Source organism: Passer domesticus, chromosome 6, assembly GCF_036417665.1.
Source record: "Passer domesticus isolate bPasDom1 chromosome 6, bPasDom1.hap1, whole genome shotgun sequence".
NCBI classification, from domain to species: domain Eukaryota; kingdom Metazoa; phylum Chordata; class Aves; order Passeriformes; family Passeridae; genus Passer; species Passer domesticus.
The window spans coordinates 58,851,343-59,128,063 of record NC_087479.1 but is presented as its reverse complement, the minus strand read 5'-3'; the positions used below and the strand labels follow the sequence as shown (position 1 = coordinate 59,128,063).

The following is a 276,721-nucleotide window of genomic DNA, read 5'->3' as shown; positions in this document are numbered from 1 at the left end:
GTGGGACTTCTCTATTTCAGTCCCTGCATCTGGATTAGGGTTGGCTAACAAGATTCTTCTTCCTCCCTTGAGACCTCAGATGACTTCCCATTTCTCTGTATCTTTTGTTGTTTTTCTTTTTCTGTGGTTGTTTTTTTTTAGCTCTTGTGTAGCTCATAATATCTTTACTCACAGACATGAGGGGTTGGATTACCTGCTTTCCCCAGGAGTCTGAGCTCTTCAGTCCAGACTCCTTGTTGCCATGAGGCCAGCAGGCTGGTATCAGCCTGCTTGCTGCAGATTGTCTTCACCCAGTGCAGCCAGCTATTTTTCCCTCAAACCATGTGGAAAAGGAGAAATGATCCATAGCCAGCCATGGTCTTTGTTTTTTCCCTGCTGTTCTGTTTCTGTTCATGTGCAGGCTTTTCAATTTCATGAAGTAGCTTTACATGAAAGCTGAAATGTAATTGCATCCTCCTGAGTAAAATGGACAATTTCTGTGCTAACCATGTTTTTAAGGAATAAGATTACAGCATTCACTCTCCTGCATGCTTTCTCTGCGAGCGAATCCCTTTGCTGATATAAAAGGATTAAATATTCTAAGACATCAGCCAGACCAATTCTTTATAATTCCTTAACTGTGAAGAAGATCACCTCCATTATTTTTGTCAGGGGAAGAAAGAAAGCATAACAGGGAGGCCTCTTTCAATACACCTTGCTTTTCCCTAGCAAACACAAGTGAGGATTCATTTCAGCCTACATTGTGCTTGCTGTTCCTCTCAGCTCTCCATGTTAACTTACACTATAATTTCCTTGTGGAATTTTTGGCATTCTGGTATGCCTTGTAGATCTAAGGCAACAAAATAAATATTGTGCAGTTTTCAGTTTTTGCTTCTTTGTTTTAAACTGAAGCCCTGCAGTGTGATAACATTTGTTACCCTGGGAAAAAAAAATAAAAGGGTGCAGCGTTGCAAATGAAACAGTTTCAAATATCTTTTTATGCCCTACTTTTATAGTTTCTAGTACTCTCTGTCTTGCTCATCTTTATATGGCTGTAGGAAAGGGGTGGGTTTTTTTCAGTATTTTGTCTTTCACTGATTGCACTTAGTAAGATTTCCAGGCTCTACTCACTCATGCATTTTATGTTTGACTATGGACAGCAATAAAATAGTTTTCTTATAGTTATGTTGTGAGCATAACAGTGACACTGTACTTCACTTTCCTGGAATAATGTATGGACTTCTCCCTGCCAGATGATGTTGCAGACTTACCAGAAAGTATACTTGGTATCAAGATTATGCAATGTAGTTCTTGTTACCAAAATTGTGCTTCCCCTTCTCAAATCCGCACCATCCTGCCCTAAACATTTAAATTTATTCTCTCAAAGCCATCTCTGATATCTCCCAGAATGGTGCCAACAGCCTAAAGAGGAGAGGTTAGGAAAAATAGCACTCTGGCTGTTTTAGGAGAGGTTGTATTTGCAAAGGTGAGAGAGGTTCCTAAACTCAGAACAAGCTGAACTCAAGAGAGGCTGGGCTGTCTGGGGCAATGCAGTTCTGCTTTGGACACAGCAAAGTTAGTTGGAGGTGTGGTTACATTGTTAAGTCCTGTAGATTCCTTCTGAAGGGCTAATTCCCATTAATGTGCAGTCCAGCACATTCAGCAGATGTTCTGTGTCTTGGGGTGGAGGGGGTGACAAGCTGCTTCTCCTCCGGTCATTGTCATCCCTCCTTGCTGCTGATTGCAGGACAGACCCCGTGGTGCCACATCAGTGACTTTGGGAGCACTGTGTGCTCATCCCAGGCAAACAGCAATAACCAGACAAGCCCTAAGGAGCTATCAGAGCCCATGCCTATAAAATAAGATTATGTTCTGAAAGATGCTGAGCATCAGGTCTGAATAAAACCAGTGAGAACAGAGAGTGTGCAGGGTGACCCAGAGAAATACAGAGGAGGCACTGTGAGTCTAAGAGCATTGGAACTATGAAAGAAACTGTTATGAAATTAAAAACAGTGAGATGTATTTAACTGCTCCACAGCAGACTGGATTATAAACCAATGTGAACACTGATGCTTAGGGGCTTGTGGGGAAAGAAGGTGGGTGGATTATCAGAAGAGCTGAAATTGCCAAGGAAAAGGACTAAAAAATCCTAATACCATAATGTCCTCATGTGATGTCAGATTAATGAGTGAAACTTTAGGACGGGATTGTCATCTGTGTGTCTGCTTCTGTGTGTGGAAATCTAAAGGGTTCTGACAGCCTTCTTTTTAAGGAAATCCTGTCATTCCTTATTTTTCTCCATGAATAATTGTAGAAATTTTCTTTCTGAAATGTAAGGTGCTACAAATGTCATGATTTTTTCTTTTCCTTTGCAAAGCACAAAAGAAAGTCTGCATTTTCAGGGAACAGCTGGTTATTACAGTCTATTTACTTACTGTTAACCTTACTAAATCATGAGAGAGGTAACCATGACTAACCTAATTTTAGCCAAATTGAAGCTAACTTACTCTCCAGTCTCTAGCTGAACAAAAGCATGCATCAATCATCTTCATGAGCTCACAGAATCCTAAGATTACAGGCAACTCTGGTGTTGTGTAACCACCTGCAGATCCTAATGCCAGACATCCTTTTACAGTGGCCCCTGCCTAAAACAACAATGGTTCAAAGCTGTTCTATTTTCTCTTTTCCTTTCCAAGGCAAGCAGTTCCCTTCTCTCTTCTTAGTCCAAGCCTGTAACTACTTCAACCTCACAAGGTCTGCCTTTCAAGAGATGCTTAAAAATTCCAGAGAGGTAGTACTTGAAACCTGAAGCCAATGATTTTCTACCACCTGCACTATTTATGATGTATGAAGACCTCTGTTAGCTGTTAAAAATAAGAGTACTTTATTGGAGACTGCTGGTGATTACTTGCTCTTTTAGGAAGCACTGATTTTGTGTGATATTTGTGTGGAGCATTACTTGAGTCTAAAGTTTAGTCTTTGATGGCAGATATTTCTCTTAGGCCTTTAGACCTTTCCCATTGTACTTGATTTTTGAGAAGGCAGAGCCTATGCTGTTGGACAAATGCAGACTGAATTGGCTGTGCTCAGCACGCAAAGAGCAACAGCAGCCTTCTGGGGGCTCTTATTTCTAAATCCAACCTTTTTTTTTTACTGCCATAAATTGATATCTGTCTTAAACAGAATGATAGATAAATCCTCTCTCCTCCTTCCAGTCTTATTTTTTTCCATGTGAGATTTTAAACAATCACCATCAATTTCAGCTTTCCAGCTCTGCCTTACTAACTTTAAACCAGCCTAAACTGTCCTTTGGATTATTGCCAGAAGCTCTGTACCTGCTGTAGCAGGAGTAGTAATTCCTCCATGATTTCATTCCTGTGTCTTAATTTTCCATCTTTGACAATCCATGGCTGTTTTCACCTCTGGAATTTCTCTGTACCTGACCAGCCACCACCCAAGCTGTACCCACGAGTCTCATAGCAGCTTCAGAAGGAGTGACATGTCATTGCTTCCTGCTTCTTCAAGCTCTTATTTTAGCTGTGTGAGCATGTCAAGCTCTATCACTCAGCTGCATATGCTCTCCTTTTCCAAGCTCTATCCTTAACCTAAATTCCATCTTTCAGCCTGGCAGTGGGACTTGTTTGCTTACACCTCTGTCCACTGTCCCCAGGTCACCTGGAAGGCTCTCAGCCTGCAGCACTCATCTCACTCCTGCTTCTCTGCTCTCCTGAAAGCTGCCTCCCAGTGTAGTTGTAGGGCTGGCTGGTACTTGCCCCAATTGGAGTGACAGCTCATTTAGCCCTGCTTCTTCCAGTCTCATTTCAGGAGCATCTGCCAGGCTGAAAGCAGGGCTGAGTCTTGAAGGCTTTATGGGGATGAAGTGAGTGCTATGGACAGGACAGGGAGGCACATTCCTTTCTGCAGGGGTTGGGAGAGGCTCAAGTGCCTGCTGGATTTTTTTCAGATCCACAGAGCTAAAATGGGGCAGGTACAAGTCATATCTCAGGTATAGCTTCTACCTTACTTATAGATTTTGATGATAGTTTTACCTGTGTTCTTGCTTGTCTTTTATGATTTAATGCCCATTTCAGCTTCATGAGTCCTCCTTTCTTGAGCCATCCCTGACTACAGTCTTGGCTGTCACCATTGGGCTCTTATTTGTCTTCCCATGCTAGAAACTCTTTTAAGATCTAGTTCTGAAGAATTTTTTCCCCCTCATCCCTTAATATATCCCTGGCCATGTGACTCGCACTTCCCTTAATTATAAATCATTAATAAATCATTAACTTGTACTTACACCATAATTATATCAGATGGAAGAAAGATACATCTCTTACTAAGGTTAACACTGAGGAATTTGAGTTACATTTTGGAATACCATCCTCTGTAAAATGTCCAGCTGGAGCAATGAGTCCAGATTCAATTCCTGTATAAAGAGAGCTTTTTTCAGATTTATCATTGCTTTCTGGAGCATCATCTTAGAGCTGCAGCCCCTGCTTTCCTGATCCCTGTTCATAGTCCGAGCCTTATTCCAAGTAATAAACCTAGCCAAGTGATACCAGCCTGATTCTCTAGGCAGCCAGTCAAGTAATTTTGGTCCAAAATAGAGGTCTAATCCAAAAACAATTCTAGGTTTACAGGCCTTCCAGTGTTGATCCTTAGTACTATTTAGTCCACTTTCTCTTCATCCCAACCTTCATGCTGTTGTGTATGGATTGCTGAATTTAGTTCTTTATTCTGTTTCCTGGACTTCAGACTTTCTGCTTGACACCTCTAGCCTAGAATTATATAACTGTGAATTTCTATGCTGTGTTTACTTTGGTAGATAAACTGAGTTTATACCTAAGCAGGAGAAATCATAACTAAAATTTTGATTTGAAAGCCTGTTGAAATAATGCATTTACATGAGCAACTCAATATACATGCACACATTTTCACTTTGAGAGATGGCTATTCTTCTAGAGAAAGCTGTCCTAGTCACTAATAGCACTATCAGTGTTTATGTGTAGCCTTTCCCTGTGCAATTACATTACATTTTCAGGGTGTAAGGAGAAAAGCTCAAGCTCTCCACTCACCCCCACCCTTCCCTTTGGGCTAGATTTTTCCAAGGAGAACCTCTCTTTAGGAGAAGCACAGGGAGTACTTTGTGTGCTGTGCTCTCTTGAAAAATGTGTCAACCTGCTATGATCTCTCCATGGCAGCAGATCTCCTGGAAAGCCTGGCTCCCATCCAAGTGAGCCAGCATGGATGTGTGTGGTGAAGCCTTCTTACCACGAGACTATCAAAAAAGCTGTGCACATGATTCTTCAGATAGATTAAATTCAGTCCAAGCACATTTTCACTGCTGCATTCCAGTGCTTCTCAGGAAGGGAAGTTTCTAGGCAGCTGACAAAGTGTGTTTCTTCAACCATTTGAATGGAAGAATTTTAAAAATATTTATCCCTTTTGATGATGACGGATATTTATAAAATATATTCTCTCTTGAAAACATGAAGTTTATTAATTTTACAAAGGAATCACTGTGAATTTAATGCAATATCCTACCTGTAAATGGCAGAATTAAAGTTGGAAGGTTGGTGTTCTCAGAGTAGATTGGGAGTAGAAAGGCCAGATTAGAATGAATCTATAAACACAGTTTGCTAATACAACGTCAGTAATGGAAGAATCAGTTTTCAGGTCTTGAATTTTCAGAATCAGATTCAAGATCTTGAGTTTTCAGACTGAATGAGATCTTAGCAGAATTGAATCATCTACTGTTAGGGTTTTTTGTTTTATTTAGAGATTTCAGGAAATGCTTTATATCAAGGCTAACTTCATGCATACAGTTATTGTTGGCTTTAAACTCGTTTCCAAAAGGTTTGAGGAGAAGAGTAAAAGAAGGCTGGCAACACCTAAGATTCCTGGAGTGCTCCAGATGTTCTGAGTGCTGAGGCCTTGCCAGCATCCTGCTGCCTTGAAAGATCAGCAGGCTGGTGGTTGAAGACAATGGTGTTCAGTGATGTTAAGCTAAGTGCTTACACCCAGGTGAGTCACTGGAAGACTTTCTGCTGCAAAGACCCTGTGCTCTCCTATGATAAATTACAGGTAAAATAGCCAATTCCATAATAAGTTTACATTATGGCAGGTAAAAGACATCCTTTACTTCCCTCGAATTAAGATTGAGCGACAGCAAATAAAAGTCACCTGTTTATTGATAAATCACAAAGGGCACAGACCTGAAGAGCTTTGATTGTAGTAAAAAAATGAAAGTCATACACTCTGCCAAATTATACTGCAGCTTTTTGATTTCTAGCTCTTTGACACACTTGTGGTTTTGAATCTGTTACTTTGCTTTTAGTTGAAGACTTTTGAACAGTCCGATGCTTTGTTGTTTGCCAGTGGGAGAGAGAAGACCTTTTGTAAAAGCAGCAGTTTCAGTGAGAATTCCAGGGCTAAGGTTCATAATAGTCAGACCTTTCTTTAAATTGTAAGCAGCAGTCTTTTTTTATTATTATTACTTCTGACAAAAAGAGAAGGTTTGATAGCCCTGCTTAGGCTTTCTCCATGCTATGTGATTTACTTTAATAAAATACCACTTTGCCTTGGGCTTTCTGCTGATTGTGCTGTAAGACTTGTACCCCAAAATGTGCTTGTCAATCTCTGTCACATCTTTTCTTATCTACCTTCATCTCTCTATCTATTTATGTAACTTTCTGTATCATCAAATGCTTATCAGCACAGGAATTCTGGAAAATACCCTGCCACAGAGCTCCCAGTGTGAGAGGCCTGTGTTCCTCGTCTTGCTTGTGAAAGGATGCTGCACCCTGTGTCACGTTGTACCACACAGCTGGGAGTGCTGAGGGCCTTGTAATTAGGTGAGGCTGTGCTTCCAGGGAGAAGGAGGAGCAAGCACAGGATTGTGAATGCTCAACACTTGATTTCTGATTCATTTTCTTTTCTATCCCTGTAATGAGAGCTCGCAGCACCGGGGAAATGCTCTATGAATGAGCTACACAAATTTCTCAGAGAAGCTCTGAGACAGGGAAGCACAAAAGTGATAACTTCAGCACTTTTTCTCTAAAAATAAGTTCCTGTGAGTACTGCTTCTATTTGTCCCATACAAAGTGAAGGACCATCCTTTATGAGAGAATAACAAACCAAATGAGTGTAAGACATGCTTGACTGGTCAAGGGGTAGAATATGAGAGAGCAGTGTTGTATGTATATGGCAAGAAAAGGATGTGGAAATGTAGAAATGTGTAGGAGAAAGAAGCCTGGATTACAGCTGGTTGCCTGTAAAACTCGTCACAAATAGCAGTGAGTAAAAAATCTGAGTGACAATTCTGCTGTTGAGTTGGTAGTGGATTGAAGCCCTGCACCTGAGCATTCACCAGACCTTGCCTTGTGGATTTTCTTTTGTTGCTTTCTCTTCTGTGTGTTTTTTCAGCTGCAGGATCAAGGGGAATGGAACAACTAAATCAGTTCTCCAGCAAGATACCCTCATCATTGTCTATGTTGGAATTTTCTGTGGTGTTGGGGTTTTGCTGATTTTAAACTCTTTTCCTTATTTTGTTTTCTCTTATCACTAGCTGAGCTCAATGCCTGGTCTCTTAGTCTTTGAAGATTAAGCAAAGCAGGTATTGAAAGTGTTTGGGGAGTTTTGCATTTGCAATTTGTCTTTTTGGAGAAACTTGGATTTGTATTTGTCTAGGTCTAGTTTTCTATATTTCTTATTGCTATTTATGTCTTTCCACAAATCAATTTCACACTGCAACCCCCAATTCTGGCATTACATGGTGATGTTTTTTCCCCATGTTTTTCAGCACTACACTTCATCTGATGCACCTGTGAGTTTGACCTGGAGCTGTCTTGCTGCTGTTCAGCTTTTCTCAGTTCCTATTTTCTGCAGAATCATTGGCACTGTCTCTCATGATCTCATTCAAACACCTTCACACATTTATATTCCCAAACGCTTCATTAGTCAGGTCTAAAATAACAGTTTCTTACACCTGATTTTTTTTTTTCTGTCTCCTGAATCAAAGCTTTTCCCCATATTTTTCCTGAGTTTTTGGTTAGGCTGTGCCCAGGTAGATGTTTAGGATGTGGGAACTTGCCATCAGCGGTTGTGAATCTCTCAAGGGCACTTTCCCAGCCCTACCCCACAAGTAATACAAGGCTTTAAAGCTGATCTTGGAATTACCACAGGGAACCCATTAATCTGCTGCACAATTACAATGTAGAACTGCTGTCTAGGGTTTTAATATATTTTAATGCCTTTTTTTTTTTTTAACTTCCTTTTATTGCTGTCATCTGAGCTAGATCAGGACAGGCTGAGATTAGTCATAAGGATCCTCAGGCATGCTCTTTGCTCCCAGCAGCACCCCGAGTCCTGCAGCTCACCATGTCCATGTCAGCTCTGCAGCATTCTGCCTGAAGTGAATACATGGAGGAGCAACAGCAGGAAAATGAGGGTGAGCCACACAAGGAAGTCAAAACATGTGCAGGTGCTTGGGGATGGATGGTAAACTTTAACTGGAGAAACTTGAAGCAGTTTCTCCAAGAAAAAGCTGGTTCAGTGTTTCCCTAGTGTGTTGAGAATGTGTGAGTGACAATAGGGATGTGGGGAAAGACAGGGAATCTCTTTAACTGTGCACTTTGCCAAAACAAATCTGCTTTTTGTAGATTAGCAAGGCATTGAAAATGTGATTATACATCCTGTGGGCTCCAGTAGGTTTCCTGAGCTTGGCTGAGGAAGAAAGCAGAATCCTCCAGATATTCTGGAGTACTAAAATAGAGAATTGGTGATACAACATAAATGTTGGCTTCAAGGCATTGCTGATGGGCTGTGAAATGATGAATTTTGGGTCTCAGGAAAGTGTGCCCCATGAGTGCTAAAGTTAGATTATTGCCCCTGCTGTTGGTTGTAATATACTCTCTGTGCTGCCATGTTGGAGCCTTTCCTGCCTGTTATTTTGCCTGGAATTAAAGATTGGTAATATCTGTTACAGAGAGTGCTCTGGAAAAAGGAATCTCGGGAAGTGACACCGATAGCGAAGCTGTGCTGGCAAACTACCCAAGCTGTTAAACTTCAGGTTGGAGCAGCAGATTTTCTCTGCATTGAGCTACTTTCTTATGGCTTTCATGGCTTTACTGCTTTGATATGACTTTGATACACTTGTTAGGAGAAGTCTGTAGAGGTCACTTGTCTCCTTGGAAACCAGAAGATAAAATTACTCTAGTCGTATCTGTATTTTGATATAAATAAGCTTTTTCTTCTCCAAAGGATAGCTACCTAGACAGTGAAGCATTAACGATTTTGTAATGATTTTCTGTCTTTTGTAAGGTTGAGGGGGTCTTACAGTAGAAGAACAATCACAGCACTCTTAATTGACCATCTCAGTTGTACTATTTGCTTCAAGCACCTTGCATTCTAATTAGAAATCAAAGCAGTGCAAGATGTTCCCTTCACCTCTTACTCCTCACAGTTTGTGGAATTTCTCTGTCTTTTCTCCAATCTTCAGTGCAAGGTCATTTCTATGCAAATGCTTTAAATAAAAGCTTTGTTGAATATATTCTTTCTATAAAACTTAGACTTTTGTTGGTAAAGAGATCATTTATAATCCATGTCACTGAAGCAGCTGTTATTATGGAGTTATTAGTGCTACCCTGCAAGGAGGAGGAACATGGGAAGGTGCTAAGAGTCCACTAACTGTAGGTCAGAAACACTTTTAGCAGATAAAACAGAAGAACTATATTTGCTTTAAAAGATAGATATAGTGTGACAAGTGATTTTCTTACCTAATGGAGTTGTGGTAAAAAGCAGCAAGTAGACAGATATGCTCTTAGCACATTGAGTCTCTAAGCATCTTTATTTACTAGACTATTTCTTGTACATTGCAGTGTTTAATGCAGGGAAAAATGACCACCTGCAGGGAGCCTAATTGATCTGTAGCACAACTATTGACCTTATGATTTGGCTTCAGGCATTAGAAAGATGACAGTGTAATAGGAACTTTCTTCACTACAATATGTACTTATACATGCGGTCTATGCATGTACTCTAAGGCATAGAATTGCTCCTGCCATGCCAAAAATTCCCTTTTTGGGCTTGTGATGCATCTCTGATTTGTCTCCACATGACACTCATGGGGTGTCACATAGGTTACAGCAAAAGCCTGAGCTTCTTAACTCCTCATTTCCTCTAAATCCTATTTCCTTATAGGGGGGAAACCACAAGGTTTGCTCTGTACTTGACTATTATGACAGCTAGAACAGACCCATTTTTGGAACTGAGCAGAGCAGTACGTTGGGTATGGATTTTGACTTGAAAAGATTCCAGGTAACCAAAAATCTAGTATGAAATTAATCTGCTCAGAGGAATCACACGCTAAGACAGTCTGAAAATCCTCCTGTTGCACAAACTCACGCAGAACCTGTGAATCTCTGTGGGAAAGGATATATTTTCTTTTTTAATTCAGATGCTTTGCTGAATGTTTTCTCTAGCAACAGCCAGTTTAATTGCCAGGAGTGTGTTGCACCATTCCAGAACAGCAGCTATGTTTTTGCTGTCCCACGTGCCTCTAAAGCTGACTCTTTCACACATTGCACTTTATTGTGGGCTTAGGCTGTCCAACTGGCAGATAATTTCTCCAGTACTAATAACAGTTTTGTAATTAGTGTAACATGCAATCCACATTGTCTTTCTTGGAAAATTCAGTCTCCAAGGCTGCTCTATTCTGTTAAATTTCTGATCTGCTAAAAATTAGGAAGAATTGCCTGCCTAGTACAGTGTGTGTTTCCTTTCTGCTCTTGTTGTATGCCCTTATTTTTACTGGGCTCTTGGTGATGACAGAGTTGGAGACACACTGCTCCCAGCAGTGTTCTAATTCTCTTTTCCTGATTTTTCCTGGTCAGCAGGCTTTCTCCTGTCCCCATGCCCACCAACAGCAGTTCATCATCAAACATCTTGTGACTGTTCATTGAATTTTAGAGATTCTGTTGTGCTCTGCTTGGAGCAGGTTGCTGTAGAGCTAGAAATGGTTTGATGGAAAAGTGGATCTGAAAGTGAATTTGGTATTTGGGTGAGCTGTGTGGCACATGTTAGATGGCAAGTAATGGTTTTGGCATTAGAATAGTGTGCAAATTTGTTCTTTCTCTGACTTTCCAGCTCAGGACCTGATTTTTGGTAGCTTTCATTTGTCCTGTTGAGCAATGGCTGGAGCCCAACTTTCAGTTCTACATTGATTCTCCTGAATGGAAGCTTTTTGTAATCTGAAACAAAAATATGAAATAACTACTTTGTGTCTTTTTTTGTGCCAAGCAAAGCTTGTTAAGGGATTTCTCTGTGTTCAGGTAAATTTACCCATGGAGAAATGGACATGAGTTTCTATTAGCATGTAATGTTACGCAGTATTTTTCTGTGGTTAATCATTAGTGAGTTTCAAATGGGCATGATGATTAAATTATGCACAGGGGTGGTCTTTTATCATTTATATGAAAAAGTTACTACTGCTTCTTCTTCCTGACTTATAAAAAGGGATAACAAATTGAGTACCACTAAATGTAGAAAGATATGCCTCTCTAAAACATTTCCCAATTTTTATTCTTACAGAACATTCTGAGTTGGAAGGGACCTACAAGTATCTCCAAAGAGCAACTCCTGGCCTTGCGCAGGACACCCCAAGAGTCACACCCTGTACCTGAGAGCATTGTCCAGACATTTCTTGAGCACTGTCAGGCTTGGTGCTGTCAGCACTGCCCTGGGGAGCCTGATCCAGTGCCCAGCCACCCTCTAGAAGAACCTTTTCCTGATACCCAACCTAAACCTCCTGTGACACAACTTCAGGCCCTTCCCTTGGGTCCTGTCTCCTGTGACAGAGCAGAGATCAGTGCCTGCCCCTCCTCTTCCCCTCACAGGGAAGTTCTGACTGTGGTGAGCTCTGACCTCATCTCCTCCAGGATGAGCAGAGCCAGTGTCCTCAGCAGCTTCTCACATGGCTTTCCCTCCAAATCCATCTCCATTCTCAAGGCCTCCTCTGCATCCTCTCTAGTACCTTTATATCTTTTTTCTATTCTGGCACCCAAACCTGCCCCCAGCACTCAAGGTGGAGCTGCCCCAGCTCAGAGCAGAGTGGGACAGTCCCCTCCCTTGCCCAGCTGGTGCTGCTGTGCCAGGACAGGGATGTCCCCAGCACAGGGATGTCCCTTCTGGCTCCAGGGCACTGCTGGCTCACATTCAGCTTGCCAAGGACCCCCAGGTCCCTTTCCCTGGCACTGCTTTCCAGCATCCCATTCCCCAGTCTGTCTGTCCATGCAGGGCTGCCCCATCCCAGGTGCAGAATCCAGCACTTGTCCCTGTTAAAATGTATAGAGTTGGTGATTGCCCAGGCCTGTAATTTACCAAGATCTCTCAGCAGGGCCCTTCTGGCTCAAGGGAGGCAACAGCTCCTCCCAATTTTTTATCAGCTCCTAGCTAGTATCTCCTGAAATCCTGTGTCCAGCTCGTTCAGGGTGTTGCAGAGCACAGGGCCAAGGATGGAGCACTGGGGATCCCCATTAGGGGCAGGTAATGTGGTGTTTGTGAATTGTTTGATCATATTTTGGTGCTCAGCTCTGAGGAACTGTTGGGGAGATATTTTCAAGAGGAGCAAGACTGAAAGCAGCCAAGTGCACGGCTGCTGGAAAATGCCATGGAAGCTTACAATGAAAAAGCAATAATGAACAAAAGACTGCATGTAAATTGTACATGGTCCAAATAAAGTTGGAACTGCCACAGATGAAGTCTTACATGCAGAATCTATAAGTCCAAGAGAGAGTCTTAACTTTTTAGGCTACTCTGTAATTGAAGGTCAAAACCCCAATTTTTTTCACTAAATGCTTCCCAAAATAAAAAAGAAAAAAAATCTCTACAAACTACTATCATGACACCTGGATGCCTGTATCAGCTGGATTTTTCTGTATGGAAACTGGAAAAGACTTTTGTAGAAAGTGGAGATTAGGGAACTTTTTTCTTTAAAAAGCACACAGCATTGACTTGTTGTTGCCCTTTTTGAACTAGACATATAACTCCATGTAATTTAATTTAGCTTGCATGGAAATCAATTGTGAATTGTCTCACTCTTTCCCAGTCAGTACTAAAGCATTTTAATGGTTCAGGATTGATCTAATGAGCCCTGGAATAACTTATATCAAAGTGATTTGGTAAAGACTAATTTAATTTTTCTGACTAATACTGTGAGGATTTTAGCCTATTGGGAATAATCCTGAAAGCTGAACGGGTGCACTAAGTGGAGCTGAGATGGGCTAATAAAGCCTTTACTGGCTGTAGGTGGTGTGATATTCCTTCACTTCCAGATAAAACTCTAGCTTTATGCTTCTAAGTTTTTTTAGCAAAATTTCCAGTTTTTGTCCGTGGTTCTCGTGTGAGTATTCAACAGCAGAAAGAAAGCAACATCAATAATAGAATTAAAAAGTGTTTGGTACTAGAAGAGTATTGAAATGATAACTTAAATTTCAACTGAAGATAAAGTTTGTGTGATGCTGCTGTGCTTTGCTTTGTGGAGGATCTCTACAGCTAGATGTATTTTAATGAATCTGTTTTTCTTTGGTGTGCACAGTTATATTAGTAACTAACTGCAGCTTGGCTTGAAATATTTTTATCCCACCCAGAGGGAACTGAGAAAATGAGCTGAAAAATAAAAGCAAACATTTTGTTCTAATACTAATGCACGGTTTTCTTTGGAGTTTATAAAAACCCTGGAACTTTTAAACTATTTCCTGCATAATGCTGTGAATTATTGACATGAGTCAAGTTTACATGAAGCTATTTGTCAGCAAGGTGGAAATTTCAACATGAAACATTTTTGAATAGTTGGGATGCTTCAGGTGTTTTATTGGATTAGCCCAACACTTAGGCTTTGAGAGATTTTGCATATCTCTTAAAAGGTTCTCCAGGAGGCTGAAAGTGAGCTCGCTTTCCAAAATGCTTGAGGTGAATACAGTTGAAATTAATTAGAATGTAAAATGTGATGCAGAACTTCTCCTGTTTCCAATATAATAGATATAATGTGTGGGAAAGGCAGATTGGGAAGCCCTTGTTCTGTGGAAAGGTTTTTACTCTGTAAAAACTTGGTGACTTTGATAAACTGTTCATAGATTAAAAGTCTCTTGAGCATATGTGCATTTTTAATATGACCCTAAGGGATACATGTGAAGTTTTAATATTAAGTCTGAAAGGAATATATTAATGTTATTTCAGTCACCCCCTCTTACTCAATTTCATCACTTGATGCTGTAGAGTCTGTTGAACAAATTCTAAACCGACCAGTTGGTTCCAAAACTTCATTGTTTTTTTTTTAATTTGCCTCTATACAAATAGTATTTTGTTAGATTACTAGGTAAACCAGGATTCTGTTGGGGTAGTTTTGCAAAAAAAATAATTTCATAATTCTTTCAGTTTGTTGCTACTGTAGTACCAGAAGATAATTTACTAACTGTTGCATGTCCTATTGACCTATTGATTCCGTTTTTCTAAGTTTTACAGAAACTTAGAAAATATTCTAGTTCTTAGGAATATTAGATTTATCTTTCTTGTTGGTTTAAAAAGAGAAGTAATAATGTAGGCTATTTGCTAGAATCCATTTTTGGGTAAGAAAAGTGCTAGATTAAGTTGCTATGTACGAGGCAATGGAAGTGCTGATTCTACTTGCATTTTTTTAGGGGAAAGATACAACAGATGTTCAAGAGGATGTTGGGAAACAGCCAGTGCATTAACATAGCATCCAGCTTCTTCTTTTGCCTTGCCATATGAAAATAAATGTGACAACAAGTGCAGTTATTTTTGCTATTTAACACAAATCTCCCAGAGTAAGTTTGTTTGTGACTTTTTATAATTCATCATGACTAGTCAGGAATCATTACATGAGAAATGTTATTTGGGATAATGTTATTTGGGTTTTACTTAGACTAAATCTGAGCAGTGCATTCCTGGAACATGATAGAAGACCTCCAATAGAGCTGTTATATGGACAGAAACCACCATTAGGCAACCATAAATAGGAAAACTAATTAAATATTAAAGCATTTGCTGAAGAGTCTGGAGAAATATCTAAAATACTTGGACAATTTCCTGGTTTTTAATGAATAAAAAAAGACCTTCCTAAGACATGCTGTAATATCAAGATCAAACCTCCCATGCAGACAGTTGGGTGCAGTGTACAGGAAAGAGGTACCAAAAGTTGAAAGTCATCAGAATAAAGTGCTGCCCTCCATTACAATGAAATTAGTTTCTTTTTCCTTTTCTATTTTTTTCCTGTTTCTTTAAGGCAATTTCTAAATCAAACAGAAGTGGCTGCTCCCAGACATTCATAAAGCAGGAATTAAGAAATAGAATATGATAGCTATGTTGACATCAAAGTACACAAAGTCCTTGGAAAAATTTCATCTTGCCCAACTCTCTCTTGAGATGCTGGCACCAGCTGTGTGGGATGCAAGCTGAAAAACTCTTCTGGGAGATAACTACTCAATGCTGACTGATTGTTTTTGGTATTTTATATTTCTCTTAATTCTATCATTTTTAATCTGTACTGCAATATATTGAACCATGACATGAGAAGCATTGCAAGGGTTCTTAAATGTTTTTAAGTGTAAAAGGGTTTGTTTTTTTTAATGCATCAGTGGTCTGTACTGGACACTTATGGTATGTGTTTTAGAAATATGCATAATTTGAGTGCATGTGGGAAAAAATACAATTAAAATTGAAAAAGACCATAACTTTTCAGCTCTAGCTACAAAACTTCTATCTCTGGAATTAATAGCTGGAGATTTTTCTCTTCTGCACAAGGCTATGCTGAAGTAGTTCTGTATAAATGTGCAGTGTAAATGTGGAACATGACCAAGTTTTGCCAGAATTCAGCAAGTGTCTGGAATTCTCTTAGTTGTGTGGTTCACTTTTATGTAGCCCTGAGAGCAGCAGGGACTTGGGATTGATGATCCTTGTAGGACACTTCTAATCTGAGGTGTTCTATGTTAACTTTTTGTTTTTGTTTGGCAATGCTGCTTTTCCTGGGGCTTTGATATGAAATTCCTGGGCAATACTGTTACCACAAAAATTTTGAGCTCTTCAGGATGTTTTGTTTTGGTTTTCCTCTAATATAGTTAATTAAGCTGTGATATTTACTTTTGCAGGATGCAATAGGGAAAACTAAGAGTTCAGAAAGAAAATTTGATAGAGTTATGGAGAAAAAATCCCCAGGCTGATGTTCAAGAGGCTTCAAAACAGCAGATTGCCAGAAGTAGACAATTAGACCTTAGACAAGAAACCCACCTTGGTTTTTGTAATTTGTTGGTTTTTTTTCTCAAAGATGCTCTAGGTCTCTGTTGGAGAGCATCTGATGAAAATATATAAGTCTGTGCTGAGGGATTTACCTGTCCTTAGCTGGACTGCCTGGCTGGGTCTAAATATCCTTTTTTTTCATACCTTAATATTTTTAACACTTACTGGATTTGGATGAGGAAGGCGTAAAGAGAAAAGGATGGTGGGGGAAGGCAATAGTGGTCACGTGCCACGCCTCCCAAGGCTGTCCTCTCCAGATCAAGCCATGGATCTGGCAGGCTCCAGACATCCTGCATCCTGCCATCTGCCACAACTGGTTGAGTTAGAACAGTTTGTCCATTGCTCTGTCTTATTTTGAAACATACTGACGTGTTTACGGGATAATTTGCATAAAGTGACATCCGTGTGCAAAACCTGGTAACTCTGAGCCAGATGCTTTTCAAAATTATTTACATATCTGCTGAATAGTTTTGGCAAGGGAAATTCTGTGCAACCCACTTGTAAATAACTCGTGACAGAATTTCGCATTGCAAATTTGAACTACCTGGATTAGAAAGAAATAGAATCATGTGCTTCTCCTCCTTGGTAGGATGAGGCATAACTCCTCACAATAGCAAGCGAAAGATGCTGTTGGGCTTTTTTGCCACCATTTAAAGACTGTTCCTTGCAAATGTGTGCAGCATCTCTGTCTTGTCAGTGGCGAATTCATGATTCCACATCCCTGACTTCAAAAATGCAGTGATACTAATGTTAATAATCCATCTTGGGAAAGAACACTGCAATAGCTATGGAAACGCTTTTTTGCAATGTACTGCCTTTGCAATTTTATTATCACTCTAAATACCTACATTTTTTCTGAGTAAATATAATTAGAAGTATGTAATGGAGTCTTGTTAGGAAAAAGAAAACTACTGTTTTTTTTCCCCCCTTCTATTCTACATTGAAAGCTTCTCTCTCGTCTTACCCCTCACTATTTTCTTTTACATATGCAAGAAAGATTTGGCAAATATATGCCTTTGAGGCTGACTTGCACAGGAATCTTCAGTGTCTTTAGAGTCCAATGATGACCTGCTGGACCACCAGAGACCATCAGAACATGCCTGCAGGTGAGCAGTGCTTTATAATGTGGCTAGGAATAATTTAGTAATTAATATTTTCTGTACATTTTTACTTGGCTTGTTAGCAGCCCACTTTTGCTGAGGACACTGGGCCCACTTGTCTCTAAAGTATGAGTTTGTTGTGATGGGACAGAATGTTTTAATGGTCACAAAATACTAAATGTTGTTAAACCATATTCTACATTACATCTGTCTTAAGGCAGTAAAATTTCCTCTGAGGTGTGTGTGATTTCCCATTAGGTTGGATAAGCATTGCAAAAACTACCATTGTGTTTCAAACCTCTTTGATTCAGTGTAAGAACATAAATCTGTTACCTATATTAACACAGGCAGGGATTTCAACAGGGGAGGTGAGAGAATAGTGCAGAGCATCTCGTTCCAGTCCTTGCAGCTCAAGGCTTATAAAGGCATCTGTTAAATGCTGGATGGAGATGTGAATGCTTTGGAAATGCTCTTTTTTTTTTTTCTCGTTTTCCAGACACCATCATCCTAAATTTCCTGGAGACATGTTCTGTTTGTCCTGATAGCAGATTTTGAAAGAATGATTGACTGATTCTCTTTATTGAAGACTATGCCCAAGAGGAAAAAGCTGCTCAGTCTTTTGTCTGTCAGATTTTTTTCATTGCCTTCTATGTGTTTTTGTTAATGTAGCTGCCCATATTAATTAAAACCTGTAGCTTTATTTCAAATAATGGGTTTTTGAAGGTTTAGCAACGATGTGTGTTTGTGATGTAGTACAAATGTAGGATCCTATTGTATGTTCTAGTTTCTTCCTGCAGTTCAGCTGTGACCTGGGCTGTGTTAACCAGAGGGGAGCTGGCACCCTTCCCACCCTTCCCCTCTGCTCAGGGCTTGCAAGATGTGGAGTACAGTATCCAATTTGGGGCTGAGGAGTGGGACTGAGCCAGGGGAGTGTAGAAGTCAGTCCCTGTGCCAAGGCTGAGCCTTAAGCCTAGAGAAGAGCTTGGGGTACCTTATTGTGGCCTTAGGGTACCTAAGGGGCAGCTGAAAGCTGGGCACAGACATTTTAGGTCTGCATGTTGTGCTGGGACAAGGGGTGATGGCTTCAGACTGAAAGAGGCCAATTCAGATCAGATATAAAGAAGGAGTTTTGTGCAATGAGGGTGGTGAAACACAGGAGCAAGGAGCTGGGGCTCTGAGCAACCTGGTCTAGTTGAAGACATCCCTGCTCTTTGGAGGGATGTTGGACTTGCCAACCCAAACCACTCCACAATAAGTGATGGGTTTGGGACTCTGCTATTCTACAAACTGGGGTGAAATATTTTAGCTCTAAAACTTAAATGCGACCCAAAACCATGCTAATAAGGGTAGTTGGGGTTTGTTGCCTTTCTTTCCTGGATGGCATGGAGCAGGGTAGCTGATAGTACTTTCCACCTGAATATTACCCTGAACTTGGGGCAACTTGGAGTGCTTTGGGGCACAGGAAAACTGTCAGAATCATGCTAAGTGTGCACTTTATTCTATTAAACTCAATGCCTTGGGGACTTTAATCAGCTGAGTTGGGTCAGACGAGGCCTCATGGCTGCTCCAAAACATTTGGAAGAAATAACAAACCCATTGCAAACCTTTCTTGTGTTGGTTTTTTGTTTGGGTTTTTTTTACCATTCTCTTCCATTTACCTGATTAATTGGGGCCACTGCTTTGAAAGCAGATTTGTTTTATTAGAATGAATTAATAATGCACTTGCTTGTTGCTATGTTTAAAAGATCTGATTTATAGAAATGGAAGAATCATTTCTAAACTTGGATAGCTTAAAAATAGATGTGGGTGACTGAGTCTCTTGTAGCAATATAATGTCAAAACACGAGTTGAAGAAAGGACAAATAATGTAAAGTGTTGACTGCATCTTGTAAAACTCTTTTGGTGAAACCCTGGTGTCCTTTTCAGTGCAAGCTTAGTTTAGCTTAATGTTCTGTGCTCTGAAAGGCCAAGATGTTCAAGATCACTAACTTACTAAATAGCACATCCTGTTGTGCTGGATCTGCCAGGGAAGAGTCAAACATGGCAAAAACATTCACCAGCAGTCTTGCAAAAGAAGTTTGGAGAATTAGATGTACAGGCAACTTCTGAAATCTCCCAGAAAGAATATCCACAACATAAATAACCTCACAAAATTGCTAACAGCTACTTCTGAAAGATGTAGCTGTTAGCAATTTGGCACTTTGAAGAATCAAAGTTTCATGAAACAAAATAAGTTTATAAATAGGAGTTTTGAAATATTCCAGTTCTTTAAAATCTTTGTTCACGTGTTTGATAGCTGCTTTGAAAATTCTGTGGTTAGTAAAGGAGACATAGCCATTAAACTCCAAACAAAGCTGTGTTATTTCAATTACTGCTTCTATAAATAGCAAACCTAAAGTGCAACTGAAAGAGTTCATACTTAAATGATTAAAAAAATGTTAGTAAATGCACCTTGAGTTGTAGTTTTTCAAGAATGCTTTATATCCTATTAATTATGCAGATGGAGTAGTAATGCTTCATGAGGCAATATACGTCTGCTGATTAGTTACTAAAATAAACCTCAAGTTTTGGGGGAAATACTGTTTAATAGTGACCCAGAACTTTTAGAACAGAAATATTAATTTCTTGCTATTGTGGTTTTGGGTTTTTTTAACTCAAGACTTTGTCTACTACATGCATGATATCTGTAGAGGCTCAAAGAAAATTCAAGAGCCTGTGGAAAATTACTCAGTTGGTGAAAGGTAAATGAAAACAATGTTTTGGAAAACAAGCTATGTTTGGTGGGGAGAGAACTGTCCTGGGAGAGACTGGAAATAAGATTGTTTTAAAATTTTCTGTGCATACCATCTGCTTAAGCACAAAAGAAATATTTCCTTTGCTTAATTTTCAAAAACATTTCTTTAGCTTCCCCAGCTCCTGCTCTTAATAGGCAGCAGTGTACATTATCAGGGATGGGCCTGTCACATTAATATCCTGTGGCAGTGTGTGGATTTAAAAGATGGAGTACATTGTTAACTGCTTAGAAGTTTCTCTCAAAGGACAGATTTTGCTCGAAGTTATTGTACCAGTTGTAAGGAAGTTAGGTGAAAGTGAAGACCTAGTAAGGAGAAGAAATTTTCTACCTTCACTCCAGCAGCTTTCATGGTTTTTTTATTATTTATACCCCATGAATATTCTAATGGAAGTAAAGCCTGCTTATGATCATCTGGGTGGGAAAGGGAGATGTTAGAGAAAACATTATTCTATACTGTCTCACCATTATATCTACTCAAAGAACAATGTTTCCACCTGGAATAAGTTTCAATAAAAATTTAAAACCAAGCCAAATAATAAGTAAAATTAATACAGAGGTGATGATCAGATGCCAAATAAATCCTGACAGCTCCTTTTTTTTTTAAAAAAAAAAAAGAAGAACAAAAACGAGTTTGAAAATGTGATGAGGTTGTCTGGTCTAACATTTTCCAACGGCACTGTTGACACAGTTTCCATCAGGAGTGTTTGTTTACTGCAGAAACCCTGCACAAAAATAAATCCTCGGGAAGAAGAGATATTTTTGCTGGGTATGCTGCGAGTGCAGTGTGGCTGTGTTGAACTCGGGACAGGCACAGTTTATCTCATCAGCCCCTTCTCATCTCTGCCTTTCTGGGTCAGAGCCCGCGGCGTGCGGCGCTCCTCGCCCCGGCAGGATGAGCTGCTGGAAATGTCACCCCCGAGGTGGCCGAGCCAAAGGGAAGCCCAGGGAGAAGCTGAGCCCTGGCTGCTCTCAGGTGCGTTTCAAATCAGGGCACTCGAGACTTTTAGAAGTGCTGGGTGATGCAGGCTGTGTGAGCAAAATGTCAGTTCTGCATATTCTGTTTTTGCAAGGGCCAGAGCTGCTGTGACTAATGTCTCATGAAATGAACCCGGTTTTGGGGTTGAAAATCTTATGCTTTTAAACCCACGTTTGAGACTTGTGCACATCATTGTTTCCAGTCCTGCAAAAGATATGGCTGGACTGAAAATACTGCTCCAGGGTCCTGATTTACAAACTTTTGTTTGCTTGAAAGTAAGGGATTTGATCAGATAAAGCCCAAATGGTCCCTTTCAACCTTAAAATTATTCTCTGATTTTTGCTGTTGGTTGGATATGTTAACTGGAGGAAATGCTGGCTGTAATAATCTGTAGCATTTCAGGGACTTCTTATATGGTTTCTGAGAAGCATTTAACATCTATCAGCAAGCACAAATGACTTACCAGGGCCTTTTATCCACTAAAGCAAAACATTTCTTCAAGAATTTTAATGCAAATTCAAAATAAACTCAAACCAGTTCTGCCATGGATCATCATCTCAGATCATTAGCTTGCTTAATTATGGGCTTCATGCAGCTCTCTCTAATGCTTTTGCACTACCTGTGAGCCTGCAGAAGTTACTCATGAATGATTTTCATCCAGCAGCCAGGCAGATTTGGAAAAGGGCTTTTTCAAAATGATCATGTCCTTTGTTTGGGGATAGAAAGGGGCATATGGCTTTCTGCATGATTCTGCACTGCACAGTTTTAATTTCTGTGTCAGATGAGTCTGGGAGGGCTGTCATGAGCAGCTGTGCTGTGCCAGCCAGTCCCTCATGGAGCTGCTCTGGGGTGCCAGGGCACTGCTTGGGAACGAGCTGTGCCCCTTGCTCCTCTCCGTGCAGGGCAGCAGAGCCTCTGCCTTCACCCAGTGCCCCATCCCGCTGGCTCTGGGAGTGAGGCTGCTGTGCCCAGCCCTGGGGAATCCTCCAGGAGGAATGTCTGCTCATGGTTTCCAGATCTGGGGCTATTCCGTGGTGCTGCAGTGCAGCAAAGTTTTCAATAATGTTTGCACAGTGCTGCAAATAACAGTCCTTGATGTGAGGAGGAGAAATAACCAGCAGAGAGGAGAACAGGTAATCCTCTGCTAAGCTGTCATTTGGCTGTTGCAAAGCATGCTGAAACTTAAATATATTTAAGAGACACTGTGAAAACAGGTAATGCTATAAAATACTTTAGATGAAGTGGAAAAAAATACCCTACATTTGAAATCTCTTGGCACTCCCAAGGGTAGCAAACACTCCTTTTATGTATTTCTGATCTTACAAAGACCATGCTTTTAGGGTGTTGTTAAGTTATGCTTCTCTCTTTGGGAGGTTGATATTCAAAAGTAGGAAAAAATATTCTAAGCTGCACCATGGTTTTATACTGGATAAGTAGTTTAGTGCTGTAGGCAAGAAAGAATACAAGTAAAATAACTTAGGTTTCAGTGGCTAGTTGTTTCATGTCACTTCTGCCAAGGAAAACCGTTCAGGTATAAACTTGGGGAAGCAGCTCCTGTCTTGGAGAAAGAGAGGTCTAATTGTTATCTGACATTGTTCCAAAAAGAAGAAAGAGATTGGCCCTGGTGAAATGCTGATTGCCTAGGTTACCCTGAGTGACATGTGGGGTGTGCAACTTTGTGTAAAGGTTGTTCAGATGCCTGATGAAAATAGAATGTGTGTGCAGCCATTCTAGAAAAAGACAGAAAGAGTTTGTGAATTAAGTTTGTTGTTATATAATGACTTCTCACTGGTTGTGAAATCCCTGTGCGTTACATTATGAACAACAGCTGAAGGTGCCTCTTCCTCGGCAGAGCTGTTGCTTCAGGAGGTGGTTTAGAGGTGAAAAGGACCCTAAGTGTGCTTGCTTCGTGGAGCTGGGTCTGTGGGAGCCCTGTGTTTGTGCCACAGCTCGTGTTTCTCTGTGTTACAACTACTTGCCCTGTTCTCAGTTAAATGGCTCCTCCTCCTCTACCTCAGCCAGATCCTTCCTGGGTGCACTGCTTGCCTGAAATCCCAGATAAAGTGGATTTCTGTATCCCTACCCTTAATTCTTCCAGTTTCATATTTGCTCCAGAAGAGAGATGGTGGCAGATTTTTGATTTTTCTTTTTGTGTGCAATTTTTAAATGCTGCAGCTGAAATGACTTCTGTTATAAGCAAACAATTATGCCCACCACAATGTTATATTTGGAGACATTCCTCCAGGAGGGAGCTCTGCCTTGAGCTGTGCTGCTTGCACAGCTGGGACACCTCCTCTCAGTGCTGGAGTTTGCACTCACCTGGTAGGGAACACCTGGCAGTGGAAAAATTAACACCTTCAGGGATTCATAACCAGAAACTGCTTCTCAAATCATGTGCCTGGACATTAGGTGGTATTTTAGAAGATAATGCAATGATTTAACTTTGAGGTTATATTTTCTCCTTCTCTCTTTCATCTGGTGTGGTTGACCTTGCAGCACCTTGTGTAATTTCTTCCTCTTGTCATTTGGTTGCTGTCTAGAGAAGCTTCAGCCTTTGCAGTAGCCAGAGATCCTGTTCCTACAGCTCACAGGGGATCTTTATTGCATTCTCAGGAGGTGGTGCAGTGATTAGGCAGCTTTACAGGGAGATTTTGCAGCCCTTTCAGCTCTGCTGTATCTGATCACTGGGTCAGGACCGTGCCCTGTGTATTTAAAGGATGCAATAATGCACGCAGTAAACAGAATATTTTGAGAGAATTGAAAAATCCAGTGGGCAGCAGTAACAATGAACCCCAACTGAAGGTTAAAAGCCTCTTCAAAACACGGTACTTTAAGGAGTTTGACTGCAAAGAGAAAATAACGTAATACAATTTTCCTCTTGTTCATCATGAAACTTCAAGGAAGCTTTCTATATAAATAACCATTTTGCTTGGTTTAGCTGCAAAACAGGTGGAAATTCAGAAGTCCACATTAGAAATTATGTTTAGCTGCAAGCGTGCCAAGATTGTTTGCACGGTGGGGAAATTCTGTCAAGATATTACAAGGTAATTTTTCTTAATCCTAATAAACTTATGGATGGAATTTAAAGGTTTGTAATTGCTCACCTGGAAGTAATTGTTGTGGAAAAATAGCTGTAGTATGTAGAATGTTTTTCTCCACATGGTGGGACTTCATTGTCTAACCCAACAATTTGCCAGTCAGTTAATCAACCCAAAAATCAATGTATGCTCTTAGCCATTATTAGTAAACAGATGTCGTTTTTTTGTTTGTATATGAGACTCAACCCCTTGGGAGTACTGTGGGTAATTATCCATGAATCAAAAATTGTCTTCTAACATGAATTGCTTTCATATATTCCAAAGAATATTCAGTAAAAAATTTTCTCTCAATTCACAGAATATTTAAAAACACACTGCAGTCTGAGAGACAAAACCAGAACCATGGTATGGATCCTGGGGACAGAAATTACTACAAAAAAGTCCTGAAATGCTCTTTTTCCAGGTAAATTGTTAATCACATATCCTGAAATACTCCTCATTATGTCAGATTACCATTAGTTGTTTTCCTTTCTGAAACACTCAATACTAAAACATTTATTTAAAGTAAATGTTTACCATATGCTATTAAATCCATGCATTTTTTCATTTAATAATTAATATTTTTATGACCAGCAGTGTAATGTCAGGAGTATTTAACAGTGACAACTTTATTATGCTGATATAATGTGCTGTGCATGATTTCCTCATTCCAAAGTTATTGTGGTATAACCTGAATGGTCTGGGTCAGTCTTTGAAAAATGAAGAAAATAAGGATGATGTTTATAGAATAAAGGAATTACTAGCAACTATTTAATCTTCTAAGTGGATTAGAGAAAGCAGTTTTAATGGGGCTTTTATTGTAAGGCTGTTTAATTTTGTGAAGAAGTAGATGTGTGTGGGAGCATCATTAAAATTCACGCTTCTTCAGTGGCTTTTGGGTTGGCCGAATGATGTTTCAGACTGTGGAGGTCTCAGAGGCACTGAACCTCTCTGAGAAATTATCTTTTTTCTGCCTCCATGGTGTAAAACAAGGCCCAAGATTATATTTGTAAGGCCTTCTCTTTTATTGGTGGGAGGTGAGCGGGATCCTTGGCAAGCTCTGGCTTTGGGGCACACTGGGGCACCCTCCTTCTCCCCAGAGCATTTGGCTGGTAGTGGCAGGATGAACATTTCACTTTGTTTTTGGATTTCCTGGTTTTATAAAACCTAACAGTGGTTCCTAACTTTTTGGCAACAGATTGCAGTGCCCAAGATGGATTTGCTTTGCTCTGTTTGAAGTTGAAAATAGCCAAATGGTATTTTGGGTCCTGTAGCAAGTGGTATCTTGGTACCCCTAGTTTACTATGGGTGGCATTTTAAAAGATTTTACAGTGAACAGCCAGATGAGAAACTGAAAGGATTGGATTCCTAGCCATTATGTGCCATGAAATAAGAGAAAAATCTAACTGACAAGTGCAGTTGTGTTTAGACCTCAAGTGGGGAGTAAATCTCTGCTCAGCTATGCATTTAACTGTGATTTTTATTTTGTTTTCTTTCAACACTTCAGCCTTTCGTATAGAGAGATATATGTCACAACAGAGTGATTAACAGCTGAGTTGTGGAAGTTATGGCAAGGATTAAGAGTGATTTTGTTCCCAGTGCTGAGAAATAACATCTCTTCAGAATGGCAGCACTGCCCTGATTGATGCTGAAGGTATTTTCTGAAAATATTCATTGACATCCAAAAATTTATCATTTAATATGTACCTTAAGTCATCAAAAAAGCTTCTCCTTGTACATTGGTTAAAGCCATAACTCACTGTATTCTCTAATATATGCTCTCTTTAAAGACACTTGTAGAGGCTTGTTATTGAATTTTGGCTCTATTGTAGCTGAAAACACATTTCACATGACGGCACACTGCAATTCCAGTCTCAGGTTATTTACAACATTCTTCATGCCCATTTGACTGGCAGGCTGTCCCACGTCCCTGCAGCTTGGCTTTTGAGCATGGCAGACAAACATTTTCTTTTAGTTCTTCCTTATTCTTCCAGCCTCCTGTGATTCTCCTGTGTCCTGGCAGAAGCTAATGAGTTGCCTCTCAGCATTTAGCTGCTTGGGTTTTCAAGTCACAGGGGAGTTTTTAAGTCCTCACATCCCCCAAAAGAATATCAGGTGCAATGGCAGAGCACTCTCATGGTGCTGTGAAATTTTTGTAATCTCTGTCAGAGGGAAAAGCCTTGAAACAGGGTGTTTTTTGATGTCAAAAACTGTAATCTCTCTTCTCCAGACACTGATGATCTTCAGGGGATCTCTGTTTCAGGTCTGCAGTCTCTCAGGAGTCATTTTAGAGAGAGGAGAATGATAGAAAAGTGATGGAATAGCTGATAAAAGGGTCAGGCTGCATCACAGAAAGCAAAAAGGAATTAGACTAGAGAGAAAATCAGTAGATATAAGGATGAAAAGATAAATTCCATGATAAAAGAGATAATGTAGGCATCTGGGGGAAGAGTAAATACAGAGATGTGTTATTAGTATGAAAATGAAGAGAATATAAAGCAGAAATCAGATTAAATCAAATGGAGGATGTTTAAAGAAATCACCTGAAAACTAGGAAAAGAAAGCTAAAGAGAGGTGGTAATGTTAGGCATCAAAATGAGCTGTAGGGACCAGCTTAAAATAAGGGAATTAATTTTAAAATACCTGTGATGTGTATAAAACTTTGAAAAATGAAACATGGATATCTTGCAGGTCTGTCTGCATGTTCTCTGGAGCTAGTGGTCTTGATGCCTTGAGAGGCTTCCTGGAACAGAGGCTGGACAGAGGTAAAGAATAAAGCAGGGATTTATTAAAAGGATCTCCTCAATGGATTCACCTTGGGCAGTACAAGAGCCCAGCCAGGGCTGCACCCGAGATGGACCCAGGATGGATGACTGGTGATGAGTTTTCACACTTTTTGTAAGTTTTGCTCCATTTCCATATTGGGGTTAATCCTCCAATTACAGCTTCAGGTTATGAAGCCTCATCCTCCCAGTTTCCTCTCCTCAATTCACTGCTCTTTTACAATTTTTCGGCCTGAAGCTGCAAGGTGTCCTTGGGCTAGGAAAGGATTGTTCTGTCTAACTAGACTGTGAAGAGAATTTGCTAACACTTTATATGAAGTTCAGAGTTCTATAACCAAAGCAGTACAAAATCTGGCAAATAGGAAAGTTGAAACTTCAGGCATCAATCTCATTCCTTGTAAGCTCTGCTCCGTGCTCTCCTCTCTGCCACTCACTCCAGCAAGGATGACCTTTGTTGTTCCACACTGCATATGTTCTTCTGAGTTCTGTTGGAGCTGCAGTTTTTGCCCTTGTCAGTTTGTTCCTTTTGGCTTCTAAATATAGCTTTTATTCCTTTGAACATGCATTATTGGCCTCACACACTGCCAATAGCAAGAAATAGATTGGAACATAAAGAAACCATGGAGGATTACAAAACCACTAGTGTTTTCTCAGGTTAATTGTGTGAGAGAGAGTGAGCAAAATGTAGTGTCTAGGCTTAAAGGAATGCTGCTAGGAATACATTTTTTTATTTGTATTCTGAACAACCCTGCAGTGAATGTTCCTGGCTTCAGATATATTGGACTTTTTTTCTGTATTAAGCCATTGACTCCTTCCTGCTGCTGCACAAGTATTTTTTGTTGTTAAAAAAAAGTAAATTTTATTTTTTTTTCAGTTTAATCAATTAATAAGAAACTTTAACCATTTAAATATATTTGCACACTGTCCTTTTTAGTCTTTTTATAGATGACTGCCAAGTTTTGTTTATTAGCTGAATATTGGTTAGCATCTAGAACTGCTGCTGGCATGGGCAAAGTTCTTAAGTGTTTGAAGTTTATGTCTCAGACTTCGTCTATTTCTGTGCTAGGCTACTTAAGAACAAAAACTAATTTTTGTGGGCAGCTTTACTCTGTGGTGAAGTTTGTGGTACAGGAATATTTGCTTAATTTGGGGCTGAATATGCCTTATCCCAAACCTGTGGATGCAGAGCTGCCATCCTGAGTGTTCCTGGGCAATCAGAAGTCAGCAGAAGTTTGTGAACATTATTAATAACTTGAATACTGATACTGATAGCTCTAGGAGTCGGATTTGCATTAAGGTAGAGGTTCCTGGAGCTAAGTGTTCATACACTTAGCTACACATAGAGTTTTAGTCTCTATTATAGTATAACACATTATATGGGAATGTTATAAAAAGTGCCATTCTTACAGGCCCCATTATGCTCACAGCTAGAACTGTTTACTCTGAAATATGCTCCTTACTGGTTGTAACAGAAAAAAAACCACTTTGAAAATCTCAATATGGATGTTAAATTCCTTTTCCAAAGACATTTGGCTTGGGACAGCACTTTCTGGGGGAAAAATGACCCTGCTGGATGTCACTTTGCTGCCTGCTTTGAGTTATGGCTGCAGTGTGCAGCAGAGGAGGTTTGATAGCAGGGGTTACAACCAGCAGCATCATGTTTGGGCTCAGAGATCTGGATCCTGAGAGACCAATGTGAGCTGGACTTCTCCTCTAGTAAGCATCCATGAATTAGCATGTGCTGCAATTAAAACAAATTTAAAGAACTGCTTTATCAGTTCTGGTGGTTTTTGTCTTCATTTTCCTGTTTTATGTTTGTGTTGGCATTGTGTACACATATGAGAGCACATATTTCTTCCTCTGGCTTTTGAGGGCAAACTGGAGGGATTTTTATTTGTACAGTCTGTGACAGAATTTGTTAACCCTACTCAAAGATAAATTTGAAGAAAAATCACTCTTTCAGTGTTGGAACCCTGGTTACTGAGAATTTCAGACCTTCTGTGCTGACAGGCACTGACCCCCAAGAGAACACTGCAGTGACCTGAGGCCGTGGAGAAGGCTTCCAAAATGGAATGACAAAACTGGGATTGTGGATGTGGAGTTGGAATAGAGGTGTGTGATATCACGTGGTTGAAAATGTAGAGTTTAATGTTTTAAAATATAGTAACATGTATGGAGCAAGATGGAGGTTTTAGGGTGGAGGCTGGTCCTTCTTCACTTTCATCTCCATGGGTTTGGGTGGTTTGGTGTAACTGGATAAAAAAGTCTGCATTGGGGGCACAGGTGGTTGGTTATTGGGTTAAAAATAAAAATAATTTAGGTGTCATTTCTTAATTGGACAGCTTATCCTTAAAAGGCCTTGTAGAGAGAGAGATACAGCTCCATTTTTAGTTTTTGGAGTGAAGTGCTGCAGAACTCAGGGTTTATGAGACTGTAACATGGATAAGGACTAATAAACATCTGAGTCTGAACAAGAAATACCATTTCACACATTTAATCCTGACCCTGGCAAAAAGAAGTTAAGACTCCACATTTCAGTTACATTCTTAAAAAAAAAAGTAAAGAAATACTTTGGTGAAGAGTACAACCAGCTGTTTATGAGCTACACTGCCATTTTCATTCCAGTGATGATTTGGACCTGGGTAGGTCCCTGGATACCTGATTCAACTAAACATTTATTTTCTTCCTTGTGATGAAATTACTTCAAATGTCAGTGCTGCTCTCCTGTTCAAGTTTTAGCTTGAGCTATTTGCAAAGGTGCAGGGGTGAACCTTCCTATGAAATAGCACTGAAACACATCCAGTGCTCATGGATTGGGGTGGATGAGGAGCTTGGGAGGCAAAAGCCTTCTGGTTGTCCAGAAAGCACTGGTTGGATGCAGTTCTTGGTGCTCCATATACAGTTTTGATCTGGAGAGCTTAACAAAACAGAGTTTATTTGGGGCACCTTTGCACCCTGCAGCTTTGAAAGGAAATTGTTGACGTTTCCCATTTAATTGAGGACAGAAATCTGCAATCTGAGAGCTGAACTGAAGTCATGAGTGCTGCTCAGGTAGCCAGCCAGAATGCCTTTGGATAGCTGCTTCCAGGAAATACCTGGAATTAATAATGAAGGCTGTATTTCAGTTGCTCTCTGAGTGGCAAAACATGTGATGTTCCCTAAGCCCTCATCTGGTGATGAAAGTTTTTAGGGTCAGAAAGTTTAAAAACACAATTTATTTCTTAATAGGTAGAATTTATGTCTGAAAACTAAACTCATGTTTCTGTTCTTGGAGAGCAAGTTCATTCTGCAGCCTTTCCTGCCATCACTGAGGACTGCAAAGGCCTCTCTCCCTGAACCTATTATGGAGTTTATAAGCACTTCCAATACCTGAGGATTTCTACATCTCCATTGCATTTAAGGAAAAATTGAAGATGAATTTATAAGTCATGCAGTTTCAATGCATAAATCCCATTTCCTTAAAAAATCTGGCTAAGAAAGAAATTTGACTGTGCCTTACGAGCAAAAAGTTAATGGGAAAAACATTTTAGTTTGTAACAGTTTAATAGAATGCACCAGCTGAGCCTGATCCGTTTAAATGGCAACAGCAATTATTGCCACTGCAACAAATCCTGTTGCTCAGGTAAAGCCTCATTTGTTTAAAACTGTCCAAAAGTTGTTGCTTTTATCAGAAATGTAAAAGTATCCACTATGTTAATCAATGTGTTATGAAGGCAGGAACAGGGGAAGGTGCCAAAGAACATTTGGGAAGGACTGTGATGGTCTGTATTGAGGTATTGGGTTTTAATTCAAGTAATATTTGTCCTTTATCTATTTGGTGATAGTGGTCATTGGGGGGATTTCTTTTGGGCAGTTTAGGAATTCTTTTAGGAATATCAACAAAGCTTATTTGGTGAACTTTTATTTTAAATTCATTTAAGAATTGTTCCAAAGACAATTTTACCTTTAATACTGTCATCCAAAATGGAACATTAAAGAAAAATACAGTTATTCCAATTCCTGTATCCGTAGACTATAATTAAATTAGCTTAATTATCTATTTTCTAAAAAAGAATTCCTGGAGATTTCTAATGGAAGTGCTGTATGGCTTTGTGATCCTTGAAATGCTGGGTTTATAGAGGGCTGTTGTGATTCTCCATACATTTTTTTCCTCTAATGGTAACAGGCAGCATAATTCTATTGATGAAAGGCCATTATTACAGAAATATCTCTCATAACAAACTCCCAGCATCTGACATGAGAGACAAAATTGTCTGCGGACAACATTTTTCTGTTGAGACACGTGAAGAAGTTAAGTTAATTTTGACCACTGGAGACGGGGGCCCAGAGCTTTTGGGAAAATCAATTCAGCACCACTGACAGCGCCACTTTTAACTCCACCCTGGGGCTGTGAGAGCCGGGCAGAGCCCTGCTGGGTGGGAAGTGCCTGGGTGGGTTTTTTTTTCCTAGAAGACAAGCATGCTCTGTTATTAGATTGCTGAATCTTTGTTTGCATTGTTTTTTCAAAGCAAAGACCACTCTAAATGTAGAGTATTTGAGTGGTCTCTGAATATGAGAACTGCTGACTGCTTCTCTGTCATAAACAACACTTTTTAATTTGGGCTTCTTAAAAATCCCCCCAGTTTTGCCCATGTGCTCTCAGATTCTCCCTAAAATGTTAAGAACTTTGTGTGCTTGTCTCTTTTCCTTCTGTGGTGACATTTTTGGCCTGAGACTGAGCTTTTAAAGAATACTCTTTTGAAGGACTAAGCCTTGGTGCCTTGCCAAGATTGTTTAATTAAAACTCTCTTCATCAGATATCTGTATTTTCTTTGAAAAAATAATAATCTGCCAGAACGATGATTTCAAAACTATATCGGTGGAGTATGCTTTAAATGTATGATTAGTTTGTAGGCACTTGAAATTTAATTTTACAGTTTTCTCCTACCCCATGAGTTCCCTGCTGTGGCTTAATTGTTACTGGCAGTGAAAATCTGCAATAATCTCAAAGACATCTGGTTCCCTCCGTTTTATTAACTTGAAGCAGACAGAAGCAGATATATTACAGCTTACCTATGCCTCAAATACTTGCAATCTTCAAGAATATCAATTATGTCTCATAAAAATGGCTCAACCTTTTGTTCACAAACTGTTTCTCTTTCTTAGTGTTGGGTAAAAAGCATTTAAACCTTGTTTCTGGTATGAGCTGTGAAAATAACCTGATATTAAGATCACATGGAGTTGGAGGGCTAAAGAGGGAGAAGTTAAAGGTCCAGGAGGAATCTTTATTTTTGATTTCTGTAAGATAGAAAGAAAAGAGGAGCCTCTTTGGTGCCTTCTGGCAGAAGTAGCTGGACTCCAGCAGAGCCACTCTGAATGTGGGGAAAAAAATAAATTGCAAGAATATTTGATTGTTGAGTGCAACATGAACAGGCTTTTCTATTAGAACTGGGCATTCTGTCAGGAATTCAGAGTTCTCTAAAGGACTGGTGTTTTCAGAAGTGTGTCCAGGCTGGGGTTGTTTGACCCCTGTGATTGCTCATCACCTCCTGGAACGAGGCACCACCTCACACAACAGTCCCAAACTTGGGGAGAGCTCAGGTGGCCAAAACCAGTCTGTGTGTAAGGATGAACTGCTGCAATTAAGGAAAAATGTGGCAGCTTCTTTGTTTGCCAGTCCTTGCTAACTTCAGTTGAGGCCTCACAAATGTTTTTTGGGAATTTTTCCCTGCAGACCCATCAATAAATGAAAAACAGATTGTCAAGAAGCCCTGCACTGAACCAGTTGCATTCTCTTAAGTTGTCATAACTCTTCTTGTCTTCATCCTTAGCATGCAAAACCCATCTAATCTCTCCCTCCTGTGCCTGCATTTTGTCTGCAATGCTACTATGTGCTGATATTTCTGTAAATAAATAAAATACTTGCAGACGTGACTGAATATCCAATGGAAACCATTATGGTGAGCAAAACACATAATTTCTTAACCACCTTTTCAGCATAGCATAGGCACATATCATCATATAAAAATGTTTTGGCTTCCTGAGTTGTTGTTGTTATCATCATCATCATTATTATATTATTTCTGAGTAATTATTCTTAATTATATAATCATGGGCTTCTCTTGCTGGAAGTACTGGAATGGTTAAATAGAAATACATACTGAAAGGAGCACCACATTTTATATATATATGTTTTTTAACACTCTGATTTTTTTCCAAAGTGCATTGCAAAGCCCTTTGGAGTAATAAAGCATTTTAAAGCTGTTCCACATTAGGTAAGCTATATTCGTTATTTAAAATTAACAAATAATATTGAATAGCAGCAGAGAGTTGTATTTAGTCTATAAAAGGCTGTGGTAATGGGGACTGTTATTAGCACTCATGATGAAAACAAGCTTGTTTACTTGAGGTGTGAATCAGAAAAATAGGCAAAAAATGTTCTGAAATAAAACAGACTCAAAAGTATTTGATTTACTGGGGTAATAGGACTTTTGTTCAGGAAAAAATTCAAAACAAGAAACTAGGCTCATCAGCTATTAAGCAGGTGGCTTAATGGATCAAAGATTTCTGTTTTGTTCTAACTTAGGGTGAAATACCAGATTCCCTATTTCTGTAGTGCATTTTGCTGTACATTATCAACTCTTCGCTTTTTTTGGTGTTTCAGCTTGTATTTATTGCAGAATCCTAGAAAGCCATACAGCACAAGCTCTGCAGGAGCTGTTTGGCTCTAGCACAACATCTGCTTGTGCTTCCTTTATGTTCTTTTAAGGTTTTTTTGAGAGCTGCCTAAGAAAATTTTAGGAAGTAGAAATTCTTTGAGCACTTGAGAACTCCTTTTTGAGTTTAGAATATTTTAAATTCTTTCTATATTATAAGCATTGTCCCCTGAAACCGAGTCAGAAATAGGACAAATTAATCTGAGTGCAAAGAGGGAGGTTTTGATGACTGCCCAGGAGTCCAGCTCCCACCTTTGCCCTGGGAGGACCCCACAGATTCCCACTCATATCTTCCAGGACACTGAGGCATCTGAAGTGGGAAGAAGGGTGGTTGGTAGCATTTGTGTTTGAAAAATAAGGTAAATCTCTTGGTAGTAAGGAAAATGCACCAGTGTTGTGAAACTCATGGGAAGATGGAGGGAAAGGCACTGCTGTGCACAGATTCAGCATAATTTAATGGTTTGGAAATCTGGAGCACCCACCGTAATAATTTGCTAAAGTTGGATAGGAATAAAACTTAGGCAGGAAATATTACTGGTGTTGCTGCTACTTGTGTCCACTAACTCAGACCTTTAAATCACAGCAAAATAAATAAAATATAAAATACAATAGGATAAGAGCAGCAAAGCACAGTTCTGCCTACTCAGCTACTTGTTGCTGTAATAAAGCAGATGGAGAGGACAATATATTGAATTTCTTTGTGTGCAGAGACCCTGATGTATTTCCCCCCATTTTTTCCTTTCTGTGTGGCTTTTTTCGATAATGCTACCTCACAAATGCCATTTCAGTATCTAATAGATGTTGCATTTGACTGGGAGAATTTACTCCAATTCTAATCCAATCACTGCTCACACATTGGATGCATCATGAATGACTTTCTAGCACATTAAATCAAAATCAATGAGAGCCCAAACTTTTCTTCCATCTTTTTCTTCATTTGAAATGAATGTGAAAATAGCAGGATGTTCAAAGCAGCAGGATGAGTTTGGGATAGGGAAGAGATGAATCAGCACCAAGTGTTGAAAAATATGTCTATTATATATTATATAAGTGTGCTATCATATTATACTATATTAGTAATATATACTCTATTATAATATATACCATATTATGCTATATGCTAATATATACTATGTTACACTATATATTATTGATATAGCATATTAATAATATATAATATAGTATATTATTCTATAGTATAGTACTATATTGTAGTATATTATTATATTATATAAGGATGCACTGTGTATTTTTACAGTTTTAAAGAAGTTCAGAGCAATATTTTTAATAATTATCTGCTTCTGTGAAAGCGATGGTAAAGCCACTGTTTTTGAAAAAAATGGAAGACTGCTTAATATTTATTATATTATATAAGGATGCACTGTGTATTTTTACAGTTTTAAAGAAGTTCAGAGCAATATTTTTAATAATTATCTGCTTCTGTGAAAGCGATGGTAAAGCCACTGTTTTTGAAAAAAATGGAAGACTGCTTAATATTTATTAACATGGGGCTTAATTTTATTATTTATTATTTGTCATTGTGTTCCTTGCTGATTAAACTCTTGCATGAACTGTAGTTCAGAGTGTGATTTGTTTCTAACAGGCATCAAACTGCTCTTTACTCTGTTTTAGCTTCTTTTTTCCCATAAAACTGGTAGATTGAGATGTTGGCAGTGTTTATTAGGTGGACTACAACTCATTAACAGTCATTTGAGATAAATCTTCAGAAGCTGCTGTGGCTTGGTGGTTGGAAAAAAATGGATTAAGATTTGCTTCCAAAGGCAGGCAAAAATTGGCACTAACAGGTCACAATTCTTGGTGTCGTGGCTTGAACAAACTCACCCAAATTATGCTAATTCTGCGCTGGGGGGTTAATCTGGGATTATCCTGTATAATCACAGGCCACTTGAGGGTTGAAATGAGATTTTCATGCTGTACTTGCTTTTTTCTGCAGCGTTCAGCCTGTGGTTCCCTTTGGAGGTGAACACAGGTAAGGAGATGGAGCAGGAAAGATTCCATGTGCAGCTGGGAATGTGGGAGAGAGTCCACAGGGGTGAGGGGCACAATTTCATACAGGTTAAAGAACCCTCTTGAAGGAGTGGAATTCTACACAGGAGGGACAGACTTACCTGAATTCAAAAAAGTGGTTAAAATGAGAACACTTAAAAGGATGTAGAATTGTTTTTAAACCTAAGTAAATATCTTGCAGGCAGAATGGGGCTTATCCAAGAATCCTGAACCAGAAAAACAGAGTTAACCTACTTATCAAAATGTCTTGAAAAGCAAACACCAGAAATAAAGTGTCATTGTTGAAAAGCAGAACAAGGGGGCTGTAAGAAGGAGGAAAATACCCTGCCAGGAAGTGAACCTGTGCTCAAGGGGGATGATACAATGGCTGGTGACTCCAGCAGGTTAAACATAAAAGAAGAGAGGGGAGGGGGGGAAAGGGGTGAATAATAAATCCATATTTTTCAAATACATCAGAATTAAGAAGCTAGAGAGTAAGGCGGATAGATGATAAAGGTGTAGAAGGAACACTCAGAGAAAATAAGCCCACAGCACAAACTTAATCTTCATTTTTACTCTTGTGTTCTTCACCCAATGTAATCAGGCAATGGAAACCTTTCCAATAAGATGACATAAATCTGAAAGCTTACACAGCTTTCAAGAGCAGTTCAAAGAAATGAATGGGCGAGGAATTCTCTTAGGGCTGATAAATACAAAGATGTTCTCTGCCTCGAAATTTTTCCTCGTCTCCACATCACAGGATGCTGGGAGAATGCATCACAGTAATCTTACTTATATTTCCTGAAAATTTCCTTGAGCCCCCTCTTACTGCCTTGTTCTCCTCTCCCTTGCCTGGAAAGCTTTGCTGAGGGATTCAGCTGCATCAGGATCTCAGGACACTGGAGCAGTGGCAGGATCTGAAGTGTCAGAGTGTGGTATTCACATTCTCTGAACAGAGAGAGACATAATTCTCTATCCCAGGATTTTTCCTGGGGATGGCAGTGAGAAGCTCAGAGAGAAGAAGAGAAAACAATTCTCATCTCTATCCACTGCTCCTGTTGGCACATGTGGAATGTGTTATGGAGATTGTTTACCCAAAGTGATTTGTTAATTTGGACACTGGTGATGGTTGCTTTGATTCCTTGGCCAGTTGGGTCAAAGCTGTGTCCTGGCTGTCTGGAGACAGTCACAGGTTTTTCTTTATTATTCTTTAGTATAGTATTTATTTAATATAGTATAGTATCTCTTTAATATAATATAATATTACTGTAATATAATATAGCTTCATAAAGCATTTGTTCAGCATTCCTGAATCATGGAGTCAGAGCACATTATTCTCTGGCTGGAATGTCCTTCTGCTATATCAGAGGTGTTCAGCACCAGGCAGTTTGTTCTCTGCTCTTCTCCCAGATGCATCTTCCAGAGCGGCTGCGATGCTCTGGGGTGCAGAGGGATGGCATGGAAGAGCACCAGCCACACTAGAAAGGAGGTATTTTGGGAAAGGGGGATTGCTTTTGGGCTGCCTTGCAGCCCCTAAAAAAGTAGTCAGTTCTCAGCAAAAAAAAAAACAAACCCTGAAAAATCCCTGGTGTTGGAATTTTGGTTCTTGAGAATTTTAGATTTTTTTGTATTGATGGATATTGATTTTTAAGAAAATATTCTATTTGATTTGAGGTTGTAGAAAAGATTTTTTTAGAATTAAAGGATAGAATTAAGATTATTAGTTTGTAGTTTAAATAAAAAATTGTAATATTATATGATAGAAAATTTAGAGTTTAAAAGTTTTATGATATGATAATATATGTATAATAAGATAAAAATTTTAAAGTAGTAACTAATCCTTCTTCTTCACCTTCTTCTTCATAAATTTAAGTAGTAATATATAATTAAATAAAAAGATCCGCACTACAAACCACAAGTAATTAGTTATTAAGTTAAAAGTAAAAATAATTTATATAGCATTTCTTAATTAAACAATTTATCCTTAAAAAAACATATTAAAGAAATACAAGTCCATTTTTAACTTATTAAAATAAAATATTATAAAACTCACAATTTATATAAAATATAAACAAATAATATATAATAATATACATCAGTATATAATATATAAATTTTATATATTTTATATAATATATACATATATAAAAGTAAAATATTTTACAAATATAATGTAGGTATATAATATTGATTTAAATTAATAAACATCGAAATCCAAACCAAAAAATGCTATCTCACACATTTAATCCCAACCCTAACAAAAAAAAAAACCAAAAAATTTCAACATGAAGTGGTGTTTTGTGTGAGGATGAACTCATGACCCAGGTACAGACTGAGCTGGGCAGATGATTCTGGGCTGTGCTTGTTGCTAGCAGCCTTTACCTGTGCCAGGTACAGCTCCTGCTCATCAGCAGAGGGAGGGAGGAGCTGCTGCCTGCCCAGGGCAGCACTGTCACAGTGACAAATGGAGGAGCTCTGCCACCACCTCTGCTGCAAACTGGGTGGTGGCACTGTGGAGTGTGGCCTGATGGAGCTAGAAAAAGGGACATTAGTTACACTTGCTGATAAATTAGTAGAAAACTCTGAACTCGAGATTCTGCTTTTCTAAGCAGTGTTTTGGTATTTACTCTAACATTGCTTAGTCTATTAGACTGCAGAGAAATTCAAACATTTCACTTATTTCAGGACAGATTACAGATGAGCTATGGGATATCTCCTAAAATTTCCTGTGAGAAATGGATTTGTAGAGAGTCCTCAGGGTCTGACAGAAGGCCCACAAAGTGTGCATCCATATGCAAACTTTGAGACAAGAAATGCTGACTTAGAGATGCCATGGAATAGGACAGACATTGCTGAGAGAGAAATAGAGATAGAAAAATGTTTCAAAGGATGGCCTTTGCACGTAAGACTGGATACTTTGGAGAAATAGAACTATGAAAGATGCATTGTGGTGGGACCCACCAGGGGCAGTTTTAGATAACTGGCTTTAAGGCATTTACAGCATGGTGTGGCTAAAGCTGATAGGCCAAGAAACACTTAGAGTGTATTGTAATTAGGAAATAGCTGGCTTCTGATTGTGATGTTGTGAATTATAACACCTGTATTGTCTCATCCTTCTCATGAGACTGAAAATGGAATTAAAGTTTTCAAAACACCTCTCAGTTGCCCCATCTCTCTGTCAGAAAAGGGGTATTGTCTGACATTTACCTATGTGTTGATCATTTTGGGCTGCTGTGGAAGACATTGCAAAGACTGAGCAAGCAGCTCTTCCTCATGACTGTATTTCCAAACAAACCTTGTACTACTCAGCACTAGGATCATTCTGCTTGGGAATCTTACATGTGGATAATTTCCACTAAAATCTGGTACCTATTCCCTTGATCTTCATTACTCACTACCTTTGCCTATTACATATTTTGTGTTTTAGATGAGTAGATTTGTGGAAGCCAGGGACCAGAGTATGTCTGAGATGGTGGACCCATTTCAGCTCATGACCTGCTGATCAGCAAAATATTTAATTTTCTTATTTATATCCTAGTAATGTAGAGTACAGAAGTGGAAGAGGATGTTGATCTCTTGCTGTCACCTTCTGCTCTCAGTTCTCTGAGAAGTGAGGTACAACATTCAAGCCAGAAGTTCAGATTTGTGATGTTTCACAAAGGGTTGAATAGGAATTAAATGAACATATTCAGACACTTTTTAAAAGACAATGGTTTTTATTTTATGTACTCATTTGGATATTTCAGCCAGATTAGGGTTTATTATAGATGTACTTAAGTTATTTTCTTGATCCAGTATTGATGGAAATATTTTATAGACAAAAAGTCAAAGAAGAAAATTGTTGCCAATGGTGGTTTTCCAATTTCAGCTTGTAGAAAGTGACTCTGAAATCACCAGCAAATCCTTCCACCCCAAACCATTCATTTGATGTGGACATTACAGGAATATTTTTATGACAGTTTAAGTTGGGAGAACACCATTCATTTTCACTGATTGTTAATTTTGAAGAAAGGAGTTCATGAAATTGAACCATTTGGCTTCTTGGGAATGAGGCATTTGTAGCTGATCATTTGCCACACACCATAGAGTGATTTTAAACTTTTGTAAATGAAAATCACCAAGTTTTAAGGTAATGCGTGATATTTGCTGAATGACATGTACCTTCTGCTGACTTTTGGATGTAGATATTGTGATTCTTGTCCAACTTTGTGCCCATCACATTTAATTGATTTCAGTGGCACTGCGTTGGGTTTATGTCAGTGTAACTGCTTACAAGTCCAAAAACATATTTGCAAAGATATTCTCAGTTGCCTTTTATAATTGCCTTACAGTTGGGAGATAGCAGCATTTGAAATGTTAAAACTTAAACAATTTTGTTATTAAGCCGGCTGTTTCTGAGATTTATGTGTCTGTAGTACCAAAGTTTGAAGGCTGGGAATTGTAAATGAAATTTTGCTGCTGGGCTTTTTCCTGGTGTTTTCCTTGACTGTTGTAGGAAAGGGACTAAATGAGGAAAATGTACAATTTTACTCTATTCATTTGACAGTTACCAGACAGTTATCTGGTATTTGAGCTGCAGTTACAAGCAAATGAATGGGAATATTTTTGATTTGTATGCTATATATATATACACACACATATATATGTATATATATATATTTATATATGTATGTATATATATATTTATTTATATACACACACACATATGTATATATACTGAGACTAAAGATGAGATTTTAATACTTTTTTAACATGTTCAGAGTATCTCACCCTAATCAATCACTGGAAATTCTTAATTCACATTGACTTCAGTGCTTAATCCAATATGAATGTTGTGCATCACCTGCTAGTGTAAGAAAATAATATTCTCTGTGTCACCAACAGTGCATAGAAGTGCAGGAGGACCTAAGGCAAGAGCTTTCAGTTATTCAGAGATTTGTGCAGGCCAGGGAATTTTCTGCACTGTTCTGATGCTGCTGACCAGGGAGCTCACAGATCCCTCTTGCTTTGTTCAGGTTAATACTGTGTGTTTACTGATGCACATCTGCAGCTCAATAAGTGCCCTTGCACCAGTCAATTCTTACATATTCACCTGCTGGTAATTCCTTTCTGAAATCCATGTCCCATATTATCTTCTACACCTCAGTAACTGCAAAGTGGGAAGAAATAATTGGCTTGAATAAAACTACTTTTTCAACTCCTTTGTTAGTTACTGTCTGAATGACCATTGTCAGTGCTTTCAAAGCAGCATAAAATAGATTAATGTAAATTATTGCCAGTGGTGGTTCAGCCTGGCCTGGCTCAGCACAGAAATGCACCTGGGGCATTTGTAAAACCAGTTCTGGTTCATGCAGTCATAAAAACTGTTCTTACTGCTCCTCAGCCATGAATTTCTGCAGGGCTTTCCATTGCTCTACTCAGTCTCCAAAGATGAAAATAGGAGAGAGGCTGCTTTCCTACTGCCCTGGACTCTTGGTGGATTCCAGATGAGGTCAGAAGGGCACCTATTGATTGCTAGCAGGAGTGGGTGCTAAATCGATTGGGAAACTTGGGCACAATGAAGAGTTATAAAATTAAACCTTCACCTGACTGAGTGAGTCTGAATAGTGATAAGTGCTCAAGCAGAGGTCATGAGTGACAGAACTATTCACCTATGCCAGCCACTGGGATAAATTATGCATTTTCCAATTAATGTTTAATAAATGTCACTATTAAATATGGAATTCAAAACCACAGCTAAGAAAACAGTGCCATCATCATCTTCGGGCCCATTTGGAAGGAGTACATTATGAATGTTGATTATGGAGTGAAGTTTTTAAAAATAAATTTTTCAGCAACCATACCAAATTTATGTATGTCTAAATACCTCTGGAAGCAGAGCTCTTGTCCAGAGTAACTCATCATTCTGATTGGAAGTGAGGTGATTTATGTTTTAATTCTATACAGATAACAAAATTAAAATAATAGAGGATTATTTAATCTGTTTGAATTTAAAGCTGGCTAGATTTCAGTATCAGTGTTTACCTCTTTTCCTCCAGCTACTCCTTCCACACCCCTGCAGAGCCCTTGCCAAGGCGTGTCCATCTGCCTTCTCCTTGGACCACTCTTTCTTCTCTCCACCTGAAACTCTCCTGCTGTCCTCCCTTCACTCAGCAGCTCATCCCACACAATCTCAGTCCCTGCTCATCTGCCTGCTCTCTGAAATAGTTCCTGGGAAGGTTCTGCACCTGCTGCAGGAATGTCCTGTTTGTGGGGAAAGCAGGGAGAAGGTAGTGCCAACAAGTCCCCTGGAAACTCCATACCCCCCTAGCTGCAGCTTCTTCTCTGAGGGAGCAGATGGAACCTAACGGGGTGAAGGTGTCTTGCTGCACATAACCTGATTGTGATTCAATTTTATGAATAGAAGTGAAAAACTGAGTGTGCAGCTCCAATACATGTAATGGCATCTGATGCTGTGTTTATTTTTGTTTGGGTTTGGCTCTGGGAGGAGAGTGATTTTAAACATTTTGGACTGCCACAGAAATACCATCTGTAGCTCTCTCTAGGTTTTCTAATAGTTTCCAGGTCACTGATCACTTTTGGTGGGGGAGGTCTAAGCTGAAGAAATTGCACAGAATTCATCTCACCCTTACCACAGGATTAATGAAAAAGGGAGGAGCTATACCAGTGACAAATTCCAAATGCTCAATAAAAAGTTTGATTTGACAAAGCTTTTGTCAGGGGCTCACATAAAGTTCAGAAGAAGGTTATTTCATTTTTCAACAGAAAGCAGGAGTAAGTGTAAGGATGTAAATTTGCTTTAATTCCAATTAATCTTTTGCTAAAGTAAATCCTGAAAGAGTGGAGACAAGACATGCAGTTACTACTCTAAAACTGCACTAGTATGTGGCTTCTTAATGAGCAACCTGAGGGAGGTCTTGCTTGTTGATGAATAGTTTATACTTTTAAAGTGTGTTAAGCACTTGACTTCTTGCTCCATAGGGAGTTATACAGATGGCTGAACTTCCATCAGGAGAATACATTGACATTAAATTAGTCTAGAGATGCTGCAATGACTAGGGATTTCTTTAAAGTTCCCTGTATCCCAAATTAAAAAAAAAACCAACCAACAAAAAAAAAAAAAAAAAAAACAAAAAAAAAAAAACAAAAAAAAAAAAAAACCAAAAAAACCACCAAAAAACCACCAAACCAAAACAACCTTCTGTTGAGATGTTTTTTATTTGGGTCACATGATGTTCTCCATAAACTCACAAGTCATTTTCATCACACAAACCAATCTTTAGTCCAGGAGAAGCACTACCAGGTGGGCTCTTATTGCAATTTTACAGGAAGAAGAGAGTCACAAGCAAGAGGAATTTTCTCCTTTACTGTTCAAGAAGCAGCTCCTGAGTGGGATGCTGACCCAGTGGGTACAGTCTCAGCACAGCTTGTGGCACTGCCTTATCACTCATCTGTTTGTGATCTGGGGGCTCTGCCTGAAGAGAACAGGATGGTCATGACCAGAAGGCACCTGCAGCTCCTGCAGGTGTGATAGCAGGGTGCACTCTCAGAGGTCTGAAACCTAGAATCCAGTCCTCAGAGTCCTACAACCACATGTGAGTCAAGCTTGGGAGGTGTCTGCTGTGCATCTGCTACTCAGATTGTTCCTTTGGGCTTTTTAGCAAGGGCTTTACTTCTGGATAACTTTTGAAAGCCTAAATGCAGGGGGAAATGCCCAATTTTACCCCTGGGAAATGTTACATGGATGTGTCTATATAGATTTTTTTTGTTTCACTTTGTGAGGAATGTAGTTTCAGAAGTTGAAGAAACCAATTTTCTCGTGCTGAACTTTGTTATGGAGTTACATAAACCATCCATCACGCAAATTCCAAATACATTAAGCTAAGTGTTTCAGGCTAATTGACAATGTTCCATTAATTTCCACTGCTGAATAGGATCTGGAACATTTCTAATGCAGTTATTTTTCCTTCCAACTCATGCATCACCACAGCCCTCTTAGTGCTGCTTTTGGTCTGTTCTCTTCCAATGTTAAGAAAGATATGTGATACAGCAGTAATTTATCAGGTTTTTAGCTACCTGTCTGTACAGGGGAATTGAGTTTTGTCTGCTCACAACAGGACCTTAAATTATTTCTTTCATTACCCTACATTGGTCTGCTGTCTTGAAATAATTATAGTAACAAAGGATACGTAAGGACAGAGAAAATTGTCTCTAAATCAAACAACTTCTGTTGTCTATAAAGAGGAAAAAAGAGAAAGGGTCCAAACCAGCTGTTGTTAGTTTTGTAGTTTTGAAATTTTGCTTTACCTGAAATTTTGCTTTACTGTCAGAGGAAAAGCTGCAGTGCTGAGAGGAAAATTATGGAGAAATGGCCTTGACATTTAGAAAGTAGGTCCCAAGCCTTTTAAGTGATAAGTGAGGATGTAACTTAAGAATGATGAATAGCCATAAAGGCCATCATTGATTTTTATTCATTTTAGTTTTCTTACTAGCATTTTTATGCTGATTTGTTGAAGACCACAAATTAGAAATATGTGCTGGTTAAATGTATACTTTTCTTCTTTGTGAAAGTCCAAACAGCTGCCACAATACTTGCAAATTTGTACATTGCTGCAATACCAACTCTTTGAATAAGGGTAAGAAAAGTTGATTAAGATCAGATACCATTGAAATCAGTTGGAGAGCCTCCAAAACTATTTAGACACGTGACAGTATTGCTGAGAAAGTTAAAATTAACAGCATTTTGTTAATGGAGGCCATGTTCAAGTAGTTATAGTGCAATGCTCTGGCAGATCCCCATCAAGCTGAAGAAATGGGAAAAAAGAAAACATTCTTTCAAATATTTTATTTTGCTAAAGTTGCTCATTTTGTTTTGCTTCTCTTTGTGATGCTAATGAAGGGCACAAAATAAGTAGCAGATTCTGATTTTCCTTTCCCTAACCGTGTTGAATCGTGCCTTAACATACAATGGCCACATTGAAATGGGCTGAAATCAGTTACAGAATAATATATTACCCTCAGCAAGAATGGGGTTAAGCTGCAGCTTTATTAGCAGCAGTAAGAGCAGTGTGGAGTTTATTTTAGTACTGGATTTCTCTGAAACATCTGCTGTGCTGGACTGGTTGGGCCAAAGTCTGGAGCTGCAATCTCAGTCAACTTTGTCACTCAGTAATAAGAATTCTGTGTTTGAATTGTGTACAAATATCTGAACACACCTACAGTCACCTCTCTACAAGAGAATAAATCCTTTCTGGGCAATGCCCAGCCATGTTTCTCAAGGTTAGAAGGGTTCTCTTAGCTAGTGCTTTATCTTTGCAGCACTGGAAAGGTGAAAAACCAAAGACAAAGCTGTCAAGACAAAATTTTTTAATGTATTTGTCATGCTAATATTACTTGGTAAAGGAAGGTACTTCCAGGCCACTGTGAAAGTTTATTTGCATTCTTTAGCAATGTTTTACAAATAAATTCTCCTTAAATGCTTTTAGGCTTTCAAAATGGTATGGATTTTGCAAAACTTCAAGTAAACAAGCTGAAAAGAGTATTTTGCAGCTTGTCTTCTATGAAGGAGGGTATGGGATAAGAGAAAGCAAACATGATTGACAGAGCTTTTGTACTCTTTCTCTTCAAAAACCTTTAAAAAAGAAAATAAAAAAAAAAAAAGGAAGCTGAGTGACTGAGTCACATTCAGTAGACCAGAAAGAAAATTTAATCTCCTTTGTACTCAGGTGCATGGATCAGTTACAATGGGCACTTCAGTAGGGCTGGGGCAGAGCCAGACCTGCCCGTCACTGGCAGCAGGAGAATATCCTCATTCCCAGAGTTCTTCTGCAGCCCTTGGGAGTTCAGCTATCCCTCTCTGCTGCAAGGGAATTTTCCCCCAGAAAACCAGGGTGAAACTTGTAACTTTCTGTTCAGATATTCAGATAGTGCTTCCAGAAATGCTGAGTTCCAGGTTCAAATGACCAGGAGTTGCAATTAAGGTCAGTAAATACCACTGGCTTAATCTCCTCATGTAAACACAGGTGAACTCTAATGACCCCTTCATAAATAGCAATTTTGTGTACAAAAGTAATATAGCATTGGGGGGAGGGAAGATTAATCCTTGTGTAGCATAATAATCACAAATATAGGCATATTAGTGTGTGTGTAACATAATACAGATGTAATAGAAACAAAAGGGAAACTTGTGTTCCGCAGCTAGGCTGCCAAGAGCCCCCACCTGAGGATGTGAACATCAAATTGTGATTTCTCTAGGCCCATCAGCACTGCGCAAAGTTCTAAATAATTATTTTTGTGCTTCTAAAGACATGTGTTTTCACGCAGGCATGTACATATAAAAGTATTTCAAGCAGGTGTAATGGGCTGAAGGCATGTGACAAGCCCTCCAATTTATGGAAGAGTAATCTCCTTTCTGGAAAATAGTTCAAAAGCTTCTCAACATGTTTGGGATCTGGCATGTTGGCCTATTTCTCTGCTAGACACTTCAGTTACCAAAACCCTTTGACAAAGTGGGAATATGCTCTGTGTTATTATATGAAGGTGTAACATAATTCACTTTCCATTTCATTCCAGGTATAGAAGAAAGAGCTTTCTTAAAAATTCCCCTCTGATCTTTAGCCTAATTCATTCTCCTAAATGTGTTTCAGGACATTCATGTGTAAATTATTCAGGAGGCTATATTCTCTGGCCTCGGATTTTGAATATAAACCCTTAAATTTCAGATAATGCTTCCTCCTTCCCTCACTGGAGCCTGGCGTGTCTGCAAACCAACTCAGATCCACTGTGCTTGCTGGTAAGAGGCTCTGTCCTCTGCACTACTGGGGACTGACTGTCTTATGGCCTTCAGCAACGAGGAAACCCGTAGGGAAACAGCTACACGGAATCCCAAACCAGCTGGCTGCTCCAAGGGACAGGAGGTTAAGCTCTGTTGGAGCCTTTCCTAATCACACAAACCAGGATGGAACAGAGAAAACTGGCTGCTACCTAAACAGACTCCTAAGCTCAGCATAAAGCCTCCAGGAGCAGGGTACAAACTGTGCCTTGTGCAGAGGGGACAGAAAGGGCTGGGTGATGGAACCAGGGCTGCAGGACCCAATGTCTTTCCCTGCAAGCATCAGATGAGGCCATTATTGGTGCAGGCACCCCCAGCATAGGGAACAATGTGCTCTGACTCCATGATTCAGAAGGCTGAACAATTGTTTTATTAAAACTATACTACATTACACTAATGCTATATTAAATTACATACTAAAGAGATGCTATACTATAGAGATACTAAAGAATATTAAAGAATGATGTAGCCACGTCACTCAAAACAACTTTCACTGGTGTCTAATTAACCAAATCACTTTGGGTAAACGATCTCCATAACACATTCCACATGTGCAACAACAGGAGCAGTGAATAGAGATAAGAATTGTTTTCTCTTCTTCTCCGAGGTTCTCACTGCCTTCCCCAGGAAAAATCCTGTGAGAGAGAATTATGCCTGTCTCTGTTCAGAGAATGTGCATACCACTCTGACACTTCAGATCCTGCCACTGCTCCAGTGTCCTGAGATCCTGATGCAGCTGAATCCCTCAGGAGGCAAGGGAGAGGAGAAAAGGCAGTAAGAAAGGGTAAAGTGACATCATTCACGGCTGTGAAAGCACAGTGTTAAAAACTGGAACTGAATATTCATGCTGGGAATGTTACTATCATCCAGGCTTTTAGGGGACTGCCTGAATGGGTGAAATGAATTCTTTTTCCATTTAACTCCGTGGCCAAATTTACTTGCTTTAGTAGGAATAGGATTAAAGTCTCTGATAACAGAATTTCCTGAGGAAGGAAAGCATAGCGTGGCCATGGACAAATCTAATAATTTTTCTGCTCTAATCATCTTATGCCTCAAAGAGGAACTTATACCCCAGGGGAGCTGGTATTTACATAATTGTAATTTATTGGGTAAAGATTTTCCTAACACAAAGAAACATCAAAGTGTTTGTCTTTGTCAAGTTCCAGAACAATTTTGAAGTTCACATGGAAACCAAAGGTAAAGGAAAATATTCCTTTTAGACCAATTAGACAGAAATGGCATGCAATATTTGAAATCGTATAGGCTGTTTGAGTATTTTTAATGGAATGCAATTAGCATTTTGTGATGAGCACTTATCAGTGCTGTCTCTGAGTATAATGTACATGGCTGAGGGGGTGGATTGCTGGAGAATCTGATTAAAATAATTGGTGATGTATTTGAGCAGGGTGTTTGTGCTAACTTTATAGACAAGGCAGTGCTTGTGTAAAAATGAGCTTTTCCTAGCATTAAAGTTCTCTCCAAAGAACAGCACTGGGTATTGTAATTTCAGTAATTCTACTAGAGTATATCTGTTTAGGTGAAATACTGATTATCTGTTACCTCAGGCTGCAATAACTCTAGCTGGGCTGCTTTTTATTATGAAATTGTGGTGTTGTTTATTTAATACTTTCACGCATCTCTTAAAATATAATCCAAGTAACTTAACCTAGCAATACAGCTCCATTTGTTGTACAATAATCTCGAGATGTTTTACAGCCATGAATTACTCAAGCTTAATTGATTTAGCTTCCTAGAGATTTGGGAACTATTTTGCTGTTTCTGCAAGCAGGAAAAAGCAGCACTGGAAGCCCAGGCTTAGGAAATGGTGTGAGATAGATTCCCAAATTCAGCCACAGCCTCTGGCATTCAGGTTTTGTCACAGCCACAGCTCGTGGGTTTTCAGTGTGGAGAACATCAGAAGGACCTGGTGTTTTGCTGTAAGGAGAGGAAGGAGGGCTGTTGGGAGATGTATTTTACTTTTAGGAGGAAGGGTGGCAGAGAGCTCACGCAGCAGATGCAGGTGGCACGGAGGAGCAGCTGCCCAAAGGCTCTCAGCCTGAAGTGGTTTCCCTTCTGTGAACCCTTAGGGGTGATCTCAGCTGTCCTCCAGCTTCAAGGGGAAGGCTAGAAGGTTTGAAATGTAAGGCTTGGACTTTTACCATTTTTTTCCATTTGAATGAGAGAGTTGAGTGTAAGCCCCATTTTTCTGTGGGTTTAATACACAACATAACAATTGTATTGTATTTAATACATAACATAACAGTAGCCTAGGAGGCTTGAACTTGTTGTGCCACAAAAGCAAGTAGGAAAAACCCACATAAGGTGCAGTGTTTTGTTCAGCTAGTTGAATTGGAAATTAGTTTGTTTCAACATATTCTTACGTGTTGGCACTTATTGAACATTTCAGTGTCAGAAAAGCTCATAGAAAAGTCACTTTTTGGCTTGTACATTCAGCCCTGATGGAGGTGGCTTTTAAATTTGCTTTATACTGGTATTTGCCCTAGGGACTTCACTGTGGAATTTCTTCTTTTCTAGCTAAGGTGCAGAAACATTGCTATTGATTGGTTTATAGTCCAACCAGGCCAAAGCCCTACCCATTCAAATATTGAAGGGAGAGCTTTAAATGAAAGAGATGCTATACAATCTCAGAATCTGAAATAACAGGGGGAAAAAGAAAATCTATTTTCTCTTATTTTGAGGGCAGAAAATGCTAGCCTTAGTTTAATAGATTATAAATTGCAAACCCAAACTTTCAGTGGTAAAGTACCATTCCCAAAAGGTTTTTCCCATGTTTAACCACCCATGCCATTTAAGATCATAAAAAAGTTCTGGTTTTAATGGATAATTAATGGCTAATCATCTATTGTTCTGTTGTACCAAACAGAAGTAAAAAATTCTACATTTTCCTCTCAGGCAAGGGTTTTGTAATTTATTTTGGGGTTTGTTTTATTTGTTTGCTTGAGCTGTAGATTTTTTTGTTTGTTTTCTGCAACTCAAGTTTTTGGTGTTTTGGTTTTGTTTTTTTTTAATCTCACTGCTTTAATCATGGGCAATTCCAAACACATAAAAATAAAATAGGAGAAAGGGGAATGCAAAAAATTAGTAGTAAAGCTGTTGGAAGCAGCAAAGTAATGGTCCTCCTTTTACTTTGCTGCCTCCCCATAAAAAGGATTAGCATTTTCTAATGAGCACCTTGGAAGGAAGATCACGACTCAAGGACTCCTGGACCTTGGGACTGCACCAGATCCTATCCCTGGGTAGATGTGGGGGTTTCCAGAAGAAGAATTTAATAGGGCTTACAGTCTGCCTCAGCCAAAGGTTCAAGCTGCTCTTGGATCCAGTAGATCTATTGAGATTTGCTACAGAAAATTAATTAGCATTCGTGAGAAGTACTGCAGGGGTATTTTTTTCAGAGTTTAAAAGTAGCTGGAATGACTGGGATATTTTCTCAAACAGTGTATTTTCTCTAGTCTTGTTTATTAACAGAAATAATACAGTGGAGAGAAATTCACTCCCTCAAACATTTTGATAACATGTTTGCTTTGTTGTGTTATTAATCCTCTCCATGAAATTCCTGCTTTACATCTCAGTAGTGGCACCAGTAATTGCTGTAGCCAGTTTTATTTTCTCAAAAGTTCACAGTTAGTGACAAGTTTTTAGTGTTTTTCAAGGATTTTGTTGATTGGAACTCCTCAATCACCTCATATATGAAATACAGAACTTGAATTTTCCTGTTGCAGTTTAATCTAGTGGAAGATTTAAAAAGAAATGTCTAGCAGAAATAACCCTACAAAGGCTTTGGTCTAGGCCTTGATCAATCACAAACTCTAATCAATAGGTCTCTTTCTCTGAATGAGGCAGGGTTTTAAATGATCTTTTTAAAATGGCTGTTTTGCCAAATATTTATTTCCACATCTTCCACCTGATTTTACTGCAAGAAGAGGTCCAGGAAGATAGTATTGGGGTTTCATGACACATTTTAGGGGAAAGATTTTTATCCCTGAACATAAATAGCACAGGTGTTCAGGTGGTGCAGGACTGAGGAATGCCTTGCTTTGATTTGTACTAGAAATGTCTCTGGGAGGTTTACATGCTATTGGTAAATGTTTTGCTTGGATATAGTAGCATTTTGCTAGCCTTGACAAATCCTCAAATATGTGATGCTTAAAGTCTGGCTTTGCCCCTGTGCTCCCAGCCAGCCCTGACCCTTGTGCTACTTCAGTCCTGCTACATGAGATATTGACTTATTGTCTTCACTGGCAGAATCTTGATATGACATTTCTGCAAAATTTAGTATTTCCTCTATATGACTGAAGTATGTTCAGCTGGTAATGGCTAGAATAAAGGAAAGACTCCCTGGAAAAAACACCCAGGATTTTCTTGCTTCTCCACAACTTTCTGGGTACCAGTGGCAACACATCCTTTAGACTGGCTCTTCATGATGTGATCCCTCAGGTTTGGCTTTTCTATTTTTCACATTCTGTGCTGCTTTAGTGTGTGGGTCTCAGCTTCACATCAGGGGATGGTGAGCTCTGTGCACAGAGCAGGGAGACAAAACAATTCCTGCTCCAGCTGGGCACCAAGGACAAATGATCCCAATCTCAGCCCAAGAGCACAAACCCCGTGGGCTGCAGAGAGAAAAACAAGCAGGATGGGACTGCAGGGGCTGCAGCTGGAACTGGACACTGAACTGCAATGTGCACATGGAGCAGAGCTGATCCCAGGGAGAGACCCCGGCAGCGCTCGTGCATTTTGGGACCATTTGGGTTCATCTTGGGTGCAGCCCTGGCTGGGCTCTGGTGCTGCCCAAGGTGCATCCATGGAGGAGATCCTTGGAATGAATCCCTGCTTTATTCTGTAGCTCTGCCCAGCCTCTGCTGCTCTAGGGCAGCCTTCACAAGGCATCAGATGCAATTGCCTGTATGGAAGGAGAATGCAGGGAAAAGTGCATAAAAAGCATGCAGGATTCACTATTTATTCATTATTGACAGAATTATTGTTTGGGGGTTGCTTCAGTTTTGTCTTGTAGCATTTATTTTAATGATACATTAATTATCACTTATGTTTATGTATTCTGACCTATTTCACTTTTGGAAATTTCTAATTAACATGCTCCTTTTTTTTATTTTTATTAAATATCAATAATAAAGTGCAGCCCTTTTGTCTTCCAAACCCTGTGTTATTTTCTTTCCTCTGCCCTCTGTCTGTACTTTGTGTGTCCCTTCTGGGAGGGTGTTTTCAGCAGGCCCCCGGTGGGATGCCCAGCTGCCATGGATACCAGCAGCACAAGCTAAGGAGGAAATTATCAGATACTGGAAGCAACAGCAATAATGGGTGAATGTCCAATCTTGTACAAGTGTAAATTGTCATCCTGCAGCTTAGGTAAACTGTGAGTGTATAAGAAATTAATTTTCTGCCTCCTCCAGGAGCAAGTTTGTATTATGTACTTCTAAATAACCTTGGGTTTTATTTGTAGGAAGAGCAGTTCTTTTCATGTAATGACTCCCTTTGATATTAGATTTCTTCAGAAATTGCAAACCCAGTGGTAGTTGCTGAGGTTTAAGCCTGCAAATCAGCAGGAGGAGCTAGTCAGTGAATTGGAGACTTAGGTGATGATCCAGAAGAACTGTGATGTGTTTGCCTACTCAGATGCTGAGAAGTGAATGAGTGGGGAGTTGGAGACACAGCCGAAGTGGGATATAAAAGCACAGTAAATATTCAGTTTGAGATGGCAGCACTGACATGCACACAGAGCACACAATGTGAGCAGCGTGCTCAGTGGTGGGGAAAGCAGAAACTCCTCAAAGCTTGAATCAAGGATGATGATACTGCTGCAGATTTGTGTCATTTTTTAACCACAGTAACATGCCTAATTTCACTTGCAAACATGTGAAACTAGTGGGAGAGCAGCTCTGGTACTCTGGTGAAGGTAGTAGACAAAAGCAAGACACTTCTGAAGGGACTGTTGGGATGGGTCACTTCAGCTCGGAATGAGATAAAACTGTCTTATTTATCTCAGCCCACTTTGTAAAGAGAGAAAACAACTATTTTCTTGGTAGGTTTCATCATATTTATTTGTGTGGTAGCCTCTTGCACAGTAGGCCTCTAAATAGGCTGTAATTCAGCAGGCCTTTACATTTTTTTGTTATTTCTTTCTCAGAAGTTATGGGGTTTATGCAGCAATGAAGCAGATTTAATGCTTGGTTGTTGTGAGACTCAGCTTTGTCTGATAATATATAGGCAATTTGCATTGCATTTGTTTCAGTCAGCCTCTGTGTCAGTGGGATGAAAAGGATGGGTGAACTCATTCATTTTTCGCATTGTGGGATTTTGCTGCCCTTAAAAACAGAAATATGGATGAAATATCCCACAATACAACTGAGTGAATAGTTTTAACCCAGTGGAAGTGGTTTAACTTCCTCAGGTCCTGAGGAATGAAAAAAGAAAATAAGCATGGAGCTTCAGTTTCCCCAACTTTCCACTTTGGGTCTGAAACAAGTGGAAGCTTGATGCCTTGTGAAGGCTGTCCTAGAGCAGAGGCTGGACAGAGCTACAGAATAAAGTTTATTAATTTATTCAAAGGATCTGCTCCATGGATGCACCTTGGGCAGCACCAGAGCCCAGCCAGGGCTGCACCCAGGATGAACCCAAATGGTCCCAAAATGCACGAGCGCTGCCGGGGTCTCTCCCTGGGATCAGCTCTGCTCCATGTGCACATTGCAGTTCAGTGTCCAGTTCCAGCTGCAGCCCCTGCAGTCCCATCCTGCTTGTTTTTCTCTCTGCAGCCCACGGGGTTTGTGCTCTTGGGCTGAGATTTGGATCATTTGTCCTTGGTGCCCAGCTTGAGCAGGAATTGTTTTGTCTCCCTGCTCTGTGCACAGAGCTCACCATCCCCCTGATGTGAAGCTCAGAACTACACACTAAAGCAGCACAGAATGTGAAAAATATAAAAGCTAAAACCTGAGGCATCAAGCAGGGAGGATTTGGCAGGCTCCATACTGGTGCTCACAGAGGCACTCTGAGATGAGTTGCACCTTAGTTTTTTCCCACTTGCAGAACCTGTCACTAGTGAGAGTTAAAAGTGGTGGATGCAGCACCAAGACAATGGTTCTGAGGGCCCTCAAGCACTGGAGAAATCTTTGAGATGTGATTTAAAGCAGCTTTATGCTATGTCTCATTGCCCAGGGCACATGCAGGCTGAAGAACCAGATTTGGTAAAAGGTACTGGCTCATGAGTCAAAAGATGTTGTCTTGAGCAAGACTTTGGAACTTCATTTTTTTCCTCTTCTGTTTCTTCCTCTTACTCCATTAGTGTGGTGTGCTCTGAGGCCAGGCAGGAGTGTCCAGCTCAGCCTGGCAGGGCCCCTGGGTACAGCTGTGATGTGAAGAATGTCCCCATCAGCACAGCCACATTTCTTTAGCTACATTTAACATTGCTCAAGCCAGGCCAAAGTACCCGTGAGAGATTCCAAGAGCAGCTAATGTGCAGTGAGTATTGAGTCACTGGGAGGCTGTAAAGTCTCATGGAATGGCTGCAAGGGTGCTTTCAGAAGCAATAAAGCTCAGCATATGTCAGCATGCTTGATAAAAACAATCCAAGCATCATCTCATACTTTTTGAATCTACAGAAACTCAATCCAGTCTGCACGCAAGTGATGCCCTTTGTTATCCCTTCTCATCCTGTCACACCTTCCATACAGAGGGTCATACGAGGGAGCAAGGGAGTTTCTTTCACTTTATTTTCTTTACTGTGGCAACAGTTTAGTCTAAAATGTGCAGCATAGGAAGCATGTTTTCATAAGTCTACATGAAGTAATTCCAGCTTGTAGACGACCAAAATGATTTGGTGCCATTCACAGTAAATATGTGTAAAATTTCAAGGTATTGAAATTTGTCCCCCTAGCATGTGCAAGCTGACTTTTAGCAGCATGATCACCTGAAAAGGTGGTGTATACAGGCAGCTAATTAGGAGATTAGAATATTGAACATGTGACTTAAAAAGGGTGACATTGGTCTCAAAGATGGAAGTCAATCCTTTCAGTTTATTACCTTACAGCTGTCCTCTGCCTTGTAGTTTCTCCAGTCAACCTGGAGAGAAAAACACAAAGGCATAGGTTCGTTGTGTGTGGTAAATGAGGTGTGCAGTAATTTTTTGGCTAGCACACTGAAGCCTGATAGCCACATGAGAGAGATGAGAGGCTGTCATTTGCTGTTCAGAGCATTTTCATTGAGAACACAACCTCATTATATGGAAGCATGAACTGGTAGACACAGGAAGGTAAAGGGGCTGGAAGTGGAGTCTAAGAATTTTGAAAAAGTATTGCTTACTAAATATGATAAACCCTGAAATGGTTTAGAAGAGGGAGAATGGTTATTTAAAGCAAATGTGTCAGATCCTCAGTGAATGACTGGTATAGCTCTAAATAACTTCTGTTTTAGAACTGTTTCATTTTACAAGAAGGACTGTCTAATGTGACAGTCACTGGAATAAGGCTGAAATTGAGGATGTCAGGGAGGAGGCTGTGTGTATGTTGAAGAGTGTTGCTGATGATGCAGTGAATAGACAACTGAAATAACACAGAAAAATGTTCACAGGGTGGGTCAGGCTGGAAGGGCTCGCAGTGGAGACCAGGTCCAGCCTCTGTGCCCAAGCAGGGCCATCCCAGAGCACATGGCACAGGATTGTGGCCAGATGGGTCTGGAATATCTCAGTGAGGGAGACTCCACAGCCTCTGTGGGCAATCTGTTCGGTGTGTGATCACTGCACAGTGAAGAAGCTCTTCCTCAGGTTCAGGTGGAACCTGCTGTGGATCAGCTTCTGCCCATTCTTGTCCCATTGCTGGGCACCACCCAGCACAGCCTGCTCCACCCTCTGACCCCTCCCTGCAGGGATGATGTCCCCTCTCTGTTGTCTCTTTTGCAGGCTGAAGAGGCCCAGCTCCCTCAGCTTTTCCTGATTAAATATTTTCCTGTCCCTTCATCCTCTCTGTTACTGCCTCCTGGACTCCTCCTCATCTCTCTGGTCCTGAGGAGCCCCGAGCTGGGCACAGCACCCCAGATGTGCCTGCCAGGGCTGAGCAGAGGGGCAGGGTCACTCCCTGGCCCGCTGGCAGTGCTCTCCCTGAAGCACCCCAGGAGACCATTGGCCTCCAGCACACAGTTAATAATTTGCAAATAAGTTACTGATGCTACATGACAAGGCTAAACCATGGAACAGATCTTTGCCTGATGTAAATCTGCATAGCTCCAGGAGAGTCAAGAGAGGAATACTAATTTGTGTCACAGCTGGTAGTTTATTTCGTTGAACATGTATTTTACTTCTTTATTTTCCATGCAGGATCAGAGTTACTCATCTGTTCATCTCTGTACTCCAGCCAGGATTCCCTCAGTTTGATAATCCTTCATTTTTGTGTAATATCTTAATCACTTCTGATGCAATTGCTTAGGATATTGTGGCTATGCAGAGGATTGTAATTTGAAGTGAGAAGCAAAGCAGCTGGAACAGAAGAATTCAGAGTGGTGATACTGAATTTTTCTTTGTTTTTCATCTCAGATGGTTCATTATTTTGGTGATAGCAATAGAGAATACAGAGTGTGGAGAGTGAGGATTCTGTCATGGTGAAATGGCAACCTGTGGTAAAGTATCAGCAGAATTACGACAGAAATAATTGGTTTTGGAATATAATGGGGCTATTTCTCCTAAGGCTTTTTTTTTTTTTTTCTTTTTTTTTAAATTTGGTATATTCCAAGCAAATGCCTCCAGACATAGTTACTGTGGGATTAAAATCTCTTTCCATAGTAACTGTTAAATACATAAAACGCTGTTGTTGTCTCTACAGGGAAGCACATTCAAAGCAGGCACTGGACAGGTCACAAAGTGGCTGCTCTCAGACCTTTTAACACAATAGAGTTATTTACAGACATTTGTTCCTCTGAGGAAACATTTCAGACCTCACTCCTCTGATGTCAGACTGGGTTAGTAACATTCGATCTATCACAAATCTCTGAGGTATTTTATGACTGGTGCAATGATAGATGCTTCATGTTATGGCACAGGATGGTTTAAAAAATGGCTAAGTACTGAAATACAGTAGAAAGTCTTGTATTTTTATGATGTGACTTTACTGGGACAGGCAGAAGGTGGTACTTTAGAGCTTTATATAGCACAGAAGTGCCCTGGGACCATGGCTAGATATATATATATATATGTGTGTGTGTAAATTCCCATTTATCTTGGATAAATAGTTAATTAAACAAGGTATGTTTAGGTCATCACCAAAAAGCCATGGTTATTAAACCAAAATTATTTATAAATGGGGATCAAAGATGCAAATTTTTTTCCCCTTTTGAGTTGCGCTTCATTTTCGAACTCTCAAAATTAGGCTTTAAAGGTGAAAAGAGACATTGATTAAACAAAATGAGATTTCCAGAAACAAATTCTGCATTTCAGCTGGAGCAGAGCTTTCTGTTGGTGGCAGACACAGGTGCTGCTGGTGCAGGAGATGGGAGTGGGGAGTGTTTCAAATTACAGTTTGCAGGCGGTTTCCAAAGTGCTTCATCCTCCAGGTGCTTTTAGCTGCTACCGGATGCTCCTGGGGGATTCTGTGACAGGTCAAGGGCTGTGCCTGTCCTCGGGGACAGGAGAGGGACCTGGCAGTGCCTGCTCTGCCCTTTGCCTGCCCGCATTGCTCTGGGGGCAGTGCCCTCTTGGATCTCACACTCAGCCATCCTAAAACAGAATTTCTCTTCAGCCTAATTCCTGCTGCTGCTTTCCATCCCGATAACACGGGTACTGTGAGTTCTGTGTAAACTGATTATCTGCCCCTCGGGCCCCTCTTTTGTTTGTGCTCAGTAAGCCCTTACGAGAAGCTTTTGTTTCCTGCAGATGTTGATTGCATTGTGCTGCATCAAAAGGAAATGATCTCTGCCCCAGCTGGCTTTGAACATGCTTTTACACCGTATCCATACAATGATTGTTCCTGATTCCAGGAGAGGAAAATTAAGATATATAGAGCCAGACACCTTTATGTTCAGCTGTCTGAACATGAGCATGCACTGTAATACTTCTTTGGACTTTCAGTGAAAACAGATTGAATTTCTTTTTCCTTTTGCCAGGAAAAGAAATTGCACGGAATTGTGTCCTGAAGAGCTTTAATTCCTTTGATTGATCTGAAAAGCAGCATAAATTTCTAGCTGATAGATGGCAAAGGGATGCCCAGACAGCACTGGATGGTTCAAACAGCTCTACCTCATGATTCCACCACACCCCCACGTTCCCCCTCAGAAATGGAGCTGGTGACAGTGGTAGATGGCTGGAGAGGCAGAACTGCCAAAATACTGGGTGGCTGAACCCTGGGGGGTTACAAAAACAGAACTGCAGACTGAGCAAAGGAAAGTTTGTAAAGATCTTAGATGCGCTTCATTTTCATCAATAATTCCCATATTTTTTTCCAGCTCCTTGCCTGGCAGCACAGTGCTCTGAAAGCAGCTAAACCTTGGGGCACGTCTCAACCCTCCAGAAGAGCAATGCAGTTTTATTTACTGGTTTGTTTACAGATGAAATCACAACAACTTTCTTGCTGTATTGTGGGAAATGGATTTGTAGGGAATTTTTAGGGTGTGATAGGAGGTTTATATAGTGTGTATTTGTATATAAATTTTGAGAGAGGAAATGTTGGTTTAGAAATATTTTGGAATAGGATAGATATTGTTGAGAGAGAAATAGTTAGAAAAAAGTTTCAAATGATGGTTTTGTAAATAAGACTTGATATTTTGGAGAAATAGAATTATGAAAGATGTATTGTAGTGAGATTTATGGGTAGTTTTAGATTATTCATTTTAAAGTATATATAGTATGGTGTGGTAAAAAGTTGATAGGTTAAGAAATATTTATAGTAAGAAATAGTTTAGTGTGAATTATAATATATGTGGGGGTTTTTTGTAAGATCAAAAAGAGAATAAATTTTTTTAAATGTTTTTAGTTGCTTTAAAATATTATCCAACATTGTATCATTGCTCAAATTATCTAGTTTTTCAATTCTGGATCATTGCTAAGTCCTGCAGGGCTGCCCAGGGCACTGTGAGCCCTGGTACAAACCCCAGCCCTGCCCTCTTTGAGGAGCCAACCTGCCTGTCCCTCTGTAAGGACAAACTTATGCCTCTGTGTTTTTAGCTTTCCTCCTCTCTTGCACTTCATGCTGAAGGAATAATAGAGCTCTGTATTATGAAATCTCCTTCCATTATTTATCAAACCAGCCACATCCTGGCATGACTTTGCTTTTCTCCACAGTAAGTCTTCCAAGACAGAACTTAATAAATAGTCTCTGCACAGATGCTCCTCTATCCTGAGTGTTCTGTAGCACTGGAATACAGCTCTTTAAATATCTTGGTGAATTTGGGATTAGAAATTGAATTGCCAGATTCCTGGATATGTTTAAAAAAATTAATCAACCTTGTTTATTTATTCTTTTCATCAACGTACATTATTTATTATTTATTAATTACTTAATAAGCATAGGTAAACTATTTTCTTTTTAACTGAGATGCTTTTTTTTTTGTACTTTGAATTAAGAATTTTATATTGAAACAAATTATAATAATATATAGATATGGATTTCCATATATATGTGTTTAATTATAATAATAGATGGATAAATATATATATGGATTAATAGCTGACTGCAAAATGAGTAAAATAAAAATCCAGATTATCTTGAATTTAAGTGTTACAACACTTTTTGGCACTGATTGTAGAAGCAGAGAATCGAGAACTCAGATTTTGAGCACAGGCTATAAGATGGTTTCTGCATGAACTGAAATTGTGGTGGAAGAGGTGCTGCAGAATAACGTGAGGCACATCTGAAGAGCATTTCAAGGCAGCAGGAGCGCAGACCAGTCTGTGAGCACCTACTTTGAAAGAGTTGAGAGAGAGAGAGCAGGGATGAAAATGAACTCATTGCCATGGAATCAGAGCCCCAGGAGCCTGGCTCTGTGCACATATTCCTGTGCCATCTGCTGAAGCTTGGTGCCTTTGGTCTGCCTTGGAAAAGTGCACAGAGTGCACTCCTCCTAAATTGACTGGAAGTGAAGGCAGTGGAATGCTCTTTGATGTAGCTGCTCGGTGGTTTGAGCCTCAGTTTAGGCACTGAAACAGCAGCAGGAGCCTCTGGAGAGAATTCACCCTCCCTCCACCACCTGCAGGAGTGTGAGCAGAGAGGGATGAAGGCAAGGCACTTTGTGTTACAGCTCTTGGGGCTCTGTCCTCCTGGCAAGGCAGGATCAGAAGGCCTCAGGTGGGAAAAGGTATCCAATAGAGAGAGAGTTTTGCTCAAGGCACCCTTGGGACCAAGCAACTCCTGTGCCTCAGCAGTCCCCAGCTCCCTGCTTGTGTGCTTCCCAAAAAATAGTCAAGTTGGCTTCCCAAAAAAACAAAAAGCACTGCTGGGGATGTTGGGAGAAGACTGCAACAGATACCTGGAGAATTTGAAATTCAAACTGGGAGTTGATTCTTCCCAGTGTTACTTGAAAGCTGATTGTTTTTTACTGGTTTTCCACTCACCCACCTAAATCCTGCTGCTTCCTGCTTCATGACACTTTAAAAAGCTTTAAGAGCTAGTGCTGGTCTTTGAAGTTGATCTCAAAAATCTCAGAGTCCCAGTAAGCACTTAGAATGAAATGTTAAATACTCCAAGTTTGAGGCTTTATATTAAAAATATTTAAGTGAAATTAGAAATGATTCCTCCTGATGGCTTTTCTTTATGGCAGAGCTCACCCTCAAAAGTGTATTTGCTTTCTGGCAGCTTCTTCAGATTTTCTAGCTGTGAGAAGCAATATGATCAGTACTTAGTTTTCAAATTAGAATATCTTTTAAGTTATTTATTGATATATTTTTAATTAATCACCCCATGATTTTTTTTTCAGTCAGACTACTTCATAAGGGAGAATTTTATCAACAGATATATTTGCCAAACCACAGGAGCATTGCATATTGTTGTGGTATTTACAGCTAAGTTCTGCTAGCTGTTAGCTATTTCTTATTTTCTTTACACTGATTTTGTCACATTTTTTGGTTCAGAGTATAAAAATTGACAATGTGAAATGTTAAACTGAGGATGGTCTTAATTGAAACTTTCCATTCTCAATGCTTTTAATTTTAGTAACGCAGAAAGAATTCCAAATTCAGAGTCTTAGATCTTCTCATCAGAAAGGATATACTTCTCAGTAATAGGCTGTCAGGTTTTGAAATCTTCTGAGTGCTGGGGGAATATGTAGTGAAAATAATCAAGTAAACTGGTTTTGGCCTTGTGAAGCCAGTCTGTCATGGGAGTGCATCTCAAAGTAAGTGGGGATGTTTCACCAAGGTGGCAGACAACGTTGTTGGTGCTGACATGTTCTGCAATCTCTCTGCCAAGTATGAACTCTTATACGCAGATTTCGTGCTCTGGAGTAAGGATACCAATGCTTTGCATGTTCAGAAGAGGGGAGGATTGAAATCGGGGTTAAACTCCACTTTGGCATAATCAGGGAGCTCAGCTGTGTAATAGAATAAGAATTGTGTGTAACATAATAACATGGAGTGATGTAAAGTGTTCCCTTCTCCATTCTCTCACAGATCAGTGCTTCTTCTCTGCTGAGGTGTCATGTCACATCTTTCCTAGGTTTGCTGGAAGTCTCTTTTCCCCGGTTATTTGTTATTGAAGCTGATCTAGCTTTAGCAAAAAGAGTTATTCAGAAGCAAAAAGTTCTCGTTTTGACATGCTTTCTCTTAGCCTCAAAATCTCCATTTTCTGTTGTTCTGGAAATAAAAATACCCTGTCAGCTGCTGAAAGCAACCACCCAGTGCTGCTCTGTGGTGAGTCTGATTTATTGTGCTGCCTTGTGCAGAGCACTCTGGTGCTGGCAGGTTGTGCCAGTCCAGGTTTGGTGCTGGTGGTGTGGTGGAGGTCAAGAGCCATCTGGTCCTGTGATAGTGGCTGAGTGAAGGGGCTGCAAGGATGTCCTGTGGCCACACTAAAATCCATTAAAATCTTCTTGTGGTGTCATGGAGACCCTTGGTAAAGCCAGACCCAAGATTTTGAGAGAAGGCGTTTGTGTGATGTGCGTTATTTACTTTTCAGGGTGCATTAAAGTCTCCTGATCACAGAGACAACTGGTGGCAGGCTCTGGATAAAGGATTTCTGGATTACCCAAGGCATAAAATGAGGAATTGCCTGGTGGTGGAGGAAGGAAATCATATCCCAAAATTCACTGCAGGTGGTGTGGGCTTCTGCCCCATCCAGCACTGCTGCTCCTGCCAGGCAGTGATGACTTCTGCTTAGAGAAGGGACCGCACAGCAGGGAAAACTCCAGCTCCAAGGAACCCAGGGGAAACTCCGGGTCCAAGGTAAGCCAGAACCTACAGAACTGAGTGCCACAAAACACTGAATGATAATTGCAGTCCATCACTTTGTCACTATTGATTGGGGCTGGTTGGGTCGATGCAGGCAGATTAAATGTGAGAATGAACGAGCAGAGCTACAAGGAATGACCTGCAGAATCTTCCAGCAGCTGAACTCACTGTACCAGTGCCAGAATTTGATCAAATCTGTCTTTGTATGATTGGAGTGTAGGGAAGTTTTAAGATGACCTGAACAGAAGTCATCATTATTTTTGTTTGAATGTAAATACGTGGATTATTTCCTTTAAGAAGAAAAGAATGTTGTGTTCATGTTTTTTCCGTCTGTGTGTTGGAAGACAGACTATTACATAAATATTGGTCAAGGCAAGCCATTTCTGATCTCTGTACTCCCATCAAATCCTGGATGTTTGTCATGAAAATAAAAGCAGCTGTAAATCTCTTATATTTACTGCTTTGCATAGTTGCAAAGACAACCTCTACTGAAAACCCCTCCTTGATAAGTAATTAAAAATTGACTCACTTGCTCACCCTCTTTGAAAATATCTTTGTAGCTCATTTCCAAATTTAATGAGCCTGACTTCAAACTAATTCAGGATTTAACAGCTACTTTTACTGCTGAGAATTGTCAGCAGAAGTCCTGGCCAGGCTGTTGATAGAAACCCTTTCAGCCTGTGCAAAACTGCTCTCTCCAAAGCCACGAGTCTGCAGCTGGCTCTTGGTGCTGACAGCTCTGTTCAGAAGATGCTGGTTTACACTAAAAAGACTTCTGATTTCTGAGGTTTCAGACTTTTGCCTGCTGGTGTGTGCCCGTGCCCATGCCTGTAACTTACTGCAGATTTCCATGGGATTAGTTTATTGTATTTGCCAGGATCCCTGATGAAGGGAGGAATGATGAATCTGACTCCATGTTCTCAGAAGGCTAATTTATTATTTTATTATTTATATTATATTAAAGAATACTAAACTATACTATACTAAAGAGTACAGAAAGGATACTTACAGAAGGCTAAAAAGATAATAATGAAACTCATGACTCTCTCCAGAGTCCTGACACAGCTTGGCCCCAGTTGGCCAAAGAGTGAAAACAATTCCCAGCAGAACCCAATGAAAAAATCACCTGTGGGTAAACAATCTCCAAACACATTCCAAAGCAGCAAAACACGGGAGAAGCACATGAAACAATAATTGTTTTCCTTTTTCTTGGAGGCTTCTCAGCTTCCCAGAAGAAAAATCCTGGGCAAAGGGATTTTTCAGAAAATGTGAATGCCACATTAGTGCACAGGAGAAAAAAGATAAAAATTAACCCCTCTACCTGTGTGCATCTAAATAATTGTGCAGCTTTTCAGTGCTTTACAGATGCAGGAGTAAATGCATAAACTTCCTAATGTTCATTCTTCCTCTTAGCTTCCCTGAGATGATGTGACATGATGTATAAACTTCAGTGACAGTGTCTTAAAACTAGAAAGAAAGCAAAGAGAGTCAGGCAAATGGAAAAGAGAGTGTTTTCTGCTGGTTTAGTGAAACTGATGTTGCTTTTTTTGGGCAGGGAGGGATTCCATCTTTACTGTGCTATCACTGGCCCCTGTTGACATACTAAACTTTACACTTAGTAAATTGAAACTTTAAACTTCAGTAAAATTAAAAATTAAATTTAGTAAATGAGACTGAGACTGACACAAGCCTGGCCTGACTTGCTGATCAGCTCTTTGTTTGAAACACCTTTGTATCTCCAGCTGAAACACAACCTGTAAGGAGATATTGACCTTCATCCAAAAATTAGGTCCTGTTTTAACAGCTCACAGCTCACATCTCTTTGGGGTCCTGCTCCCAGTGCATGTGTGGGAAGTTAGGTGTGTGAAATGAAAAAAACAGGGACTCTTAAAGGCTGGGGATAATATTCTGCAGCATTTTAAACAAAAGATGTCACTTGTCAGGGCACAGAAAGCACAGTTATGTCATTATTCTTTTCCTTGTTGCTCAGGCAAGGCTGGCAGGGTGTTCAGGCTGGAGAAAGCAGCACAGCCTGAACATTTTTCCCATTCCTGGGGGCAGGAGACAGGAGGAGATAGGTTTAGGATCTAATGGAATTGAGTTTTCCTGGTGTGCTTGTGCTCACATGGTTGCTAATGTGACAGCAAATTATAATCCCTTTTCCTCTTTGTTTCTGCATAATAAATCAGGTTTATCAATTTTCTTATAGATCTCCACTAAAATTAAATGGAAAAAAATGGAGTATACGATTCAGCACATAGAGAGATGAAAGGTGGTAATATTTACCCTGTCCCTTTAAAAATGTGTTTATTAGTTGGAGAGTCATATGTGAAAATATGAAATGAGATTGAGTGGGGTTTTTTTAGGGTTTGTTGGTGTGTTTTGTGGGGTTTTTGTTGGTTTTTAAAAAAATATATTTTGTTTATTTTCTTCCTAGTCTTACAAGTGCGGCTCAAATGGTCTGAACTCAGAGTGAACTTGATCAAAGCCTAGCTGTGCAAGGTTTTGTGGCTGTGCACACACAATGCCCTGACTGTGCTGTGGTTTTCCTGCTGGGATCTGGAAGCAAATTCACCAGGACATTCTTAATCCTTGCTTTGCTTCCCCTCTGGTGTCTGTGCCTGGCTGATGTGTCTGAAGGCCTTTCCTACAAGCCAGGCTGGCAGAAACAGAATCTTTGTTCTCCTTTTTTGTTCAAAGGAAACTTTGCTGGGAAAAGGATTTTAATTTTGTTTCAGGGACTAAAATGATTTTGGTTCTTTCCTTAATAAAAGAAGGCTTCTTCGATTGTTACAGCGATGTCAAATGTATTACCACAGTTTACCCCAGACACTGAGACTCCATAATTTACATAGCTGTAAAATGAGGGTTCCTTCTGTAAATGTGTGTTTGTTTTCCTTGTTACCAGCTTTTCCTTGCACAGACTCCAGCAGTTCCACAGTCACCTTTGTCAAAAAATCACTTTGTTGTTTCTGCCTGGAAATTAATGTTTGTCTTAAGTAAATTGTAAAGTGGGTAGCTGCAGGATTTCTTCCAGGCAATTTGCTTCCATTATATATAGAAGAATCACATGCTAATTTGTATTTTTTATATAAACACACAGAGCAGGCTTGCAGCAGTCAGATTGTTCCCAGTATGATCCCTGCTTGTATTCCTGCTGCCAAAGAGCCAGCAGAAAGGGAGAGCTCAGGCTCATGGACAGGAGCCTTCAGCCAGCAGAAACAGGCTCTCTTCATTTTGCCAAAAATGCTCTTTGAAGAAAGATGGATTTCTTGTCTGTGTGTCAGACATGCCTCACAAAACACAACGTGCACAGAGCACACAGGATGAATTTCACTCGGAGAAGAAGAGGTTTTGTGATTTACAGCTGAAGATGAATGAACTCAAATGCTCTTTTAGCTGAAGGGAGGGAAGATGGGCACTGCCTGGTCTGGGTTTGGCTGGCAGCCACCCCTGCCCCATGCCTTTGTCATGTCCTTCAGTCCCCTGCAGGGTTTGGGGCTGTGCTGATGAACTTCTTTTGGTGCCCTGAGTTGTTCATAATCAGGGCAATTTAAATATTCAGATCTTTAATCAGAAGGAAAAGAACCCTTCAGAAGAGGCATCTTGAGTGAAAAAGAACTTCTGGGTCGTGATTTATTATCCACTTTGTGCCAAGATAATCTGACAAATTAGAACTGAAAGTGTTGGGGATTACTTCAATTTTTAAATTTTTTTTTATCTGTTCAGAAACAAAAATGCACAATCTCTTCCATGTCCTGAAAATGCACATAAATTTTGAAAGAGAATATCAGATAATATAACCAATGTCAAAAACCATTATATTTTAAATTATCAGTGCATTTTATACAATTTATAACCTTAATCTAGCTAAGATTTGGACAAAACTGATATAAAAAGCAAATATGGTGACGTGGGTGGTACAAAAAGTCTGAAAATTATATATTTACAGATTCCCTGTCTCTTTTGGGCTTTTCCTCCAGCCCAGACTCATATGGGTTCCTTGAAAGGAAGTTTCCTTCTGTGAATCTAACTGAATTTCCTGAGTCCTGTTGATACAGTCTTTATCCAAGGTATTTCTCCTCAAATTAGATGAATTCCAGAAAGACAATTGAGTATTTCTTGTGTTTCTGCTCTTGAAATCCAGTGGGCAGTTTTTAATCGAGTTTCATGTTGAATCTGTTAATTCTACAATTATCTCATCAGTGAAATTTCCAGTATGCTCTGGCAGAAAGAGGGACAATCTACAGGGATCAAAGAAAATCACAAAAAATTCTCTTTTTAAACTATGAGCTGGAAAGGCAATGAACTCTGCATTACTGATATAGCTGATCTCCAAACCTCACAAAATTTGCTGTCATTCTGTATAAGTAATAGGTTTTGGCAGAATTTTGGTTTTGTAGGTTTTTTTTTTGTTGTGGTTGTTTGTTTGTTCTTTTTTAAATAAATGAGTAGAACATTGCCTGGTTTGCCTTAGCATCAAGGGAATTTTAGTTCCACTTTGTTTTCATGTGTTGTGAGCTATTGCCTTTACAAATATTGTAACAGACAAATATATTTTGGGGTTTTGGAGCTCTTCTCCAGGAGTTCTCCTGTATTTGGGTGTCCTACTTAAGACATCCCAAATGAAGGGAATGAGGAATATCTGAACTATACCACAATGGTGACTTCTTCAACCAAAAAAAAAAAAAACAAACCCATAAAAACAACAACAACAACAAAAACCAACCAAACAAAAAAAACCCACCAAAAAACAAACAAAAAAGACAAGCAAAGAATAAAATGCCCAAAAAACCCCAAAAAACAACCAAAAAACAAAAAATCCAGAAACAAACATCCCAAACAAACAAAAAAGAACTAGAAAAAGGATCTCAGCACTGTGTCACTGCTGTGTGCTCTAAGCACTATCTTCTTCTCTTTTCTTTGACAGAGTAGGGAAAAAAATCACCCATCTTCAACAGAAGGCAGAATCACAAATCATCTGTTCTTCCTCTATTTTTTTCCCTTGCAGTTCTTAGCAGAATTTGAATAAATCTTATTTCTGAACGAAAAGCAAATTGACTGACCAAAAATGTCAATTCACCTTCCATCAATGGATTTAAATAGTGAAACTATGCAGAGATTTCCCAGTGTTTACACTCCCAAATTAGTAAATGCTAGAAATGCCAGCAATAATAATGCCAGTTCTTGTCCTGTTTACTCTCTATATTTGAAATCCTGTGTAACCTTTGTTGAAACCTTTCAGAAAATTGAAGTGAACTGAGTTTGGCTTCCTTTGCCTCAGGGATTGTTCAGTTTTCCCTCTGCTATTCCAGCCTTCAGAAACTGGCTCATTTGTCCTTTGGCAAAAGCCTGGATGTACAATCCAAATCGTTTTTGTTCACACAAGATTGTAATTTCTGCTGAGCTGTTCCATTTTTGCTAGATTTATTCACAAAGAGAGGTAACAACCTAAAACAGATTGCTGCTACTTTATAGTAGTGCTGTTATTTTACCAGAGGGACACCCTCTGTTTGCCCTTTTCCCAGTGGGCAAGGGCTGAATTAAGTCAAGAATCCAGGAGATTTACTCTTTGCTATTAAGTAGTTTTCCTGGAAGTTTTTCTTTTCGAAACTGGATGAATATGTCCCTATTCCATTAAAAAAAAAAAAAAAGAAGCAGACAGTAGTGATCGTAAAGGCTCATAAATGTGTTTGTTTTTTATATTAGTTTTGTTAAAATCTTAGCTAGATTAAGGTTATAATATTATAAAACATACAGATAATTTAAAATATAATGGGTTTTGACATTGGTTCTGATATTCTCTTTCAGATTTTCATGGGAAACTCCCCTTTTTATTTTGATTTTTATTAGACTATGTCCTCAGTTGCCTGCCATATGGTAATAGAACAACACAGTGAATTTAAACAATGGTCTGCTGCTAGAAGAATGAATTGTTCTGTCCAGCAGATAACTTCTCAGAGTTCCTGTAACATTTTAAGGAGAGAGCCATGAAAAAATACCTGTATTAAGATCTATCCCTCAAACTTTCACATACAGTTCTTGCCTTTTTCCCAGGGCACTGTTCTTCCAGCTTCTTCATTAGGTTTTTTTTTTTTTTAAATCCCTTGTATATGTGAGGAAAAACAACTGTTTAAGATTTCTTTAATTTTAACCTGGAATTTAAAAGAGTATTTCCTGTTCCTTCACTGTATCAGTAGAGAATAAAACTGTGGGATATCAAAACTTGGGCATATTTCTGTTGCAATGTTGTCAAAGGATCCAGGAGCAGGGAAGGCTGTAGGGATGGGTCAGATTTATGGTTTGACTTGAGGATTTGAGGGTCTTTTCCAACCTAAGTGATTTTGTGACAGGTTCTTTATTTTATTACACCACCTGGCATATTCAGAGAGTGCACTGAAGCTGTGGGGCTTTCTAACTTTTATTTTTTGTCACATCTGAAAGGAAAGAAGAGTCTCCAAAACAGAGAGGCTGAGACAGCACGGCAAGAAAAAATCTCTCATCCATCTAAGTACAGGGACCAAGCCTGCTGAAGTTTTACTGCTCTTTAAATTCAGCATGGTCGCTTTTTGCAAAGTGGGATAATTAAGCAGATATATATGGCTCCTCTGCATATTTTTGTTATTCTAAGGGACTGCAGTGACAGGGCACTGCTAGTATAATGGGAGAGGTTAATTTTAAAGAGGATATGATATTGAAAGCAAAATATATATAATTTGTACTTCATCAAATTTTCCAGCTTTATTTCTCATCTGTCCTTTTTATAATGTAGTTTTAACAGTAACAATAAAAAAGGAAGACAGGCACATGTGATACTGTTATAAAAGAAGAAATTGCTACCAAAATTGAGTCCATGCACTGACTTTAACACAGAAATTTGAGGAAAATATAAACATTATAATTCTGTTTTTCCACTTTAGGGCTGTTTCATTGTCTAACTCCACAAGTGAGAGTATTTGTTTCGTTATAATCACCTGATTATTAATGACGCAGCCCCTGAGCAATTGAATTGCCAAATTAATAACTCCCACTATATAAAATTGATATAATGAGTGCTTATCTTCTTGTACATTCCAAGCAGGCTGGCCTTAATTTTCTATCCCTTTTTTCTCCTTTTTGCTTGTGATTACAGTTTTATTGCAATATAAACCTTTAATTGGAGGAAAAGGATATGATTAATATGATATTACCTTCAGGAATAGCCAATAAATCAGTGTTGTCTCCAAAGAAGCCTGTAAAGACATTAGCACACTTCACCTCTGTACATTTGTGTGAATGAATTGGGTGACACCACTCTTCCCTCCAGTTCTTTCCCAGGTTTCTTGGTTTGGATAATTATACTCCTCTGAAAAGTGTCTTTCCTTCCCGCTCTGTGTTTGTGCACTGCCTAAATTAAAACCCCTCCCATCCTTGCTTGGAGAGAATATTTAATTCTGTAAAAATGCTGTGTTTGAACTGGAGAGAAAGCACAACTTGGTGCCAAGCCCACAGGCTGGTGTGGAGCTCAGGGCAGAGGTTCAGGGGGTGATTCCAGACCTGCTCAGTGCAGTGGGATGCTCCTCTGCTCTCACCTTCATTTCCAAAACACTGATTGGCAAACTGCTGCTCTCTGAAGCAGCTTCCTGCACATAGATGGAGCTGCTGCTATTTACCCAACATATTGTCTTATAAATAATAATAAAATTATGGAGAGCTTATGTGGAGATGAAATGTGTTTCCCCACAATATGAATATTGACTCTGGAAGCAGCAATATGAATATTGACTCTGGAAAGCTCCGCCTGCCAGGGCAGAAACATGCAATTTTGTTACAGCCTCAGAGGTAAATACTGGTATTTGAACAGTGCTCAGAAGGAATAATGAAGTGTTTTAGTGGCTCTGTGCTTCATTTCTGTAGCTTCAACAATTTCTGTGAGTTCTGATCAAGGAGAGGAAAGCTTTCTCCCCTTCAGAAAATATTCTGTGTTTTAAATGTGGGAACCCTATTGCAGTGAAGATTTACATAATAGGTTTCCATTTATATGGGATTCTTTCACACAAGAAAGTTTGAATTCCTGTTAAACTTCTACTGATATAAATTCTGCTATCTTAAGTATCTGTCAAAAACTGACAGAAACATTATGCAGGTGGAACCTGGATTTCTCTAGGAGGAAAAACAATCCCCAAAACTGTTTCCTTCCTCCACCTAGAGGGAACACAGAGTAGGAAGCAAAGCAGCAAAACTGAATGGAAGGGACATTACTAAAGGAGTTTCATTAGTGTATTACACTGGACATGTGTAAAAATTTTTATGTATGAAACTAAATCTGCCACAGGGAAATACACCACACAACTTGGAAGACAGAAGAACAGCTGGTCCTGATTTACAGTGTAAGATCCTGATGCTTTAGGGGTGCTTCCACCCTTCAGCTGCAGGCAGAAACCACGGGGAATGGGGCATGGAATGAAGTAGAAAATGGTCTAAGGCAAGAAGAGGTTAAAAATAAGAAGAGCAGAAATGAGATCCAGTGAGGAGCTGGACACAGGGATGCAGGCACAGAGGCTGCTGCAAAAGGGCATCTCTGGTGGCTCTGTGACCTTTGGCAGAACATTTCTCATTGCAGGGCAGCTTCAGCCACGTCTGGGGGTTTCAGAATGTGAATGAGCTGATTTCCAAATGTGATCTGTTTCATGCCTGGACAGTCCTGTGCTCCCCAGCTGTTCCCACAGCTTGTCTTCCAAGGTAGGTAGCTTGTGGTGCCTGCTGGGGGGAGGATGAATTTGGGTCTGAAATCTTTCAGAAGCAAGGGAGAAAGTGCTGCTGAGTGAAAGAGCTTTGTGTGGATTTTATTCCCTGATGTAGGACCAGGAATGTGTACCTGGGTTCGAGATCCCCTGGTTTTGGGGGCTCATCCTTGTGACAGAGGAGTGTGTTAGCAATGCCAGACCTCAGGTACAGGTTCAGGATATGGGATCTGGATCCCATATGGGATATGGGAAATAGGTGTGCTGTTCAATGTTTGTCATGGTGTCAGCAGCTAAAGAGCACCTGGATAAGAAAAGTTCTTTCATTTTTCTGATCGAAGGGCGTGGATATGAAGGAGCTTGTGCAATGACAGTATGAGCCTCTCTAGTGTCCTCAAACAGCATCTCTGTTCTGTACAGAGTAATAATACACCGATACTGAGAGCAGAATTTGATTCTGAAACTCATTCTGCAAGATGATGTGTATGAGGAAAAAGTGATCCTAGACAGATAATAAATAGAGGAGAACTATGTCAAATGATGTTTCAGAAGTGTTGCAGATAGAAAATTGTATCATAATATATTACACATGTTGCACGAAACCGAAGAAATGGATTCCACTGAGTTGCAGTGGGAATGTCCTCTGGCTGGAGCTCTGGGTGTCACAGTGCCCTGCTTAATGCTGACCTCCAGCCAGCATCTTAAAAATCAGGGCAGGGGAGTGGTGAACACTATTTCTTGAGAATAGTTTTTTCTCCCCAGATTGAGGGTTTCAAAAAAGAAAATGTGTGTGCAAATTCATAGCACCTCTCTTGTTCTTCCCCTTTCCCTGAACTCTGTTATTTTCAGTACTTTCAGAATCTTTTTCAGTTGTTGTGTCTTCAGCTTTTCTAAAGACTTCCTTATTCTGTTATTTCAGGAGTAACCTCCCCTCCCCCAAACCTACTTTTTACCAGCTGTATTCAGCTACTGAGAAACATGCAAAAGCTCCCATTGCTAATCCCTGTTTGGAATTATTTATCTTTAGCCCCTTCAAAAGCTTGCTGGGGTTGTTAAAGTTCAGTGGTGCAGCCACATTGCATTTCAAATCAAAGAGCCCTTTGTCTGTAGGTGGATGAGAGAGGGTTGCTTGGGTCAGGGTGCTGCTGAAGATATGGGTACTCTCCTTGGAGCAGCTCTGACTGATACAGGAGTTGGTTAAATCCTACTGCCAAGGGCACTCATTACAATAAAATTACATTTTGTTCCAGTGTGGCATTTCCATCCTTTATAAAACTTGGCTGAAACTTTGTTTGCTGGGTTCTAAAGGGCTGTGCATCCTCACGAGAACATGATTTGCTGTAATGACTGATGTGGATAGTGCTCCTGTATTTAAATATTCAGTATGGATACGTTTCTGTGGGCATCATGAAAACTTTCTGTGTGCTTCAAACTGGAAGCAAAGATGAAACCATGCATTTGATTTACAGAGAGAAAGGAAAAATAAAAAAAAAATTAAAAAAACCAAACAACAAACCCCAAAACAGGCCCTGCAGCAATGGTATGAGAATATTTGAACAGCCCTAGACCCTGCAGGGGATTATAAGTTGGGAGCAGAGTGCTTTTTTCCCTCCTCTGATCCACAGCTGCTCTGCTGCAGCAGAGGTTTTCCTATCCAGCAGCCTCCTCACGGGGAGCTGATCCCTCTGCTGGGTAAAAGGGCTGGATGAGTGACTGGGTGCTGCAAGGGGAGTGTGAACTGTCTTGGCTCCAAAATGCCTCTGGTTTGTGCAATCCTGCCCTTGGCACCCATAAGCCAACACCTGTGTGTGTTGAACCCACTCTATGCAAGGCAGACAGTTGGGTTTTCAACAAATATTTTTTTTCTAGAACACATTGCTTCCTGCTGACTTATGAGCTGAAGGATGCAGTATCTCCACAGTCAAGTATGACTGAACTTCTGATGTATTCACAGCACACCATGATTTTGGAGGTTACTTCCACTCCTATATCATCTGTGGAAGTCACAATATTTAACACTGTCTTCAAAACCATCAGCAAGTACCTCCTGAACCTTCCTTACACAACATTATAACCTGCTTTTTCAAAGCCAACCAACCTCTGAAAATGTTGGTAATGCCAGAATTCTGGATGCTCGTACCACAGCAGAGAGATTCCCACCTCCGCGTTCTCAGTTTGGCAGGAAAAGTATTCCCTAATTTGCTTGGTGTGATGAAAGCTGCCTCATCTCTTCTCCAGCCTTCTGAAACCAGTGTCTGTAAAAGAGCAAAGCATGTTATGGGGCTTGGGACTCAGTGCTGACATGGACCTCTTGGTTTGAAATGGTTTTTGGTTTATGCAGCTGTAATTATTGTTGACCAGCACTTGTCTGGTACCAGCATTTTGCCAATGTTGTGACAAATGGCAGCGGTGAGAGGACAGCACCTTGTTCTTCACGAGTTCAGCCTCATGAGTCACATCCTGGGAGGTCCTGTAACATACAGATCATCTCACAGATGTTAGACTGAATAAATATGGATTTGCTGCACCCCTGTAGAGATAAGGGCAGCTAAAATCCCTGGCTGCTTTAAATTGCACCTCATTTCTCCCACGGATGGTGAATTTAATGAAATTGTTTAGCAGATGAAGCATTATAGAGATCTCTTTAGACAAAATGAATGGCTTTAGTCAATACTGTTCTTCTGAGATGGAAGCGAGCAAGTGTATCAAAAAGCATCATGTTTAATCTCATAATTTTCCTCTACTAAAGGCTTCCATGAGTTATTAGGTGAAGCTATTTGGATGGAAAACATGTACATACAGATGAGTGTTTCACTCAAGTATGTTATTTAGGTTTTCAGAGGCACCATTACTTATGATCCTGCCCAAAATGATGGATTCACTCAAAGGGGTTAAGCTGAAGCCACTGTTATATGATTCACCCACCAAAATCCAATTGCGTTGGAAATGGGGGAAGCATGTAGAATGTGAGCATTCCCATGTACTTAAAAATATAAAATTAATCATCTGAGCATGTTTTTGTGCAGCACTGCAAGAGACATTTCAGGGTTAGAGAGAAAACACAACTTCCTTGGAACAGCAGCTGGGGAAACACAACAGAGTAGTTGGGTACTTTTCGACAGCTACAGAATCCGCTTTCCTGGATTTGGCAAAGGTGAAATTTCTGCCACTATTACGCCAAAGCTGGCAGCTGAGTGCCTTAGCCTTGCAGCTGTATCTCCTGCTGGTGACAAAGAGGAGTTGGTGGCTCGTGGCAGCAGGGGAAGGATGTGAGCTGCACGTGGGGACAGGGGGACATGGCCCAGCTGAGCTCAGCACGTGTGGCAGGGCTGGTGAGCACCCTGAAGGATGCAGCTGATAAACACGAGCCATTAGGAGCAGTGTTTGATTAATTCAGTAAGAGGCTGAACAAAACATATGGGAGTGTGTGTGTGTGAAGATACAGACGTGGGCAGAGGCTGGATGTAAATACTCTGGCTTTGACAGTCTGAAATCTATTAATGCTTTAATTAAAATGATCTGTGGAGTAGATGAGGAATACATCAGGACCACTTCACAGGAGAAACAACACCACGATGTACATAAAGCAGCTGTGGTTCAGATTCTGTTATTTTCCAGAGCTTGTTTTATGCTCTTATATGGATATGAAAATAAAATCTTTACAACTTTGTATATTCCCTTTAGAATAATCCTTCCCTTCTCTTCCCCTGCTCTCACAGCACCTGAATTCTTTGCAAGAGGAGAAAATTTTGCTGTAAGTGATGGAAACTGAAGTAGATGAACTCACTGCTGCTTGAATATACCAGGAGAAAAATGGATGGAATAAATTTTTATCTAGGACTTAAGACACCAGAAGAATTTTGACTTTTTTGTGTAGAACATACCTTTTTTTGTGGTAGAACTATGAGCTATTCCTTTAGTGCTTCCCCATTACCTTTTCCAGGACTATATTGTCTCCATGCTAATATTGCTTTGTGAAAAGAATTCTCCCTTCTCCCCACTTTTTTCTAGTAAAGTGTAAATTGTGGTTCTGATTTTAAGGCACTCAAGATTTATACTTAAACATGTGTTGCATTTGAAGAGCCCAAAATTTATTCTCTCCCTCTCTGATCACATCACTGGCTGGGTTAAAAGCTCTTGTCTGTATAAAATCTAATTTTGTTTCATTGGTGATGACAAGCACCAAATTTACAGGGGTTTGGCAATTGCATGATATCATTCTAGGACAGCTTAAAAATATATCCTGTCACAGATCTAGGCTGATGTCAGACAGGGGAGGTCAGAGCCAGGGAGTGGGTGGCCTGAAACGTTGACTTTTTGTTAAAGCAGAACGTCTCCTTCTGCAGACTCTCACCTCTCCAGTCCTTCCTTCTTCTTTCCACTTCCCATTTTCCTTGGAATGGCTGATTTTGTAATATTGGACCATTAAATCCTTCATGTTTGCTCACAATTTAACATGTTTACAAAATATACTGGGTCAAAATATAGACTGAGCAGATCTGGCAAAAGACAGAAATAGATGTAACAAATCAATTCTTTAACTCTTAATAGGATCACAGAATGTCTCGGATTAGAAGGGACCTTAAAATTCACCTTGGTTTTTGTGGGATCTAATACCTTGGATTTACAACTCATACAAAAGTTATGTGATATTTTAATTTTTTAAAGAATGCTATAGAACAGATTGATCTTTGCTGGTCTTCCACTGGAGTCAGTGAAGTTATGCCATGAGGCCAAAACTTTCTTTTACCTCATTGTGATGTTAAAGTTAAGGAGCCTTTAAACTGTCAAACAAAAAGAAACAAACAACAAGAAAGTAAAAAGAAACAAAGAAGCAAAAACTAAACCAAAAAACTCCAAGAACAACAAAAAAATGTCCAGCATTGACAATGAAATGTCCTGGGGTGGGAATATAGAAGAGCAATTAGATCTCCTGGCCTACCTTCTCTTGGAAAAATGTTAAAGAAATAACCCTTCTTCCTGCCCCGCAAAATTTAGTGGCTACAAATTAAATTGCAAATTACATACTGATCATGAAAACTCTTTTTGTAGCCACAAAACTGGTCATGGTATAGAAGCAGATCATGGGAAGGCTTTGCACTTCGCTGTGCTTCTGTAAAGGCATCCCTGTATGAAGTATGTGCACAGCATAACAGAAAACCAAAGGATCTCTAGAAAAATAAAATCAAGTGATTTGTGAGTAACATCTCAGTTTTTAAAATTTTTTGAAAAATATCTGAGTCATCCTTCGTTTTGCCTGTCAAATCACTGGTGCACAGAGATATTAAAATGATATTTATTATGCACTTACTCTGTTTCCCCCAGCCACTTAAATTTGTTTTCTCACATCTTTGGCTTTTGCTACACTTTATCCCTTTTTTGCTGTTTGTTTCCAACTTTATGGCCAACTAAAATATTAGATTATTGCTGTGGGGATCCAGCACAGATGGTTCAAATCCTGGGCTCAGCAGAGGGCTGTGGAGAAGGCTGGGAAGAGGGAGTCTTGGTCTTTGCTGAGCCACTCTGTTGTATTTGCAGGGTGCCTTGATGAAGGAAGGAGTGATGAATCTGACTCCATGTTCTCAAGGCTAATTTATTGTTTTATGATACTATATACTGTATTAAAGAATACTAAACTATACTATACTAAAGAATGCAGAAAGGATACTTACAGAAGGCTAAAAAGATAATAATGCAACTCGTGACTCTCTCCAGAGTCTGACACAGCTTGGCCATAATTGGCCATTGAGTCAAAACAACTCACAGCAGAACCCAATGAAACAATCACCTGTGGGTACACAAGCTCCAAACACATTCCAAAGCAGCAAAACACAGGAGAAGCACATGAGACAATAATTGTTTTCCTTTTTCTTGGAGGCTTCTCAGCTTCCCAGGAGAAAAATCCTGGGCGAAGGGATTTTTCCAGAGAATGTGAATGCGACACTACTCCATGGAAGCTTCTCCCTCCTCCATCTGGAATCTGCAATCCCAGCCCTTTTCCCCAGTCATGGGGAAAGCAGCTTGGGAATCTGAGCCTGCTCCATGTGATTCCTCCTTGGATTTCCTGCCTCCTCCCTTCTGCCAGCACAACCTGCAATCCTTCCCCTGCCTCCTTGCAAAGAACTTGCTTGGTACTGGTGGGAGACACCCCCTGATGGCAGGGGAAGGGTGGGGACTGTACCTCTGCATGTTTTTGTTGTAGTTGAGATGACACAATACAAAGCAACTCTCCATTTTTAGAAGGCTTCAAACCCATTTTTATTCTGGCATGCATGCTTTTTATACTTTCTTACAAAACTCCTAAGTTTACACTTTATTCATTGGCCAGGAAAGACAAACAAAATGCTCATTGCAATAAGCAGTTGCAGGTTTCTCTTATTTACCCTTCTTTCTTCCTTGGTTTCTATGTCAATGACCTTGGTAGGAAATTCTTTTGGGGTGAACATGGATCCTCTTATCAGACTTCTCTCTGGCTCACAGAAGTTGCTGTAAAACCTCTTCCACATGTTTTACCACCAAATTCCTGTGAATCAATCCTGCAGGACATGCTGTCTGCATTCAGAACCCCCTTTTCCAAGGCAAAGTCCCTTCAGTATCCCAGGGAGAACTCCTCACGGGGCACTCGTGTTTCATGGAAACCATGGAAGTGGATTTAGATAAGCAAAACAAACCCCTCACATGCCTTAATTTACAAATCATGAGATTCACGCTGTTTTTTTGTACTCGGAAGGTTTGTTTATTTTGTGTAGCAAGCTGCTGAGATAAAGTCCTGTTGAGGAGGGGAAGAAAAATTTTGGGGGATTTTTGTGCTGCAATTTTGCCTGCTGTTCTCAGTTATTATCTGCAAAGTTGTGAAATTTAGCTAAATCATTTTAGTCATCTCTTGGCTGCGGGAAATGTGTAACTTGGAGAGATAAGGAATTATGAAATTGTTGAAAAGTTAAGTATCAGCCATGTGAATGTTATGTTTTTAGACATTTCCTGCTGGCTTGTTTTTTTGCAGCCAGACATACACTCAGTTTTATAGGGCTTCCAGGGAGATTGATTAACATTTCTTTAAATCTTAAAACCAAAAACAATAAGAGAGGACCCTGAAGACTTTCTGAAAGAGCAAAGAAAGCACAAGAAATGGTCTTTATTTCCCCTTAGACAGTGAAATCTTGCTGAAGCCACCTAGCAGTTTGGCTTCCACAGACTTATGGAGAAGAGAATTCACCCAAGTGGGGCCTGACAAAACACCAAAATTACCTTGAAAGCACCCAGCCATTATTTTGCTTGGTAAGATTTTGGAGGAAATATTTTTCCAGTGCTAAAGCATCATGTTCTTTATTCTAAAAGGGCTTTTTGGAGGACAGGGAATGTGTAGGCTCTTGTGCCCTCTGTGTGGCTATAGCTATAAAATGCCAGCATGTGGTACCACCAGCCAGTGAGCTGTTTGGAAAAAAAAACTATCAGGAAATAATCTCTGTCAGGAAAATAAAACAAATTGCAGCTGTACATAACAGCATAATGTCTCAGAATTAAATTATGAGGTAAAATTCCTCCCTGTTCCTGTCCTTGTGTTCTTCATTGCCAAGATTTGGGTTTTTGTTAATATGGAATTTATACTGTATATGGAAGTTTTGTAGATTTTTATCTTTCATATTCCATATGGAAGTTATGTTTTGCATTTTTATGATTCTTCCTCTGCATGATGGGTGCTGTCCACCAGGTGTTGTTGAAGGCACAGCAAGGTATTCTGTGGCAATATCAGCTCAAAACTATTAGTACTGCCCCAGTTTGTCTCTGATCCATGCAGTAACGTGCAGCCCCTAATTTTTGCTTCCTTTTAAGCCAGAGTGGTGCCCAGAACTCATTTTAAACCCCAAAAATGCTGTACCAGTTGGGGTGGGCTGTTAGTCAGTCAAAAACAAGGAGGTGTCAAGGCCATTGAGCCTTTTTATCCACCCAGCATTTCATGATGTGAAACAACAAGCTGAAGGAACTATTTCATAATTATGTTGATAAATAACAAAATTCTCAGCTGCATTTAATCCAAAATGAAGCCACTGTCATGTATAAACCCCACTGAAAGGGCAGACTGGGATGGTGAGCAGCTGAGAACCTGCTGCTGGCCTTCTGTGTCAAGAGGAACTGCAGCACTGGCAGCAGTCAAAAGAGATTGCTCACATATGGCAGTAAATCAACAAGGATTCAGCCAGAAACCTCTCCAGAAAATATTATGGGGCAAAAATCCATGGTTCAAGTAAATAGTATCACACAAATATTCACTGTCCATACATTACACAGATTTACCAGCCACTACTTGGATGACTGCAACCTAACTTAGTCTGATCTTTAGACAATAGATTTTGGTTGTTTTGGCAAATTGGATAATAATATAATAGCAAAAATCACCTTTCATGATGAAGAATAAAATAAATTCAGAGTTTCACATGTAAAAAAGTATTGTGCATATCTGGAAATTGTTACACTGGAAGGATATGAATGTCAGAGAGTGAGTCTGAAATGTGAACTTCCAGCAACTTTTCCTATAAGTACTGAGAACATTTTTCCTTTTCTTTTCTTTTTTTTTTCCCCCTTGGCTTTTAGTTCTTCCACGAATTCCAGATGAAGCCAGCCTAAGTGGTGGACAGGTGTAACTTCTCAGGGCTCAAATGGGGAATAGCAGAACCATTAATCACAGAGCAGGAGCCCTGGGCAGGGAGTCAGAGTGCAGTGCCTGCCAAGCACTTTTCTGCAGATTACTTGATAACCATATTAAGATTGATCACACAGTGCTGATCTTTTAGGTGATGGGAGCTGACCCACTTTTAAAGGGGGTTAATTTGCAATTTCACTGTACCAAACAGAGATAATGTAATGCAATTTACTAACAGGATTCCAAACATGCATAACCTTAACCCTGTTTTGGGAAGAAAGTATAACCAGTTCACTTTGTCAGTCCTCTTTTCTACAGGGAAGGATCCTTTTCTGCAGAGGTTTTCAGATTTTATTAGTATTATTATTACACTGAAGAAATACATAGTGAACAAGAAAGGTGTAAAGACCCATTACATAATCTACGTACCAGAAAACAATGCCTGATCCAACCCACTCCCTGACAGGCAAAAAAAGTGGGAAAAGAAATTGCTGACAATCCTTTACAAATATATTCTCCCTGCTAAATCCTCAGTCCCTGCTACAATGCATGGTGGGGTGTAAAAATTAATTGTGACTAGAGCAATACCTGATGATCTGAGAGGCCTTCTCCAACATAAACAATTCTATGTTTCTATATTCTCTTAAATGAATTATTGAAATGCCTTAACAATCCTACATGTTTTAAATTGGCACCACGACATAAAATTTTAGATTAATGCTCCTATGATCAGAAACTAGATTTTGAAGAAGGGAAAGTGTTAAGGAGAAAGTGTTGATGTTAATTTATAGTAGTCATAGCAACCTAGTTCTTGCTTTTGTAGCATTCTGGTCTTACTGGGTTTGAGGGGAGGGAAGAGGGAACAGCTTTTGCTGTATCACAAGCAAAGTTTGCTCTGCTGACACTGTGCTTTGCTCTGGCTTTTCTGTAGCTCTGTCACCCAGCTCCACCACCATAATCCCTTCATGCCAGCAGGAGTAGCTCAGGGAAGGCAAAAGACCTAAAGGAGCATTTGAAAACTGAGGGCTGAGCAATCAATTTCCTGCTGCTATTTATGGGATCCCTTCCAAGAGGGATCTTCCAAAATACTCAGCAAGAGGTTTCAGATGCCTGAACTGTTGTTGCAGGGATGTTCTGTGGGCCACACACCTACAGCTTAAGCGGGACAATACTGATGGTTTTAACAGTTCGGGTTCTTTATCAGATCTACACCAAAGTGATTTGCTGTAGAGCTCTGCCTTAATTAAAAGAGAAACCTCACTCTCGAGGGATGGTGACACTTTAAAATGTGTAAGGAGTCAGTTCCAGGCCAGAGCTCTGGTCAGCAGCACTCTGAAGGGCCCCATCAGCTTCGGCACCGTCCCATCTGCTCGCTGTGCCTGGTGCCTGGCTCTGCGTGGCTGAGCCCAAAATCACCGATGCTGAAAAGGCTCTGCTGTTCCACGGGGAGCTCTGCCTGCTGCCGTTCATCTCCCAGCACTGCCTGAGCTCTGCTGGAGCGTGGGAGGCTGGGGGAAAGCGGAGCAGCCTGTGCTGGAAAGCTGCTCTGGTGCTGCCACCTGCAGCCGCGCCGCAGCAGCTCAGAGGCTCCAGCCTGGGCTGCACACTCAGGGGATGGGGTTTGTCTGCACATCCCTCCTGGAAACAGCTTCAAGATGGTGCTTGAAGGAATTCCAGGTATTAATTGCAATTATTTTTTTCCTGGAATGAATTAAACACAACAATGGTGCATCTGGGCGGGTATAACTGAGTTGTCCCCACTTAGAGAAGGTGTTCTGGGTTTGGTCACCCCACGCAGAAATGCAAAGCTCTAAAAAATTATTCTGAGAGCAAACTTCTTCAGGAAGGCAGACTATTAATTTTGAATGTATTTAAAATTATAGAAAATATAAATGTCAAGCTCCAGACCGGTTTTGGTTTTTCTGGTGTTTTGTTTTGGTTGTTTTGTTTTGCTGCTTTTTTTTTGTTTGTTTGGTTTTTTTCTTTTCTTTTTTTAATAGTACCTTAGAATAAATGCAGCACTTTGATGCCTAGCAATACAAATGGAAGCAAATTCTGTGATTCAAACCAATTTCCCAGGTATCCTGTTATCCCTACAGCCACAAAAGAATTTATAGAAGTACGGCTCTGCTCATGAATTACTGCTTCAACAACTTTGTCCTTCTTGAAATGTGGTAGGCAGGGTGCTATCTGTAAGCCAGTGCATACCATAAATTTTCAGATAATGGTCTAAATATAACCTGACAAAAAATCTTGGTGAGGAATCTATTATTTTAAAGGAATATTGAGTTGGCCAGAAGTTATATTTTACATTTTAAATTCTAAAATAAGAAAATCAGTTTTTTAAAACTACTTAAAATAAAAATGTTAGGAGTATTCTTTGAGTACTATGTGTTGTAATCACCAGTGAAAATTTGTATCTTAATTAGCAGAGCAGTGTCTCTTACTAATTAGAATTAGTTCATCAACAGGTACTTGGAATAATATGAGTACCTGTTGCTCTTGTTGAAAATTGAAATTATGATTTTTTTTCTTGATTGACAAAAATATAAAAAAAAAATATTTAATAATTGATCTTTTTTAATAAAGAGCTTGAAATGTTCTGCTTTGTTAGGTGACTCATGCTGAAACCTTTTTAAAATTACATCAAAATAGACAAGGCCCTTGTCTTTTTGACTTGTAAGATGTATCTAATTTTAAAATGTACTTTAGAGTGAATAAAGAGAAAAAGCAGTTTTGAAACAGCTCATTTGAAATAAAATCATACATTTAAACTTTTTAATTTCAGCTGCAGCAAGAATGTTTCTAAATTGGTGCTCCCATATGAAGTTTTTCTAAAGTTTTGTTTAACCTCCGAAAAGACGAATTTTTTAAGGTTCACTTTCCCTTCTCTGATTCAGAGCTACAAAACTTTCAGGGAACACTGAACAAGTACTGTCCTGAGCCTGGAATCCCTGCTGGGACAGAGCTCAGCCTTTGGTCCATTCTGGTTTGGTCCCAGCTGGGATGTTTTTGATGGAGTGCATCCTAGCATGTGCTGCAAGTCCTGCTCACAGGAGGGCAGGGAATTGATGCTGCCTGCATCACTTGGGAAATGGCTCTGGACATGAGCTGGATGAAATGAGTATTGCAGTTTTTCTTATTTTTTGCATTATTTATGATAAATGGCAAGCAGTACTTTGCCATTTTTCAGCAGTGTGGGAGTCATTACATGTGACACAGTAATTCTTCTTGGGTGGCTCACTGTCACCATCACATTTTCTGGAAAAATCCCTTGCCCAAGATTCTCTCCTGGGAAACTGAGAAGCCTCAGAGAAAAAGGAAAACAATAATTATCTCATTTGCTTCTCCTGTGTTTTGCTGCTTTGGAATGTGTTTGGAGATTGTTTATCCAACATGTGAATTGTTTTGACTCATTGGCCAGTCAGGGCCAAGCTGTGTTTGACTCTGAAGAAACAGTCATGAGTTTTTCATTATTACCTTTTAGCCTTCTGTAAATATCCTTTCAGTATTCTTTAGTATAGTTTAGTATTCTTTAATATAATATAGCTCATAAAATAATAAATTAGCCTTCTAAGAACATGGAGTCAGATTAGTAATTTCCTTCTTTTGTCTGGGAACCTTGCTAATACAAGAGCTCTCTACAAAGACAGCACTTCCCACAGGCTTTTTATGAAAAAACAAAAACAAAAACAAAACAAAACAAAAACAACAACAACAACAAAAAAAAAAAAACACACCAAAAAACCACAAACAAAACAAACAAACAAAAAAACCCTAAAAAACCCCACCAAACAAACTTTCCAGACCTGTAAGCTCTGCTTTATCTGAGCACAGAAGAGATTTTGTGCAGGTAGGAGAACTGTGAGATGGAGCTGTCCATTGCACTCACATTAAGCAGGAGAAGGCTGGGGCTGCATTTCTGGCACACCCTGTAGCAAGTTGTTCAGCTTTTTTGGCAGTTCTAAATGGTTTCCACATCAGAAATGTTTATCTTTATACAAAAACAGGGAGTAAAATAATTCACAACAACTATTAAAGGTGCTTTACTGTCTCAGTACTGTAAACTTTGCCCAAGAAGAAACCAGGAACCAAAGTGACTTCTGAGCCACAGTGGCCTAAAAATCCCATCTCTAATTCCAACCCTGGGCTCAGCAAAGATTTTCCTCCTTTCCAGCCATTGGGAATCCTGGCTCCAGCCCCCCGCTCCCCTGGGTATTTGTCTTGGTTTGAAAAGCCAGGTGTCTGCTAAGCAACGCAGGAGCCTCTCATGAAAGGGAAAATGTAAACCCCCTCCTTCTGAATTGTTATGATTTTGAAATTAAGGGGCTCTCAGGCAAAGATATGGGAATAGGAATAATAGTTCTTTACTAGGAATATTAAAAATACAAATGCAATAGTGCAATAAAAGAAAACAAACCACTGCCAGAGTGAGAGCAGGAGCTGAGCCCTGTGGGTCAGGGTGGTGGCACAGCCCCATCCCATGGGGGCTCAGCCCTCCTGCAGTGCCAGCTGTGCTTCTGCTGGAGCAGGGATCCTGCACAAGGCTGGAGTTTTCCTCTGCAGCTCCAGGGCTGCTGGAGATGGGCCTGCTCTTCCTCTGGGAATGCAGGGCAGGAGAAAGCTGCTCCTCTGGGAATGCAGGGCAGGAGAAAGCTGCTCCTCTGGGAATGCAGTGGGCAAAGGCTGCTGTGCTGTTCCAGGCTCAGATTGTATCCAGGTAGGAATGCTTGGCTCCTGCCGTGGGCGCAGCATCTCCCCATGGGATGCTGGAATTTGATCAGCCCTGCAGGGACACTCCCTGGCCATGGACAGCAGAGATCTCCTGGAGGGAGGATTGGCTGTGGGAGAGATAAAGAAAAAACTGCCCCATGGACAGAGAGAACTGCCCCAGCTCTGACAGAGGGGACAGAACACACACCCCTACTTCTAACTTAACACAGTCACCAGTGCCTTTGATGTCTTGTGCAGGCTGCCCTGGAAGAGAGGCTGGACAGAGTTACAGAATAAAGTTTATTAATTTATTAAAAGGATCTCCTCCATGGATGCACCTTGGGCAGCACCAGAGCCCAGCCAGGGCTGCACCCAAGATGAACCCAAATGGCCCCAAAATGCACGAGCGCTGCCGGGGTCTCTCCCTGGGATCAGCTCTGCTCCATGTGCACATTGCAGTTCAGTGTCCAGTTCCAGCTGCAGCCCCTGCAGTCCCATCCTGCTTGTTTTTCTCTCTGCAGCCCACGGGGTTTGTGCTCTTGGGGCTGAGATTTGGATCATTTGTCCTTGGTGCCCAGCTGGAGCAGGAATTGTTTTGTCTCCCTGCTCTGTGCACAGAGCTCACCATCCCCTCATGTGGAGCTGAGACCCACACACTAAAGCAGCACAGAATCTGAAAAATAGAAAAGCTGAAACCTGAGGCATCACCTTCACCCTGGCATAAAACTCAGGGGTGCCTGGCTTCAACCCTTGTGTTCCTGACCTCCCTCGCAGGGAAATCCTGGGCCTCTTCTCTCCGTCTGCCTGGGCTGGAGGATTTCTGCTTCTAAAGATCAATAAAATCACTTTTTTTCCTGGGGGGGAAGGTAAGGATGCCTGGCTGGAAGAGCAGTGGACAGGTGTGGCAGAGAATACCAGTGTTACTGTGGCTCCTTTCCCAGCCCCCTGTTATCCCTTCCCAGCTGATTTGCACCCTAAGCATCCCTGAGTGAATTAAGGAAGGCTGGGACAGGATTCCAGCAGCACTGATGTCCTTGGTGATGCAGGAAGTGGGCAGCTACAGAGAGAAAAATGCTGATTTACGGCCTGAGAGTCCCTTCCCACAGTGATACTCTGCTTACCTGGGGTTTTTATTTTGTTAGGTTTTTAGAGTTCTTTTTTGTTGGGTTTTTTTGTTTGTTTGTATGTTTGTTTGTTTTTCTTGGTTTAGTTTGTTGTTTTTGTGGGTTTGTTTTTTTTTTTGGTTTTTTTTTTTTTGTTGTTGTTGTTTTAAACCCACACACAGCTGTGCTGACTTCCAGTGCCACCTAGTGGGATGTAATTTTATTTCTCCGGAAAAGACATTTCAGGCCTTTTTGTGTGTGAATGCATTGATTCCTCTCTGCACACTGTGTCCTCCCAGGAATGAACCATTTACAAAGATTTATCCTCATTTCTGACATTTAAGATGCTGTAAACTGGAAGTTGAAATGTAGCAAAAACCCATATATGTATAGTGTATATATATATAAACATAGCTAAACAGTATAGTATTGTATGTTTGCAAGTAGATTGATTGACAAAAGTTTCTTTTCCTTCAGTGAAGACGTGAGTGCAAATATTTCTATTTTTTAAATAGTACAGCTGCTTGTTTGCTCTGGGAGCACTGTTTCTATACTTGTGCACCTTGTATCTTTTAATGTAAGTACTATAACATTAATTTACCATTCATAACCTTTAATGCACTTTGAAATCATGACGTAGACAATTTTCAAATTTTTTTACTTATAATATAACTCCGTGTTTTCTAGACACTCATTTGGTTCCCTCACTGCCCAAGTGGTCTTAAGGATACTCTTAGTGAAAAAAACCTCTTTTTTTTTCCCTTTTAACTTCTGACTTATATGGATAAAGTAATATGTGATACCATATAAAGTATGGGATCTGTTATTTATGTTTTTATCAGCTGTTAGCCCAGCTCCCTTGGCTCAAGGCTTATGAAGAAGGATAAATACTAACCCCAGCCTCATTAGCTGTATCTGGAAATGTTACTTGAGGAGGCTTTGTTGAAGTGCCACTGGCTACTCCTTTGTATTCTCCTTGTGATGTCACAATATTTTTGGCAGCATCAATGGGAAGGAGAGCATTGCCTGGGGCTCCTGAGGGCTTCAGTGAGGAAGATGAGAATGCAGAGCTCCCAGCATTAACATTTCAGGTGCATTAAGACACCTGGACCACGTGTGAGAACTGTCAGTGCCTGCTGAGCTGTTAATGTGCCCATCAGTTATTGCTGGAACCCTGGATGCTGAGAGTTTTAAACTTTCTGTGCCGAAAGGCACAGATCCACAAGAGAATATTGTATTTGACCTGAGGCTGTGGAGAAGGCTTCCAAAATTGATTGATAGCACTGGAATTATGGGTGTGTAGTTGGTTAGAAGTGTGTAATATCACAGGGTGGAAAACTTAAGAGTTTGGGATTTTAGAATATAGAAATAGATATGAAACAAGGGGTTTTAGGGTGGAGGCAGGTAGTTCTTCACCTTCTTCTTCCTTCTTCTTCACCTTCTTCTTCCTTCTTCTTCATAGGTTTGGTTGATGTTTTGTAATTGGGCAGAAAAGTCCACATTGCGTGTTTCCAGGGATCAGTTACTGGGTTAAAAGGGAAAATAATCTAGGTGTCAGTTCTTAATTGGATAGTTTAGTCTTAAAAGACCTTGTAACAAGAGATAGTTGGCCATTTTGTGCCTTGCTAATGAAAGGCTGCAGAACTCACTGCTGTCAGGCTGTAATATTGATAAGAAACAATAAATACCTGAGTCTGAATATGAACTATCAATTCAAGTGCCTTCAATCCCAGCCCTGAGAGAGGTAGAAAAAGGAAGCAGAGAACCCACAAGTTATGGCACAAATTGTTCTGTCTTGTGGAAAGCAGGGGAGACAGAACCTGGTATCACTCAACAGAATTGCTTTGGTTTTGCACAACACTACATGAAGTGGCTGAGTCCCAGGGTTGAAAATGTTGCAATAAAAATATTAAATGGGTTGGCAAATGGAGCAAAGAACACTGAAGTGCCTTAAACGTAGTAGTGAGGAGTTTAGGGATTTTTAGCATATTTCTGTTACTACCTCCAGCCTCCCTCCAGCCTGGTTACTCTTCAGTTTTGGGCTAGAGGGGTTTTTTTGTGCACACACTGGTTGTTTATAGCTGGCTGCAAGTGCTCCAGACAATTGGATTTCTAGAGCAGCAGCACTGCTGTGTGGCCCCCTCACCTCCATGATTTCTGGGTAATTATCAGTGGCACACTCAGACCCACAGGGTTCCAAAAGAGTTTTCCAGTAGCACAAAATATCTGTCCAAAGTTTCACAAAATCTCAGGATTTTTGAGAGCTTATTTTTAATGATTTTTCCTTTCATGTACCACCAGGCTTTAAAATGTGTTCTTTTAAATAGTTTCTCTTTTATTAAAAACTGACAACAGCAACAAAACCCACATGAGAATAATACACAAATACATTATGCAATGTTCCTAAGTTACCCTGTGATTTCAAAAGAACAACAAACCATTTGACAAAGACCTTGATGCAAACAACTTCCAAGTAGAAAGAACAACCGGTTCTAATAAAATCCACTCACTCCTGATATCCTGGGACCTTAAACAGGAGTATAATGTAAATAAAACCATGACTCATATTAATAAATGGTTTTTTTGGTGTACATAATCATATTAATTGAACAGAATCTCATACAAGTGTAAAATTCATAGTAAAGATGTCTTTATTCCAAAATAATAATAATAATAATAACAATAATAATAATAATAATGTGTTAGGCAGACAGCTACAAAACATCTACACAAGACTTTGGTAAGAAATGTTCATGGTAGCTTTTTCATGATTCCACAGCAAACAAAAACAACAAAGGAAATCTAAAAATGCAATCAAACAAAATTTTGTTTAACTCATATGTCTCACAGAGTCCTACTGTACATTTGTTAAGCCCCTAACTTTTCTTTTTTATTGTGTGTAAAGATTCTATCCTTTGTATATTAGAAAAAAAAGGTACTCACAATGCTAAGATCTGGCAGTTGAGGTCTACAAAACTGGTGTGACATCTGTGCTTTGAGTTCAGCAGGATAATTCAGGACATCAGAACAATAACAGTTCTTATTTTTATTGACTGATAACCAGTGCCTATTACACTACTAGAAAGTTTACAGTAACAATGCAAGATTTCTATATATTGTATATCAGAGCTCTTTCTTTTTTGCTCTGAATAGAAAATCAACCTTTTTTTTCCCCTTAGTTTATTTTTGTTCGTGGTTTTTTGTTTTTTTATACAAAATTTAACAAGCCTAAATGTTTCCCATGTATCAAGTTAGAAGAAAGACAAGAGATCTGTAAAATGTTTCAACAGAAAAACAAGTGTGAGGAGCTGAAGAGAAGCAGGAGTGGTCACACATTCCTGACCCGGTGCAATTACCTTGTCATTTCATCTGTTAACAAGGTGGGGAAAAAAGCTATTTGCAACATTCAGAACTTAAATGAGCCTAAGAGAAATGACTGGAAATCACACTGAACAGCCTTCTAAAAGAGAGAGAGAGAAAAAAAAATCTGGAGAATCAAATTAGTAAGAAGCACAGGGAAAGGAATGCCAGATTGTTTTAATGGACAATTTTGTGGGCATATTCAGAAAGGTGTTGTATGTTTTCTGTAAGTGTATTTGGACTATGTGGCCTTTGGCAAAGGGAGTATTTAGCAGACAAAGCAGCTTGATGAACTGGAACCAATGTGAAAATGAAAATACAACACTGGGTTTCATTGATTATTTGCTGAAACAGGCATGGTTTTGCAAGATAAGCTTGGACAAGTGGTTGATGAGATAAATCTGGTTCCTGAACTCAGCACAATTTTTCCATTCAGGAGAAACTTCTGTTCCCTCTGCCCAGGCTCACAGATCCTTCAAAGCCACATTTTATTGCCAAAGATTACTTTTCTGAGTGAATGGCCTCAGCTGGGACATCCTCTGTCAGCTCAGCCAGAGACATGGCTCTGCCCTGGCTGAGACCCTGGCACTGATCTTTGTGGCTCTTCTCTGCAGTTTCTTCACCCAAAATATACGCAGCTGGTCACTCCTCCAGTACCTAGATCACTCCACTGGGGTTTTTTTATTGGGTTTTCTTAATTTTTGGTCACAAAAGTGAAATGTAAGGTCCTAAATGCACTACTGAGGGACAATCTTGCTGCTTTGCTGTAATTGCAGTGCTGTAGAGACCTAAACTGCACAATTTTTGAACAGGCACAAGGAGGAAAACTATCTGAATTCATATTATTAAGTGAGCCAAGCTGTGCAAAAAGTAAAATGTTTGGTTTTAGCATTAAACCTTGCTGTATTCTTTTTTCTCCTGGTTTGCTTGGCTATGGATGTGCACCCATTTCATTTAGCAGCAGCAGGAGATGGTTGACACTGCCCTTGGTTCCATTTATTCCCTGGCCTTTCCCTCAAAGGGAAATCTGCAGAAAGCAGTAAAATATCTTGAGAGGGGGTGGGATGTGATGGCTGTGGAAGTGCTAAGCAGCCCTTGGAGTGCTCACTGGGGAAATGCTGATGAACATCCCCACAATTAATGCCACCACCCAACGAGCTGTTCAGGTACAGAGGATCCCCAGGGTGGTAGTGGTGGGGAAGATGAACAGCTGAGAGGGCTGTGGTGCACAGCAATATTTAAAACCCAGCTGTCAGGTCCTCAGGGTAGTGACCAAGTGTTAAGGAAGTGAGTAAATTACTTAGGGCTGCCTTAGAGAATATAAAAAAAAAAATATCACCATTCATTTCTCTCAAGCTTAAGCGTCGGCATCAACAATCTTTATTTTTAGTACACTGCTGTTACTTCAGAAGAGACACAGGGGTGTGCTGCCTTGCCTGGACCAAGAGGTAACCCATCACCTTCCCCTCTTAATGTTAGATTGTTACAGGAAAATCAAATTACAGGAAAAGATTGTATTCCGGTAGTGAGTGGGGCCCAAGGGTCTCCCTGGTGACACCTGACTGTGTAGGAATGAGAGCTAAACTCTGCAGGAGATGGGGCAAAGTAGCAAATAGAAGCGTGAGAAGGTATTGTCTAATCTCAGGCAGTTTTTTAATCACTTAAGTAGTCAGGGAGGGCACTTGTCCTGGCTAGGATATCCAAAATAGGTAATTCTCAAAAGTTTAGTAATTTTTAGATTACCCTATGCTCTGAGTAAAAAGAGGCGGAAATGGCACTGCTGTAAATGTATTCTTGTGCCAATCTATAATCAGGTTTTTTTTAGACTGTCATTGTTTCCTTTCAGAGGCTCATTTCAGTTTCAAGGGATGCATGAGAGCTGGCTCACCTTTTCTCTACCATTCTTGTTTTATTATAAACCTGCCTCTCTCTTCTCCTGTGAATAAGATCCTTGTGAAACTGAATCTAATTTTTTTTAGCGTCCCTCACGTGGAAGATATCCTGTGGCACAGCTGTTGCAGCCCTCTGGACCAATTTCTACTAGTTCTGCGTCCATTTTGAAAGGCAATGGACTGTACACATATTATGATATTTGCATGTTTTCTTTATGTGCTGTCCTGACTGCTGTTGTGTGGTGGCCAGACATCACTGTTGAACCACAAAAATTATTTCCTTTTTAAGTTTTGAAGAAAATAAGACTTTCTTGCATGGACCACAGCATCCATGTGAAGAGAAGTGTTTAGGATTATAATAATAATAATAGTAACTATCAGCTTAACCCAATACTGTAAAAAGATAAACATGCACCTTTAATGTTATTGAACCAGCATTACTGACATTACTCCTTGGCATAGTTGTGTAATCACAGAGGCACTGCTTTGGATTTTTAAAATCAAATCTAGAGAGAAATCCTCCCACAGATGAAACTTCCTGTCACTTTAATTTAGATTTGTTAATATGCATGCATCCCATGTCTTTACAAGTGGTATTTCTATATGGCTATTCCATGTTCACAGATGTGTCTGTATTTTAGTTAAATAACTCACCATAACTTCACTATTTTTATGCATTAAGGGCTGGCCGGAGTACCAAAGACTTACTCTCAGCATAAATCCGTGAGGAAATATTTATAAAATATTTTTCTTGCACCAGCAAGACTAAAAAGCAAACCACACTGCAAAAATGAAAACTAATATACACTTTATATTTTGTTGTTGTCCTAAAAAAAAACAAACCAAGGTTGACTTTCCATTTAGCTCAGAGTGCATCACTTGGAACCTTGTGTTTTGTTAACAAGGATGGACATTACATGCTCTTAGCTCCTTTTTGTCTTTGCAGCTGGTAAACTGACTGCTTTTGGACCTCTTCTTTACCATCATGTAGCGCTCCTGAATTCCACCTCCACAGAGAGTAGAACATTCTGTCCAAGCAGTCCATGGTTTCATCCTACAAACTGAAAGGAAAAAAAAAAAAGTGATTTGGTTAAGTTTTTAGTAGTAGAAACCCCCACTAAGTATAACCCAGTTGCATTTGTCAAACACTGGAAAAAAAACAAAAGAAATTTATTATTTACATTACAAAAGACAGAAAAAATGATGAAATGGTTAAATGTCAGACAAGCATGAGCCACAACTTAGCAGTAATTCCTAGCCAGATAATGTTAAATACACCACAAGATATGTTTTGTTGATTTGAAGAATCAGTACTTGGTGATACTTGGTTCCCCCACTGGAAAAGCAGATTGAGCAGATCTCCTGGAGAAGCCTGAGTCTGAATCAGACGGCTGAGGTGGAAATGAGTTCAGTTTTGAAATTTAGCATTGGATCCAGGAACAAATATTTTAAATGTTTGGAGCTAACAGGATGTAAAGATTGCCACCCAGATCTGCAGAAACTGCAGTCAGTCCTTTGCCAGGTGTAAAGTTTAAACTTCTTCATGCTTTTGTGTGGAGCAGCTAAAATATTTTTATTGCTGGGACATGGACAGGTGTGGGCCTTTCTCCATGGTGCCCTGAGCTTAGGCTGGGTGATTTTGGTGATGGGCAAGCACTGCAAGTGGCTGTGTTTTATTGACTGAAGAGCTGAAGATGCTCTCACAGAATGTGGTGGAGCTGTTCACAAACTCCTGTTGATGCCTCAGGTTTTAGCTTTTATATTTTTCATATTCTGTGCTGCTTTAGTGTGTGAGTCTGAGCTTCACATCAGGGCATGGTGAGCTCTGTGCACAGAGCAGGGAGACAAAACAATTCCTGCTCCAGCTGGGCACCAAGGACAAATGATCCAAATCTCAGCCCCAAGAGCACAAACCCCGTGGGCTGGAGAGAGAAAAACAAGCAGGATGGGACTGCAGGGGCTGCAGCTGGAATTGGACAATGAACTGCAATCTGCAAATAGACCAACATTTACAAAAGTGTGATACCCTGTGAGCAGCTGTCCATTTTTGGGGCCATTTTGGTTTGTGCTGCCCAAGGTGGATCCACTGAGGCCTCTTAATAAATCCCTACTTTATTCTTTATCTCTGCCTAGTCTCTGTTCTAGGGCAGCCTTCATGAGGCATCACTGTCACGCAGAAAACCACTAAAAGTGGTTCCACACTCACCTGGATACTGCTCACTATCTAAATTCTTCTTTGCTTGTTCGCTTCTCCTTTTCTCCCGAGCCTCCTTCCAGCGCCTTTTCTCCATCCCGGCTCCCCTCAGGCACTTCCTCACTCTGCACTTGGTGCGCTGGACAGTCTCAGGGCAGGCTGCTCCCCCAAACTGGGGCTCTATTTTAATCATCCTCGTCCTGATCATGTGGCCCTTGCCACAGGAGGTGTTGCACTCGGACCACTGGGACCACTCCGTCAGCTCACAGTGGATGGCTGCAGGGAATAGGAAACACAAAAAAAATGACAGAAAATCCATGAGGTGTAAACATAGAAACACACAGATGTGCCTGATGAATCTTTGCACCCCAACTACAAAGACTCCACTTAAGCCTCCAGTCTTCTCAGCAATTGTTTGGAGGCTGCATGTCAGAATTTTCTGAGTCCATTTCTAGCAGAAGTTTTAATTGACACGCTCTTCGATTTCTTCTTCAAGAGTGGTGCTGGCAGATCACTAAAATTACAAAGAACATATAAATAATTCTCCTGTGCCTTCTTCAATTTTCCCACCCATCTGTCTGTTTCGTAATGAAAAGCTGCTGAAAATTGAGTTATATTTAAAAATAATTTGCTACCTCTGAGATCTGAGCCTTGCTTTGCTGGCAGTGTTATGCAATAAGTCATATTCACTAAACCATTATATTTTAAAAGTCTTCACCTTTCAGCACTGCCTAACACTTATAGCCCCAGTGAATAAAAATCAAAATGATATTTCACATAATTTAAGAAAAGCTGGATGAGCAATTACAGTGTAAAAACCTTTTTAACCAATAATTTCTGTGAAAAATAATGTAACTTGTGATACAACCTCACAAACCAGCTGGCAACAGGATGCTAAAGGCAATCATATCTCATTCATTCAGCAGTGCCTTAGGCTCTCACACTTCACAAAGACTGACAAACAACCAGAAATTTGCTCTACCCAAGAAGTGGGAGATTTTAATGGAGTAAGGTAAAAAACATCTCTGCAGCTGCCTCCACACCATCCAGTAGCAGGCTGCAAAGTGATACCATTCAGAGGTGTATCAAAGGTGGAGAAAGCCCCTTTTGTCCTGTTTCTGAGCTGAAAGAATCACACAGGTGATTTCAACTCTTCTTTCTTTCTTTCCTGGCACACTGTCTGCATTGGAGTGATAAACCAAGTTTTATAATTCTCACTTATTTCCTAGCGGGGAGTTGCCTGGAGCTGCAGTGTGTTAAACATGCAGAGCTGTATTCCCATGGAAATATTGGGAATTAGCATGGGGTGATGTAGGGCAAGCTGAATTTAAGACCCAGTCGTATTTCAGCTCTCAGTTGCTGAAAGTGTATAATAATAATAATAATAATAATAATAATAATAATAATAATAATATTTTTTTTTTAAACAATGCACACTTGATACCCCGCCTGTCTAAGAAGTGGTGATGGAGGTGTGATCCATAGATTTTGACACATAATTAGCCTCTTCTTCCCAGGGAATTTTCCAAACTTACGGCATTCTGGCAGCATGCATTTCTCTGCTTGCTCCAGCTCCTCGTTGCAGTCTCCCAGCTCAGCAGCAGATTTCAGCATCCTCTGCCTGGTTCTCATTCCCTTCCCACAGGTCACACTGCAGTCACTCCACTCAGACCAGGGAGACAGCAGGCAGGGGATGGTATCTGGTAGGAAATAAAAAGGTAATGAATTCTTATTATTAATGATTTCTTCCTATGAATAAAGTATGAAGGTATACATTTTGAAAATAACACAGGTGGAAAATGCGTTTTATCTGTCATCAGCCAATTATACTTTCTTGTCACAAGCTGAATGGTGCTACTGAAGAAGCTCAGAAAACTTTATATTAAATTGAAAGGCTTGCTTGATTTAAATGTCTTTGCTATCTTTTCCTGTATCTAAATCATATCTGCTGGGTCTCAGTGCACCTGGGGAATAAATAGTTTAAGGAGCTATGTTTCAATCATAGCTTCTGTAAAAAAAAAGAAAAAAAGATTGTTGCAGTGAATAGAATTGAAAGTCAACTTAATCTAGTCTAACAAGTGAAACTTCCATATTTAATCTACCAAAAATATTTTAAAAATTATCTCTGATGAAAATGTAGCATTTAATAAGAAATTAATAGTGACAGTAAGGGTGTGGCTGGTTGATTGTACAAAAGAAACACCTCAATTTCTGAAATTTTCAGGGGTTAAAAGGGGAGGGCACTGTTTTATGTGTTTTATTCTAGCCTTATGGTCAAATATACCTTGTATTTTTAACTTAGAGGTATTAGGTTGTTTAGGTATGGCTTGCTGGTACACACACCACTGTGTGGGTCGTATAGCAACAGGACACCACTGAACAATTTTTATTGAAGCTCTCCTCCTGACAGTGAATGTGCTATTAATGCACAATCCTTAAGATTTTTCTCCCAGTTTGAAGGAGGACAAGGAAAAGCAGCATTGCTCCTGGTTTAGCTGTGTTCTTTGTGTGCTGGGGCAACATGTCAGAAATGATGTTTCTTTTCAGAGCAGGGGAGTATGGTTGTGTTTGAGGGTCCCAGGACAAGGGAAGAGATGAGAATCTTGACTCCATGTTTCAGACGGCTGATTTATTATATTATGATATTATATTATATTAAATGCTACACTAAAACTATACTAAAAAGAATAGAGAGAAAGGATCCATCAGAGAGCTGGAAAGGAATGGAATGGTAACAAAATCTTTTGATGCTCAGAGTCCAACACAGCTACATCTTTGATTGGTCATTAATTAGAAACAATTCACATGCACCAGTGAAAGATGCACCTGTTGGTAAACAATGTCCAGACCACATTCCACAGCCATCGGACAGTTATTGTTTGCATTTCTTCTCTGAGGCTTCCCAGCCAGAATAGGAGAAAAACCCTAGCAAAGGATTTTCATAAAATGTCATGGTGACAGGGGAGAGGAACTCCTTTCACTCACGGCATTCGGGCATCATGCATTTCTCGGCCTCGGTGGTTTCTGCCTTGCACATGGATCCATCAGCAGGAGTCATCTTGATCATCCTGTGCCTTCTCTTCATCCCCGTGCCACAGCTGGCACTGCACTCATCCCACTCACCCCACTCCGTGACAAGGCAGCTGCTGGGAGCTGTTCAAAGTGGGCAGAGAAAATTGTTCATCAGTGTCACAGCATCAGCTGAGGTGGAAGGGGTCCCCAAGGACAATGGATTCCAGCTGCTGGCCCTGCACAGGGCCATCCCCCAGAGTCACACCGTGTCCCTGTGAGTGCTGTACAAACCCTTCTCAAGCTCCATGAGGTTGGTGCTGTGACCACTTCCCTGGGGACTCTGTTTCAGTGCCCAGATTTTTCCTGATATCCAAACTAAACCTCCTGTGACACAACTTCAGGACATTCCCTTGGCTTCTGTCACTGCCATACAGAGCAGAGATCAGTGCCTGCCCCTCCCCATCCCTTCATGAGGAATTTGTACCTGCACTGAGGACTCCCCTCAGTCTCCTCTCCTCCAGGCTGAACAGACCCAGTGCCCTCAGCAGCTCCTCACACGGCTTCTCCTCTGGAACCTTTACCATCCTAGTGGCCTCCTTTGGACACTCTCTAATGGCTTCATAACTTTTCTTATATTGTAGCACCCAAACCTGCCCCCAGCACTCAAGGTGGAGCTGCCCCAGCTCAGAGCAGAGTGGGACAGTCCCCTCCCTTGCCCAGCTGGTGCTGCTGTGCCAGGACAGGGATGTCCCCAGCACAGGGATGTCCCTTCTGGCTCCAGGGCACTGCTGGCTCACATTCAGCTTCCAAGGACCCCCAGGTCCCTTTCCCTGGCACTGCTTTCCAGCATCCCATTCCCCAGTCTGTCTGTCCATCCAGGGCTGCCCCATCCCAGGTACAGAATCCAGCACCTTCCCTTGTTGAACTTCATGTTGTTGGTGATTGCACAGTTCTTTAATTTGTTGAGGTCTCTCTGCAGGGTCTTCCTGCTTTTGAGGGAGTCAGCAGCTCCTCCCAGTTTTGGATCATCTGGGAATTTGCTTTGTAACTCTTCCAATCTTGCATCCAAGTCATTTATTAAGGTATTGAAGAGCACAAGGCCTAAGATGCAGCTCTGTGGGACCCCAGTAAGACTCATATAAAAATTTTTTGGGGCAGTCCTCCTGCTATTAGCTGGATTTTATGAAGCTGAATGAAATACTTACAGCATTCCTCATTTACAATGCACTTCTCAGTCTCCTCAGTGGGGACTTTGCACATGGAGCCATCCTCAGGGAACTGCTTTACATATCTCTCCCTGGACCTCGTCCCCATCCCGCAGGAGACGCTGCAGGGGGACCACGTAATCCAGTCAGACATCATGCAGGTGGAGCCATCTGAAAGACAGAGAGTGTTCAGGTGTGGGGACTTATCACTGCAGGGTGCCCCCAGCCAGGCAATAATGTGCTCTGACTCCATAATTCAGGAGGCTGAACAATTGCTTTATTAAGCTATACTGTATTACACTAATACTATGCTAAATTACATACTAAAGAGATACTGAAGAAAAACCCATGACTGTCTGGAGACAGCTTTGACCCAATTGGCCAATCAATCCAAACAACTCTCAGCAGAGTCCAATTAACAAATCACTTTGGGTAAACAATCTCCATAACACCCTCCACACGTGTCAAAAAACCAGGAGCAGTGGATAGATATAAGAATTGTTTTCTTTGAACTTCTCCCTGCCTTTCCCAGGAAAAATCCTGGGAGAGAGTTATGCCTGCTGCTCTCTGTGAAGAGAGCTGCAGCCACAGGGACTGACAGAGCTGCTGCCCAGTTGTGTGCAGCATCCCTTCTGTGCTGCCTTTCCCACTGTCCTCTCTGCTGCATCCTTTTGGAATGCATGAAATAGAAGCCTCTCTCAGAGAGAAAAAGAAATGCAGGGTTTGAATCAGAACCTCTAGAGATGCTGAAACATATTAAGCCACACAGACATGAAACAGAAGTATAAGTTTTAGTTTTAAGTAAGTAGAAATATATCTTAAGTGCCTTAAGAGACTGTGTTAGCTAGTAAAAGGCCCTATAACCTAGTTTAAAGTTCAGTAACTTAGCTTCAGACATAACAAAAACATAGCAGAACATTGCTTGCATTTCTAGATAGAATAGATGCAACTATCCATGTAAATAGATAAAATTATGTATGTAGATTTTGGGTAAGAACTGACGCTACTTTCGCACCTTAGAATTGGTGTTTTAGAATCATGTTTTTAGCTGATTGGATGATTTATTAATAAAACCCCTGTATTGGGGTGCAAAGAGGGAAGATAAAAGGAAGGAAGAAGCAGAAAAAAGGTGGGAGCTGCTGCTGCTTCTGCTCTGGACTTTATGCCAGAAAACTTTTAGCACAGACTTTAATACTCTGAACTCCTCGCCTTCGAGACTGACGTATTCATGCAATAAACAACTTTACTACACCCAAAAACTGCTCCTGTCTCTTTGAAGACCCAAGACCCACGAAACCTCCAGAGCATCCCTCACTCCTCCTTTATACTTCTGTGCTCTTCATGCCCTGACACAGCCGGGGTGCAGAGTTCACCACAGACAGCTGCCATTCGTGTTCTTCGGCAATTTTCTCTTGGCCACAACTTGAGCCACACTACAGCAACTGACACCCTTGAGAACTTTAAAGCAGAAGCAAACTCTGCAAGGCATTCTTCTCCTCCACCTTCCATTCCTGGTTACCTTCATCACTGCAGCCTGGGCCCATGCAGGGCTGGAAGTCTTGGGTGTCTGGGCAGGGCACGCTGAGGTCCAGCTGAGCTTTGAGCATTCTCTGCCTCATCCTCTTGCCCTTCTCACAGGTAGAGGAGCTGCAGGCTGACCATGGGGACCAGTTTGAGTATATGCAAGTCTCAGGGGTGTCATCTGAAAAGTGAGGAAAGGCATTGAATGTTAAAAATGGTCTTCCATTTTCTTCCTTTTTCTTGGCTGATGATTACTTTAGATTCCAATAGAATACATGATTTCCTTCTGCATTCCATCCTCTCCATTTTAGCCCAGAAGAAAAAAAGAAATTGCCAACTTTCTTTAAAAAAAATTATTTGAACCCCAAAAGTCTTCTTTCTTTTACTACCTGTATTGTTATTGTCATCTCCTAGGTATACCTGTAATTTCTTTTCTGTACAAGGGAAAGCTTATTAGCTTTAGGTCTCTATATAGGTCTCTATATAAGAGACCAGAAGCTATTATATATATAGCTATTAGGTCTCTATATAAGAGACCAGAAGACATGAAAACCTGTTTGACACTGAGTGGAATTTTTGCTCCTAAGCTGGTTTTGTCTTAGTCACCTTATCTACAAGTGACAGCAGAGAATGGGACAAAATATAAATTATCATTAGTGCACAAACTAATTTCAAACGTACCTTCTTCTTTTTCCTCTGGTGCTAGATCTGCCACAATATCATCTATGTTATCAGGAACAATATTGCACTGCTCCCCCTGCAAAAAAAAGATGGTGAACACTGAAGAAACTCATCCATGAGGGGTTAAACCAGTGCATTGTGAGACACTGCTGTGTCTGCAGCACCTTTTTCTCTTTGAATTCCCAGATGTACATAAAGAAAATCACTAAATAAGCAGATGCAATAATTGCCAGAATTAGGAGAGCTTATGACAGTTTAAATTTTTTCTGCCATTATCTTTGCTGTGGGTAGGTTAGGGAGTGTAGATTTGGAGGGAACGCGGAGAAAGAACGGATTGTTTTTTTGGTTTACAAAGTGGATTTTTACTTGCTTGAGAATTTGACTTATATGTATTCTACCTTTCGTGCAATTCTCTCAATGACAACTCTGGCCACCAGCTTGATAGATCCTCCTTCTGGATCATAAAATGGGCTTTGAGGATGATCTAAGCTTGTAAGAGGTCTAATCTTCTCCTGAGGCACTGTCGGTTTGTTAGGAGACTGCAATCAAAAAGAAAAAAAAGTGTTATAAAAGAAACTAATAGTTAATCTGCAGAAGTTAAAACTTCTCTGAAATGCTAAACTGCAAAATTCCAGCATGAGGTGAATTCTTTACACTCATACTTACTGGTATGGGGATTTTTTTTGTTTTGTTTTTGTGGGTTTTTTTGTTTGTTTGGGGGGTTTTGTTGGTGGTGGTTTTGCTCTGCTTTGCTGTGAGAAATAGTTGAAGTTTCCTGTGTCAAACAGAAGAGCTGGCATTGAGTTGAAACATCCCCAAATTGGAGTTGGTGTAGCTGCTGATGGCACTGCTTTGGTCTGTACAAAAGGGCACCCAAAGGCTTGGTTGTGACCAAAGCCCTCTGTTTATCCAATAGGTAAATATAACAGGTGAACATAAATTAGAAATTCTTTACTTTGTTGTGACCAAGCCCTGGGAAAGATTGCCCAGAGTGGGTGCAGAGCCTCCCTTACTGGAGGTATTCAAGAGCTGCACAGAATCCTATCACCTCCTCTAGGATGACCCTGCTTAAACGGGAAGATTGGACCAAATGACCCACTGTGGTATTCACATACCCTTTGAACAGAGAGAGATATAATTCTCCCAGGATTCTTTCTGGGGAAGGCAATGAGAAAGCTCAGAGAGAGAAGAGAAAACAAACAATTCTTTATTATCTCTATTTGTTGCACTTGTTGTGTGGCACATGTGGAATGTGTTATGGAGACTGTTTACTGAGGAGTGATTTGTTAATTGGGCAGTGGTGATAGTTGTTTGGACTGATTGGCCAATTGGGTCAAAGCTGTGTCGTGACTATCCAAAAGGGGTAATGGGTTTTCCTTTAGTATGTTAGTAGTATGATATAGTATTAGTATAGAGTTATATAATATAATATAGCTTAATAAAGCATTTATTCAGCCTTCTCAATCATGGAGTCATTGCACATTATTCCCTGGCTGGGGACACCCTGCATGGATAACTTGTGTGCTTCCTTCCAGCTTTACCCGTTCTGTCCTTCTGTGGTGAAAACACCCCAGGTGGATGTCACATCATCCTGTCAGTGCCAATGCTGAGGGAACTCAAGCAAAACCACCAACAGTGAAGTGTAGTTAACATTTCTTTAAATGAATTGCATTTCATTAAAAAAAAAAAAATCCGCAGAGTAAATAGTACAAAGGCATCCCCATGGATCAAACTGCTTTCCTGCTTCACTGCTGTGAGGGGATAATTTGGATAAATTGCAGAGGGTGCCTGTACCTCGTAGGTGACGCCGCTGTCGGTGCCGGCATCCCAGGGGATCAAATCCTGCACGACTTTCTGGACCCAGCCACAGTCCTTGGTGCAGAGATCCTCGGCAGAGAGCCCCACATTCCAGTCGGGGCTGGGGCCCAGCATGGTCAGGAAGGACATCAGGTGCCGGTGGCGATCCACGGAAAACTCAGCAGAGGGAGCAGCTCTCCTGCAAATCCAGAGGAAGAGCGTGAATGCCCGAGCCAGGGGGAAATAAGCCCAGAAACCTGCAGCGTCACCCAAGGAGGTTTTCACTTCAATAGGGAAAAGATACATAATGTAGAGAATTTTGCAGAGAATTTTTAAAGTTTGATAGAAGGTTTACATAATATGTATTTGTATGCAAACCTTGAGGTAAGGAACGTTCATTTAGAAGTGTTATGGAATAGGACAGGCATTGTTGAGAGAGAAATGGAACTAGAAAAAAGTTTTAAAGGATGGTTTTGTAAATAAGATTAGGTACTTTAGAGAAATAGAATTATGAAAGATGTTGTAGGATTTATGAGAGCTAATTTTAGATTATTAGTTTTAAGGTATTTATAGTATGGTGTGGTAAAAATTGATAGGTTAAAAAACATTTATAATGTAATTAGGAAATAGTTCTTGACTGTGATAGTGTGAATTATAATATTTATATTGTCTTACCCTTCCCATAAGACTAAAAATAGAATAAAAGTTTTCAAAACACCTCTCAGTTGCCCCATCTCTGGGTCAGAAAATAAACTTAATCGGACAATATAGAAGTACAGAGCTGCATCAGTGTGCTTATGCATTAGTGGGATAATAATAATAAAAACATCTGTTAAAACACTTGCAAAAAATTAGGGCTAAAACAGCAGAGAAATGCCTTGATTGCTGGGTTACTTTTTACCCCCACCCCCAAAGCCAATGTGAGTTTCAATGCCAAAAGTTCTTGGAAGTGTAACAGTGTGTGCAGAAAAGAACTCATTAATAGAGTTTTAATGCTCCTGTGAATGAGAGATGAGTGGTCACTGCCAGCCCGGGAGGGCTCAGCCAGGATTTGGCAGATCCTGTGGGTGTGAGAACTCCTCTGCTCATCCTGCCTTTGTTGGGCACTCCCTGGGAAGGGAATCTGCTGCATCACCCTGGGCTCTGCCCTGCTGGCAGCAGCTCTCACATTCCAGTGAAAATGGCAAAAAAACCAGCCCTGGCTGGAGGCTTCTGCTCGCAGAAGAGGAGCTGGAACCCTTCATGGTGTTTTTCTTGTAAGCAACAACAAATGCAGAATTATTTAAAATATTATTTTGCTAATTCTGTTCTACGTTCTGGTCTGATGTCAACGCAAATTTTCCCCAGTTACAGGTCTTGGGTTAATAGATTCAAGTTGAGGTTTTGTTGGTTTTTTCTTTTCATTTTTATGCCAAAATAAACTGGTTCAGAGTGTCTAAAGACCACGTTTATTTTAAATGTGAGACGTTTTTACAGTCTTATTTGTCCTTCCTTTTTTAGCTAGGTAACCAATAATAATGCCCATGCATGCTTAACAGTGCACAGACACTGCTCTACTGTAGTCATAAGGAGTTTATTCTTCCTACAAATGCTTATAAAAATGTGGTATTTATTTGTGGGGGTTTTTTTTCTGGCTCAAAGCACTCTCAGTACATTAAGAAAACCAGAACCGCTAAAAGACAATGACTTTTCAGTAGCTATCATGAAGTTTCAAAAATAATATATCTAAAAGTTAGCATGTTTAGTTCCCCTTTAATAGGCAAGTTAAGAAGAATTTGGTAATGTGCAAAATGTTCTGGCCACTTCTCTTCCAGAGTCTTTAGAAGTGGTTTCTTACAGTGTAAATTATCTTACATTGAATTAAAGACTCTGAGCAGAAGAGTTGCTAAGTATTTGATGTCATTAATCCTGCCTTTCCCAGAAAGAAATGCAAATTGCTTCTTTTTTTTTTTTTATTAGAGATAGAAGTCTGATTTTAGTTTGTCTAATGCAAAGTCATAAAATAATGATGACAGTATCAACTTCCCTCAGTGAATGCAGTACCCTGATATATTTGTCAAGCACAGAGCTGTGATTAGTCTTAAAAAGCCTATTAACTGACTTCAAGTAGCTAAAGGATTTACTGCATTATAAGGGTTTCTAAGAATTCCCTACAGGAATTCTATATTTCAAACAGGGTAAGCAATACACTGTAAGCAATACATTGTATATATCAGAGAGATGTGTGTTTGTGTAGCTGATCTTTAGATGGAGAATATGTCTAACATGGACATGGAAGAACAACATATTCATCATGATATTAATTTAAATAAAAATATGTTTGTATTTAAATTATATCTGTATTTAAATTATAACTATATCAGTGTTGAAACCCAGTTAAGGAATGCTTCAGAGTGAGATTCACTCTGCGTTCAGTACTTTGGATGTGTTAAATACCAGTAAACTCGAGCCTGCCGTAATTTTCTAATTCAGAGCACTTTGCCAAAAATCACCTATCTTCTGCTCCTTTATTAGGGCAGATAGATAATGTTATGGTCATTTTACTGTTTTTTTATCCTGTAGCAAGTTAAGAAAGAAAAGTAGAAATCCATAGAGGACGAATGAAGGCTTCTCTTCCCTCTCCTCTCCTCTCCTCTCCTCTCCTCTCCTCTCCTCTCCTCTCCTCTCCTCTCCTCTCCTCTCCTCTCCTCTCCTCTCCTCTCCTCTCCTCTCCTCTCCTCTCCTCTCCTCTCCTCTCCTCTCCTCTCCTCTCCTCTCCTCTCCTCTCCTCTCCTCTCCTCTCCTCTCCTCTCCTCTCCTCTCCTCTCCCCTCCCTCTCCCTCTCCTCATTTTCCAAATGCAAATTTGACAGTTTTTTGTAAGGAGTATGGATACCAACTTGAACAACAGTTGTTTAATGTTGCCCAACATCCAAAATCCAGGGTCCTTCCTGAGCTGCTGTAATTTAGGGAAATGGACTGGTTTAAGGCACCACCCATAACTTCTACCCAGGTGTAGGGATAGGCACAGACTGGGCTCATACAAGAGAAAATTCTGGGGGCTGTTGTTAGCTTTTTAATAATCTGACATATTCAGCTCTTTCCAGTATCCAAATGAATGACAGATTTATGAAGCTGGCAGGAACCTAAATTCTTCCTGCATCCCTCAGCCACACATCTGGCTCAGATGCCCTAAGACTGCACTGTGGATCTCCATGAAGGAAACCAATGCAAAAATTTATTCAGCACACCCCAAACCCAACTTTTTTTCATTTTTGTATCATCAACACCTTGGATAAAATAGGAATTTGGATCATCCTTTTTTTCTTTCAAAATTCTAGAAGGTGTTCTTCTGCAACAAGTTGAGCATGTCTGGTAAAGCCCACAGGAAAGCCTAAAGTGTAAATAACTTGTCAGTTTTCTGCAAGAGACAAATGTGTCCCTTTTCCTTGCCCTGCACAAATAAATGCCTAAAACCAGTAGCAAATGAGAGTTGCAGAGCAAATCCTGACCATTAGGAAAGTGCCAGGTGAGAGCCCTGGGAGCCCCAGGGGGCAGGGGAGCCCTGCTTTCCCTGGCTGAAGCAGACAGTGATTTTCCACTGTGAGCAGCCTGCTGGCAATTCCTGTCACACAGCACAGAGTGAGGCAAGTCCCAGGCAGTATCCTGCATCCTAATGTTTTCCATTCCCTTTATTTCTATCCAATTTTATTTTTGTTAGCAGGATTAGGATCTCCAGCTACAGGGATGCCATATGCTGAGCAGTGTAGGAAAATGGTCTTTTTTTTTCCTCCCCATTTTTGTGTTTGTGTTTTAGACTGTGGGGTTTTGTTTTTGTTTTGTTTTGTTTGTTTTTGTTTTTTTTTTTTTAATATATTTTTTCCTCTTTTAAGGCTGAAAGAGCACAAACATGATTTTGCTTCACAAGTTTTCTCCCTAAGTGACAACCTAGTTGATATCACTGCTGGGGGTGGGGGTTAAGAAAGTCTTTGACAAACCATCAGGAAACTCAGCTTGCTGCAAGACACGTTTTTGAGTGGTGAATCAATATTGTTGTGTTTTACTGAGGTCCATGAGAAAGGGAAGAGAGCATGCAGGAAGCTGGTTGTGTAGAGTTGCTGAATAAAAATAGCAAAAAAAAATATTTGGCAGAATAAAACTTTGTGATTACTTTTGGTTTCATATTTGATTAGCAAAATAAAAGAAGCAAGTAAAAGAAGAAGCAAATGGTAGCCTAAGCATAAACTTTTTTTTTTTTTTTTGAGGTAATAAGACCATTTATAGGGTTGAGATTTTACCCCTTTTGGAATTAAATTCTAATTCAGGCAATATTATAGATTTTATGCAGGGGAAAAAAAAATCTGATATCTACCATGCACTGAATAAGTATATGGAGAGGAAGGTTGTTGGAAATAGCTTGCGCCTCTCCAGATGTTTTCACAGGTGATTATTAAGATATAATCACCCTTAACCCATTCTTAGGGGTTTATAAAACTATTCTTAAATTTATTTGAATGTACCAGGAGTGATTTCATTTGTGCCCAGGATGATGCAGTAGCCTTTTCAAAAGGAAGACAAAAGTGGAAATACAGAAACTGTTCTAAGTCTGATCAGAGGAAGAAGGGTGAAAGCCCTGTGGACCACATTGTCACTGCTTTCATCTCCTGATGATCAGAAAACAGTTTGTTTGGTTTTGTTGTTTGTTGTTTTTTTTAATTAAGAGTTTAGCTGATTACAGGACCATGAAAACAGAATATTTTCAGAAATACTAAATGAGCTTTCCATTCTACCTCCTCTATACCCTTAAAAGTCTGCAACCAACAGAGTAAATTAGATATTTAGAGGTTGTATTACTGAGAGAACCATTTATGAAGTGATGGAAATTACTATCACTGCATGGACACAAAGTTCTACGCACAGATATCAACAACTGAACGTAAACCCAGAGTTTCAGGTTTGTCCTGTCACCCCAGGACAAGGCTGCACAGAAGGAGGAGGAGAATCTTTAGTTCTGAATAAATGCAGGGCAGGTGAGCACTTTAGCTGATGAGTAATTTAAACATGTGTACATTCCAAAAGGGCTGGGGAAAGGAAAGCTACCATAACATGAGCACTGAACCAATGAAATTTGATTGACATCCATATAAAAAGTTGCAAAGCACATTAATGCTGTTGGTTTCTCTGAGCAGAGAAAACAGAGGGGGTGAGAGGAGTTTGGCTATTTTATTTCCTAGGGAAAGAATGAAAAAAGACAGAAAACTTCTTATACATCTAGCATACAAAACCCCCTGCATAACAACCTCTTACCTTGCTGAGTGTCAGCTTTTAAACTGAGAATGTTGCTGTAACCAGTTAAAAGGGGTGGATATGGTATTGCATTTGAACTAGGGGATTATATTATTACCACTGCCATTTAAACCATGCATCAGAGCAAATGCTGCTCTAAAATATCAATTATCTGTTTTTAGGAAGCATTACAAAAGGAAAGGACTTTGTGCACACATTTCAGGCATTTTCATATTGTCCTATAAGCCTGCCTGGATTGCTACTGTAGATAATAATGATATATTTATTCTTTAATACATCAGCTATTTGATTTAATATCTTCATTCATCGATGGGCATACCTTGGTTATGTGATTAACAAATGTGAGCAGGTTTTCTACACTGCAAGAAAACCTCAGGTACCTCAAGTTAGGACTGCAGCTTCTGAAACTGCAGGTTTTTGGTTTATTCTTTGCAGTTTGTCACAAACAAAGTGTGTTATGGTGCTGGCAATATTTACTCCTGCTTAGAAGAGCTTTGTGTCACTTTGATTATTTACCATGCATTTACAATCAAACCATGTTTCAGGAGTCTCTGGATGGATTCAAGAAATTTCTCTTTGTATCCCAGGAGCTTTGGGGCTACAAATTGTCTGCCTGGAGTAATTACAGCTGTGTTTACACAGGAAATCCCAGGGGTGCTGTAAGAGCCCTGTGTATCTGTGTGTCTGTCTCCTTCCTCACCTGGCTGCTCTGCAGATCCTGCTTGGGCTGAGAAGCAGCAGAGGCAGAGCAGCTCTTCAGCCTGGCCTGAAATCATCCCAGCCTGAGATCTGGTCCTCTCCACCCTCCTTAACAGTAGCAGATAAACAGCTCAGACCTGTTTATGATCTGGTTAGCAATGAACTCTGATTTGCTACCAGCTTAACTCATTCTGAGTGTTAGATTACAGCAAATATCTCCTTTTAACAAAAGATACCCTTCCAATCAATAGCATTGATGGTGTCTTTAACAAACGGCACCATCAATGTTATCGACTGGAATACCTAAAAAAATGTGGATACTCCTTCAAAATCCTTTAAAGAATTTTAAAGTAATACTGTTCTACTTCCCAAAATCATTTGATTTGCAAATATCCTAAGATGAGAATTGCATTTTGCACTTCTCCAGTCCCAGTGTAACCCCTGGAGGTGCCCAGCACCTTGATTTATAAATGCACATTCCAGCTCATCCAGCATCCCTCTCCATCCAACATGCACATCCCTTTTGATGTCTGGAGATGGGAACTAGAGAAAATATTTAATTACCATTTCATAAATACCAAAATGCAAAGGGGTAATGATTAGCAGGTTGAAATTTTGCAAACAGAGTTGTGCTCACTAGAAATTGAAGTGGCAAATCATCCCAGTTACTCAGTGAGTATTTACACAGGAATGAGGAGGCAGGATCAGTGAGTACACGAGTAATTGCATGGAAATGATGCTGACGTGATTACTCACCATATTATAAAGGGAAATTATTTGGCTCAAGGAAGACAGCAGATGGTTGGGAAATAATCATAAAACTGTAACTACCAATGGGAGGAACATGTAGAGAAAGAAAAAATGCGAGGGATGTTTGCAGAATGGGATGAGGAAGTTTGATTTAACTGGATGGCTTTTAATTTCCATGAACAATGAGTATAAGGTTCTTGCAGGGATTGTTCTTAGTTAATTCTTTTCTATGTTTTAACACTCAAATTTTTCCTTGCCTAGTGACATTTGAATTTTAAGTAGAAAGCAAATGCTGACAGAAAATGGAGCTGCCATATGTGCTTGCTCTGACAAAAAAAAGATTGATACAATTTTTTTTTTCTTTTCCAACAAACACATATGTTTTTACCTAGAACTCTTTTCCTTGAGATTGGATTATGAATTTCTTAACGTGGGTGTGTCAGACCATCTGTCAGACAACGAAGTTTCCCTAGGTCTCAGTTATACCCTTAAGTAATGACACTTAATGACAATTTTTTTTATACATGTGATGAAGTTTTCGGATTTTTTAGTCAACAAATGTATATACAACAAAGTTGTATAAATGTATAGAAGTTATATAAATGCATATAACTCTAAATGGCACTCAGCTGACATGGATTCAGGTAACAGGGTACTTCACAATAGCATGGGAATGGATGCCAGGAGAGGCAGAAATTTGTTGCCTTCAGCTGCTAAAACACAACTCAGCAGTGTTTTGTCCTGATGTCTGGGAAAAAATAAGAGACTGAGTTATTTTCTCATTTAAATGGAGCTTTGTAGAGAGCATTAAAATAGAGCAGCTAAGTTCCTAAAGTAACAATAAAATGGAAACTCATATGATTAAAGATTTATATTATCCAAACATATACATGCCCTTTGAGCCCAATCTCACCCTGCCTCAATTAAAAATGCCTGTTATTCTAGATGGATTTTTGAAATATGTATTATTGCTGAGATACATCTTCTGAGATTTTTGGGTTTGGTGTGACAAATATATCTACTTTCTAGAAAAAAAAATAGAATTTATATTTAAAGAAACCCTAAATACAATTTAGTTTTTCAAAATGAAAGAAAGAAATTTTCCATTTAGGTCCAATTCTTACATGAAGGCTTCCATTTTGAAGTCAAAGCCTTTTAACAAAAGTGCTTTGATTAGGTTTGCTGATAGATAATCTGTTCATTCAACTAAAACCTCTCCTGCATCTAGTTGTCAGGAGCTCAGGGGAACAACCAAACCTTCCAAAGTCAGACAGGTGGGGATCACCTGAGGGTTTGGTGTTTGTAGGACAGGACACCAACAGTGTGAAGGAATAAGATGCAGCAGGAAGGAAGGATGCAGCACAGGAAATTTTCTGACATAAAATAAATTTTTACCATTAGCCAAATGCAGAGCTGGAGCACTCGAACTATTTCACAGCTCCAGAGAAATTTATTTATTTTTCTTCATGTTATCAAAAGTCACAGCTGACTTTCAGCTGTATTTTGTTTTTTTTTTATATTGGATTTTCTTTTCTGCATTGCTGTTTCTGATTAGATTGGAGGTTAGGATTCTATTTTTGACAATATTAAACTTCACTGGATGAATCCCAGTTATCTATAAAATCATAAAAGGAGAAACTAGCTGAGCCAGACACATCATTGTGTTGCCATAGAAACAAGAGACTCTGTCTGGCCTCCTCATTCGTGTCGTTTTGTACACAAAGCCTCCAAACTTTGAAAATGTTTCCTGGTACCATACTGTCATTTTGGAGAAGGGAACCCTATTTCCAGCAGGATTGGCAGATATTGGCTCTGACCCCATTTTAGGGTAGGCAGCACAATGTGACAGTGGGGGATGACCAGGGAGATAAGGATCCCTGGGGGGAAAAAAGACCCTCCAGAGATTTACAGAAATAAAATGTAAAAACACAGGCTGTAGTGGCACCACTGAAACAAAATGTTGCCTTGCAAGAATAAAAAATAGCTGCTTTGTAGGACAAATATCTGGGGGAAAGCAGCAGAAATCATTGCAGGCCCTCATATTAAAATCATGGGATGCATATCATGAAACAACTAAAGTTAATATGACTTTCAATGCTCCAAATGTACATCCACATTCATTAAAAGTTACTTTAGAAAGATCAGAGCTACCAGAAAATCATATTTTCTTTTTTTTTTTGATATTTCTTTTTGTGGGAGTGGGTACCATAGAATGACTAGAAAGTTCTGGGAGTATTACTTGTTGCTTCCAGAGCTTATGTCTAACTAGATCTATTGAAAATCCAAAGCCAGAAACATTAATTTTTAAAGACTGCACTCCTGTTCCCTTCTGAGGAGTTGACTATGAAACCTGAGTTTTTAAAAGACAAAGCATTTTCAGCACTGCAGAACATTTTTGCTACACAGATATGACAAAAGTTCTCATCCAAAAATTGAGTAGATAAATCTGAACTAGACTTAGCTGAAGTGCTTTCTTTTTCTTTTATACAGAATGCATTTTTCCTCTGATAAACAGCTTCTTTATGCCTTTGTTATATTTTCTGAAAATGTTTTTACTTTAAAGAAGTTAGTTCCTAAGGAAATCAGCTTGAATTTAACAATTTTTTTAGTTTAAGGGCTTCAAGATTTATTTTTTTTTAAACTTGTAATTGATGTAAGGAACACATCATTATTGTGATAAAGAATGATGTTTTCACATCTACATCTGTTTGTGTATTACATAAATTCAGGTCCTGATTATGTCTTGCAAGAGTAATTCTGCCAGCTGTGATAAAGGGTTCAAATGCCAATTCACGTGTGCTGCTTTCCTCCACTTCTTCCTGCAGTTTCACCAAAGTAGCTCACTTTAAACTATTAGAAATTGTTTTTCATTCCTGAAAGCTTCAATCCAAAAATGTCTCCCACACCAGCCTGAGCTCTGCATTCTGATTTAGTTCTCCCTGCAATTCTTTGAATTTCGCTGAATTTGTGTCCATCCATTTATGGCATCTCAGATAAAGTCAGTTTCTGAAGGAATAATGAGCTAGCAGATGTTACTAAGCAATCACAGGAACACTGAGATTTCTGTGCATTCACTAAGCTTGGTCAGATTTGGAGGAGTTTTTCAACTCATTTATTGTCAAGTCATTTTTCCAAAGGATGGCAACGCAAAACCTCAATCAATAAACAGCTATTAGAACATTCTAAACACAAGCAAAACATTCTTTTTCCTCCAGCTTGGCATGAAAATTTCAATCTGCATAGTTAGCATGCAGGGGTTTAAGTTTAGACAAGACATACCTCACACAAAATCTTTTTATAATATTCCCAGGGTGCCCGTTGAAGGGAAAATATGGCCCATACAATACAAAATTACAACTTTTATTCTTATAACAGCGTAGCTGGAGTAGGAGAGAGCCACTTAGGGAATTTCAAAAATACTTTCAAGCATCTCAAAATCTAAATCAACTCATCTGTCAAGAGAAGAGCACATCATAACTCTTCAGGAAAAAGAAAAGGTATTTTCTTTTAGGATAACATAAATCCAATGAGGTGTCAAATATAACCACATTTCACTCATTACAATGGCGAGCCTCTGAGAATGAATTTGCAGCTCAGACAATTCATCAGCCTATTCCTGGTTTCAATTCTTCATGCCTTAGCTGGCAGCAGTTTTATTTCCTTTTATTTTTCGTTGTTCATGATGGCTTGCTATCAACGAGATGGGCTTGTGCAAATGTCATTATTTCTCTGCTGGAAGTTTTGCTTCCCTGGATGCAGCTGCTGTTGATGGGAAAGATGTTATTGTGAATTCAGAGCAGCTCAGGCACACTGATGATTGGCAACGATTGGTCTGGGGTTTTTGGCTGGCTTTCCAGCCACGTGCCAAGTGTGGCCAGAGACCTTTTGTGCTCCAAGCTATTAACTGCAATTAAGAGCATGAGATATTTTTGCCCCCAGGAATGCCTCAAAGTTCATCAAAGTTTGCTTCAGGCAATAGCTGGGTAGTACCTTAGCACTGTACTATATTTTAGTTTTAAATCAGTTATTCTTTTTGAGCTGTTCATGCTGTCCACTTTACTCTAGGGAGTGATGCTGCTTACTTCATAACAAGAGTTAACACTCTTTTTTTAATTAAAAAAACCTTAAAGGTAATTCAACCACAGGCACGAATAAGGCATCCTGTGGCTTAAATGCACCTATGGAAAGATATAAAAACTTGGAAGGGAAGAAAATGCACCAGTTTTATAATTTTAAAAGCACAGAGGAAGTGGAAACCAGATTAGTGCAGTGTTCACTTAGGAGAAAATGTCTAAAAAGTAGCATGAAAAAAGAAAGCATTAAAGGAATATCAGAAGGAGCAATAAATAATAATAATAATAAATAATACTTTTCCTTATTTTTGTATAACCCTCTGTTGAGTCTTAGTCTGACAAGAAAAATTTATCCACGTGTGATTTATTTTTCAACTCATTAGGTGGAACAATGTTTACCATCAATTTGTATAACCAAATATTAATGACATCCAGTGCAGAGATGATTAAAGGACCATGATATGAGCTTTTCTCAACCCTTTGGAGACAACAACAAATATAATTATTTAGACAATTTAGACAATGCCCGCTACAGCTGGTTAATTGCAGTTCATCTGTATTTTGCCTTTCTGAATGCCATTTAAACCCAAACACAAGTGTGTATGCTCAAATGTGGGGTTTTGTTGATTTTTTTAATCTCAGTTGAGTAGTCTGAAGACCTGATTAATTGGGCAACTGAATAATTTACTCATTGCTATTGTACATTTTTATAAATTACATTCTGATACCAATATCAGCTTTATTTATGAGCAGATATTTATTTTTTGCATGGCAAGCCAAGAAGTAATTTCATCACTCCTAATGGGACAGCACAAGGGTTAAATCAACTGAAAACAAGCAACCAACCTCAGAATTTATTCTCCTAATGCAAAACTAAACTTTTGTGACTTCATGTTATTTTAGAGTAAATAAAGGCCCAATTTCAAATATTTTAAGCAGATGGGTGGAACTGGTAGAAATTTTCCAATGAATTTTAGTTTGCAAGCCCTGGGGAATCTGGTGTGGTGCTTGTGAATAGTTCTATCAACCCTCAATAAGATGTTCTAGGAAAACAAATTGCCAGAATTAACTAACAGGCATTGCCAGGTCTCCAGTCTGCAGGGCTCTGGGTATTTCATTATTTTTCATCTAAAACCTCTGTTATCAAAGCTGAAAGATGCATTGATTGGAATCTTCCCCTCTCAATGCTGATTAAAATTTAGTAGAGACCAGCACTGAGCCCTGCCCCTGGGATTCTGAGGCAGGCACAGGAAACATCTGGCTCCAGGGGAAAACAGAGGGAGGATTTTTATTTGATTTTGTGTGTCCACACCGAGGCAGGGAATGGGACAGGAGCATCCCTGGGTGGGTTCAGGTCCTGCTGACACAACCAAATGGAATGTGTGGATCCCCTAAAAACCCAAAAAAACCCACTACTGTGGGATTAAGCCCTTTTCTGACCCAGAGATGGGGCAACTGAGAGGCATTAAAAACCTTTTATTCCATTTTCAGTCTCACGTGAAGGGTGAGACAATACAGATGTTATAATTCACACCATTACAGATGTTATAATTCATCACAATGAGAAGCCAACTGATTTTGGGTTATGGTAGAAGGTGAGGGAGGTTTTGGGGAATTAGTTTGGGAGTTGGGGAGTGGAGTGGATGTAGTTGACAAAGTGGAGGATTTAGTAAAATGTTTGGAGGTATTATTTATTTTGTGATATATTTGGAGTAATTTGGCAGTTGTGTGACCTTTGTTTATAGTAAAAGCTCTGAACTAACACCTTTTGGCCCTACAAAAAGTGCAGCATTCCCTGCAGAGAGTGAAAGCAGCTCAGTGGGAAGGCTATTTAAGGTAATTTTCAGCACTATCTGACATGCCTTAAAAAATGTAACTGGCATAAACTCCTTAATTATTTGAACCTGGGCATTTATAATAAATAACTGCAGTGGACTGTCTCAAAATTAAAACATGATACAAGGGAATAAGCAGCTTGCTTTTACCAAAATCTGAGGCAACAATTAAACAGGGAGATAGAGAAAACTTTCTTTCCTCCAGTAAAATCACTGATCAAGGTCACAAATCGCCTCTGTACATCTGTTTCTTTTCCCTCCAACAGTGTCCAAATTAATCTCTCCAAAACAAATCACTCCCAATGTAGGTAAAGCAACAAGGTACTGATTTTTATTTCAGCTTAGAAATATTTTTTTTTAATATAGGTCTTATTAAAAGAAAAATGCCAGTTTTTGTTGTGATTCATATGCAAGTATTTTATCCACATATGCAGCTTAGAGATAAATAGATAATTCACATGAATGAACTGGAAATTAATTTCTCTAATTCTGCAGACAGACAGATATACAGATCAATTACCTAATCCTGAAAAATAAGACTAATTCTATCAGATTTTCCAAAAAATCTTATAAAGATTCCTCAAATCACATACTTTTTAGGACAGCACAAAAAGAAATGTCTAATTGAAACTTTGATTCAAAGAACTACTCCATTATTTTTAATTTCATGTAAATGCTGTAATTTTCTACTGTTTTCAGTGGAGAAAAATGAAGCAAGTAATAGAAAATCAATTTCAACTAGATGTAAGTAAATTACAATTTACTTTAAAACTGCATCTTTGGTTGAACAGCAACTTTGTGGTTTTTAAGTTGAATTCAGTAAATAACAGTCAAAAGAAGGAGACAAATCTCAGTATTTTCTTTACAAATTTACCTAATTCATGCACTCTGTTTTAAGTACTACAAAGGAGTTTAGAAGAAAAAAGAAGGTGGAAATAGAGCAAGACATTTCTGTTCTCCAGGAACAGAACATGGGGTTTTTGTTTTAATTTTTATGCATATGGTAATGTTACTAATAGCTGTTTTAGTATGCAAACAGCTCATGAATTGAATTAGGAGTTTACAGGAAAATAAATGGAGCTTTTAAATAAAGAAGAATAAGATGAGGAGAAGGAGTTATTTCATTTCATTTCAGAAGACAGTAAGGAATTGCAGCTCTGACCTAGGATATTGTCTATCTAACAACATCTCACAACATCTCATCATTCAGTGATCTCAGTGTGGAGGCTCTTTTAGGGAAAAAAGTTATGGGCACATAACCAGCACAGGACCAGCACCAAATTACAGTGAAGTAATAAAAAAAAATCCAGCAAAAGTTAAAAGTTTCAATGAAAAAATAAAAGTAAAAAATAAAAGTAAAAAATAAAAAATATTTTAAAAGTTTTAAAATAAAAAGGTGAGAATAAATAAGTAAATAATTTTAAAATTATTTATTTAAAAATAAAAGTAAAGAAAAAAGCAAACCAACACAGAAATCCCAAATATACACATCTGTGGCTTGGCTTCCAGTTGCCAAATGCTGTAATGGAAATTTATTGATCAGAGCAAATCCAGCGCAGGATCAAAACCTACGCCAAATATTTTTTTGTCAAATGGTGACAGAAAAATTCTGGAAGATTGAAAGAGCTTTTATTCAAGAATAAAGGAAGGAAAATGCAGCTGAGTATGTCAGCATTTTTCCCTCTACCTCGTATGATCTGTCAACTCAAACTTATTTTTGATCAGAGCAGTTTTTCTTTTTTCCATCAACTTTCTATAGATTACTCTTTGATTTCTGGAACAGTTCAAGTCACATTGCCTATAAAAAGGCCAAGAACCCATAGTTAGGAATATGCTGTTCCATTTCCTGATATCCTCCATGCCAGCCAGGAAAAACAGCCCCTACACAGTCAGAGAAAAGACACCAGAGCTATGCAAAACTTGAAATGGAAAGTGGTGGATGGGATCATTTTAGGAGATGATGAGGTAACCGTACCACCTTATAAATATAGAAATACTTAAATATAAAAATATATAAATATATATTATATATAAATATATAAATACATAAATATATAAATAATATATCAACACTTTCATATTTTTTAATTTTAAAAGACTAGGCCTCCTTTTCTGCTAGGCTCCACAAGTGCTTACTGGAGAGATCTCCGGTAGTTTTGAAATAAATGGAAAAGGAAATTTTCCTCCTTAAATGGGTGAGGAAAAGAGTCAGAAATGGGCACAGCCCTGAGGCTCTGGGAAACCACGGGACCATGACTGCTCACACGAACAGCAGGGAGAGGGGAAATGGAAACAGGAGGGAAAAAAAGGAAGGAGAGTTTTCTAAACTTCAGATGGTTCGGAATGTAAGTAAGGAAAAACGCATTTCACTTCAAGGTCCATTGGTTGTAACTAAGAATGGACTGAGGCAATAAAAAGGTTGGAGAGAAAAAGAGGTTTTGTATCAAAGAAAAAAAATAGAAAATAAAGTGAAAGAAAAGTAAGAAAATTCTTGTGTACACTTCCTAACTGCTAAACTCTTTATATGTCAGGTACTCTCACCATGCTGTTTACCAAGATAAAATACCTTGAATTTTTGCATTGAAATATATTCTCTATAGGTTGACCTACTAAACTTTAAATTTACATACTGGAGAATAATTTCCATCCTGTATGGGATCCATGTTTGTATTTGTCAGTGGTAGGCTGTACATGGAATTTCAGATTCCACAGTGTTGCACAGGGCTACGTGCTCCCCTGGTTTACAGGGAATACAAAAGAGTGATTAGATCCAAGAATTCCAATTCAAATACTTCTCCTTTTGTGACTGAGTGGTGATGTTCGGATTTGAAATTAAAGGAATAAAGGAATAACAAGTACAGCGAAAAAAAAATAACAAAAAAAATTAATAAAAAAAAAAAAAAACAAAAACACACACAAAAAAAAAAAAAAAAAAAAAAAACAAAAAAACAAAAAAAACCCAAACCAACCAAACCATAAAACAAAAAAAAAGAGATGACATATATTTGGGAAAGGGAATTTGAGGCAAAATTAAAAAAGATACTTGCTTCTGGTGAATTTGATGCACATTAACTTTAAAAGTCCTGCCTCCTTTATCCCACATTTTTCTGTCATGGCTTGTTTATTTCACAGGTGCCAGATATGCAGATTTGGATACCAGTGGCACTATCTGGTTTTGATGTATTTTATCCTCCGTACTGCCAAAGGCCAATGATTTGCAGCTGGGTATGAAAATAACATTTTGACTCTGCCTGAAACACGGCCGTGAGGAAGGGGAGCAATGGGCTGTGCACTTGTTTATACAAGAAAGATAAGAAAAATTACTTTGATTTGACAGCGTGCTGGAGACTGATACCAGAGCGCTCAAGGAAGTATTTTAAAGTCAGAATTTCAGACACATGACTTGGTGATTCAGATATAAGCAACAGCAAAAATGTTTTATTACTCGGTCTGGCACTCATCCTTCTCATGCCACCAGTGATGCTCTTTCAGCCAGGTAACCATAAAACCATATTCACAAATATCACCCAAAGCTGTCTCCTATATGGAAAAACCCAGGAGAGTTTTCTGCACGCTGGTGCCCTGAATGAGGAAACTGAAGTGAGGATAATGAAGAGGAGTGATAGGAAGAAAAATAAAAATGGAAAACAGCGACAAAGAGCAGGCACATTGAGGAGAGGATCCACAAAAAACAGACAGTGAAGTTTGGCAGGAAGTTTTTCCCACATTTTATCACACTGGGAGATGACATGGAACCATGAGGTAAACTTTGAAGTGAGCGCAGGCTGAATTTTACAACTTTTGACATTACAGACCTCCATAAAAAATACAATTATGCATTTTATAATTGCTGTGCAGCACATTCAGGAGGGTTTTTACAATGTGCTTACCATGGTACATTATAATGCCACGTTGGCACTACAATCACACCCTGTTGTCCATTACATACATAACCAAGGACTATGCAAAAAATAAAATATTCATGACTTTTAGTCGAGTCTTGATTAGCAAGATGGTTGTACTGCGTATAATAATAGAAAAATGTTTATCCTGAGGAGTCATTATCCAATGCACAGCTCTAATCTAAATTCCAAGAAGGACAAGCCACTGTAGAAAATGTGAAGTTAACCACAGTTAAAGGATATTGCAAATGTTGTCTTCTTGTGAAGCTTAGATCATATTTTTAAGCGGAATCAAAAAGCAGGACACCATGTCAAAACATGGTAAAAAATATTGTTTAAAAAGCCAAAAATCAAACACTACCTGTGAAGTGAAGGGTTAGGGGAACCCCTGCAGAGCATTTGAAAGCAAAAATATCAAGATTTATTCTTTTTGATGTACTGAAAGCTGAGAACTACCATAGAGAAAAGGTAAGAATTGACTGGAAAAAACATGTGGAGGATGTTGCAAAAACACTCGCAGGCATCTCTGAAAGAATGTGCCTTAGAAAGCTCCTTAAGTTGTTCACACTCAGATTTTCATGAAGTTTCTTGGGGCTGTATAAAATTAGGAATAATGATTAGAGCAACACACTTTAAATAGCCTTAATTTTTGTGATGTAATATATTCGAGTTGATGTATTGAGACTTTGGAGCTGGAGATCCCCTCTCCATCTTTCTGTGAACAAAATACAGACCTGGTCTATGCCAAAGCCTGCCAGGCAGCCACAGCAGCCAGTTCCAGGTGGAATTGTTCACTTTGGTAACAGAAACATCAGACAGAGGCGTTGCTTTAGGACCAAAGTTGGAGTGAAAAAATAAATGGCTTTTTTGAGATCGAGAACGCGCCAGAGCAGAACAATAGAAAAGTTTCCATTTTAAAGTTTCCATTTTTAAATTTCAATTTTAAAGTCTTAATTTGGAGGGAATGGAAAGAAGGCAGCAAGGCAAAAAGTGCTATCCAGAGCTGCTCCATGGCAAACACTACCAAATCCACATCCTGGACTTCCAGGATAAGACCATAATTCAGGAATGCCATTGCTGGGACCTCTTGCATTACACAGTCCAAAAAAGCCTAACCTGCAGCTCCTGTGCAGAGCTTCCAGTCCTGTCTCACAAATATATTCCAGTGATGGAAAACCCATCTTATGCTCAGGTAAGCTGCTTTAGTCACAGTGGTCAAGTCTTTTTCCACAGCATTTCCTTGTCAGGAATTTCCTTATCTTCCGTGCTAGGAGGGATTTCATACTTTGATACTTTGGTGTTGGCTTTCTTTCTTTCATTTGTTTGTCGGGTTGTGGTTTTTTTCTAGATTAAAGGGGGATCAGCTATCAGAAATCTTTTCACTATTTAAGCTGAGTTCACCTCCTAACCTGTTTTTCTTTTTTTTGTTTTTTCTTTTTTTTTGCAGAGGGGAAAGGATAAAGTGAATAGCTTAAGTCCTAAGCTGCTTAAGAGTTTCTAAGCCCCTTTAGGGATGTATTCTGAAAACTGAACTCTTTTGCAGGTTTGTTTTTGTTGGGTTTTTTTGTTTGTTTGTTTGTTTTTAACTAACCTTCAAGTTTTCACATACTTTCTGAAATACAGGTGACAAAATCAGACACAGTGCTTCACTAACTGCTCCCAGGAAATACAAAACAGGACTATTTTTGTGTACAGTCTTGCAGTAAACTAATTGCCCTGTTCCTCCAAGTATGTAATTGCCTGTCAGCTCAGATCCCTTTTACTGTGTCCACATCTTCAGTCACTTCTTGTAGGTCTCACTCCTTTGGGCTTGGATAATGAGCATGAACTTTGGGCCAAGTGTAGATAAATTATCCAGGAACCACCAGCACCTGCCCTGAAGGGCCACCAGGAAACTCCAGAGCATCCTGAAAGAGGAATTCTCTCCTCTTTTCTGCTGAGTGCTGGAGAGCCCAGAGCCAGGATCCTGGGAAGGAGATTCCTGCCTCACTTGCCATGGTTCTGTTACAGCACCAGCAGGATCAGGAGGCCATCACAGGGTGTTTCACACAGGCATTTTGAAAAATTAGTCCTTTGGGAGTTTTTTGTTGGTGCTTGGTACAAAGCAAGGACAGAAAAATTGCTCTTAATACATGACAGATCTACAGATAAAAACTGGAGGCTGCTGCTCTGGGCAACCCAGCACACCCTGGGAGCATGTGTGATGTGTTATTTATTATCCTGATGCATGCAAGGATGTATGGAAGGATGGAAAGGCTCTGTGGTGGATGCTCTGCCATCATGGAATGTTTTAGATTGGTAATTTGAATAAGAGTTTTCTGTTGGTGCATCAGGGTTTAATGCTGTAACAGTGCATTGCACACAGTGTGAGACAGGACACCAGAAAATGCTGCTGCTACATGCAGAACAGTTATAAGATATTAGAGAAAACTTTGGATAAACATCACTGTTTATGTGTGGGAGGCACAAACTCCATGGGATTGTCCTGCTGCCACAGCTAGCCAACCAAAGCATGTGAAAAATGGAGAGATGCTAAAGAGGAAAGAAAGAAGCAGCTGTGGGGGAAGAAACCCAACAAAACAAAACAACAAACTAATCAAACACACAACACCACTAAAAAAAAAAAAAAAGGTTAAAAACCTCATCAAACTCATATATCAACAAATTTTAGGTAATTTCTTTACTCAACACAAAGCTCTTGAGACAGACAATTCCCTACTTACTTACACATTCAGAGGTTGCCAGGCTGGCCACTGTGCCTTGGCCTTGATGACTGTTAGAACCTCATCACTCTGTGAAAAGAGACAAAGGATATTTTTACACTGAGAGCAATACGTTTTACAGCAAAAAAAAGTGCAGGGCATGAGATCAAACTGTGACTAAGAGCTTTAAACACCAGCAGCAGTGGTTTGGCATCATCAGCTGAGGGAAAGCTTCCTCCAGGAATTCCCAAGCTTGATACAAAGCAAGGACAGAAAAATTGCTCTCAATACATGACAGATATACAGATAAAAACTGGAGGCTGCAGCTCTGGGCAGCCTCAACACCCTGTGAGCATATGTGGTGAGTTATTTATTATCCTGGTGTGTGGAAGGATGTGTGGAAGGATGGAAAGCTTCCATGGTGGATGCACTACACTTTGGAGAGCTCTTTGCTCTCTGTTCATGCTTGTGAAAATCACAGGGTGAAACACAGCAGCCATCTCTGGAAGCCCACAAAGCACTGCACAAAGATTATTTCCTAATAAGTCTGCTGTAATCCTTGCATCAGCACTTTTAAACTTTATATTGCTACAAAAAACTCCAGACAAAGGCAGGAGAGCATTAACAAGGCTCAGGTGCCCCAAAGACATCTATCACACTTCTTCAGAAGCATTTTCCCCACCTCCCTTAGGAACCCACACCAGCAATTCACCTGGAGGGACACAAAGTTCATAGTTCACTCCCATGATTTCTACTGTCTTTTAAAAATATTTCCTAATTAGACCAAGAAACCCACTTCATATATTCCCAGTAATTGGCACTTCCAGCAGAGCTGACCTTTCAGTTTCGTGATAACAGTGCCATTTCTTGCTTGATAGCAACAGTTCTGACACCACAGACTAGACCTAGTCCATCCACACCCCAGCTCCTTGCTGTCTCTACCATTCTCAATATTTTCTGAGGAAATATCCCTCTTTTCACCAAAGCAAGGGCATTGCAGAGATGATGGGCCTTCCCTGTGACACAGGAGGCTTTCAGCCTCAGGAATATAAATGTGACATGGCCTCTCCCTTAGCCTGAGAGGATGGAAAAGCCACTTTTTGGAAATCACTTTTAGAAATGGAGATGCCTGGAAAAATCCCACATGAAGTGTCCTGAGCTACGACAGCTGAAAATCCAACTCTATAAAGGCAAGTAAGTAGAAAGATATTTTACCAAGCTCCCACACTACTGATACAGGTAGGAACAGAGAATTTTGTGCTGGCAGGGAGCAATCAAACAGCAGGCAGGTCCTCTGGGGCTGGCACACCCAGGGTGAGCAGCACCAGCCCAGCAATCTCAGGAGAGATTCAGCACATCCAGGTTCATCTAGGGCAGCTTTCTTCTCACCTCCGTGCTTTCAGAAGCAGAGAGACAGTTTTGCATGCATTGTTTAAAAAGTAACTGTTGAAATGAATTGAGTTAAAGGTTTGAAGTTAAAAGACATTGTCTGTCTCTGACAACAAAATTTTCCTTATTTTTAATTTTCCTCATTTCAATATCCTAAAACTTTCCAGTAGGCACATCTTCCTTTAGTTGCACTCAAAATTATTAACTCTGCATTTTACATCCCAACAAAAGTCTGCCATGAGCATAGGTGGTTACATTTATTAAAGTCATGCCCTCCTTATCTAATTAGCAGGCAGTAATTATGGCACTGGTATCAAAGTCAGTCTTGTCTGAAAGCATTTCAGCACATGCTGCTTGAATTAAAAATTAACACCAGGAGCAGATGAGCAATGACAACAGCTCAGTACTAAGTGCAGAGGGAAGGAAATAAAAAGCAGTGCATGGTGCATTCAGATGACCCCAAAATTTTAAGGGAGGTGAAAAATTCAGGTGCAAACACTGAGTTCAGGGACTCAAAAATTAAAAAATAATAAAAAAAAAAGTAGAATCTGGTATTCTGTTGATCCTGGAATGAAAATACACATTTTTCAAACCTAGAGCTCCTTGACAATTACATGGAATGAAGATACAACTTGATACAATTGCAGACTGATATTCTGATTATGCAGGTGTCTCTGACATGCACATTCCCAGTGTTTCTGGTGAGGTCTGGCTGCCAGGCTTGGGGATGCCAGCCCCACTTGCCCCACTTGTGGCCACTGTCCTGCATCTCCCCAAACTCCTGCAGGGATCCCCAGGCTGAAGAACTCCTCCAAAAGCAGTGACCTTCCTCTTCCTTTGCTCCAGACCCTCCAGATGACCCCCACATTTTTGAGGACAAACATGACAAATATAAGCAGCCCGGGGAAAATGATGTTATCCAGGAATTCACAGCCTTGTGAACAATCCATGGATGGAGAGCAGTCTATGGAAAAGATGCTGTGCTTGGATTTGCTGGCCAGTCTCTTCAGCTGTAATTATTGGCAGATGGTAGAAGCTGAGAGGATATGAAAAGCCTGAAGAGAAACCCACAAACAAAAACACTGCACAGACTTTACAGTAGAGGCAAAAACCACCACATTTTTAAAATATAATAAAATATAATTTTATTAACATTTTCTTAGTGTACTACATTTGTACCCATTTTACCCTTCATATCCCAAAGTTTTAATTGAAGTAATTTAAGTAAACAAAGTCTCAAATTTCCACCAAAATATGGAAAAGAGAACTGGGATTTTTTCACCATGGTATGTTGCAAGTTGTCATCAATTTTGTATTTATCTTGGAAGAAATGATTCAAAGTAATGAAACTCTTGCATTTTGGCAAAGAAAATGAGATTGTTTGCAAAATGATGGAGTGTCAAAATGTTTCACTGTCAGAAATTAAAGGGTAGGGCACCAACACTCCTGCTTGGAGCTGATTAAAATCCCTCAAGTGTGGTTGGACACAATCACTGACAAAACTTGGTTTTCCTCCCAAAGCTGCTTCTGCAATTCCAGTTATGCTGCAATTATAGGACTCCATTTGAAGTAGAATGGCTCCTTCCCTACAGGCTTCAAGACTGGTCAAGAAGTCCAGTGGAGCCAAAGTGGTTTCCAGATTGACTTCAATTTAATTTGGATTGTGGCCAAAAAATTGCAAACAACTCTCCTTTTCTCCACATCCACTTTCTACACTGGTGTTCAAGCCGGGGCTGAGTGTTTGACTCAATAGCTGTCCCCTATGAAAGCACTGCTCTCCAAAAAGTCCTAATGGCAGGATTTTAAAAAGTTGATAATGTCATTCTGATGCTGTCAGCCTTGCTGTTACTCTGAAGTTTGTAAAAAATTAATCCTTTGCTTTCCATCCATTTGTTCCTGCAATGTATAAATGAATGTTCATGCAGAATAAAGTAATTAAATAGCAACACACAGAAGCCTGTGGTATAAAACCACTGCTAAGTTAAAACCCTTTACTGTACACCTACAAAAGATTAAAAGCATTTCCTCACTTCAAGAACAGAAAGTGGGACATTGCTCAAAAAGGCAGCATTAAAGATAGAAGTTGATTTGAAGTCTTTCCCAACCAAGGGGACTTAAAACAACACTTTTGAAGGGTAAAATCCATTTAAAAAGTAATGAAAGCTTTCAGCAAAAGTTTTAAGTGTGATCTGAATACCTTTGGAGTGAAAGAAGAGATTAGTAGGATTTAGAAAGCCCTGTAAGTTATTCCATGTCCTCCTGCTAATTTTTGATAACCAGCATGGAAGTGCATCTATTCCATACTATTTCCAAGCTATTTTTATGATTTTTATTGCTATTTTTATTTTAGGTCTGCCTAATAATGTTAGAAGCTATCAATGTTGAGACCACTTAGCAGTTTACAATAACAATATGATTTGGTTCAGCTAAACAAATTAATGTTTTATCTGACATCACAATCAGAGTCAGAGCCAATGAACTGTGGGAATGGAAAACACCTGGCCTGGGTCAGAGCTCGATTTCACCCACCTCATACTGCTGCTGCTTGGCATTCATTCCATTGTTTTAGAACAGAGAGCGTTTAATTCCTTCCACAACACTCCTCACACTATCTGAATGCCTTTCTATCCACAGTGAATTAATTTTCACAAGACTCTCAAAAAGTAGAAAAAGCAACATTATCTTCAGTTCCCAGATGATGAATTGAATGTCTTCTGGAAACAAACCTACATATCTGAGTTTTAAGATAGCATCTTCGCCTGCAGGATCATCCTTCCCCTCAAAAACAATTTGTTATTAAAGGAGAAAGAGATAAAGGGAGCATGAAAAAGTGTATTGCACAGTTCTGTGGGGAACCAAATGCTATAAAAATGAGAATGATGTAGTGCTTTGGAGGGATTGTTGGGTGCTCTTAAAATCTGATCAGTCTTCTATGATTGGTATAAATTGTCCTTATTCCACCTCCACTGTGTGCAAATACACAGAAATAACTGAGAAGATGAAAAACCCAATCTTGCCTTTAAAGTATTATCTAATGCAAAATACCTGGTTAATTAATGCCTAACAAATTAAGGACTTCCATGGCATAATACTCAAAGCATGGGATGTTTTCTCCTGTTGATAAAATCACTAGAAAAAATTCCTACCTCGGTTTTGCAGATGTACTTGAATGAAAAGGGGCACTGATGCAGGCTCTTTTCTGAAATTTGTAAAAACTTCCAAAGAAAAAGGAAGTAGGTGTCTTTTGTGCGACAACAAAATATTTCTGTGATAAAAGCAGTGCTGCGATGCAGTTCAACATGCAGAGATGTTCCTAGAAAAGTATGTACAACTAGTAGTTTTTTCCAGTTCTTAAAAAAGAGCATTTTTGAAAAGGTTAAGTTTTTAGTCACAAATTGCTTCACTTGAGAGGGAAAAATACCCATAATTAAAGACAAATACTTATTTTCATCATTTGATGATGACTAAATTCTGTTTAAATCTATGACTGACTTAAATTCAGGCAGATTATACTTAAAGCCAGTAGCACAGGTTTGGAATTATCATAAGCAAGAGCAAAAATGCATTTCAGCCAGTGGAATTATACCAGGATTGTGTTTGCCCATTTTACTTTGAGTTCTCTATGTTTATGACAGCAATTTTGTGGCAGCTGAGAAAACCACACATATTAGAAGATATATAAACATGCCTGAATATAATTAATTTTTGATCACAGTACCTACAAATTCAATGTTTCCCTTTACAAACATCTGTTTCTTTAATTAAAAAGTCTTGTTGATTTTCTTTGAAAAATAGGTAATGCCATTTCAGAGAACACAAAATCTGAGTTTTTCAGTTCACCAATTATTAAAGTCTGGGGGAGTTTCCAGGCTTTTAATAATAACCAGTCAATTACTAAAACCACAATTTTGGGCTTGAGATAGATAAAGAAATTCTGCTGGGGTGAAACTGAATAAAAACAGAAGGAAAGCTGAACACTGAAATCCATTTCTGAACTGTTACTGCCTGAAAACATCCCTGCTTCAGGAGAGCAAATAACCCAGCACCTCAGTCCCAACCTAACTGCTGTGCTGTACAGGAAAGCTTTCCTGAACTGGATACTTGGCAATTTTGTATTCACTTTTACAAAGGAAAACCTCTCTGTCAGCTAATCAGGCTGAGAATTTCCCCCCAAAATGTGGGCATTGTCCATATTTCGCAGAAAATAAGGAAATATGTGTCAAAGCTTCACCATTTCGGGGTGGTGATTGCACAGATGTCAGCTGACATTGTGTGTTTTAAAATAAGCTTTCTGAGGGTGCCACAGGAATTATAAAACTCCTGACTTTTTGAAAAAATGGGATGGAATGCAAAAAGAAGTGTGCTCATTGTTAATCTGGGTTTTTATCCCAAATGCACAGGGTTACTTTGCAACTTCTGCATTACCTGTCCCACAGGGTTTCCTTTCACTGGGGTGGAGGTTTCAGGAGGTGAATGTGGGCTGAAATTGATAACAGAGCTGTTGCTAATGGCAGCATTGAAAATCAGATGTGCTGGTTTATTTCCATGAAAGTGCAGTTACATAATCTGGGGTGCTCCCAATAAAGCAATAATTCATGTTTTGCACAGTATAAAGCTTAGCAGTGTGTGTTAATGAGCCCTAGGTATGCTCTGAGCTCTCATTTTCTCTGCCTGAGCAGATTCCTTAGAAAAGAGTCTCCCTCAGGAATCCAGTTCTTGATTGCATGTTGATTTTCTACTGCACACTTTGCTTTGTTCTACATCGAATGCTTTGCTGTCTCTAGCACCACAGAAACATTCCGGGATGCTAAATTACTTTGCCAAACCCAAGGGAAAATCTTTTTACTACAGTTCACAATGCCTACTTTTCAAAGCAGGGGATCAAACTAGATTTTGGAGCTGACCTTAAGTGGTGCAACTCCCACCCTCTGCTTAATAGGTTTATCCAACACACAACCTTTTGACCTCCTCCTGTCTTAACTTTCCCAATTCCATCGATCCTTTAGGCCAACCTAGCCTTTAAACCTAAGTGCCGTAAAGCTACTGCTATTTTAAACTCTCAAAAGATTGGACACCAAAAGAGAAATGGGGGGGGGGGGGGGAAAGCCCTTGACACCAATCCAACACATTCTGTGTGCAATAAAGCAGCTGTATGCAACTGAGTGGCAAGACAAAACCTGCATCCACTAGAGATAAAAACTGGTTTAAATCACTAGGTTCACTCATCAGATTCATATCCAGGTAACTACAGCATTTTTTTTTTTTGCTCAGGCTCCTTGAAATAGTTTCAAAACAGTCAGGGATGAAAGCATTGAGGCAGGCTCTTGGGCAGGAATAAGTGAAACTCAACTGCTCAAATATCAGCAGGAAACCCCAGGAGAAGGCTGGGTCTGCTCTGAGGAGCAGCCCAGGGAATGGGGGCACAGAACAATTCTGTCATCTGCTGAATGCTGGCAGTGAGACTCCAGGTGTCACAATTATTCTTCCTGATGCTTTGCTCACACATTAGCCAAATGTAGGAGCCTGAGCAGAGGAGAAATAATTATTTGGCTAATAGCAAGGGGGTTTAAATAAGATCAGCAAATTAGCTCAGGAGGTGAGCTTTCCTGACCCTTGATAGCACTTTGACAAATCAATGTAGGGGTTTTATTCCATTCAGGATGTACAATAAAATTTTCTAAATGTGCTTCAGCTGCTGTTCAGAGGCAATCACAACAGCTTAATTTCCCTTCAGTAAAGATAACATGTCTAAGCCACCCTTTACCATTTCTTTAAAAAAAAAGAAGTCCCAAACCAAAACTTACCAAAAAGCCCAGAATAAATATAGCTTTTTATCAAGTTAAGGAATTGAAGATCCATATTTTCTGTAGTCTGGAAATTAATATTCTTTAGGGAAATCACCTTTCCATCCCTTGCCAGCCCCCATCATGTCCAGCAGTGCTGTGACAGGGCACTGCCACGTGAGCCCTTCCTCTGGCACAGCACAGCCTCACGGTTCATGCTTTGGCATTAACCTGCTTCAGGGTTTAATGACCAGAACACCTGGGCCTGGGATTTGGGATAAAGTCATCTACATCTCTGCCAGGACTCAGGAGAGCAGGGTTTTGAGAGGAATGTCAGGGATTTCTCCAAGAAGTGGAGATGTTGCCATTTTTCCCATCAGGGGCTGCCTTTACCACCACCTTCCCTTGCAGCTCCTTTCCCCTTGAAAACAGCTCTGTGTGCCCTGTGTGACTCCAAGGACTGTCTCTGCATTCCTCCACAGAGAGCAGCTCCAGTCTGAGAGCCCTGAGTCTGCTGGTGGACTTTAACTCTGCCTCAGCTTTGCTTCTGTAACCCTGTAAGTGAGGACAGACAGACAGACAGAGGAGACTGCACTGCCCAACCTGCAGGCAGGGCTGGCCTTTAGGGCAGCAGGGATCTTTTTGTTTTGTCTGACAAGGAACTCTCCTGTCCTGTTTTCCAACAAGGGTTTGCAAGGGGTCTGTTCTGGAGCCTGTGGCTCAGTGGGAGCCTGTCCCTGACAGTTCTGCCTGAGCCCGTCCTGCTGCAGTAAATACTCAGGTGGACCTTGTCAAACCACTGGAGCAATTTATCATTGAACCTTGTTAATATTGCTGCTTCTCTCTTGCAAAAAGTGCATCTCCCCATCCACAACAACAGGGGCAAATCCAGAAACTGAGAAACTGGCCCTGAAAATTTCCTTCCTACTTAGAAATTCCAGTGGTCTGAGCGTGGGTAATGTTGTCATCCATCTGTGGGGGTTCACTCTTGCTTTCCAGCAGTTCAACAGCAGGGAAATGGCATTTTGTTGATGATTTGTTTGGATTTTTGGTGTTTGTTTGTTTGTTTGCTTGTTTTTGTGAGCTATTTAGCACTAACCTTTACCCCAGAGCAGTGTAGGAAGTGAGATGAAGGTTATCTCCCTACCTGTTGCTTAAAGAGCTCCAAGTGTCTTTACATCAGTTAATATGACCACACTTTCCACGTGCCACTGAGTAGAATTAATATTAGAGGAGGAATTACATAATTCAGAATTAAATACTGTAGAAGATGCTCCTAGAGTGACATCTGCACTCGATATAATTAACATACTAGGGATGAACTATTAATTCCTCTGTAGAAAGTACTGTTTGGGTTCCTATTTCCTTCTTTAGAAATGCCAAAACAGAAGAGAAAACTGGGAGTCAAACCCTGGAGCCTCAATGCTGCATGTCACCCTGCAGTAACCAGATAAAATTGGATGATGTTGTCTCTGACATAAGCCAGACATGAAGAAAGGTGTGTGTCTTAAGGAACATCTCTAAAGTGCTCTGGAGAAGCCCATGCACATCAAATTGCACTCATGTAGTTATTTTATTATTAGAATAGTTCTAAGTGAAAGACTACGAGCAGGGGCTTGCACTCTAAAAGCAGATATTTGCCATGTTGCACTGTACTCACAAGGTTAACTCTAAGAAATTAGTGAGAAACCATCACTGCAGTGAGGTCAGGATAAACACAAGTATTTCAGTTTTAGCTGTGAGATACCAAAGACTAGTAGGGACACGCCCCAAGGCTGTTACCTCAGCTAAAAATGCTTATTGTGAGGTGCACCCTTTGTTCCTTCACGTAGTTGTTTTGTAATCTTGTATACTGATCTGTTTGTATGCTTATTTCTAAAGCTGATGTTCAGAAATTAGGTTTAAATTTCAGAGCTTAGCTGTTAGCATGTTATCATGAAATGACACAATGCATTCTTATGCCATGAAACAGGCATTTTAAATATTGCATGGCTTATTCAGTCCCAAAAAAGCCACAGTAATTTCATGTTTAATAAACCTTGGTAGTTCTCATTCTCATAGTAAAGTACATAGCTCTGTCATGATCATCTCATTTGTATTCCTTTAGGTCTCTAATACACTCTTTTCTAGTAACTCTGTGACCAGGATTGTTCAGTATTAGAACTGTTCTCAACTCTCTTAAATCAGGGATACCATGTACAGACATTTGTTTTCCTTCATCTTTTACTTTCTTTCCCTCAAATCCTCTCTCATTCCAGGCTCCTGCTGAGGGATTTCCAGAAGAGCACTGAACAACACCATCATTCACCATTTTATTTGTACAAAAAAGCACCAGGCCAGACTGCTCCCCACTGAAGTCCTAGTTCCAGGCGTTAGGCCACTTTATTAAAATCTTTTGCTATCCTTTGCAATAAAATTAGGTTGTTTTCTTTTAATTAATCTCGAGATTAGAACAGCCACCTTATTTAAGGGCAAACTTCCAAAGGGGTTAATAATTGCAGCAGCAAAGCCTGGTAAATGCCACATCTTATTTCCAAGGCAGTGCTTGGACTCTCTCCACTGGAGTGGCTTTAAGAACACGTCACTCTGTGGCTGATCAGAATGAATGTTTTCAGCTTCATGCTTCTCATGCAAAAGCACCCAAAATTCACTGTGTTGTCCCTTCCTGCCTTCTCCTGACACTGCAGTTGCACACTGAACAAACTGATGGAAATGCTCTCTCACAACACAATTGCTGAGTTGTTGCACCACAGTAAATGGTAGGAGTCTATTAAATATCAATTACTGCCTTGTTCTCTCAAGTCTTACCAGCCAATTCATAGCACTTTGTATTTTCATGGCACCTTGCCTCAAAAAATAATAAAAATGCTTTTAAATGACAGAGTTCTGGAGTTCTGTTTGCACCATTGTGAGCGCAAGCTACAGAAAAGTTGGCAGAACAAATACACCAACTACAGTTCAGGAAGAATTTTTCCAAGCACCCTGACAAATGTTTTTCTGTCCGACTGCCAAAGCCACAGCACTGACCTCAGCATCATGATGACACCTCAGGCCTTGCCAGAATAAGCCTGACAATGACACTGTCCCTGTTCTGATGTAAAAAATCTGAAGAAGTGACATCAGGTAACCCAGAGGTAAAGGCAGGGACACCAAACTTTCTCTCCTACACTGAATGACGTGTTGCTCCACTTTCTGAAAGCCAAAGCAGCCACATGCAAACATGGCACCATCCACAATCAATCTGAATTTGTGGTTAAACATTGATTAATCCAGCAAGCACAATCAAGTTGTCTGAGAAACCCATTAACTACATTAATTTTGTGTAAACTAACAAAGAACTAAGGGTAATTTATGGCTCAAACCACACTTTTTCACAAAGCCAAAATCCATGCAAAAGCAAGCTAAAAGGCACACTGTGGACCAGACCCTGAGCAGGCACAACTTTGAAGAGGAAATAGATCTCCTTTGATATGCACCTGGCTAGAACTGGTTTATAAACCAGGACACTTGTCTAAGGAAGGGACACAAAAATTTTAAACAATTCCTTTCCCCCAGTACCACCCAAAAAGTTGGACACGTGCTATCTCATCCTATTCTTGGTTCATTGCATTATAATCTGTGCTCAAAAAAAAAAAATAAATCAGCATTCAAAAACAATTCTTTCCTGCTATTAACTCACCCTAATCCATCTCTACCCCAGTCAGAAAACAAGTGACCTTTTGCCACTCCATTCAGTCTTGACAGTCCTAATGTCAAAACAAAGTTTTCTGCTCACCAGTAGGCTTCCCACAGTGCTGTTTGCTGTTATGAAATCCAAACACAGGACATAACATTTCAAATGAACTCTGCAAATGAAATAAAAGAGAAGATAGAATATGATCTAGAAAGAAATTCTACAGTCGGGGGGAAAAAAATCCAATCTCCAGTAAGATCTACTCTGATGGTCAGGAAAACTACAAAATTTCTTCAAAGTCTGGGACCTTAGATACAGCACTCTCTGCTGATGAACAGTTCCCGCTGTCTCACATGGTCCTTCTCCCTCATCACCCAGCTGATTAATTAATTAAACACAGTCAGTGTTCAAACTTTAGAATTACCTGAAATTTTAAGCATTATCTCTTCCTGTAGACTTTCCTCCTGTCAGACAAACATTTGTGAAAACTCTGGGAACAAAACCCACTTCCACTGAGCCAAGGTTTAATGCTCTGAACCACCCAGCTTCAATTTCTCTAAAATGTTCTGCTCATTTTAGAAATGAAAGCAAATCTCCTTCTCACTCAAAGATCTGAAAAGATACCAATTGCTCCCAGGCTTACACCTTATCAATTATTCATTTTCTGAGTCAGAATTGCTCTGTATAACAGGCAAGAACATTTGAAAAGCCAGATATTGTTCATGAATAATGTTAGTTTCGTTTGGAAATAATTGGATTATACAAAAGTTATGACTCTTTTTGAAGAAGGTATTGCTTGCTATAAGCATGACCAGGTGAATCTGAATTTAACACTTTATAAGATATGATCAGACTTCTGCAGTAATTAGGAGTTTTTACTTTCCACATGTAAAACAGGTTCTTTGTACATTTTCCAGGGGCAGGGATCTCTAAACTGCTCTGAATGACTCCCTCTTCCTGACCAGTTCCAATTGTAACAATCCTCCTCAAAGACTTCTCTTAATCACTGCTTCCTATGGCTTCACAAGAAGTTACAAAAAGCCTTAACATTTACAGTTTCTTTTTCTACTTTCAGGTCCACATTTCTGCTGCTTTGTTCTGCACAAGTCTTCTACAATAAATCACCCAGCATTATTGTTCCCATGTGGGTGCATGCCTTTCATTTTTGGGAACTAAAATCCAACATCTTATTGACTGCAGCTGCTTTTAAATACACTTTGGTGTCAGCAGTGATTTACTTTTTAATTATTTTATTTTAGATGAGTGGTCCTATTGTTTTCCTAATAGCTGTTTTAAAGGCAGTGTTCAAATAAATGAAACTTCAGCATCTGAGCAGGGAAAAGAAGCTAATTCACAATTCCTTAACAAAAGAATCTCCTACAATAACATTCTTGATGAAAATATCAGCACACTTCCCAAATGTTTTACATTTCAGTGTGATGATAAAGGGCATCATTTCCTTGAAGTGGGTCCTGGCTGAGCATTCTTGGGAGATTCTTGCTAAAAAGACCAGCAGGGACTGTACAAAGATAGGATTATTTTTGTCTCTTTTCCAAAAGCCTGAGAGGCTGCTTTATTGGTTTTTCACTTCAGCTGCAAAGACAAGTCCTGAAACAAATGCTCACCTAAATTAAAGACTAGGGATTGGATCTTAGGAGAAGGTCCTTTTTTGGCCTCTGATATATGTATGCAATTTGTCCGCAGCAGCACATTTATGCTGCATCTGGGGAAATATTGAGCATACAGGTAAACTGGTATTTCTCCAGGGAGAGATTATAATCAGTAAAAACAAAAACATCGCAATCCATTGCAAAAATGCACTCTAGGCAATGGAAAGGGGAAGCAAGAATACATTGGTGAATGTGGAAAGTTCAGGTTTATCCACGTTCTGTTGAGATGATTTTAGGAAATACTTCATGAAAAAATATCCTGGGAATGCACCGTATATTTTTTCTTTCACGTGTACATAAAGCATCAGATATTAAAAATACTTATGTAATTCTATTAAACATTTGATGCATTTTCATGACATGGAAACTTTATGACCACAAATGATAAAATTGTCCACCAGTTCCAGATCAGGAAATTGCTTTCAGTTTCTGTGCTACTGGTCACTGTTAACCTGGCTGAACAGAGAACAAGGTATTGTGCATGTTTGTAACTTTTTCTTTTTTAATTGAATATGCAGAATTGAAAAGCAGCCAAATAAAATCTGTGGCCACTGTTTCTTCTGATTCTGTGTGTCTGCCCAAAAAGAAGTGCAGCACAAATGCAACTTCATAATGGGCTGTAATTTTTTTTCGCTATTTTTTTCCAACTACTTTTGTAATTCTGAAAGTCTTTTTCTGCACTCCACAGCATTCATCTTCAAAAGAACGGAGAGGAGGTGACAAAGGGAAGGAGGAGAAGTTTTAGGCTAATGAGAAAACAACAGCAAAATAGCTGCTGTGAGGGTCTTGACATGACTTTCAATCTGAGCCTTGTTGATTCAGCACCAGGAATGTGTTTGGTGGTGGAAAAATGTGTTAGGATCAGTCAAAACCATTTTCCAAGGAGCAATTTTCAACCTTTGTCCTCCTACACTGCTGGACTCTGAAGGAAGGGCCAGGAAGAGCCCAAGGTGGTTGTCTTAGATAGGAAATGGGGGTTTGTGTTCTATTTCCATCTGTCAGAGCTGGGGCAGTTCTCTTTGTCCATGGGGCAGTTTTCTCTTTATCTCTCCCACAGCCAATCCTCCCTCCAGGAGATCTCTGCTGTCCATGGCCAGGGAGTGTCCCTGCAGGGCTGATCAAATTCCAGCATCCCATGGGGAGATGCTCCGCCCAGGGCAGGAGCCAAGCATTCCTACCTGGATACAATCTGAGCCTGGAACAGCACAGCAGCCTTTGCCCACTGCATTCCCAGAGGAGCAGCTTTCTCCTGCCCTGCATTCCCAGAGGAAGAGCAGGCCCATCTCCAGCAGCCCTGGAGCTGCAGAGGAAAACTCCCCCCTTGTGCAGGATCCCTGCTCCAGCAGAAGCACAGCTGGCACTGCAGGAGGGCTGAGCCCCCATGGGATGGGACTGTGCCACCACCCTGACCCACAGGGCTCAGCTCCTGCTCTCACTCTGGCAGTGGTTTACCTCTTTTTGTACTATTGCATTTGTATAGTTTTTTAGTTTTCCTAGTAAAAACTGTTATTCCTATTCCCATATCTTTGCCTGAGAGCCTTTTAATTTCAAAATCATAACGATCCTTCAGGTGGAATTATGAGGGGGAGGGGGTTTACATTTTCTATTTCAGGAAAATGAAACCTTCTCAGAAGACATCTGTCTTTTCAAACCAAGACAGTGGTGACCCCTGAGAGGCCACCTGCAGAAGACATTACCCACCAGGTTCTGCATGTACCCATTAGCCAGCTGTGCCTGCAGCTGGAGCTGAGCTGGGACTTGTGGAGATGCTCCCCCATAGCCACGTTCAGAACAGCAAGGATCTGGCTGTCAGAGTTTCCTGACCACTTCCATTCTCCAGCCATGGAATGGCTAATGAGAAACAAGCCTCAGATAAATGCTAACCAGGTACTCCCCTCTGTTTTGGGTCAAACCCTTCCTTTCGGATTTAAATATTTATCTGTATTTCTGATTACAAAATCTAACTTTTTTTATTAAAGACAAGAAGTCAAGCATTTGTTCTTGCTATGATCCCTTGCTAGTCTTGATCAGGGAGTTCTTAAAGAATTCAATCTTTCAGAATTCCAATTCTTCATGTTTTGGGTTTACATCTGTTTGCTTACCTAGGCAAAAAAGGGGAGAGATATTTAGGGCTTCCATCACTCTGCAACCCACAGAAGACTTCATGAATGCACAGTGCCAGCATTTCAGAATCTCTTCCACCCACTTTCCACTTAATTCCATTATCTTAACAACAACATTACCTCTGATGTGGCACGGGAGCCTCTAGGGCCTAGAAATGACTTATGAATTAATTATCAGAAGCATAATCATTAAAAAAATAAATTTGAACATCATGATTTCTCATTCTAATCCATTTACATGCTGGGGGTGGGAAAGGACATTCAGCAAGTTTTCATGGTCATGTTCACAGATTTTTATGCCAGAACAACACAGTGAAGGTGAAAAAAGAGCTTTGTGTGTATTGCAGTGAATACAGAATTTCAGTCACATGGGTTTATGACGAATACCATACTGAGGCTTTGTATGAAGTGAGACAAACATATCAACAAAATGCCATGGAATTTTTTGTTAGTAATGTCACAAAGTCAAATGCAGGATCCATCTCTGTGCTTGGAAAGTTCCTGGACATTCCGGGCTCTGAGCCTAACAAAATAAAATGGATGTGTTGAGCAGCTCACAAGTGTTTGCAACTTTTGTGCTTTTTAGATGGTCAGGTTCCACATCAAGGTCACCCATGGTATTTCAAGATCAAAGAACCATCTAGGTAGATGTATGAAATGGAAATAGATTTGTAACCAGAAGGTTAATGGAACAGATTCTTAAAGATCACATCCTATTCTCCCTTTTATTAGGCCACATCTGGATGTTCTGAACAGCTGCAAAAATGATTTCATCTCGATTCATTTAGAGAGGAAAAAAAGAAAAAGGAAAAATTCAGAGAATTATTGAGGTTATTCCTGACATCTGTCTCAGAAAATTTTAAACGGGGGAGAAATAGTGGATCCATTTAGTTCGAAGTGATACCTGGGAAATATATTGCTGTGGATTTCTGTGAGTCAAAAAAGGACCATTCAAGAAAGAGATTGGGAAAAAGGCACAATAGTCTTCAGCCTCCCAAATGGAGAGCAGTTGCAGTGGGACATGCTGCCATCTATTAGTCTAACTCCCAGATCTCACAGAAGACAAACAAACTCTCAGAAGACACATCTAACAGGAATCACTTTTAAATTCACTTAGAAATTTCCATTTGCTTGTGTTTTAACACAAGCCCATGTAAGGGCCCAAGCCCATAAGGCCCATGGATGCACCTCTGCTTCTTAAGAAGCAAGAGGCCCATCTTTGTAAAACCTCCAGTATTTATTGTGTTTTTCCAAAAACTTGGGCTTTTATTCCAGGCTGTGAAACTGAAATGCCTTACAAGGAATTTAGCCTTGGAAAACCCAGCTCTTAAAATCACCACAAGCTGTTGCTGCTATTAATAAGGTGAGATTGAAGGAAGTTCAAGATCATTATTAGCTTGCAGTGCTGGAAGGTGGGATTTTCCATTTTAGTGGGAGATAGCTTTTCTTAAAATAACTTCAGTGAAAATAATCAATTGCTTTTTCATCTTTGGAACACAATTTCTTCTGGAATACATTATAACTTCAGGAGTCATTTTGTTAAACAAAACTCCTGAAATAATCCCCTACTGAATTCACCCCACTGATTTCCATCCGGCTCAGCAGGCAGCTGATGGCTGGGGGTCTGCAGGACAATCTCCTCTCAGCAATGGCAGCTAATCAATTAGCATGGAACTGGTCAACACCTTCTGCAGGCTTATCTTCTCATCCACACATTGCTTCTGCAGCCTCTGCCTTGGGGGTGAGCTGGATTTTATCTTGTGGAGGTAAAGGACTTGCTCTAATCAATGTGTGCAGTATTCCAGAGAACTAAAATTCAGTAGGAGCTGATTTATCAAAGTGTTTGACATTTCTTGGCTGTTTTGTGAGGGCCCATGCACAATAAAGAATATAATATTGTTATCTGGTAAGAACTTGTCATTTATTCATTATACTCACATATCTGTGAGGCAAAGTTCTTGTCATAAAGTTCTTATTGTCTAGGGAATGGAGAAGTGACTCTTGAATTACAGCTGCTCTTGTGCAGAATAATGTGCAGTATAGTATTTCTAACACATTGCCTTAAAAAGAAAATAACCATCCTAACAGCTTGAGAGATGATTTTAGAAGAACCAGATCTCTGTTTAATGAAATAACAGAGCACTAGCCATTAATAGTATTTAAAAGTTAGTACTACTGATATAATTTGGCTATTTCATCTATAAAACATAAAATAAACTTTTCAATAACACATTTTAACCTGCAGTTAAAGTGCTGCAATTTCCAACTTGCATTCAGCCAATCTGTTGTGCAGCATAAACACGTAATTTTATCAGGAATTACAGCATATGTGAGTGCTTTTATTGAATTGTTTGTATAAATAGGGCTCTGCTTACACACACATGATGGTATTTCAAAGAATAAGGAATAGAAAATGGCTGGCTTCCTTTCTACTATACTTCACATAAGCACTGCATACATGTCTTCATTCAGGTATTTGCCTTTCTTTATTTATTAAAACAAAGTTTTTTTTGCAAACTGAACATTTATAAGAAATTCCTTCTTTTGCTATGGGAGCATGGAAAACAGCATGCATGAGAACTGGAAGACTATATCAAGTGAGACAGAAGAAGGTGCAGGTATGATTTTTAAAGAAATTAAAAAAATATGTATTCAATGAACATACTGAATGGGTAACATCAAGATTTTCTACTCTAAAATATGAAGATGCAGCTTGTGTATCCATACTTCAGATCTGCAAGTCCTGGCCTAGTTCCTGCATATCCTAAATCCACAGATAATCTGAGCCTGAAATAGAGGTGCAAAGATATACTCACACCAGACTGATAACTGAGCCTTAGAAATGGGCTCTTATCACTCTTGGTAGCATTTTTCTGGGATGGCACTGCAAGGCAGGAGGATGTCACCACTGATCCAACTCTCTGATTGCCTTGACCCCTCTCAGGTTGTGCTGTCATGGAGCTCAGGCTCAGGCACCCCCAGGGCTCCCAAGAGGCTGAGTGGTGACAGGTTGCAGGAAAAAGAAGAAATGTTCATACAAGACAAAGAAGATGAAGAGAAATATTCATCTGCAATTACACTAATTGAATAAAAGAGATCCAAAAATGAAAATCAATATGCCAGTGCTCTAAAGCAGAGTAAGAACAGAGTTTAAAGGGTGCAGACCTCTCTCTGCTGCTGAACAAAGACAACTGCAACAGGGATTTCCAGGAGGAGTGGGTCTGACCTGGGAGGCTTGGATAAACATGCCACATGTAGTGGTTATCAAAACAATATTGTTAGCTGGAATTAACCCTGATAAATTCCACTGCCTTTATCTGTGGAGCCTCATTCCTATTAGCAGGCTTTTCAGTTTTGAGCATGTGCTGCAGTGCAGAATAAAATGTGACTTCCTCCCTTTTGTTGTAGACACTTCCAATAGCATAAAAAATGCTATCCCTGATACCTTGCCTGAGTTAATTAATATCCCAAAACATGATGAAAACACCCCAATGTGGGTACATTAACAAGATGGTATTTGGTCTACAGCAACCTGTTGTATGCCTGATGCAAGAGCAAGCAGGTCTTTTGTTACTGAAATATTCTCATCCTAAGCGCTAAAATCACTGCTTTATCCCATAATACTGTAGTGATTAACATTAATTAATTTTCACACATGGTATGAGAGAAATAGCAGCTTCATCTTCCTGTTTCAGTATTTTTTTTGTCTACTGATTCGTGTGCAGATTTACCTGTTTCATTACTCCCCTTTTCTCCCCATTTATTTTTAACATCCTGTTGCTTTTTCACTTGATAGCTGCCTAGGGCATGGATTATCTCTGTCTTGCATGCCTATAAAACCATAACACATCTATACCTAGAGGCCCTGGTCAGGTCTTTAAGGCACTGCTGCAACTGCAAAAATCAATAATGCTGGGTGTAGCAGGAATGAAAGAAAGTTTTTATACGTGAAACCATTTAGGAATTAATGGCTTTGTAGGTATGGCAACAGAGTTCCTTCCTAATTCCCTTGCTTTGTCCCCGTTGATTGTCCAACAGGATTTAAGCTGAGGGGCAGGTGATGATTTCTTTCTGCAGGATAAATTAGTTTGTGCACATCTCTTTGCTGCCAGAGGCAGCCAAGTTTAAAGCCAGTTTGGGGATTCATGCACGAGGCTGTGGCCACCAAACAGCAGGAGAGACACACACTGTGCGTGTTTCACTGCACAGAACCTGGCTTTGGTCATCCTTAGTCCCTGACTAAGTCCCTGGTTAAACTCCTGTGGGTTTGGAGTCATCTCAGGTCACTGCAGGCAGCCCGGTGCCCAAACCACTGCTCCTGCAGAGGAAGCTTCTCGACGTGCCTTACTCCCCCACCACATTCCTCAGTCACTGGTCAGCAGTTCCCAGTGTGGACAGAGGGATTTTCAGCCAGTCTAGCCCATCAAAGCAGACCTTGTGGTGTCAAACAGCAGAAACTGGGACTGGCAGGAAGGGTGAGTCACTCACACAATGAACACAAGATTCGGCTGTGTCACCTAAGCCACAACCACACGCTGCTGTCAGGAGTGACAAGTTCCTGTCCCAGAACCATGAACACTGAGGGAGACAGGAGCACAAAGAGAGGAGGGGCAAGAGGAGCACATTTTGATGAAGGCAGTACATCAAAGCCACGTTAAGGCAATATGTTATATTATCCCTTCGTAGTGCTGCCTGTTATCCCTTGTTAAGTGGTGTTCACAGCAGAACAAGAAACGTGGAAAAATGTCCAAGACACTGGGTAAATCAAGGGTTACTATCATTACAGCTGGATGACAATTTTCCAGTGAAACAATGCTAACTTGCTGAAATCAAAAGAGATTGTAGAAACACATATTTGTTTTGATGAATTCCTTCCAAACGCAGCTTTCTGCTGGAAATTCACTCTGTTTCCCATCCAGAAAGCTTCTTGGGAGCCTGGGATCTCATTTAATTTCCTCAGAGCTGCTACTTGAAGTCCTGACAAGCCCAGGAGCACACTGCATGTGCTCCTAACTCAGCTCCTCACTCCAGCCATGACTTTTAGGACTGTTTGGCTGCCTGCCATGGAGTTGAAATGAGGTTGATCCTCTGGCTCTCCAAGCTGTGGCAGTGCAGTGGTTTTGGTTTGTCAATTTGAGATTTTTTGGTTAATGTATTAATGAGTGCAGTGGGTTTAGTGGAGGACAATTATTAGTGTATTTATCTGAATGCATTTCTTTTTTTTGTTGTGATAGAGGATTATGAGAAAGGTAAAGTAGGTTTAAAATTTTACAAGAGTATAAAGAAACAATTATTAATAGTAAGAATAATAAGAATTAGAATAAAATTTTTAGATTTAAAAGAATTTTTCAGATTCTTTTAATCTTTTTAACATATGTTTTTCACAAGAACATATAAAACTTTCTAATAATTAAAATCTTTACATTATTTCTATAAATATCTCCCATACAAAACCACCACAGGCAGCTGCCCAGATGAGCATTCTGAGGAATCATGGGCTTCCTCAGGCAACACTGGGAGCCTTGCCTGAATTTGGGGCTCTTCCATTTCCCTGACCAATTTTCCAGGAGTTGAAGACAGCCATTCACTGTCTCACTTTTCTGGGAAACAAACACGCAAACAAAAAAAGCCCCACCACAGAACAGCCCCACAGAAGTGGAATGAATATTTCAGTTCACTGGAAATGCAAATATTGTTGTGCTCCTGAACATTGATGTGTCTGTCTTGGGCTGCCTGTTTATTTTAGGCCACTCTGAGTTCAGTCACTGTTCCAATGGCCCATGGATGTCACAGTGAGTCAGGCTTTTTTGACTGCGTGAGCTAAAATATTGAGATGCTGGAGGAGCATCTTAAAATGCTTCACACATTTTACAAAATTGTGCAGAAAACGTACTTAGGAATGCCCCCTCTTTAAAAACACTACCCTGCCTCTATATATCCATAGCTCATTACTGTTGATGAGGAGATTAAAATGCAAAAAGAGCTCTTATTAAACAGAAAATGTAGTTTGGCTCCATCCTTAAGCAGATTAGCACCCTAAACAGGATTTCTAAGTGCATTTTAAAGAGAAACAGCTGTTATTAAGCCACTAGATATTTTGGCTTAAAATTGACTAAAAAGTAGGCAATAGTCTCATTTAAATAGCATGCAAAAGAGATGTGGGAGGCAGGATGATTATCTATATTATGCATGACTGAAAAGCAAGCTCCATTTCTGTCTCTTTGTGCATTTAAATAGTGTGGAGACACACAATTAGAATGATGCACAAGGAGAAGGTGTGAGAGTGGCCTTGCTGTGGAAGCTCTGTGGGGTTTTTGAGAAGCACGTGGCTCTGCCTTGCATGGAGAGTGTATCCTGCCAGCCAAGCCAAATTTCATCTGTCCCCAGACAAAATTCATATGTCCATATCCAATTGATGCCAAGCACATTTCTGACGGGGGTTTTTTTAATAACCCCTACTTGTAAAAAAAAAAAAAAAAAAAAAAAGATGCTCCTGACTTCTGCTGATGAGAGATAATACTTTCAGTACTTAACCCCACAGGGGCATTTTTCTTGAATTGTTTGCAGTAATGGGGAGTTTATACACATGTAAATAATGTTATTTGTATGGTCAGGTTATATGTAAGCATATGGAAATCTACCTGAAAATCTGTCCCTTAGAGAATGAGCTAGTTAAATAACAAGAAGTGTGAACTCTGCAGTTGGGAGCACAGAATTCCTGTGAGTAAAAATCTTACCAAAAACAGTATTTCACAATTTTCATATTGGAAAATTTTTTACTGCATCCCTCTGCCATGAACGAATAAAACTGTTTTACCCTGTCAGCCCAGACACCAACATTTATCACACTTAAATGCAAAATTGCCTCAAAAGAAAAAAGTCAGCTTGAATGTTGAATAGGAAATGAGCTACATTCATAGATCCTAACAAATGTGTGCATGCTCAATGATGTGTTTTGTTGACAGTTTTTAAATATTCAGTTCCCTCATTTGACTCCAAATCATTCTGCTCTCTGAAGAAAGGTAAAAAGCTTTCAACTCTTTTAGTCTGAGAAAAAAAAATAGCTGAACTCTTCAACTTGACACTTCTTTAAAATCCACTGAAGATTCTTTTTTTCCCCAGCTGGTCATTCCCTGAGTAAGAGAACAAGAGAACAACCTCCTCTTTGTTCTGCTCTGTGACTGATTAGGTTGTACCTGGCTCGTGGAAATGAACATTGATTATTGCTGTGCACTCTGCTTCTGAGCACACTTTCCCTGCTCAGCTCACTGTACCTACCACCTGTGTGTGACCCAAGGTATAAGGATGAAAATGGGTTCAGTGGAGAGTGAGGATAAATGGCAGGGCTGTTCTCACACAGAGATCTCCACAAATGAGATGTGTGTGCTTGGACTGGGCTGTCAATTAAAACATCTTGGATGCTTCCCCCTTGGCAAAGAGCTGTGCTCAGTAACATGCTTATAAACAGATTTACATAGCTTTTCATATTCTATTTTTTCCCAGATGATGCAGCAAAGATTAAAATGCATTAGTGATGAGCCATACATATAAACAAAATAAACTTCCCAATTAAAAAAAAAAGTAGAAAAACAAACATAATAAAAAAACCAAAGGAGCGGAAAAATAAACCATCAGCCATATGCTGAGGTAGAAAATATCTGACATGTTGGCAGCTCCTGTGACTTTGCCTAATTCCTCTGACCATAACACAGCTCAGGGACATTGAGCCCTGGTAGGTCTGAGACCCAAAGACTGCAAACATCTCCCAAAGTCCTTTTTACCACATTTATTCTTCTTTCTGTGTGGAATGTTCTTTCAGTCTAAGACTCAAAACTGTAACCAAACACTGAAAGAGTAGGAAGGTTTTGAGGTTGATTTGAATTGTATTCAACCCAAATTAGGTTTTACAGGGATTTTTTGAGGTTATTTTTAGTCATTGCTTCATTTAAGGGCATTTTTCTTCAGAATTGCCATGACCCTAGATTTCAGTTATTGCTGGGTTTAAGTGCAGCAGTCACTTAACTGTAATGTTGATTTTTATAGTGTTTATTGTGTTACATTCTATTAGACTGCTCTTTTACAATCCCTTATTGTTTGTTACAGCATTCCAGAAACACCCCAATGAACTAAGGCTGCTTTCCAACAATAAAAAAGCTGCAGGAAGATGCTGTGCATCCATATGGACTGAGCCACCACTCACAGAGAGCACTCTGAAAAATATTTATAAACCAAAGTAATGGCAAAAAATTTCCAGCTGTTGCAGAAAGGCTGGCTGGTGTGAGAGGTTTTCCCTTTATTCCATTCTGCAGGTGGAATTATGTTATCTGCTAAAATCTGGGGGTTGCTACACTCTCCTAAGCCCCCACAAGGCTCTTTCCACCCTGAGGATGCCAGAGCTCCTTTAGGAACCTCAAGGAGTGACCAGGTTTGACAGTTTTTGCCTGGAGTTATTGCTGATTTCTCAGCTCTTTGTCGCTAACAGCTTCCATTAGTTCACCTGGAGACACTGGATAGATGGAGTAATTGGGCCTTGGGGATTTTGATGGCCCTCTTTTTTTTTTTTTTTTTTTTTTTTTTTCAATTGTGCTGATCAATTGAGTAAATTCCAGCTCCAGGGAGCAGATGGGTTGAGGATCATTTTTTGCCTCACATAATGACACACTAGGAGAACAAAAAGCTTCACCATGCAGCACAGGTGAAAAACTTTTAAAGGACACGTCCTCAAATCAGCCACTGAATACATCTAAAATGCACATCCAAAACCCCCAAAACTATCTTCTGCACAGCAGTACTTCTGGAACTGCCTGGTTTCTTGTACCAGAGGAGGACACGAGTGTTGTTGAAGTAGTTCTCTCATAAATGTAAACTGTTCTCATGTGTGGACAGCCCCTCTCTTCCTGGGAAATAAAGACGACCTTTATAAACTGCAACCATGATTTCTTTAATTGTCTTTCATTGTGGAATGAGCAATAAAACCAGAATGGCCTTTTTTTGATACTCTGGAGAGTGTGAGGTGAAAGTGGAACAATTAAAAAATGCAATTAAAAAAAAATCTTCAACAAGGAAATCAAAGTCTTTCACCTGATGTGTTTTCAGACTGCTAACTGATTTTCTGTGGAAATAATAATATTTTTAACAGGTTTTGGGTCTTGAGGTACAAACAGCCTAAGACACTATGAAAAGTAAGTCAGTGAAGACCAAAACAATGATGTTTTATTGAAGAAAGATGTAGCTGACAGTCAATTCTGAAACAGCTACAGAGCTGCCATCAGAACATTACCTTGTTCAAACTGCAGACGTATTCATGAAGGCCTTTAGATGCTTTTTTTTCAGTTTCTAAAAGGTAAGAATAATCCTTTTCCATCCTTTAGAAATCTTTTGTAATCTAAGACTATTACATGCTTGGAAAAAGAATATTGGGTGCTTGGAGAATGCAATCCTGAGAGGCACAGGAGAGGCTGGCCCACCCCTGCTCCAGGCAGTGGGAAGGACAGGGAGGGACAGCACGTGGCTGGAAGGACAGGCTGCAGAAATGGGCTTTGTAAAGTTCAAAAGAATGGAAATACAAAGTCCTGTACCCTGGAGAAACAAGCCCATGTGCCAGTTCTTGGCTTCTTTTCTGCATCTGTCAAGGTTGGATTGAAAGCACAGAGATGATATTTCATGTTTGGATTCAGATGTTCATTTTTTCTTACCTATATCACAGATTACAAAGCCTGAGTTTTGCAGCATTTCACTCACAAGCTACAAAATGGCCGCATATCTATCCCTAGAAGGTCTTTTAAGGAAAAACTTTCCAATTTTTGAATTACACCTGAATTATTTTCACTTTTAACCCAGTAACTAATGCCTCATGTCCTGCAACGCAGATTTTTTTTTATCCAATTACACAAAACCACCCAAACCCACGGAGAAGAAGGTGAAGAAGAAAGACCAGCCACTGCCCTAAAACCTCCATCTTGCTTTATATATTACTATATTCTAAAACCTTAAACTAAAACCTTAATTTTGTGACACAGGAAGAAATAATGGAAAGCATTGCTTGGAATTGCAGCAAATCTCATCCAGTTGTATTCAACTGTTGAATATAAACTAGTGCTGCTGAAAAACAAAGGACACTCCACAGCTTTAAATTCACACTTCAGCAACACAATTAATTTTCTTGTCAAGGACAGGAAAAGTGATATCAACCCAGCTGCAAAAAGGTTACAGACATAGCTGTTGTCTTATGCTCATAATTAAATATTTCATTTACAGTTATTATCAAATGTTAACTAGAATATGTTTCTGTCAGCCTCCTCTAGGATTCCATTTAGCATGCAAAACATTTCCATCAAAAAATCTATTTCCATTCTAGTGAACACAACATTTTGCCTTGTATGTGACTGAAAAGAATTTTTCTGGTATTTTTTAAACTCTAGTGGTTCTGAACGCCTTATTCCCACATTACATGGATAGGCAGGATGGATTCAGAGCACAAGTAATTATTATTATTATTAGTTACTGTACAGTTATAACTAGACATCTTTGTTCTTCTCTGCCACTACAAAAAGATCTTCATTTGATCTCAGGAACACTGCATGGAGGAACCTTCAGCAACAATCTGGTTTAATTTGGTGGGCAATTTGAGAATATTTTCAATATGTTGAAGATGTGTGAATGAGCTGTGTTCCTCTGGTCCTCAGACTACCCAAATACAAAAACCAGCTGGAAAAATCAATCAAGTGTAACTCTTTCTTTAATTATCTTTAATCAGAATTAACTGTTGCTCCATACAGGTAGAGGTTTGCACAGAAAAATTTATATTTTTTAACAGCTTCAATACTGCAATGTTTCTTACTGGCATGAGTTCCAGAAGATCCAAGAATGGCCAGCATCAGCTGGCTTTTATCTGAATTTATTTACACTGAAAAAACCCTGAAAGATCAAATATTTCTAGCAAACTAAATTAAATTATATAAAAATTTGTCATTTTGAGAAGAAGACATAAATTGTAGTTGCCCCAGTACAGCTGTTTCTGTATATGTTTCTGTTTCATATAAATTTAACAAGAGATACAGGCTTTGTTTTATAATCAGAGGTTTTGAGCTAACATTTTAGTGCAGTTAATTATGAATTTTTAGTTCAATTTAATGTATGTTTGCTCTTGTATAAAAATTATCAGTAGAAAAGTATTAATCATGCTTAATGACCTACAGCTCCAAAAAATAGGCCAGAAAACTCATTGAAATGAAACTGGCATGGAATTTACCAGAGCTCAGGTCAATAAAATATTTGGAATTCTTCCTTCTACTTCAATACAATTTCTGCTATTACTCCCCATAAAACTCTGGTTGAACTTTAATGTGAACGAGGATCCAATATATATCTCTCAGAAAAGCCTTAGATTTCAAAATCAAAGAGCTGTAAAGCACAATTCTGTACTGATCCAGGGTAACATGAAAAAGTACCTTCCAAACTGGGGCACAGCTGCAACACCAGAGAAAAATGTACAGAAATATGTGAAATTCATGTTCAGTTCTGATGTGTTTGAAGGCCAGACTGTCCTGAAGGTTTAAATTTTTTTTAATAGAGGGGAGATGCTCAAGTCAATATATGACTAAAGGCTGACTTAGACTGCAAATCTCCACGTAATGGAATGTTGTCTGAGTCTCTCTTGTGCCTATCCAAAGAAATTCTCATCCTGCATCCATCCTTTGGAGAATGTCCTGTGGGGATGAAAATCTGCTGCCAGTAGTGAGGGACTGAGCACAGAATTGGTGTAGGTGTTCCTCAGGGATGGGAAATCCTAAAAGAGAATCTAGACAGCTGCTTTGAGTGTGTTGCCCAAATAATCTTGGCACTCCCAGCAGATTTCTTCTGAGGAATTACAAATATTACAAATATTACAAAAATCCTCTTAAAACTCCTATTAGTTTGTTTTCATGTCCTTTTATCACTGCTACTAGAAAGTAGATGATTTTAAAAAAACATAGCAAATGGGAAGCCACATCCAGCCATTTCACCAGAGTGATGCTAACAAATTTCCTCACTATGAACATCTCATTTGTATTCATTATTCTCTGTGCCAGATGGCACTTTGTAGGCTATTGCACAACATAATGATTATGGAGTACCAATAGTTCAGACATTTTTACTCTAAAATTGTTTTTTCCCCAATAAGCAGCCATTCTTTCTATAGGTTCTACAAGGCTCCCTCGGGTATTCCCTGTTCTTTCACTCTTTCATCACAGGAGACCTGAGAAGGTATTTGGTTGTCAAAGGAAAATGAGTTTTAGCAACAGACCCCTCGTGCTGTGATCAGCTGTTGTGGATTCTGCTCTGCCTTCAAAACCTTCCTCTAGAAAATATCCACATTGAGAGCTGTGCCTCTAACACAAGTAAAGGTCATTCTGTTGATTTAGAAGAAACCACGAATGCTCAGAAACTGGTGCAATATGTGGGGAGGGGGAGCTTATGGTGGTGCCTTTGGTATTTTTCCTACTATCCTATCTTAAGTCTTTACCTGCTCCTGAACAATGAAGTACTGATGCATGTGGACAAAAAAAAAAAAAAAACTAAAAAACCAACCAAACAACAAAAAACACCTACACATAAAAAAAAAACCCACCCCACAAAAACCGCCAAAAAAAAAAACAACTCACAAAAAAACCCAAATAACCCTGAGCTATCAATTTACCCGGGGAAGTAACGCATCTATATTTCTCACAAATGTTCTGCCAATGGGTGACTGTAAGACTACAATAAAGAGATAAAAAAGCCATCAACAAGCTGGAGAACATGAAAAGGTGGCATCGTTTCTCTAACACCCAGTCCATCACCAGCCCAGACCTGGCAGCACCATTCAGAGCAAAGAAATAACTCAAGCCCCAGTGCCAGGGGAGCCTTTGTAGTCCCAGAAAGCAGAAAAGCAGAACAGAAGAGATAATGAGATTTGCATTGTGTATACTCGACTATTTAAAAATAAGTTGACATCAGCAACTCCTTTTAGTGCATCTTGTGAAGAGCTACAATTCCTGCTAGCTGCCCATTTGAGCTGGGACCCAGGAGCTCAAGTGCTCTGACCCGTTTCAGAAACCTTATTTCCTCCCAGGACCAATTAGAAATATTTACAGACACTCATGGGCTTAAACTTGAAAAGGAGAGATGATGAATTAGTGAGAAATTCAGCCTTGGTCCTCAACTTGCTCTTTATTTTCTTGATAAAATGTGAATTTCTTCAACAAATAAGTTTAGAGAGTTTTGCCTGTTTTATGCCCACACCATGCCTGGGATCAGTAAAAGGGTAATTCTGGACTGGTCATCTCTGGGAGTTCCTCTGTCATCCAAACAGGCAGAGGGAACACAGAAATACCACATTCATGGCACCAGACAGGGGGACAGGGTCACACTGGAGGCTGTTAATGGATAGGGTAACTTCACTCTTAATATTTAGAAGTACCAAATAATTGCATGTAAGGTTCGAGTCAGACATTTTTATTTAAAAATTACCAAGGCAAAAGATCATTTAAAGTTGTAATTATGTCTCTGTCTCTCTCTCCTGTTTTCTCGGAATATATCTTAACGACTTAACTGCAGAGACAGCACAAGTGGCCACAAGTTATGGGGAAGGGAGGACTGTGGCCACTACCCCAGAGAAATCAGAATTGTGAGAGAAAGGAATGTGTGGTTAGGGGAAAAAAAAAAAAAAAAAAAAAAAAGAAAGAGAGAGAGAGAGAGAGAGAGAGAGAGAGAGAGAGAGAGAGAGAGAGAGAGTAAATCTAGAAAGCCAGTGGGGCAAAAGGGATATAAAGCCTGTTTCCAACTGAATTGGCAGAAAGTCAAGGCCTGTCAAAGCAGTAAGTGCAGCAAAACTGAAATTGTCAGGCACTCTTAGTCACTGTGTTCATGTGCTGGTGCTACTGGAAGCATTTAAAAGAGGTGTCAACCACGGCTGACTGAAACTGCAGCCCCCGCTGCTGCCGTCCCCTGTGGCATTCACATTCTCTGAAAAATCCCTTTGCCCAGGATTTTTCTCCTGGGAAGCTGAGAAGCATCAGAGAAAAAGGAAAACAATTTTATCTCATGTGCTTCTCCTGTGTTTTGCTGCTTTGGAATGTGGTTGGAGATTGTTTACCCACAGGTGATTGTTTCATTGGTTTTGCTGTGGGTTGTTTTGACTCAATGGCCAATTATGGCCGAGCTGTGTCAGACTCTGGAGAGAGTCACAAGTTTTCATTATTATCTTTTTAGCCTTCTGTAAGTATCCTTTCTGCATTCTTTAGTATAGTATAATTTAGTATTCTTTAATATAATATAGTATCATAAAATAACAAATTAGCCTTCTGAGAACATGGAGTCAGATTCATCATTCCTGCCTTTGTCTGGGTCCCTTTGATTACTGCAGCCCCCAGCCCACTGCCAGCACAACAAGAGGCAGAAGAACCCTCAGGATGCTCCACACTGGGGCCTGTGCTCTGCAGCAGCGCTGGGAGGGAGGGACACTGCTCAGCTTCTGGTTTTTGGAACATGCAGAACGATGCTCCCTGGCACAGCCAGATACACATTGGTGATGTGGGCACTGAAGAAAAGCATTTTTTAAGGGCTACAAAGAGGTAGAAGACCTATTTTGTATGTGGACATCTAAAGATTTTTTAGTTATTTATGAATTTTTCATTCAATTTAATATATGTTTGATCTTGTGTAAAAATTATTAGTGGAAGAATATTAATCACACTTAATGAGCTACAGCTCCAGTGGGCCACAAAACTCGTTGAAATAAAACTGGTATTGGATTTACCAGAGCTCAGGTCAATGAAATATTTGGAATTCTTCATTTTACTTCATTACAGTTTCAGTCATTACTCCCCATCATTCTTATTTCTAGCCTTTTTCATGCTGAAGAATTTATTTTTAAAGTTTATTATTCTTCCTAAACAATCAGTGACTTCACTGATGAAGACTTCTGAAATGTGTTCATGGAAAAATTAAAAGGTTTTGAGACTCAACCCATGCCTGGAACTGCTACTTATGAAGTACTCTACAATCTCTAATTCAGTGTCAGTGCAAAACATGCACTACATTACTGAGATATTTATTTAATTTAAAATTTTATTTATTTAATTTAAAATTATATAATAATAATTATATAATTTAATTTATATTATTTGTAATAATTTATATTGGTTTTTTTTGTATTGTTACATAATAAACATATTTTTTATGTTTTTATATGTTTTTTTATATTTTTCACATAATAAAGAAGGGGAAATGGTATTTCCCTAGTAGCAATATTGAATATTGAATATTCAAAATTGAATTGAGAATATGGAAATTTATTAAAAATTGGTACAAGAGACACTTGTATTTTAGAAGATTATACATAATACATGGTGCCTTTGATCATGTTATTATTAAAATTAATGTATAAAAATTTTGTGGTCTCAAACTCAGTACTAGGGAAGATTTTAATTTGCTGACACAGAGAACATGCTCTGATCTGCAGATTCCCTCCTTTCCCAGTTCCCAGCTAAGAATGAGGCCTCAGCACACAGCTGTGTATAACCACAGAGGCAATTTGGCAAAAAAAAAAATGGAAATTTTGATTAAAATTTTTGTATAATGCAAAATTTGGCAGCATGCTGCAGAAAGTCAAGAACAGATCAGCTGTACTGCAAGGATCACTTGTTTAGTTTGATTCATTCATTGCAGACATTTATAAATATCTTTTATATAGATTATATTTTATATATATTTTTTATACATAAATATAATATATATTATATAATCTATATTCTACCTATATATATATCTATATATAATATAGATATATAATATATGTTATATATATTTTGAAATATTATACCTGGATTTTAAGACCAAAGCTTGTAGAATATACAGACCAAAGAACAAGACCCCAGAAAAATAATTCTGGAAATGGCTTAGGAAACTGCAACTTAAATAAGATGACCCATGAAGACTACTAATTCAGACTTTTGTGTATAATATGGTAAATAATAGAGAGGAAAAGGGAAATTACAGTACTTGTCACCTCGTTATGTGGACAAATGCTAGTACTGACACTAAAACAAAACAAAAAAAAAATTTAAAAAGTGAAAAAAAGTGTGAGTGATAATTTTTTTTTTTAATGCAGAAATATCCAGATAAGGTAAAAAAGACCCTCTAAATGAAAGACTTGGGAGACTAGATCTATCAAATGTCTTTGCAGAAATGTTATGGAATTAATTGGTTGCTGTATTTTAACAGTGAAAATACATGAGATGGCAGCTAATTCTCAGATCTGGTATGCAAAAAAAAAAACCCACCCAAACCCCACAAAAACGAACAACATCCCAATGGCTCAAGTAAGAAAAGCCTAATTATTGACCCTGCCATTCTGAAACAACCTCTCCACCTCTAAATAAATTAGACATGTAACTTTCTCACTTGCAGGTCTTTAGATTAGCAGTTGGCTTATGAATCAACCAAGGAGATCCTGGGTGAAGTAATGACAAAAGTAAGAGGGTATTTCAGGGGCTGGCAGCAACACTGATGAATTGAAGTCATCAGTTTTTTAATTAGGCACTGAGACGTGATGGTGCATGAGTTAGTGTGATATATGTATATCATTTGGAGCTGGCTGGCTACAAATAAAAAGGCATGGCAACGTTTTCTGATAATGATAAACTATCAAAGATCAACATTAGCACACAATTTGCTCACAGGATGGTGTTTAAAAAAGCTGCAGAGAGCCAGACTGTCTCTGCTGTGGATCATTCACCAGGGTAAATAAAAATAAAACATCTGTGAGGAAAGGTAAAGAGAGGTTATGTGAGTGATTAAAAGTGTGGAGCTGAGAGCTCCTTTAGGACAACAACTTTCCCAATGTCAGGGCTACCAAAGCTGGCGCTAGAAAAGACAGAAGAAATATTCTTTTAAAGCTTTGTGGAGATCTGTAAGGAGAAGCTTAGGTCTAATTGGGCAGTCTGCAGCTTTCTGGCCTGACCTTTTGGCCTGTAAAGTCAATAAGCGATTTGAGTGGGTATTTCTTCCCTCCCCCAAACTGACCAGATGTCCTTGGGAGCCAGAGATGCCCATATCCTTTTCACAGAACCATTCTCAGAGTTCAGTGACAGCTGCTGATTTAAGTCCTTTAGGCATTTGGGTGTGCTGCTTTTCCCAACCTTTCCTTTTTTTGCATCCCATTTGATGCAAAAATCTCTAACCCACTACTACTACTCGACTAATATTAGTGCACAGAACTCTTAGGAACTGATCTGACATGAATATTCATATTTTTTTAGCAGAGGAAAATAAACTAATACTCTTTAAACAGGAACAAATGACGTGGGAGACCCCCACTCCAAACCATCCTGCAAGGCTTATGACATACTCAGACCTGCCCTTAACTCCAGCCACGGGATGGAAATCACCTTTTCCAAGAATTAAAGGACAAAAAGCTCATGGTGCTCAGGTTCAAAACTGACAGAAAGACCAGCTAGGACACCTGACTGACTTTTAAACTTATGGTTACAGCCACAGGACGCCACAAAAGCATTAAATCATTCAGGGGGAGATAGGCCAAGTCAATAGAAAAGGAATTAATGGGAAAAACCATGCCTCGTTTGGGAAGTCATTGTGTTGAATTTTTTTTTTTTTGTTTTGCTTAAATATCTGCTGAGTGCCCAACATTCTCATCCAATATGTTATTTATTCACTGATGTTGCAATGTTGCAATGAGGGATTTTTTTTTTTAAATGCATTTGGAATTTACTGCAATTGATGCTGATGGATGGAGCACACCTTACCTAACAGCTCCTTAGAAAAGGAAGAGCATCCAAGTCCTCTGTTCTCTCCCTGCATGATTTACACTGGACCTTGTTTTATCATGGGTAAAATGCAAAAATTGCCCACTCCAATAAAACAAATATATTCTCTGAATCCTTCTAAGAAACAATACCTATTTGAAGAAACATTTAACCAAAAAGAATATAGTGAAATTAAAGCATCTCGCTATATTACAACACTATTTTTTTTCTTGGACAGCCATTAACTAAATTAATTACCTCACTGCTGAGTTAATTAGGTAATATTAGTACATAAATACCCCAACTAATTATTCTAAGCTAATAAAAATACAAGTGCTGTCAAACATGTCTGACACAACCGTATACGTTGAATGTAAATTTTCCCATTTGCTTCTCAATCCAAATTTAATTAAAACATTATAAATATCAGTCATTCTCATAAATGAGTTTTATAGCATCACAAGCTAATCATTCCAGAAAAATAAATTAAAATACAATAATCCCTTGCATAATTATACTGCCAGTTAGAAAGAATGAGTTTAATAAATAGCTCATCAAGTTCAGGATTTTAACGTGAAATGTTCACCAGCCAAATAAGTGTATCTGCAGCCTAATGGCCTGAAAATGAGCCCATAAAGATATGAAGGAAACATACTTTCTTATTGGCCTTCTAATTGCTCATTTGGGCTACTTCTTTCCTGTTTTCCAAGGAATGATTTTTATAGCATTAGTTATTAATGCAGACAAATTACATTAATGCAGACAAATCTTGATTGCTGTCAGCTTTTGGGGGCCCTCAATACTGTTAGGGTTTTTTTGTTGTTGTTGTTTTGAGAGTGAAGACACAGTTTTATTAGTTTTTGTTATTTAATGGCAGTGTGATATACAAGAGAAAATTCAAAGGTTTGGGCCACTACCAGTCACAATTAATTCCTAAATGCACCACCTAAAAGCTTACAAAATGGAGAAGAGCTGAAAATAAAAGCTTGATAAAAGCTTTTTAAAGGTGGGGTGGGAGTTATGCTCTGCCTTTTTCCAATGCATTTGAAAGCAAAAAGAGCTTTTCTGACACTTTAAGTTCATAGCCAAGAGCATTAAAAACTCTTCTTTCTTTTAGGAAGATATGTTGAAAGTTTGCAAAGAGAACAAGAGTTTTTTCTTTAATTAAGATCCCATATGGTAGGGTATAGTCATTTTTTTCAGCATCTCTGCACCCACCATCTGAAGAATTACACAAAAAGAAAAAAAAAATGGGAAGAGTTAACAATAAAATACTACATGAACTGGCGAAAATAGACCTATCAAAAAATACATTTAAAGAAACATTTGGAAAATCCTGTCATTTGTGCTAGGAAAATATTAAGTATGTTCAGCAAATACGTTCAAGATTTTCATTAGGAGTTTTAATTTCATTATCTAAATGAACAAAGTGTTGCTTGCATCTTTTTGTAAATTAAAACAATTAAATTACTTCACTTTGAAAGAATAAAGTACAATCCTTCTTGACCTTATCTTCTTTATTTCTGTCCTTGTCTCATCAAATGCTATTTCTGTGATTCAAGAAGCTTAAATCTATTTAAAAGGCCAAACACATTCTCTGGTTGTCACTGACATAAACAAAAATAGGATTTCATTTTTTTGCCAGCACTGCTGAACTTTTCAACTTGTGACCTAGTCCTGAAAGTTTTATTCAGTTTTTCAAGTGTGGCCCTGGGAGCAGGTTGCAATACATCCCTTCTCCTCAGAGCCCAAATTCTTTGTTTGATACCTTATCACAAACCCATCTTTATGAGCATTTTAAGCAACTATTTTGTTTAAGCAAGAATGTTATTGGCTCGTTAAGAATCTGAGGATCGGGGATCGAGCAGAATATGGACGGTGGCAGTATCAGGGCAGAAAGATGGAACTGCAAGGCTTGGTGCTCACATTAGCACACAAAAGCAATAAGCAGGGGAAGTTGTGTGTGTCAAGGTAGTCAGGTTTGAGTCACAACTATTTATGGAGTTAAGGTGGAGTTAAGGAGGTGACCCACTCACTACTGACCAACCAAAGCACGTGTGGGAGTTTTGCACGGGAGGCACTCACAGAAATAATGCAAATCTTCCAACCACTAACAAGCTGCACACACCTCTGTGAAAAACATATTAAAGACAAAAAAACTCCCAAAACCTCCTCTTTCTTTTCCAACCAACAAAAAATAAAAAAGCCCAGCCAGGTGGCCCCTGCCTCAAGCTCAAGCCCTCCTTCCTAAGGAACCTTCAAGGGCACGCCACCCTTGGCTAGTGGGCAAAAAGAGGGGTGGCCATGAAGCCAAAGCAAAACCAGACCAACCCAGCCAAAATTCTACCACCATTAAAACTCACCCACAACCAACAGGCGAGGCGAGGAGAGGAGAGGAGAGGAGAGGAGAGGAGAGGAGAGGAGAGGAGAGGAGAGGAGAGGAGAGGAGAGGAGAGGAGAGGAGAGGAGAGGAGAGGAGAGGAGAGGAGAGGAGAGGAGAGGAGAGGAGAGGAGAGGAGAGGAGAGGAGAGGAGAGGAGAGGAGAGGAGAGGAGAGGAGAGGAGAGGAGAGGAGAGAGGCCACCAACCACCAAAGCCACAGTTTCTGCTGCAAATTATTTAGCCCAGCCAGAACCAAGTAACAATCTGCAGGTCCCTGGCGAGATATTAATTCAAAATATCCTCAATTTCCCCAAATTTTCCCAAACAACCACTATTCATAAAATTTTAAAAACGGCAAAAAATTATTTTCTTATAAAAAAATGCCCGTAACATTAACAAAAAACCTTGTGTACCTAAAGAACCTAAAAAAAACCCTATTTAAAAAATAGTAAATTAACTAAAATTTTAACTTCTATTTCTTTACATTATCAATTCCAAAAAGTTATAAAAAGAAAAAAGTATTCTAAAAATTTTGTCCGAATTCTTATTACTATTTCTTTTAATTACAATTAATAAATTTTTCGTTATAGTCTTTTGTAGTTTTAAACCTACTTTACCATTCTTCTAATCCTACCTCAAAAAAACCAAATAAATACATTCTAATAAGTACACTTGTAATCAGCCAACACTAAACCTACCACACTCATTGATACATTAACCAAAAAATCTCAAAGTAACAAACCAAAACCACTACAGCATGTCAGCTCTTAAGCCAAAAAAAAAAAAAAAAAAAAAAAAAAAAAAAAAAAAAAAAACCCAAATCTTCATTAATTTGCTTTAAGACAACTTCTAAACAAGAATCTTTTTGAAAGCAACTTGGAAGCAAGGAAGAGATGGCAATCAGACAAAACCCACGTGTCCCAGTCTGCAGTGCCCACCTTTCCAGTCCCCAAAGTGCTCTCTACCATGAAGACCTGTGTTAGAGGCTTGGAGAGAGGCCCTGCCAGTGACATGGCAAAACTATGGAACTGGAGTTGTATTGCTTTTTTCTCCTCTTACTCAAGGACTAAGAAAGATTTGCCTGCTTAATTTTTTTTTTTTCTGTTTTATCACCCCAAGTATTTTAAACTCTCCAAAGGGGCTTTTACTTCCCCCATCTTTTCAAAAGAGAGGGAAAAAAAGAAGAGGTGAATGGAAGGAGAGGAAGAATGAAAAGCTGACTTGCAGGAAGAGCATCTCAGAGGCTTTCATGTTTTGTAGGTGTCCAGAAAAGAGGGAAAAAAAATAAGATTAAGACTCAGAGAAGCCTTATTTTTTGCTGGTTTGCCACATTCACTTTTGTATTGCTTTATGCCAACCTTTTTAGACACATAATATATAAAGCTGGGTATGTGAGTGCCCTGAGTCCTGAACCTCATAGCAGGGGTGGGAAAGCAGAGGGAATAAAAAGGATATGTTTATTTATCAGTGCTTAAGCACAAGCAAACAGGCTGTATCACACCATTATTCTGACAACAGCATCTGCCATGGACCACTGCCACATCTCCTTATTGAGCATGAGAGAAATGGGGAAACACAGATTATTTCCAAACTCTTGTAGACAGTGCACTCCTGATTTTATTCTGAGTTTACAGAGTTAAAAAAATGTAGCAAGAGATAAAGATCCCCAGAGTGTGGCAGCACCAGACTTGATGGCATTTCACTACCACTCACTTTTCCTGTGATTATGTCAAACAGGCAGAGGTGGGGAGCCAAACGGGGAATCCATTTCCACTGGGCAGATATCAGTCCGGTGTCTGCCCCACCATGTATTTATAAAAATCTCCCTGCTGTTCCAGGAACCACTGGAGCATGAAATAGCTGAGTTACAATAAGTTAGAATTTCTGAATTCCTGGCATAACTGGCTACAGTAAAACCCTTCTGCAGAAATTTGGTAAATTTGTTCTAGCATGGAGCAAAATTAGTAGCTTTCATTTTGTGCTACTTCTGTCTTAGGTGTGCCCAGCACTGTATCTGAAAATTCTAAAAACCTTTTCTTATATTATTTTCTGTTTTCTAGTTACACATAAGTCCTGTATGTATATATATATATATATATATATATATATATATATATATATATGTTTAGAAGTCGTGCACTTTCACTTAGGTGATTCAAAGTTTAAAACAAGACTGCTGCCCTCCGTAATCACTGGCATGAAAGAAAAGCAGCACCTGAAATATTTTCCTTGCCAGACTGTCTTAAGCTGAGATAAGCTGAGTTTGGAGCTCAGCTCTGACAGGATATATTGCCCTTATTTTCCAGGCAGAAAAAATTCACTGGGTGAATTTTCACCACTTCTTGGTGGTGAAATTTAATTAGTAAGGACTAGAAAGTTTGCTCTTTGTCTTAGTCCTTGGTTTTATACAACTAATACAAACTAAAATGTTAGTCAGATTTGTATACTACATCTGTTCAGTTGCAACAAGGAGAAAACAGTATTTTCCCATTAGTATTGCTGTTTCTAAATGCATCAGGACTACAGGGATTGACATTGACATTTTCCTTTGAGAAAGAGAACTAATTTATTTCTTCAATTGATAATCATCATCTTAAACTGGTAATATTGGATATATTGGTTTGATTGTCCTAATCCTCTAAGAAATTCTGATCAAATACAAGTGTGTTAAATAGCTTTGACCAGAAAATTAAAGGAGGAGGAGGAGAAGGAGCTACTCTGGGCTGTTTCCAGTTGTCAAGCATCCAAAATGACTGTGGCCAGCTGCAGTCCCAGCAACATCCTGGCTCTCTCCTCGACCTTCCTGCAGCATCCCAGGAGTGGCTGAGATCCAGCACAGCACAGACCTGCTTTCCTGTCTGGCAGGGAGTTGTGCCAAGCCCTGAACGAGTCACTGCCCTGCAGGAACAGACTCCTCCACCTGCCTGCTCTGAGCCTGGCCAGCCCTGGCCCCAGACAGACACATTCCCTCTGGGACCAGCAGGATCCTGGAACTGGACCTGAGGAGAAACGGGAAACTGCAGGTCCTTACCACCAGCAGAGACAGGATGGCAGCAGCACCCTCCTTCATACAAGGAGGGTGTTTGGGTACATTTGGGGCTGTGCCAGGACACGACCCCCTGGAAATCTTCCTGGCAGAGCTGTTCTTGTCTCTGGGGAAGCACTGGCATGCCTGTTCCCAGCAGGTGCCCATGGACAAAGCCTCTGGAGGCACCCTCAGGCTCCCACAGGATCCCATGGGAGGAGCAGGAGACTGATGGAAATCTCCCCCAGTGCTTTGTACATCCTGACAAATGGAACACTTTCTTTGGAGCTGGGAGCAGTTGGTTTAACATCTTGGCATGGTGCAGATAGTGGGACATGCAAGAAAGTCCAAAAACATGGATTATCCAATATGGGCAAAAAAAAAAAAGCCCTAAGAATGTCCAGTGTCTGAAAGCTGTTGGGGAGAAATTCAACTCTTAATTAAGGTGCAAATTTCTACCAGGAAGGCTATTAAATATGAGAATATCTCTGACAGGGCAGTTTACTGGGGTTTGAAGTATTTAGGGTATGATTTTCTTGTTCAAAATTGAAGGTTTGGAAGATTCTATGGGCTCTTAAACAGACCTTAAACAGGAAAACAGCTTTGCTACTGTCAGGTCGCAGCCTCTAAGGATATCAAAGGTCAAGTTATTTGTGATGGTAAGAACTGTGCAGTGAAGAGATTCTTCAGGTGAAATAAAAACAACAGATATGGAATTAGGGCCTCCTACTTCACTGTTAGATGACTTCAGCTGTATTTATTCCATGTATTTAAAACTCCCTTGCATCAAACCTTCTGTTGCCATCTCTGTGCCAAAACCCTCTAAGCCTTGTGCTCCACTGAGCCTTGGAAAAACCAGAGACAGAATTCTGACTCCAGAAACTCTTCACTCTAGAGATCCAAGTTACTGACATTTCTAGACCTAAATATAAAATACATTCAGCAGCTATTACATCATACTATATTGTGTTATAACATTATTATGTATTATATCATATTGCATTATTATGAATTATAATTTTTTTGCATGTGAAAGCTGGAGACCTTCCAGTCCTAAAGTTTGAGTCTCACTGTTCCTCTGCCCACTAACACCATTCTCAGAGGATGGCCAGCTGAGATGGGGATTTTATGTTTTCCTTATGCAATTCAATTTTTCCATCTTTCCAGAAGCAGGATGACTTTCACAAGGCAGAGAACAGTGTATCGCCAGAATTTTTAAACATTGGCATCTCCTCTGGAAGGCTGCCCCGAGCATTAGCTGTAAAGCTGTGGAGATGAGTTAGGAATTTGAGGATGCAAAGCTCATTTCTCAAATAGCCATCATCTCCCAGCTGATGATGCACCATTTCCCAGCACTGCTGCCTTGGCTGAATTCCATTTGGATCCAGGCCTATCAGTGGCATTTGCTGGTTTATTTCAGTTTCCTCAGATATCCATCACCCTAATAACAGAGTTGTCATTTAATTACAAATCACATGTAGCATTTTGTATCATCTCTGTCTGCTTCACACACACCATTATAGTTCCTATATGGAAGTAAAATTTTATGGCAAGCCAGATCATTATGAGAATTTAATATAGAAAATTTTTACAATTTTATAGAAAGTGCATCTCCCTTGCAAATATTTGCATTGCCATCTCACCCCATACAGGCAGCAAATATCTGCCTAATTTCCATTTCCATGCCTTATTCTGCAGTGGCAATGGTGTTTCTCTGCCTTGCAAATAAGAACATAAACGTGTGGAACATCTGGATGCTTAATGGGACGAAAGAGACAGTGGTTCCAAATTGTTCACTAAGTGAATGTTATTCCATATGCCAAAAATACTTTGACAGATCCCCTTGAAACATAATTTCAATTATATATGCCTCTGCTCTCAAAAGCTGAGCTGTAAACATCTGACAGCTTCACTCAGTGAGACTGCTTCCCTGGGGAGCCCAGAGTCCAATCTTCTGATTGAAGAATTAAGAATGCATCTTCCTCATAATTCCTCTTCTCTCAGTTAAAGATCTGAGCAAACTTGTGCCTGTCTGCTTCTTATTAACAGAAACATTCACAAATTTATTGTCAGATATCGAGTTAGCCAAACTAACAAGGACTACAGCTCAGTGAAATCAGGGCCATAATCTAGGGAAAAATCAGAGTGCTCAGTGTCAAGGACAGTTTTATTTAGTGCAGGAAAATATAGATATTAAAGATGTGAGACTGCATGCAAATCTACACCATCACAGGCTTTATGTTTCACTTATCATACCTAACTGTAAGTTACAAGTTTAAAGAACAACTTCTGACATCTTTACTTGGTTTTTGAAATGACTCACTCATCCACCAGCTCTTTCAGAAATTTGTTTAATTAGGATAGAATTGGTGAGGGAACAGAGGCAGAAAGAGTCCCAAGTCAATGGCTTCCCCCTAAATAATATGATATGATATGATATGATATGATATGATATGATATGATAATATAATATAATATAATATAATATAATATAATATAATATAATATAAATAATGTAATATAATATTATATTATAATATAGTGTAATATGATGTAATATAATATAATATTATATTATAATATAATATAAATAATGAATATAATATGATGTGATATGATATAGTATAATATAATATATATCCTGTATAATATAATATATATCCCATATAGTATAATATATAGTATATATTATGTATTATATATTATATAACTATACAAATAAAAAGTCCTGGACTCGTAAACCACAAATATGATCATGGAAAATTTTGTCAGTGAAATATTGGCAAACAGTCACTTCTGTGAATTAGTAATGTGACCATAATGCAGCCTTCAGCTCAGGGATACTCTGTGGGTGTGTGCTTTATCTTGTTACCTTTGGGTATTTGACAAGGGGTAAATACAGGAATTTTAGTGTATGTACAAATACTTACACACATATTGCCATTCTGTCATGGCCTTCAGCATCCTTTTGACACCTAGGAATCACTTCTTGGTCCTTTCCATCCCTCCCCTGCACAGGGGTGCTCTACCAGGGTTATTTATTTTCGAGTTTATCTTACCTATGTTTAACATCCTTTTGGACAACTCCTTAGCAAAGGCATCTGTTCTGCTGTTACTAAAAACTTTCATCTACTAAAAAGGCATGTTACTAAAAAGTTTCATCTTTTCGGTACTATTTTTACTTTTTCTCTATGTCAAAACCTGCTGAAGGCTCTGCTCTCTGCCTCTCCTTACCAGCTCCATCACACCCTCCTCTGCCCAAAACCACACCTTATATTTGTTTGTCCTCTATCACACTGCCTTGCAAAGCAGGAGTGGGAAGCACTAAGGCTGTACTTCTTACATCTCGCCCTTTTCTGGAAGTTAATTATCTTTACCCTCCCTCTATCACAGTCTCAAATTTATGTGTTTATGTGTCTCCTGCCTTCCCTCTCCGTGATCAAGGTATTGTTCTTGGAAGGTTTGGCCTCTTACAGGAAATAAAAAACCTAGAAAAACCCCCAAGAACCCAAATCTTTACACTAGGTATTTTTCAGGACTGCCTATAATTACACCCACACATGTTTTTCCATATAAACAACACAACAACAGCTAAAAGTAGCTGTGGAATCATTAATACAGGGAAAATGAGATAAGTAGACAAGTAAAAAGGGGATTCAAAATTCAGGCAGGAGGACAGAGATCAGTTATGAACAGCCTTTTCTGTGATCTACCCCTTCCCTCGAAATGGGGTCCATGTAATGAACAAGACTGCTTATGGATTGGCTGCTAAAGAATTGCCACAGATAAAGAGAAATTAATAAGGAAAACCTTCCCATGTAAAGTGAAGAACATATATCTAGACCAGCAGTTTGGTTGAGATAATTACCAAAGTAATTTTGTTAAATGGGACAAATGTACTGTATTTTTTTTAGAGCGCTGCCATAAAAAACAAAATGTTATTTTTACTTGCGGAGAAACTGCCAAAGGTTCTCTCTGTACCTGATGAAAGACCATACAACCAGCTTATTGAAAATCACTTGAAGGAATTTAAAGTCAGAATAATAACAAAACTGCTAGAGGGAAGAACAGGAGAAAGTCTGCTGTAAACACGAGAATATAATGGAAAGAAAGTATAAAAAATCATGTAAGACTACTGTCACCTGGCTCTTAGAAAATCAAGCATGGCATAAAAATAATAATGATAGTGACAGGAACACGAAAATGAAATTTTTGTTCATTAATGATCATTAAGACAGAGGAAAAGAAAAATTTGCTCTTCCTGCTATTACAGAATATTTATCTGTGCAAAGCTTATGTGCAAAACACCATTTCAAACTGTTCTTCCTCAACAAGCAACCACCACCTATTCCCAAGGTCAGTTTGCTGCCCTCATGTCCCACTGCAGGAATGCTGTTTTAACTGTTAAAAAACAACTGGAGTGAAACAAGAAAATTAGATATTTGGGAACCACAGGGCAGTTTTTGAGGCATTCATTGGAAATGCCAAGATAAATATTGCTTGATAGGGACTGGTTACTGCACAGGAATACTTGGTGAGTTCACTTACTCCACTTGGGAACCCAAAGGGAAATGTCTGGAATTGATCCTCTTCCTGCTACATGTTTTTGTGTTTGTGGGAGGGAAAGGCTAAGGGAGTCTGACAGGGTTGGTTATGGCTCTTTCTTTCTGCTGCTCTTGGAAGGAAACTTCACTTCCATTCCCTGTCCCTTTTCCAGAAACAACTTCCTACTCCCAGAAGTGCCACATGAAAACTCATCCTGCTGGGGGCTCAAATGCAGCTGTGCCTGAGGTCTGGTTCCCCAGACTACATGAAATTATTGGGAACAAACAGCAAAACCAGGGAGATTTCAGAGAATTGTACTAAACCCAGAAGTTATATATTGCCACAGTTTCCACGACTTGTTTGAATTCTCTATCTAAATTTTAGTGGTAATTTGGCTGCTGTCTTTTGTCTAATTAGAACTAAATGTAGGCTGTACTTTAACTCTATTAATTCCCTTAATGTCATTATCTCAAGTTTGCAGAGGTGCTCAGCAGCATCTACACTGGTGCCCCTTGCATAAGGTTCATTGCTTTTCTGAGTAATAATGCAGGTTGAGGATTCAAGGGGTGATTTAGTTAGAGCTAAATAAGAACAACTTCAATTAAAAGAAGAGGCTTCTTAATTTGTGCTGCAATTTTTCCCCTTTGCATTACCACTGCTTTTCCATCTCTCCTTTAATAAGATGTCTCTCCCTCCTGGTAAATATCTGCCTACTTGCAAGGACCTTTGCATCTATCTTTTTCTTGTCCTTCTATTTTTAGTGCACATCTGTTCCTGTTTTGACCTCAATTCTCTTTCATCTGGGGCTTAATTTTTTCCAAGTCTTCCCTACTGCCAGTTCTTCTCACAGCTGTCAGCTCCCCTTTTTTTTCTTGCAGATCCATGATGCTTCTGTTGGTGGCAAGTGCCTGAACTCCTCTTGGGCTGGGAGGGGACGGCAGCTCTGCAGAGAGCCCAGGCTCCCCTCCTGCCCCCAGCTCCCAGCACTGCCAGTGTGGGCAGGTTCCAGAGGTTACAGCTTGCTCTCTGTTTTCTCCCTGCACTTCTTTTGTGCTTTTCTGATACCTCAGTGCGTTACCAACCACTGCCAATTGAGCTTGTTTGCATGCATGACAATAAATACCACTTCTGTTCCTTTCATAGGCTGTATTTCATATTTCTTTGGATCAGTAATGAGGGAATTTGTTTTGTTCTACCTAATTTCTCCTCTTGGCAGCAGAATTGGGAGCATGAGCAGGAAGATGCAGGAAGCTCTTTACTCTCTAGCTTTCATCTCAACCACAGCAGCATTTGCAGAAGGAAAATGTTTCGCTATAACATTTTCGGACCCAGATATGGGGCAACTGAGGGGCATTTTAAAAACTTTTATTCCATTTTCAGTCTCATGACAAGGATGAGACAATACAGATGTTATAATTCACACCATCACAATCAGAAGCCAGCTATTTCCTAATTACAATACACTGTAAGTGTTTCTTGGCCTATCAGCTTTTTGCCATGCCAAGCTGTAGATGCCTTAAAGCCAGTTATCTAAAACTGCCCCTGGTGGGTCCCACCACAATGCATCTTTCATAGTTCTATTTCTCCAAAGTATCCAGTCTTATGTGCAAGGCTATCCTTTGAAACATTTTTCTATTTCCATTACTCCCTCAGCAATGTCTGTCCTATTCCATGGCATTTCTAAGTCAGTATCTCTTGTCTCAAAGTTTGCATATGGATGCACACTTTGTGGGCCTTCTGTCATACCCTGAGAACTCTAGAAATCCATTTCTCACAATTCCTCCTCTGTCTTGGACAGAAAAAAAAACTTGTTTGATGGCTTTGTTAATTTTTTGTTGTGTACACTGAAGTACACAAGGTACTATGACTAACCTTGTTACAATAACAATTAATGTATATAAACCTATTTTGCAAAGTTCTTTTAGCTAAGGTGTAAAACTCTATTTTCTCAAACAAGTCATCGAACTGTGATCTAGGGGTTGCTTTAATTCGATTTGTCAAATTTCTAGAACTGGGAGCATGAGCAGGAAGATGCAGGAAGGTCTTTTCTCTCTGGCTTTTGTCTCAGGCACAGCAATTTTTGCAGAAGGAAGAATTTGTCCTTATCCCCCCAATGCATCTGCTGATGCACCCAGTGCTGCTGCCAATCCCAGGAGCACCAATCCCAGCAGCACCAATCCCAGCAGTTCTAATCCCAGCAGTGCCAATCCCAGCAGTGCCAATCCCAGCAGTTCCAATCCCAACAGAGCCAATCCCAGCAGAGCCAACCCCAGCAGTACCAATCCCAGCAGTGCCAATCCCAGCAGCACCAATCCCAGCAGTGCCAATCCCAGCAGTACCAATCCCAGCAGCACCAATCCTAGCAGAGCCAATCCCAGCAGAGCCAATCCCAGCAGTACCAATCCCAGCAGCACCAATCCCAGCAGTACCAATCCCAGCAGCACCAATCCCAGCAGTTCTAATCCCAGCAGCGCCAATCCCAGCAGCGCCAATCCCAGCAGCACCAATCCCAGCAGTGCCAATCCCAGGAGCACCAATCCCAGCAGCGCCAATCCCAGGAGCACCAATCCCAGCAGCACCAATCCCAGCAGCACCAATCCCAGCAGAGCCAATCCCAGCACTGCCAATCCCAGCAGAGCCAATCCCAGCAGCGCCAATCGCAGCAGTGCCAATCCCAGCACTGCCAATCCCAGGAACACCAATCCCAGCAGTGCCAATCCCAGCAGTGCCAATCCCAGCACTGCCAATCCCAGGAACACCAATCCCAGCAGTGCCAATCCCAGCACTGCCAATCCCAGGAGCACCAATCCCAGCAGCGCCAATCCCAGCACTGCCAATCCCAGCAGTTCCGATCCCAGCAGTGCCAATCCCAGCAGTGCCAATCCCAGCAGTACCAATCCCAGCAGAGCCAATCCCAGCAGCGCCAATCCCAGCAGTTCCAATCCCAGCAGAGCCAATCCCAGCAGCGTCCATCCCAGCAGCACCAGTCCCAGCAGTGCCAGTCCCAGGGCATTTTGGGGATGCCCCCTGGCACTCAGCCCTGCCCTGGCTCCAGTGCCCGTGGGAAAGGCAGACAAAGCCCTCTGCCTCCCCTCCTCATCCCTGCTGATGCTGTTGTTGCCCCGTTTGTATAAACGGATTTGGGAGAAAGCGTCGTGGCTGTGCAAACAAGGATCAGCTAACACCAATATTTTCCCCCTGTTTAGCTGATGTGTTCAGTGCTTTTTGTCTCAGTGAAATTCCTGGGCAGTTTCAGAGGTATAAAACAGTGGTGTAGCACCCAGATATATTAACATTTAAATAGGACATTCAGGGTAATATATTTTTAAAAATTAAATTAAAAAACTACTCTGTACTCAATGCATGTTATCCAAAGGCCACATACACCTTTAGCAAATTCAGACAGCGCAGTGAACATGCCAATTCTAGAAATTTCTACCTCTAGTTCCATGTAATATTGTAGGAAAGAGGAATGTGCACTGCAAACACTGCTCAACTGAAACGTTAAAAATTGTCCCTTCTGCTTTTCCTCCCTCCTAGAGCACAAAGAGAATCTAATTAACATTCTCAGTGTCTCTCCAGAATTCAATTCAAACTCAAAGTATGCTATCAAAGGCTTGAACATCAGACAGAAATTATTTGGGATGACTGAGCTATCTCTAGAAATATATTAATTTAACTCTAGTGGATCCTCATGAAAAATGATACCAAATGCAGTTAAAAGGACTTTATCTGCTTTTAAGAGGGAATAATAAAGTTATTAGGGATTTTCTGTAACCTTAAAGCTGTCTGGCAATTGAGTATGCTCATGTAACTTGGCAAATGCAGCAAATCACAGTAACTCATGAGCAGACTTGTGTGTGACATTTTTCTTTTCAGCTGATCTTTTCTCACTGAGAAAAGTTTCCTCTCCATCTTGTAAGAGACAGAATCTTTCAGGATCTGCAATTTTTTAGGTTCTCTCTAATCCCACCCAATAGTGTCATTGACAGGTTTTGCGTTCTCTTTTCCTTTTTCTGAATAAAGAAATCTCTATGTATTGGATTTCAAGCCACCCTGATAGCATTTCCCAGCCAAGTAATTCCTTTGGTGCAGTATCCTGCATCTCTACCTTGCAAATGATAAACCAAGTTTTAGCACTGTTTATCTCATGCTCAGGGCTGGTGTGCCACTTCAGGAAATGCAGGATGCTAAGCAGCTAAACTATAAAGAAGAAAAGGAACATAAAGTTGTTTCTTTCAAAATCCCCTTCTGGACTGCACTAAAGCAGACCCACCCACATTCAGCACAGTAAAGGAGTAGCACACTATCACCTATCAATTTTCTGGTTTATGCAGGCATCTTATTCTGAGCACATTAAAGCAGTGTTGATAAGAGCAAAATGGTTTATTTTCTTTTTTTTTTTTTTTTTTTTTTTTTTTTTAGTCTAGGTTTCAAAGAAATGTTCTTAAGAAGGAAGGTATGTCTAAGAAGCAGTGCATTACCACAGCACTCTTATTAGCATTTCTTCAAAGATGCCTTCAACTTGGTCCTGGCTACAAAGGCAAAATCTGCATTTGAATAAAGACATTCAAAATGAAGTTGAAAATTGTCAGAGTCTCATGGAGAAGATGGACATAAGCCATAAAGCTGAAATGTAGCAAGAGAAAAAAAGACAGTAAGTGTGCACAGATAAGCAGCTCTTGTGTGTTAGATATGGCTTCAGAAAAGCAGGAGAGACTGCCTATGTTCCAGCAGCTTCCTGCTGATCCCACAAAAGCAGGGAAATTTCAGTCATTTGATTTGTCACCAATTACCACCAGAGCTAATGGCAAGGAGGTCTTGCAGTGTCTCTGAGTAATTACTGCCAAGATCACTGAAATAGACACTCCAATAGATCCAGCCCTGTGTGATGAGAGCCTGGTCCTTCACAAAAACATGTAACAAACCCAGGGAGGATAATTATGAAGCTTCTCTGAGACAATTTTTCTTCATAAACCCAGGCAATTAGGGTTCAAATCTCAGTATGCTTCTTTTTTCTACACTGCTTAGTTGGGCCAAATGGGTATATAAAAATAAACATTCATCGCAGGTTTGGAAATAATTTTTTAGAGCAGTGTCTTAGGTTGGAAATGGGGTTGTGTGTTCTATCACCCTCTGTCAGAGCTGGGCAGCTCTCTCTGTCCATGGGGCAGTTTTCTCTTTATCTCTCCCACAGCCAATCCTCCCTCCAGGAGATCTCTGCTGTCCATGGCCAGGGAGTGTCCCTGCAGGGCTGATCAAATTCCAGCATCCCATGGGGAGATGCTCCGCCCAGGGCAGGAGCCAAGCATTCCTACCTGGATACAATCTGAGCCTGGAACAGCACAGCAGCCTTTGCCCACTGCATTCCCAGAGGAGCAGCTTTCTTCTGCCCTGCATTCCCAGAGGAAGAGCAGGCCCATCTCCAGCAGCCCTGGAGCTCCAGAGGAAAACTCCAGCCTTGTGCAGGATCCCTGCTCCAGCAGAAGCACAGCTGGCACTGCAGGAGGGCTGAGCCACCCTGGGATGGGACTGTGCCACCACCCTGACCCACAGGGCTCAGCTCCTGCTCTGACTCTGCCAGTGTTGTTTTGTATTACTGCATTATTTATTTCACTTTATTTTTTCCGTAGTAAAGAACTCTTATTCCTATTCCCATATATTTGCCTGAGAGTCCCTTAATTTCAAAATTATAATGATTCAGAGGGAGGGGGTTTGCATTTTCCATTTCAAGGAAGGCTTCTGTCTTTTCAAACCAAGATAAATGGGATTTAGGAAGGATCACGACAATGAATTCCACATTTCCAACAGAGGGATGCAGTGTTTGCCAAATCCTGTGACTTATTCCTAACCTTGCTTGTGGGCTTTCTTATATATTATGTATTAACTGATTAATTTCTCAAATTTTTTTTTTTAAAAAAAAGCAAACTAACAAATAAACAAACTCTTACATTATGTATAAATCTGACCCTTTCAGTGTTTTTCATCCAGAAAGACCAGTGACAATGGCACCTCACTCCCATTTTTTTGCATCCTTGTGACTCCATTCATAACCTTTCTCAGTTATAATTCAGGGACAATGACTTATTGTCATTTAGACATCTCAATCAGTCTAATCTCCAGGACATAATACCTACTATGATAAAGTTTCACATAAAATACTTGCCAAGAATACATTGTCTTTATCCTGCCTGCAGTGAAAACCAGTGAAGAAACTTGGATCCATTTCAGCTTAACTGTCTAGTAATATTCAGAGGTGTCTCTTACAGAAACATTTATTTACCTTTTTTTTCCCCGTGCACTTTACTTATTTGTAAAATTCCTAACGACCCCCCTTACTATGCTGTACATTTGATTTACCTCAGTTAATGCTTCCATGGACAGCCATTTCTTTTTTCTTTCATTCAGATTTCATTTGGGTTCACTTTAACTCTCTGAGAACTGCATTTTATTAATTATCCAAATGTGTCATCCTGGCTTTTCACTTCCATTCTGCCAGTGGTTTATTTAGTTCTTGTTGAAACAAAATGTTACAGCTCAGACATGTCTTCTCAAAATGATTTTGTGAGAAAAACCTTTCAGATAGAGCATGAAAAAAATTTAGATGTTGCAACCCATTTTTTTCAAACTAAACCTGTTGAAACATCAGTGGGAATATGTGGTGAATTCTAAACAGCTTTAGATAAAATCTGACACTGTAAATCTGGCTATGACGTTGTCCTTGGTACCAAGCAGCTGCTCCAGAAGACAGAGATTTCCTGAATGTTCCTATAAATGATCAGATCTTTAAATCTTCATATCTCACTTGGCATGAGTCAATGAGGAATAAAGAATACTCCTTTTTTTTGTAATGTACACACTGATTTAACAGGTTCTATTTGCTTATTACATAAATACGTGGTTAGCTTCTAATTACAAAGCTGATGGAAATCTCAATTTAGAATGCAAAATTTTGACTGATGGATTTTAATGTTTTAAATTTTGAAAGGAACAATTAACAGCAAGAACAAATACAAATATCCCCACTGGAACCACAGAGAGCAGGACATTTGAAAAATTTGCACATGGCAGGAATTAAACTTTGTTAAACTTTATTTGGAATCAGGCAGGTAAAGCAAGCATTGTTTATATCCTGATTTCCTAACTGTAAGGTTTATGCCCCATTCACATATCATTACATACCACTCAATGTATATTAAAAAAAAAAAAGTTGATTATAAAAGTCAGTCCAATATCCATAACAAATTCAGGCTTTAGTCTGCACCAGTTAAATATGAATGGGTCAGATTTACTTGGAATAGCACAGAATTACACATCAGGGCAAGAGGAAACCAAAAATAATAACTTTATCTATCTGGAGACCAGAAATTCAATGACTGAGAAATGCTGCACTATGACTCAGGACCACTCATGAAGATATATTGCTGTAACAGACAAGGCAGGAATTATCTTTGTCAAAGACCACCAGCTAACACTTTCTTCTTTTAAGCAGGTTGGGCTTTTTTTTGAGAGATCTTATTTCAAAATATGTAACTCTGAACATGCTCAGGAAGTAACAGACTGCATGGCAAATAAAGGAAACAAAAGCAGAGAGGTTTTATCAAGGGGAAAGGCACACAGGGATTATATTCTTAGTTTGGTGAGGGAATCAGCATTACTGGTAAAAACCTCAGCCTCTGCATAGCCCTACATGGGCTGAACCATAGGTCTGCAAGTCATGAACATCATATTAATGTTTGTATTATTGCTTTTTGTGAGCTGCAGGGACAAATGCTAAAAGCTGCACTAATATAAATATTTGTCACAACATCACTTCATCATCCTCATGCTCTGGGAACAACAAACTCCATCAAACACGTTACAGTGCCTGCTCTACATGGTTACAGAAAAACAAGAATAAAGAACTGAGGGAAAAGCCACCATTTATCTCATGAGTTTTCCTCTTGTGGCTTAATACAATGGTTACCATGCTACCTTGTCAGGCTGGAGATAAATGGAGCAGTTGGAAGCTGAAGCCTAAAACAGTTTCAAGCCTGTTCACACATTAAGAAATGACTAGAAGCAGCCTCAGCTCAAGGAGAACTGAGCACTGTGAGAAAAGACATAATTCTAGAAAAAACAGTATACTCTCCAGCTATTCTTTCTTTTATCGTCTTTTTTTTTCCTCTCCTGCTGTTGTTGAAATGTTAGCATCAGTTGGCAGAATTTCTGCTCCCTGCCTGCCAACATTTCAGTAAAACACTGATCATTCTGATGAGAAAGATGAAAAAAACTATCAGGTTCAAACAGAAAGTTGTATAAAGTTCATGCATGATTCAGTCTCCTGTAGGGCTTTTTAGTCTATAGCATAAATCTCTAGAGCTAAACTGTAATAAAGAGCAAAAATAGTGCAGGAAAATGAGTCCTAAAACTTTAAAGACCACACTTTACCCTTGTTATTCACACAGAACATTACCCAATGCAGTATGGAAAAAAAAACCCCAGCTACTTTCAAAACAAGCAACAGGGAAAACTTGAGTACAGCACGAACACAAGTATTTTTCAAAAGTATGATCCCTGGCAGTGTTGTAGCTTTGGCACCAAAGTTTTTAATTTCCTGTATGTTACAATTCTAAATGTAGGAGGCTTGGATACACTTGGGTCTGTAGAGGAATGGCCCCTCAACATTGCAGGTGTCACCCAGCTCGACTCTCAAACTCACAATTTTGAATTCAGTGCTCCCTCCCAGTCTAGCCCTAGCACCCAGCAGAATAAACCTGGGCAAGTCCTGCAGTGGATCACAGAATCCTCCTCCACAAAGGCCAGGAGAGACCACTTCATCTCAATGCAGAAGCAGCTCCAACCTGCAGCACTTTGTCCCAAATCCAAGATCCTAAGAGCCTCAGTGCCATTCACAAAATCAATTTTGAAATGGGAAAAAACTAAGCTCAAAATAGTTTAGAAACAGGAGGCATCATAATCAGAAATGGGAAAAACTGTCTGATTTTCAATGAAAATATTACTGAAATGCTGTCGTTATTCAGCAAGTACTTTGCAGCTCTCCCACTAGACTTCCTATGTCTACAGTTCAACATATTTACAGGTTGTAACATCTTTTAATGATTTCCAAAAGAATTGGGCTGCAATATTTAAACACTGATCCAGAAGTTTAAATCATAAACAGGGGAAACACTCTGAGGATAGGAATTAAGAGAACTGATTTTCATTTGTGTGGAAATTAGCTGCTGGTAATTGCTTAGAGCTGTCAAGTTTGATGTTTTATTAAAAAGCAAAATGTTTGCACAATAGTAGCAGATTCTAGATTTTTCTCTTATTTTCTGGTGATAAAAACCTTTTCTGTGCCATCTTTGTCTATTGGAAATTGCACAACTTTAACTCAGTAAAGTTGGTGAGCTTTTTTGGCATCTGTCCTGTTAAGTAATAAAATTCATTCAAATTGCAGTGTTCAATGTTTATATAGCTGTCTTTGTGTGCGTTGAGTGGCTATATACCTACATGAAGCAGAAAATTAAAGAAAAGGAAGAAGAGAAGCTCTAAGAACCAAGCTATAATGTTTTTTTTTCCTCTCAGATGACACAAAATCATTTAAAACTTTAAGAGCTTTCCTCACAGAAAAGCTATTCCCCTCAGTTTTCCATGATCTGTCTTGACTTTTTTACAATGAGAGAAAAACATTCTAACTGTATATTTTTCCAATATGTCCTTGCCCCTTTCAAATATGAATGAATCCTCTGAAGGAGCCTGTTATGTGGTAGTACCAAACAGGCATGGGACACATCTTTTCAAAACTAGGAAAAAATTATTTATTTTCTCCAATAATGAAAAAAACCCCCTCATTATCCAGCATTGATTATGTCCTTCAGGTGTCTGAGAGTCTTAAATAAACCTCTCTCACCCTTATCTTTACCTCTCTATGGGTTTGAATAAATACATTAAACAGACACAAAACCACTTTTCTGAGTTGCACTAAGAACATTTAGTTTGTTTTTCAAGTTACATGAAATGTCTTCTGTATCACAGCCTACAATATCTTTTTTTTTTTTAAACCACCATGAATGTCCTTAAAACCAAAGGCTGATGCTGAGCTGCCCTGCAAGACATCCCCCCAAGATTGCTGTCTGCAGCCCCAACCCTGCAGAGAGGCTGCCAATTTGACCAAAAGGCAGATGTTTTAAAACTCCTCCAGGATAAGATCACTCCTGGCTTGACAGAGATCTGGGGCTTGTGGCTTTGGAGTGAAAAGTTCAGTGAAATTCTTCACTGCCCAAAGAGCTCCCGCTCGGAGCTGTTCTCCAGTGCAGAGATTTGCTCTCCAGTTTTGCCTGTGGTAAAGCAAAGCTGATATCTGCAGAGGACCTCAGGCCTCTCTTGATATCCTCAATGCTGCCAACATCAATGGTCACAACACCAGTCAAATAATTAAAATGCTTTTAAAAGAAAGAGAAATAATTTTAAATTCTTACACGTGTAAGACCTGCTGCTTGCCCATGCATATAAAATTTTGGCAAAAGGAAAGCTGCACAACGCTTCTTACAATTATATAAGACAGTTTACAGTTAGATATACAATTATATTTTAAAAAGGGACTGTTTTAAAGGCTCTGTGAATGACTGCCTGCACTGGGTAGGAGCTGGGCTAAGAGGGATTGCTTTAAGATGTTGGTATCTGTTCAATAGCCGATCTCCTTGGGTCAGTGGCACGCATTTTCCAGTGAGCCTCAAGGGCCGGGGTGGCTCTGGGGATGCTCCCTCTGCTTTCAGCTGTGGAGCTGGCTTCCCCTCAGCCACATGGGAAGGGCAGACACAGTGGGTGTGAAGGCAGGTCACAGAGGAAACTCCCATGGACAAGTGATGCCCTAAGTTTTAGCTCTCATGCTTTTCAGATTCCGTGCTGCCTAGGTGTGCAGCTCTGAGCTTCCTGTCAAGTGTCAGCAAGATCTTCTCACAGGGTAGGCAGAAAAAACAATTCTTTTCCAGCTTGAAACCAAGCTTCAGGCCCAACAAGCAACAGGAACTGAAGAGAGAAAACAAGAAGGATGGGATTTCATAACCTGAAGCTGTAATTGGACAATTAACTCCAATACGCAAACGAACCAGAGCTTATGAGTGAGAGACCCCGCGAGCCCTCGTGCATTTTGGGACCATTTTGGTTATCTTGGCTGGGCTCTTGTGCTGCCCAAGGGCTTTTAATAAATCCCTGCTTTCTTCTTAAACTGTGCCTAGTCTGTGCCCTAGGTCAGCCCCACAGGCACCACGAGCTCCTCAGCTCTGCAGAAGAGGGGCTCTGCGGCCCTTGCTGGCTGCCAGTACTCATGCAATCCACGCAGCACTAATTAAAACACTGCTGTCCCTGCTCCAGCACCATCTCCCTCCTGCGCTGCTCAGCACCCCCGTGATTCCTCCGACTAACTTTAGGCACGTGGGCACCTTTTCCTGTAATTAGGCAAGAAACATTTGGCTGTTGGGCTGTGCCTGTCACCGGCTGCTGCACTGGCTGTGAGCAGCCCTCAGCTGAATCCTGCAGGGAGCATTCCCTGCATGTCCTGCACATCCTGCAACCTCAGTGTGTGTCACATCCTGTGACCTGAGAGCCATGCCCTGCTCCATCTGCTGGGAGCCAGCAGGACTTGGGGACACAGCAGCTTGTGCTCACCCAGGCCCAGGCAGCCAGAGCAGGGCTGTTCCTTCTCCAAACCAAGAGCCAAGCTTGAAACTGGCCACCTCCCATTTGCACCAGAACTGATCCCTGTTTCACCCAGTTTCAGAATTGAAAAGTTAAAACTAAATGGATTGGATAGATTGGAAGGTCTAAAATGCCCACCATACTCCCCTTCCCCTTTTTCTTCCAATTCCTTGGTGGCAAGCCAGAGAAGGATTGTGAATTCCAAACAAAATACCCACGTGAGAGAATCTCAGGGATAACATTAGTGTTTCTGAAGATAATCTTAGAAAAATCACAGCCTCTGCCACTTATCTGAGATTGGCTTGATAGATCTAATAGGATGATTTTACTCGTAGTGCATATCTGCTCCTAGACAGGCAATGTGATTACCCAGCTCTGGATTTCCACTGTAAAATTAAACTTTCTTTCCCATATGGCAGAAATTGCAGTGCAGGATCTCAGTAGGCATATAAAACAGAGAGTACAAGAAAGATACCTAGCACAGGCAGGCTCTGCCAGCTCTGGAAACACTTCTATGAAAATTGAAAGCTAAAACCAGAATTTTTAACTAAACAACACAAGTGTGTCCTCAGGTTTGGGAATCAAAATAAATGTTTAGGTCTATCTGTGTATAGAGCAATCATTTCATTGCTTATTTTAACAAAATTATGTGTAATACAGATTCTAAATAATGCAAGATTATGTAAATCTTAATAAATATTAAAGGAAACAACCCTGACTCTGTGAAGATACTGGCTATTCCAACAGTTTTTCTCTTAATTCTGTAGTTTGTCACTAACATTGAATCAATAAGGTAGGGCTCAAGGAATACTGAAAAAAATTAAGAAGAGGAAGAAAAGGAGATTGGTGCAGTTAATTTTTCTATTTTGAAAAGTTTATGTCAAGAAACAAAAGAGCAGTTGAGAGAGCAACTATTGAGTCTAGAGTGACCAGAAAGTTAAGGTTTTACTAGGAAACAGTAAGGGCCATGTGAGCCAATATAAGTTTTTATGTGCAGTTATGATGAGAATTTTTTTTAATATATATAAAAACAAGGTCCATTTTTCATCAGAAGTTCTACTGGGTGTGTTTAGAGTGGCATTTGTGCAATAAATTACTTTTTATTACTTCTCCTTGCTGTTAGCACTGCAGTGCTCCTCCAGAAAATGAGAAATATTTTACTTTATCTCACATAGTAACACAATTCTTAGTAAACTCTACTATTGCTGCCACTTTTGCACATGATGGCATGAAGTGATGACACCAACAGTCTGAATAAGCCTCAAGCAATATTTTGGTCTTGGTACCATTTTTCAAAATTGGAAGTTTAGAACACCATGGGAATGCATCTTTCTAGATAAACCTACATTTATTTGCTAATAAAAGCTATGTGCCTGCTACATGACCTACTCAGCTTTTCATCCAATTTTGTTATGAGGTATTTAATTTTTCACAGGTAAAGCCAAAACTTTAACTCCTATTTCTACACCATTTTTTGTAGTGTCTCATTAGATTGTGTTTCATAAATCCCTGGGGGAAAAAATTTGCCTCTAAAATAATAGTCATAATCATAAACCACTGAGAAAAAAATCCAAACATACATTTTTTCCTTTAAATCTTGTTGTAAAGGATTTAAAGATTTAGTACTCCTTTAACTCAGTCACTTGTATACCACAGGTTCTTTTTTCATTTCAAAATCCTTTCAAAACCTTCCTAAATCACCATTAGATTGCTCATTAGAGATGGATGTTTCTTCCCTTAACTTCAAATGTTAAACTGAAGATGTGAATCAGAAAGTCTGCCAGACACACAAGATCCTAATCCTTACATATTGCTCCACAAGTAGATCTTTTTCAAACCATGAACATAACTTCCTAGGAAATTCTGTATTATTCCCTTTAAGATGGTAGGAACAGAAACTTATCACTGAATAACACTAATTAAGTGTAAAAATTGCTTTGTTTTATAGGATCAAAGTTTATTTTCTCTAATTCTAAAAGTACACAGATGAAGGAAATGCCTGTTACAAAGGAGGATACTTCTGAATTGAAAAGATGTAAAATATTATTACAAATCTTCTCCTGCTTCTTTAAATCTTTCCAATACTGGGAAAAAAAAAAAAAAAATCAGTAAAGCACTATGGCTTTGATTCTTCCCAGCATAGGTTAGTTCAGCTGCTCCACCACAATTTTTGCTGAAAGCTTGGAGCTCACCATCCAAACACTATATAATCACAAGTTAGTGTGCCATGAAGTGAGAAAGCATAAATCACAGTGTCTCCTCAGCTGTAATGAGGAAGCCATAAATTCCAAGCAAAGGAGAGGCTTTTTGCTCCTCTATGTGTGGTGTGTTTGTGTGGACAGAGAAGTTTCTCCCGTGCTGTAAGAAAATCCTGCAGCCACTGCAGCCTGCCTCCGTGGGGGAGCCACGATGCTCTGTCTGCTGGAACACACTTTGCTTGTTCAGAAACCACAGAAATTCATCCCTGGCTCTGAGACTACTGCCTGCTTACAAGCAGCTCATTTTATACTGGCACTGTTGAATTCACTTATTGAGATAGCTCCACAAGCAGAACCTCCCTCCGACCTCCCCTCTGCAAAGTGGAAACAAAGACTGAATAACTGAGAGTGCACAACAAGAATGAGAACTACTTGAAAACAATAGCTGGTTAGGCTAGCAGCTATTTAAAATATTAGTGAATCAGCATGTGGCTCTGCAGAAGACAACATTGAAAGCCTCTCCCATTCTCTTCCTCAGTTCTCATTGTTCTTTCAGAGGCATGGAGCAGTCAAGAACAGCATTTTTTAGCATTAGGAAAGAGCTCAGCTTAACTGGGAGCTCAGGGACTCCTCAAGCTCAGGACAGATCATTTATGAATTTGGTGGGATAAAAGAAAAACCTGTATTTATCAATATGGCAACTTAAGAAAACTTCTCTTTCTTTCTTTTTTTTTGGTGGGTTTTTTTGGGGTTTTTTTTTTTGTTGTTGCTGTGGTTTTTCTTTTTCTTCAATAAAAATGTTGCAAAGTGAATTCTGAGATCTCAAGGAACCCCATTATGTCTTGATATATTCCTATAAAAGATACTCTGCTTCCAACTTCGTAATAGGTTTATGTGGCATACTTTAAGGCAGCACACACACAATGAGCATAAATTGTTTACACTGCTCTGCAAATCACTGAAGGAGTTATATATAGTAAAGGAGTAATATACATCAAATTAGCTTGTAAAAGGCAAGGCAAATATAAGATGAATGGAACAGCAATGCAGAAAAATAAGCCTATTAGTACTGAACTCAGAAGTAATATCTCATTTAAAAGTACTTTAATTAATACCAGTCCTTGAATGCTTGTGGCAACTGGAGCAAACAAACAGATTATGATGAAATGCCAGTGTTTTCCAGCCTAAGTAAATCCTCTCATGATTTTATTTATGATATTTTAATTGTGTGTGAGGAGAAATTGTTACTTTTGATTTTACTACACGCCCTTAATTTGTTCCTGACTTTCCAAATATTATTTCAGCAGCAATGCTGGTAGAGAAAAATATAACTTGAGAAAAACATAATTGCTGAGGGCAGCTTACCAGAACTGGTGCTGTACCCCAGAGTATGTGGTGAACAGCAGTCAGATAAGAAACAGAGCCAGGCTGCACAAAACATCTCCAGGGCAAAAGATCAGACAGAAAAATTCTCCCAGGCTTATTCTTTCAAAAATAATGTTTTTATGCTCTGTGGTGAAGCAATTAACAGACATGTTTTACTAATAGCTTTTTCCATCTATTAGAGATTGATACTCTGCACTCTCCTTATAGCATAATTTTGCTCAACCCACTCATGATCTTATTTCCTAAATATGGCTCTACAACAAACTTAGCAACAAGCACTCTCAGCAATAAGTAGAAAAATCTATTTTGATAAACTGACTCAGTTTAATTTTTACACTGCACGAGGAAATATTGATTTCCAACACACCCTGCACATTACATCATTCTTCCTCCATGACAAAGTTTGCATAGATGCTGCATATTTGCATCTTCCATAAGCCAAGCTCTAGCACTAAGTAGCAATTTAACCAGAGAATGCATCATTCAGCAGCTCCCCAAACCTCCTTGTTCACAGGCACATTACATGTGTTTCTGCTTCGATTCAACACCATGAGGATCTTTGATAGACAGGCATGCTACTCCTGCAAATTTACACACACACACACAGATCTGATACACATTTTCAGCACTCACTTCTCCTAGGATCTTACCACTTGCAGCTCTGAACTCCCAGCTACCCTGACCCTGAATCAAGACTGAAATGATTTTCACACCGAGCTGGTGGTTGCCCAGCAGGAGAAGCTGTGCTCTGTGAGATAAAGATCTGTTTGAACAACTTGGTCCTCCTAAAATCCCACCCCATCTCTTATCCCCAGAGTGCAAGCTCAGGATTCCTTCTGCCATTGCATTCACTGCAGGAAGTGGTAGAGAAGAGGCAGGCAGCAGAGACAGTAAGTTCCTATGAGTCCATGGATGCTGGGATCCATTTTTCCAACTCTTTTCCTTCTCTGAGGGGACTTCTGGGCAGCATTCCAGAAATTCAGTGGGCTGCAGGTATATTACACTCTGTTGTGTCCACTGGAGGTTTGGAGCTGGTGGATGGAGTTAAAGAAGCAGCAAATAATTCACTTCAGTTGAAAAGAGAAAATAGGAAACAAGGGAAGCTCTCCCGAGTCTCAGTGAAAACAAAGGGCAGGTGCCAGCTGAATGGGAATAGAGCTTGTGCCCAGCTTATCAACATGTCAGAGGCAGTGTGGTAATGAAACTCAAATTCCTGAAACAAGATCAGCAACTGGAATGAAATGTGGCTGTAAGAAATGGGACCATTGCTCTAAAGATTTCCTTCATGTTTAACTCAATCTTCACAACTATTCCTCTTCATGGGGCATTTCTGCCTATTAAATACCAAGTGGCACAGTATTCAGTGCACCCAATTCTGCCAAGCCACCCAGACAAAACTCAGACTATTTCTGGGAGATCACAGGTCAAGCCTATAAAATTTTCCTTTTATTCTCTTCAGGAGACAGAGATTATATAAGACCCATCTATTCTGTTGGCACTGTCAGACCTCTGCAATACACAGGTGCTTGATGTATGGTTTTAGCTTTCCAGACGTTTTGATACCCTGTCATTCCAATAAGCTATTGAGATTGAAAAGTGAATTGAGAGGAGAGGAGGAAAATGCCTCCACTCCTCTGACAGCCAAGAAGAATTTCACAAATGCTCTATTCCCACCAAGGTATCAGCAGATAAGCACAAGCTCTATTCCCATTCAGCTGGCACCTGCCCTGTCACAGGAATGAAGATGCATTGTCTTCTTGGGAGCAGCATGAGAAAATGTGACAAAACATGAAGAGTCATCAAGAAAATCTGCATTAACCTCTGTGACTGTAAAACACTCTGCAGCTGGAGCTAAAACCCACACAGCAGTGCAAACAGGATGGATTTGGACAGAACTGCAGCAGCATGCAGCCCTTTTGAAGAGTTTCACATGTGGGTGTTTGTGCTCACTAATTATGTCTAGTGGATTAGATGTCATCAGGAAACTTTTCTCTTTATGAAGATGTGCTGTTTGATTTTAATGTTTTGTATGGTTTGCTCACATAAAGCTGTGCAGAGCTGTGCTCTGTGTAGATTTCCTTGTTTAAAAAGAATGAGAAAGAAGGTATTTTCACAGCTCATTTGAAGGTGAAACACTGTTTGGTTATCCCCAGCTGCAGCTGGGTCTCAGGTGGGCAGATCCACTCACAAAACCACACTCACAGAAAACTCCAGGGGGTCTCTGGGAGAGCTTTGCAGGCTGGCTCAATGATGTGCCATGGAACAGGTTGTAGCCCTGTCTTCTGAAACAAGCAGACCTCAAAGAAGCTGCCACACAGAAACATCAGATTTTCATACTTTATCATGCTGCCTTGTAAAACATCAAGACTTGGGCTTGAGCAGGAATTCGCTGTGATGGAATAAAACTGCAAGATTGCTGCCTCACATGAGGATGAAACAAGATTTTGCTTTATATTTCTATTTAGGGACACAGGCAGCAATAGGCAATGTCCTCTATGGCCACTCTACACAGGATCCTAGGGTGGCACATTTTACTGTATATGGATTTTAACTCCTCTAGGTGCAGATGAAACCCCACCCACTCAATCATCCTCATACCCCTCCATTCCTGATGAGAGCTGCTGCATGCCACATGCAGAGTTCTCCTAAAATATCCTCAAAAAAAATAAAGTCACAAGTAATTTTTTTTTTTAATGTCAGGCTGGAAGAAGGAAATTTGGATAGTCCCTATCAGAACTGGTTTTAGAGACCAACCACCAGGAAAAATTCCTCATTGAGTATAGCTCCTCCAGAACTGTACACTAATATTGACACAAAAAATTTTGTAAGCAAATAAAATCTAATCAAATTTGACCCTTTACCCTCCTGAAACACCCTTGGAAACCCAAGAATCAGACCTCCTGGGTTCTGTGAAATTGGATTTTTGTGTTAATTTGAAATGCATAGGAAGAAATCAGTCTAAAGCTGGGGATGTTTCTCCCTATCACCGCATATATAGGAATCAAACTTTTTGGTACAATTACACTTCTGGCAATCTTTCTAAACCCAGTAATGCCCCTCCCACCCCTGCAGCTGCAATCAGGAATGTTTTTAGTTTGTGAAGATCAAGCCTGAGCTTTAGTTGCTGGAGTTCTTAACTAAAAGATTCTTTTTAAGATGGGTATGTATACAATGATTTTTGGTAATAATTGTATTAATCATGATACCTTGCTTGTTTCAATGTGTGCAGAGATTAATTAGTAAGGCCATTAAAGGAGGGGTTTTGGTTGAAAAGAGAAGGGGGAGATATTGGGCCACAAGACAGATGATGGATTTTGGACCTGCTTAGCATAAGAGATTTGATAACAGGATGCCTTGGCAAGAGCAAACAGAATTTTGAGGATTAAATCAAGATTGCAAGAACATTCAATCAGACTGACTTACCAGAAAAAGAAAATTAAATCAAACTCTGCAAGCAAGAGATGTTGTAAAATGTGTAAGTTTGTTTATGTGATGATTAACCTGATCATTGCAGTAAAACGCTACTAGTCTTCCTAAAATAGTCCATAAGCATAGGTATTCCACAATAAATTTGGATTCTTTTGACCACCTCCCAGTGTCCCTGTCTCCCTTCATTGCTGATAGCTGGGGAAGTGGGGGAGAGGGGCCAGCAGCTGTGGATGAGCCAGCACTCACAGCTCTGCCCAGAGCCCTTGTGAATGAGCCTTCTCTGCAGGAAAATTGACTCTGCTGAGTTCCCCCCACCCTGGGAGGGGCACACTGGGAGCCAGGGGGTTACATGCCCCCAGGCATGCTGTTCTGTGCCATTCTGGTCCCGTTTGCCCTCTTTCCTTCTGTTCCGTGTGCAGTAATCCTCGTTGGGATGATCATGCTGGAGCTGCTCCCCAGAGTGAGGATTAGCACAATATCCGGGCTGAGCTGCTCTAGGAAGAGAGGTGATCTGCTCAGGGGCAGACAGGAGGATTAAATGAATAAGAATTAAAATTAATTGCTAAGATTCTGGCAGGCAGAACGGACTGGGATGAGAACAGGCTAAGGAGGAGGTGTGGGAATCTCCCTGAACGAGGCCCTAGGCTCCCAGATGCCCTCTAGGGCTGCCATATATTCATTAGCACGCAGCATTTAATATTTATTTGTTCTGTCAGCATGACTTAGGCACATTGGAGCTGCTTTATGCCCCTGCTGCCAAATTCACAAAAATTTGGAGAGGCTTCATTGGTGCTCATAGACAACAATGGGATTCAGGAGAAAAACAGCTCAGCTGAGTACCTGTGATGGGATAACGCTCTCCAAATAAGCTTCCTGCACTCAGGCTGAGGAGGAAACTTCTTTACCCCAAGGATTAGTGTTGGAGCCCTGGTTGCTGAGAATTTCAGACTTTCTGTGCTGACAGGCACTGATCCCAAAGAGAACACTGCTTTTGACCTAAAACCATAAAAAAGCCTTCCAAAATTAAATATTAAAACTAAAATTATAAATATATTATTGAAATAAAAAATATAATATCTCATAATAAAAAATTTAAAGTTTAAACTTCTAAAATAGACTAACATATAGTCTATTTTAACATATATATGTTATATATATAGTTATATAACATATATATATTGTTATATAACTATATTGTTATATATAGTTATATAACAATAACTAATATATTTTCACCTTCTTCATAAATTTAAATAATATATAATGAAATAAAAAATCCACATTACAAAAAATAATTAGTTATTAAGTTAAAAATAAAAATAATTTAAATATAATTTCTTAACTAGACAATTTATCTTTAAAAAACCAAATCAAAATACAAAACTATTTTATAATAAACATATATATTTATATTTTATAATAAATATATTGTTACATCATCATTGTATATAATCTATATATTATATTATTATACTATATTGCTTAATATATTACATGTTATTTATATATATTTCTATATTATAATAAATATAATAAATAGTAAAATGGGAAACTATTTTATTAATAAAATACTATAAAACTCACAACTTATAAAATGATAATGAAAATAACAACTAATAAACATCTAAATCCAAACAAAAAATACCATCTCACACATTTAATCCCAACTCTAAAAAAAAAATCAAATAAAAAAAAAATCCACAGATCAGGGCTATCAAAGGAAGCGGTTGGTGGTGTATGACACTCTTCTTGCTGTGATCTGAAAATGGACTTTTCACCGAGTTACCAACAGACCCTTTGGTCACTGGGCTGGTTTTTAATTTTAAAAACAAAAAACTGTAGCTTTATTAAAATTAAAAGACTAGTAAATCTTTGAATAAAACCATAACAATAAAAGTTTTGTTCTTAAGATCGTTGTCCCTGATGCATTATAGTAAAACTGTACATTTGTTTTGATGTGTTTTTGTTAATTTAAATATTGTAATTGCGTGACAAAATTAAATGGTCTAAATTGTCAGATCTACTCCTGCCAGATTTTCCTCTCTTTTATTTTCAACAGATTTTCCTTTTCCCTTTTCCTCATGATAGGTAAAAATACTGCATACAAGTTGGGGAATAATGAGAATGTGTTCCTTTTACTTTTGTTTCAGTGCTAAAATAAAGCAGCACTCGGACTAAAATAATAAAACACCATCTTTACAGCTTATTTAGCCTGCAGAACTAAGCAGCTTTGCTGTGAGAAATTCAGTTTTTCACTAGATTAGATTCAGGGTTTGTCTTAAGCTTGTAAAATTTGATCAGAATTCCCTTCCTTTTATTGCAAAAAGAAAACAAATTCTTGTTTCCCTAGAGCATCCCCTGAAGGATATTGTTAACATTTCATTGATTCCATGTTTATTATTTGGTAGTAAAAGCACAGTTAATTCCCTGCATTGTAAAAATGTAATTAATACTAATTAATCCAATGGGTTTAAGTTCTTATGAATTACCACACCAAATATTTGGCATGCTCAAGTTTTTCCTAATTATATCTTAATATATTAATTATTTTACCAGAAAGCCTCATCTACCAGTAGCATCCAACTTTACTGTTTCCCTAATATTTAATTAAGGATATTTCACACAGTTTTTTTACTGATCAGTGGATTCCTCAGCATGTAAGAAGCATCCCAAACCCAGAATTATTAGCAGCGTTTTTCTTCCAGTTTATTGCAATTAAAATCTTTAAATTTTATTAATTTGTTGATTCCTATGTACTGATACTCTTAGAAATATAATTTAAGCCTTAAAGGAGTTTTTACTACTTTTTTTTTACAATTATTTAATTGACCAGATTGATTAATGACAAATGAAGAAATAAGAGACCACAAGGTTGGACTCAACCTTAAAATTTTTTCCAACCTAAATGATTCTATAATTCTATACAAAGCAAGAAAACAAGATATAAATGACAAAATTTCAGGCTACATTAATAACAAAAAAAAAAATGCTACAAGGATTTCCACTATGCCAAATTTATCACATTGCAAATTTTTATTATTTCTTGCCATGTGTGGCTGCAGTAATATCATTTATGACTGCATTAAGGTCTTCAATTTATTAATCTGCATGATTTCTACAGTCACCACCTTACAGAAGGGAAACAAATCCTCAATTTTTTGGCCACAAGATAAAGCAGAGAAGGCAAACTTGGGTTTCTTAGCCCTGCTGCCCCGTGTTCTCTTTCCCACCTTCAGGGTTCCAGATTATCCTTGCTTATGGTCTTAGATAAAATTAATCATATTATTGTCACATGTATATATACACACATATGTATACACCATGGGATGTAGTCCAAAAGGAGAATTATGAAGATAGCAATAGGACTTTTGTCAATTATTTCATAAAGAAATAAAGTTTCAGTGTGATATAGAAAAAAATGGGGCAATTAATATAAAATACAATGGATTAAACCAGGAACAAGATAGTTACTATTCCTGTGAATACTGGACTAGGTAAAAGAATGAAGGAGAAAATAATATTTATTAAAGGATAGAATGGGAAAATAAATAGGATTGGTAGAGACCTCATGAATATTAAATGCTGCACAGGGAAATCTGGTGTTTGAAAGTGTCAGGGGCTCTCTAGGGCGTAATTAGGTTAGGAAATGACCACTTAAAACCACAATTTTAAAGCTTGTCCAATGTGAAGATGCTAGGAAAATAAAATACTTAATATACATTTTCCAAGAATCTCTGATTGGAATGCTGGAAATAAGGATGGCAGGACAAGATATTTGTTTGTTTATTTAATCATAAGTGAAGAAGAAAAGACTCAACACCAAGAGTGACATAATTTTAAGTATACTCAGCATATAGGATAGAAAACAGTAGCAAATCTGAGGTTCTACATTAATGACCAAAAGAGGAAAATTTTAAAAGCTGAGAAAATGAGATTTTATTAAAGAAATGAACAGGCATATTCTAATGAGCAGCAACATTTTAGACTTAACCACTGAAGCAAATCATGGACTGGTTTAAATCAGTAGCTCGCTACAGTTGTATTTTTGCACTCCCTAAACTCCACCACTTAGAGGACAGCCACAATCCAGTCACTGGGGAGACTTAAATCTTGAGAAATATTACTGGTCTATCTGAGAATTATAAGATGACCCAAACATGCTGACTAAAGAAATTTAAAGTTGTTATCTGACACATAAGAAGCATAATAAAAGCTGAGCTATGACATTAAGATCTGGGGTCCATAATTTTGCCATTCTGCATTTTTGGAAAAAAACAGCAATGTTCCATAATTCTTCAGAATACGCAAGGAAAATGGGAAAACTTTTGTTGGTGATGCATGGAGAATTAATGAAGCCAGAGAGTCACTAATCTGCTTTATTGCTTTTGAGGCAGTTGAGGAATCCACATGTCAAACTAACAGTCTCTCTGACATAAACCTGACAATACCCATCTCATGACATGGTTGAGATCATCTGAACCAGGTCCATCCTTCAGCATAAGGGCAGAAACCAAAAAAAGCATTTTCCCTTTTAAAGATTTGAGTTTTACTACCCGAATAAAAGTCTGAGAGCCCTTTGGTTCGGCTGGAAGATGGGTTTATTTTATCTCAGTCCCTCTTTCCAAACCAATTCCACGATGGGGATTCATCCTGAGCTGGCAGACCTCTGACTGCAAGGGCAGCAGTCTCTCTGACTCTGAGCAGTCTGCTTCTGACTCTCAGCAAAGTTCAAAATGTGATTCTGCCTTTATTTATAAAGAAAATTGAGAGCGGTGGAAGATGTTCTAATGGCTCGAGCTCCACTTAGAAATATGAGGGGGACTAAGCAGGAATCCTTCACTTCAGGAAAGTGTTTTATATTGTTCTGATAAGAAATATTAACATAAGAAGTGGCTGAACGTGACTACAGCAAGAAGGCAAGCTCCAAGTTGGCTTCATGAAGCAGAGAGCCTGAAAGGGAGCACGTCCCTGGTCGTGCCCTTCTCTCAGAGGAAGGTAATTCATCAGCATCTTCCTCCTCTAACCTCCTGACAATCTTCCCTAATTATCTCCATCTAACACAAATTTGTTTTCACTTTCTACCCTTTGTTCAGGTTTGCTCAGTAGTTTTCAGATTTGCAGCTGACAGATGAACAGCACCATCATATAAACTGCAGTTTCTTAGGAAACCAATCTAAAAATGAACATCGAGGCTTTTCAGATATTTTAACCACAGTGTTACAGTTCAAGATCCACGCTGAAGAAGTGTGACAAAGAAAAACAATCATTCAAGTCCTTTGAGAAGCTGAGATCTCATTTATGCTGCCATGGCCTGGCCTCTGTAATTGATAGGTGCAGAACACAGTACATGCTGTGAGGAATTTAAAATTCAACAGCTTAAGGAAGGGGCCACAGTGCACTGAAATATATATATATATGTATATAATATTGGAGCCAGCAGGAGGCAAGCTGCTTCCTAGTCATATTTTACCCTAAAATACCTTGTGAAGAATGTAGGGATTAGTCTTTGGTTTAGAGACTTGTTTAAAGAGTAAAGAAGGGTGTAAAATATGGACAGATGGGAGGTAATACGCAGTTGAAATTCTTGCAGTTGTATGAAAGCTATTGCAGCCTTCAAGGTCTTACTCAAAATCTCAAAGAGTTGGGTGACTTTTAAAATTTTCTTGATCTAAAAGAAAAAAGCCACTTCTTTTATTTGTAGCCCTATAACTGGAAACATGAGTGTATAATCAAAAAATTGAACATTTACAGAAAGAGGAAGTTTCCAGTTCTTCTAAACCTTATTTTCCCCTATTCTTACAAATTGATTTTAAAATTATTTTCATCACATAGAATGATTGATTTCTTCCTTTTCTTTTTTTTTTCTGGTTAAAACTGTGTATTATGTTAGAACTGTATGTTTAAGAACAAGACTAATTTGTTGTGGAATATACAAAGCAATAAATAAGTTTGAAAGATAGTAAAATTATGAAAATCGAGTTAAGGTATTTGATAACCATAAAGAAGATTCTATTTATTCCAAGCAGTTCTATTCCAAACCATTAACAATTTTTCCATTATATATGATCAGATAAAACCAGAAAAACCTACAATGGCTGAAGATAATAAAGGAATAAAGGTGTTGTACCCCTAAATGACATGGCACAATGAAATTCCATGACCAAAGACTTCTCATTGTTTCCCTGTGAATTACTCGGAAGAAATATTTTAAGAATTTGAAAAGTGTAAAGATTTCTGAAGAAAAAGCAACTTCATTATATACTTTTTAAAAATTTATTTTAATGTTTATGTTTTAAAATAAGCCCTCACGTTTCACCTTACAGTCAGTGTTAACAGTTGTGTTGTGATTTGCTGAAATGAAGAATCAGTCATACAAAACCAGACAATTACACTGTAACAGCAGAAAAAACTGATTTTGTAAAGCACCTGAGAACTCTTTTTGAAATAAAAGAAGCAGCTCTTGAGGAAAACAAAAGGCAACAGGCATTTCCCTGAATAACGCTGACTGTAATCTGTACAATCTATAATATATGAATTTCAAGTAGCACACTGTTAGCGCTACTTGTTTTTTTAAAACTCTCTTAGTGGATTTTGTTAAATCAGGAGGAGCTATGTATAACTCAAAGGTTTATTATCCTGTGCTAGTTTTTTCTTGTAATTGAGGCTTTTTCACTTTTGACAAAATTCATAAATATTAAGGTTCACCTTAGACTATTTCTTGCTTCAATTACCATCATCTGTTAATACAGCTTGTGTGATATGACGAGAGTATCACTCCCTGGAAGCTGCTCACTCTCAGTCAATTTTGCAATTCTCTCTGTCAAATTATTGCATTAAGTGCATTTCCCACCATTCCAACATGACACCAGTGCAAAAGTTGATATGCACCCAGAGGTCCCATTTGGAAAACCACTGTGGCCCCTTTGTGCTTTAAACCAGGCTCACGCCTTTCAAATTCATCCACACACAGTCCTGACACACCCAAAGCACTACAGAACCTCCAAATCACATTTATTTAACTATTTTAGGGGTGGAAAAAAAGTTGTGTTGCACATGAATAATTCAAAACACAACATTTCTGCACAAACAATCAGAGCTGCATCAAGGCACACTGATTTGAGATAAAGCCAGAGCTGACTCAGGAGAAATAGGTGATTAAACTTCAGTCTAACTGCTCACTAGTTTTACATTCAAAATGCTAATTGTTTCAAAAAGAAGATGGGTATAGCAAAATCAAAAGAAAAGAGTGAAGGTATAGATGGCATAAATACCATCACAGTGGTGGCACTTTTATGGTTCAGCATTTTTATGGTTCAGACTGTTTCCTGGGAAACATGTTTGAAAAAAATATTCAACAGCAATTAGGTCCACAGATTTATGTATGTTTAGAGATTCCCTGTCAAGGAGGAAGATAAAGTATTTGAAGTACTGACAGGTTCTAACAGCCAGACAGAATGGGGACGGATAAAGGCATGAAAATTTGCTGAAGTCTTTTAAAATAAAGTAATTCCTCACACAGTAGTATTAATGTCCTACTGCTGTTAGTCTGCATTGTCAGCAAACACCTTAATGAGGAGGTCACAGACAAGCTGCTTTATTCTACAGGCACCATTAAACCAATTAAATTTATTTCCACCTTTTTGACACAATTTTGCATTTGAAAGCGGCGACCAGTGGCACGAAGCCACTCAAAAGTTATTAACATTTAAACAAAAGTCTAATTTTACAGGAAGCCAAAGGTTCTGAGGGTCAGAATCAGTGCTAGTAGGGAGGCATATATGCAGTAATAACTTTTCCATGGAAAAGTAAAACCCTTTTTAGCCTGTGATGAGAGAGGATCCAGGTCTAGGAGCAGCTGGTGTGCTGGGCTGGCAGCTCCACACGCTCAGATCCTGCAGTGATCAGAGCTGGGAGCAGCACAAAACCAAGGGGGGATCCACAGAACTGCTCCCCTCATTTTCCTTTCACGCCAAGGAAAATCAGGGCTCAGTGCTGGCCTCACCTATTTGTTTGATCGAGGGTGGCAATAGTGGCACAACTGCAAGGTCAACACAGAAGCTAAAAAAACTTGATGATGAGGAAGAAAACACAGAGAAAACTTTCTTGTGCCACAGTTGCACCTAAGCACAATAAAATTCGACAACCCAAGAAATTTAAAAAAAAAAAATTCTTCCAATATATACAGCTCTTTTAAAATTTTATTGCCTTAGAATTGTCAGGGCTATCAGGTCTGAAATGCTCTCATGGGAGATTCAAACAAAAATCTATTGACATTTGCAGAGATCCTAATCTAAAATTGTGTCTGGCACTGTAGAAGTTGTTTCTTCTCTGAAAAAAAATCAAAAAAACCAAACAAGACAAAACCAAAATTGCTTGACTAACCAAGACTCTTTTCATTCTGTTTTCTCCCAGGCTTCCCACTGTTATTTGGGAATAATTTGTGCATTGGATAAAGAATGGCTTTCAAGTTAAGAGAGAAATGTTGATTTTGGAACATCAGCACTGTAGGCAAGGGCAGATATGTGACTGTGATTCAGGATATTTGTTTGGGGGGATCCTGCCTATCAAGAATACAATTGAGATACCTCTACAAAGTTAGGAAATCTGCCAGTATAATTCTCATTAATGTGACAGAAATCTAGCAGTACTGCTTCAGCAGAACCAGACTTGTCCTTAACTCTCACAGGGACCTCATCTTCCTCAACATAATTTTTGTTCTAGAAGCCAAATTGTTTTGGCTCCTCTTCTACCCCACATAAAATCTTTGGATTCCCAGTGTTGTTTGTATAGGGTGGATGGGACATTTTTCATTTATATCCTTTGTGCTGGTCATTTCAATGCATGAGATAGATTTTCTACTAAAAAACCAGTTTAGCCAAAAAAAAAAAAAAATAGACTTAGGAAGAAAATAGGAACTTGTTTGAAGTGTTAATCTTTAAAATAAAATATGTTCTTAATTTGAAGTGTGTAGGTTTGCTTGACGTCACTAAGTCTGTGATGGCATTAGTGATGGAGATATTCCTTTGAGAGCCATATGTATGAAGTACAACACAGCAGCAAAACTGGGGAAATTAAAAAAAAAATTTAAAATCACAAACAAACAAACCAACACCCCCCCCCCCCAACCAGAAAAGACCAGGTAAAAGCAGTCATTTTACCAGTATGACATCTTGTGAATATCTTAGGATGAATGAGTAAAAGAACCAAAGATTTCACATACACCCTTTCAACAAACCACTTTATCTGTGCCCAGTTTTCATATCTACACTGGGGATACGAGCATGTCCTGGCCCTCAAGATTTACCATAAGACAAAAGACATTTTGAACTGAGACTACAGGAAACAGCAGAAACAGTGGTCAAGAAATAAATCCTGCAGGTAATGTATGGCTATTAAAAGAAACCAAGCAATTAACAAGACAGGTTTGGCTTTTTCAAGAGCAGAACCATATCCAAGAGCTATGGTGTGCTGGGATGCAAATAAAACAATTAGGAACCTAAGAATTAATAAAGCCTTCATTTGTGTCACATCTGAAATATCTAACCAATATAGCTGGCTTTAATTTGACATTTCTTCCGAGGGCATATGACAGGAATTTAATTAAATCAATACGTTTCTCCTCAATGTTAAGTATCCCTTTTTTTTTAAAGTCTATACTTGCATCTTGACCATTATTAAACTCCGTAATTCAAGTCAAGTGAATGTGAAAACTTAAAGGCAAAGCCTATGATAAGTAGACAATTATGTACAAAGTTGGGGGATTTTACAATTTTTAAACAGTATTTTTATTTTGGAGGAGAAAACTTTAACAGCTCAAACTTCTAGAGCTGTTTATTAAGAAGGAAGATATTAGGGAATAAATAATTATGGAAATATTATGATCAATTTACTAAAAGCTTTATGATAAACACTTCATCTTGTTTGCAAAATTTACAGGTGGAATTTTGGGAAATGTGTATAAGAAAACCCAAATTGCCACCAGGTGAATGTTTTGATGGACATCCTGGAAATTTTATCTGAATTTAGACAAGAAATTGTCCTACGTGACTGTGAAATTGTCTTCCTGATGGGACAAATGTCCTTTAAAAAAGTTATTTATTTACAAATATATCTGAAGAGAGAAACTCTTTGATTTAATACTGAGAAGATCCTGGTTTAATTGTGTGGATGAAATTGTGAGTGTGAATCAACACCCAAAGACCAACATTCACAAAACTCACAGCAACACACCACAATTTTCATTTTATGGTCTCACTCTGTATAAGCACAGTTCCAGAAAAAAGGAAAAGAAAGGGAACAACAGCTCTATTCCTCAGCTGGAAAAGAAAGAAACAAGATGGGTTTCCTGCCAGTTCTCTACAAAAAACATCTCATTGGAATGGGAAAAAAAAAAAAGCTAGAGTATTAAACCCTGACAAGTACAAAATGGAAGGTATGGATGCCAAAGCTGGTGGTTCCCTTCTACCAGCAACCAAAATAGCTGCAGAAAAGTTTATAATCAGGGCTCACATCAGACTGGATTAAGTTCTTACACGACCACTATATTCTGGATTTGAGGATAATGTCTTTTTGTAATAATTTTATCTCTAAACTAACTTCATCTACAACCAGCTCCTGATGAAAATCCCCCAGAGGTATGAGTCCTTGCTTTAATGTGAAAAGGTTCAATCTACCTATTCCTTAGCAACCAGTTTACTCTGGGTATAAAGCAGCACTATTTCTAGAATCCAAACTGGCTGCAGTGATCTGTCGTTCCTGAGGAGAATTTAGGATTTTTTTTGTCGTTTGCAAAACAATTTTTCACCAGTTTTGCACCTCCCAAGTGCAGCATAAAGAGGAATGCTTTTCCTGTGTATTTCCACTTGGTCCAATCAAATTTTTACTTCAAAAGATGGGGAGTTGTATGGTCTTGTTGGCTTGTTTTTTGTTTGTTTTTTTAATTTGCTCTTGAATCCTAAATCAAGGTGAAACAAATATAAAAGACATTCTTCAAAAAAATATTCTGCATTCAACACCATTTAAATAGATCAGGTGAAAGAATCCACCTCAGTAAGAACAGGATTAGGAAAATAACCAGGCTGAATTATGCTTTTAACTTTAAAAGTGATCGTTGTGTTTACCTCCAGAGAGCATTCAGAGATAAATGGCTGCTATTAAAGAGATGATCTCATCAACACATGGCAGCCTTTCTCTCCTCACACACTGTGAAGAAAATAGAATTATCCTTCTTCTTGGAACCCACTGTATTTCCTCATGCCTCACAAACTGGGAGAAATGAAGGCATGAGGAAACAAGATGGGTCCAAGAGCTATCAAGTGTGAGCTATCATGGAAAGGACAGGTGAAAATCTTTTCATTCACATTTGCAGATGAGCAAAACTTTTAACAGGATTTTAATTAACTCCTACAGAATCTCCTTCTTCTCGAATGGCAATGGAGTGGTTTTGGTTTTGTCTTAAAAATATTGGAGTGATCCATCTCCCTTCCACTCCTGCATGGGATAATCAAGAGGAGCTGCCCACATTTCCCTTCTTGAAGGTGAAAATCACTTTGCAATGCCCTACAGGGCTTTGCAGGAGCACAGACACCAGTGGCTGTCACAGGAGATCCCTGTCCTGCCTGGCCCCACAGGGAATTCACAGAGGAAAACTGCAGAGCCCAGAGTGGAGGGAAGCAATGGCATGGCCAGAGCCAAGGAATCCCGACTGTTTTCTGCCTCAGACAAAAGTCAGCACAACTTCCTGTGTCCTCAGGCAAAAAAATAAATACAAAAATATTCCACATTACCCATCCCGTTTAACTAGTCTATTCTCACTGACTCCTAAGCAACAACTTCCCATGCACATTAAACTTGCTCTTTCACCTCATAATTGGAGTTTAGTCTCAAGCCACCCTCAAAGTCATGACCAGTCAAAAACTCTATTCAAAGGCAAGGGCAAAGAAGAGACCCTTTGACTTAGTTTTTACTTAAAACTGGCACACAATGCTCCTCTTTCACAATTCAGTCTTAGAGATAACACACAGTGGAGAGACATCAACATGAAAAATACTTATTGATGGAGGTAATGAACTATTTCTGCAGAGCAACCAGGAAAATCTTTACCAATTTATTTGTCCCTAAATTGGCCCAAAATTTAATTTCCACTTTACTCTCTGAATTATAACATATGCAAGGCACTTAACCACTCTGCACCAATAAAAACCAAGTTGCCTGAGTATTAGGAAATTTATTTTCTTTAATGTTTGAACATGCTCGGAAACCGTTAGATGAACCTTGTGTGAATAGAAAATATTACTGGATAGCTCTGTGGGAAAAGAATTCTTGTTTTAAAGATGCCATCCAGGAATTATGTCATCAGTTAAAGAAAATGTATAAAAAATTATAATCCAGCCCTCCCCTTGGTGAAGTTGATATGCTTCACCAACATGCACTAAATTTATATATTTTAATGTATTCTCTCAACATGGTGAGACGAAGGGGATGAAAAATCCCTTTAAAAAATTAAAAAATAATTCAGAGGAGTAAAGACAGACAAAAAACAATGTCTGACAAAAAATGTCAAGCATGGTGGTGACTCAGTAAAGTCTAAGACTATTGCCTAGCTCCACACTGGATATCCCTTTATTTTTCTATATTTTAAGGACTTTCTTCTTAATCCCTTGAAATAACTTGGGTCTATATGAGGTCAAATGGAAAAGCAGTGAGCCAATCTAAGAGGAAAACAACAGGTAGCCATCAGCACTGTGTCCAGCTCAAAATATCCACCAGAATTCAGCTTTTTCCATGCCAGCAGCAGCAGGTTAGAGAAACAAAAAGGTCTTCAGCTGTAGCCATTGAGCTATTGAGAGTTTATTGTTCCTCTCAGTCCCCCACAGACCAGAGATTTTGTTCTCAGGTGGAAGTTTGCCTGCAGGTGCTTCAGGCACAAAGACAGGGCTCTGTTAGGTGGACAAGACCCAGCCTCTTCTGCTACTAAAAATTAAACTTTACAGGATCACAAAAATCTATTGTTTTCCTTAAATGAGAAGATATTTTTGCTGCTTTATCAACCAGACCTGTGGCGCAGAGGTAAGAAAAGCCATTAATTTAACTGTCATTTTTTTGGAGGGGGATGGTGTTTGTGTTGTTTCTGCTTCTTTTTAAAGTCACCTGTACATGGAAAAAAGTTAGAGGTTTTAGTTGCCATCTGGACAGTCAAAACCAGACAGTATATAGGAATTTGTATAATTTACTTGTAAATTTAACAGTATTTTTTTTTCATTATACACTTGCCAAAACAAACTGGAACAGAAGCAAAGCCTGCTGTTTCTGGAACAGATGTTGTAAAGACATAAAGGCAAAAATAAAAACTGATGAGGGACTTGCAAGCCAGTTCATTACACCTTCCACAGAAAAAAACAAGCAAGGTGAAAATTTTTCTCATGTAACATTATGCATCAATGAATGGCTTGAAACTGAATTCTTTCACTTGATTTGAACATCCATTTAAAGAAAAGTATATATACCTTTCAAACTCTGGGAATTTCTACAGTTAAGTACAAAAGGATTGGCCAAATAGTGGGACACACTCTGGGAGAGGTTGAATCGTAGGTGCTCTTTGAGACAACCCTGGAATACAATTTCAGAAGTTCATCTCTGTTTACTAAAATGCTTTTTAGTGCAAATATAGAAAGATTAGAGAGAGAGCAGATGGAAAATAAAGGTGGGACTGAACAGATAAAGAACTAATTTCCTCTAGTTTGCACAACAGAAACATAAGAAATGGCAGTGCCATTGCTGAAAATGGCAATAAGAAGTGTCAAAGGATCAAATTATCTTGATTATTTATTGTGAATATAATTCCAGCCCTTGTCTCCAGTGGAGTTCCACTGAGGTGATCAAGGCACTTACTGCAGTTCTGTCAGAACTTTTGGTAGGAGGGGACTGGGGCACAGAGATGAGCTTAGGTTAGGTGGTGCACTTGTCCCGTGCCATAAAAAGAAGCCATAAAATGCCATAAAAAGTTGTCCAATGCCATAAAAAGACAGTGGGATGCAGCAGAGAGCGAGCAGGGCCTCCAGGATACTGATGGTGACACTGAAGAGCATCTTCAGGGCAAGCTGCCCTCTTCTGAAGATCATTCCACACCACTGACAAGAGTGACACACATCCAATCATACCGCTAAGCGCAGCACAAGTAATCAGCTAATTATCTGTTTTACATAATGAGCCAGGGACGTGCTTTCACCCAAGGAAAACTGCTAAAAGGGAGAAATAACATTTGCCATAAGCATCAGAGGGGCTGTGCTTCCAATGAGTCACAAGGCAGGCCAAACTCCAGAGAGATGCGTCCAACACCGAGTCGGGGAGAGAAGAGCACTGCCACCCCGGGCTGGGAGAGGCAGCAGTGCTGAGATCAGGGCTCAGAACACTGAGCTGCCACTGTGGGTGGCTGGATCTCCAGCCCTGGGGATCTGGGAGCACTCAGGAAGGGTTCTGCAGTGACAAAACTGCAGCATTGCTGGAAGGAAGTGGTTCCTTTGATGGCAAACAATTGTTATCTTAAAGGTTAAGTAGCCCTGCATAACTTCACAGTGTCCTTGTAGTCCTGCCAAACTTCCAAAAGTCTCAAGCTCTCCTCTTTTTCCTGAGTTGCAGCCAAAGTTCTCTGTTCAGCCAGGCTGGTGTTCCCCACCAGCTTATCTTTCCGCACAGGGCCTGGCCTGCTCTTGTGCCTTTTGAGATTTCCTCCTTGGAGGATATCCAGCCTTCCTGGGCTCCTTTGCCCTCCAGGAATTCCTCCAAAAGGGCTCTTTTAAGCAGCCTCCTAAACAGGCCAAGGTCTGTCCTTCACAAGTCCAAGGCAGCCATTCTGACACCCCTCCTTACTTCAAGGATCAAACATCAAATTTCATGATCACCACTCCCAAGACAATCACCAACAAAATAAAATCACAGAATGCCTTTATAGCACACCAGACTTCTGGGGAAAAGGGCTTTTCCCTTGGAAGACCTCAAGTATTACAGACATTAGCACCATCATTTAAAAAAAAAAAAAAAAAAAAACAAAAAAAAACCAGTAAGCATAAGCTAGAATATCCCAAAGCTTTTCATTATAATTCTGAGTGTTATCAAATCGTTAATTACTTCAGTAATCTCAGGGCAGCCAAAAAAATGGCCCAGAACCAGCACTGACTGAGAGATCTCCCACTCAGTAACAATCAAAACTAGTGAATATTGATACTTCTCAGAATGTGTGGGAACACTGTGACTTTGGAGCCACGACAGTATTAATAAAGACATAATCAATAAAATAAATCTGGCTGCAATTTCTCCTGATAATAACTACTCAGTCACTAATACCATACTTCTTTTACAAATACCTATCTTGGTGGGTAGTAAATATGACCCTTACTGACAAGAACAGCTTTGCAGTTATGCTGCTGCCCATATTTTATGTATTTTATACCTGTTAGCATTCAATTACAGAATAGAAGTATCTTACATCTTCCTTGATGCCCTTTGAAAATTGCTTTTACCATTTATAACATTCTCTTTTTCTCCCTTAGAAGAAGAGAGTGTTGGAGAAAAGTAATGAGGACCTACAGTGAGGAAGGGAAACACACACCACTCTGCAAGCCTAAATTTCTAAACATAAAATTTGGGGTTTGTTTCATGATTGAACATCTCTTTTGCAAATGCAATTAATGCTTGCACACTGAAAATTAGGTTATTTCATATTTTTGCATACTCATATTCTCCACTGCTATTTGAATAAGAAATATATATATATATATGATCTTTGACATTTTAATTAAAACCTATTAAGAAGTCTATAGCAAGCAATAAAGACTAAATTGTCTCCCTTATTTTAACCTACATTGCAACTGTGTCATGAATTCATATAACCACAGATAAAAATCTCTCACAGAGAAGAGCATGGGCTGAGCAAAATATTCTGGGCCTGACACCTAATCAAGATAAACATTCCCCTGATGAAGAAAGTTCTTCATCTGTTACTGTGTGTTACAGTGGTTCAGGGCTATATTTAAGGGACCATTAAAAATGTACCTGAAGGCAAAGTCAATCTTTATATTTGACAGCTTTTTTTTGCAGTGAGTAGCAAAGTGAATATTTTATTGCTTTATGATCTAATGACCATTCTGTTTAATCTTAATGGAGTAAAGATGAGCAGGGAAATATGCTTAGGGGATATACTAATACATCAATTATGGAGAGTGGGAAAGTACTTTAAAAAAGTACCAGTAATCTATTGTAAATGAACATCTCAATAAGCACTCCTAGCCACAGGGAGAGCTGAAAGAGATGCATTAAAAATCTACTCAGATTCTGCTCATTACAGATATGTTCTTCTCAGCTCTTAAGCAATGCAGCAATCACATAATTAACTTTTGAAAAGAGAAGCACTTAAAACAACTTGTATCTATGGAACACTGCAGGCTTTCTCCTTATTTTGCTCACTGAAAATGAACTTTTCCATCTACTTTCCTTAGCAGTACTGCAAAAGGGCTGAGACAGACTGGTATTTCTCCTGAAGGTCCTGCAAAAGAATAAATACTACTCCAAAAAACAACCAGGCACTAACTTTTGGTCAAAAGAACAGGTTAAAAAAAAAAAACCCTCTGATCCTGCTTAACTGAAACCACATTATCCCATACAAATGTGGATACTTGTTTCCCCTGGAATTTCACCCTGAAATGATGACCTGAATTTTACATGGGAAGGTTTTAGCTTCTTCAGTAATTTTGGTTTAGACCTCTGTCCTGTCAGGGGACATGAGATGACCCAACCCAAAAGATCTGTACACCCCAAACCCACACACCAGCTCCGAGGAAAAAATTTACAGAACTTTCCAAGTAAAATTGCAAGGCCTGCTGTGAAAATGTGAAGAACTGATTCAAGTGATTACAGTGATGAGGAGCCTCTCAACTGAATCTAGAGAGCACTGATACTGCATAAAGTATTTCAGGGAAAGATGCCTCTCCAGGAGCTCTCAGGACAGAGAACTCTGGATTCTGATCTCCATAGAATAGTGTCACTCAGAAGGAAAAAATCATCTCATTCCCGTGGGCAGGTGTCGAGTTTTATCTTCTTTTTTTCTCCGGGGTCAGGATTAAATGCGTGAGATGGTATTTCTTGTTTGGACTTAGATGTTTATTAGTTCTACAATCTCACAAACTGTGAGTTCTGCAGCACTTCACTCCAACAAACCAAAAATGGAGCCCCATCTCTCTCTCTCTTTACAAGGCCTTTTAAGGATAAACTGTCCAATTAAGACATGACACCTAAAGGATTTTTACTTTTAACTCAATAACCAACCACCCATGCCTGCAATGTGGACTTTTAAATCCAATTACACAAAACCGGAGGAGGAGAAGGAGGAGGAAAAGGAGGATAAGAAGGAGGAGGAAAAGGAGGATGAGAAGGACCAGCCTCCACCCTAAAACCTCCATCTTCCTTTATATATATTACTGTATTCTAAACCCTTAAACTCTGAGTTTCCCACCATGTGATATCACACACTTCTACTCAAACTCCACACCCACAATCCCAGTTCTGTCATTCCATTTTGGAAGCCTTCTCCATGGCCTCAGGTCACTGCAGTGTTCTCTTGGGGGTCAGTGCCTGGCAGCACAGAAAGTCTGAAATCCTCAGCAACCAGGGTTCCAACAGGCAGGGACATCCTCTACTATCCCAGGTTGCTCAGAGCCCCATCCGGCCTGGCCTTGGACACTTCCAGGGATGGAAGGAGCAGCCACAGCTTCTCTGGGCAACCTGTGCCAGGGTCTCACCACCCTCACAATAGAGAATTTTTCCTGATATCAAATCCAAACCTACTCCCTTTCACTTTTCCCCCTTGTCCTGTCAATAAATGTCCTTTTAAAGAGTCTCTCCCCATCTTTCTCCTACCCTGTGAGGCTCCTGACTGAATTAAGAAAGAGGAATATCATCAGCATGGATGTGGTGTGCACTAATTCTGCCCAACATTCATGGAGAGAGAAAAAGAAACAGGAAATATCAAAAGTGGCAGTTGACAGATAATTTACTGACAGTTTTTTTAATCTTATGAATAGTTGTCTACCGTAGGTATAATTCTTTGCATATATAACTCAAATGAATCCTTTTTATTTGACTAATAACATATCACACCTTAATTTTAGGGAGCAATTATTAAAGTGAATTTATATGGGATATAGAAAAATTGCATTTCCATTTGCAAAATGAAAAAGCCTCCCTACTACAGTTCTAAGAAGGTCTGTGTGGGGGATTCACATTCCTATGCATTAAAAAAAAAAAAAAAAATCACTTTTCACTTTTCCATCAACACAAGCTGTTTCCTGAGTATTTCAGCACAAAGTCTTGTCACATAGTTTAAATAACCAAGAGCTTTTATTTCTTTGCAGCATTATGGATTTTTTTAAGCCAAGGAGAAATGGAGATACGGCAATAAACCTCAATGGCAAATAATTTTTTTTTTAATTCCTGGCTGCTGGGGAGGCGTGTGCATCTTGGGTTTGAGAAAGCAAACCCTTAATGGCTGTATATGGATCAATGACAAGTGATTGATAAAAGTGGAAAAGCTAGTGATGCTCAAGCAGATTTTAGATAGTGGATCTGGTCACATTTTTGATGTCTAGCTACAGACTTTTGATGTAGTTTACATGGATAAGAAAATTATTATAAACAGTTTCCTCACGCCTAAACATTAAACAATGTATATTAAATGGCCATGTAGGCCTTTGTAAGTTATAAACATTTGTGTACACACACATTCCACTTTGTGTATATTGCTTTTAGCTGGTGATGACAGAGGTCTATTTCTTCCATTGGTTTTTATTTTAAAAGCAAAAATCACATTGTGAAGTTTTCAGCAGAACACACTGCACACAGCTCTGGAGGAACTAAAGCAAAAAAATACACATGTTCTGAAAAGTGCTGTGAGAAACAAAACCTGTGAGGGTGGAGTAACAGCAATGATACAGCTGAGTGCTTAAAATGAATTAACTGTTTTGGAAGAACACTAAAAGGCTGTGTTTTCATGTCCTGAAGCAGAGATGTAAGGAACAAGAAACAGTGCACTGCAAAGAGTCTGTGGATATGAGTCAAACTGGATCAGAAGTACAAGGGTTTGTCTTCCACCTTCTGCAAACCCATGACTGCCCATTCTCCCTGTTTTCATTCCTCTTACCCTCACAGAAAATTGGCAGTTCTGATTAAGGTATGCTGAAAATTAAATTCCTCAAGAAATCATCCATTCTCTTCCCCTATCCCTCCACTATCAACTAATGTAGGAATATATCTCCAAACAAGAGCACTAAAATCCCATCTTATTCAATTCAAACCATCCTAAGGCACAAATGCACTCACTCTTTCTGAATTCTTGCTTGCTTTACACGTGCATCTGTCAGATATTCAATAAGCAACCCCCAAACCTGCAAATAATATCAATAATTGATCTGGTTTGTGAATTAAAATAACATCATTTAATTGTGAAGCCCAAATGTTCTTCCAGTCTACAATTTAAAAATGCTTAATGAACTCTTTCTTCTTTCTATATTTCAACAGAATTCAAAAGTGGAATTTTAAAAAAATCTGTTCTCTCTGTTGATACTTATTCTTTAAAAAGATATTTTTAAGCATTGAATGCACTAAAAGTATTGAAAGTATTCAAAAATTCAGTTATAAAAGGAGAGAATCATTGCATCCTCAACATCTAAATTACTATTGCCAACTTACAGGGGAATATAGCACAGACAACAATTTTAAGATGCTTTGCATTTCTGTATATAGACTAATTTATTCAGTCTCTTGGCTAAATTTTTTGTTCTTCCTTAAGATTGAGGAGTATTTTATAGAAGAAACCGGATTAAGAGGTATAAACTGATTTGTCTAAGCTTGATGACTTCCTGCATTGGTAAGGTCTAAGGTGTTTAAACACCCCTGAGACAACTCCAGATAAAGTGGTGGCTTCTTGTCACTCAGAAAGAAAATAATCATTTCAGGTGTTTATCCAGGTAGAGAATCAACTTCCTTGTTGTGCTACAGCCTAATATCTCCCTTAAATTTCCACATCTTTATTTGAAAACAAATTTTCCATGAAATATCTCTAGTTATGAGTATACCTACTTTTGAGCCCAAGGTTTGCTAAAATATTGGCATCAATCAGGGATGTGTGCCAGTGCAAGGAGCAGCTTGCACAGGACCCTCTCTGCTCTTGCCTCCTCTCCAGTAACTTCTGCGTGGCCTCTTTTCCACAGAGTGTTCCTGGAATAGCAGGTTACACCCCATGCCCTAAGTGAGGGCATTTATTTGAAGAGATCACTTGAGTTTCAAGGAGAGGGCTGAGGAAGAATCCAGAAACGTCATCTTAAACGGAATCTAGAGAGTTTGTAACCAGCAGTAATTACAAAATGAGACATTTTCATCCCAGCCCTGTGTTAACCCTTGAAGCTGTTCCAGTCCCATAAATTCATGCATATGTTATTTTCCGTCCATATTTGACTGGTGAACTTCAAAAAAACACAAAATCTGCAAGCAGCTCATTCTTTCCTGAACTAAAGACTAGTCAACAACATTAACCTCACAGCCCTACTAAAAATAAGTATTCCTGCTTCTGGCTTTGACTGACAGAAACTACAACACATTAGAGTCCTTTTGGATTCAGGCTAGAAAAGCAATCTAGGAGAACAAAGTTAAAACTGCGCTTAAATACTCATGAATATCCCCCCTATTCTGTGTCTTGAACCAGTTGATCCATTACATGTTAATACAGATGTGACATGATACCTGAACATTTCTGCTCTCTGAGCATTAAATGCAGTAAATAAATTTTAAATCAGACCCTGGGATCTAGACATCTGAGTTGTCTTAGAAAAGGACACAGGAAATGGACACACTAAGAAATGTTCATATGTATGATGTTTGTACATGGTATTTTTCTAAGTGTTCTGCTGAATTTTAGGTGAAAATAAGCATTTGACAAAGAGTGGGAGTTGTGAATTGAGGTTCCTAAGCAAACAACCCCCCCCAGAAAAGTTAATCCCAGAATGCCAGTCTTTGCATTGTGGGTTATTTCCTTAGTTTTTGTTTATGTTGAAAATTTGTCTGAATAATTAAGCATTTGCAAGGCAAATGAGCTGTAGGACTCTTCAGCCTCAGCTGTTATTGCATGCTGTTCCTTTGAACAATATTTACCATGCAACAAGAGAGAAAACAAGGAAGATCCTGTGGTTCCTGACAAATGCTGCTAATGAGGGTTCAGACCCTTGTTTAGCCTTTGCAGCACCTCCTTTAGAGGCAGCTGAATGCCACCAGCTCCTCAGCCACCGCATTTTAATTACAGCTCCAGCCACTGCAGAGGAAAACACTCAGAGAGAAATTGACTTGTCCCTAATTTAATTTTTGGTGCTACTCTGACCCTTTAAAAGCAGCCTTTGCTGAAGTCCACAGGAGCCTGGGCAGTGTCTCCCACAGAAGGAGGAGCCCAACCATCTGCTCTGCTCGCCTGACAAACAACTCAATTTTATTGGTGTTGCCTCTTCTCCAGTTTGTGTTACTTAACATTCTGCTTGTGCTGCTGCAAGACAGCTCCTGTGTGCCTCAGAGTCACCCAAATGTCAGGATTTAGAGCTGCTATTCCAAACCAGAATAGTTGCAGTGAACACAACAAATTTCCCTAAACAAAGTCTGGCTTTGGAGTACTGAACTTCTGCTGCCAGGTGGAGTTTGTCCCTCAGTATCAGCAGCACAGAAAGAATCATCTGAAACTCTCATGTTTTAAAAATAGTGACAGACTGAAGGAAATAATTTGAAAGTCATTTCATCACGTCTTTCCAGTGGATGAATCTGCTACAGGTAATAATTTTGTGGCAGCAGAATAAGATCTAACTACAAGAAATGAAAAGGCAAGATATTTTAAAATACTAAAATTAGCAAATGATGCCCAACAATCCAATCATATTGTCCCAAACAGGTGACATTTCCTTGTGACTTCTGTGTCTGGAGAACTGAAATTATTGCATGCCACTCAAAGGGATGGATCCACCAGGAGCAAGTGTTCCCTCACCTAGCATTGCTTTGCTGCAATCCAGATATCAAAGAGCCAGAGAAAATCTTCACAAGCTTTGGTGGGCCTCAGCTATTACAGAGATTGAAAAAATGGTAGGAATTTTGATAGGCCCCATTTCCACACAATGTAGTATCAGAATTCACTGAGAAGACAGGTCTTTGAGTAAATTCTACTTTTTTATTCTTGAAGGGTCTGCCTTCTGCAAAAAAAAAAAAAAAAGTTTGAAGATCTTTTATTCAAAGAGAACCTGATTAGTGGATTTTACTGAAAAGGTGTGTTTCTCCCTGTTTTATCAGAAATGGAGGGTTTGTGATGATTAGAAGAAAATAAGCAGCAAGGCAAATTGAGGTAAAAAATGAAGGATAAATTAAATGTTGATCTAACTTAACACCATAACTCATTGTTTAGTTATGCAAATCATTCAATATCAATTACTGGGTAATTATTCAGAGGGCAAAACCTCAAAGACTCCCATAAAAGTTAGAGGTGTGAAACCTCTGGAATTCATTAAGCAAGATGAGAGCTCAGAAGGCAGAGTTTTAAAAATCAAGGTGCCTTATTGATTAATAAAATAGCAATGGTTGTTAAAAGCACAGAAAATTAAAGCAAAAAAAAAAGTTTTAGTTACCAATTATTCTCTCTCCCTTTTTATGATCAGAAAGAAAGTCTTCAGCTGAAAGGGATGACGGAAGGCAGGAAGAAATGAAGAAAAAAAGGCATTATTAACTGAGCCACTATTTTGCTAAAGTTTTGACCAAAGGCTAAATAAAAGTTCAAAATAATATTTTGCTGGTGTTCCAAACCATGGAGATGACCACAATAATAGAAAAGACATTTTAAAAGACATTTTTTCCAAAATGTGTTCAACATCTGCCAGCTCTCACAACCCTACAGACAGAAGAACCACACATGGAGCAACTGTGGCACAAGGACTGTGCCCTAATCACCGAGAGTTTATCTGCAGCACAGTGTTATATTCAGAGGACTCAAACACGAATTTTTCTATTCTGTTTTTATTGGCTGAGCTGGTTGAATCTTTCATGTTTTGGCCCAGAAAATAATACACTGCTTAAAAATGGTTGTCAGAACCTAATTTTGTGAGAGAGTCATTATCTTCAATGGTTTTTAGACTAGCAAAAGTTTTGTGGCACAGAATGCAGCATCAGTTCATTTCTTATTAGGGAAGTTCATTTTTATTATCATGGGATACTAAAAAAGAATGGAGCTGGGATGAACATTTTTTTGTTGTTGTTTTGGGTTTTTTTTAAAGAAAACAACACCAACTGAATCATTCTAATTTCAGTTTCCAACAGAAGTTTATTAAAAGATGGAAGCCCCCCTGGAAGAGGTGTTCTGAACCCTGTTGTTTGAGTTATTTATTGGCACATAAAGCTTCTCTTTATGACATAAGTAGACAACTATTTCTTTCTGGCAGAAATACTTTATGAAATTTAACACAGTATACAAGAGTTTCAAAATTTCTAATTACCGAAATGCCAGAGATTTTGAATCATTATATAAGGCACATCTTCCAAAAGGAAAGCATGATAAATCTACCATCTAGCCTTTTCAAAAGGCATTAAGAAGGACCATAATTCACAGCAGAGGTGCATGCACAGAGTGCAGAGGAGTCTGACTGAGCAAACAGAAGCCTAGAAGCCAATTTACAACCGAGCAGCTTGATCTGTCCAGAATTAGAATAAATGCCCCATTAAAACCATGCTGTCAGGCTGTAACTAAAGTGGAAAGCATGCTGGGACAGAGTTCTGCTGCTTCACTGCTACACCCAGTCCAAAAGCACTGACAGTTTCTGTGGGCTTGGCACAGAAACCTGAAGGGCTTCTGGAAGAGCAGCAGCCGTGCTTTTCATGGCAGGATTTATGGCCACGAGAACTTTCCTGGCTTTTCAACAGGGAGGTGCCTCTGAAACCTGGGTGGGAACAAAAATGCTGTCCCTGAGGACTGAGGAGAAAGGGGCTCTGTGGGGATGAAGGCTTGGTCAGGCAAAGGTGAAACATCCCAGGTGGCCAATTCCTTCTGGCTCCCCTGAGTAAAACAGCAGCAGGAATATCAACTTCAGTTCATGGCAGAATAGTCTAAATCCCTTCACTTTTCTCAGTGGCCTCCTCCAAGGAAGGCCAAGCCACCCATGAGGTCACTAATTATTTAGTTCCTTTAAGCGAAACACAGACTGACCTATTTCATCAAAAATCCGTTTTCCCAGTGCAATTCCCAGCCTAATTACCAGGGATTGTCAGGGGTTTCCTGGTCTCAGAGGTGAAGAGTTCAGGGAGAATTTTCAGCTCTTCTATCAAGCACAAATCACCTGAGTTGAACCTCCCAGTCTGGCTGATTTTAACCTCCCTAAGCACACAGTAACGCTGATTCAAAAAGTAAACTTTTGAGCTTGTTTCAGTAAACACAATAATTTGCCCAGTGCTATAATAAAAAAGTGATCAATATCCTGCAGGTTCCTCTTTGTAATTCAGGTGATTTACCATCTTCAGACAGGAAAATCTAATGACCCCATTCTTCTGTGGAAGAATACAGCACTGCCTTACAAACAGGTCATAAAATGATAACTATTCAGCTGAAATACTGAAATTACTTTTTAAAAATCAATCAATCAAGATGAACTCAATGACAAATTTACTTTCATTTTTACTCTTTCTTTTTTAATTAAAAAAATCCAAATCAGGACTATTTTGTAAAGATAAATGTTTGCATGGATTCGTAACAATTGCATTTTTCTTTTCTATAGAAATTTTTTGCTGTTTCCAGTTTCACCTCCAACTCACACACACAATTTAAATTATCCTCTGCCTAAAACTTTGCACTCATCTTCCTGGAAAACAGAACTTGCTGTTCTGAAAGGTATGGAGGCACACTCAGGATTCATCTGGAGATGCAGAAGACAATCTAAAAAGTCATCCCACTGACTGATATTTCAGAGGGCATTAAACCAAACCTGCAAGAATGTCACCTGTGGGTCCACAGGGAGCAGAGAATGCACACTGCCTTTTCTGGAAAAAGATGCAAGCTGCAGAATACTACTTTTCTTGGTTTAATAAAGAATTGGTGGCAAAATGACTGAGTATTTATTCAGAAATAATTAGGCAAAACCAAATTATATCTCTTAAGGTGAGATATTTAAAACAATGTTTCTATTTTAGTCCTTTTTTCATCAGCCTAGGATATGAGATTTAGAATTACACTTACTCCTTCTGATTCATGCTTTAACCATCTTGTTTGTTTGTTCATTTGTTTAAACAGAGCAATCATAATTTGAATGCAGAATTTCTCTTTCAAATTCTGCATTCATTTCCTACGAGCCAGTTTATCAAATAAAGGGCTTGGGAGAAACCAGAATTTCTCAAAACAAAGTGGAAGTGTGAATATATCTCAGAGGGATGTGAGGTCAGTGCACATTCTCCCCCTCACATAATTCCTCTTCCAGCTTTGTTTGTTCATTTATAACCCCTGAAGTCCAACACTTGAATTCTCCCATTGTACACATCAACCACTTGACAGATTGTTTTAGTAAAACTCTGATGTGCCCTGGCTTTCCTTCCAGGCTGCCAGGAACAGTTTACCAAAAGGGCTGATTAGTGCCTTGAAGTTCTCCCAGATAAACAAACTGCAGAGCAAGTTTACAGTGCCCAGGACCATCCATGCAAAACCCCCAGGGGCTCCATTGCATTTGTGGGGTGCCCGATGAAGGGAGGAATGATGAACCTGACTCCATGTTCTCAGAAGGGTAATTTATTATTTTATTATACTATATCATATTAAAGAATACTAAACTATACTATACTAAAGAATGCAGAAAGGATACTTACAGAAGGCTAAAAAGATAATAATGAAACTCGTGACTCTCTCCAGAGTCTGACACAGCTTGGCCCAAACTGGCCATTGAGTCAAAACAACTCACAGCAGAACCCAATGAAACAATCACCTGTGGGTAAACAATCTCCAAACACATTCCAAAGCAGCAAAACACGGGAGAAGCAGATGAGATAAAATTGTTTTCCTTTTTCTCTGAGGCTTCTCAGCTTCCCAGCAGAAAAACCCTGTGTGAAGGGATTTTTTAGAAAATATGAATGTGACAGGGCTTTTTACAAACCAGAGCAGCCCAAGGTGCCAGGCAGGAGGAAAAGCTTCTGGGGATGCAGCATTCTGCATTTGGGATGACTTTTTAGATTGTCTTCAGTGCCCTTAGATAAAAGCTGAGTGTGCCTCCAGACCTTTCAGAACAGCAAGTTCTGTTTTCCAGAAAGATGAGTGCAAAGTTTTAGGCAGAGGATAATTTAAATTGTGTGTGTGAGTTGGAGGTGAAACCTGAAACAGCAAAAAAATTCTATAGAAAAGAAAAATGCAATTGTTACGAGTCCATGCAAACATTTATTTTTAAAAAATAGTCCTGATTTGGATTTTTAAATTAAAAAAAGAAAGAAAAGTAAAAATGAAAGTAAATTCATCATTGGATTCATCTTGATTGATAGATTGTTTTAAAAAGTAGTTTTCAGTATTTCAGCTAAATAGTCATCTTTTTATGACCTCTTTGTAGGGCAGTGTTGTATTCTTCCACAGAAGAATGGGTCATTAGATTTTCCTGTCTGAAGCTGGTAAATACAGAATGCAAAATGTTCATGCTTGAGGATCTTTCATTTAATAACACATAATTATTAAGACCCTCTTTTAAAAGCTTCTTGAAAGAAATACCTTTTTTTTTGTTTGCTTGTTTTACACAATGTAAATTTTTGGTAATAAACCCCAAAACCAATTAGATTTTTTTTCCTTTAATAACACCTTGGGTAATGTCAGTGACAGTTGCCGGTTACATAAATATTATCATTGTTGTTGTTAGAAATGAGGGGATGGGACTATTTTTGGGTTAAGAATTATTACTGTTTAGATAATATTAGTTGTTGTGAGATTTTAAAGGATTAAGCTATTGGTCATAGTTTCTTTGTTACAAGACAATACATAACTTTTTAAACTAATAGACAGTTGTCAGAGGGTCTACTTTGCTTTTCTAACTTATTACCTTTACTTACTTCTGCTGCACTGTGGCTATTTTCATCTAATGGGATTCTGTCTCTCATCTATATATATGCTTTTATTATAATTTCTAAGCTTTTAGCTTATTCTATACAACCACACCCCTACATTATAAACTCTTTATTATCTTACCTAAAACAATTTCTTACTTACTTAAGGCATATTCTTACTTATAACTATAGAAACGTTTGTGATTTTTCTGCTTAATGTCTGTGCATCATGTTTTCATATCAATTTAAGCATCTTCTAAGGCTGCAGATCAAATCTTTTAGTGTTTGTGGAAGTTTCTGTTTTTCTGATCCCCACAAAATGTGTCTGTGTGCTCACCTAAGAAACTGCCTACAAAACTCAGCTGACACACAGCAAATTCCCAAATCCAAGTGTGGTCCTGGAAGAAGTGCATCAACTTCAATGAGTGAGCTCTGTGTCCAGGCACCAGAATTAAATAAAAATTGCCTTTCCTGTGTTTTCAAAAACATCAAAACTGCTTGGAGAGTGATTTTAATGAATCGCATCCTCCCATCAACACAAGGCTGGTAGGACAGCAGAGAGTGGAAAGAAAGGTAAAATAAGAAATGGAAAAGGAGCAAATAGATCCTGAGGTAGATTGCAACATGTGGGGAAGGGAACATTATCAAATTTCAAGGCAGGTAGGGATATTGCAAGGGACAAAATGCAATTTAAAAAAAGAGAAAAATACCTGCCTAACTTAAATGTTAGCAAATTAGCTCCTGGCATTGCTCTGCTCTTTTGGTTGCAGAATTTTACCTCAAAATCTCTCAAAAATTTTAGTGCAGCTAAAAAAAAGTCAAATAAATTCAACAAAAATGTTGTGGCATTTTATGACATACTGCACTGTTCTAGGTAAGATCAAGGTAGAACACCAGCTGATTACTTGGATAAACTGACCCAGGAGAAGCAGGGCTGGCCCAATCAGACATCCCAGTGTTGGAATTAACTGTGATGTTCACTAATTCCATGTTCAATCTCAGCAGCCCCTGAAGTTGTAGCCATTTATCTATTTGCTGTACTCTAAAAGTCACAATCTCCTCTGATTTGAATCCAGTGTATAAACACATCCCCTCTTTGCAAATATATGGCACATAATGACAAAGAAACCAGATTTGGAAAGCAGAGGGCATGATTTTCTTTTTTTTTTTTTTCCATATTCCCTTTTTTTCCATATTCCCTTCAAATTCTCTGCCCTTCTCCCAGTCCTCAGCGTGACCTTTCCCAAGTGCACCTCTGCTTGCTCCTCACCCAACACCCTCCTCTTGCTCCTGCTGCTTCAGGAGAAGACCCAATCTTTGTACAGTCCCAAATCAGATGTGCCAAACCCCTATTTACAAAGAATTCACCAAGACTGCTACAGAAATTATCTTCTTCAATACAGAATTGCTGATTTTCTTCATTCCACGTGGGCCTACTACAAGAAAATATTGATTTCCCAAGTAAGCAGCAAAAATGATAAGTTACATGAGGTATATATAATACTCTGCTGCAATTTTAATCCATCTGGGTTTATATTTTATTGCTGGGATAAAACCCAGCCACTTTTCTGCATAGGATCAAGGCCTACTTTCTATTTCCAGGTATACCAAGGTTTATTATGGTTTAAAGAGGCAATGTATCCATGATCACATTTCATCTCACATTGAGATTGTTTTTTCCCCCTTCATATTCCTTTTCTATCCTTTTTATATATTAAATTATAAGCTGGTGTTCTTTTATTTTTCTTGGCTTTAGGAGTTTCATGTCAAGTACACCAGATGTTCTCGTACCATGATTATATACACTTAAGCATCACAAGAAAGCAAATTAAATTTAGCAAACAAAACCTTTTGCTATATAAGTTTTGCCAAAACACTCTTTGAGGTTGTTTTATGCTGTTTATATAAACATAAGTGAATTTTTTTTCTATCTCTCAGTGTAACCCTGTATACAGCCTACCCTGGAGGTCTCAAAATACTGTGTATTTAACATGCAGCAGTTACCAAAAGAAAGAATTATTAATCCACAATATCATCCTGAGCTCTGCTTTTATTTTTGCTGACTTCTTCTTCAGAAGTGTCAAATACAGGAAAGATCCAAACAAATGTAGAAAAAGTGAAGAAAAGTACAGAGGGTTTCATGCATGTGTTCAACATTAAGGAAGAGATTCTTTTCTTTGTGAAAGGATTATTAAGGAAGAATGCTTGTGCCACATAAATAATGATGAACAGGGAAACACAGCACTTTAGATATTTGTATAACACAAAATGAGGTGGTTCATCAAGAAGCAAAATGTAGCACTCTGCAAAGTGAATCTAAATGATAAATAATAATTCGCTATTGTAAGGCAGGGGTATCACTTGCTGTCTTAAAGGTTTTCTTTTAAAAAAGTTTCTTCACAACTAAGTCTGAAAAGGTGATTTTCACTTTGCCACCTCTGACTTCTGCTTTACATGGCACACAGATTTTCTAAGTCCAGAATGCTCCAACTTACTTGTCCTTTCCTAGACAAAAACCCCTGCCAGGGTAAGAATGAGTCAAGAAGGGCACACAGAACTGCTTCTCCAGTGAACTGAGAATTACTCAGCAAAATCACATTCCCAGGCATTGCCAATGGCAGATTGTTCACAGGCCAAGGGAGGATCCTGTTTTTAAATTATGCACCCAAATGCACCTACCTGCTGTCGAATTTCTTCTTCCATCTTCACTGGGGACCCCAGCTCTGCGACTTGCTTGACCCCTTCGCTGGCATATCCTCCATACTCCCACAGGATGTAGTTCTTGGAGTGGGAGCTACCAATGATGGCAGACCAGTGGTTGGTGCGTCCTTTTCGGGGGGAAAAACAAAACAAAATAAGTCAAACAATGCTCGAGACAGCCTCAAACAATAATTCCTGACTTCTAATAAAGTTTTGAAGTCCCCACTGCTGAGGTTTTTGCATGCTGCCACCTCTCACGACACCAGCACTCATCTTCAGAGCAGCGAGAACAAGCCAGTGACTGACAGGAATCAAGCTTAAGTAGCCCCTCGAAACAAATAGGCCTTGAATAGTTTTTCCTCACCAAAGATCTCACTTCAGAAAGTTTAAGCAACCTTTAATTTTAAGTTTCTGTTTCAAATATTTTTGAGAAGGAAACCTGCAAGGGAAGATTTCAGTGGTCACCCTCAGTTGTAAAAGCAAGTTTTTTCCTTACTGAAGGCAGTGAAGAGGTAAATTTTTCTGTGTTCACTTCTAAGCAAAAGGATTCCCATTCTTGTTTCTTGTCTTGTTGAACAAAAAAAAAAAAAAAAAAAAAAAAAAAAAAAAAAAAAAAAAAAAGTATAAAGAAAAAGACATCAGGGAAGTATGATGGAATTGAAGAGAGAATTGAGTAGAAATAAGGAGTCACAGAAGTCCCACAGTCCTGGAAATAGAAATTAATTCACTTAAGTGTCAAGTAACCTTCTGCAGATATATGGGCTTAAAGGAAAAGGGTGAGAAAATGAACTGCTAACATAAGCAGACAGCCTGGTAACAAGGCAAAGACTATAGGAGATGAGGGAGGCAGAATGATGGAGTGAGACAGTATTTAACGTTTTTCTTCACAATGCAAAATGTAGAGAGCTGCAGTAAAAACAGCTGCAAACTGAATAAATGAATGAAAAATGAATAATGAAGTAAATAAAAGGAATGCAAATTTAAGATGTGAGAGGTGGAACAATAAAATTGAAAAGGACAGTGCAGAGAATTGTATAAAGTCAGATGCAGGAACCTAATCATGGGAGAGTAGAAAATAGATTAGAAATAAAAAATGAACACCAACAGCAGGGGAAAAAAGGTAGAAAAATGTAGGAAGCAGAATAGATAGAGAGAGATGGCCTAGCAGAGCAGCAAACAGAGCCTTCCCATCTTCCCTAGTCCTAAACCTGGACCAAAGTACACTTACAGAGTTCTGAATGTAGCAGTCCTGATGTTTTCAGAATCAACTACAATGAATAAGTAAGATGTGTGGGGAAAAAACCCAAAACTAAACCTTCTCTCCTCCACAGCTGAAGAGACTGCAATGTCAGGAGATGGTTTCTTGATCTAAGATCTAGCAGTTCTCCCTTAAATCCACAGTGGCACATGCCAAAGCCCAGGGAGAAGCTGTCCCTCAGCCCCAGTGATGGGAACTCCATCCTCTCCTCCTGGCACAGGGCTCTGGCTGCCCCACAAGGCACCAGCAGCTCACCCTGAAACACTCCTGATGCCTCAGCTTCCAGCTTTTCTATTTTTCACATTCTGTGTTGCTTTGTTTTGTGGGTCTGAGCTTCACATGAGGGCATGGTGAGCTCTATGCACAGAGCAGGGACACAAAACAATTCCTGCTCCAGCTGGGCACCAAGGACAAATGATCCAAATCTCAGCCCCAAGAGCACAAACCCCGTGGGCTGCAGAGAGAAAAACAAGCAGGATGGGACTGCAGGAGCTGCAGCTGGAACTGGACAATTAGCTCCAATATGCCAATGGACTAAAATTTATAAAAATGTGAGATCTCATGACCAAGCCCTCTTTGCTTCCATCTTGGAGCCATCCAGGCACTGCCAGGCTGTGGCCTTTGAAGGCTCTTCAATAAATATCCACTTTAATCCTCTTAGCTCCATCTACCTTCTGTTCCAGCTCCTTAAGGCATCACAGGCAGTGACACTGAAGATTTTGAAAGAGAATAGTCCCTACAGAACAAAAATGTGTCACCACAGAGAAGAACCTGAGCGCCTGTAAGCCTTTAGTCAAAAGTAGAAGGGATTGCTCCCTGTGCTCCAGAGCTTCTCTTCCTCCTTTTCCTGACCAGGACAGGAACACCTGACTCCTGTGCAATGATGGCACAGCCTGTTCCACCCAACAGCCCTTCCCAAAGACCCTGACTCTGCAGAGAAAGCTCCTGAGAAACCCTAACCCACCCGCCTGCCCAATGAGCTGCTCAAAGTCCGACCAAACCCACCCAAAACTTCTCACCAAACTCTGCCTCATTTGCAAATGTTTCATTCCTCACCTCAAACTGTCCATTTCTTGTGAGAAGAAAGAGAAAACTTGATATTTCCTAAGCTTTCTCTTCTCACCATCAAAAAACTCCTCTGCATGACACAACCTGAGCAGCACGAGGCCAGAGCTGTTTTGCATCCAATGACACTGTCCAGGTCTTAAGACAGCAAGCAGGACACTGACAGCTTTCCAGTGCTGTTGTTTCACTTCATTCTTGCAGTTCTGCGTAGTTCCTCAATTTCTCAATACACTTATATGTGTATTTTTTTCCAGGAAGATCAAGGTGCCCTCACAACATGAGAATTTATCCTGTGGCACATCTCATAGATGTGCTCATATCACACCATGATGGTGAGCATATGGATTTCTGTTGTCAAAAATGGGTGATTCCCAGAGAAAATAAATGCTTTGCACAAAGTGCATGTTCTTTAGGGTTTTTTTACAGCAAATCAGAAGATAAAGAAGAGATGTTTGTTGTCTGCTTTCTATTCCAACCTTACTGGTGGTACAAGAACAGAGCAACATTTTTTATGTGGTTGCTTGGCAAATAATTAAAGATTTACTACAATCCACAATGAATACCATTTTATTTTAATGTAATTACTGCACAATATTTTTAAGAATAATGCCAATGACTATATCTCCTTTTTTATATCACTATATTTTTATGAGATATTTCCCTCAACTTGCATAAATTTTAATGCAAAATCTTTTTAGCTGTTATTGCTGTGATTAATTGTGTAAGTACCAAATGGTTATTTTTTTCACTTTTCCAGTTTAAGTAAAATATTGATTTAATTGACTATTTTGTATCTGGGGAGAGATAGCAGGCAACTATTGCGACTTGCTTATTTTCCATCATGCAGCCACACCTTTCATGAGTTCACACACTTGGAAAAAAAAAAAAAGGAAAAAAAGGAAAAGGAAAAGGAAAAGAAAAAGAAAAAGGAAAAGAAAAACCAAGAAAAATAAAAAGAAAAAATAAAAAAAGAAAAAGAAAAAGAAAAAGAAAAAGAAAAAGAAAAAGAAAAAGAAAAAGAAAAAGAAAAAGAAAAAGAAAAAGAAAAAGAAAAAGAAAAAGAAAAAGAAAAAGAAAAAAGCCAAAGTAACTTCCTAGCTTTCAGTCCTTTTCTGACGGCCTATTTCTAACCACCACCTGAATCCATGCAAACAGTGCACATAAAGTTCACACTCAGCACTTATTTAAATCATCCAATAGCCTAAAAGAGCATTCCTGCAATTACTGGCTTTGTTTATTTTATCTCCCCCACATTGTGCTGACCAATAGGATTTGAACAATGCTGTGCTTCAAACTCAAGACAAGCAACATTGCTTAGGCTCTTAAAATATGAGTGGATACAAACCACATTTGAGTTATATGAGGACATTCTGATGCTGTGGCAATAATAATACTATTTTTCAATCAACATAAAAAGCCTCTATAATAAAGATCAGCCACAGAAAACATAACAGAGTTTAAAGACCTGTAAATATGGCTCATATTCTTAAACACTTTCCTGGCCTTTTTTCCCACAGAGAGTGGAGTCAGTAATGCAAGACCACATGCATAACACACAATTTTGTAACTTCAGCTTTTTACAGATACTTGGGTCACTGCAGCAAGCAATCTTGCAACAAAAATACTGATTCTGTAGTTCAGACACTTAAAAACCCAGAGAGGCCAAGTTCAGAAGGTGTTTTTTATCTGGGTACTCAACAAACAGAGACAAAGAAGACAGAGTATTCTTAGATAGATAGATAGATAGATAGATAGATAGATAGATAGATAGATAGATAGATAGATAGAATTAATATCCTTATATAGTAATAGAATATAATCTATAATCTATAATCTATAAAATGTAGTAATTTTATATATATATACAATTAATATCCTTGGGTAGCATGATTCAAAACTCACCAAATTTAACTGAAATAATTCAAAATACTTTGAAGTAAAACAAACTAGGTAGATTTGCATGGCTGAAAAATCAAAATATTAGTGGATTACCTGTCCTTTGTGAACTTTTTCTTAAAATATCCTCTCCTACCTCTACATTATAAGCTATTCTAAGCTTTCAATAGAAAAAAAGAAGGGAACCTTTCTCCCCACAAAGACATCTTGCAAATACAACCTCGCACACATCTTAGCTCAAAATGTCAGGCAAATCAATAGAATGTGCAGGTAATGTACAGTGCAGAAAGATCCATTGATTTTCAGAGCTGAGTGCCAGCAGGGTTCCATATATGTCATCATTTACACTGCTGAGCTGTAAATAAGTGATGCTGTGTCACACAACCTGCTCCAACCCTCCTCAGGGCCCCTGCGTGGTACAAGCAGAAGGGGGATACTCACGTGGAAAATCTTTGGGATGCGTTTTTTCTGACCAGTTTCCATAAAAAGTCAGCCTGTACTTGGCAGTACCACAGGCACAACAGTCTAAAATTGGTTTGTCAGTCACACCTTCCGAGGCTGAGTCTGAAAAAGCATCAAAGCACCCATTGAAAATGGCTTCAACTCCAAACCAGTGAGGACAGTGAAGCTGCCATAATAAATACTCCAGGAAATAAATCTGAGTTAAATATGGGTTTGTATTTTAAAATTTAGTTTTAAGTTTGCTGCTAGACTAAATGACAAGCCTGAAATATCTGTACCATATTCATAAGTGGATGGAATTATTTAAATACATAATTTTCAGTTAGAAGGCATTAATATTTCAGTTATCTTCAGATTCAAAAGGGGTTTGTTTCTGGTTTCTATCTGATAAGGACAAACATCAGCTGATCTCAAAATTGAAATTTCTGAACAGACAAAGTAAATGAATTCTCCAGTGAGATACAATAACCAAGTATAACATTTAGGTTTAGGAAAGGATGAAATAGCCCAGGATTCAATAGGAGAGTGCCCTGGAAACCAATGTATGGTATCACACACATGGCCGGTAGCACATTTAGTGGGAAGCAAGGAGAATTTTATGAGCTGGAGTACATGTGATAACAAAGAACATAACTGAATGGAAGATCCCAAACCTGAACTTTAAACTGTCCAAGACCTCCAAATTTTAGTTTGAGACCATGTGTTAAGAGAAAAGTGCAAAACACAATGAGAAGATCAGACGTATTTTACTTTACCTTACCTTGTTCACAAATTTTTTTGGTGAGAGAGCCCTCATCTTGAAAATAAATTATGCGCTTCTGCACAATACTGGCTCTACAAAGGGGAGGAAAAAAAATTTGAAATAAGTTTATTTTTCAAAGAAAAAAGAAAATTAATGATAAATGACTGCTAAGACATGGTTATACTTCCCTGTACTGACAATACAATATGGGATTACAAATAAGATATTTTTATTTCAAGTTGCATTTTAATTTCATCACATTTTACAGAAACCTGAAATATATTTACCTCTAAAGAAGTGGTCGTAGGCATACAGTGAGGACCTGTGCTCTTGAAATGCATGACAAGCAACTGAGCATTCAATATTTCAATCAAATCTTATATTAAAATACTAAAGTTGTATTCAATTTCAATCAAAAAATAGCACAGCTATAGTGAGCAGCTGTTCATAGGAAATTACATGGCATTCTAAAGAGATAAGTACTTCTGATATATGACAGCAACTCAGTGCAAATATCACGTAAAACAGAAGTTAGGAAAAAAGCTGGCATAAGGTAAAGTCTTGGAAAGCAATTCACAGGTTCCAAAAGACAAGCTGCTTTAAAATTAATTAAATCTGGAATATTTTATTGAGGCTTATAGTTCAAAACAAATGTAAATTACTGAGCCTCGGTGCCTCAGTTCCTCAGTTGAGGGGGCTGAATATATTTAGTGCCAAATAAACTTTAACTATCTTCTTTGCCCATTTTTAACTGTATCAATTTAATTCACATGCAAGCTTTCTCTTTTTTTCCACAAGAAAAACAGATTTGGGTTCAATTCAAAGCCAATCTATGGACAGAGAGCCTCCTGAGGACAGCACAATTTGGGAGCTGGCACTCTTCCTTGTTTACCAGCACAAGTACACGTTCTTCCAGCAACATTTTGTACCATCACTTCTATTTAACACTCTAAACAGCAAGGGCCAATTTCTTGTCTTCCTTCACTATTAGTCAAATAATTATCTTAATCTTTCTAGAACTAAGCCTCACTCATGACGGGCGAGGAATGAAAAAGTGAGAGGAAAAGTGAGACTGTGTGTGCTTAGATGTGTTGTTGCAGCCATGTAACCCTCCTCTGACAACGTCCCACCCATCAAATGATCCAAAATAAGATGCAGTTTTGCTGTGCTTTCTTTGCCAAGATGCAAGGCCAGGGTAGGAGAGGAAGGAATCCTTCTTTTCACCTTACAAAGCACCCAGGAGGAAAACTGGGTTTTGTAAACCTCTTAAAGCTGAATCAACCTGAAAAGGGTGCAAAGAACTCTTAATCCTTCCTGAAGGAACATTTTTCAGGGTTTCTAAGAAGAAATAAATGGGAAAAAAACAAAACAAACACAACTAGCAGAAGAACAAGAGCCCAATGACCACCCTGTGACAGTGGCATGGTCCTTAATATTCCCAGCCTTCAAACTGAAAGCCAAAGCAAATTTAAAGATGTTTTGGATGCTACACTGCCAGGAGACAGAATGTGGGGGCACAAGAAATGCTGTGCAGGTACAAGGAAAACCTCTCTCACCATGAGGATAGTCAAAGATTTAACCCTGGAATGGGCTGCCTAGACAGTTTGTGCAACACCTATCTGTGGAAATATTCAAAATTTGATCAGATCCATGCCTTGGCAACCTACTGAGGGAACAAGCAAACTGATGTTCAACACCTACTTCAAGCAAGAGAATGGACTAAATGACTTCCAGAAGTCTCTTCCAATTTCAATTATTCTATTATCTTAATTCACACAAATACAAAATCAGCTGTTTGATAAAGACCCCAATTCTGCATGTAACAAAGGTATTATGGCTTTTTGAGAAGCAGTTATTTTAGAAAAAAAAGAAAATAGAGAGAGATTGTTTGAAGCCTGAAGTGTACTTGTATTATTCTTTTTGCTGCAGTTAGCTTGTCACTGTAAAATGTCAAGGGAACAGTTTCTTTTCTAATAACAAAAGCTTCACAGCTTTCTAAACCATTGTCTCTTCAGCAGTATTTGAAACTATATGGTGAGCCAGTAATTTCAATGGGAGGTTTTGCACTGATTCCCAGTGCATCAGGATGGGCACTTTATATGGCTGCATAAATATCAAAAGCAGGCACAGAACTCTACAAATACTCCATCACAAATAATATTTATGCAATATTTATCCTGTTTTAATAATCAGCTTCTAGACTGAACATCGACCAAAACATCTGCTCAGTGTATTTGCTACCTTTTAGAGCTACTTTTGTTCCCCTATTTATTTTTTTAAAACAATTTTTATTATTCCATAAAAGTTCTGATCTTTGGACTAAGGATTCTTTCCTTTGGCTCCGAAGCTTACAGAAAACAGCTAAAAATGGAATGGTGAACTGCTAGAGAGAGGCAAGAAAGCTTTTAAGAATTTACACAAGGTACACATCTGTTTAATTTACATAAACCCTTCCCACCACTTCAAATGTCCAGTGCTGTCTGAACTTCATGGGAAAGGAGCAATCCAATTCCTTTCCCTCCCATATTAGCACATATCAGTGGATCTTCAATTTCTTGTTTTTCTTGTTGACTTTTTTCTCTCTATCAGAAAATGATGGATAAAGGAAAAAGGAAATAAATTCAACTAAAAAAAAACCCTGTTTGTTTCTATTTTTCTTCAAGGCAAGGTTTCTGGATTTTTGCTAAAGCTTTTCTATCACTAAACTAAGGAGAAAAACTGTCAGAAAAATGCATTTCTACACCTGCCAGCACCCGCTTTACTAAAGAAAACCAGCCAAGTGGATTGTCCAAAAAGTGTCATTATTTCTGTATTTTAGTTCTCACTCTCATGAAAAGGAAAGAATATCTGGTTACTTCTGTAATATTTGCTTTGGCAATGCCTCTTTGGAATGTCCCTGTCCTGGCTCTGTTTGGTCAGACCACGTCTGAGGGCACTGGGGAAAAAACTGCCTTGAAAGCCTTCCATGGGATAAGAAATTCCCTCTGCAGCCCAGCTCCACAACAGTTGTGCCATCCTGCTGGGAAAAGTTCTGCCAAAGACACAGAAATTGCATTTGGGATATTAAGAAACAGGAAATGTCATAAACCATAAAAATTCCCAACCTTGGGAATGCTCCAGTTCATACCAGAAACAGGAGTCAGTTTGGGGTTTTTTCTTTCTTTTTTCTTTTTTAATTTTTTTTTCTCCATAGAAACAGCTTTATATTGTTTTCCTCACTCCTTTTTTCAAATCCTAGCATGAAAAGAAATACTCTTATTTTAAATTACCTCTGTGGGTGTAGTGATGTGACAAAAGAAGTAAGGAAGAGGATTTGTAAGAATTGTTCCTATGACATTTTTAAAGCTTACATCAAAACCATTAAGTACAATATTAGAGTTACATTTGAATAAAAAGGTTTTGTCAAAGCTGGTGAGGATACTCCAAGTTTTACTTGGATGTTGAGAAATAATAATAATCTCCTGAGTTGCAGATAAGACACATTTCCTGCTCTATATTACTTGTGAGCTAACCTTGTCCTACCCTTCTAGCTATCAAAATTATTTTCTTTAATTAGTCCATGCCTCACTGATTTAATTACAGTATGATAAGTTGTTTCCTACCCAGAAAGCTACTGAGAACAATTAACAGGATGTTAAGTTTGTTTTCTTTTTTAAGTTTGTTGGTTATTTTTGGAGAGAAAGAATTTCTAAAATACCATTTATATGAACACTAGAAAGTGATGTGAAAACCATCAAGTTACAGCTACTGTAATTTTGTTGATGCTACTTGGTTTTAGTCATTCTAATGCATCATTTAGGATGTTCTCATTTTACTTCCTTCTATATCTTAAAAAAAAAAAGCCAACCCTGTGTTTCTGACAAGCTCTTACAAGGTCAAGGAAAGCACAAACTCCCAGAAGTTTGCCAAAAATATTTACTTATTTTTCTAATATTTAGGAGACTTTTATTAAAAATAAATTCAAATTTCTCTGAAAGCCTATACAACCCTTTAGCCAATAGATGTGCAGCAATTTTTACACTAATAGTACATTTGACAACCCCACTCTTCAAAACAATTTTCAATTAGGAAAGTGTGCTGGCTTAGCCAGGACAGGCTCGGTCTACACCAGAATCTGTCAGCTGCCATCACTGACGAGGGTCAACATTCTAAAAATTTGCAGCAAAATATTTCTTATTTGATGCATACCTTAGAAGCTAAAACAAAACATGCAAATTCTGTTGTCATTTTGTGGGGTTTGTTCATTAGTTTGTTTTTAAGTGTGTTCTTAAACACAGTTTAAACAAACCAACCAGACTTGATATTTGATGTTGAATAAAACACAGTAATATTAACATGAAGTTTTCCAGTGCTGCCATAATCCCACATTTTACATCTCTGCACAGGATGAGGATCTTTACTCCAATAGATTAGTCCCATGCGAAACAATCAAACATGTTGACTTCTAAAAACTTCAGTACATAAATCCACACCAGAGTATCCTTCTTCAGTTTTATTTTTTCAACAGTTCATGTGTACTGTCAAAAAATACAACTCAGAGAAGCATCACAGCAAAGGCAGAGTGCTCTGAAGCTTTTCTTACAAATTTCCTCTTGCTCCCAAATCCTTTTGGTGTCTTCATGTCACACTCAGGGCTGCCACCACACTCCCACACGGGAGCTGGCTGACTTCAGGGCTAATTTTGCCATCATATTCAATATGTGAATAAAACACAACAAAAAGCTCTGGGGGAAACCACAGCTGTACATGCTGCTGTCTTATGCTTTCCCTCAGAAGATCTCTCTGTTCTTTGCTTGAATGGCCACAGGACATAAATATGAAACTAAAATCTTCAGGATAAGAAGTCGTACTGACACGGTAATTTCTGACAGGAATGCTACACCTGTTAACTTGCAAAAAAACCAAAACCAAAACCAACCAAAAACAAAAACAAAACTAGAAGAAACTAAAACAAAAAAAAGCAACATCACTTAAAGCCATTGCTGTTCATGGGCTATATCTGCACCAGGGATTCTGATAGTCCCCACTTTTTACAGCAATCTCTTTGAATTTCAGAGCTAAGCATTATAGGATGTAATTATAGCAGATTGGATAGGACTGAGTGCTTGGAGGATGGATTTATCTTGTCATTCTAAGTAGTGCTTTTGTAGAATGGATGGAAACAATCCACCAAAGGTGTGGCTATGGGGTTTTTTTCAAGCTAGTAAGCCCAAAGTCCTATTACCTGCTAACTCAGCTGGCCTGTGATAGGAACCAATGCAAAGCACCTGTGTGCTAATTAACAAATCCTAAAAACAAAACGAAAAATAAAACAAAATAAAAAACCTTATCGAGCTGCAATTTATTTCTGTCTAAGGTCTCTGCAACCTGTATAACACTCACCCACTTGCACAGGGCACTTAAATACTTCATCTCTTTGGCTGTTCAAACCATGCCCCTTTTGGCAGCCTGTTTTACCTGATATGGCAGGGTGGGGAAGAAATCCAACCACACAGGTAAAGGCTCATCTCAAACCCCCACATATGTTCCTTCACCTGTCCCCAGGTTCCCTACCTGACTGGAGGTCATTTCTCATCCACTTTTAATAATAATAATAGTAATAATAACATTATTATTGTTATTATTTTATTTTTATTTTTATTATTTTGCCATGATTGCACAGCCCACGTGGCCAGCTGAGACACAGAAAAAGCATATTTGCCTTTTTACAGCATTGCTTTTAATCTTTATATTCCACTCAAATTCTCCTTCCCACTTGAATCACCTTCTCCTGCTCCAGGCTGGGGCAGTAAAAAAATAACTACCACTTTTTTTTTTATATTAAAAAAACCAAACCAAAACCAAAATTTAAGCATGGCCATGAGTGCCCGGTTAATGAAACCAGAAAAAAAATCCTAAATCTTTAGATTAAATTATTCTAATTAAAATTTATTCTAAATTTTTAATATTTATAAAGCATGAAGTAAAAGAATTTCAAGATAAAACAAAAAATAACAGAGCTATCATTCTCCTACTATTTTTAAAAAAGCTGTCAACTATATATTGAAATTACGTTTAAATGAGTAAATTATTTTCTTGCATAGAAAATAATTTTTTTGTCTAAAGCAATATCCTAACAAAACCCACCCATTCATCAAGTACTGATTAGTGGATAGTCAGCAGCGGGAATCTAGATTGGAATAAAGTATTTAATGTTTTCAAATCCCAAAAAAATCTTAATTTCATTTGAGTTGACAGGACCCTGAAGGTGAACTCCACACTTAATGAAACGAATTAACACCCACTGAAACAAAGATAACTTAATATTAAAATGCTTAATACTGCTTCTTAAAAGAGACCTTACTGCTATGAATGCATTTCCCTGAGGAAGTTTTTGATGCAGTCTTTAGTACTCGAGGTTGAGTGGAGCCATCAGAAGAGACTTGTCAGTCCTTTAGTGTAGCCCAGACACAGATCTCATCTGTCAAGAATTAATACCTGAAACAACTGAATGTCCTCTCCCTGGGCTGTTCTGAGAGCTCTCTCTGACAGCTGGGACTGCACAGCCTACTGAACACTCAGCCACAGAGTGCCAGGAGATGCTGGGTGCTCGTGCTGAGAGACAGGAGTGCAGGGAAATGAAAGAAAATAAAGGACCAACAACAGAGTTGTTATTGGCAACTCTTCCACTTCCCTCATCCTGAAGGGGCACTGTATTGGCAAGAAGGAAAATTCAAATTGTATTCCAGAAATAGCTGACAGACCACCCTGCTTATGAAACACATAATTATGATAGACAGATCAAATTAATCCATTAATAACTTCTATATTATTATTGTTATTGTTGGTGTTTTCAGCTAGCTTCTCCTTTGTTTAACACCTGCTCACGGGTAAGAACAGTGTTAGAGCACTGCCTTGAGCTCATACAAATTTCTCCTTGCCAAAATTCCTTGCACTAGGCATTTCTAGCAGACATTGCTACCACAATTTGGTACACAGGTTTTTGGAGAATGCAACAGCAGGAAACTTGTACAGCAGGGTCTTTGGTCTTCCCACTTCAGCCCTAAAAATGCCAAAATCATACAACCTTCTCATGTCTGATTAGCTGCCAGCACCAGTGGCACTGATTGCACTTTGGCTGCAGCAGAGCAAGCAAATGATGGAGAAAGAAGAATTGCTGAATGCATGAAAATCAGAAAAATACTTTCAGGGATAAGGAAAGAGCAGTGTTGAAGGAACAGATTAAGAAATGGATCAAAAATTGTCCAAAACATGCACAGGAAGGGTGAGAACCAAGGCCAGGCATATCTCCTTTCTGCAGCAGTGGATTGTCAGACTGTGGGTGTGATTATAATGAAATTATAAATATTAACCCTCCAAATCACTCTGGGGTAATGAAACTCCTTGGAAGATTGTGGTTCCTTTTCACGGTGGTTTTATGCATTTTCTACACAACAACATGCAGCAGCAGGGGGAGGAAACAAACCCTACAGTCTCAAGAAGCTTTTTGCCTCAGTGGGGTTCCTGAAGTCTCGCTGATCCGGATAAAGGTCAGCATTTTACAGAGGAAGTGATTACAAGTGTGCTCAGAGGAGCAGGGATTAAGCAAAAGATCCAGGGTCTGTATCTCCCTCAATCACTGGGACAAGGAGAGCACATGAATAAGACTATTAAAGGAGCATTGTGAACAGTAGCAAGCAGTAATGACAGGGATTAGAGTGATAAATCACCCTCTATATTGAGAAGCAGGCATAGACAAGGTACTGGAATTCATCCCTACCACATTTTATGGAACAAAAGTGCAGTTAATGAGATTCTTAACTTCATTAGAAGCTCCAAGAAGGAGATGTTTTAATGTGCATAATTGAGATACATCAAGTGTGATTAGAGATACAGGAGGAAATAGAGATTTCATTGTTCAGAATTTGTGGAGAAAAGCCAGGATGTTCCTTCAGGCACCTGTATGGGAAACAGGTGAATCCACTATGGGTTTGAGATTGACAACCAAGCAGTGCCATCTAAACATTTCCAAATGGTCTAGGCTTTGAAACTGAAGCAACAAAGAAAACAAATTTCCTGATCTTCTAGACAAAAATATAAGGTGATTTTGTTTATTATAGTGGGGAGTCATTTGTTCCCACCAAACATTCAAACCGAAAAAGAGGCAGAAAACAATTGCATACTTTGAACACTAAAAACATAAATTTTCCAGATGTACTGATGTGGAGGATGTTCAGAAAACCCAGATGTGTCCCACAATCTTGTGCTTCTGTTAGGTGACACTCTAGTGACACCTGACTGACCTTCTCCTGAAATCAATTACCAACTTCACTTTCACCTAATCAGAAGGGACTTGCAGCCTGAATTTCTTATGAGGCATGAGTGGCCACTGGAAAACCAGAAAATTGTAAGGACAGCACTTGGAACTTTATTCTCACTGAGCCAAAGTGCTTACTGAAAAAGACAATGCAGACAACACATATCCAAGTACCTGTCAAATTTGCCTCCTCTTCAGTTTATCTTCCTTTGACTTCCTTGCCTGAACATATTCAGCATTTTGTGAGTAGAATTGTGTGGCAGAAATACAGACTACTATTATAAAAGCAGGAAGAATGATAACTATTTGTGTTTCTTTGCCATATTGAAGAAAATGTTTTGGCCACAATTAATTCAGAGAAATTAGACAAATGGCTTTCCTTAATATTTTGCCATCTAAATTAAACCTGATGACCAAGACAACTTCTTTATGAGCAATCATGAGATGGTGGTGCCTCGATACCTCTGCATGTGGAACATGTTTTCTATATAAGCTTCTTGTATCATCATACATCTACTTCAGCCACCATCGCCAGGCAGTTGCATCGTAAGAGAGCACAAATTTATTTCTCTGTATATAAAACTAGTATATATTCCATTTCCAGAGAAATCTATGGCAAGAAACCATATGACAGGTAATCTGTAAAACTTAAATGAGTTGGTTCATGTTAAGGTTATCATGGGGCTCCACACACAGCAGTGAGGGAGCATCAAGCTCATTATCCATCTAATGAGCAGAGCTCAGTCCCTCCCTAGACACAGGCCTGTAACCCAGACTTTTCTGCAGCAAATGAAACCCAGAAACCATTAAAAGAAAAATCAAATGTGCTTTCTGGTGCATTGCAAGGCTTCAAACTACATTCTGCTGGAGCAGTGAACTGATGGAGCAACAAATCCATTTCTTTGGGAAAGCAGGGAAAAAGCGTTCAGGCTGCTGCTGTTCAGAGAGCAAAGATACTCAATGCATGTCTAATGATGTAGAAAAGATGGAAAAGTGGGCACCTAATTACTGCAAGGAAAAGAAAGGAATGGCCCACCCAATTATTGGCTGAATTTAGTGTTTCAATCCTTTCTCAATAGCCTTAAAATTGTCAACCCAGGTAACAAGAAAGACAAAAACAATCAATTCCACAGCCGGTTCATGCAAAGAAAAATTCCTTTTCTGGAGTTTTCTGCCTTTCAGAATTTCTAAAGAGCTGCTATAATACAAACAGCTGCTCCTTTAAGGGAACAAATCAGAATTGATTTTGTGGTGCCTTACATGAAGCAAAGAATCAAGATAAATACAATGTTCAGGTTCTGAGACCCTTACTGAGCTCTTAGGGACTCTCCAGCTAACAAATGTAAACTCACACGAGACTTGAAAGACTGTTCACCCCAAGGGAGGATGGCCAGAATCCAGCACCCTGTTAATTCCTGCATTTGCCTTTCATATTGTGATAGAGCTGTGCTAGAAATTGTAACTGCAAAATGTGCTCTGCAGAGCTGCTCTAGATTTCTGCAGGCACGCAGACACCTCACCAAATTCTTACATCAGCCTTCCAGAAAAGTTCTTGTAATGGAAATTTCATCCCATACATGTAGTGTATCCTCTTACCTTTAACTGCAGGATTACCTAAATGCCCTCGCAGAATACAATCCTGAAATACTGATTGTATTATAAAGGAGCAAGTGACCATTTCTGCCACATTTATGACTAACTTAGACTTTGTAATGTCTAGGAATTACCAGTGTGCTGTAGGATTGAGAACATTCACTGCTCATCTACATTCTTTTATCTGGGTCAATAGACATTTTGAATAATGGAGGATCTTGCCAAAATTTTATAACAGCAGGTTTAGTTAAAGCCTTAATCACTAGGCACAGACTGGATAAAATAATTTGTTACCAAAACTAAAAATTACACTACTTATCTTTTTAATTACCTCCTTTCATCATTGCTGCACTCAATTTGCCCTTCACATTCACTGATGTGCAATGAGAACACCACCATACTACAGTAAGCAAAACATATTTGAGCCCACTGGAGTGCTGGTTTCAATACAGAGACCAAAATCTCTTTATCTGTGACCTGCAGAAACAGTATGACATTTTGATTCATGAATAAAATGCATATTTTAAAAATGTATCACATTACATTAAAATAAAGCCTTCAGCTCCTGACACAAGGCAAATCAATTCCTTAACATGAATTATCATGCATAACTTCAGGCAGTTATTAGAAAAACTGATTTCAAACATTCAGTAAAAAAAAAATGACAACACTTCTGATGCCATCAATAGTGACACTCTGTGTGTTTTGAAAGGAAATCAAATTATGACTGTCATTATTATTTCTATTCCTTTTCTCTCTTTGTTTCCCCTCAGAAAATGACAATGGCCTTGAAGTCAAATTAAACATCTGTTTGCAAAATAAACCGGAGTGCTACTGACAGCTGCTGCCGAATGGCAAATGTCCTACAGCTGTCGGGCTCCTAAATTAACAATGATTTTCATTACAAACAGCAAACAACAAGAGAATTACAGAGCAGATTTTTTTCCTCCATCCCACTATTTCAAATTTATGAAAATGCAGACTCTCTCCTAGAGACTCAGCCAGAAAGAAATCACAGCTTACTGTTTTATTTCCCCACTCGCAGGGAGCAAAAAGTCAGAAAAAATCAGATTTCAGTGTAAGATACTTGACAGAACGTCCCTCTTGACATGTCTTAAATCCTTTTCTGCATTTTCCTCTAGGACATGTAAATGGAATTAATAATTACTTGAGGATTTACCTTTCTCTGATACAAATTCTGTCAATAAGAAAAAGTATTGAAAAAAACATTTTCTTGATTTTTCCTACATCTATTTGGATTTGTAAATACACAGGTGCAGGGGAAGCTTGATCGTAGTACACACTGCAATCACCCAGTAAAGTCAGACAGAAAAGGCTTGGGCAGTTCATCAAACATCACTTCTTATGGCTTCCTTATTTATCTTCAGGTTTGGGATGGGAAAGTAGGAACATTAGAAAGAACTGCACCTCATTTTCCACTTCACATGACTTTTTGAAGTGCACAATTTAAACACACAGGTGCCCTTAGAAGAGTGTTGAGAACCTGGAAGGACAAAGGAACTCAGCATGGATAATGGTTAGGAAATAAAAATGAAAGTTTTAAATGTCCTGCATGGTTTTGTAAAACGCCAAATTAGGGTACAGGTGAATTCTGGCTGGTTCTGTGTTTGTGTCCACTTTAACCTTATTAATTACTTAATGTTTTATTGAAGTGTTTCCCCACAAAGTCTGGAGAAAAGACAATGATGATCAAAGTTGTAACTGATATCACTGCCTTGGCATGAGGCAAGTTGAACTTTTCTAATGCCTGAATCCCTACCCCACTGCACATCAAAGCACAATCTTTTTCTTTCTTACAAAACAGCTTGTTTTACAAAAAGACATTTGCGAAAAAAGCAAACACTATATGGACCAGTGCACACAGTTTCAGTTTACCACAAATTGTGCCATTACACTGTTGGTTTTTTTTAAATATGAAATTATTGTAGGCATTTTCAAGGTAGAGTGTAAAAAAGATTTAAAATATTATCCTTCATAATAAAGCCATAACTGCATTCCCTCTGCTGCTAGAGAAAAACTACCACCCTTCTCCTTACTCTGTTTTTCTCATTGTTTTTCTGTTGTTTTGCTCTCCTCAAGGAATAAAGCCATCCTTGAGTAACAAAACCATGTAGTGTTTTGCAGCACTACATCTTTACAAACAAAACATCATATGAATGAACCCAACTAGATTTTACAGGATTACTTTAATTATTGCACCATAAAATAGATTATCCAGAAGAACACAAAATTATAAAAGAATTAATTTTTGACACTTTCCAAATACACATGCTCCCACTGTGAAGTTAAAGGGACAATATTAAACCTGTGAGAAAATTAAAGTGAAATGGTCTTTGCTTTTAAATGTAGATGTGTCAGTAGATCCAGGGGGCTGCTACCATATATATTGAGATAAAATATGCCTTTTTACACCTAATAGTAGAGGTGATATAAATTAGAAGCCGTCTAAAAATGCAGGTTTTTTCTCTTTCTTCCTAACACAAACTGTAGATGTTTCATCTATGAAATAAAATATTCTAAGTTAATTTCATTTATTAGTTTAAACTTCTTGTCCTATTTGTTAAAAAAAAAAAGATTGCTGGATGAAAACAATATTTAATTCATTTTTAAGGAACCAGGATAGCAATACAAGCTTTTTTTATCCTTCAGTGGTTTATAAAGAGTCACTGGCCACTAGCTGCTCTTGAGAAAACAGAAAAAATTGAAAAATTAGTTAAGCAGTACATAATTACCCAGCGTTGACCCAAATCTATTCATTTCCAATCCATGCCCCTGGCCATTTAAGGCTGGGCACACTTCTGTTACATCTCCTAAAAGGGAAGAATGGGGAAAAATGAAGGCACACCCAAAGGATCTCATATGGAAAATGTGCCATTTTCTATCTATCAAAGGTTGCATTTGTTCTCTGGACTGTTAGGATGCACAGAAATATTTTTGTTTGCTACCTTAATTGTGTATAAATAACTAAAATGTCTATATAAAATATTCTATGTAAGCTATGAAATATGAGGCTATACTGCTACTATCTCTATCAAAAAGGAAGTTCAGAAGATACTGTTAAGTGGTAGTTAACTGGAAGATAAATATTTTGATTTTTTAAAAAATAGTAGTACAGAAATTTTAAATTTTTCTGCATGCAGAAGGCCCATTGATTCTACTGGGAGAAAGAATAAAGTTATTTATAACATGAAAGCTTTTCTGTTGTTCCACAAACAGGGCTCTTTCTAGGCAAGGAGGGCAGGTTGGTCTCTCTTTTTCCTTGGCTGTTGTATTTATTCATAATGGCAAGCTGTCAGTAAATGCTTTACAGCTGTGCTCAATTGCTCCACTGTTAGCACTCTAATAAACAGGTAAAACTGTTGACATGAAGTGTCTGCACAATCTGAGAGGATGAATGGAAAAGACAGAATAACAAATTTAATACCTGATTCAAACAAGCAGGGTTTCTGTGTTGCTGGTTTTTACATTTGGAACATTTAGAGGCACAATTTTATAGTGAATTTCTCATAGCTCATCAGCTGTGTGCTCATCTGCTTCAAAAAGTATCCCAACCAATCAAGAAAAATCCTATGAAAACATCAGAGAATCTACTTAGAGAACTATGGGGATTTTTGAAGGAGTTTTGAATGAGTTAGAGATGGGACCTCTGGGTTATTTTGGACCATGTGATTTATTTTCTTATCTTCTGCATAGGCAGGAAGGGTGAGTTCAGCTCACATTTTCACTGCATGGCTCAGAAGGTCCTCAGTTACAAGACCTTTTAAGGATTTATTAACCAATAAAACACTGCCAACAAAGATATTTGTGGTTTTGACCCAATCCTTAAATATTTCATCCTTTAGACTCATACTACAGTGTAAGCTTTCTTAGCCAATCATGTCATGGTACACAAACCTACAGCACTGCATTCTAAACTCCTTGTTTACCTTTGTAGCTACTTTTCTTTCTAAAACTCTAAAACTCTAACTCTAAAACTCTAAACTTTCCTTCACTTAGCTTAAGTAAAGGAAAAGTAAAGCTTGTCTCGGCTTTGAGCTATAAATCCACATTCTCATTTCTAGCACCTGAGTTTGGGAGACTTTTCCAAGGTTTCAGATCAAATCCTGTGTTTAATTCTAAGCTTTGGTTTACAGGCCCAAAGTTCTGAGAGTTCCTTGCATTTTGGATTCCAACAGAGAATTTCATCACCTTAGTCAAGTAACCTGAATAAATTCAAACCATGCCCAACTTCTCTTCCCTGTGCCAGCTCATTGATACTGATGAGGGATTTAGGACAAGCATGAAAAGCAGCAAACAAATTTTTCAGCTGCAACAGTACATAATTCTTAGTTCTTTATTGTTTTTTAAATTCATCTCTGTGATCATCTATCAGATGTTTTTACATGACTGGCAATAGTTTCATAAGCACTGCAGCTTGCACCCATGTAAAGCAGTCTGGCAAATGGAACTTCTTCTGTTAGAGGCAAATTTATGCAATATTGGTTTTGTGGGAATCACAGTAACAACATCTTTAGTAAGAGAGATTAATTCTGAAAGACTTTTATTCTGAGCACCTCAGTTTGCCCTTCTTCATAAACATTCCTCTTAACACAGGGTTAATGGTTTGATCACTCATTAATTTACACACCACAAAGCTGTTCTTGTGAAATTTGGGCCTTGTTATCCAGGTGCCTCATGCTCTGTTTCTGGCCCAGGGATCTCATCTTGAGTTTTGAGTGTAGAGAAGAGATTTGGCTGCACACCAAGACAGTTTCAGGATGTAGAGGCAGTTATGAACTCCTGAGGTTTTATGACATTTGGTTCTTTTTTTAGTCTCCTACAACACATTTCAACACAGTGTTTACTCTGAGTGACAGGCCAAGTGACCTGAATGAACAGAATGCTTGAAGTTACAAGAAATCAAAAGGTAAATGTTCAAAACCTGGAGTTCCTTCACCCTCAGAGCTTTGCAGCTTGAGAGGAAGAGGATGGTCAGAACCCACAAGGAGGTTGGAAACTGAGTGTTATAACCAAGGCCCAGACCCAGGGACTGGAACTGAATTTGTCCTCGTGGATATGACAGCTTTGCTCCAGTAGCATAACCATCTGAAAGATTTTGCTTGATATACACTAAATATGCCATACTTGTTATTTAGAAGGCTGCAATTCTTTAAAATGCCTCTGCTCTCTCATTACATGCAAACAAGAGCCAGTGTAATTAAAATCATGATGATAATTACATATTCAGGAAAACAAGGAGCTTCACACTTTTCCTCAAGAACTATAAAACATTTCCCTAGAGATGGCTCAGAACACATTCCCAGAAACAAACAGCAGAGACACCACGATGAACCCAGTGCATTTCTGCAAGTGCTAATGGTAATAAACAGTATTTACAAATAGCAGATTTTAATTTGTTGGTGTTTTAAGCACGATATGTATAGCAGAAATAAATAACTTGTCTGCAGGAACTTTTCCTGCATTTGCCATACAAGTCACACAAGTTTTCTGAGAACCTAGTTAGTTCAAGAGCCAACTGTAAACTGTGGTTTCTTCTCTAAATGGTAAATTGAATATAACTTATCTGCATGTGGCCATCATTTACTGCATTTAACTATTAATCTCAGCCTCAGTAGCAAATGCTAAAGGAGGAGAAGATAATTACCATCTCACAGTATTTGACTCTTCATGAGATCTATGCCAGCTGACAGATTTGCTCAGTTTGGATATTAACAAGATCCTCCCTGCCATGAAATTTTAATATGTGACAAGCTAAGGACTTGACCAAATTTTCTTCACTCTTTTGTTCTATCACAGAATTCTAAAGGACTTGCAAAAACCTGTTTGTTCTGTATTTCCCACCAATTTCCTGGGTCAGACCTTTACCCACCTGCTCAGTACCACACTCAGCTGAGGAACAGAACAAACCAGCTGAATCTAGGGCTCAAAGCAACCCAAAAGAGGTGATTTTCCATCACTGCTAAGAAGCTTTCAATAAACATTTATTGTCCTTTTATTGGTCAATGGGACAAATCACTATTTGAAATCCATACTTTAGACTTTCCTTGTTTAACAACATAAATTTCCATTACTTGGAGGTTTTTTTAACAGAATTAAGCACAGCCTCTGTATATTAGCTGTCATATTTAAAAAAAAAAAGTGTATGTTTACTGTTCTATTTTAAGAAAAGTAGAATATGCTAAACCAAGCATATTAAGTTTATATTAATAAAAAGAAGGTGTCTCTTAAAACAGTTTTCATTCACTTCAACAAAATACTAAAACAGATTGACCAAGACAGGGTTCAAAACCCTGAAAATTTCTCCACTTCCATGTGATGATACAAACACCACCAGGCTCTGCCACTGCTCTAGTGTTTATGCAATTATTTTCTGTACAATTGCACATAGCAAAAATAGACATAAACTTTCCTCAAGAAAGTTTTAACAGTAGGTTTTCAAAAATCCTAGGAAGCAAATGCATTCTGAAGAGCTCAGAAACCTAGTAAGTGAAGTTTAAACCAGAAACTTTTATCAGAAGATGAAGGAATGACCTGGCCCTCTCATCTTGATGAGTGACGTGTTGGTGTGCAATCACAAGAAACAAGGGGGAAAAAATAAGGGAGAGAAAGAGGTTGCACTGTGAACATGGAAACAAGTAGGCTGTGCACAGCATGACAACTTGGATGGTCCAAGAAGGCAAATAAGAAAGAGGGTTCAAAGCTTGAGGGTCTCCCAAACCGTGTGTAAAATAAAAGTCTTTTATCTTTTATGTTCATTGAGACTCAAGCACAGGCCTAAGTGTGTGGATAAATGGAGCCTGAGCTAATTTTTCATCCCAAAAGCACATTGAGTGCTGTCAGTTTCAGTAGAGTCCAGAAGAATTCAAACCTTTAGGGTACTTCACTGTTATCTCTTGTTGGGAATGAGAAAAACACATTAATTATTCTCAATTAAAAAATTACAGTACAATATCGTACGTTAATCAATTTTCTTCTTTTTTTTCTCCTCACAATTATAAATCTTCACACAGAAGGAGATGTTTTAGAAAAGAAGGCAACGACAACAAGTCAAATTCAAATGTGATTTTCCCCTAAACTTTGAATTTTGCTGTCACCCAGAAATTTAGGTGTGAAATGATTTAGAGTCCCTTACTGAACCCTACAGCTAGAGGTTCCCATTTGTCTGTGTCATTTTGTGCTTGTCACAGCCACACTGAGCACGTGCACTATGCCTAGAAAACACTGGGGAGGTACCACCCAAATCTGAGCAAGTCTTTGCACCAAAGCTTCCTGGAAGAAGCTACTCTCTACTTAGTTATACCACTCCAAAAAAAAAAAAAAAAAAAAAAAAAAAAAAAAAAAAAAAAAAAAATCATTATTTGGCACTTAAACTGTAATAAGTTTTTATGGATCAGTTACATTTTACTTGTGACTATGTTTAACTTTTCAATATATTGAAGTCAGCAGATCAGGGCATAGGGAAAAAGTAAATCCTCATGATCCAGAACATGCTCCAAACATGCTACCATTCTATTTTGGAAATCAAAGTTATCATAGTCTCTGCAAGGATTGAAACAGATAGGTTTGACAATTAAAAAAATATCTTCACTCCCATCACGTACAGAAGAAAGAAAAAACACAGAGCGTTTGTCTCCCTTAAAATTCCAGGCTTCAGAATTTTTCCATGATGAGTTCAGACTTAACTCTTAATTTTTTCTTTTATCATCTAGAATAATTACAAAGTAATTATTTCTAATGCTGATGTTCCAATAATTATTTCCAAATAATTTCCAAAAATTCCATTCTATTCTATGGGAGCAGACCATAAAGAAGGTTTGTGAAGGAGGCTGACTACAAACCCTAATTCAGATGCCATCAAATCTTTACATGCAAAAGAGAAGATGTAAATGCTGTTGATGCCAGGAGAGATTGTTATGCATGGGCCCATGGAGGGCTGCAGTGCAGCACAAACAAATGCCACATGATGAGGTTCATTTCTGGCATCAGCCACTCTCAATAATGGTCATTCTTTAAACAATCCTGGGCATGAAGCTGTTCCTTACCTTCTGAGGTCAACACAGCATTCATTGGGAGGAAGCTCATATTTCTAATTCAATTTTTCCTGAAAGGTACTTCTTTTCACTTTTCAGCAGCACACACACACAAACACACCCACAGCACTCTGTAAATAGATGGTCATGACACCAAATTTTTTCCTTTCCCTGGAACCTGCATTTCCAAGCTGCTGTTTTGTTTTCCCCAGTGGACTATGGCAGCTGGTACCAGTCAGAAGAGCTGATCTAGCTCTTCACTGGCACTCCAGTGTTTGTTTTCACTGATGCACATCCAGCAGCCTGAGAAGGTTGTGTCCACTGGTTCCCTCTGCACACTCTTTGAGGCAGTGGCAATTTCCTACTCTCATGCGCAGAACATCAGAACTGCAGTTCTGACTGTTACGTTTTGTAGCTTCTCTTGACTTTTCTGCAAGAATTCAAGTACTTCACAGAAAAAAATCAGTGCTGAACATCCAGCACGACCTGACTAGCAGCAAGGAGAGAGAAGAAACACTTACCAAGATCCTGCAGTTGGTGGTACTTTACTGCATTTCCTCTCTAAAAAGACCTGAACTGACTCGAGCCACAGTTGTCTTAAGTTTCAGTGAGAAAAATACAGATCTTAGGTGGTTGTTTTTGTTTTTTTGTTTTTTTTTTTTTTTTTGTTTTGTTTTGTTTTGTTTTGGGGTTTTTTTTGTTTGTTTGTTGTTGTTGTGGGTGGGTTTTTTTTTGTTTGGATTTTGGATTTTTTGGGGGGGTTGGTTTTTTTTGGTTTTTGGGTTTTTTTTTTGTTTGTTTGTTTGTTTTTTGGTTTGTTTTTTCTGTAACTGCAATTCTATTTAGGACAGTAATGAAAAAAAAATAAGTCCATCAGCACATGTTGTTGAATATCATTAGTGGATTAAGCATTAAATCTTGTCACTTTAAAAAGCCATATAAAGCATCATCACCTTATTATTAATTTACTTAAATAGTAAGTGCCTCAAGCAATATTGGTTATACAGCTAAGAGGGGGTCAGTCCTGGGGGGAAGACCAAGAAGCTTTACTGATAAAAAGCTCAGCAACACTCAAGGAATTTTCTAGATTGCCAAAGGAACACTCGAAAAATTCCATCTGTAAACATAACAAAAGTTATTCCCAGGTTTCATTACAGCCTAATGTACACTTGTCCATTCTGAGCTTAAGAAAATGCTCTAAGTGTATTCTTGAGCTGCTGTAGTAAACACTAAACCAGGGGATTCTTAAAATTATCATACTGAAACTAAGAAGCAGCAAGTAAAAGCACACTGCCACAGATCTGAGACTGTTCCACAGCCAGAGCTGAGACTAGAGAACCTTCAGAGATGTGGAAGAGGATGGTGTCTGTCTCGTGCCCATCAGCAGGAGGAAAAGTGAAGCACAGGGTGAAAAGAAAGCAGCCACAGACCACTTTTGCTGGTGGCAATTTCACAGCCTGTCTAGAAATCAGTTGCAATTCTAATAAAACATTTTCCTGAATTGGTCTGAACTATCTTCAACACAACCTTTGTGATACCATTTCCTTAAAAGCCTGAAAGTCACCATCCCCAGCACTGAAAAGCCTCTTTGAAATACTTTGGTCTGCTGCAGGGCACATCTTAGCAATTTTTAAGGCTTCTCCTAGACATGGATTCAAAACAAGCAAAGAAATCCCAATTGCCCATGAATGTTTCACCAATCTGTCCAATTAAATACAGCAAACAAAGTCCTAAGAGACAGGACAGCATTTCTCTGACACTCTTTAGTTCTGCAGACCAATGAGCGACCCTAAATCAAAGTGAGCATACATAGAGTTATCTTTATTTACTGCTTGAATAGCATGAGAATGTGTAATAATAACAAAATATCAGTAAATGATCACTAGGTCTAAAATGAAAGAATTCACCTCCAAACAAATAGATCTGTTTTTTCTGATAAAGGTCTGCTTAGACAATCATGACTTTGCAGAACATTTTTATTATTCATCTCAAAAAAGAGCATGTTTTTTTACCCATCAGAGGAATGCAATTTTGATGTTAAAAATTAAGAATTTTTATATTTTTTAATGTGAAACTAAAGGCTAACAGGCTCAATTAAGGTTGCTGATTCAATGGTAATTGAAGGCTTGGGGCTCCTTTTGAATATTTAGGTGGCACATTCATATTTTCTGAAAAATCCCTTCGCCCACAATTTTTCTCCTGGGAAGCTGAGAAGCATCAGAGAAAAAAGAAAACAATTATTATCTCATGTGCTTCTCCTGTGTTTTGCTGCTTTGGAATGTGTTTGGAGATTGTTTACCCACAGGTGATTGTTTCATTGGGTTCTGCTGTGAGTTGTTTTGACTCTTTGACCAATCAGGGCCAAGCTGTGTCAGGACTCTGGAGAGAGTCTCGAGTTTTCATTATTATCTTTTTAGCCTTCTGTAAGTATCCTTTCTGTATTCTTTAGTATAGTATAGTTTAGTATTCTTTCATATAATATAGTATCATAAAATAATGAATTAGCCTTCTGAGAACATGGAGTCAGATTCATCATTCCTTCCTGCCACGAGTCACCCTGAAAATACAGCATATTTAGGCTTTAAGTTGCTAATGTTTCTGCAAGTAGAACTAAACTTGGTCAAACATGTCCAAGGAGAAAAAAGAATTAAGAATTATTGTTTCCCATAAATATTCAACTTATTAACTGAATTTTACCTTGATATGCCTTAAAATACTTACTTCAGGATGACACAGCCTGTCCCGGTGGGAGGAGCTGTCCAAAACACCTGGATGCGTGTCCTCCTTCTGGGTGTGCTCTCAGTCACAGCAACGGGACAATTGCTCATGAACTGCGTTTCTTCTTCATCTATGATCTAGGGAAAGGTAAGGAGAGGAGCAGGAAAAAGGTAAGGACGTGCAAGGCCAACGCCTTCCATGTGTGTTTTCTCAGTTCATGTTTTCTTTGAGTGGAATATATATAATTCTGCTTAGCTCAGCACTACTTCAGAGAATTTATGGAGAACATGCAGACTGAATTGAAGACCAAAAGCTCACAAAATAAAGACAGAATAAGTCAGCTCTGGGTAAAGAGAATTCAGACCTTTTGAAGCATCGCTGGAAATAACCTTTTTTTGTGGATCCTGATTACTCAGGCTCCCTGTAAATATTAATGAAAATAATAAAATATTCATCATTTCAGATGATTGAGATTCCATTATTTAGTCCAAACTGCAGCTATTTTTGCTTTCTCAATTGATTGATGGTTAACAGAAAAGTTAAAATGGTACAAGTCAAAAGCCAGAGAGGCAGATTTGGAACTGGTGCTCCAAGGATTTTACTCAAAGGTGTCATGTCAAAATAGCTTTCTCACTGCATATGTGTTTCATGGATTGTACTTTAAGCCTTCTGTTCATCAGATCTCAAAGACATTTCATAGAAACTGTTATGTTTTATCTGGAAACAGACAATGTTCTGATATTGCAAAATTCCTCTTCAAAATGCTCAGTGGTCCTGTTTCATTTGATGAAGCCACAATTCACAAAACATTGGGTCAGCATTCAGGCAATGAATTGCAAACCTTACAATTTTGAGAAAAAAAGCTGTATTTATCAATTTATGGCAAGATTCAGCTCTGAAGGGGCTTTTTCAGAATCCTGGTTCTAACACCACACAAACATACAATTTTTCCAATTAAACTATAAAAAAAGAATCCAATCTTCTGGCAGCAAACGTAAGATTAAACAAGTGTTTTGACAAAAAAAAAGAATACTCCTTTGCATTCTGGAAAAAGAGAGGCAACATCTTTAATTGGGCCAGATCTGCTTTAGTGAGTGGGCATCCTTGCTATCTCACCCAAGGATACCGCCAGCATTCCCAAACATTTTTAGCTAAGCCAACAGTTATTTCTGTATTTCCATGGCAGAATGAAGTGGTGCTGGCCCAGAGGAGTGCTGAGAAACTCTCTTTAGCTGGTCAATAGGGCAGTGGCTAATGAGTTTTAAATTTAAAGCCGTTAATACGCCTCAAGTTTTTGAACGCTTTGTAGAATCAGTGTAAGCAAACACAATGTGCACATTTGCTGGGTTTTAATTAACAGGAAGCAGTGGGAAGTGTGGGATCCAGTGGAGGCTTAAGCTGACTGCAGAGTTTCTGCTTCTGCTGGATACAATTTAATGTGTGTAAGTGGAGCACCAAGAAATCCCTGACCAACAATTCTGTTTCAGCCACCAACTGTACTTATTCCATCTGCCTTATTCCTGCATCAGTGAAATAAAGAAATAAAACTGCCTACTCATCTCTCAGAAAGGTTGTCTCAATTATTCCAGGACTATATCAATTGACCTTTTATCCCTATCTCACAGCAATCCATTCGCAATCAAAACCCAATTTTGGTGGCAGCTCTGAGAGAAGAATGAGTGATTTTATACCATCTCATACACAATAAAACACTATTGCACGTTATACAAAAGCATGGTAATTCCCATTGAAAAGGTTCTTAGGAGGTCATCAGAATATTCTTTAGAAGAACATTTTCTAGAAAATGGAAATATTACAAATTACTGTACAAATTACACTGGCTCCCTTGCCAGATGCAAAGTCTTGGGTAAAAACTTTAAGAATATGTTAAATCCAGGTCAAGATTATGTAATTACACATAAGTATGAATAGGATTGATCAGATACAAGCTATTCCACAATGACCAATGAAACTTGTTCCCAATCTGGTTGAGACCTTGCCAGGCACAGGTTCCACCAATGAATGTTTCTTGAGAAGCCCAGCTGAAATGAACTGGTGCTCTCCAAGTATAAAACCACTATTTTCAGTTAATCAGACCTAAATTTCATTCCTCCAGCAGTCATCATTGTAGACCTACCCATGTCCATTTGCATGTCAAATAAATTCTTATTCTGGTTTGAATCCATCCTGCTTTTTCCCCAACAGTGAATGGAATTGTAAGGAACCCCAAAACCAAATCCAACAACCAAAGGAAGGAGTTGTGAGTAGTTATTACAAGCCAATTTACGACTTGCCTGCAGAAGCAGAAGCTGAAATATGTGCTTGGATTTTAGATAGCCATTACATTGAAGCACATCTTTGTTCTAGTTGCAGCAAGTGAACATAGAAATTGTAGAAATGGTTCTTGCACTTCTATTGCATATCTAATTCCTTCAAATTAGCAAGTAAAGAGTTTTCTCAAGTATTTCTATAATAAACTAATTTGAAAGTTCTGTTTGCATTTTAGAACAAGACCCTGGAAGAACAGGAAGTGGCTGAGCCCCAAGGCTACATCATGATTTCCTGCATCACTAACCATCAAAGCAGAAGGCTTATGCAATGAGTGTCTACTGGAAAACACTGAGCATAAAATCATAAGGTCTCCCAAAAAACATTCCTTTGAAGAAAAATTGGACAAAAGCTGTCTCAGTAAAGGCTCCTGATGTTGACAGAATGCAGTACAAAACTCCTAAATTAGTTGGAAAGGCCCAAATGCCACTTGATTTGAGATGATTAATGAACGTCATTTTACGATAGACAATAAACAAGAATTTTCCAGAATTTCAGATAAACCATCTCAAATCTATTTGTTAAAATGATGGGGGGAGGGGTTCTTTCTGTATCCATGGAGGTTCAATTATTTATAAAAAGTTTCTTAGGAGTGATAAGAAGGGAATCCTGATTTATACTCCAGGATTACAAATGACATGATATTTTAGGGCGGTGGATGATATTACTCCACTCCCATGTAGGAGAAAAGCAATAGCATCCTGGCAAGCTTTGGGGGAAAAAAGAGACATGTAATACAATCCTGATTTTTTTTCTGGAATCAAATCAGACCACATAGGCGTGAAGGAAAAATTTGGCAGGGAAAAGGCACGCAGATTAAAACGTAGCATTTGCAGAATTATAGCTCCTAAACCCCAGGTTATCTGTAATGGGAAGCCTTACATTTTCAAGAATGAGCCAGCAAATTACCCACATGTTGGACAAAAATCCTAAAACCAAAAGATAAACACTTGGCAAAAGAATCTGAACCCTCGGAGGGAGGGATCTCTATGTGACTTCTCCTTTTGAATTCTCAAATACAATGACATTAGGTTTTAATATTCTAGTTAGGTTTTGGGGTGGTGGTTTTTTTGTTTGTTCGGGGTTGGTTTTGGGGGTTTTTTGTGTTTTTGGTGGGTTTTTTGGGGGGATTTTCCCCCATTATGATTGTGGTATTGTTGGACCAATTTATTCCTTCAGGAAAACTAGCATAAATCCTCAGCAAGATTTTTGGAGTTAACAGAGATTTGAATGAGTGTCACAACAGGTAGAACTTGGCTGAACTTGGGTAAATCTACAAACATGAAATTAAGGATACTACAAACATGAACGTAAGGGAAAAATTTACCAGCTCCAGGCATTCTTTGTTTATTCCAAAAGCTGATGAGGTTGAGATCAAGTTATGGGTGTTCCTGAAAAGCAGGACTGGATAACTGCTTGGTTGTTTAAAAAAAAAGGGGAAAATTGGTTTTCTCAGAATTGCAATATTTCATGCTGACTGACAAAGCTTGCTGTTTCTGGTTTCTGTAAACTATGAGTCAAATAAACCAGGCAGTTATACTCTCTATCCTTAAATTTATATCAGTATTGAAAAAAAAAAAAAAGTTTAAAAATTTCAAAATACCATACATCACAAAGAAAGGGATTAGTGCTGAGTACAAAAGGAGATGAAGTTACATAAACCCTCCACTGGCTTGTGTCCACTTCCCTAGCTGGAACCACTGGCTGGGACCTTCAGCACCATTCCTTGTTCTGTGGACACATCATCACTTTCCACTCACTGAAACAGCTGCATTCTACTGGAACAATAGAACTACAGGAAAAAAAAAAAAAAAAAAAAAAAAAACACAGCTAAAAGTTCAGAAGATAAGCATCTTTGTGGGCAGATTTCTTCCTTGGAAGAGCTAATATGAATGTTGCAAAACTGTCTTCTCCTTGAGGAAACTTTCCAATTATGAAAAAGAACATTGGGTCTACGTAACAGCAATAATATTTGGCCTTTAGGGATTAATCTATAACAGAGCTTATTATACAGAACATAAAATTAACGATGTACAAAGTCAGTTTAAAAACCCTACCTCAAAGATATGCTTCACATAGCCACATTCTCTGACTAAAGGACACAGCATTTCTCTCAGAGTCTGTGCTCAGAATCAGAGGAATGAGAACTGGGATGTTTTATGCAGTGTCAGTAGCCAGTCTTGGTGCAGACTATGGTTCAAGGTTGTACAGAACCCCTGAGCACTGCTGAGCTCTCTGGCCATCCTTAGCAGTGCATCACAAGGCTAAGGCTGCCTGATAAGGATTAGGGCTAGGATTTGATAAGGGTTAGGGTCTGATAAGGGTTGGGGTTAGGGTTTGGTTCTGATAGGGGTTGGGGTTACTCTGAACCACTGAGAAAAGTGCAGATCTATTGAAGAATGGCATTGCTAAAATACACCTGTTGATTATCACTAAGTTCTAATAACTTCTAACACAAACTTTACATAGATCTTGCACAAAGTTGCAATTAGAAATCAAATTTAGTTCTGTAATTATTTCCTGAGGAAAAATATTTTTGCTATCAAGAATCTGCTGTGTTTTTCTCTGCAGTCCAAACAAACCTGAGGCCTTTGATTCCTGCAGGGCAGGCAGGGTCTGCAGGGCTGCTGCGGTGTCTGTTTCAAGGTGTAACTCAAACAAAATGAGAAATAAAGCAGTTCAGGGTGACAAGAGCCTGAAGTGCAGTAAAGATGCAGCACTACACACCACCAGCTTCCACACCACACAGGTTCTCCTGCCCAAGCCTGGCTATGGGAATCTTAACAAAATAGCTATTTCTTCTTTCCTTAATATGTATGAAAAGAGTAAAGAGATTATGTATTGCCAGAAGGAGGTGACAGCAGCTTGACAGGATTTAGTAAATGTAAATTGCTATACTGTATATTTTTCTTGCTTTAGAACCACTCTTAGTTAACTTAAAGTTCTAACATGCTGAATAAAGACTTATGCTTGTAAAATTGAAATAGCTAATTAAGTTGATGCTGTCAGTAAAACTCAAGAGATGAATGAGCACAAACTGTTGTGAGTTGAGGCAGTTTTCATCTAAGTAGTCACTAAGAGGGGACTGAAGGTGCAAAGTTCCATCTTTGTTTCCCATGAAGTTTCCCTCTTGACTACAACACTAACATCTCTATGAAGACAATTTGGCAAATTTACTTTATCAGACTGCATTACTGGGGAGGGGAGTTGGCAGATAATCCAGCTTTTCCCAGATAACATTATTCTTATCATCTCCAACAGAGAAACTATACCAGGCACACAAAGCTGTCATTATGCTCATAGCTAGAAATCACGTTGGGTTCTATTGATAGGTTTTTTTTTTTTTAAGTAGTTTTTTCTACTAAGGAAACATCTTTCATTTCATGTTTAAAAAGCAATTTGCAAACACTAATTTGGAGTAGGGGAAGGACAAAATCTTTACAAATTCTACCATCTTTTGAAATCCTTTCAAATATTCTAGCTTCTTAGCACATCCAGTGCTCTCCAGCAATGCTCACCAGAAACTGGGAATTATTTTGTACACTGAACCTGCCTTTCACAACTTGGCACACAAAGATCCAAAGTGCTCCAGCTGGCTCTTGCCAAAGAGAGTACCCTGGCACGAGCACCAGAGCATACAAATTACTCACAGCACCAGGGGCACCAGCACCAGGAAATTGTGCAAAGGAACTCTGTGTGACGTTCTGTACAAAAGCAACGAGTCACTCTGTGCCTTGCATGACAAATGGCTTAACTACATTCCTATGTCTGCTATCCAGTCTACATAGCAGATTTAGAGTATTTCAAATTATGTGTATGGATTCTGGGAAAGACTGAAAATTTTAGTTCAAAGAAACGGCGCTTTTGGCCCACTTTGATATACAATTTAATCAAGTTAGACCTAAATCTAGAGTAAATTTACTGAGGTCAGACTCTGTGCTGACCAATTCAAACACATTCATTTATGGGTTACAGGTTTTTTTCATTATATTCAGGCAGTAGCTAAAGAAATGGATTTGCTTTTCTATGAAATGAGAGGGGGTTTTATGGTCTAAGCATAGTTTAAATTAGGAAGTATGAAATAGCAGATGAAAAAAGAGTAAATTTTATGATTGTAAAACGAAAATTAAGACATTTTACTACCAAAACTCTGTTCTAAGATTAGGAAGCAGAGCTGTCCCACTGCAGCCTTAAAACAGATTCATAAGCAGCGAGGATGATGGGGACACTGATGAAGGCTGTGCTGTGATGACCCTTAGCAGCCCCCTGGGAGCAGTCAGCATTAGTCAGAGCAGTCCTCTGGCCAACCCAAAATAGCAGATATAGAGAATTAAATCCAATATTGAAAAACAAATAAAAAATTGGAGCACAGCCACTTAGGGCTCTCACAGATTTCTTATTTCTGTCTTTCATGTAATGGAGTGATCAGAGTGCCAACAGTCCTTCCAAGATGATAAAACTAACACAGTCATTTCAGATGAGACTGTAACCACAATAAACCTCAACAAAGATCTATGCAGGCTTCTCTGTGTGGAATACTTCCACAGGGACATTATTTATGCTCAGTGTTCCGTTGTCAAACTATTTCAGTGTGAACATTATTTATTTGGCAAAAAAAAAAAAAGTCACTACTCCAATCTGGTAAAAAATAGCTTTTGATAGATGATGTCTCAAGTGCTTTAGCCTGGGAGAAACTTTGCTTACTGAAGGGGATACTGTATAGAAATCAACAAATTTTAGATAAAAATCACTTGAAAGAAGTAAAAGTTTGAGGATTTTGTATATTTCTTGTTCAGTCTGTACAGTTTCGTTGCAGTCTATAATACACACATTTTTCTGGAAAGTGGGAAAACTGCTGTTAATTCCTAAATGTATTTCCCATCCCTATATCCAGATATATGTAGCACAATTACCTACCTCACTTTAAGGAGAGCCTTCTAATCTGATTTTTAGACAGATAAAAAAAGCTTTGGGAAGTTGTTTAAAGAACAAAATGCTTTTGCAGCCTCATAAAAGAAAGTGATATAAAGCAAGGCAATGTGCACACAACCCTCGACTGGAAGTGAGACGTGACTTGGATTGCTGAGCAACCCTTCCCAAACCTCTTCAGAGTAGCCTGTGAAGCAGGGATACAGACACTGAGCTCCTTTTTCAAACCACCATATCAAATGCTCTATGATAACTTACTTATTATCCTTAACAGCTTGCCACACCTTCAGTTGTTCTCAGGCTTGATAAACAGGAGTTCTTTGGGAAGAGATTAAATCTGAGATTCCAGACCTTCAGCCTCTTCTGCAATTGCTCAAATTAAATGGAAAAGTAGCTTAGAGAGTCAACAGGAATTTAAGCCAGGGAAATCCATGGAAGACATAAAGTTGGAGTGGCCCCCTGTGTACCAAGCCTTTGTCTCGCTTTCGTGGAAAGAACAGCCTAATTCTATCAGAGATCTCCCAGCTCGGGGCATTGATGCTCACAGAACCCAGGAAGCAGAACAAAAACAAACCTGGCAGAGCTGCTGGAGTTTGAGGACTACATCTTTACACCAGAGCACTTTTTCAATGTTTCCAGGGATTGTGGCATGATTCATTTAAATGGAAATTTAAATAGTGAAAAAAAAAAAAAATTAAGACCCTTAGTTTGTGAAGAATTTGTTATATTTTCATTTAGCTGCACAATAGGATCAGAAGACAAAACTTATTTAGTTATTTCTCTTATTTATCCTGCAAAAAGCTGAGACATTCTATTAGAGTGTGCTCTGGGACCAGCATGGAAGACTCTGCTTGTGAGATGGAAGGTGTAGGTTCACAAATCCATTCTGAATTAGGGTGTTCACTGCCACATTCATATTTTCTGAAAAATCCCTTTGCCCAGGATTTCTCTCCTGGGAAGATGAAAAGCCTCAGAGAAAAAGGAAAACAATTTTATCTCATTTGCTTCTCCTGTGTTTTGCTGCTTTGGAATGTGTTCGGAGATTGTTTACCCACAGGTGATTGTTTCATTGGTTTTGCTGTGAGTTGTTTTGAGTCAATGGCCAGCTGGGGCCAAGCTGTGTCGGACTCTGGAGAGAGTCACAAGTTTCATTATTATCTTTTTAACCTTCTGTAAGTATCTTTTCTGTGTTCTTTAGTACAGTATAGTTTAGTATTCTTTAATATAATATAGTATAAAATAACAAATTAGACTTCTGAGAGCATGGAGGCAGATTCATCATTCCTGCCTGCCATGGAGGACCCTGCAAATACAACAGTTCACTGTCACTGAGATGTTTTACTCAATGAGTATCCTTCAGCCAGTCTCTTTTCTGAGCTGTTCTACCTCACATAGGTCCTGAACCAAGGGGAAGCACTGGCTTGGCACTCAGCTAACGGAAAGCACTGATGTATCTTCAGCTCTCTGCTCTGTTTATTTTGATGATTTTCCCCTCAATTACAGAGCCAGCCCCATCCCTGCTGGCCTAGTGAAGTGTTTTACACTCATTTTACAAAGCAGAGGGATGCAACAAAAGAGGCTGAGTGAAATCTGTCCTGAAGGAGACTGGTGCTGTCTAGAGAAGCATCTTTTAGGGTACAGACCTCCCTGGTGCAATCTTTGTTCTAATGGCTCAGACACCCGAACCTTCTCCTCCCCATCCAGGTATGAATCCTTTTCCAATTTGTGCTGGATGTCTTCTTCAGCCTGGAAATTGTATCTGGATGAGAAGCTTTCCCGCCACAAAAAATTGTGAAAAATCTATATAATCCATTAAAAAGGTTAATATATGGGTGTTTATTTCTGGGGAGACAAGAGACCAAAATGTTTCCCCAAAATATTAAGTCCTTCTAGCACTGGCTTGCAAGACTGCAATTGCATCAGTTTCAGGAGTGCTAACACAGAATATTTTTTAAATGTTCAATCAAAAAACAAATCACAGAACTCCTTTTTGCATTTATTTCTGGTCACCCTTGTTTGCAAAGGGACAAATCAGGGCTCTGAGCTTCCTCCCCAGACCTGGCCTTCTGTGTTGTCTTAAATCAGGGCACATGCATTTAAACCAAACTCTAGCAATACATAAAGCATATTTCAAACACATTTTCCAAGTCCACATGGTGAAAATTTCACTCAGATTCTTCCAGTCTCAGCACAAACCAAAGATTTATAAATATGAACCTAAATCAACTTCCAGATCTTATGCTAAGCATACAATTTAAGGTCATTAAAAAGTTTGATGCAGAGTGCTCAGTATCTGGCACAACTGAATCCAGGATAAAGAATTATGTTTATGGACAAGAGCATGGAATGCTGAAGGACTCCCTAATTGCTGTGAGCAAAACTCAGCATTTTAATTTTTGCTAAATGCAAATGAAAACCTTGTCAGCACATTCTTAATTCATCAAAACAATGTGAAATTTTTCATAGGATTTTAGTCAATTTCTGCAGCGCCTGTCGTTATCTGCCTGAGCCCATGTGTCCTTGACTCTGCCAATGCACAGAATTTTTTGCACAAAAATTCCATTTATGAATGCTTGAAGAAGCATTGTGACTAATAGATATTTCATTAGTAAGGACCTCCAGTCACCATTCAAGGCCAGTCAATAACACATTTTAAATTCAGTGGTCCAGAACCTCTGTTCACCCTGAAAATAAGCTTCAAGCACTCAAGGAGTTAAGAAATTTAAATAAGGAAAAAAAAAATGCTTTCATGTTCATAATGCAACAACACTTGAGAGAGAGCATGATCCAATCCTAACTCCGCTATTCTTATTATCAGCTCTAGAAAGCTTGGCTAAGGGCAGTCAAGGAAACGTGACCCTCCTATCAGAACAAACCACATGGGCTGGTGAGACTCATTACTGACTAATTACTGCAGCACAGTAGCTTCATGAAGTTGGTGCTAAGTGATACTGATGAGGTGTCTCTGCCATTTGAAATTAATTACACTCTTGTCTTTTGATAAGATTATCTTTCTTGTGCTGTTGTGTGTTACCAACATCTCTAGCCCCATAATGAGCAATGTATGAATAATGTGGGTGCCAGAGAAATATTTGCTGTGGACTCACACAGAAGAAGACATGGACCTTGTCTTCTGCTCACACTGGCATTTCCCATTTACGTTTCTGTGGCATGGAAATCCAGGCTTGTTGTCAACTCAATTTAAAACTCAGGAACTGCCATTTTTATTTCAGGAGCAAAATCCCACATAAGAAAGCAGTTGCAACAGCAGTCAATCAAAGAAAAAGGAATGCTAAATTTGAGGAGGCACATAAAAGATCTGATAAGGAAGAAATTTTATAGTGGCTGGTCAGACAGCATACATAGCTCGAGCACTGGAAGCACCTTTCTGTGTGTCAGGTGCTCCCTTCCCTGCAGAGGGATGATAAGGGACTGCTTTCCTCCCCAGCTATTCTCTCTTTTCCATTCTTCAGAGCATTAATTGCCAGCCAAAGGAGCCTTTTCTAATTATGACTTTGTGGAGTATAAAGTGCAACGTGGGCTTAAGGGTAGAGGGGACTTCTTTACTAATATAATCAATAACAACATTATTGTAGAGATGGCACTTCTCTGCAATACAGTGTAACAGCAGGCAGCAAAGCACAAAGGAACTGCCTCTTAGGAACACCAGAATTGATGAAGGTCATTTGAAGTACGTAGTAAAATGTGAGTCTGCACATTCTACTGGATCAGCATTTCTCAGTCCCTTAGTTTGTTGAGGCTTTTCATTTAACCTTCATTTTAAAAAATATTACACTGCTCAGCACTATGAGTGTAGTGCCAAGAATAGCTACCTCACTTGGAGCTCCTCGCTTAAGAAGGGATTTAAGGATTAGAGAAAATACATATTTTTAATAGCATTATTGTCCTGCTCAGTGTTGCAGCTTTAAAGCATCAGCAGCTCTGGCACATGTGCTATTCATGCTCCTCCTGAGTGTCCCAGTGCCAAAATATACATCCCAACCTAGCTCAAGCCCATGCCACACAAATTCTCGCAGCCTTTGGATGACTGCGTTCAGAACATAATCTACTTCTGAGAGACTTAATCCACTGCTAAAACCACATTTACAGAAGAAACTCCAGTGATCTGGAGCTACAGGCTTCGTGCAGATAAACTTAAGAAGGCATTTACCTCCTTAAAAAAAGCTCTCAAATCTTTTGCTGAACAATTCCCATCCACTGCCGGGTCAGGAATGCTGCTGGTGCAGAAGAGCCTCAGGAAGTCGGGAGAGGTTTCTGGCAGCACTGACAGGAGCTGTGAGCAATTGTAAAGCCACCACGATTTTTGTGTGCTTGTGAATGTGGGCCTGAACATCAGACAGAGTCAAGAGATAATAATCCAGGCTCTGGCTCCTCGTACTTTTGATATGCTGATGAACTTAATGCACAGCTTTTCCAGTTCCTCTCTTCCTTAGAGGACATCACAGATTATATCTTCTATTCACCATCAATTCCCCTGCCTGCTGCTTTATAAAGCCAAATTTCATGTTACCTTGAGCAACCTTCCAGCAAATTAAACCTGTAGGCCAAGAGTTTCCAACAAATCAAAAAGTTCTGCTTTCTCCCTTGCAGAATGAGAGGATTCTAATTCAGAAAGACACGTTCAGACAACAGTACAGCCACAGTTTGGCAAAAAGGAGACTCTTGTGGGCAGAACAGATTTTTTTTTCAAGAGTTTGGTAAGCTCTCCTCAAATACTGACTAAAGTCCAAGTCAGTTAAGTGCTGAGACTAAAAGAAAAGCTCACATTAAAACATGGTTTAGACACTTTTTGGAACAGTGTCTTGCATTAAAGGTTCATTATGGTAATCTAACAGAACATGAATAATAGAAAAATAACTGAAAGCTTCACTGGTTGCATGAGCCTGCGTGTGAGGTTGTGTGTCAGTGGCTTTGTTTGATTTCAGAACTTTTTGTAGTTTTTTCCAAAGAGGTTTCCTATTGTCTTCAATGCAGCAGTGTACTTCTCCATGGTCTAAGATGTCTTCTGGAGGAAATAATCAAGTAAAAAGGGATTCTGAAAAAAGTAGGATAACAAAAAATGTGGTAAAGGTTTCTAATAAAATTCTTAATCTCTCTGCGAATTGAACCATTCTAAAAACAGAGCTGTAAAATGAAGTGGCAGTGTCTCAAATTCTACTTCTACACAGATCAACACTGTAATAATGGAGCTAACCTCAGGGCCGTACACTGAATGAAATGTTCACTTACTGGTATTTCTATATTACACATGGGCCGTGAATTTCGTCAAGGCCTTGGCATAAAACAATATTTTAAAATCAAATAATAAAAGGCAGTGATTTTGTTAAATCTGCTTCTGGCAGTTTTTACATGTTCTAAATGAATTTCCAAGACAAGCTGCATAAGGGACAGCTGATTACTGAAGCTTCAGAGGAACCTTATATAAAAGCATTAGACTAAGTTTTCAGCTCCTGCTGTTCGGCACTTTTTGTTTTGAAATAACAGTTTTCTTTATATGTGTCAATTTTGTGGTTGTGGATAGACTTCCCAATTAAAAAATTGTACTCTCATCATACATATGGCAACAACAACAAAAAAAAATTAGAAAAACCCACGAATTTATCTCAGTCTCAAAGGGATTTAATTCTGATGATTATGTTTTAGATTATAAAGTTGTTTTATTTGAAATTTCATTAGGATGAGTAGAAATTCAATATATGTAATTACAGACTATATATATATAGACTATAGGGTGGTAAATAAATTTTTGGAGGGGTCCCTTGCAACTCAGCATGTTCCATGATTCTAGAAAAAAAATTTCACAGTGAGAATAATCAATCAATTGAACATCCTCCACAGAAACATGGTAGAGTCTCCATCTCTGGAGGTCTTCAAGTGCCTGGACAAGGGTCAAAATAAATTAATCCAGACTCCTTTTCATATGAATGGCTGGATCAGACGCTCTTTCAAGGTCCCTTCCAACCTACACTGCCCCATGATTTTCTGAAGTAGGCATTCAATGAATTTCTTCTCTCATTTTTTATATGCATTAAAAATTGTATCTTTGCAGTTTCTGGCCTTTTTTCCCCCTTCATTTGATCTGCTAGAGGTAGTTTCTCCAACCTGGAACAAAGCTTCTTTCAGCCAGATGACTTCATTTTCTCACTGTGCTTCTCTCCAAAACACTTACACAGTGCAGCACCAAATATCAGCCCAGACAAAACCACCTTCCCAAAGAGATGAGGTGTTGCTGCGTAGGAATACAAACAGCTGTCCCTTTCTTCTTGACTCCCCTGTGAGGATCTGAAGTGTGTAACTGTGAAAGTTCTTACCTGAGAATTTCACCATAAGGGGCAGGAACAATCTAATCAATCTACCCAAGCATCTGCAGCACATGAGCATGGAAGAGCAAGAAATAACTCATGTTTTCATTGCAGGAACTGAATATTGCCCTGCAGGTCAGCTCTAAGTCATGAGGAGTCTGAAGCCATCTCTCACTCCTAAAGCTGAACTTCGGTGATGCAGGAAATCCATCTCAGGTGTCAGGGATGATCAATCACACCAGTGTTTGTTCAGAGGGATTTGATAGTTTCAATATTATTCTGAATTATTCTCAATAAATTTCAATGAAAAGCTGCATAAAGCTCAAAGTCAGCACCCTGGATCTGTTCTTTTTCTGTGCTTTTCCATCTTTTGAGACTATTCATACATATTTTGCACAGGTACTTGAGAAAATAATTCTATAAGGAATGCAACTGTAAAACAACTTGAGCAAAAAGGATAAAAACAAAACCTGGTTCAGAAAGGGAAAAACAGCTCCTGTGATGGTCAGAAACTCAACCATATCCAAAAGAAAAATTAATTTGCAGGAGATACCAACACTTGATAAATGACAGGTAATCTCCAGAATATGAACTAATTAGAGAAGTATTAAAATTAAAGGCAAGGAATCATATTTAATTCAATGAGATTCTCATTATTTCTTATTTTCATTAAAAAAAAAAAACACCAACACTTCCATGTTATACAGAGCACAGTAGGCATTACACCATCCAGTTTAGTGATCCAAAATACATGTAAACGTTGCTGTTTCTGATTCTGTGCCAAACAACAGGAAGAGCTAAAACATAGTATGAATCCAAACACATTTATTTGTCTAAGTGACTAAGCCTAGAGTGCTAAGAGAATATTTGGAGGGGTTTCATCACTTTAATCCTGCAGCAGGAAAGATTTGCTTATCTTTTTGATACATACCAGGACAACAGCTATCATTACTGGAATTGTTTTTATGGTTCCCACCCCAAATACATAAAATTAGACTATGCTCCCCTATTTTAAAATCTCTATATTATATTTCATATTCATGATTTGAAGGTTAAGCATTTAACAAACATTTGTGTTTTATGCATGGACAATAGTTATATGCAAGGAGATGGACGATTATTGAAACATTCCTGGCTTGGGAGGTGAACACTGCCTGTGAAGAGCAGAACCCCTGAAGTTTAGTCATGGCTCAAGTGCGATATGTAATCTTGAGCAAGTTCCTTCAATACTTCATGTTCTGCAAAATGGATATCATAAATTCACATTCCAGGAAAAACAATGGTTATGGAATTTAGTTCATGTAAAAAACTTCAAAGTCTTAATCAGAAAGACAATATAAAATAACATTTGAGAGCTGTATTATATTCATAAATGTGCAAAGGAGGAGCACTGACAAGGGAAAATCATTAGGACAAGACTAAGTAAACTTAACTGGGAAAACATTTAGCTAGGATTTCTCAAAATTCAAGAGAATTTTTCAAGTATCTTAATGAGATTAGCATTTTATCTGCCTTTATATGTTCATCATGTTTTTAATCCTGCAGTATTCCTTTCCATATTTATATAAGTTTAGCTTATAAGGCTCAGGTGTATCATAAGTTTTTAGAGGACGTGATGTGTATAGATATTAAAAACATGACCAGAAATGGTGAAACTCCAGGACCAGCTTTTCCACAGGTTGTATCAGGTTTGCTCCTCCCAAGAGGAAATCCCAAATCTCTCTCATAGTCAGCAGAGAGAGGGCAAATGGGTTCAGAAGCCTAAGAGCACACTGCCATGTACACAATGTTCTTCCTGTGAAAGCTGCCAGTTGAGTAACATCTGCACCACACACAAAGCTGGCTGCTCAGAATGTGGGTTTAATTCATTTTGCAAGTAATGTAATCAGTGGAACATCAAATGAACTAAAAGGGAAAAAAAAAAAAAAAGAGTTTTGAGAAGCTACCATATGGGTCTTTTTCATCTTTTGGGGAAATCTTACACAATGTCTAAGAAATTATTGTTTGCAAGACATGGTATTGAAACTAAGACCATTATATAAGGCCAGTGTCTAAATATATCATAACCCAATTCTAACTCACACAAACACTTTGTATAATCTTTATGGACAACAAAAGTAGGTTACTGAAAGATTCTAAAGGAAGCCAAGAAACTTTGTACAGTCAAAAACCTCACTGCAGCTAATACAGAAAACATTTATGATTGTCTTAATCTGGGATTTATCACAATGTGTGGGCAGATTTGCTTAACGGGAAGGATTAGTGGAGAGGGGGGTGATTTACTGACTGGAGGTTTTTCATTTACTCCTGCATGTGGGATTCCCACAGTAAAGAGAGTAAGGCCAGAGCAAAAGGACAGCAATAAGAGACAAACTGCTGCCTTAGCAACCATTTAAAATACCTCCCTGAAGCTTCCAGAAGGCATTCCTCATGTAACCATATAAAATAGGAAGTTCATTTTCCTAGGAAAGTATCTGTTGCTCAAGACAGATTGTAGTGAAAAGTATTTTTTTTCCTATTTTCATAATTTGTTTGCTACTTTATGTCCCCTCTCTCCTCTACTCTGTATTCTTCCTATTTAAAAGCAGTCTGTTAGCTGAAATAAGTTTGTGACAAACAGGCTAACGAGAGCAATAACAGGTATAATTAAGTCTCCCATACAATCAGAGTCAACTTTACTCATCCAGCTGAAATTAGGAGGAAAAAATAATAAAAATAAAAATTAAAAAAGATTAAATGGGTTCTAGGAGAACAAAACCGTGATGTATGCCTGACAAATAATGAATAATCACTGGCAATGCCCTAAGCAACCTCTGCTACACTGCTGACTGTATCAAGATATATAATTCAAAAAGTTATAGAACACTAAGTACCAAAGCTACCTCTCACATGCTCATTCTTTTAAATGTTTCTTTGGAAAAGAAAAGCAGGTTCAAACGAGCTGTGCCCACCCACAAGGAGAAAAAAAGAGGCAAGAGCAGCAACAGTGCCTCAATTCACATAGATGAGAATAATTGGAGCCCAGTTCAATCTGTGAAGTAAACAGAAGCAGGATGAAGGCTTTTCAATTTACACCTACAGCCTACAAATTAGCGAGCAGTCTGGTAGGATGAGCTCGGGAGGGATTGCATAATAACCCTACCCCAGCAACAATGCAGGGAACAGGGAACAAAATGGTAGCTCTATACCAGCAGGGAATTTCCCTTTCTAATTACTGACTACTATGAAAAGCATTCTCAAGAGCCAAACATCAGCTTTTGTGCAACTGGATCGGGAGTTTCTTCATTGTTCTTCATTTATTCTCGTCCAAAAACTAATTTAAATGGTGTTTTAAGAATCAAAAGTAACTATGCATAAAGATTACAAAGTATCTTCTGGCAAATATTGATTGAGAATTTGTTTGGTAAAATAATTATTTTTTGTGCCAAAAGTTCAACCAGTAATTATTACCAGTAATTATGGCTTGTTTAAACATCTTGCATATATCAGTATTCATTATATAGTGACTTGGCTATATCCATTGAAACCAAAAGTACCTAATCCAGAAAATTCTGGTTTTGCAGAACATGTTGTGTATATTCACATCCTGCCTCTTATGCAACCATGAGAAAAGTGAAGCTGAATATCTGACTTTCAATTTTTCTCACAGCAAGTGAAAAAGGAGACAAAACAGAGCAGAAGGGGGATGGTTTGAGATAAATAAGTAAAAAAAAATACAACCCTCTTCTGAGGAACACAGTTTCTCACAAGAAAATTTTCTTGTCCCCTTTCAATGATTGTTCACATGTAGATTTCCACTTTGGGCAGCTCCCAATAACAGGTTCTTCCAGAGGCACAACTGCTTGGAGCAGGAGTCAAGAATCATTTTAGAAAACAGAACAATGCAATAACAGTGGCAAGTGCTACGTTATTTCTAGATAAATCCTTGAATATTTAGAGCCTGATTAGCAAGTCAAGCTCCTGTAAGTCAGTCCTGATGGTGTCTGGAATGGGCACATCCAGACCATGGCTTGAGACACAACCTGGCTCAGGAGGGTCTGTGGAGGGGCCATTTCTGCTCATGGCTGATTCCCTGCTAGGGACACACAAAAATGAGAGATTGAGCAAAGCACCTGCCTCAACCAGTCTAGAAGGCAAGCCTTGCGTTGAGGGAGGTCAGAGCAAAAGGAGCAAAGGGGGAAGGCAGAGACAACTTTATCCCCTGCTTGGAGTGAAAGCCACATCTCCTGGCTTTGTCTGCTAATTGAGATGTCAGTCCTGCACAGGCAGCAGGGCTGTCAGAACAACATTCTCATCTTCCCAGGTGAGAAAGCATCCATGAAAGCATTATTCTCACAGCAGCAATGACCATAGCCAGGAAATCCCCACAGGGCAAGATTCAGGAGACAGGCTGGGATCAGAGCCAGTGATCAGAGGAAAGGTCACAGAATCACAGAATGTGCTGACATGGAAGGAATCCTCAAGGATCATTGAGTCCAGCCCCTGGCCCTGCACAGGACCATCCACAGGAGCCCCACCATGTGCCCAGAGCATTGTCCAAATGCTTCCTGAACTCCTTGCTGTAAGGGAAGGGCACCTCATTCGGGTGATAATTAAGCAGAGGTTGGTTGAGGTGGACAGCAAAGATTGAAGGAGATCAGGATGGGAGACAACAAATCAGGAGAAATTCTGATGACTGAATTTGGTCTGTACGTCCAAAGAGAACCTTTTGTGTCAGCACTTTCTGCTAGAGATATCCTTACAATCCCAGACTTTACGGAAATAAACAAGGTCCCTTCACCTTAAAGTGGTCCAGCATTGTGCTAGATGAGACATGTTCTGCAAAAGAGCAACATTATGTGGATTTTTTGGTCTGGGACTCCAAACAGCCTCAACCTGGTCAGGGAAAAAAAAACTTCTTAAAGCTACATATGAGCTTTACTGCACAGTTTTGAGAAAAAACAGACCAAAGGAAAACAAAGCATCCTGATGAGAAACTGTCTGCAAAGTCTCTGAGTAAAAACTAGCACTGAAGCAAAACATCTGATAAGATTAGGATGAGAGGGCATATTTCTCAGTTGTGTGAGCCCCTGCACATCATTCTGAGGACACCATTACAGATTTCCATTCATCACTGCACGAAGTGAAATGACCAAAGCCATCTCTGAAGGTACGTGAAGACAAAGCACCAAAAGGCAAACATGTTGAATGCACCAGAATCCAAAGGCATGCTCGCTTCCTGGGCAGGTCTTGTGTCATTCTGAGGCAGGACAAATAAACACACAGTGATCAGATGAGTAACGAGCCTGGGTTGTTAGGTCATGAGAGAGAGCCATCACAGCAAAGACAAGAATCAATTACAACTGCACAGGGCAGCAGTGGAAGCTGAAACAATATCCTTGGCAAACACTGAGAGGTCACTTCCATCATTAGAAAGGGAAGAGTTGAGATGAAAGACTCAGGGCAGTCCACAGCTAAGTCTGAGCAGGCTACATGTGCAGTCTAGAATAATGGAAGCTAAAAATATTGTCACTTGAATAATGCAAAAGTGCCTTCTGAATTCAGGAAGCAGTTCTCAAGACAACAGGCATAGCGAGCAGTTCTTTTAGTCTAGCAGCAATTAATTCAGCAGTGAGCTGCAGTGAGAATTGACCATGAAGCCTGGAGGAAGGATTTTGCCTACAGCAGCCATTCCTAAATGAGTCAGGTAGGTAAACTGCTGAATTTAAAACAGCCATTCTGCTTATAAGTCATCAAAATGTCTTAACGCAGTGGAGAAAAGAAAAAAAAAAAGAAAAAAAAGAAAAAAAGAATAAGCCAAAACAAAGCAAAACACACCACACACACACAAAAAAAAAAAAAAAAAAAAAAAAAAAAAAAAAAAAAAAAAAAAAAAAGGAAGGACCACAATTTAAATTTAATTGGAAGACTTTCTTCTGGCATCTGTGTACCTTCAGAAGTCCAGAGGACTGACAACGGGATTTTCTTCTAGTCCGTATAACCTGGAGAAACTGTCAAGCTGAGCCTCAGCCTTTATCATCACTTTCATTCACCCTTCTCCCCTCTATCCCCACTGTCCCAATTCACACGATGGGAAAAGAAAACACATCATGGGAAAAGACTCTCAGGCACAGGCATAACTCCATAAGTCCATGGCCTGTCATTGCAGGCTGGAAGCTGACAGTGCTTACCTGGAGAGAAGTGGAGGAATAAAGCCATTTTCCCAGAATAACCCTCCCTTTAAAGCCCTGTGCCCTTCGGGGGGTAGCACAGGTGTCCAGACCCATATTGTCAGGGTGAGGATTACAGGCAGTGATAGCTCAGACAGCCCAGGTCAGCAGGGAATGCCTGATAAATGCTTTCTAACCTGATGCAAAGTGGAAATGCAAAGAACAAACACTTGCTGGAAGGTCCCATCGATTGGAAGTGACGTGCTGAAGGTTTCAGCAGAAAGGCAAACTACATCAGAGGTAATTCTTGGAGCATTTCAGGAGGGCACAGGAGCTGAGAGATAAGCGTGCTGATCTCTCTCAGCAGAGAAACAAAGCAGAGTAATTGATGACTGCCTTAGATGAAGCTGGTGAATTATGGGTGACAAAAAGGGAAATCTAAGAGAGAAACATAATGGCAACGTTATAAATGAAGGAAGAGCTGCTGAATAGATGTTCCAATGAACCTGGAGCCTACATACATCTGGAGTTATAACCCACGACAGCTGCCATATGGCACCTGTAGAGCAACTGACTGCTGCCAGAGGGGTTAAATGTCTTTACTAAAATTTCACATGGCCCAGGTGCCACCATCTGAAGAAAGATTATCTGAGAGGGGAATAACAAAGAGTTAGGCAGTTTAGCTGGGCTGGAAATAAACGGATATTTGAAGTAAATCCCCTTAGAGTCACTGAGACAGATATGTCCACTTAAATACAGCCTGGGGAAGAACACACAGCTCTTACTGATTGACAAAACAGAGTTAGAGGCATCCAGACTTTGTCTCAGGGTGAGACAATTGTAAATGCAAAACTGGCCTCTGGACTGGAAGCAGGACCTGAACAGAGAACCCTCTTCAGGCATCAAATAATCCCAAACCCCCAGAGGCCCAGAATGGGACTCTGAACCCCGATGTGTCTGAGGAGCAGGTTGGAATCTCCAAGGCAGAAGGGAACAGTGCTTCCAGTGTCATTCCCTCTCTTGAGGATTGATTTAAGTGTCAGTGCCAAATTCTAGGAAACAATTCTTTAATGAGTCTCTTCAGAAGCCTCTTAGAACCAGGAAGTCTTGAAATTTAATGCTAATCCAAAGAACAGAAAAGATATTTTCTGATAGAAAAAAAAATAGATATTTTTCTTGAACAGGGGATTTAATTAGGCAATTCTGATCTTTTTCCATGGCATAGTCTGCTCTGCTGCATTGGCAGTGTGCAAGGCAGGGCAGAAGTTACACTTGAGATAATCCAGCTCTGATAAACCTTGGATCTGAAGAGGAGCCTGGAGTTTCAGCTAATCTCAAAAAAGCATTCTTCCTGTTTTTGCTTCTACTGTTTTTAGAGGGTTTCTTTGGTTTGTGTTTTGGCTGGTATTTTTCCAAAACAGAACTTGAATCATCACAAATTAAATATTTGTTTAGGCATAAGCCTTTCCAAAAAACATAAGCTCTTGCTGAGACATAATCATCATTTGAAGTCATTCTCAAGAAAAAGCATTTCTCCAGCAGACAAAAAAATAAAAGAAAGAAGAGGAAAAACTAGATTAGATTAAAGAAAGATGACTAAATATTATGTGGCCAGAAGTTAGATTTTTTTTTCCACAGCCAAACAGGAAGCTAGGAAAAGGATGAAGAAAAAGAAATGTCAGAAGATAAACCAAAGCCAAATTAACTAAAAAAGTTTTTTAAACTGATGGTACTGATGTAGCAAGAAAACCCTCAGAAAAGGGACTCCAGCAAAACTGAGATAAGCAAGTTGACAACAGAAGAGTGAGCCCAGCCTAAGAGACTGGATCCCATTTTTGTTCACCAGTGAACTAAGTTACACTGCAAGTCCAATTTAATTTTTATTTCCTCTTGTACCTGTGTTAGTAGTTCAAAGATCCACTGTAACAATACATAACAAATCAGTATTCAGAAATTTCTTATATTTTCTGATTTTGGCTGTGAAATTTTATTGTTTGAATCATTTATTCTAAAAGACAGCAGCTCTGCACACAATCAACTGGGGGAGGGCCCAAGGTGTAATAAACCAAAGCATGCAAAATCTGAAAAACATTACCATGTAAAGATTTTTGTTTTTTGTTTCATTCATAGCACGAGCTGAAACTCAAATAAAAATGCAAAGGAAAGAAGCAAAAAACTGCACAGTTGGAATCCAGTTTGGTTTTCTCCAGCCTCATCAGTAGCAAATAATGACCCTCAAAGCTGCTTCTGTTCTGCAAGCTCCTGGTGCTCGTCACTCTCTTACATCACCTTTTACTGCTCTAAGCAAGGCATAACTCCCTCCTGAGGCAATTTCTTAACCAAAATCTTGCCTATAAGTGGTTCAGGTTGAGGTTTTCCCAGTGTACCAGAGATATTTATATTTAATCTCACTCAAAGTGTTCACACTTTCCAGTCAGTGCTAAAACTGCCAGTGGCAGGTACTTTTTTGGGATTTTTTTTTTATTTTTAAGCTCATTTTTAATCCCTGAATATCAAGACATTGAATTTGGAGTTCTAGAAAAATGTGTGAAAGTGTTCATCGAGGTTAAACAGTTCCACCCTACACAGAAAGGTGAACTGGAGTTTGGTTTTCCATGATAACATACAGGGGGTTTATGCCTAGAATAATATTTGTAGTGACTCTTATAGAAACAAAATTTGGGAATACTCTTGCAAATGCAAAAGAACAAGAGATTTAAATGTTACAGACTCAGAATTCATGTCTAGCTCCTTAGTCTACAAATCCTATACCTGGCATATTCTACTTAAAATACTGCTGTAATTACAGCTTTGGATCATTACCTCCACATGTTTTTAAGCAGTAAGATGACAGACTCTGTCTCACTGATGAGATGCTGGGACTGGGAATGTAGAGAATGAAAACATGAGCCAAATACTTGGAAGTTCTGGGCACTTGTGAAAGAAAACTACACCAATTCATGCACCCCAGAATAAGCTATTTACAAAGTAGCCCGATGAGTTTATATTGGGATACAAGCTTTAAAAACCCAAACTTACAAGCCTAAAAGAACATCAAGATGACATAAGTATAGCTGAATTTCAATATTAAAGGCTTAAAAAGTAACTGCAGTCATTAATTCTTTTAAAAACCATAAAACAACCTTTGCTTATAAATAGAAGAATAAATCATTAGAAATGGCTAAAAGCCTTTTAAGACTGCTTCTTTCCAAATGCATTGTAACAAGAAGATGTAAGATTCCTATAAAATGCTGGAACAGAGCATTAGAGGAGCTGCTTTTCTAAGAGGCTGTAAAAATACCTTTTCATCTAAATGCCTTGCTGAGCACATCAGTCAACTAAACAGCGCCAAAAGAATGGGGTGACCAAAAACAAAGGACATGTCTGGGCTGTTGGTGCAGGGCCTAAAGGTAAAGGACCACCTTGCTTAGCTGACTGCTCCAATTTTCCTTAAATGTTTTCTTCTTCAGGACAGCCTCAAGCTCTTAGAAATGCCACACCTGTAATGGAACCTTCATTCTGGCTGCTGCTCTGCCTGCTCACATCCTTACATTGCTTTTGCACAGGTGGGTCCTTAAATTCAACAGCCTAAACGAAGAATTTTTCTGGTCCACTCTAGAGCAAAAAATAGGCAAAAGGAACTACTACGATGAAGGCATTTAACTATCACCAAACCAAACTATCACCAAAAATGCAGGTATAAGATACAAATCTAATAAGTGATTATGCCAAAGCAGTACAAGGAAGTGCTTAATTTTGAGTCTTTGTGATTCACTTTTTCACTGTACATGAGAGAAATAGATCATGTTTACATGCCATTTTAATATATATATTTATAATATATATTTTATAGTATATATTTTCTATATACTATTTTGTTAATATTTATAATTAAGATTTTATAATTTTTATATTTTATATATATATTGAGTGTTTAATGATCAGGTATGTTCACAAATAGTACCATCTTTTGGAGGAATGAATGACATCTTGAAGGACAGGACTGCAGCTCAGTACTTCCTTGATAAATTGGATTAAGCTCTTCATTAAAATAAAAAAAATAAAAAAAAAATAAAAAAAAAAAACACACCCACCACAGATTAAGAAGATCCTCCCTGAATACCAGGGACTCCAAAACTGTGCCACTCCAGGGATTACTGTATCCAAATACTGTGATTTTATTGTGAGAGCCCAGATCAACTCCTGTGTACAATTCTGAGGAACGTGAGCCTGGAATCTCAACTCGACTGCAGGAAAAGCAAAGCTGGAAGGGGATGGCCTACAGTGAAAATATGAATATTTGAGAAATGAACAGGTAGAGTGTGTTTGGAATTGGAGGGGGGATAAAGGAAACTTCAGACTGTCTTCCTCATAATGTATCAAGAAAATTCTTAATTTAGGAAGACAATTTCATAAGAGAGCAATTTAACTGCTATTAGTGAAGACTCAGTTTGGATGTTAGTAAAAGGTCTACAAATTTCTCCTTAAATTTTCTAATATATTGGAGTGTTTAAACTTGGAGAGATGAATTTGTTCTCCTTGTTGAACACTTCAGAACAGACTGACAAAACATCCACCAAAAATTTCCTTGGAATATTTGTCCTTGCTCAGAGAACAAGGAAGATAGATGAGATGAGGTTCAGCGCGACATTTCTGATATTGTACATTATTTATCAGACCGAATCTGTTACATTGCATGCATATGTTGGCTCAAATGGCCTACACAGACACTCTTTGCAGTCAGCCAGTGGTGATTGCTGCCCTGGGGTTTAATTTGCCTTCCAAACGATTTGCAGACTGTTGCTAAACATTACAAAAGAGAAGGATCAGCAGTCTGCATGACAAGAGCTGGGAATGGTTTGTGTAAAGAGGCCAATGGGACAGATACCCAAAGCTTTCAGAGGGCCTCACTGAGCTGTACAATTACTACTGGCATAAGGAAGAGCCATATTCCACACCCAAATTTCTACAGCTGAATTTGTCATCTTGGATTCCCTACCTATATTTAATTTAGCTATTTAACATGTGGTGGTTTTGGGAGACAAAGCGATTTATTTTAAGGCTGGATTGTGTCTTGTGTGCACTACAAGGACAAAAAATCAAGGAAGTTTGACTGCATTGAGTAAACAAACAGTAAAATCAGATTTTAAAGTCTCAGTTTTCTCAGAGGAGAACAGATGTAGGATGGTGGAGTCCATACCACACATCTGTAAAGGTCTCAAGTACAGGGATAACCAGAAAGTGTACAGAAAAAAAATACCTGTCCAACCAAGAATTTTAAAACAGCTGTGCTATTTTTAGGGTCACAACCGTGCAGCTTGATGATTAAAGAAGACTGACTGTACCTGGTGACCTGCAGAGTGACACTGGAGCAAATGAGCCATGAGGAGATTTCAGCAGCTGCTTATTGCATTCCCCCTGCTCCAGGAGACTGTGAACCTGGGAACAGTGCTTTCCCCTCTAGGAGTACCACATCCATGTCAAAAACTCCATGTTGACCCTTCTTTCCCACCACATGCTCCTTCCCAGAGCTTCGAGGCACTGCCCTGCTGCTCAGTCTGACACCAGGGCTCTGGCCCAGGGTGAGCACAGAGGGCAGCCAGGTTTCCTCCAGGAAACCCACTGTAACACACACTTTCCAGGCTGAGGCATGCCAATCAAGTGTTTGACAGGCTCTAAGTCATGGAGGGAAAGTCTAATTTGGCCAAATCCCATTTCATCCCATTCTTTGGTTATACCGGGAAGTTTTCTGAAACCAATGAAGCACTTGCTTCAAGCAGTGCTTTGTCTTGACCCGGCTCTGAGCAGTGGATGTGGCTCCTCATGGAGGCAGAGGTGCAGCCCAAAAGCAGCATTCAGCCTCATGCCACTGTTAAGGAATTTTCCCCGAGTTCTGTTGCTCTGTGTGAATCGTTGGGTGACATATGCTCCATCTGAACACAGGGAAAACAGAGCTGCAAGTGGCATTCACGTTGCTGCACACACACAGCTTTTTCTTACTCTGCACAGCTGCTCAGCCACCCTTGGCACCTTCACTTTCTAATAAAAACACAGTGCAAACACTTGAAACAAACATCTTTTTTCTCCTGGTTGCTACCACCCAGCCATGGTGCAAGGGACGTCTGTATTTACCACTGCAAGCATTCTTTGAATTCTTAATTGAGAATCTGTATCCAGAGAGGCAGAACAGGCAGACACCATCTGAATAAACTTCAGGGAGTCGTGCTAATGTGGGATGAGCATGGTGAGTGTTGTTTAAACCACAGATATACAAATTTAGTTATGGATAACCTTTGAAACTCCCACCTGCCCATAAGAACACCGAGTTCAGATTGCAACCCCGACAATGCACTTAATTAAACAATCTTCCCTCAACTGAGATCCATTGGGATTTTTTTTTAATCCATCTATATAGAATTTCCATTTGCTTCCAACTCTGCTAACTTCAAAATGCCTCTGTACTTCAGCAAAGCTTAGTGAGTTTCTCACAGTGAATTAGAAATAAAGACAAAACTCAGGCCAAATTTTTTTCCATTAGGCACAGCCACAGAGATACCAACAACTGAAATGAAGAAATTAATGGTGACAAGCTTCTTTGAAAGTAGATTAAGCAACACTATTTCTACTTCTTAGCAGTAGCTGATCCATCAATACTAGCTTATTATTTAAAAACCCAACGTTATTAAAAGTATATATTAAAAAGATTTCTCCCAAATAGGAATTTGTTTCATTTTAAGGAAGATGGAGTTATTTCAACCTCAAAGAAGTTCTCAGTTATTCTAGATTTTCTTACAGAATGTATGAAATCCAGACAGAGGCCTCTAAGCAAACTCAGTAAGAAAACTGGGCAATTACTTATTGAGTTTGCACATCATATTTGCTACATATAAAAATATAGAAGAAATATAGGAAGAGATGTTAATTTCTGTCACCTTGCAGATCACCAAAATTGAAACTTGAGCATTTCTTCTGAAAACCTTGAAACCCAAGGCAAGTGAAATCTTCACCTAGAAATCACTATTAAATTACTATCAATATTATTACACATCCTGTAAATTGTAATCAATACAATAATATATTTCTAAGCCGAAAGTCAAACAGCAAACAATACCTCATGTGAGACTCAAACCTACATACATAATTTCTACCTTCTTTCATAAACATTATTTATACTCTCAGTTTCCAGAATTCCCTTCATGGAGTAGCTGAAAATACCAGTTTGTGAATCATCCTTCTGGATTCTAATCCTTTTAATAACAAACATTTCATCCCACTGAATGTGTTCATTAAGTAAAGTACTACTGAGCATAAATAAAACAGCAGAATCTAATTTATGAATGATAAAACAGTCATTAGAGCCATGGTAAACACTTCTCAGAGTCATATTCTACATCTCAGTGGACAAAAATGTCAAGGCAGAGAAACACAAAAGCAAAAATATTAATAGAACAATTTCAATATTCACTTTGGATAAAAGGTTCAGGTGTCCTAGGCTCTAGTTCAAATAAGTGCTGCTCATTTTTAGCTGTAGGAATGGGGGAAGGCAAGCTGCAGTCCAGGCACATGCCTTGAACATGCATGGAACACAGAACACGCTATGCTGTCCTCATGTCAACACCCACAAACATTTATGCTTACCAAAACGCAGTCTGCACTCTGCTGTGCCTGTAAAACCTCCCTTTGAGCCAGGCAAGCAGTAAAGAAGCCTCCCAGGGGTGTAGGGCAGGGGAAGTTCTCTCACCTGGAAAGATCCTGCGTGGTCTTCTTCCTTGTCTCCTTCTTTTCCTTCCTTGAGGGCGATCAAGGTGAACCCTCGGAAGTAGGCGGGAGTGGCAGCAGACAGCGTCACTGGGGTGTGATGAACGGAGAAACAACAAAAACAACACACCATTAGCTGTGAAATCAGCCACCTGCGTTTCCTTTCACAGCTTGAAAGGTGTGCGTTGAGTTGGCACCAGCCAAAGTTAGAGCACTGACACCAGGGAGCCAAGCCAGCCAGAATACAAAATGTTCAGTCCAAGTTTCCACATCAACTGAGAAACACTGGCATGAAGTACCTCGGCTTTTTTTTTTTTTCTCTTTTCCCCCCACTTTTTTTAAAAACCAGATTGAAAATCTGCTCAGATCTACAGGAGGGTTGTTTTGGTGGTGGTTTGGGGGTAGGGACACACATGCAAGGGGTTTTTCTACTTTGGGTTGTTTTTTCTTTGGGAGGGGTTTTTGGTTTGTTTTTGGGGGATGAGGGAGTGTTAGATGTAAAGGAGCATCCCTAAACATTTGATTTTTGTTTTTGTCCAGTTCTGAGCACAGACAAAGTATTTCAGTGCACAGAAAGTCTCTCTGTCTGCAATGCCAGATGACCACATCACCTGCTCTAGCTCAGCTACACTCAACAGAGCACTCCAGCTTCTGCAAATGGGGAATCTCAAAATATCCTTCCTCTGCTTCATCCTCAGGGCAAAACAGGACACAAAATTAAACTCCTGGCTGAAGCTGACCCCTAAAGGTTGTGCTGCCAGCCCTGATTGCCAAACCAATCCCACAGAGCAGCAAACACCCTCCTTCTTCACACACCTGCCCTGGCCAGGAAGGCACTCTGGATCCACCAGCAGAGCACAGGTCATGTGCTGCTGACTAATCTGATTTCACCATGCTCAGCAGCAGGATTAAATCCCCGATTTGATGCCAGTGCAAGATAGCTTTGTGTGATCTGTCTGTTCACTATCAGCAACCTGAGTTCACAGAATTACAGAATATTCTGGGTTGGAAAGGACCCACAAGGATTTTCTAGTCCAGCTCTGAAGTGAATGGCCCCCACAGGCATTGAAGCCACATTTTAGCACCAGGTTCTAACCAGCTGAGATAATCTCAGGGTCAGCAGCTGAGGCTCTTTTGAACACTATCAGAAAGAGAGAATGAGACAGAAATTTGAGGCACGGCTTTTGAAATTACCAAACTCTTCAACAACTTATAGCAATCCTTTCCTGAAGCAGGGGTCAATTTTAGGGGAAAAAAGTTATTCTACAATTAAACTAAAAGAGACAAAGTTGAACTCTTAATGTTTTAAGTAGCTTTTACTTTAAGCATAAATTGCAGAGTCACTTATGGTACTTTATTGTCACACTCTCCAACCCTGACAGGCACAATAAAAACTGAAGACCACCCACAGTTTTCAGAGCAAATTACAAACACCAAGGCTGCTCCATAGAAGAGTATCCACAAGAGACTCCCTCTCACACAAATAGGCTGCAAGGGGTTGAATCACACTGCCAGAAATTACAGATTGCCCTTAAAAGATATGGATTTCACAATATGCCCCAGAGTTCATTTGGAACATATGGAGAGCTCTTTGATCTAGAAATTCAGTAGCAAAAAAATATAAAATAGGCTAATTGAAAATATATAGCATTATTCAGCTGCACTTGGGTCTTAAACTCACAGTGCTGGTACAAATATCTATATGTTTTCTGACTATACATGGAAAAAAGAAAGGATTGGAGAGATTGATTTCAATTTTCAAACTTTTGTGTAAGTGCCACTTTTTTGATCTATAAACCTGCAAACACCTGTACAAATCTGGGGTAGTGATGAGCACAATAGCAAGTCCCCCTCAAGATTTTCACCACACTTTTCATTCCATGGAACCTCATGATGAGCTTAAATGTCGTGATTTTGGGGGAGAAAGAAAATTTCACATATTATATTCCAAAATGGAATAGCAGCATAATGCCATTAAAATTCCTGCTTACTTTAAAAAGTATCGCTCCAAATCATTAATTCATTTTCTGCCAATAATTAGCATGATTAGTCCAGCTTTGTAAACTTCTGCAGCTCTGGCTGAATGAAAACCCACAGGCAGCCTCTCGTTTGCAATAACTGAGAGCAGCACACTGCTGAACTCAGAGATGAGCACATTTCTCCTGCTTGAGCAGTGATTCTTAGAAATTAACTGCCATAAAGGCCTTGTACATGCAACAAATTTTTCCATATCATATGCAATTAAAGACTCTGAATCACTGTGAGTTAAAGGTTACAGCAGAAATACTTAAATGTGTGTGCAAGCAAGCAGAGAATCCAGCTGTGAGTTGACTCAACAGTTTTCATTTCCCTCACAAAGTTACAGTTTTCAAAACCCTAAACACCTACCTATGAAACAGAGAAGACCTGAAATGCTACAGACATCGGAAAGGAAGGCGATTCCAAAGCCTGACTCGCAGTTTTTGCGTGCCCGGGGTTAGCAGTGCCCCCGCTGCGGCTGCAGTCATTCTAACCCCGAATAAATCCGCGCTCGCTCCGCGGGGAGGGATGCCGCCCTCCCCCAGCCCGTGTGCTCGCTCAGCAGCCGCATCCAGGCAGCTGGGCTCGATCTCATCCAGCCTCAAGCCAAACAAGCCATCCCCAGCCCGAATCCAGCCCCAAAGCCAAACAAACCACCCCAGCCCCGGGGTTCACCCGGCTCCGTCCGTGCGCGGCTGCCCCGGAGCGCGGCGGGGACCGGGACAGCCCCAGCACAGCAGGCTCCTGGGGATTCAGCCATTCAGCGCCTGTGCTTTGGGGTTTACACCTTCAGGGATGTGTGCTTTGGCAGCCCAGAGCTAGGCCAGAATGTGAGCTGGGAGGGTTTCTGCCCGTGCTCGGAGCCGTCCGTGCGCTCGGCGGCACCGCAGCTCGGGGCTTGTCCCAACCCCGGAGCTGCCTCTGGAGCCCCGGCCTCGGCACCGGGGCTTCCACACAGAGCAGAGGCTCGCCCTGCACGGGCAGCCCTGGGAAGCTGTCAGGGCACATCTGTTTTTCACAAGGGAGCGGCTCTTTGTTGCATAAGAGCTGAGAGCTCTTGGGCTAAACTCCGCCGCTTCAAACAACAGCTGTGTCCTGCTCACGCCGCCTTCACACTCATTAACTTTCACTGGATGATACGAACTTCCTGCAAGGATCAGTTAAACCTCAGCGCAAGCCTCAGCGTTAAGGATTTCGCTTTAAAGGGAAGATTACAAATCAGCAGTTACTTTTGTCTGCTTCCATCCCTCTGGCAAATCTCTAATTACTTTACAAGTTGCACTTTGGCACACGCCTCCAACATGCTCCTCTTTCCCCAGTGTCCCAAGCTGAAGGTGGGGTGATCAAAGCAGTTGCTCCTTTGGTTTCAGGCAGGAAATCTGATTATTCTCATCCTACACAACTGCACATCCCGTGTTGTACATTGCACAAGTACCAACAAATACACGCTCCAGATTTCACCCACATTTTGTGAAATGTGGGAACGGCTGATGTAGTTGCAGGATGAGTGCTTGCTTAAAAAGTGTTTGCACATGGAGTGGGGAAGAAAGAAATGCAAAGAAAAAGACTCAACATTGCTTAGAAGTCCCCAAAGCAATGCAATGGAGCACAACACCTTAAATGTGCCCTTCCTCAAAAGCTGAGAAAGTGAACTGCCCTACAAGTGTAAATGTCATTAAAACCAGAGACAGCATCCACACAGAAGGTATATGTAAGGGTTATACTTACACTAGTATAACCTTACTACTAGGCTAGTACTAGTCTAGTACTCATTTTCTCCTTCAGAATAACAACTTCATGATGTCACAGCAGAAAGTATGACAACTCCATGTTAGCATGTGAAATGGGCACACTACTGCCTTTTTGTAGAAGCAAGTTTATTTACATTTTAATGGCATGAAACTTACCTCACTTTTTCATGGAAATCTCATGCAATCATTAATCTAACTCTACAATCAATAAAGCCAGGAGTGAGTATTTTCAAGGATCATTACCCTGTATCACCATCCAAACTTCAGGCTCATTTGTGCCTCTGAGAACCCTGACCTTCAGTGGAAGCAAGAGCAGCTCCAGCAAGGTTGAAGGTACCCAGCAGGGAGGAGAGGATCTGGACCCTAGGATGGTGTGCCCACAAACCTGGTCCTACAGGGGGACATTTTTAATTGTCTGACAGGAGAGCATGCCCTTATTCACTGCTGCTGGTCAGAAGAGGTGAAAACCCACCCAGAGAAGTTGTTCCATGCCCAGGGCCGCTGTTCTCCATCACAGCTCCAGAGGTGGAAAACCAAGGCTTCACAGCTCCTTACCCGCAGATCCCCCCAGGGTTTCCCCCTCAGGACAAATAGATTCTGATTGATCTAAAGGTGAATAACTGCAGGGGAGCCATAAAAACACCCCCAAACAGCGGCTGTGAACGGTGGTCTCCTCATTCCCACACTGCAAGAGTGCTGAGATAGTCCCTCCTTGGGAGTCTGAAGGGTCACATCCACTGATGGCATGAAGATAAATGGATGTCCCTGCACTGAGGCTTTCGTGGAGCACATTTGCATGTGCAGATAATTCCTGTGTTATCCACCTTGAAAATACTAGTTTATTCCAAGAGCCCACTAGGGAATGTGCCAAGGATCCAGATGCATCAATTCAGGCAAGGGCCATGGAAACAGGAACATCTGGCTCCAGTGCTAAGGAGGATGTGCAAGTCTTCTGCCATGTTGCATATAGAGTAATTTGCAGACAAATAAATGCAAACAAACAAACAAAACCCCACAGACCTGTCATGATATCTCATTTTTTAAAATCATTAGTTGGATTTTCCATCCTTTGCATAAAACAGTAATGAAGTTCCAGGTGGACTGCAGAAATGGCTTTGAAAGCAAGCTCTCAAAACTTTCAGTATATTGTCAGTTTTAAGTACTGCTATGTTACAACAACATTTATTTGTGTTCTTCCAAGCATTCAAGAATGTGTCCTTAAAGAACAATCTACACACCCCAACCTGCCACCCGAATGCTTCAGTCCCAAGGATCAGAGATGTAGGCACATATTCTGTTCTACATTTTAACTTTTTGCTATTAGCTGTAATTTTCTCACTTCCAAGCAGCTATAATAGCCTAATGTGATTTTATTAATTGAGTTCCTAATGCCAAGACCTAATATCTCCAGAAAATTAGTCCTGCTAATTCATCTGGGAGTTTCTTCCTACATTTCTATGCAATAGAAACTTCTTTGGTAGATGACTGAAAGTGTCCAGTAACACTTTCACAGAAATGAATCCTAAAACTTTTAAAGAACATTCACATTTGTCACTATCAAAAAAACTTGGCACATGTTTGTCCTGCTCGGTAGATGTATCAAGCTGACACACCACATGAAATCTTCTAGACTTGAGGCACCAATACTAATGTCTGGAACAGTTACCCAGCTTATGGATAATGTGCATTTCCTCATATCATGTTAAAACAGTTTTGGGGGAAAAAATTGAACCAGCAGCATGCAAAGTTACAGACTCGTGCTCAAAACAGGTGAACCACTGCTGCAGATGTATTTCTCAGCCTTTGAATGATTATGCTACATGCACACTCTTTTCTCCCTATATATATTAAGATTCCCATGTTCATGCAATGGGAAAACATTGCTCTTAACCCTGGACCTAAGAAACACTTAGAAGATTCTCCCAATATCTTTTTTTCCTAAAAGTACGTTAGTCATGATACCTAAAAATGTCCAAGTTCTTTTTAAAGTGCTTTTAAAATACAAGATCAACAGTACATTCCAAGAAGGTTTCTTTCTGAAGGCATTATGTAGTGAGGCAGAAAAAGTGACCAAAACCTGTCTTTGCCTATTAATTAGTAAAATACACCCAAATGTGCTTCGGAAGTTCATTCCAAGGACTGTATGTGACATGCTCAGGGAAGAACGAACGCCTCCATCTCTTATTTACAGTGGTCGTTAGCACTGTCTCTGCCTCTTTCCTGTTTGAACCATCTGTTCATTTGCCCAGGAAAAAAAAAATTTAAAAAAAAAAATTGAAATGGGGTGGGATAAACGTAAGTGGAAAATGTGGGAAGTTGGCAGTGTGCTGCATCATGTTTGCCCATATGCTAACTCATTATGTTAACATTCATATTTCAGGGCAGGAACGATTAGCTCCGAGCTTCCTCTCCTTCCTGCTGAAGGCTAAAGCTTCTCCCGTGCCCTGGGTTACATTCAGAGGGATGGGAAGGAATCCCACAGAAGCGGGCGAACGGGGGAAGAGCGTGCTTTGCATCGCTGCAACTTGTGACCCTGTGCGAGCGCCGAGCCTGCGGAGAGGGTTCGTGAAAGAGAGGAAATTCCTCCTGATGAGGAACGCTTGGGAGTAAAGCGACACACTGAAACCCAGCTCCTCTCGCCTGCCACGGGAGCATCCCCAATAAAGCGATGCGTGGGGTGCATTCCCTGCCTCAGCCCACGCAGTTACACACGCACACGCCAAGAGGGATCCGGGGATGACAGGCAGAGACACGCCGCAGCCCCACAGCCACTTCTCCTCACCATTATCGCTAGGATGGGATGCGGGGGATGTCCAACTTACCCCGGTAACTGTTTCCAGGCTTGTAAAATTCCGGATCGCCCTCCACCCTGAGGCTGAATTCATTGTACCCTTCCCTCCTGGTGCCTTGGGCTCGCAGGATCCGACTGCAATATCCCTCCGACTTCGCGGCTTTCTCCAAGGTCTCGTCGGGAAAACCCTTGGCCACCAAGGGGAAAGTCAGCGCCAGGAGCCGCAGGGCCAGCGGCTGCAGATGCGCTCCCATCCTCGGCGCCCCGCACAACTTTTGGGGAGCGGCGCGGGGGCTGGCAGAGCAGGGGGCTGGCAGGGCAGGGGGCTGGGGCTGGTAGGGCAGGAGGGGCACAGGGCTGGCAGGGCAGGGGGCTGGCAGGGCAGGGGGCTGGCAGGGCAGAGGGGCACGGCAGGACGAGCAGAGCGCTCCGGGCAGCCCCAGCCGGCAGCGGCCCCAGCGTGAGGCTGGCGGGTCGGAGCGCAGGGACCGGCTGGGCTCTGCCGGGAGAGGGAGGGGAAAAGCAGCGAGGGGGCAGAGAGGGAGGGGACGGCGGGAGGGGAGGGGAGCAGCCAGCGAGGGAGGGAGGGAGGGAAGTCTGATCTTGCCCAGATCCCGGAGTGAAGTGCTGTTTTGTTTCAGAGCGTGTGATCAGCAGCTCGGTGTGTTTGCTCGGGCTGAATTGCCGGGCTCGGCTGGAGAGCGGCGCTGGGGACGCTGCCGCCTCCCGGACACCAGCGCGGGTGAGCCCGCAGAGCTGACATTAATCACCCGCATTCCTGCCACAGTCTGCAGTTACCGGAGGGACAACAGGGCTCGAAGAATTCCCCCACACCCCTCCAGCCCCGCGTCTTCCTGCCAAGCAGCAGACACGGTGAACATCACCAGCCGAACAGCGCGGACGGACGGACGGACAGACAGCCCTCGCTGCCGCTCCTCGGGTACCGCGGAGGGGGCAGAGGGACACCGAGGGATGCTGTGGCACAAACACCAGGTCCATGTGCACACCAGCCCGTCAGAGCCGCAGGCTCCCAGCAGCGTCACCTCGGGAGCGTGGGAGGGCTGCTCCAGCGCTCGGGAAAATCCCGGCAGATGCACGCAGCAGAAAGCGGGGCTCATTATTTTGCCTTTACACAAGGCACACTGAGGCGCAGCGACGCTGAATGACTTATCCAAACCCACAAAAGAAGGTTACAACGGTGGGAAAAAAGAAAGTGAACCTAGAGCCCTGGGGTCCCTAACTCCAGGGTTTTGATCCTAAGATGCTCTTCTCCCTCTCCCTCCCTCCACTGCTTTGTAAGTGGAGGAGAAAGCAGGAAGGGTCTTCAAGCAGGACCTGAATGCTGTCAGGATGACAGATGCACAAGAGGGCACAAATCCCTTTCTAACCCCTTTCTCCAGGACAGGACTGTAGCAGATGGGGGAATACAACTGCGTTTACACACAACTTCCAAGAAGCATGAGAAACAACAAGCAGTTTGAAGTCCTCCTAGGACCCCACTAAGGCATTTGTTAGCATCAAATTTGCAAATTTTGGGGTTCCAAACTTGCCTTTGGAAGTTGATTAGCAACAACCTCACGTTCTGTGCTAAATAAAGGTGTTTATTTAGGTGTCTGTGAGGATGCAGGACCTTTATTTTCTGAAAGATTACTTTCCAAGAGCTTTACTACTGTAAGCTTGCTTATATTTCAATCTGTTACACACTTATAAAGAACATAAACTGTCACAGCCTCAAATTCTTCATTCACTAAAGATTATGCCAACAAAGATGGGGTTGGTTGGGTTGATTGGTGGAGCTACTGGCAATGTCCCTCCATATCTGTGAAGGGTGGCAGTCAAGCTCTGGTACCAAACTGAGTGGCAAAATTCCATTTGTAAAAGCACCTGCTAAAGTGGCTGGGGCTGACTGCAGGGACTTCCACTGCTGAGGAGCTTGATTAGGGAAGGAGAAGAGGTCTTTGCAGCACAAGGTGCTTTTTCTGTTCCTCCCATCCCCCTGGAGGAAGGAAAATGAGCACTCCTGACTTTCCAGTGCAATACACCAGGTTCCATTCAGTCTGCTCTCTTCACAGTTTACCTCCCACCCAACCTGGCAGCACGAGGGCAAATCAATCCATCATCTTTAAGGCAACAATATTCGGCCTGCTTTTGCTACTGAAGCCTGGAGTTGGCACAGTTATGCAGAATATTTAGTTTCATGCTTCCAAAGACCCATGTTCATGTGGGTAATTACGTGACTGCAGTTCAGCAATGTCATAAACTCTTGGGTCTCATTTGACCATGATCTTCACCTCATTCATTTATGAGAACAAGCTTTGCTTTATGCGGGTTCTTCAGTCAAAGATGCTTGTGAATTTGATTAATTTGATATTTGACTTCTCATTTCTTTTGCTGAGATTGATTGAAAAGCAATTACCTGACTAAAGCATTCCTGACAGGAGCTGCACAGGCTTCTGCACAATCCACCTTTGTTTTGAGCCAGTGTTGTGTTCTAACTCAACACTCCTCAAAGTGTTTTTAGTCCTTTTCAGATTTTTGGGGGTTTTATATGGTAACTAATTCATCAGCATCTAGTGACTCTTAGCTTCCAGTAGATTTTATGTCTCTTAGTTTTTAATTCCTGCAATGGCTTGGGCTGTTACTTCTGGTACTTTTTTGTTCAAAAGCATTGTAAAGTTTCCTAGAAAGGCATAGCAGAGTGTCTTGCTAAAAATGAATGCTTCAACTTAGCAACTGATATAGACAAATTAACCTGCACTGCCTACAGCCATGAAGTGAGTAATTTGTTGTAGAGACAGTGTAGAGTATGGGCAATGTCATTAAGCATGGGCATCCTCGGGGTTTTCTATTTGTTCTACTAATTAGTGTGTGTTTGCCTAAAGCATCCAGCATGATGTATCAGTCAGAGATGCACGCAGACTGATGAGCCCAACCATCCATGGCAAATTTAACAGAGAAAGCCTGGTGTCTGGGAGACTGCTATCCTTTGTGCACTTTCTAGGATGAATAAAGTTGCTGTCCATGACTATTAGGCATAACAATCATTACTGGGATAATATTGCATCTGATGGGGCTGTAATGGTTGCAGGAAACTCTCTCTCCCCTCCCCAAAGTGAACTTTCCTAACAAACAGAAATCATTCCACAGTGTCAGCAGTCTTTCTCACTTTTTGCTTCCCCAGGAAAGGAGCCCATTTTTTCAAGTGGCATTTTAGAAGACTGCTCTAACTACTGCAGAATAACCCTGCATTGGCTGGAAGATATGACAGGGGGCCTTTAATAGTTTTGGGGTTTTTTCCTTCTGCTTCTGTGGTTTCAATTAGTTGTTTAAAGTCTTGGGAACTGTCTACAAAGCAACAATGTGCAGTGCAATGCTTGGCTACACAACACCTGATTTTAGAGGCCACAGACCTCAAAGTAAACCAGTGCCTCAGGTAAATATATAAACTGATTATGTGAATATTAGACCCCTTAAAAGAGCTAGCTCCCAGAGCAGAGGCCAAAAAAACCCAGCCAAAATAACACATCAGGGTGGCAGGTGCTGTACATCTCACAACCATGAGGTGCTTGATAACTTCACTGGGCTGTAGGATTCACCTCCCTAACCCCAGGAGCTTTAGGATTTTAAAATAAACAAATACAGTAATAATATTAACAGGGATACATCACTTTCACAAGATGTCAGGAATGTTACCCACTCTCCACAAGAGCTAATGATTAAAATATTCCTGTAGAATGTCAGAGACAAACGGGTTTCAGCTCCTTGCTTGGTTTGCAAGGATCCTCATCTCTCAGGAAGCTGCTCATTGTGCAAATTTAAATCTTCTCAAAGCACTCTCAGTCCCTTATAGAAATTGTAGACTTCTAAGGTTGAACTGATGCTGAAGTGAAAGAAAGGAGATTGAGGGTGTTGTATCAATTAGAATGGATTTTCTGGAGATAGATCCAGGGTGCCTTTTCCTTCTCCTCCTCCTCCTCAGACATTAATTGTATTGGGAATTGTATTGGGATCAAAAGCTCTCCAGGGGTTCAGGTGGTCACCTACCATTAAAAGTTTGCACTAAGTGCATTCTCAATACCTCTGCCAAGTTAAGAGATGTAAGCTGAGGAAAGTGACCAAAAGTGACTTTTAACTTTTCCTCATGAGCTAGATATTCCCTTGCTCACAGGTGCCAGGCAGAGGACACTGCTGTTCAGGAAAGGAAGAGTCTGGCTGGCTGGGAAGGAGGAGGAGGCTCTGGATGGCTGGGAAACAGCACTGCAACACAATCTGCAATAAAACCTTCCATGACTGGGAGGGCAAGAAGGGCATCTGAGGATTGCACTTTCAAAGGTGCTTATCTCATTTCCAGACCTTTGTGTCTTACTATAGATTTAGCTATTAGGCTAATTTGCATCTCTCTCCTTTCCCACTGCTCCAGCAGTCACACTCAGTTTTTCTTAAACAAGACAGAAACTCCCTCTATTGATTTAGATGGAATAATAACCCTGTTGCTATTAAAATCCCCCTCTAGCTTCAGCAAGAATGAGGCTTTTCTCATACAGTTCATGCAGTCTGAAGCGTGTTTAGAAAGGGATCCAGAGATATCTGCTGTCCTATTAGACAAAGTAAAGAGCTTGGGAGACACTTAAAATGATTTCTTACTTCTCTGTAGCACTGTTCTCGACTTCTTTTCTCTCAAGAATCCAAGCAGTGACAAGTAATGACAGTAAATGTTTGCAGAGGTCTGTTCACCATTTACACCACTGTCAGTCAATACCATGTATCTCCAAAATTAAACTTCCCAGTAGCTCGTTATATTTGCCTGTTCAGTCATGCATGCCTTCTGCATATTTTCACACTGACAATGCAGAGAGTTTTCATTTCCAGGGTATTTCATAGAAATATTTTGTCCCTGACACGGTGAGAATAGCATCATGCTTATTACTGGAGGGGCACTGCAGTGCTGAGAGAAACAGAGGCACAGAGAGCAGCTCTGTGCAGGCTGCTCCTGGGCTTAAATGGGGCAAAACCTCAATGAAACTGGAAAACTGTGGGACAAAACACATGTTTTGAAATAGCACAGAGGCTGCAAAAGATCTAGAAAAGTCTGCCCAGCGCTCTGGGTAACAAAGGCAGAATGTGATCTAAACTAAGGCTGCTCTTGAATGGATTTTTCAAGATCAGAAGTTGACAGAAGCTTATCTTCCCCACAGAGCCTATTTTGGGGAGGAGGTTTGCTAAGGGAAGACCCAGGCTTCTTGGAACATTTAACTCAGGGTTCCTTCCAATATCAGAAAGTAAATATGTTCTTAAAAAAACCTCTCCCTTTATCCCACACAGCTACTTGAGATCTATCTTGGCGATCCCTGAAAACTCCCAAGACCAGAATAAACAGCTGGTTCCTTCAAGCCCAGCATGAGCTTCATTTACCCCTAAGGAAATTCACTGCTGCAAACCTGGAGCACCAGCCATTTCTAGGTCACATCCCCTCCAACTGCACCCAGCTTTCTCCCTCAGCAGCCTCTGCCTTTAGGAACTTCCCAGTTTCAATGGACAGGGCAGAAAATATCACAAAACCTCCTCCAAAAACTTCATCTCTGCTCCTTCCAACTAAGCCACACAATAACTCTGCAGGAGTTTGTGTTAATTTAAAACCTCAACACCAACCTAAAATTCAGCATTTTGTTAATT

General features: G+C 39.4%; 1 protein-coding gene across 2 annotated transcripts; it reads right to left on the bottom strand.

Moving 5' to 3' along the window:
* Positions 1-87,754: 87,754 nt before the first annotated feature.
* SPON1 (spondin 1) lies at positions 87,755-271,458 on the bottom strand. 2 transcript variants are annotated; one of them, XM_064426094.1, is made up of 16 exons: positions 271,080-271,458; positions 264,471-264,577; positions 237,004-237,137; positions 216,361-216,434; positions 215,580-215,702; positions 210,899-211,047; positions 120,055-120,119; positions 100,781-100,982; positions 99,385-99,525; positions 98,987-99,062; positions 98,304-98,486; positions 96,785-96,955; positions 95,553-95,720; positions 94,103-94,267; positions 92,580-92,843; positions 87,755-91,434 (listed from the first exon to the last, which is right to left on the bottom strand). In XM_064426094.1, the coding sequence occupies exons 1-16, from the start codon at positions 271,300-271,302 to the stop codon at positions 91,271-91,273; spliced, it is 2,409 nt and encodes an 802-aa protein (XP_064282164.1). In that variant the 5' UTR covers positions 271,303-271,458; the 3' UTR covers positions 87,755-91,270. The 2 variants fall into 2 exon arrangements, with proteins under 2 accessions (XP_064282164.1, XP_064282165.1); XM_064426095.1 differs by lacking the exon at positions 271,080-271,458 and adding an exon at positions 266,876-266,982.
* Positions 271,459-276,721: the final 5,263 nt, after the last annotated feature.

Coding starts and splice junctions, on each gene's coding strand:
- SPON1 (XM_064426094.1), bottom strand. CDS start 271,302: ATGGGAGCGCATCTGCAGCCGCTGGCCCTGCGGCTCCTGGCGCTGACT. Junction 264,578..271,079: donor GCCTGGAAACAGTTACCGGG/GTAAGTTGGACA, acceptor ATCACACCCCAG/TGACGCTGTCTGCTGCCACT. Junction 98,487..98,986: donor ACCAGAGGAAAAAGAAGAAG/GTACGTTTGAAA, acceptor CTCACTTTTCAG/ATGACACCCCTGAGACTTGC.